Genomic DNA, 284,389 nt, shown 5'->3' with positions numbered 1-284,389 from the left:
GAATTAATTTCAAAAAATACCCAAAAGCCCTCATTAGTAAGCTGTCTTACTGTGGACTCAGAGCACGTATGGAAAATACCTTACCATACAGCTTCATTATCACATGCTCCACGAGGCCCCAGTATGGGTCTCATCATGGGTGGAACCCCTTTATTCATGATCACATGAAGAAATCTCAAAAAGATTTTCTACAGTGGAATCTAAGATAGACTTGCTTCATCAAGGAAAGCCCAATTTCACTAAGTACTTGTTTAACTCAAGTCTCTGTTTAATGAACCAATTCTTATATCCAAGCAAATCCTTTTAATAGTAAGGTGGGTGATATCATTCAACAAATGGAAAGCATCACACAAAAGTTATGTTCCCAAACATTGTTATATTCAATGAGACCATGCTAGAATGAATTTTTTATATTGTAACTGTGTTTACGTGGAACTCTGTGGACTTCAGAACAATAGAGCACAGAGAAGTGAAGCAAACATGGATAGACCCACTGGGCAACTCTCAAAAGGTGGAAACCTCAAATGTTGGCAGAACAGGGGATTTGTGCTGAGGAAAGGGTTATTGCTTTTATAAAAAAAAAAAAAGTGCAAAAAGATTTAGAGATATAAGAAAAGTTTCCATGGTATTGAATTTGAAGCCTAATTTGATGTTCTCCCACATGACAATATTAAAAATAACAAAGAATTCCTTAATTCACAAGCCACCCTCTTCAATGGCAAACCCAAGAAAAAAATCTTTGCTTTATTACTTTTTAAGCAGCCACCAAGATTCTCTAGTAATTGGTTTTCTTTTAAAGATTATTTAAGCCAACCAATATTTAACATTCTATCAAATTTGTCAAAATGAGAGTGTACTATACTGAATTTTTCTATTTTGTAAATCAATTTACTGAAAACATCCCTTTTAGGAAATAACTGAATGTGACATCTAGGGAATGAGTCAAATGTCTGCTTAGATTAAATGATATGTGTCAAAAATTAGTGTGATAATAAATAAATATATATGTATATATATACATAATATATAACTGTATATATATATATATATGTTAATATTATTTATATATATTTTAATTGATGAGGATGAGAATATTTCTGAGTTTCCAAAATACAGTGGTTACCTCCAGGAACTGTGTGGCTGGGAGATGAGGGCAGGATAGAGACATCTCACTATATTCCCTTTTATAACTTTTAAATTCTATTTTATTTGTTATTGTGTTAAGGTGGGATCTCACTATGTTGCCCATTGTCTCACTGTTCCTGGGCAGTGATCCTCCCAAATAGCTGGGACTACAGGTTTGTGTCACTATCCATTGGATTTTAAACAATATGACTATATTATCTATTAAAGAAGAAAACACGTTGTTTTTGTTTGTTTTTTGGTGTGTGTGTGTGTGTGTGTGTGTGTGTGTGTGTGTGTGCAGGCCTTGCACATTGTTGTACCACTGCTATATTCCCAGTCCAGGAAATGGAATTTTAAAAAAAAATTATATCAATATATTTCCCTTGAAATATTATGAATACCAACAACAATGTAATCACTGAGAAAATCTCATTCTTAAAATGGTTAAATACATGGCAAATGTCATCCTACCCCTTGGGTTAATAAACTATGCTATCTTACAATCAGAAAGAATGCAAATGTTTTTTGGAGAGAAAGAATGATACTTCCAAAAACCATCTCAACAATTATATTTCACTATGCATCATCATATATTATTTAACATAGTCCTTAGGGCAAGAAATAGATGTGCAAAATTAAAACTTTCAGCTCTTCTGATAAAGGGGTAAGTTAGGAGTAGAGAGGTAAGATAATGTTCTGTCCTTTTCAAGTCTTAGAAGCTTTTACTGGTCCCAGTGAGAACAAAGAAACAAAAGGAGAATGGGCAGGACCATGTACAATAGACACATGAATTATTCAGCACAACCTATTTTAAAACCTACATTAAAAGAACATTTCCAAACCAGGCTTCTTGACACACTGTAATCCCAGCTACCGGGATGCTGTGGCAGGAGGATTGCATGTTCAAGGCCAGCCTGGGCTATTTAGTGAGATCCTGTCTTAGAAAAAAATGGAGGGGGTTGGGCTGTAGCTCAGTGGCAGAGCAGGAGCCTAGCCTGTGTGCGGTCTGGGGTTCAATCCCCCTGTGTGCTGTGTGGTGTGTGTGTGTGTGTGTGTGTGTGTGTGTGTATGACAGATTTATTTTTACTGCTCTTAGGGATTTAAATTCAAATTATTGAATCCATTCATGACAATAAAGAAAATATCTTTAAATTACTTCTCTTTAAGACTAGTAAAAAATTTTTTTTTTTAATTTGATAGAGACAAAACTGTAAGCCATGGTGGTAGTGGTGGGGATATACAAGAGACTGAAGAGTATAAAAACAATAATGTTTTCCAAGGGCCACTTCTCTAATCCTATCTCTAAACCAACCCTTCCTTCCTTCCTTCCTTCCTCTTTCCCTCCATCCTTTCTTCCCTCCCTCCCTCCCTCCCTCCCTTTCAATGAGACTTCCAGGCAGCAAGAGTTCTAGAAGCCATCTTCTGGACAGGTACACAAATAACCAAATAAGTAGCACATAGCTAATTAATAATAAATGCCATAAACAAAGTGCTATGGACACACACAGAAGTGTAGGTGACTATATTCCAACCTGAATATTCCTAATGTTCCTATATTCCTAATGAATAGATACAATTTTATTTATCTTTGAGAATTAATGGAAATTTTTTGGTAAAATCATTTGTTAATATATTATACAATATGTCAAAAAGCATTTATTTCTTTAAGTGATGGCAGTGATTTGGATAGATGAAAGTAATTCATAATTACTTTGTAATGCCTTTGAAGAAGACTGAAGCAAAACATTTACCTTCCTTATTACATTGAACTAATACCAAAATTAATTTTAATCTATTAAGACAATAATGAGCTTTAAACAGAATAAATTGGATGAAGGAAAATGCTAACCAGAATTTTGTTAGGGTTAGCCCATAGAGAAGGTAATTCAAATTCCAACCTACATGTAAGACATTTATATCTCATAAAATAATATTCTCTTCTTTCTCTATCACTCTTAAAAATGTTTCTCCAAAACATTCCTCCATTCTTTCTCAGTGTCTACTGTGATGCTAACTGGCTCTGGCTTCTTTCAGCTGCTTCTAACAGATTCAGATCAAGACTAGATTAGATACAACAAGGCCTTGTGATGGCATAAACAACCTCCCTCTGATAAATGGACCTGAAACATGAAAGAGGTAAACAAAGCAAAAAATCTTGGAGGTGAGCTATGAGGTTCACAGAGGAAAGTTGAACATTTGGTGCACCCACAGAGACACACATTTAAACAATATATAAAGGTCTGCCTACTATGGACCAGACATAGGTTTCTTCTAGGCTTGTTTAAATCTATCTAAGTGTACAATAAAAAACTCCATCTCTGACCACATTTAAATGTGCAATAATGATAGTTAAACCAAGGAATATCAGAAGGGGCTTATATGCCTTGTTATTTTATTTAAAATAACAATGATAACCATTAACTGTTATTAATAACACTAGTAAGAATTTACTGTTTGTCAGAAACTGAGCAAAGCATTTTACTTGCATTATATTATATAAACATCTCTCATCTAAACATCTTTGTGAAGAAGGTACTATTTTAAATTGTTTTACAAATAGGGAAACCAAGGCAAGTATACATACATACTAAGTGTCATGGCTGATTTAAAATTATATGCACTTGCACTTGGGAGACTGAAGCAGGAGGATGGCTTGAGTCCAGGAATTCAAGGCCAGTCTGGGAAATATAACAAGACTTTGTTGTATGAATGAATGAATGAATACAGTTATCCTCTGTGTTGTACTAACTTTTGGAATTTTAGTGTTAAGGTGGAAAGAACAGATGTTATTACAGGAGTCTGAAATGATACACATTAGTACATTGACAGCTTAAGGGTGACTCCTCTTACAAATTATGTAAGTTCAAGCCAATTTTATCCACTGATTTTTATGGTTCAGCTGAGCCACACACCAATGAGGTATATAGTTTTGGCTCTAGAACTAATTGCTAACATTGAGCCTTTAATATGGTCCAGGAGTTGATCTAATTCACTAGCTAGCTGCTATTTTTATCACCCCTTCTAAGACCCTGAGGAATTAAAATTTCATTGCTGGAGAGCTCCAGAGCCAGAATTCAAACACAGACAGTATGATTCAAGGTCCTAACCACTGCTCTGTATAGCCCTTCAATTAAAAGAAGCTAACAAGTCAATTACAACAATGAATCTCTTGCCTCAGAAGTGTAGTCAAAGCTAGTTGCCTAAAAGCAGCCAAGAGTTCCATCATTTTCACATGCAACCTTTCTTCCTCCTATGCTGCTAACTCTATGGGGATGGTAAATCTTACATCACAACTAGACAGTGAAGGGGAGAGGAATAACCATAATTATTTAAGTGGCCTGGAGACCTGTATTATCAACCACTCTGCACATATGATTATTAGAGCTTCCTACTTCATAGTGGAACAGCTGGTAAGGTTCACTAAGGACTTGTTATTTACTCCTCAGGAATAAACAGAAAATTCTTCAGAAAAGATGAATTTCTTCGTTAACTGTCTATCAGTTATAGAACACCTGCTGCTCCTTTCACTGTCTTACCAAGTCTATAACCTTGGGCAGGTTCAGTGCTGTAGGCTTGCTCACCTTCAAAATATCTTATTAATGCCTGAGTGGAAGGAACACTATAAATACAAAATATTAACTACACTTACCTTTGAGACTGTAAACATAACTAGAGATTTTAATGAGTTTACATAAATTAGCATTTGCTTAGTGTTTGCAAAAACAGAATCTCAGTACGGCAAAGTGACTTTTTTAAAGTTACATAGCGTATTAAAAGTGGGAATTCGAAGCCTAATTTTTTCTTTTGTTTATTTATTTATTTATTTTTATGTAGTGGTGGGGAACGGACCCAGTGCCTCACGCATGCTAGGCAAGCACTCCACCACTGAGCCACAACCTCATCCCTAGTTCTTTTCTTAAAGCTAAGTCTTAGTCCACTAATAAATAAAACTGTCGGGATCAAAATAAATTTATAGTAGCAAAAACTTAAAATTTGCACATGAAACATTCTATTTATTAATAAAAATTTGTATTTTTACCAAATCGCCTCCTTTCAATTTATTTATTTGATACAGGGATCAAGGTATATACATTTTACACAATGAACATTAACTCCTATTGTCACCCAACCACTCTAGCCACACTAAACATTTGTAGGTATCTGAACTAGCTAAGCTGTTTTATAATCTTGTTTTGAGCTGCCTTTGCTTATGCTGCTTATTTTCCCTGGAAAGCCCTCCTTTTTCCTTTGTTACCTCACCTTCCAAAGACACCCCACCCTTTTTATTTGTACTAGGGATTAAACACAGGGCTGCTTACCCACTAAGCTTCATCCCCATACCTTTTTATTTTTTATTTTGAGATAGTGTTGAACTAAGTCACCTAGGTCCTCACCAAGTTTCTGAGGCTGGCTTTGAACTTGCAATCCTCCTGCCTCAGCCTCCCAGACTGCTGGAATTATAGGCATACACTACCACATCTGGCTAAGGGAACACTTTTGTAAGAAACAGATTCACTAATACTCCTTTTCCTTATCATAAGAACTGGCCATTTCCTCCTGATTATGTCTCCCATTTACCTCCTAGCTTACTTCTGTCAGAATACTTGTATACCTAGTTGCATTTTATAGTTTCACATACCTCCCACTTAACTTGATTGTAAACTCTGTGACTACAGGCTTAGTACTGTAAATATATAATAAAGTCTTTGAAACTCTCCAGTATGTAGTTTTTTTGAGGTATATGAGGGCTAGGATCTTCACTGAGTGCCAGAGCATTTCATTTTTTTAGCTTCTTGTATGTACTCTACTTTTAATTAATTAAAAAACTTTTTTTAAAAATTTTTTTGGTGTTGGAGACTGAACCCAGGAGCTACATCTCCAACTCCTGCATCCCAGCTTTTATAATAGCCACCTTCTTAGGGAACATTAGAACATTTAGAATTCTTTAGTTAGCTGGCTTATGTGTGCATGTGTACACATCACACACACACACACACACACACACACACACACACACACACTTGTGCTGGAAACCAAACCCAGTGCCTTGAGCATGCTAGGCAAGCACTCTATGACTGAGTTACACCCACAGCTGTTTCTTCTTTTCTTTTTCTCCTCCTCCCCCTCTTCCTCCTCCTCTTCCTCCTCCTCTCCCTCCTCCTCCTCTTCCTCCTCCTCCTTTTCCTCCTCCTCATCTTTCTTCTTCTCTTTTAATAATTCACCATTCTTAATTGGGCTTTCCTGAGGTCAAGAACCATCTGCCTCTCAGAACATTTTAACTTCACTGACTACCCCCAAAACATATGTTCTATCTCTATAAGTGTTAATGCTTTTATCTAGCCAAAAAGTTCCAGTGACAGGGGCTGAGGGTGTAGCTCAGTGAAAAAGTGCCTATCTAGCACATATAAGGCACAGTTCAATCCTCAGCACAACATAAAAACAATTAAATAAAATAAAGGTATTGTGTTCATCTATAACATATATACATATATACATATATATATGTATATATGTATTTGCTTGTTTTGCTTTATTTTTCACACTGTCTTCTGCCTAATATTTTGTCTTTTTGGTTTTAAAATATGACATATCAACAAGCAAGGTTAATTCTACATTTTGTAAATGGCTGTCTAAAAAAATCTACTCAGGCATAGTTTATTTCACAGAAGTGAGACAGTTATGAGTTTCCCCTTTTTCAGGTAATAGAAGTAATGTAGAATGAGTTAAAGTGTTTTATAAATATGTAGTGAGGAAAATAATAGGATATCATAAGAGGTAAGTTTCTTCCTAAGAAATATGATATATATTCATTGGGAACCAAAGACTGTGTAACCAAACATAATGGGTTTGCATCTTGGTGAGCACAAGCCAAAAAGCACAACCAAGACAAAAGAGTAGAGAAAGATCTATTACCTGCAGCAGTTAAGGAGTGTACTGGGGTTGTTTTCAAAGCAATATCCTCTCCCAAAAAGACATATTCATGAGGTCTATACCTATTAATGTAAGAAAGCACATTAGGGATGGCCACATACCTGAGCATACTTAGTTTAAATTCAAAAGGGAAAGATGGTAGATGCATTTCTGGGCATGCTCATTCAGGGTCATAACGATGGCAGACATGAATGCTTTGGGCATGCTCAGTTCAATATTATAATGATCCAAGTTTATTCTAGGTAACTTAAAAGAATGAATTAGCAATTGGCACCAAAAAGGACACGAAGACCATTGGTACAGAATAGAAGACACAGAGAAAAAAAACCACATAAATAACGTCATCTCATACTAGACAAAAACGCCAAAAACATATAGGAGAAAAGATAGATTTTTCAACAAATGGTGCAGGGAAAATTGGAAATCCATAGGAAGCAAAATGAAATTAGACCTCTATCTCTCATCCTGCACATAACTCGACTCAAAGCAAATCAAGTACATAGGCATTAGGCCAGAGACCCTGCACCTACTAGGAGAAAAAGTGGACCCAAATCTCCATCATGTTGGCTTAGGAACCAAATTCCTCAACAAGCCTTCTAAACCACAAGAAGTAAAATCAAGAATCAATAAATGGGATGGTATTAAACTAAAAAGCTTCTTTACAGCAAAGGAATCAATCAAGAGTCTGAAGAGAGAGCCTCCAGAATGGGAGAAAATCTTTGCCACCTGCACCTCAGATACAGCATTAATCTTCAGGATATATAAAAACTCAATACCAAAAAAAAAAAAAAACAAACCAAATAACCCAATCAATAAATGGGCAAAGGGATGGAACAGACACTTCACAGAAGAAGAAATCTGAATGGTCAACAAATATATGAAAAAACTTTAACATCTCTAGAAATTAGAGAAATATAAAATAAAACTATGCTGAGATTTCATCTCAATCCAATCAGAAAGGCAATTATCAAGAATACAAGTAACAATAAATGTTGGTGAGATGTAAGGGAAAAGGTACACTCATACATTGCTAGTGGGACTGCAAATTGGTGCAACCACTCTGGAGAGCAGTATGAAGATTCCTCAGAAAACTTGGAATGGAACCACCATTTGACCCAGCTATCCCACTCCTTGGTCTATACCCCAAGGAATTACAATCAGCATACTCTAGTAACACAGCCACATCAATGTTTATAGCAGCTCAATTCACAATAGCTAAGCTATGGAACCAACCTAGGTATCCTTCAACAGATGAATATATAAAGAAAATGTGGTGTGTATACACAATGGAATATTACTCAGCCATAAATAAGAGTGAAATTGTGGCATTTGCTGGTAAATGGATAGAACTGGAGACTATTATGCTAAGTGAAATAAACCAATCCCAAAGAACCAAAGACCAAATCTTCTCTGATATGTGGATGCTAATGCACAACAAGGGGTGGGGGGAGTAGAAGTTCACTGTATTAGTCAATGGGGAATGAAGGGAAGGGGGGGATGGGAACAGGAAATATAGTAGAATGAATCTCACATAACTTTCCTAAGTTCATAAATGTATACATGACCAGTATAACCTCACATCATGTACAACCACAATAACAGGAAGTTATACTCATGTATGTATAATATGTCAAAATAATTATATTATCATGTATATCTGAAAATAACAAAAAATAAATAAACTGTATTATGTTATAGTTTACAAGCAAAAAAAAAAAAATGAATCAGTAGTTTGACCTGGAGACCTTAGCTGCTTCTCCCCAAGTTTTTCAAAAAAAAAGTCTTAACTGAGACAAAAAGAAAGGGTGACTCTGAAGATGCATTAATGCAGGAAGAGTTTGCCCCCTAAGGTGCCTGCCTGGTTTAGTGGCTAAATGTTGCAAATCAATATTCGTTCCGTCAGTGATTGATTGCGGTATTTCAAACTCTAAAATGTTCAGCAAGTTGTCAAAGATGTTTTTAAGAGGAGATGGCTATCATGAGGTACCACTCTAAGGAGCCTTATAATTTGGGTTGCCAGATTTAACCTATAAAAATATAAAGGGCTTAAGTAGAGTCTTTATGACAGCGCAACTCTATAATGTTATAATGGTTAATAGATGCCTTAAACATTTATATAAACTCAGTATGTACAATACCAAGAGTAAGCCCTGATGTAAACTGTTACTTTTGGGTGATAATTATGTGTTAATGTAAGTACATCAGTTATAAATAATGTACTGTTCTGGTGGAAGATATTGCTAATGCAGGAGGTTATGCCGGTATGAGGAGAAGGGTGTTTATGAAAAATCTCTGTATCTTTGTCTCAATAAAACTCTTTTGAAAAAAAGAAGTCTTAAAAATATCGGCTGTTTGCAGTGGTGTACACCTGTAATCCCAGCTACTTGGAAGGCTGAGGCAGGAGGATTACAAATTCAAGGCCAGCCTCAACAAATTAGCAGGATCCTGTCTCAAAACATTAAAAGTGCTGAGGGTGTGTAGCTCAGTATTAAAGTGCCCCTGGGTTCAATCCCCAGTACTAGGGTGGGGGAGGGGAATATATGGGATATATATCTATATCTATATCTATATATATATATCTCTATATATAGATATAGATATATATATAGTAAGCTTAATTAACCTTGAACTTCAGATAAACAACAAATAATTTTAGTACAAGTACATCTCATGCAATATTTAGAACATACTTAAACTAAAATTATTCTGAAATCATCTGAAATTCAAATTTAACTGGGCTTCCTGTATTTTATCTGGCAATCCTACTTAGGATATGTGTGGGCATTTCTAGTTGGCACATTGTGAGATGGGGTGAATGGAGGAGTGGGATGTGTGTGTACTTTTGGCAGGAAACAGGGTTACTTTATGTCCTGAAATTATGGTATAATCCCACACAGTGAAAAATTGTCCCACCAAAAATACTAATAGTGAAAACTGACAGACTTACTGGGAAGAAAAAACAAACCAATATTTCCTCTGCTCTCTTAGATATAGCAATGGGGGCCTTCTAATTAAATTGACAAAGCATATTAACAGGGAAAATAAAGTTTGTCTATGCACACAGGAAACTAACAAAGAAGCACGTAGCTCATTAAATGGTTGGAGAATTGTATACTTAAATTCATAAGGAAAAGGGAGCAGAGAGAAAAGTTTCTATGAAAGAATAAAGAAGGTTCCTTAGGGAAGACACCTTTGGGTTTTGAGAGTAAAAAGGGAAGATAAAAAGTTTCTGGTGATGTTTGTTCAGGTAGGAATAGTTTTTGTCTTGGAATTTGTGGTAGGTTTATTCTTGGCTTCATTTCTGGGAGTAAAAGTGACTTTTAAGAGGGAAGTTATGGCAGCCTCATTTCCGAAAAGTTTCTGCTTTTAGTAAAGGAAACTCTAAGGACGTTTCTTTATGCATGTGTTGAATTTGAATGACCTCAATTTAAAATCATCTTCATACAAATTCTGGGATTCTGAATAGGTCGCTACAGACCCTTGTAAATCTGAACTCTTGCTCTCTCTCTCTCTCTCTCTCTCTCTCTCTCTCTCTCTCTCTCTCTGTGTGTGTGTGTGTGTGTGTGTGTGTGTGTTTCCCACTTATAGTTGGGGGAATTGGTATTAGTGGAAATTAGAGACTACGAGTTGAATGTGTTTAAACAACTTCTCTTTTTTCTTTATACTACTAACTCATAATAGTAAAGGTCACACTTTCTTAATCAATTCTATATTTCTGTTTTTAAATATAAAAATCGGACTGAAGACAGATCAGTGTTGCTGTGGTGGAATGCATGACTAGCATGAATTAAGCCCTGGGTCAGTAAAATAACAACAACAACAATAACAACAACAAAAAACCCCGAAACTAACACAATCCCAATATTGTCAAAGATTTTAAAGCAGGACTATGAACAGTGGTTTTGTTTATTGGTAATGTTGAAAAACACACCAGTATAGTTTCTTTTCTCATTTTGGATAATAAAAAATGTACAAAAGAGATCCTTTGGGTTTACAACCTAAAGCTGGTCATGGTCTAAGTTTTTTACTTTCCAAGAGATACAACATCTAATTAGGTCATACTCCAAATGGTACTTTTCTTTATCCTCTTAATTTTATCTTAAGTATATGAAGTACTTGACTTGGAATCTCTTTGAGAAGTTTAGAAGTGTTTAATGTGACTCAAAGCAAAATTTAAGATAAAAAAAATACTATTATTAGAAACACTCTCAGCTAACCTGTTGAGATGTGCTCAGGTTCTTACCCTGCTAACTAAGCATCTACCCTGGAGCTGAAATGGGAGAATGATAAGAGTTAGCCAGTGCTACAAGGAATTTGCAGTCCTCCCAAACTTAGTGAAATCTAAAGCAAAACTACCTTCTTTTTTGTTTGTTTATTTTTTGTTTTTTTTTTCCCCCATGGTGATACTGGGGATTGTACCCAGGGCTTCACACATGCTAATCAAGCATTCTACATCCCCAGTACTCACGTTGGGTCTCATACAGTAGCAATCTCCCTGCCTCAGCCTCCTGAATAGTTGGGAGGACAGGCCTGCTCCACCATGCCCTGCACAAAGCTATCTTTATCAGGTTTAAATTCATAACTATGCTCATGTTCTTGTTTTGAAGGCTTAATTGCTATTCAAGTGTACACTTCACATCTCAAATCTTGGCCCTCATTTTTTTTGTTTTTGTTCTGTGGTATTGGGGATCGAATCCAGGAAAGCATTCTACCACTGAGCCACACCCCCAATGGCTCTTGCTCACCTCGTTTTTCTTCTTCGTTTTTAATATTTTTTTTAAGCAGTAGATGGACACAATACCTTTATTTTATTTGTTTATTTATTTTTATGTAATGCCAGGGATTGAATCCAGTGCCCCACACATGTTAGGCAAGCACTCTACCACTAAGCCACAATCCCGGCCCTCTTCTTATTTTGAGAAAGGGTCTCCTTAAATTGCTAAGGCTGGTCTCCAACTTGCAATTTTTCTGCCTCAGCTTCCCAAATAGCTGGAATTATAGCACATTACAGTGCCCTGGCTAGTCCTCATTTTTTTTTTTTTTTTGTAACCTAAAATCTCCTCATATCTGAGATTCCTCAAGAAAAATGTTTCTTTTCTTTCCCTTTTGTTTTTGTTTTGTATTGTTTAGTTTTTGTTTTGAGATGAGATTTCATTATGTTCCTCAGATTGGCCTTAAACCTCTAGACTCAAGTGATTATCTCAGCCTTTCAAGTAGCTGGTACTACAGGTCTGTGCCACTGCACCCAGCTGCTATATCATAGTTATATTATTATTATTTTTCCCAGTGAATAATGTAGCAGAAGATTTGGGTGCCTATCCAACAGCCATTTCCAATCACCTCTTTCTTGTCCTTATTTTTCTAAGGTTAAAAAAGTCTGTTATTCCCTGGCCTCTTTTGAAGCTAGGCATTTCCAATGCAGTCCACTTATGACCATTAAGATTTAATAGGAAATGTTTGGTAGCTTTCTACAAAAATTTTCCTTCCTGATAAAAGATAGATGGCTTCCTACCTTTCCTCCTCTTTTTTTTTTTTTTTTTTGAGAGAGAGAGAGAGAGAGAGAGAATTTCAATATTTATTTTTCAGTTTTTGGCAGACACATCTTTGTTTGTATGTGGTGATGAGGATCGAACCCAGGCCGCACGCATGCCAGGTGAGCACGCTACCGCTTGAGCCACATCTCCAGCCCCCCTCCTCTTCTTTATGTTGTCTGGCAAGGAAAAAAAAAATTTGGTGCTTTGATAGCCAATGTGTGCTCATCAGGGAGAAGCCCATGCTTTCCCACTTAACCACCCTGGAACTATCTTTGTTGTATAACACAATTGTATGTCCTTACTGTTTAAGCCATTGCTGGTTGAATGATCTCTTATGTACTGCTGAATATATCCTATAAAAATATCATTTATAGGTTAAAATGCTTAGTATATCTATCATTTTGCATCTATTGATTAATAAACATATGGTATCTTTCATTTGTTCTTGTTGTTGTTCTGGAATGACTTCTAGGAAGTTGAGTGGATTCTATGGAAACCTATGAAGCAATCTGATATTCCAATAGGAAAGAAAGAAGTGGATATACAGACTATTAAAGTCACTCTATATAGAAACATTAAAGGGATCCATAAATAGAAATTGCTGTGCTACATATGAACATGACTTTTAAACTCAGTACTTTTGTAACCCTAATCCATATCACTACATTCACTCCTTTGGGAAGAACATTTGTTGTGACATAATTCACACACTATACAATTCACATTTCCTCCTTGAAAAGAATTTGCATTCTACTTTGCAGGAAGGGTGAAGACTGTAAAAGCTGACATTTCTTACTCCACTTCTATCCTCTCTACCCCAAAGTCTCTATTTCTACATTTGCCCTTGCCAAGAACAATTCCCCCACCTTTGATTTCTTATCTCCTTGGTGTTTACACCACCAAGAATCTTGGGTTTTTATTTGGTGTTGGGTATTGAACCCAGGGCCTCCCACTTGGTATGCAAGTACTCTCTACAGAGCTAGCCTAGGAGCTAGTTCTTAAATGAGCCCTTCCAAAGAAGGCATAGGTGATAGAATGTGATGTAAGTGGGTCTAGCTAAGTAGTGTGGTCAGACAGCAAGAGGTCTGGGCAAAGCAAGATTGTTGACTAGACAGAGGCAGCAGGACTTGGCAAGTTTAGGAAACCCAGAGGGCTTTAAAGCATCCTTTAAAAGTAGCAATCAAGGCCAAAGAAGCAAACTAATTAGACTCTTCAGGACAGTGGTCTAGAGCCACTGCTAGAAAGGACTTGTTCTTGATTGAAGTTTAGGCGACCATTGTCTTTTTGCCTACTGTAGTCTAGGTATTCTTTAGTTTGCACCTCTCCCTGTCATAACCTTCGAGATAGGGCAATTTAAAAATATTCTAATTCCGAAAAAACAAACAAAAATATTTTAAAAATAAAGATTGAAGTAAACAAGGAAAAAGAGAATGGGTCTTCATCTATTCAAGAGCTCTCAGTGTCAGGCCATCGTCAAGTCTTGACTGGAGAATCAAGTCCATATGTTAGGTAGATTCGTCAAAGCCCTATAATTTTCTTCGTAGTTTTCCTCTTTCAGGATCTAGCCTGTAGCTGGATATGGTGTCATGTATCTGTAATCCCAGCTACTTGGGAGGTGAGGCAGGAGGATTATGTGAGTCTAGGAATTGGAGGCCAGCATGGGAAACATAGTAAGATACTATCATAAAAAAAAGAAAAGAAAAGAAAAAAGATCCAGCTTGAAAAAAGGCAATGATTAAGTGAAAGGGCAAAGACAATTTATAGTTACTGTTAACTGATATCTGATGTCTTAACGGTGCTGCTTTCTTATATCTTTATCATCAAATATAACATTGATACCCTCCACTTTACCAAAAGTACATCTTTCAAAGTCATTAATGACATCCTAAAACCTTAAATCCAATGCTTTCTTCTTGGATTTTAACTTTTTTCTTCCCTGAACAGTATCCAATTTTCCCCTGAGCATATAAGCAACATATTTCTTTAAACCCTTCCATGACTAGGTACATGCTTATAATAACAGCAACTTGGGAGGCTGAGGCAGAAGGATTGCAAGTTTGAGGTCAGCCTCAGCAATTAGGGAGAACCATATCAGAACTTTTTAGCAAAAATTAAAAATTTCTGGTCTGCACCTCAGTGATAAAGCACCCCTGTGTTCAATACCCCCCCACACACAGAAAAATTACTTAATAAATAAAATTGAAATAAAACCCCTCAAAATGTACCTCACACTCACTTGACTGCATTAGAGGAGTTGACCCCTGACTACTAATATTAAGTGATCACTAAGCTTTTTAGTTTTGGTTCTCCACTCTTAGCTTTCTAAACACTCTCCCCTTTGGAAATCACCTCCCTTCTTCAGGTTGAACTCTTGACACTTCATGGATATCTCTCAGTTTTTAATACTAGTTTTAATATCATTCCTGAGCTCCAATCTCATTTGTCCAATTATCTTCTACCATGGATACACTATAATTACTTCAAATTCAGACATTAAAATTAGCCTTAGCTACCCCAAATGACTTACTATATTATTCTCTCCCTATTTTTACTACATTAATAAGATACCATTTCCTTAAACATTTAACCCTGCTGGTCAGTGGCTTGTCTCAATTCTTACCCATAAACCTTCAAAATAGTATTCCTTTTCTTTTTCAGGATAAAAACTTCTCTAAGAATGGTATTAAGCAAACACATATACCATGTTAGACACCAAACTTCATTATCTATAATAGAAAATTAGAAACATGTAAAATTACTATTCTAAAATTTCATTTTTAAAAATGAAAGCTTTAGGATGATATTTTTTTTCCCCAGAAAAATATTCATAGGGGCTGGGGATGTAGCTCAAGCGGTAGCGCGCTCGCCTGGCATGTGTGTGGCCCACGTTCGATCCTCAGCACCACATACAAACAAAGATGTTGTGTCCGCGGAAAACTGAAAAAATAAATATTAAAAATTCTCTCTCTCTCTCTCTCTCTTAAAAAAAATATGCATACCAGAAGTGACTTTTTTACATATAGCAAAAAAGGTGTTTGTTTTCTTTATTTCTAGTTCTAAAGTTTCAGAAAGCAAAAGACCTTATTGAAAACCCTTGATCATTTCAAATATGCTTTAATTAAATCACTATTTGCAACCTGGAAATTTCTATGATGCTTTTAATCAAGAACTGTAATAAAAAGTCTCTGTACTGAGAATATGGAAGTGTTCTTCTAGAACACAGAAAAGGGTCTTGCAGCCATTTGAATTTCTGGCAATTTCACCTACAGAAATAAGGATTTTTAGAAAGCTACTTATGTAAATTTCCTTCTTACAAAAGCTTCCTTTTTCTTTCCTTTGGGATACAGAGAGTGAAAACTCATTAAGTGAAAGATTAAGCAGTTCATCCATTCAGCTCTGTTCTTTCTTCCATTTCTTCAGCCCTGCATTAGATATTTTTCTACAAAATTTGTAACTCATGTCTATATCTTCATTTTAAAAAAATCCTACTGGGGCTGGGGATGTGGCTCAAGCGGTAGCACGCTCGCCTGGCATGCGTGCGGCCCGGGTTCGATCCTCATCACCACATACAAACAAAGATGTTGTGTCCACTGAAAACTAAAAACTAAATATTAAAAATTCTCTCTCTCTCTCTCTCTCTCTAAAAAAAAGAAAAAATCCTACTGGCGGCATTTGAACCCAATTATGTAAATTTATAAAAGGAAGCACTTTTCAGGAGTGATATTCCTTTATTTTCCAAAAATGCAGGAAAACTGCAACTCTAATATTGATTGGAATAATAGTTACCAAGTATTAATCTCATCATCCAGATTAATAGAAACAGAATTCAAATCAACTTACAAAAAAAAAAAAAATGGATAGGATGAACATTAAGCAGGACTTGACCAAGGGTTCAAGGGAGGTTGTCATGACTTCCTCTTACTCCCTATGAGAAACAGAGTGCAGCAGGGTGCAGTGGCACACTCCTGCAATTCCAGCTCCTCAGGAGGCTAGTGCAGGAGGATTGAAAGTCCCAGGCCAACCTGGCAATATACTGAAACCCTATTTTAAAATAAGTTTTTAAAAAGTCCTTGGGAGGTTCTCAGTAGTAGATTGCTTGCTTGGCAAGCATGAGGCCCTGAATTTAATCCCCATTAGCCCCCCACCCCACACACATATTTCAGGGACTGTGTTCTGGGACAATGGTCCACTCTTTAGAAATAAGAGAGATCCCAAGTAGCTACTGCAGAAAATTCTGGAGAAGGATTCTGATTGACTCAGTTGGGGTCCATCCCTGAATCAGTTACACAGTAATCCAGTAACTTGAGGTGAGGCAGGATAGCCTGGCAGTTAATGACATGTGCTCTGTTGTTGGACATTCCAGACTTAAATCTCAACAAGCTGTGTGATTTGGGGAAATTACTGACATTTATTGTTTCAGTTTCCTTGCTTGTAATCTAAGAACTACACTCTGGGGACTACATTCTGTAAAAATACATAGAATAAGCCTTTGCATTTTATGTGACAATACAAGAATTATTGCATAAATTTTACCTGTTATTCTTATTATTGGTCCTTTGCTTATCATCCCTGCAGTTTGGATGAGAGCAGGTGGTAATAGAAATGAAGGATGGGGGAAAAAAAAAAGAGATGAAGGATGGTGTGCACTGTGCTAGGCAATCAAATACTACCTCTCTGAAAGGAGATTTGAAAATTTTTTATCAAATTCTTGAGGTGCGTACCCTTTAAAGACCAGTTGCTTAGTATATGGTATATATGTATGTTGGACTATTAGGTAGTCCTTTAAAATGATGCTGAAGAAGTATACTTATTTTTTGAAAAAGAAGTTCACAATAAATACTCAATGGTATAGTCTCATTTTTTTGGTAATTTATATAGAACATATTTTAAAAACTATAATTATTAACACAAACTGATGAGATTTGTATTATTTTTATCTGCCCTTTTGTCTTCTGTATTTTCTGATTTTTAACAATGAACATATTTACATTTTAAAAAATTAAAATGAGTATATATTATCTACCATTTTCAAATCATTGTCTTTTTTGCTGAGAATTATACTCCCACTTTCTGTTTGTAAGATAGTTCAAATTTTGTTTTTAAAATACACAACTTATGTTTACTGTTCTTTTTTAAAAACAAAAAATTCTGTAGTTGTAGATCGACAGAATGTCTCTTTTATTTATTTATTTTTATGTGGTGCTAAGGATCAAACCCAATTCCTCACACATACTAGGCAAGTGCTCTGCACTGGGCTAGCTACAGCCCCAACCCCTTGTTTACTGTTCTTTAAAGCTATTTCATCATCTCCATTTGCTTCTGTCTTGATCATCTTGCAGTTTTATAATTATTATGCTTTTCTTTTACCTCAGAAAATTTATTTTTAGCCATGCCTATCCTATTGCTCTAATTTATTAATGACATGAAATGATATTCATGTTTCTTGAGTTTGAAATTTTCCTTTTCTTCTCATTTCATTATTTTTTTATCTCATCTTTGAGGATTTTTTAAAATTGAATTTGTGTTATTGCAGAGGACATTTTCTTCTTTGGGGGAGCTAGGTCTTCCTCTTTTCTGGATTTTGCATGCTAGATTTCTTAACTTTTCCTTCCCTCCCACTTTTTATCCTTGCCTCCCTTTCTTTATTTCTCCTGTTCATAGGCATTATGACCTAATGTTAAGAACTTATATCCCTACTCCTTACTATGTGTTCTTGGGCAAGTAATTCACTATTCTATGCCTCAGTTTCCTTATTACATGCAATGGGGGAAAATTAATAGTTCCCATTTCTTAGGGTTAGTATGATAAGTTTAAAAATTAATATAAAATGCTTAGAATACTTTGTTTACTAAATATTTATGTTAACAATTATAATTACAGCATCACTGACATTTCTTTCCGATGTGCCTGTGATGTCTAACTGGTATCTATGCTGCTGAAATTGGTACACAGATACCAGTTTGGGGATTTTGTGGGATTTATATAGCCTATAGTCAATGTGCCCTCTGATCTTTTCTAGGTTCATAATCCCTTTCCATGGAAATACCACTGGAATTTGGAGCAGTTCCCCAACTCAGTGTAGATCCTGGAGCCTATGCATCTACCAGTGAAAGGCAGCACAGGTTCTGGTTGTTCATTTCTGTTTTCATCCTTCTCTTTCTAAAAATTATTTCCACTTCCCTCAGATAGAAAAGAGGCAAATAAATAAATATATTTTTGTCTATGCCTTTCTAAATTTGGGATATTTCTGAACATTCTTATGATTTGTTTTTAACTTTCAGGGATTGATCTGGGAGATATAGGCAGAGCCAAACTAAGCCTCACCAGAATCATCAAGTAGTTGGCCATTGCTTTCTCTAGTTTATCTCATGAAGTTGTGTTCCTTCCCTAACTTGGTTATTACTAATAAAATGTGTGCTGTTTTTATTAAAAAGTATTTTTTTTAATGGTGGGTTTGTTTTGTTTTGTTGTGGTGATGAGAATCAAACCCAGGGCATGCTAAGCAAACACTTGATCCCAGCCCCTAAATTGTTACTTAATTAAATATTAGTAGATGTGAAGAGTTTATGGTTCACTTTTACTCTTCCATCATTATGCAGAAGTAGACTCCATGTATTGTTGTATGACTAAAGGAGCAACCTAAGTGACTCTTACCTAGATGAAGATTGTTTCAAAGGCACTTGCTTTGTTGTTGGCAGAGGAGAGACTATTTCTTTTGCTGGAAAATTTGATGTTCTGCTTCATTGGTACTGCTTAATACATATGAGTGAGTGCAGGCATAGTTCCCAGTAAGCTTTGTGTATAGTAACCTGAATATAAAATATTTTTCCCTGCACATACTGCTGGAAGAATATATCATTTTAGTATTTCTTTCTGTGCTCAGGAGACATTCCCTAGTTTCTGTTCATCAACTTGCCTTCCCTGTCTCTTCACCTTTTTAGCTAAGGGAAAGTGGTAGGCTCTGGTGATCTCCCAAATCCAGGCTTCTAGTTTTCTATTTTCCTGTTCCAGAAACAATTAACCTCAGTTCGTCCCTGGCTGAGCAAAATTCCTTCCATGTGACTTCTTCTTTCCCTTTCAAAATTATTTCTCATGACTTTCACCTTCTCTGATATAGAATTCCAGTAGGTATGAATGAAAGGACACTGGGAGAGTCCTAGCAAAGTCCAAAGACCATGCCACACACCAGAATCTCAAGCAAGAGATTTATTGTTGGTAACCCAAGGCAAACCAACAAGGCTGTCCCTGAGGAGAGCAGCACTGTGTCAGCACTTACAGAGCACCTTCATAGCCCGTAAGCAGAAGTTCATAAACTGCTTGGGAGTTGTGTCATGAGCTGGGGTGGGGTTGATCTTTTAACAGGCACATGTTCTTACAGGAAGTTAAGCAGCATTTCCTCAGAATGGAAACTTTGGAGCCTCTAGATAAAAATGGCTCCCAACCTAAAATGGTGAATCTGATGCTAATATTGATCTGATTCCAATAATGAGAAGAACCGCAATCTTTTTGGTTAAGATTGTACAATTTACCTGTCAACAAAAGTTAGCCTTTATCGTCTGGGGTGGAGCAAGGAAAAGTGAACTTTCCTTGAACTGTGAAGAAAGAAAAGGAAAAAAAATATTTTGGAAAGATTGTTCTTTCTATCAAAGAATCACTGAGACTCAAATCGGAAAATTAAAATCACTTCCTCTGTCTTCCCTCACCTTTCCAGCTAGAAGGCATTTGGTAGGCTGTGAGTGTACTCCCTTGTGATTCAGGGGTCTTTGGTCTTTTTATAAATAATTTATAAATAATTCTCTTTTAAGTGCTTATGGATGAAGAATCATCCAACTAAACATGTAAGTGTGAGCTAAATATATTTGGTGACCATCTTTAAATTTTATAGGTTTTAGAGTTAACTTTTTATAGCAATAACGTTATAAATTATGGCTAGGATCCTAAATCATTGCTCAAATATCTATTTAAACAAAACTATTCCTGATGAATTTTGCAGGCAAGGTTGTTGTTGGCAGTATAGGCAAGTTTCTAGAGCAACCAGTCTTACTTGTGATGCAATCAGGGACACCCCCCACCCCCAAAGACTGGACCTCTTAGGACTAAGGGATAAAACCTCTCATGGAATAAGATAGCCAAGCTAGCTCTTAGGCTTATAGGGTTGAGAACCAAATGATAGAATTACTCGTTAAAAGATGAAATGGTTGTCAAGGCTATGAGATTGAGATAACACAGCAGTAGATGGGAAACTGGGAAAGTCAGTTCAGCCTGACTTTGAGAATGTGTGGCCAACAGAACTGCCAGCTCTGAAAAGAATAGTATTAGAGACCTACCCAGATGGTAAAGGCAACTCCAGGTGGTGAGGGGCAAATACAGGTAGAGAATTGTCACCAAAGTAATAGTTTCTTTAGTATAAATACTTTAGCTTCTTAGTATAGTTAAACAAACAAACAAAAACAACAAACAAACAAAACCCCGGCATATTCCAAGGTGGGAGCCTAATGAAGCCAGATTTAAAGATAGGTGGTTAGGTAAATTCGGTCTAATAAGTAAAATTGAAAATGAAGGACACATTGATAATGGAATCCTGGAAAGCAGAACAGCACTTGGAATGTTAATGTTCCCAAGGCTCAGAGCCCATACCAAGGACAAGTTAATGAAGCAGCTCCCAGCAAAAGTGGAGATGCTAATCCAAAAGTCCTTCCTGCCCAGATTACTCCTTTGGCTCACCTGTCCCCCACCCTTTGGGCCACACTTTCCCTTCACTCCATCCCAGAGGCTGTGATTTTGCCCATCAGCAGGAATAGGGGGCTTTTAAAGAGATGATTAAAAGGCTACATTCCATATGCTCTCAGTTGGAATTGTAATTTACTTGTTAATTTGGTAGTCATTTCTGAGATCTATCTTATTCCTTGAGAGGTTTTACCCCTTAGTCCACTATCCCCAAAGTCTGGTGGGTGTGTGCTCAAAGACAGATAAATCTTCCTAAAATGGAGAAGAAAGGTAATCCTGTTTTCCCTGAGATTAGGGAGGGGAAGAGATTAGGGAGGAGCAGGGAAAGAGGAAGAGAAAAAAAACATGTTCATTTAAAAAATAAGTTGCAGTGGCTGAGCAATAAGGGATATATCCAAAGCATAAGGTGGACCACTGTTATACCCCAAGTGCTATCTCCCTTCTGGATCAAGCAGAGCCCTTAATAAAAACCTCGATTGTGTTTAAGTTCTTTCTGGGTCCATTGTTTGTTTTCTACAACTCTGTATCCAAGAACCCAAGGTTGGTAACAGTTGCATAGACATCCTTTTATTATTTTTATGAGATAATGAGTTCACAACGTGAAATTCCAGCAACACATTCCACCTGTTTTGGCCTTAGCTATGGTATTAGGGATTTCTCTGATTCCTAACTTCGTCATCTATTGTAAGTTGACAGTGAGGAGGAAAGTCCCTATTGGTAACTGCCATAGCAAAGGCCCTTAAGGGACAGAGACAGACTGAGATTAATTGAAATGTTGTGTTCCATTTGTGAAGATGAATTGAAATGCATTCTGTTGTCATGTATAACTAAGTAGAACAAATAATAATAATAAAATAAAAAGAAATTATGAGGGGGGACAGTTTGCAGTGGGGAGGAAGGCAATGACAAAGATTTCTGGAAATCAGAGCATGAGAAAGAGGCATAATTACTTCTTATTGGTCTGAAAATCCTAGTAACCCCTTGGTAGTTTGGTTTTCTCATAGTTTTTGCTGCCAGTAACATGAAATACACAGAATTTCATTTTTAAAGAAAAAACTTCCTCTCCCCACCCAAAGCCATTCTTCCTCTTTTATTTCTTGGAAACTAAAGAAACAAAAAAGCAACACCATAAAAATCACACTCTTTGAGGATTCAAATGACAGAATGATATAATTCAATTGCAGCTCAGGAAATAATTAAATTTAACAATTTCCTTGGACTTTGTATATTAACAGGTAGATTTTTAAACTTAGGGCTAAAGGGTAGAAGAACCTGTAAGGAAGCAGGATGGAGGCAGGTAGTGCTGCCTTCTAAATCTATAAGAAAGGATTGGGAAGGGAAGGATGAGGAACAAACATGTACAAATTACTTTATCCTCTCCCTCTTCTTATTTTACTGATCTTCCCACCAGGTCAGCATTATGGAAGTTGTCAGAAATGGATTTGGGATTGAACAGAACTGTCCTAAGGCTAGTTGTATTGAAAGGGTAAAGTTTCTAAACTGGAAAGCTTGAATGTAAAAGATTAGGTATTATTAAGTTCCTCTGTTACACCCAGATTCCTGAGATAGTTAAAACAACGCCCTACTGGCCGTTTAGCCTAGGGCCCTGTGCAGTTCCTCACAGGGCCCAAACCAATCAGTTTGAATGTGTAACCCGCTTATGAATGACCAATCACCCTCGCCCGCCAATGATTGTGCCAATCACATCTCAGAGTTGTTGTTCAATTTCCCCGTGCCTCATGATGATTTGTTCTGATGTATGCAAAGACTCCCGCCCTCCCCAAAAAGTGTACTTAAGCTCTGCTTGACCTTTGCTCTGGGCTCTGGGCTGCTCTCCCTTCTTGAGTGAGCACAGAGTCCCAGCGCGCTGGAATGGATCCCCAATAAATCCCCTTTTGCCAATTGCATGGAGTAAGTCTCTTGTGTGGTCTCTCCCTCCGACGCTCCGCCGGACCCCTCTTACAGTATGACATCAGAAAATAATCTACAGGAGCAACAGCTTGAAGGTATTAAATAAAAAGTACAGAAAGACTAGTGTTTTGAACTATGCTTCTGCACAGATGAGTTTAAAATCAAAATGGAGTCATGATAAAGATGCATGTCACCAAGCTGAAACTAAGCTATTTATCTGAACTTGTGAGAAACCAAGATAGTCAAATTTCCCAAACAGGCCAGTTTCAATTGACATGAAAATGACATTCCCTCTGCTTTAAACTTACACAAAAGATATAACTTGATGTTAATTGATCAGTTGTTTTCCTGTTTTCCAGACACCCTGGCCCTGCTTTATAAGGAAAATCATTTTGAAATGACTCAACTGGTTTTTTTGTTTCTATTTTCTTCAAACATTTCTTTCTCTATAGAATCAACCTCCTTTGTTTGGATGATTAGGACACTTATTCTTTATTTTACTTTTTTGATGAACATGTATTAATTATACATATTAATGAGGTTTATGTATTGATATTACAATACACATATAAAGCATACACAGATCAAATCAGGGTGATTTAACATTTACCTCTCCTTATCATTTCTCTAGGTTTGCAGACTGTATGCTTCTCTTCTATATCTTAATAAAATATATAATAGATTATTTTGAACTATAATCATCTCACTGTGCTGTAGAATACCAGAATTTATTCCTTCTATGTAACTGTTTTATAGCCATTATCCACCCTCCCTTTATCAACCTCACCCTTACCAATGCCTAGTAATTACATTTCCATGCTCAGGTCAACTTTTTTGTTTGTTTGTTTGTTATTGAAGCATTTATTTATGGAATTAAATGTTATTCTATTCTAGAATTAAAATAGGGCTGGGGATATAGTTCTGTTGGTAGAGTGCTTGCCTCGAATGCACAAAGCTCTGGGTTCAATCACCAGCACCATAGAGATAAATAAATAAGTAAATAAATAAAGCTAAGCCAATTAAGATCTTTAAACTAACTTATTCTAATTTTCATCCTTTGGCGAAGGTAAATAAATTTTTTATGACCAGCCATCTCTCTCTTATATTTTATAAATCTGTTATATGTATGTAAGCCAGACCCTATCTGTGTTTAGTCTTACTCTCAACTATTAATATATACTCTGTGCCATAACAAATGTTGGGGAATCATGGATACAATATATATTCAAAGATTTTTGGCTAACACTGTTTTTCTCTTTAAACTAAGTTGTCATGTGCTCTAATAACAATTCTATACTGCAAAAATTACTTTTTAGAGTATCCTTCCTATTCTTCCTATGTCAGTAAACATTTTTTCTCTAAACTGTCAGATAGTAAATATTTTTGGCTTTTCAGGTCATATAGTCTCAACTACTACTCAACTCTGCAGTTGCAAGGTGAAAGTTAATAGACAAAACACAAGTGACTATACATGACTATGTTCCAATAAAATTTATTTATGGGCTTGTGAACTTCTTAAATTTTTATGTAAGGAAATGTTATTGTTTTATACATTAGTCAGGTTTATTACTGTTACAAAATGCCCAAGTAAAAAATTAAAGGAGGCAAGATTTATTTGCAGTTGTGAGTTTCAGTCCATGGACATATAGTTCTACTGTTATGTGCCTGTGGTGAGGCAGAGCAACATGGTAGAGAAGGTGTGGTAGGTAGAACAGAGCTGCTCACCTCATGGTAGTCAGAAAGCAAAGGGGAGAAAAGGGTCAGGGAAAACATATAGTCCCCAAGGTCATGACCCCAAGGACAACTAGGTTCTTTTTTTTTTAATTTTTTTTTAAAGAGAGAGAGAGAATATATATATATATTTTTTTTTTTTTTTTTTTTTTTTTTTTTTTTTTTTTAGTTTTCGGCGGACACAACATCTTTGTATGTGGTGATGAGGATAGAACCCTGGCCACACGCATGCCAGGAAAGCGCACTACTGCTTGAGCCACATCCCCAGTTCTTCAACTAGGTTCTAAAGCCTACAGTTTCCACCACCTCCCAGATGTCCACTCAATTATGATTCCATCAATGAATTAAATGTTTATTATTGAAGATAGAGTTCTCATGATTCAATTACTTTGCAAAACACCTCTGAACATTACTGTACTGGGGACTAAGCCTTCAACACAAGACTTTGAGAACATTTCAGATACAAACCATAACCTCTTGTATTGATCCTTTTTGATGATTTAAAAGTGTGAAAATCCATTCTTAGTTTGGAGGCTATATAAAACCAAAAAGCAAAGCAGATATGGTCCATGGGGCGACAGTTTTGGCCCAAATTCCTCACTATAAATATAGGAAAACTGAGTGCCTAAGGAGTTAAGATGTTTTTTTCCAAAATCGCTTGGGCTTAGTGACAGAGATAAAATTAGCATTTTATCCTGACTCCTCAATTCATACTCTAGTTACTTTACCATATCGCCCCTCGGCTTAAACTGTTAAGTGTAGCTTGGTTAGGATACTGGATGATGATGATTGCATAAGATGAGTCTGCATAGAGTATTTTATTTATATGTCAAAAGTTTTGTTTTGTTTTTGGTAACAGGGATTGAACCCAGGAGCATTTGGCCCTTTTTTATTGTTTTATATATTTATTTATTTAAAAAAATTATTTATTTACTCTAATTTCTTATACATAACAGCAGAATGCATTTCAATTTATAGTACACATATAGAGCAGAATTTTTCATGTCTCTGGTTGTTCACAATGTAGAGTCACACCATTAGTGTTTTCATATATGTACTTAGGTAATGACGTCCACCATCTTTAATACCCCCATGCCCTCTCCCTTCCCCTCACTCCCCTTTGAGGTATTCAAAGTTCATCTATTACTCCCATGCTTTCCCCCATCCCTATAATGGATGAGCGTCCACATATCAGAGAAAATATTTGGCCTTTGGTTTGTTGGGATTGGCTTATTTCACTTAGCATAATATTCTACAACTCAATCCATTTATCTACAAAGACCATAATTTTGTTCTCTTCTATTGTTGAGTAATATTCCATTGTATGTATATATATATATATATATATATATATATATATATACACCCCACTTTTTTTTTAAAGAGAGAGAGAGAGAGAGAGAGAATTTTTTTTTAATATTTATTTTTTAGTTTTCGGCAGAAAGAACATCTTTGTTTGTATGTGGTGCTGAGGATCGAACCCGGGCCGCACGAATGCCAGGCGAGCGCGCTACTGCTTGAGCCACATCCCCAGCCCCATGGCACATTTTCTTTATCCATTCATCTATTGAAGGGCATCTAGGTTGCTTCTACAGTTTAGCTATTGTGAATTGTGCTGCTATAAATATTGATGTGACTGCATCCATGTAGTATGCTGTTTTTAAGTCGTTTGGTTATAAACTGAAGAGTGGTATAGCAGGGTGAAATGGTGGTTCTATTCCTAGTTTTCCAAGGAATCTCCATACTTCTTTCCATATTGGTTGCACCATTTTTCACTCCCACCAACAATGTATGAGGGTGCCTTTTCCCCCACCTCTTTGCCGACACTTATTGTTGTTTGTATTCTTAATAGCTGCCTTTCTTACTGGAGTGAGATGAAATCTTATAATAGTTTTGATTTGCATTTCTCTAATTGCTATAGATGTTGAACTTTTTTATATATTTGTTGATTGATTGTATATTATCTCCTGAGAATTATTGTTCAGTACCTTGGCCCATTTATTGACTGGGTTACTTGGGTTTATTTTGGTGTTAAGATGTTTGAGTTCTTTATATACCCTAGAGATTAGTACTCTAATGATGTGCGCATGGTAAATAATTGTTCCTGTTCTTTAGGCTTTCTATTTACATCACTGAGTGTTTATTTTGTTGGGAAGAAGCTTTTCAGTTTGAAATCGATCCCATGTATTGATTTTTCATTTTATTTCTTGTGATATAGAAGTATTATTAATAAAGTCAGGACCTAATCTGACATGAAGGAGATTGTTCCTACTTTTTCTTTTATTAGGTGCAGCATCTCTGGTTTAATTCCTAGGTCCTTGATCCACTTTGAGTTGAGTTTAGTGCATGGTGAAGAACAGGGGCTTAATTTTATTTTGTTGCATATGGATTTCCAGTTTTCCCAGCACCATTTGTTGAAGAGACTACCTTTTCTCCAATATATGTTTTTGGAGCATTTGTTTAGTATGAGATAACTATATTTGTATGGGTTTGTCTCTGTGTCTTCTATTCTGTATCATTGGTCTACAAGTCTATTTTTGTTGCAATACCATACTGTTTTAGTTACTATTACTCTGTAATATTGTTTAAGGTCTGGTATTGTGATGCCACCTGCTTCACTCTTCTTGCTAAGGATTGCTTTAGCTAATTCTGGATCTCTTATTTTTCCAGATAAATTTCATGACTGCTTTTTCTATTTCTATGAGGAATGCCATTGGCATTTGATTGGGATTACATTAAATAGTACTCTCCTTAATATGGTCATTTTGTCAATATTAATTCCACCTATCCAAGAACAAAGGAGATATTTTCATTTTCTAAGGTCTACTTTAATTTTTTTCTTTACCTTTCTGTAGTTTTCATTGTAGAGGTCTTTCACTATTTTATTTATCTATTTTTTGAGGATATTGTAAATGGGGTAGTTTTCCTCATTTCTGTTTCAGAGGATTTATCACTGATGTTCCGAAATGCCTTTGGTTTATGGGTGTTGATTTTATATCCTGCTATTTTCTTTTTTTTTTAAGAGAGAGAGAGAGAGAAATTTTCAATATTTATTTTCTAGTTTTCAGCGGACACAACATCTTCATTTGTACGTGGTGCTGAGGATCGAACCCAGGCCGCACGCATGCCAGGCGAGCGCGCTACCGCTTGAGCCACATCCTCAGCCCTATCCTGCTATTTTCATGAATTCATTTATTAGTTCTAGGAGTTTTCTGGTGGAATTTTTTGGATCCTCTAGGTATAGAATTATGTCATTGGAAAATAGAAATAGTTTGAGTTCTTCTTTTTCCTATCTATATCCCTTTAATTTCTTTCATCTGTCTAATTGCTCTGGCTAGAGTTTAAAGAACTATGATAAATAGAAGTGGTGATCCCCATAAAACAAATGCCAAATGTTTTCTCTGATATGAGGATGATGATGGAGGGTGGGAAGCATGAGAGGAAACTTTAGATAGGGCAAAGGGGAAGGAAAGGAAGAGAGGGGGCAAGGGAAGTAGGAAAGACACTGGAATGAGATGGATATCATTACCTTAAGTATGTGTATGAAGACACAAATGGTGGCACTCTATTTTGTGTACAACCAGACATGAAAAATTGTGCTCTGTATGTGAACTATGAATTGAGATGCATTCTGCTGTCCCATATAACAAAGTAGAATACACACACACACACACACACACACACACACACACACATATATATATATATATATATATATATATATATATATATATATATATTGTGAAAGAGGGCATCCCTGTCTTGTTTCAGTTATTAGAGGGAATGCTTTCAATTTGTCTCCATTTAGAATAATGTTGACCTGGGATGTAGCATAGATAGCATTTACAATGTTGAGATGTGTTCCTGTTATCCTTAGTTTTTCTAGTGTTTTGAACATGAAGGGGTACTGTATTTTGTCAAAAGCTTTTTCTGAATCTATTAAGATGATCATATGGTTCTTATCTGTAAGTCTATTGATGTGATGAATTACATTTATGGATTTCTGTATGTTGAACCTCCCTTGCATCTCTGGGATGAAGCCCATTTGATCATGGTGCACGATCTTTTTAATATGTTTTTATATTTGATTTGCCAAAATTTTATTGAGAATTATTGCATCTATGTTCATTGAAGATATTGGTCTGAATTTTTCTTTTTTTGATGTGTATTTGTCTGGTTTTAGAATCAGAATGATATTAGCTTCATAGAATTAGTTTGTAAGTGTTACCCCTTTTTATATTTCATGAAATAATTTGAGGAGTATTGGTATTAGTTCTTCTTTGAAGGTCTTGTAGAACTGTATCTGTCTGGTCCAGAGCTTTTTGTGGTTGGTAGGCTTCTGATGGCATCTTCTATTTCATTGCTTAAAATTGATTTGTGTAACTTGTGTATATCATCCTCATTCAGTTTGGGCAAATCATATGACCCTAGAAATTTGTCGATGCCATTGATATTTTCTATTTTATTGGAGTACAAAGTTTCAAAATAGTTTCTAATTATCTTCTGTATTTCTGTTGTGTTTGTTGTGATATTTCCTGTTTCACCATGGATGTTAGTAATCTGAGTCTTCTCTCTCCTTCTCTTCATCAACATGGCTAAGGGTCTATCAATTTTATTGATTTTTTTTTAAAGAATCAACTTTTTGTTCTGTCAATTTTTTTCAATTGTTTCTTTCATTTCAATTTTATTGATTTCAGCTCTAATTTTAATTATTTCCTATCTTCTATTGCTTTTGGTGTTGATTTGTTCTTCTTTTTCTAGGGTGTTCAGATATTATTTGTTGACTTTTTCTTATTTTAAGGATAAACTTAATGCAATAAACTTTTTTCTTAGTACTGCCTTCATAGTGTCCCAGAGATTCAATACATTGTATCTGTATTCTCATTTACCTTTAAGAATTTTTAAATCTTCTGTCTGATGTCTTTTTCAACCTATTGTTCATTCAATAGCATATTATTTAGTCTGCAGGTGTTGGAGTAGCTTCCATTTTTTATTTTATCATTGATTTCTAATTTTATTCCATTATGATCTGATATGATGCAGGGTATAGTATCTCTCTTTTGTTTTGTTTTGTTTTGTTTTGTATTTGCTAAGAGTTGCTTTGTGGGCCTGAGGTTGTGGCTCAGTGGTAGAGCGCTCACCTAGCACACTCGAGGTCCTGAGTTTGATCCTCAACATCACATAAAAATGAACAAATGAAATGAAGATGGTGTGTCCAACTACAACTAAAAAATAAATATATTTTTTAAAAGAATTGCTTTTTGACATAATTTTTGGTCTATTTTAGAGAAGAATCCATGTGCTGCTGAGAAGAAAGTGTATTTGATCATTGAAGGATGAAATACTCTCTATATATATATCAGTTAAGTTTAAGTTATTGATTGTATAATTGAGTTCTGTATTTTCTTTGTTTAGCTTTCGTTTGGAAGATCTATCCAGCAGTGAAAGAGGTGTGTTAAAGTCTCCCAGAATTATTATGTTGTGGTCTATTTGACTCTTGAACTTGTGAAGAGTTTGTTTGATGAATATAGATGCTGCATTATATATTTATAATTGTTATGTGTTGTTGGTGTATGGTTCCTTTTAACAATATGAAATGTCCTTCTTTATCCCTTTTGATTAACTTTGGCTTGAAGTCTACTTTATTTGATATGAAAATGGAAACACCTGCTTGTTTCTGCAGTTTATGTGAGTGGTATGTTTTTTCCCAAACTTTCAACTTCGGTCTGTGGATGTCTTTTCCTATGGCTCGAATTATGAGTCTCTTGGAAGCAGTATATTGTTGGGTCTTTTTTTTTTTTTTAATACAATCTGCCAGTCTCTGTCTTTTGATTGGTGAGTTTATGGCATTAAAATTCAGGGTTATTATTGAGACATGATTTGTATTCCTAGTCACTTTTCTTTATTTTTGGTATTTAACTTGAGTTGGGTTTTTTTGTTTGTTTGTTTGTTTGTTTGTTTTTTGTTTTTTGGTAGTGGTGATTAAACTCAGGTGCACTCGACCATTGCAAGATCCCCAACCCTATTTTGTATTTTATTTAGAGACAGTGTCTCACTGAGTTGATTAGTGCCTTGCCATTGCTAAGGCTGGCTTTGAACTTGTGATCTTCCTGCCTCAACCTTCCATGATGCTGAGATTACAAATGTGTGCCACTGGGCCCTACTTGGTTTCTCATTGATTGGTTTTTCATTTAATGTAACACCTCCCTTTGCTGATTTTCATTGTTTTTCATTTCCTCCTCACGGAATATTTTGCAAAGGATATTTTGTAGTGCAGGCTTTCTAGTTGTAAATTCTTTTAACTTTTGTTTATTATGGAAGGTTTTTATTTCATCATCAAATCTAAAGCTTAATTTTACTGGATATAAGATTCTTGGTTGACATCTATATTCTTTCAGAGCTTGGTAAATGATGTTCCAGCATCTTCTAGCTTTCAGGGTCTGGGTTGAAAAATCTGCAGAGAATCTATTTGGCTTCCCCTTATTTGTGATCTGGTTTCCTTCTGTTTTGCCTTTTAAAATTCTCTCCTTGTTCTATCTATTAGGCATTTTCATTATAACGTGACTTGGTGTGGATCTGTTGTAATTTTGTACATTTGGTGTCCTGTAAGCCTCTTATATTTGATTTTCTAATACATTCTTCATGCTTGGGAAATTTTCTGATATTATCTCATTGAACAGATTATGCATTTCTTTGGTTTGAATGCCTTCTATCCCCAAAAATATTAGATTTGGTCTTCTGATGTTATCCCATAATTCTTCAATATTTTGTTCATGGTTTCTTACTATCTTCACTGTGTGATCAAATTTATTTTCAAGATTGTTTATTTTATCTTTATTATCTGACATTCTGTCTTCCAAGTGATCTAGTATGTTGGTGATGCTTTCTATTGAGTTTTTTTTTATTTCATTTATTGTTTCCTTCATTTCAAGGATTTCTGTTTTTTTTTCCAAAAATCTTTCTTTCTTGAATCTTTTCTTTTTTTTTTAAGAGAGAGAGAGAGAGAGAGAGAGAGAGAGAGAGAGAGAAAGAGAGAATTCTTTAATATTTATTTTTCATTTTTCAGTGGACACAACATCTTTATTTTTATGTGGTGCTGAGGATTGAACCCAATGCCCTGCACATGCCAAGTGAGTATGTTACCGCCTTAGCCACATTCTCAGCCCTTGAATCTCTTAAAGTAGTCTTTTGCTACCTGTATTTGCTCCTTTATCTCGGTCTTGGTATGATCAATGGTTGCCTGTATTTGCTTCCTTATCTCTTTGTTGGAGTGATAAATTTTTGCCTGTGTTTGCTCACATAGCTCATTATTTAATTCATAGATCATTTTATTTTTTATTTTTTATCATTTTATTTTTATTTGTAGTTGCATACAGTACTTTTATTTATATGTGGTGCTGAGGAGCAAACCCAGGGTCTCACACTTGCTAGGCGAGTGCTCTACCACTGAGCCACAACTCCAGCCCCTATCATTTTAATTATGTACATTCTGAACGCCTTCTCTGACATTGCATCAACTGTGCTATCTATGTATTCTATTATTGTGGCATCTTGGTTTGTTTGGAACACTTTCCTCTCTTGTTCTTTCATGCTGTCTATGTGTGTTCCTTTCTTGCAGTGTGGATCTGAGGTATTAACATTTATACCATATAATCTTCATTTTATTTATTTTTTGGCGGTGCTTGGGATTGAACCCAGGGCCTTGTCCAGGCGAGGGAAGCATTCTGCCAACTAAACTATATTCTTAGCCCCTCTACCCTATAATCTTATAGTGTCCCTGAAGATTACCTGTACTTCAGCTTGGTGTTTGGCTTGTAGACTCCAGCTGGTGTCCCATGATCAATGCTGCTGCAACTAAAGGTGGTGGTAGTGGAGATAACTCAAGATAGCAGTGGGGGTGTCTGCTGCCCCTGAACTGCATGGGCAGCTGAACTTAAGGTCTCTCACGTGAATTTCCAGGGACACCAAATAAAACACAGACACACACTTTACCTTTAAACAAGCTTCAGGACGGCTTCTCCACTCCTGGCCTCAGGCTCCCCAAATGGGAGAGCAAGAGAAAGTCACAAGAGGCTGACGAGAGAGAGCAAGCATGTTCCGAAGTGGGCTTTTATTGGGGGGACCCTTATTCTTAGAAAGTTCCATCCAAAAAAGGCCAGAAGGGGCAGGGTTATAAAGGACAGGTAAGTGTAATTCGACCCAAGGGGCCATGGGGCGACATGCCTAAGTCTGAAGACACATCCTCAACTTCCTGGATCGGGCAATGTCCAGGTGGCTACAAGATGTAGTGAATGGTCAAAGCCTCTGCTCTAGGATGGAAGGCGAGAATCATTCAGAGTAGGTTCCCCACAGGTGTCCCAATATGGGTGCAACCACTTTCAGAGAGATGAGGCTGAAAGGGTGGGCCTTATAATGGTTTTGGGCTGCCTGTCCTGAGATGCAGCCTCCTGGCTGTATCTGTTGTCCCAAGATGAAGGTTAGTGTGTGGAGGGCTATGGCAATGGCTGCAGATCCCAAGATGGAAGTGGAGTAGGCCTGGGTTTCATTGGATCTGCTGGTGGGTGTTTGTGGTCCTGGACCAGGACCAGGACCAGGATCTGGGTTCCAGTGTGGGTCTGTCAGTTAGCTGGGCGGTCCTGGGACTAACCTTGTCCTTTGCTTGAGTTGCGAGGCAGACCTGGGCCTAGGCTTGGACTTCAGGGTGGGTCTGCTGGTTGGTGGTCTTAGGCCTAGTTTTATGCTTGAATTCGGGACTCCCAAAAGACCAACAGAGACCATGATTGATGTAAGCAGTAAAGAGGTGTTTATTGCAAGCTAGTTCAGTCCTCTGTGCGCACACAGCAACTGGTGATGCTGAGAGGCTCTGAGTCCAAGTTTTGCAGCAGTTTTATACACTCTTTGGGGAAGGCAGGGACTTTACATACATCATAGCCTCTCTTAGCAAATCATCACACACCGCTGGAAAATCATAAAACAACTCTAAAACATGATTAGCACATCCACTGGTGGGAACAAGTTGAGTAAGGGTGATTGGTTACTACAAGATGGGGATTCATTTGAACTGATTGGTTTAAGCCAAGAGGGGTGTACTTGCTGAACTACATGGTTTCCCAACATGTTACCAACCACCATAAACTACTGGGAGGGTCATCTGGCATCCCAGGTATTTCCCTGTCTCATGCTGATTGGTGGCTGCTAGGGGGTTGCTATGGGTCTCCACCTAGCCTGACTGAGTCAGGGACACCCGGTGCAGCAGATCTCTCCTGTTATTTGTAGATAAACAACTCAGCAGGGTGGGTATGTGCCTAGGAGTGCTCTGTGGGTCTTTCCAAGGACAAAGGTCACATCCCCTTCCTTGGACAGGCTTTGCTCTGAGGTAGATGCTGGCTTTTCACTAGAACTTATGCTTGGCTCCCACCCAGGCCATTGAGATGGTCCTAGGCCAGGGCTATGGTCTGGTGGGGATCTGGATGTCCTCAGTGTGGTCCCAGGCCAGGGCCTGGACCTGGGGTCTCATGCGGATCCGTGAGGTGATCCTGAGCCAGGCATATATTTTGAGACAGCAGCTGATTAAATTGCTTCTGGACTTGCTGAATTGCTGAGGCTGACCTTGAACTTTTGGTCCTCCTACCTCAGCCTCCCAAGCTGCTGGCCTGAGCCACTCTGTCTGGCTATTTCAAGATTTTTTGTTTGTATCTCTCTCCAATAGACTTCAAGGATCATAATTGAAGGGTTTTTCATTGCTGTGGAAGAAACAAATAAATTATACTTATTTAGCTGTTTCATTGAAATATTTCATTGTTAATCCAAGGTTATTTAATGGGCAATTTAATATGTTAAAAGAAAAAATTTAGCCCTTCCAACCTGGAGAGTACCATGGATGGTCAAGCCCGGTGGCCCAGATCCACCCACACCAGCCTGCATAGGACACAGGCTCTCAGTAGGCCCAGTTTACCCCTCCACCTGCAAGGCAGACACCCGCCAGAGCCTAGCCTCTGGCACAGGACTGCCCCTTCTGACCAACAGACTATTACTTGAGGTTAAGCCCAGCGGCCCAGATCCACCCACTTCAACTTATGCAGGATCCGGATCCAGGATGAAGTAGCATTCATTAAGGGACACCAGCAGGGTCCGGAAGCCCAATATCAAAGTGAGGTACAGACAATATGCACAGGTTACAAAAATATAGGGAAGAAACTGTAATATCTCAGATCCATACTGCAAGAAAGGAAGACACATAGACAACATGAAAAAACAAGGAAGGAAACTGCCCAAACAAACCAGACATTATAATAACAGAACCCACCAACAGCAAAGTTGATGAAATGTCAGAGAAGGAGTTAAGAAGGTTCATAATTAAAATGATCTGTGAATTAAAGAATGACCTAAATGAGCAAATACAAGCAAAAATTAATCAGATAAGAGAGCAAATACGGGTAGAGAAAGATTACTTCGATAGAGATAGAGACCCTGAAAAAAAAAGTCAGAAATCCTTAAAATGAAGGATACAATTTATCAAATAAAAAACTCAATAGAAAGCATAAGCAACAGACTAGATCACTTGGAAAAAAAAAGTCAGATAATGAAGACAAAGTATACAGTCTAGAAAATAAACTTGATCACACAGTGAAGATACTTAGAAAACATGAACAGAACATCCAAGAATATGGGACAGTATCAAAAGACCAAATCTAAGAGTTATTGGGATAGAAGAAGGAACAGAGTTTCAAATCAAAGGAATGCATAATCTTTTCAATGAGATAATATCAGAAAATTTCCCAGGCATGAAGAACAAATTTGAAAACCAAATACAAGAGGCTTATAGGACACCAAATGTACAAAATTACAACAGATCTACACCAAAGCACATTATAATGAAAATGTCTAGCATACAGAATATTGATAGAATATTAAAAGTTGCAAGAGAGGGGAATCAGATCATAAATAAGGGGAGACCAATTTGTGTCTCAGCAGGTTTTTCAACCTAGTCTCTCAAAGCCATGAGATCGTGGAAAAATATATACCAAGCTCTAAAAGAAAATGGATGCCAGCCAAGAATCTTATATCCAGCAAAACTAAGCTTTAGAATTGATGAGGAAATGAAAACTTTCCATGATAAACCAAAGTTACAAGAATTTACAACTAGAATGCCTGCACTACAGAACATCCTTAGCAAAATATTTCATGAAGAGGACATGAAAAACAGTGATGAAAATCAGCAGAGGGAGGGATTACACTAAAGGAAAATCTAATCAGAGGAGAAACCAAGTCATGTTAAATACCAAAAATAAAAATGGCTGGGAATACAAATCATGTTTCAATAATAACCCTGAATGTTAATGCCCTAAACTCACCAATCAAAAGACATAGACTAGCAGATTGGATAAAAAAAAAAGGTCCAACAATATGCTGCCTCCAAGAGACTCACCTCATAGAAAAAGACATCCACAGAATAAAGGTGAAGGGTTGGGAAAAATCATACCACTCATATGGACTGCGGAAGCAAGCAGGGGTTTCTATCCTCATAGCAAGTAAAGCAGACTTCAAACTAAAGTCAGTCAAAAAGGATAAAGAAGGACACTACATACCGCTCAAGGGAACCATACACCAACGAAACTTAACAATTATAAATATATATGCCCGAAACAATGGAGCATCTACGTTGATCAAACAAACTCTTCTGACGTTCAAGAGTCAAATAGACCACAACAAAATAATTGTGGGTGACTTAAACACACTTCTTTCATCACTAGATAGATCTTCCTAACAAAAGCTGAACAAACAAACTATAGAATTCAATAATATAATCAATAACTTAGACAACTGACATATATAGAATATTCCATCCTTCAACGAGAGGATATACTTTCTTCTCAGTAGCATGTGGATCCTTCTCTAAAATAGACCATATACTATGCCACAAAGCAACTTTTAGCAATATAAAAAAGTAGAGATACTACCCTGCATTCTATCATATCATAATGGAATGAAATTAGAAATCAATGATAAAATAAGAAACAAAATCCACTCCAACACTTGGAGACTAAATAATATGCTACTGAATGAACAACGTGTTACAGTAGACATCAAGGAGGAGTTTAAAATTTTTTTAGAGGTGAATGAGAACAGAGATACAACATATCGGAATCTCTGGGACACTATGAAAGCAGTTCTAATAGAAAAGTATATTGCATGGAGTTCATTCCACAAAAGAAAAAAAGTGAACAAATAAATGATTAACATTACATCTCAAATCCCTAGAAAAAGAAGAAGACCTCAGCAGCTGGAAAGATCTCCTTTCTTGGATAAGCAGAATTAATATTGTCAAAATGACCATACTACCAAAGGCATTATGCAGATTTAATGCAATTCCAATCAAAATTCCAATGACTTTTCTCATAGAAATAGAAAAATCAGTCATTAAATTCATCTGGAAAAGGGGCTGGGGATGTGGCTCAAGCAGTAGCGCGCTCGCCTGTCGTGCGTGCGGCCCGGGTTCGATCCTCAGCACCACATACCAACAAAGATGTTGTGTCCGCCGAGAACTAAAAATAAATATTAAAAATTCTCTCTCTCTTTCTCTCCTCTCTCACTCTCTCTAAAAAAAAAAAAAAGAAAAGAAAAAAAGAAAAATTCATCTGGAAAAATAGAAGACCCAGAATAGCTAAAGCAATCCTTAGCAAGAAGAGTGAAGCAGGTGGCATCATGATACCAGACCTTAAACTATACTACAGAGTAATAGTAACAAAACAGCATTGTATTGGCACCAAAATAGACTTGTAGACCAATAGAACAGAATAGAGGACACAGAGACTAACTCATAAAATTAAAGTTATCTTATTTTAGACAAATGCTTTTATTTTAGAGGCTATATTGGAGAAAAGATAACCTCTTCAACAAAAGGTTCTGGGGAAACTGGAAATCCATATGCAACAAAATGAAATGAAACCCCTATTTCTCACCAGGCACAAAACTCAACTCAAAGTGGATCAAGGACCTAGGAATTAAACCAGAGACCCTGCATCTCATAGAAAAAAAAGTAGGCCCAACTTCCATCATAGTGGAGTAGGCCCTCACTTCCTTAATAAGACTCCTATAGTGTAAGAATTAAAATCAAGAATTAAGAAGTGGGCAAATTCAAACTCAATAGCTTCTTCTCAGCAAAAGAAATGTTCAGTGAGGTGAATAGAGAACACACAGCTTGGAAGCAAATTTTTACCACTTGAACATCAGATAGAGCTCTTATCTCGAGGGTATATAAAGAACTCAAAAGGCTAACTCCAAAAAACCAAATAACTCAATCAATAAATGGTCCAAGGAACTGAACAGACACTTCTCAGAAGGTGATATACAATCAATCAACAAATATATGAAAAAATGTTCAATATCTCTAGTAATTAGAGAAATACAGTCAAAACTACTCTAAGTTTTCATCTCACTTCAGTCAGAATGGTGGCTATTAAGAATACAAATAACAATAAGTGTTGACAAGGATGTGGGGGAAAAAGTGCACCCATACATTGCTGGTAGGCCTGCAAAATGGTTCAGCCAATATGGAAAGCAGTTTGGAGATTCCTTGGATAACTGGGAATGGAACCACCATTTGATCCAGCTATCCCTTTCCTTGGTCTATACCCAAAGGACTTAAAAACAGCATACTACAGGGACACAGCCAAATCAATGTTTATTGCACACAATAACTAAACTATGGAACCAGCATAGATGCTCTTCAGTAGATGAATGGATAATTAAAATGTGGTATATATACACAATGGAATATTACTCAGCAATAAAAGAGAATAAAATCATGGCCTTTGCAGGTAAATGGATGAAGTTGGAGAATATAATGCTAAGTGAAGTTAGTCAATCCCCCCAAAAACAAATGCTGAATGTTTTCTCTGATATAAGGAGGCTGGTACATAGTGGGGTTAAGAGGGGGAGCAAGGGAGAATTAGAAGAACTCTAGACAGGGCAAAGGGGTGGGAGGGGAATAGAGGAGCTATGGGGGTAGGAAAGATGGTAGAATGAGATGGACATCTTACCCTAAATACATGTATGAAGACATAAATGGTGTGAATATTCTTTGTATACAACTGGCGATATGAGACATTATGCTCTATATATGTAACATGAACTATAATGCATTCTGGTGTCATATATAACAAATTAGAATAAAAAAATGGGCTAGGGGGCTGGGATTGTGGCTCAGCGGTAGAGCGATTGCCTTGCACGTGCGAGACCTGGGTTCAATCCTTAGCAGCACATAAAAATAAATAAGTAAAACAAAGGTATTGTGTCCAACTACAATTAAAAAAAAATGGGCTAGGGATGTGGCTCAGTGGTAAAGTGCCACTGGATTCAATCTCTGGTACAAAAAAAAAAAGAAGGAGGAAGAAGAGAAGGAGGAATAATAATAATAATAATAATAATAATAATAATAATAATAATAATAAGCTTTTTAATTAGACTTCCAGTTTGTCTAAATGCTAAGTTAGATTACAGGTCCTTATGTATGGAATCAAGGAATAGAATATCCTCAGACCAAATTTAGTTTAACATAAGGTAGTGTGAGTATTTCAGATGAATAATAATCAAAAGAATGCCTTTCCTTTTTAAAATATTTTTTTTAGATGTGGTGAACCTTTATTTTATTCGTTTATTTATATGCAGTGCTGAGAATTGAACCCAGTGCCTCACACAGGCTAGGTAAGAGCTCTTCCACTGAGCCAACAACCCTAGCCCATGCCTTTGCTTTTTATTAGCTTAGTTCTATAGTTTTTGGATTCAGATTTGGATAGTCTCAGAACTTTTGTGGCAGCCTCAAACATCATTGGGAAGTTTGATTTGGACTGAGACTGGACACTGGAAAGCCTTAGAAAAATTATGTCAAAAGGTTAGATTTATTTAGGAATAATCACAACAAGTGGAAATATTTATCAAATGCTTCCTATGCTCAGAACATTTTTCTTATTTAATTATTATAATAATATGAGGAAAGTTTACTATTATCTCCATATTATAGAAAAGTAAAGTAAAAAGAGATTAAGTTACCTTTCAAAGTAAGTGGTAAGTATAACATTCAAATCAGGCAGTCTATCCCAAGTATATAAATCAATCCTGATTTAGGGTCTAAAATATAGGTATAGCTGGAGGTGTAGCTTGATGGTAGATTGTATGCTTAGTATGTACAAGGCCTTGGGTTCAATTTCTAGTATGAAAAATAAAATAAGGGCTGGGGATGTGGCTCAAGTGGTAGCATGCTCACCAGGCATGCGTGCTGCCTGGGTTTGATCCTCAGCACCACATACAAACAAAGATGTTGTGTCCATTGAAAACTAAAAAAAAAAAAAAAAAAAAAAAAAAATTAAAATTCTCTCTCTCTCTCTCCCTGTTTTTTTTTTAAAGAAAGAAAAATAAAATAAATTCAAAGTTAACTTAAAGCCACTTTAAGTAATCTTGAAATTATAATTATAAAACAAGTTCAGGGCTGGAATGGTGGTGCACACCAGTAATCCTGGCCATTGGGAGGCTGAGGCAGGAGGATCTAAATTCAAAGCCATATTGGACAATTTAGGAAGATACTGTCTGAAAAAAAAAATCATCTATAGGTATGCTAGACCATAACAAAAAATATATATTTTAAAAAAGACAGGACAGAGGATACAGTTCAGCTGGTAGAGTGCTTGCCTTGCATGCACAATCCCATGGGTTCAATCCCCAGGACCCCCCACCCCCACCCCACCACACACACACACACACACACACACACACACACACACACACACACATAGAACAAATTGTTTTGGCCTTCATCTTTACGAATACACCGAAATAATGGAATCACTTTCATCTTTCAAGTGTAAAAAAAAGGGGGGGGGATGGCTCTTAAACATGTTTTTTAAATAACTTTAAATTGGAAGACCAAGTAAACATATACTGCAAAAGCGTTAGGAAAAGGAAATAAAATTACTACTACCCGCCTGTGCCCTGCTCTCCGCTGCCCCCAGTAGTAGTTTGAAGTTTTTTAGTGAGATGAAGTGTTTCTAGTTATAGCTATTTATGTAACGTTTACTGAGGACTTAAATTGAAACTGACACTGCTAAATGTTTGAGATACAGAGAAGAACAGGACACAATGTGCTTTTACGAGGCTTAGAGTATAGAGGGGAAGACGTATAAACTCATGTTTGTCAATAATAATACTAAATTTCTGCCAAAATATAATGACACTTTTCATTTTGGGATTCTTAGGTTCTCCCCAAACAAATGCTCAAAGCAGGGCAGGCGCAATATTAGAACAATACCATTTCAAAACACGTGTTAATTATAAATTTAAAAATACCACACTAGCACTTGTCAAATGTTTAATCCTTTCAAAATTATCAAATTCTCCTGCTCCGCGAGTTGGAAAGGCGCACTCGCCAGGAGTAACCCCGACACTGCTATCAGATGTTTGGAGGATCACGTTTACTTAAGGATTCCCGTGAGTAGCCTGGAGAGTGGTGCATGTTGGGATTTGTAGTCCTAACAGGACAAGGACTCTGCAATTCCATTAGAAGGCACTTCTCTCGTTGAAACTTTGTTTCTCAACAGTTAAATTAAATTCTAAACTAGAGCATAACTTGACAAGCCTCACCTCTTCCTAGATTTATTAGTCTGCAGCTAGGCTCATTTACGTTCAAAGCTTAAACTGACAGTGAGCTTCTTCACAAGTCTCAAAAAGACTGGCCTGTTTTCTGTATTGGGCGGAGCTCCAGGTGGAACTGAGCTCATGATTGGCCAGCTTCTGACCAGAAGAGGCGTTTTTCTATCTACTTGGGGGAATGTCTTTTTCTATTGCACCATTTTTTTTTTCTGCCGAGGGAAATCTCGCGATATTTCAGCTAAAGGGACCCGAAGAGGCGTAGTGAGCGGCCGGGGACTGTGAGGGTGGAGGGCACCGGAGCCGGGAGGGTACAGGTCAGGCTGGGAGGCGAGCGCGTGCTGCCTGCGCCACTTGGGCTCGGTCAGGGCCGGCTGACCTGGGCCCAGAGGAATTGTGCGGACAGCGCGGCCCTCCTGGCTGGTGAGTGGGCACCTGGTCGCGGCTGGTGAGTGGACCCGGAGCTTCACCTGGGCCTTCGCGCGCAGTGACAGGTGCGCCGAGGAGAGCGGCGCTCCACCGCTCGCCGACCCGCCCCCTCCGGGCCTAGCCTGCCTGGGCACGGGATGAGCCGCGGGCCCCAGCTGAGAGGCTCGTGCTTTTGGCGCCTATCACTGTCTGCGTCGCCGCAGAAGAGAGGCCGCCGCCCCTAAGGGAAGGAGGAGGGAAGCGGCCGCTGACCCCGGGCATGAGCCGGACGCGGCGTCTACTGCTCGACTAAGGCGCCGACATGAACCTGCACCAGGTGTTGACCGGAGCTGTGAACCCTGGCGACCACTGCTTCTCCGTGGGCAGTATCGGCGATCAGCGCTTCACGGTGAGTGAGACAGACTCCCGCGTCGCCCTAGACTGGTTCGCGCCCGTGAGCCAGCCCGGCTGGCCGGGAATGAAGGACCGAGGCCAGGAGCGCCTGGTCGCTCCCTCCGGGTCCCCTTCACTTGGGGCCCAGGCGGACCTGGCCTTTGAGAACGAAGGTGGCAAAAACATTTCGTTCTTTGGGGGTACCGTGTAGAGCCTGAAATCATAAGTTAGAATGTGTTAGGATTTAAAATATTTTTAGTCTTATTTCCTTGAACCACAGTGGTTGCCAGAGTCATTTGTCCAAAAATCTTTGTTGAGTAATGAGTTGAGGGCTTTTTATTTTCCTTTTCCATAGTCCTAAATTATCAAAAGTAGAAATATTTGAGATTGGTTTCGGTTTTTATTGTAAGTTAAAGTATCTTTGTAGTTGAAATGAGTGGGTGTCTTAAAACAATTACTAATTGTTTGCTATCAACCCCAGCACTGAGTGAAAGCTGCTTTTCATTTATTTTTCTTCAGATTCACTAAGGAACAACTTTGGAAAGAAAAAGTATTTTAAAAGTAACTCATTTCTACTATTCTTTGAATTTCACATATAACAGTCACGTCTTTGAAAACTTTAAAGATTGTTTGAATTAATTACTGAAAGTTGCACCTTGTTTTTCAGTATAACTTCTTTTTGCTATGGAGTAGTAATTCCAGGTTAAGGGGTACTCAAAGTTAACTTGATTTTTGTTGGTCTTCCCATGTATTATAAGGAGGACCGCCCCACATTTGCTGTTTATCAATACAGTGGCATTTTCTGCCTTAAGTATGGTTTTTGCTATAGTTTCAAACTGTAAATCAGTATTGTAGGTGATACCTTTTGTCTAAATATATTTGTAATGATGATGACTTTTGCTACAACTTATGTAGATTATCTCTTTAGTTGTGATTAAAAGTAACACTTTATATAAGTGAAACAAAGTAAATAGCTTAACAAATGCCCCAGGTTTAGGAGGCTTAAATTTCTAATCTTACTGTCTAACTTTGTCTTTTTCTGTGTCCTTTGTTAGAATAAATACCCAACATTTAATATGGCTTAGGCATTTAATGCCTAAGTTCTACTTTTAGAGTTATGCTAACCTAGCATTTTGCTTTCAAATAAAGACTATTCCTTCCCTATAGAGTGACTCATGCACACCTTAGTTTGCACTTGACAGTAGTAATTGTTGAAATTCTAATTCTAAATGTTTACCTAGGCAGAATATTCAGGGAAAGAATGAACTCTTAGGGTCTGAGCAACTGTGTTCTCCCTATAACTGGGCATTGCTCTCTATTCTTGTTACTTAAAGGAAGGAAATAAGTCTCATCCTTAGGGGTTTTCCTAGTGGGGGATTATAGGATAGTAATGTTGCATTTTGTATCATCTCCTGGAGTTATATGAGCACTTTGTCCAATGTAAGATTTTTTTAAAAATTTTATATGTATACATATATTTTAGTTGTCTATGGATCGATTATTTATTTATTTATTTATCTATCTATCTATTTATTTATTTATTTATATGTGGTGCTGAGAATCTAGCCCAGTGCCTCACACATGCCAGGCAAGTGCTCTACCACTGAGCCACAACTCCAGCCCCAATGTAAGTTTTAAGAAAATTTTAAAGAAGGCAATCAGAATCTATATAAGTACTTTCAGATTACGTATACAATAAATATTTAAGGACGCAGTCTTTAAAACTTTGGTGAATTGCCTCTCTGTTATTTTTTAGGAGAAGTCAGTTAATGTGCCAAGAATTATATGGTCATCATACACCATCATGTGGCTTGTTCCTCAATTCTGTTTTTAAAAGTCTATTTCCCTAAAGAAGGTTTTAATCATCCCCCTGCAAGCTTACTGCGGATTTCTCCCAGATTTCTGGAAACAAAAGAGTAAATAAGTTTTATTTTTTGTTTTTGTGTTGTTGCTGTACTGGAGATTGAACCCAGAGCGCTCTACCACTGAGCTACCTCCCTAGCCGCTTTTATTTTTTTATGGTTGAAACAGAGTTTGACCAAATTGCTGAGGTTTGCCTCAAACTTAATAATCCTTTTACCTCAGCATCATGAGTAACTGGGATTATAGGTGTGAGCCATTGGGCCTGGCTCAATATATATATATATATATATATAATTTTTTTTTGGTGTGTGTGTGTGTGTGTTTATTTAATATAAAGAAATTCCAGCTATCTTTAATTTGGGTGGGTACTTGAAGGATTATCAGTCATGTTTTCTCTATTGCAGCCAGTCAATCCCTGACTCTCTAACATTATATCCATGGTTCGTTAGAAGCTGGGGTTCTTGCTCTTAATTTCCTGAATACTCACACACATTTCAAATTGATCTCTCTTTAAATTGCCCTTTTTTCTGTTTCTCATGTTAAAATACAGAATCTATGGTTTACTCCTTGAATATTGTTTTTAACATCTTAATTATTATTATTATTATTATTATTATTTTTTTTTTTTTTTGGTGGTAGGGATCAAACCAGGGAGGGCCTGAATCATGCTGGGTAAGCACTCTTCCGCTAAGGTACACCCCTAGCCCTGATCAGTTGATTGTTCTTTCTTTCTCTTTCTTTCTTTGCAGATAGCAAAAATTAATGGTAGATGACATGTGAAGACTAAGAATTGGTCGAAATTGCAGTTTTACTCAGGGTAGGGATATGAAATCTTCTTGCTGTACCCCCTAGAAAATTCTTTTATCCCTTCTGGTGCTTTATGCCGTAAGACATTCCTGGGTTTGTAATTCCTCACTTTTCGTATTTCCAAATAACTCACCTGTTTTGGCTTTGGAAAATTCTAGAAGTGAGATCCTGTTTTCTCAATAAAATGTGAAAGGTTTTAAATTGAAATGAAATTGAACACCACTTACCATGTTTTCTAGATTTTAAAACATGCAATTATTAATAGAGGTTAGTGTACCTAATATTAGATTTTTAAAAAATACTTAAACAGACATCAAACTATTTTGATTTTGCCCTTAGTTAGAAGGGTTCTAGTGGGCAGTGACCATGTATCACACTTTATTTGTACTTTTATTATATCATTAACTAGTCTTGCCTTGTGTATTTATTTGTGTGTCTGCTGTGGCTTCCTGGCAAGTACCTAGAATAATGATTGAGGGAGTGGTGATGCCTTATAGTTGAGTCATTACATGGCTTTAATTTCTAGCATGGTTCCTTATAGTTATCTATGAGCAAGTTCTTTTGCAATCTTTTAAATTTCTTTTTTTCTCTCTGGTACAGTGTGACTGCAATAGTACTTATACATTGTTACATGAAAAAGTGCACAGCTCTAAGTTCATGGCTTAGAATATGTAAGACTCTTTAAAATGTCAACATTTATGAAATTAGAGTTATAGTCATTATAATGCTTCGCACTAGAAAGTGGTTGGGTTGATTGATTATATGGATAAAGAAGCCTTTCTGCAATATGATTAATAATTACTGTTTTAAAATAGCTTTATAATTTAGATTTGAACCTAAATAAAATATTTCTGTTAAAGTTTGTTTACATTTTTTCAAAGCCAATTGTTATGCATTTTATTATTAACACAAGTAAGCAACTAGGGAAGTCTTCAGTACACTAAATCAAAATTCTTTTTTCCTTGGTTATTGGAATGCTTCTTTTACCCTATTTCCTTGTTAATTTAATTCCGATTTTTTAGCGAAAATATGTGAGCTATCTGATCTTGATCTGTTGATAATTTTTGGTTTTTAGGAAAAAATATTGCTTATAAAAGGCAATAAGAGAGGCACTGTTAATGAGAACCTCATATTTTTGTACATACTTCGTGTTGAAACTGTTTTGAATGAAATGGAAAGGGAATTAATTACCAAGAGACAGAAAAAATTGTGCTAATATTTAGGACTTCGTTTTTCTCATTTGGAATTTTAACACCTTAGCTATAGGAGGGAAAGGTTTCATTTAATTTTAGGCAACTCAGTGTTCCTAGCTAAGGGGACCCAGATTAGAAATCACAAGACTTGCAGCTATGTGATGCTGGTAGATAAATGGGGACTGAAACAGCATTCTCCTTTCTCAACTCTCTGTGACAGTAAGCAGGCTTTAGTTTAACTCTGTTTTGTTCACTGTAGGGAGGCCTGATTGGGCATAATTGCTACATTGGGAGGTTGGGAAACAATTTTTATTTTATTTTTTGGAAGGAGCCACAAGAGTTTTTGTGAGTGAGGAGAATGCAGAAGGGGAAAGTTTGCTGTTGTTCATGTCTGGAGAAATAAATATGTTTGTAGTGATTATAAGGGCAATACAGACTTACTTTTTAAAAAATTTGGCTTTCTTTATAAAACATTATAAAATTAAAGTACCTTTAATAGTAGTACTATTTCTCAGTATTTTAAAACAATAATAAACATTGATTACAACATACCAAACTATGTCCTAGTCATTTAACTAGGACATATACTAACAATAAATTCTTCAGGATCTTCACCTGATATCATTGGTTAAAACAAAAGGTCAGTGAAAAGAAAATCCAAGTATCTTACAGAAATCTAGGGTTTCCAAAGTAGAATATTGGCTCTTACAGTCTTGAATATTTTTTGAAATTTAGAATATTTGAGAAGATTCCCTGTCAAAATTTAAAGCTAAAAATCATGTTTGATTATATGTTTGATAGAATACATTTGCCCCAGGTTTTCCTGTGCATCAAGTTAGCAAACCTAATGTCATGTGTGCCTAGTACAAGGATTTTCCATTGGTTATTAAAAGAACGTTCTGATTATAGGTGTTTTGATAGAAGCAGTTTGTGTACCAATTGTAATATAGGTACATTACCTTTTTGTTTGATAAGACAGTGCCATGTATTCTTTTTTGTTTATTTGTTTATTATTTATTTTTCTTGTCGCTGGGGATGGAACTCAGGGACTCATTCATGAGCTACTACGGAGTTTTTCTCCCAGCCATTGAATTCTTTTTCTAGTAGTTGATTCTTTTCTTTTTACTGTAGATTTGTGAGGTATTTAGATCACATCAATTCCTTCATATCTGGGTTCCAAAATGAAAATAGCTATAGGGAAATCTGACCTCGAATCTTGCCCTTTTTAATTTTTGTTAGTATAGTTAGTATTACATATTTAGATTTTGTAATTTAGATAATTTGGCATGAGTTAATTTAGCATCAATCTTTGTTGCAATATTCTTTAACTTTTCTTGATTCTTTATCTTTGCATTGAGTCTGATCAGATCACACAAACTTGATCATTTCTGTGTTCATTCTTACATCCCTGATTCTTTTTTATAAAATATTTTTCATCACATTTTTTATACTTGTACATAGATACAATATCTTTATTTTTATTTATTTTTATGTGGTACTGAGGATGGAACACCCCCCCATCCCCCCCCTAAGTGCTCTACCACTGAGCTACAACCCCAACCCTTTTATCGATTTTTTTAATAACTTTATTTATTTTTAAGTAGTGCTGAGGGTTGACCTCAGTGCGTCACATGTGCTAGGCAAGCTGAGCTACAACCCTAACCCTTTCGTGGATTTTTTTTAATAACTTTATTTATTTATTTTTAAGTAGTGCTGAAGATTGACCCCAGTGCCTCACATGTGGTAGGCAAGCACTGTCACTGAGCCACAACCCCAACTTCACTTCCCTGACTCATGAGCACTCTTAGACCATATAATAAAATTGTGTGGAAAATAAAGTCATGTTTGCCAACTTCAGATGGGACCTCAAAGCATCACAGGAATCCTCCCACCTGTTTTAACTTTAGTGTCATCTTCTGAAACCTCCCACCCCAACATTCTCTTATTTATATAAGCTTACTATCTGGAATCTGTCAGATCCTAACTCATTTTCAGTTTTAAGCTGAAAAATCCACTTTTATTAGTATCCATTCTTTCTCTCCTCCTGGTACAATTAAAGGGTTGTTTCCTGCATGTCCAGGCTTAATTCCTTTTTCTTTGTTCTGGATCCTATCTTTTCAGTGTGTCTCTAGGACTTTAGTCCCTTCGTTGCAGTGTATATACTCTCCTAGAAGTTCTAAAACATGCTTAAAATTCTCATCTTAAAAAAAATAACCAACCAGAAAACTCTTGACAAGTTGTCTCTGACTTCTTAGCTATAATCCTTGAATTGTCTATACTTGTTGCAACTTTCCACTTGCTTCTTAACTCCCTAAATTCTGGCAGTGCTTGTCCCCTTTGTCACCAGCAATCACCTTCATGCTAACTTGAATCAACAGGTTTTCTCCATATATTGCTTTCTCTTTGTCATTTGTCATGTTAAGCATGTTGAGCATTATGTTTCTCTGGCTTAGTTATACCATATTCAAAGCCTGTCCTGTAATTCCTTGTTTACTTGTCATCTACTTAGACTGCATTGTCTCTGGTGGCAATGACATCTTTTTTTTTTTTTTTTTTTTTGTTATTGCATTTCAAACAGCTGTCAGATAGGGCCTTGTACATACTGTGAGGACAATTGGAAAAAAAGAATCTGTACTGGAGTCAAAAGAGCTGCTCCATAGGTTAAGTTCACCTTAGTCAAGGCCTACACACCTTCTTTTGGGCTGCCTTGCCTTCCCCACATTCCCAATGTAGATCTTCAAAATGTAAAATTTTGGCGACTTAAAGGTTTTAGGGTAGGGACATGGGATTTTTAGCTTCCGTTCAGCTTTCCACAAAAATAGCACTCTTCTTTTATTCATTATTTCAATTCAGTTAACATTTATTGATGCCATTTCTTTAGGAGTCATTGTTTATTGGTAGTCAAAATTTTGAGTCAGAACTTTTTAAAAATTGAAACATAATATGTTAAAGGAAAAAAGCTAGTTGCAATACTTTTTTGGGGGCGGGGGGGATACCAGGGATTGAACCTAAGAGTGCTTAATCACTGAGCCACATCCTCAGCCCTTTTATGTTTTTTATTTCGGGACAGGGTCTCGCCCAAGTTGTTTAAGGCCATGCTAAATTGTTGAGGCTGGCTTTGAACTTAGGATCCTCCTGCCACAGCCTCCTGAGCTGTTGGGATTACAGGCATGTGCCAACACACCTGTCATGGTTAAGGTAATACTTCTATCCAAACATCTTCACACTTAGGTCTCTGTGATCAATTGGCTTCTGGATGGTGTTAGAGATGCAACCCAGGACCTTGTGCATGGTAGGCAAGTACTCTACCACTAAGCTGTATATTCTCAGCCCCAAATTTGCTTTTATAGAAGGAATAAGAACCTATCAGTATTGACCACACATAAAGTGTGGATAAGAAAGATCTGCAGAGTTGAGGACCAAGGTAGACCTTACAATTTTATCCACAGTTCCTCTTGCTTACCTTTTCCTTTTAACTAACTGGACAAATTGAGTCTGTGTGTAGAGGTTTTCAAAAGCATAAATTATGAAGGATTTAAAAAAGTGTTCATTTGGAAATATTGAGTTTTTATTGCATTTGAAATCCTATTGTATACAGTGTGGGAAAGAATCACAAATAAGCTGGATTCTTGCCCTCCGGAGCTAACTATTGAATTGCCTGGATTGCTGACTGTCATAAAGATTTATTTCCCAGAGGAAATTTTTTTGATGTAGCATTACAGTATGTATTTTTAGAACAACTTTGTTGAGATGTACATGTACTGTAAAGTTCACCCTTTTAAAGTTTATATTTCAGTGGTTTTAATAGATTCACAGAGTTATACATTAGTTAGCACAACCTAATTCCAGAACATTTTTCTCATCCAAAAGAAATCCCCATTTACTAATAGTTAGTGTCTATTCACTCCAGTCCTACTCACAACCATTAATCTTGCATATATTTCTTATTTACCTCTGTCATCTTATTGTCTCTAGAATTTCTCTATTCAGGATAATTCGTATAAAAGAAATCATATAATAGGTGGTCTTTTATATTTGACTCTGTTCACTTTGCATATTTAAAAAAAAATTTAGTTGTAGATGAACACAATTTCTTTCTTTCTTTATTTTTATGTGGTGCTCAGTATCGAATCCAGTGCCTCATGCATGCGAGACATGTGCTCTACCACTGAGCTATAACCCCAGCCCTGCATAATGTTTTTAAGATCTGTGTTGTAGCATGTATCAGTATTTCATTCTTTTTTTTTTATTGGTTATTCAAAACATTACAAAGATTGCAGAATCATATCGGTTACACATCCACATTTTTACATAATGCCATAAGTATTTCATTCTTTTTTATGGATGAATAATATTCCATTGTATATTTTATTTGCTCGTCAGTTGATGGACATTTGAGTTGTTTCCCCTCCATATTTATGATGAATAATGCTGTTATGAGCATTTCTGTTCAAGTTTTTATGTGGACATGTATTTTTAATTCTCTTGGCTATATACCTAGGTGTGAAACAGCTATGCATATGGTAACTGTGTTTAAATTTTGGGGGAACTGCCAAATTGTTTCACAGTTTTCGTCACTTTACATTCCATCATCTTACATTCCCATCAGCAATGTATGAGGGTTTCAATTATTCTACATCCTCACCAACCCTTGTTGTTTTCCTTTTGGAGTGTACTGGGGATTGAACCCAGGGGCACTTGACCACTGAGCTACATCCTCAGTGCTTTTATTTTTATTTTGAGACAGGATCTCACTAACTTGCTGAGGCTGGTCTCAAATTTGTGATTCTCCTGCCTCAGCTTCCCGAGTTGCTGGAATTACAGGCATGTACCCCTGTGCTTGACTATTTTCTCTTTAAAGCAAAACAAAACAAAATTATCCTCCTAGCTATGAAGTGTAACATTGTGGGGTTTTTTTTTGTTGTTGTTGTTTGTTAGTTTTTTGTTTGTTTTGTTTTGTTGTTGTTTTTGTGAACTCAGGGTCACTCAACCACTGAGCCACATCCCCAGCCCAATTTTGTATTTTATTAGAGACCAGGTCTCACTGAGTTGCTTAGCATCTTGCTGTTGCTGAGGCTGGCTTTGAACTTGAGATCCTCCCCTCTCAGCTTCCAGAGTTGCTGGGATTATAGGTATGTGCCCCACATTAGCATTGTGGTTTTTGTTTGCATTTCTCTAATGAATAATGATGTTGAGCAATGGTTTAGTGTTATCATAAGTTTTAATAAAAGGTAAATAAAGGATCATCTTTTTTTCTTTGAAGTTTGACAGACTATTTTTTAAATTTTTAAATTGATTTTTTAAAAAATAAATGACATCGGAATGCATTACAATTCTTATTACACATATACAGCACAAATTTTCATATTTCTGATATAAAGTATGTTCACACCAATTTGTATCTTCATCATACATGTACTTTGGATAGTGTTGTCCATCACATTCCACCATCCTTGCAAACCCTCTGTCCCCTCACTTCCCCTCCCACACAGCCCTATCTAGAGTTTGTCTATTCCTCCCATGTTCCCCCTCCCTACCCCACTAGGAATCAGCCTCCTAATATCAGAGAAAACATTAGGCATTTGTTTTTTGAGGATTGGCTAACTTCACTTAGCATTATCTTCTCCAATGCCATCCATTTACCTGAAAATGCCATGATTTTATTCCTTTTTATTGCTGAGTAATATTCCATTGTGTATGTTTGCCAATTTTTTTTTTTTATCCATTCATCTACTGAAGGACAGTCAGGTTGGTTCCACAGTTTAGCTGTTGTGAATTGTGCTGCTATAAACATTAATGTGACTGTGTTCCTATACTATGTTGTTTTTAAGTCCTTTGAGTATAGACCTAGGAAAGGAATAGCTGGATCAAATGGTGGTTCCATTTCCAGTTTTCCAAGGAATCTCCATACTGCTTTCCATATTGGCTGAACCAATTTGCAGTCCCACCAGCAATGTGTGAGTGTACCTTTTTCCCGACATCCTCACCAACACTTATTGTTGTTTTTCTTCATAATAGCTGCCATTCTGACTGGAGTGAAATGATATCTTAGAGTAGTTTTGACTTGCTTTTCTCTAATTACTAGTGATGATGAACATTTTTTCATATATTTGTTGATTGACACTTCTGAGAAGTGTCTGTTGAGTTCCTTGGACCATTTATTGATTGGGTTATTTGTTTTTTTGGTGCTTAGCTTTTTGTGTTCTTTATATACTCTAGAGATTAGTGCTCTGATATGTGAGGGGTAAAAATTTGCTTCCAAGTTGTAGGCTCTCTATTCATCTCACAGATTGACAGACTATTTTTTAACTGCATTTCATTTTGTATTACTTATTAAAATTTTGTGTAATTAATCTGGATATGGTGGTGCATGCTTCTAATCCCAGCTATTCAGTAGGCTGAGACAGGAGGATTGCAAGATTGAGGTCAACCTTAGCAACTTAGTGATACCCTGTCTTAAAATAAAATATAAAAAGGACTACCATTTGACCCAGTTATCCCATTCCTCAGTATATACCTAAAGGACTTAAAATTATCATATTACAGTGATACAGCCACAACAATATTTGTAGCAGTTAAATTCTTTATAGCTAAGCTATGGAATCAGCCTAGGTGTTCTTCATCAGATAAATGGATAAAGAAAATTTGGTATATATGTACAATGGAATATTATGGAGCCATAAAGAAGAATGAAATTATGGCATTTGCTGGTAAATGGATAGAACTGAAGACTATCATGCTAAGTGAAATAAGCCAGTCCCCTCAAAACAAAGGCCAAATGTTTTCTCTGATATGTGGATGCTAACATACATACACAAACCCAACACAAGGGGTTGGGGTAGGGAAGAACAGAATTTCATTGTTTAGAAAAAGGGGAATGAAGAGAAGGAAGAGAGGATGGGAATAGGAAAGATAGAAGAATGAATCAGACTATGGGATGTAACTTTGGTATGTTCATATGTGAATACAAGCCAGTGAAACTCCACATCATGTACAACCACAAGAATGAGATCCTAATTAGAATAAGTTATACTCTATGTATGTATAATATGTCATAATACACTGTACTGTCATGTATATCTAAAAGAACAAATAAGAAAAAGTTTAAAAAGTGCTGGGTATATAGCTCAGAGACAGATGCTCCTGGGTTCAGTCCCAATTACCGCCCCCCCCCCCAAATTAAAAACGTTTTTGTGTAATTGGTTTCAGCCTGTTTATTTAATGAATTAATGAAAGTTTACCCAACATGTGTATAGTCTGCTATAAATATCTACTTGTTTGTGATAATGAATGACAGTGGTTGTGTCTGTAACATGCCAGGTTTTTGTAGAGATGAACTGCCAAGAATAAAATAACTACTTAAGGAATCTTCTAAGATTTTGTTAGTTGTTAACAAAACAAAACTGGAGAGAACAAGTTAATTACTCTCATAATACTGTCAGCTGTTTTTAACTTGTTTTGTGGCTTCTATATAATTACAGAGGATCCTCTATCTGTACTATCTTATTTCCACAGTTGAAGGCATTGAGTGACCTGGAGTTTATGTATTTATCAGTATAACAAAGTGGATATTCATTTTGCCTTATCTATTTCATGTCAAACAAATTGTTTGCCAATTTAAAATTGCCTTAGTTGATGCTGTCCAGCAGTCGCCTGCTGTGGACTGATAGCTCTCACAGGATCCCAGCCCCTGCTTGTAGCCTCTTCTCTTCTTAGTGACCCATGGGCAGGGATCACCATGGTTCTGGCATGTGGTCCTGTCACCCTGGACTTTCTTCCTTCCCGAAGCCCAGAAGGATGCTCAGGCTGGTGTATGGTAAAAAGAAGCTGATTGATAGAATAGTAAGTGTTTTCCAAGGCAAATGAACCTGGAGATGGTTAATATCCCCAAAGCTAAAATCTCTTCATTTACTTTCATAAAAGTCTTCTGCCATCATATTCATTAAGGTAGACATCACTGCAGTGCACTCTGACCTTCCAGTCCCAAACATTGTAAGTAGACTTTGCAGCAGTAGCTGGATCTAGCAAAACCTCCAGCGTCTCCTGTTAGATTTAATAAGCATTTCTTAAGATTCAAGACCATTGTCCTTTGGTCATCTTACTGGTCTTCACATTTTAGGTGATTTCAGTGTTTACTTTCACAATGAATGTTTCTTAGTTACCAAACTTGGATATCGCTAATATTCTGGTCATGAGCATATCTGCATTTCTTACCTGTAAAGATTGACTCAAATCTCTCACAGTGCACTACCTGAAATGCCTAACAACGAGCAAACCACAAATCCTTGCAGTCATCAGAGAACTTAAATGTCTGCTTCACCTTGATATTTTTGATCAAAGGCAACTCAAATCAGAGCTAGCTTTTTATTTGATACAGAAGAAGGATATCCTGCCAAATATTTCCTTGGATATTTCTGGGGGCAATTTCATCACTGATGGAGCTGTAGAGTTGTTTATACCACAGTAGTCCATAATACAATTTGTGGGACTCTTAGCTACAGATATTGGTTATTCTGACTTCTTTACTACATGACTTGAAGATTTTTGGAGAAGCCAATATGAGTTAGGTTTCTGAAGCACTGAGCTGATATAGGAACAGGTCATGTTTTATGAAGGAATCTCTTTATAGGTTCTTTTTTTTAATATTTATTTTTTAGCTGTAGATGGACACAACACAATGCCTTTATTTTTATGTGGTGCTGAAGATTGAACCCGGGTCCCACCCGTGCTAGGCGAGCGCTCTACCGCTGAGCCACAATCCCAGCCTTCTTTATAGGTTCTTCATAGAGGCATTTTTAATGCATATAATCATGCCTGCCATTTCAAAGTTTGTTACTATAGGAATAAGGACTCATTAGGGATTTGCCAGTGCAGTTCATAGCCAGTGGTTGTGCTCTCAACACATTAGGGCCTGGCTCTGATCAGTGCCTGTTTACCTGTTTACTTTTCAAGACTCTGAAAAGTTTTTCCTATTACCAACAGTGGTGTCTTCTTTTCTTAACCAGTTGAAGAATTCTTGTGGATATTCTATTTGACAGGGTTGATACTGCCAAGTTGGTTACATAAACAGTGGCAGTGCTCATCACCTGGATTCCAGTACTGCAGCTGTCACCTGAGCAAATTGCACAACTTCAAGAAGAGCTCTTCATGGAAGTTAAGGAACTTCTAACAATAATAAAACAAAGCTCACTAAGAATGTAGATGTTGTTACCCTCTTGTTAGTTTGAAAGCTCTTTATTATCTTACAGAGTTACCAGGTGACTGCAACATATCATTGAAAATCAAGGATTGATGAGCTTTATCCAAGTTTTAGTGACTTTTTTCAGTGTCTTCAGTACAAAACAAAGTACTTGGTCTTTTAAACAACATAGCTGAAGTCAGAGTTCTTTTCCAATAGTGACTGAAGATGTGATGAAGCAAATCAACAATTTACTTCAAACCAAGGAATTAGCAGTGAGCTATTCTGTTGTAGTCTACCTGACAAACAGCCCTGGTTATTCTTTGACTGGCAGAGTAGTGTTCTTTTCTAGGATATGCTTGCAATCATGCAGTATTGGCCAAATTCAACTTGTAAGAATGTTGGTAATGACCTACAGATCTTGCAATTCATTTTTTACACTCCTTGGCAACTTCTCTCAACCAACAGTTCAGCCTGGGCATTGTGGGCTATGTATCATGTCTGCAGGAAAAACCCAAGCAGATGCTTCAAAATATTAGTCGAAGAAGAAAGATTGCAGCTTTTGTATGGTATCCAGGAGCATAGTCAGGTAAACCCCCAAGTACAGTAGATAGCAATTTCCATTCTAGAGAACTGAAGGATGCATTTTATGAATTGTCAGAATCTGACTTTATTTGTTGAACATCCTTCTTAACCTGAGGGCTTTGAAGGTGAGCTCTGTTCCTCAACTTCAAGTCTTCTTCCCTGTGAGTAATTGAATATTGAAAACAGTTGTTGGAGTTTGTGTATTGGCTGTCTCATTGTCCTTTTCTTGTTGGTTTTCTATAACTTACAGAAAGGCTAGATTTGTATGGTCACCATAATCTCTAATCACATCACTGTCATTTTGGGAAACCCCTTCAGCAGTAATTTGGAAAAAATCAAATACAGTGGACTTTGTGGGAAGACCTGGGAGCTTGTGTTAGAATAGCTGTGCCTTTCATCTCTGGCCTTAAATAGTTTCTCCACTTTAGGAATTTGTCAAGAAAATAGAATCTCTTTACTGGGAAGCGGAAGGACAGACCTACCAAGAGGACTTGGTATTTATGTTAAAATGTCTCAGTTGTTATTCTGTATGTGCAGCTACCAGAAAAGAAGCACATGAACAAAAGATAAGAAATAATATATTTTAAAATGTTCTTTGGCCAGGTACAGTGACACAAACCTGTAAATCTAGCTATTTGGGAGGCTACGGAAGGAGGTTCACAAATTCAAAGCCAGCCTGGGCAACATAACGAGACCTTTTCAGAATTAAAAAAAAAAAAAAGAAATGTAGCCCAGTGGTAGATCAAGCATTCCTGGGTTCAATCCTTAGTACCTGGGGGTGCAGGGGACTTTTTTTTTTTTTTTTTTTTTTTAAGAAAATAGAACCTCTTTTGCAGGAGGAAGAAAAGATTTACTTTCTTTTATTTCCCCACAGACACCTGAATACTTTTCATTTGAGAGGTAGAGGGAAGAGAAACGTGTGTGTAAATATAAATATATATATGTATGTATATATATATGTATGTGTGTGTATATATATATATATACATATCTTTTTTTAAATAGTAAATGCTACTTTATTTTTTATTTTTAATTTTTTTGGTCTCTGATCTCTTTATTTATTACAATAGCTTTATTATTATTTATTATTATTATTTTTGCCTTACAATTCTTAATACACCTTTATACTATGATGTATATTTTTTTTCAAAAATTGTTTTTAGTATTTTCTTTCTTGTCTTTTCCCCAGCAATTTGATAAATTATACCAAGTTTGTATCAATATGCATACTTGGGATGCATGTGGGACATAGTGGGTTTAGAGCCTGAAAATGAGAGTGTTTAGAAGAAATATTATATGGGAATTGTAAATCTCAGTCCTCTAAAATTTAATTTGGTGGGATTATGACTAAAACTGGGAGGAAGAGGAAGGGCCAGAAAGACTGCTATACATTTTAGTGGGTGTTTTTAATCTAACATGAAGTCAAAAAGGGATGGCTTTTCTGAGATCCAGCTTTAATTACTGCACATAAACCCTTTTATCAACATGCTGCAACATGCTCTGAGGAATATTCCTTCCTTGCCTAAAACAGTTTAAACATAAAAAATAAAATTGCCTTTTTCAGTATGTTGTGGATATTATGCCTTGGGGTTAGCATTAGTACAGTGGTATGGTTGAAATGAATTTTGAAATTATAGTTTCAGTAGACCCTTTATACTGTTACATTTTAAATAAGATGGGTTTCTTTTTCATTTCTAAGTTTTTCTGGATGAACCATATTTTAAAATTTAGTGAACAACTGTACTTTCCATTTTGGGAAAAAGTGAGACTAAGTGAAAAAGTATAAAAATGACTTTGATTTTGAGAATGAGATTTTTTTTCTTAGGGTTTTTACTGAAGACATATTTTACATTTTTACAGTAAAGGGTAGAAATCATAAGGTCCTATCTTATTGAATTTTCACAAAGTCAACCTCTATATGAAATGACTAAATTGATAAATAAAACATTATAATTTCTAAGAGCACCCACTTATTCTCCCTCCTAATCATTGTTCCCCAAGTAATAATTACTATCCTGATTTCTATCACCCTAGATTAATTTCACTTGTTTCTTGACTCTGAGTAAACAAAATCATAATTATGTCTTGCTTTTTTAATGCATCATTGTAAAATTCATTCATATTCTTAACATTAAAAATAGTTTTTTAAATTGCTACATAGCAGTGGCAAAGAGCAGTCTGTGGTAAGATCCTCTTGGAGGGTCCGAATGACCAAGTCATTTTCATAATAATGCCAAACTTATTTATTACTTCTCTCGCATGTATCCGTGTAGTTTTCCAAAGGCACTACCTGGAGACTAATGGAATATCTATGTATTATGGTTTTTTTTTTTAGTTTTAATTTCCAAGAGTAAATATTGATAAGCTAATTCACAAAAAATAAAGCTAAAGGGTGAAGTGACTGACCTCAGTACATTTCTATGTATAAAGGATTCTTTTTTTTTTTCAAGAGTCCATCCTCCATCTCCTAAAACTTTAAAAACAATTTTTTTTTAGTTGTAGATGGACATAATACCTTTGTTTTTTTTATTTTTATGTGAGGCTGAGGATTGAATCCAGTGCCTCACAAGTGTTAGCCAAGCACTGTTCCACTTAGCTATACCCCAACCCCAAGTAAAAAGGATTCTTGAGACTAGAAAGTTTGAGAACCATTACTTTAGAGTATTCCATTGTGTGATTATGGTACAATTTATTGTCCATTCCATTGTTGGTAGTATTTGAATTGGTTCTACTTTGGCACTATTATGAATAGAGTAGTGAATGTTCTTGTACATATCTCTGGAGTACTCATGGACACATTTTGTTGAGTATTTTGGGGCAAAATTACTGGATCATAGGGTTTGTATATGTTTTCCCTTCTTTTTTCTTTTTCTTTTTTTTTTTTAAAGAGAGAGTGAGAGAGAGGAGAGAGAGAGAGAGAGAGAGAGAGAGAGAGAGAGAGAGAGAGAGAGAATTTTTAATATTTATTTTTTAGTTCTCTGCGGACACAACAACTTTGTTGGTATGTGGTGCTGAGGATCGAACCCGGGTCGCACGCATACCAGGCGAGCGCGCTACCGCTTGAGCCATATCCCCAGCTCTGTATATGTTTTCCAAAGTAATTGTACTATTTTACATTCCTGTCAACATTTATGGAGTTCCTGGTTACTTTACATCCAAATAAGGCTTTTTTAATTATGAGAAGAAGTGGAAGAAGATTGTTTAATTTATACCAGTGTGTCTTTATAAGACATTATATGGTGGCATAGTAGAGGGAGTAAGCATGTGTTCAGTGGCTTTACTTTTTATTATTATTATTATTAATGGCTTTACTTATAACTAATTAGTTCTCTCTCACTCATGCATAGTACTAACTCAGAGACAGCCAATAACTCAGTCTAAGATATCTAATATTGAGCTGCACCTGGCTAAAGTACCTCCTTTCTTTATTGCATAACAAGATGTTCCTAGTTCCTTTTAGTAGAGAATAATAGTAGAGAACAAGATCAAGATGCTGAATGTGCTCATTGCTAGTAGAATGTCTTTGCTGCTTTCACTACATAGAATTAGCACATATCCACATCAACATGAAATTGTCAATATTTTGGAAAGTATGAGCTTATGCTAGTATTTCTAGTTGTAGTTGAAGTTGAACCTTACTGGTTCTATTATGCCTTTTCTACTTTCGTATCTTTGTACCTTCTAACATAGTGCAAACCTTGGCTCATTTGCTCAATCTGATAATACATTTAAAATTTAGTAATTGCATTGTCCATGCTATTACAATAAACAGGCCTACAAAAGGTGCTCAGAATTTATTTACCTCTCCCCACCCTGCTCAAGACTGAATTTCTGTGTTCTGGTCAAATTCTGTGTTCATCAGTTATTCTGTCCTTCTTGCAACCTTCCTTCTATAAAATATAGTATTCATTTAAAAGAGAATTAGTTTGTTTCACTTTGCTTTTAGTTATTCTTCATTCTTACTGGTTTAATTTTTGAATATCTGTCTATTATTATAACTAATGGATGGCAACAAACTACTGGATGGCCAAAAATAAAAACAAAAAAGATGATATAACCAACTCTACTCCACACTTCATGAGTTGATATTATGCTAGTGATTTATTCTAACTTGTTATATATGACAGCAGAATGCATTATATTTCATATTACACATATAGAACACAATTTTTCATATCTCTGGTTATATACAAAGTATAGTCATTCCATTTGTGTCTTCATACATGTACTTAGGGTAATGATGTCTATCTTATTCTACCATCTTTTCTATTCACATTCCTCTCTCTTCCCCTCCCCCCCTTTGCCCTATCTAGAGTTCCTCTAATGCTCTCATGCTCCCTGCCCCCAACCCCATTATGAATCAGCATCCTTGTATCAGAGAAGACATTCGGCATTTGGTTTTTTGGGATTGGCTAACTTCACTTAGCATTATATTCTCCAACTCCATCCATTTACCTGCAAAGGCCATGATTTTATTCTCTTTTATTGCTGAATAATATTCCATTGTGTATATATACCACATTTTCTTTATCCATTCATCTACTGAAAGGCATCTAAGTAGGTTCCGCAATTTAGCTATTGTGAAAACCAAATGCTGAATGTTTTCTTTGATATAAGGAGGCTGATTCATAGTGGGATAGGAAGAGGGAGCATGGGAGGAATAGACGAACTCTAGATAGGGCAGAGGGGTTAGAGGGGAAGGCAGGGGGCATGGGATAATTAATGATGGTGGAATGTGATGATCATTATTATCCAAAGAACAGGTATGAAGACACGAATTGATGTGAATATTCTCTGTATACAACCAGAAATATGAAAAATTGTGCTCTATATGTGTAATAAGAATTGTAATGCATTCCACTGTCATATATAAATAAAAAAAAATACACGGATACTTGAATGTTGAAAAGAAACCAGCTAGACAAAGACTAGGCAGATAAAAGTCAGGTAAAGTACCTTGAGATGGCAGGAAGAACAGAAAGAAGGGTAGTGTAGGGACAGAAACCAATTGAGAGAAGGAAAGAATAGCCTGGACATGGATTTGTAGGACAGTAATTTCGAGTATTGACTACAATAAGGAATTTGGATTTTATTCTGAGTGCAGTGGGAAACTGTTCAAGGCATTAAACCAGGGAAAATTGCCTAAATAAATATTTAAAGAAATCAGTCTAGGGGCTGGGGCTGTAGCTCAGTGATAGAGTGCCTGTCTTGCAAGTATGAGGCACTGGGTTTGATCCTCAGCACCACATAAAAATAAATAAATATATTGTGTTCATCTTCAACTAAAAGAATATAAAAAAAAAGAAATCATTCTGTGAAAATGAAATAGAAGGGAACAAGAATGGAAGCAGGCAATTAACAGTAGTAATGCAGGAGAAAGATGATGGTGGGTTAGATAAGACCGATAGCATTCAGGGGAGGTAAGAGAAGTGGAACCATTGGTGTACATTTTGCAGATAGGGCTAACAGGATTTGCTGTTGGACTACACATAAGAAGAAAGAGAAATAATTCCAAATAAAGGTTTGTTTGTTTTTAAATAAACCATTTAAAATTGGTCTGTTTAAAACACAGAACTTAATACCTATATGTTCTACATGATAATGCTTTCTTAACACTTTTATCATTTTTGTTTTATTTTATTCAGGCTTATGCATCTGGATGTGACATTGTAATACTGGGAAGCGATTTTGAAAGATTACAGATAATATCAGGAGCTAAACATGGAAATATTCAAGTGGGTTGTGTAGACTGTTCAATGCAACAAGGCAAGGTTTGTGATCTTGTGGTAATATGCAGATTTGTTTTGAATATCAGGTTTTTGTAAGGATAATCTTGAAGTATGACTTTCCTGTTTAGACTTGCCTTGTTTCAAGGACAAGGTAGCTGCAATTTTTTTTTGTTTTGTTTTTTTGCTAAGAAGCATTTTAGAGTGTCTCAGAAATTCTGTAATTATAAAATTTTAAAATACGGTATAACATTTGATTTGAGAAACATAATACTACCTTTAGAATTGGTCTAAAACTTATTTAAAGATCAATTGGATTGAGGGAAAGTAATGACAAATATTCAGTTTATAGGCTAGGGATATAGCTCAGTTGGTAGAGTGCTTACCTCACATGCATAAAGCCCTGGGTTCAATCCCTAGCACCATAAAAAAAAATTAAATTTGTTTATAACTTTATAATTTTTTTTAAAACTATTTGGTAAAGTCATTCTTTGCTAGCAGGTAGTTATGTCCTTGTAACTTTTGGATAAACTTTGTGTTGAAAGGTTGATTGACTACTAAAATCTGTAATATTAATTTTCAAGTATAGAAAAGAAATGAAAAACTTTGGCTGGACTTCTTTTTGCATATGAAAAGTTGAAAAGAAAACCTTGAAGGTAAATTAGCAACAGCAAAAACAAAAGAAACGAAGCATACAGATCAGGTTAAATACAATTTAAATTTAAAATTTTAAATACAATTCTGTGTAGTACCAGTATGTGAGTTCTACTAGTAGGCAATATATAAGGTTAAAAAAGCTCTATATGTCATAGATACATCCTTGTTTATAACTGGGCTGAATTTTGCCAATTCATTCCCCCCTCTCCCTCAAATATTTAGCTACATTGTTTGTCTATTCCACTAGAATTTTTTTGGTGTGCCCTAGGACCTCATGCATGCTTAGCATGTGTTCTATCACTAAGCTATGCTCTTAACCTCACTGTAACATTTCCTGTGAGTAATAAAATTTATCATAAAAGAATCCACACCCCTCCCTTAAAAAAAAAACTATCCTAATTTCTGATAAATCTGGCAGTTTGAAAAATTAGTATTGGGGACCTAAAAATAATCTTGGTAAAAGAATTGTGTATTGTTGCAGTTTTTACTTATTTGTTTTATTACTGTTCTTTTTGTTACCTGCATCTCTTCAAGTTTCTCTCATCTTTCTCTTGTTTAGACATTTTATTATTTATTACTATATTCCAAATATGGTCTTTGTTATAGAATAATAAAAATCCTTGAGATTTTTTTCATTCTCTTCATGCCTGATTGACTAGCTTTGTAATTTTGCACTTTTTATTATTGTATAAAAACTTTTATATTATCCAGACTCAGATAGAACTGGTTAATGTTGGAAATCTAATTTGTTATGTTCAATGAAAGCTACATTTTATGATGAACTAAACTACGTGTTAGTCCACATTAGGATGAAGGAGACGCTGGGTTTTATGGTCATTCTAATAAAAGGCAGGGGTGAGGGGTGTAACTCAGTGGTAGAGTATGTGCATTAGACTCTTGAGTTCAGTCTGTAGCATTCCATATATTTTTTTAAAGAATAACTTAAAAGACTAATAAAACAAAATGTTAAAAAAAATGTATTCAGGGGGTTAGGGTTGTGGTTCAGTGGTAGAGTGCTTGCCTCTCATGTGTGAGGCACTGGGTTCAGTCCTTAGCACTATGTAAAAATAAAGATATCGTGTCCACCTACAACCAAAAATAAGTAAGTAAATAAATAAATAAATGTATTCAGGCAATTTGCAAAGGAATAAATCTAGGTTTTATTTTTTAAAGTTTAATATACACTGACAGAATCATAAACTTGAAGGATAAATATCCTTAAAAACAATTTTGAGATTTGTCAGATTCTGTATTTGGTAAGTATTACATTGATATGTTTTCTTCTAAAAGGAAAAGAATTAATATTGACTCTGTATTTTATATATGCAAAGTGTTTTACAAATGTTACTTTTAGTCCTCAAAATAGAACTGTTAGGCCAGTGGGTTGGTAAACACTTGTAATCCCAGCAGTTTGGGAGGCTGAGAGAGGAGAATCTCAAGTTCAAAGCCAGCCTCAGCAGATTAACTCTCACTCAACTTGTCTCTAAATAATGATAATTTTAAAAAGGACCATTTCTCTAAATAAAATATAAAAAAGGACTGGAGGTGTGGTTCTGTGGTTAAGCACCCCTGGGTTCAATCCTTGGTACCAAAAAAAAAGAAAAAAAAACAACTGTTAGAAAGAATGTTTCCCTATGTATTTTTATAATATCTATAATATTAAGGTTCAGTACTAGGATTCCGACTCAGATAGGATGATCTTCAAACCTGACATTTTTAAGTATTAGTGAAATTGTGTGTATGGACATATTTAAAACTATATTATTTATTTCTTTTGCTCTTTTGATATGTAAGTTAATATATTTATAATAATTTTTTCTTTTATCTTTCAAAAGATTGCAGCATCCTATGGAAACATTATCTCCATTTTTGAACCAGTTAATCTACCGAAACAAAAGAAAAATTTGGTCAGTAATTTATCATTTTTTCCTTCAGGATTTGAAATGTTTTTAGTATTAAAAGTGTATAAAATCAGAACAACCATCAAATAACCAGTATAAATTATACACTATAATTTAAGATACATGTTAAATCCCATTGCTCTTTAAAGTATATTTAAATTTTTTATTATAATATAGTAAATTATGCCAATGAATTGTCTTGAAATGCTTTACTTCTTTTTCTTCTAATATTTTTTACCTTACTATTTATATTTTAAAAAGTAACTTAAAGTTTGACAGTTAATTTTATTGCTAATATCAAACACCATTGTGTAGCCTTATGTGGGTGGGACTTTATTGTTGGTTTAGATCTGCATTCATTTATATTTTCTTCTTAAAGTTACATGTTTTATTTTTAGGTTCTTAACATTTCTGGAACTTAGTTTCTTGTGCTTATTATATCATGTATATCATGTATATAGAATATAATTCAATGACTTTTTCTTTATAAGGAATTGATATTCAGAAATAGTTAAGAAATCTGGTTAATCAATAGTTAACAAATATTGGTAATTTATAGTAGATTTCATAGGTGCTTTAATGCTCTTAAGTATAACAAATGAAACACATTATTTTCCCTGTCTCTAGTGAAGATTAGTAATTTAAGCCATATGAAACAAGATAGGTATAATGTAGTTGAAAGAACAGTGTGTTCAGACTCATAGGACTGGTTTCTATTTCTGCTGCTTCCTATCTCTTTGAATCTAAGCAAATCTGCTTAAGAAGTTTTTTTGTTCAACTCTGAAATTGATTAATAACTTAGTCATTATTTTTTTAAAAAACATTTTTAGTTGTAGAGGGACATATAATTTTTTTTTTTTTAAATGTGGTGCTGAGGATTGAACCCAGTGCCTCACATTTGCTAGGCAAGTGCTCTACCACTGAGCCATAGCCCTAGCCCTCATTCTTGATGTGGTTATTGTAAGGATGACATATTAAAGACTGTGTAGAAATGTAAAGAATCTGAAGATGTTTTATAGTAAAAATACCTTCAGATATTATTTTGTTCATTTTTATGGCATTTTCACTTAATTCATTATCTCACAAGTTACCTCTAACCTACTTTGAACAGCTGTTATTCTTTTCCTTTCTTTTTAAAAATGAGACAATAGAAATCCAAAGAAAATAATGCGTTGACCAACAAAACAGCTGTTGAGCCAATTGGTGGCACACGCTAGTAATCCCAGCTACTCAGGAGACAAGAGGACTGCAAATTTGAAGCCTGCCTTAGCACATTTAGTCTACTCTAAAACACTGTTTATAATTCTTTCCGTTTCTATATAGTCTTTAATCTGTCATCCTTAAAATAACCCCATCAAGAATAACTAGGTATATTTGTCTTTACCTAAACAGCACTGCAGACTCCTCATGTCAGTAGTTGATAATTAATATTTGTCTTGTTCTAAAGGACCGAGGTCAAATGCCCATGTTCACAGGTATAAGTTCAGATCCTAAAGACATGTTTAAGTCTTCCGAAGTATTTTATTAAAACCAGTATCTTTAATTGCTTGAGAAGAGAGGCAAATCAACTAACTGACCCTTTCCTATGTCAACAGAACTGTGACATTTTCTTTGGGTCAGGCCCAGGGTCCAGTGGTTATGTAAAATAATGGAACACAAATGAGAAAATATTCATAGGCTTGGTCATTCTGAAACCAGTTTATTTCTTGTTTCATAAACTAATTCATAAACATTATAATTCATAAGTATTATTTTTATGAAAATAAAATTACTAAAAGAAAAAATAATGCAATGAGCTCAGGAGGCTGAGGTAATAGGATCACAAGTTCGAGGCTAGCCTTAGCAACTTAGCAAAGCCCTAAACAACTTAGTGAGACCCTGACTCAAAATAAAAAGGGCTAGGTATGTAGCTAGTGGTCAAGTGCCTCTGGGTTCAATTCCTGGTACCAAAAAACAAAATAAAGCAAACAAAAAAAGACTGAATAGGTATTAGTTTCATAGTTGAATAAAAACTTCTTAAGCTGACTTGCTTAGGTTCAAAATAGTTATCTCAAAATTTTAAAAAAATCTAAAAAGTCTAGGGATAGAGTTAGAGGCAGAATGTTCCTGGGTTCAATCCCCAGTACCACAATAAATAAATAAATGAATAAATAAATTTAAAAGCTATCTGTATAGGTGTGATTACTTCTTTGTGTTAATGAAAAATATTTTCTCTGAGTTAATTGATAGCTGTCTTTAAATTTAGAAGGAGTATCCACAGTTCTCCCTGATTTGTATGTATTTTTTAAAAAATTGTTCTAATTAGTTATACATGACAGTAGTGATTTCTGTGTTTATAGATTGTTAGTGAATCCAGTATTAGAGGCTCTTATAACCTTATGAATTAGCAAATTGGTAATATTAAAAATAAATTTTGAAAGTTGTTTACCCAGAACAAAGTATTTCAGTAACTATATGTTGAACGTAAAAATCAGCTGAAAAACAATCAGTATTTTATTTTGAGATGCCTATATTATTAAGAGTTGAACTATGTAAAATATTCAATAAAACAGACTATTTCTAGGAAGCACTGACTTCAGAGAAGGGAACAAAAACTTGAGAAGGAGAGGAGAACTGGATCAAATGGAAAAATCACCATTTGATTGGAAGATACACCAAGTCTATATATAATTTTAGAATATAGTTTCAGAAACTATACATCCTCATTAAAAAGATTATTCCATGTTCTTTATACATCCTGGAAAATTCTTTTGAGGTGCTGGTTCATCACTAGAGGTGTACTTCAGAAATGTTGGTAGACAAGTAGATAGATCCTGCCCTGGGAATTTTAACATCTGAACGCAAGATGTTCTTTCAGTATATATATATCTAGTTGAGAGAGGGTTATGATGTTCAGGTTGATCAAGAGCCATTCTTATAATGACAGTCCTTCATAAAAGTGTATTCTGTGTACTGCTTCATATTCAAAATAACCCAGGATGTTGGTTTAAAGTTCATGTTCCTGTGCCACAAACTGGACCCTTTGAGCCTAAATTTGTGAGCATGGCTCTTGGAAATTTGATCTTTTTATAAAAATCTTCTTTGTTATCCTAAACTATTACATTGAATATTTATGGATTTTGGTCTATTAGTGGACAGTGAAATCAATTTAGTAGGCCACAATTTGAATTTTAAAGGAAAATGAATTGAAAGGTCAAAATGTATATCATATGTAGTAAGGGTAACCCCAGGTTTCATATGTATGTCTGTATGTATATATATATGTGTGTGTGTGTGTGTGTGTGTGTGTGTGTATATATATATATATATATATATATATATATATATATATATACATCTCTATGTATATGTGTGTGTGTATATATATCTTTGTGTGTGTGTGTTTGTGCGTTCTGGTTCATGGTACAACATGTATTTTCTTACTGATTTGCAGACAAAAATAGTCTGAAGCATACTGTTTTAAGAAATAGAAAGGCTTTGCCAGGTGTGGTGGCATACGCCTGTAATCCCAGTGGCTCAGGAGGCTGAGGCAGGAGGATTGTGAGTTCAAAGCCAGCCTCAGTTGCCTAGGGAGGCCCTAAGCATCTTAGTGACACCGTGTCTCAAAATTAAATATTAAAAAAAGGGAGTGGGCCTGGGATGTGACTCAGTGGTTAAGCATCCCTAGGTTAAATCCCTGGTATGAAAAAAAAAATAAAAATTTTTAGGCCTTATATAAGAATTTATTAAGGAAGTGCTATATGTCTTCTCAGTTTTCCCATGTACCGTCATGATCTTGGATGGGGATGAAAAATTAAGAAAAGTTTAAATAGCAGAACCACAGACAAATATTTAAAATTAAACTTTTGACCATAACTATAAAAAAATAATAATTTGGTCTGAGGTTAATAAGATAGGTTATATAAGATGACATGTGCTTTATTGGTGGTTATGCTAAAGAAAGAGTTTTGGGTATTCTCTCAGTAATCTCCATCATATATTCTCTTATTCTGAATGAATTGAACACTTCGTTCTTAAAAATGACTGCATGTATTATTATAATAATAAGCCTGAACATACACATTTCATAGAAAAGATGCTTATCATAATTATCTAAATGACTTTTTTCTTCTAATTTTAGGAATATTATAGTCAGTGGCAGAAGAGTGGCCAATTTTTTCTGGAATCAATAGTACACAATTTAACTTGGGATCCCACAGGTAAGAAAATAAAGAGGATTAACGAAATATTACTTGCCTGCAATGCTGCTTTTATTATTCTTATGTATTTCGTGTTGTAAGATTATGGTGAATACTAAAGTAAGTTTAACACTTTGTGCCCATTTAGAGTTGTTACTGAAATGAAGTAACATTTACTGAAATGAAGTAACATTTCATATGCACTGTAATAAATTATAGGATATGATAAATACTGTAATGCTTATTGGTTTTGGAAAGAAACATTTCTATCTGAGGAATCGTGGTGTTATTGAAAGGAGGAGCTTTCTAACCTGATCAGGTTTTAATGATGAGAGAAGGGTAGATGGAATAGGAAAAAGAAGAAAATTTTAAGATGAGACCATCAGGCCTATGTTCAGTTACTTTTGTATTAAAAAATTATGCCAAAATTTACTGGCTTAAAGCATCACTCATTTTATTGCCTATGATTCTGTGGGTCAGGAATTACTACAGGGTTCTATAGGAATGGCTTATCTCTTGTTCCATGCAGTATCTGAAGTAGCTTGTCTGTGGCTAGAGTATCCAAGAAAGTCTTCATTGATATATATGGGCCTTGGTGATTGCTATCTTCTGGAATACCTTTGTTTTTCTTGTGGCCTATTTCTTTTGCGTGGCTTCTCTAACAAGGTAGCGTAGATTTTACATGGTGGCTGGATTTACAATGTGAGAACACAAGCTGCAAGAGTTTCTAAAGCCTGGGCTTGGAAGTCCCAGAATGTTAATCCTTCTACATTATATGGTCAAAATAAATTAAAGTCCAGTCCATATTCAGGAGATGGAGGAATAAAATCCATCTCTCGATGAAAGGTGTGGAGAAATCATGTTGCAAGGGGCATGGACATAAAGAGACATGATTTTTGAAAATGGTTGTTACCATTCTACCACAGTTAGCAAAGCACAGAAAGAAAGCATAGATATATTCTAGTATGTATCAGCACTTCAATGGAGCTGCAGTGAGCCTCAGTGAATGATGGTAAAACTATAGTCTATGATGAAAGACCTTTAAAGTCATCCTGAGGAATCTGTATTTAATTAATTAATTTGTGTGTGCTTGTGTGTGCACACACACATGTGCCTGTGCAGGGGATTGAGCCCTGGGCCTTGTGCATGCTAAGCACATTCTGTACCTTTGAGCTACATACCTAGCCCTATTTCTTTTTAATTTTCTAAAAACTATTAGTTTTTTGTTGTGATTGTGGTGGTGGTACTGGTTGTTTTGGTTGCTTGTTTGTTTGGTTGTGTTTTTGTAGTTCTGGGAATGAAACCCAGGGCCTCATGCATGCTAGACACATACTCTACCACTATACCCCCAACCCTGAAAACTATTACAGGTTTCAAAAGAGACAGTGCTGTGTTAAAATTTATTGTTTTTTAAGATTGGTCTATTAGCAGTGTGTTAGACTAAGGTAGGAGGAATAGGAGGCAGAGTGATCTTGGGGTAGGATGCATTCACAGTTGTCTAAATGAATGAGAGGTGATTTGTTTCAGTGCCTTACCTAGTAGGTACTCAATATTAAATGAATTAATAATGGAAGGAGCACATGGATTTGAAATGCATTTAGGCAACTGAACTGACAACTGGATTTGAGATTACTTTGAAAATATCTGTGACCACTAGAAGAATGATATATAGGTATTGGAAGTAGTGATACATAGATATTGTTTGGACATGTACAATTTGAAATGCTTGCATGTCATATGATAATAGAAACTGTAATCTAGACCATAGGTGTCTTTGGAACATAAAAGCCATAAGCTTAAATAGAAGAGATAATTTTAGTTTTTACAATATAGTAAGTGAAGCAGCTGAGAAAAATGTTGATTAAGAACCTCTGGAATTATTTTAGAAGATAAAAGATGTACATATTCTCTGATAATTTTTATGTCATACAGCATTTTAAAACACTTCTTTGCATGAGTTTGTAAGATTGAGTATTACTAGCTGGTAACCTGCCTGTCTTAATCCTTTTTTATTGTTGTTATGTAACAAAATACCTGAGCCTGGATAATTATAAAAGGAGATTTATTTAGCTTACAGTTTTGGAGGCTGAAAGTCCATAGTTTAGCTTTGGTAAGAGCCTAATGGCGTCAGGGCTGGAGCCACTATGGAAGTGAGAGATCACAAGAAGCTGAAGCAACGTATAGGGGCCAGGCCTATTCCTTTTATAACAACCCTTTTGTGAAAACTAACCAAGGGATCTCATTAAGAGAATTATCTTAATCCCTTTTGAGGGTAGCGCTCCGGTGACCTTCCACTGAGCTTCTCCTCTTAGAGTTTTGACCACCTCATCAAGGACTTAGGCATTAGATCAGAGACCCTGTGCCTAATAGCCCAATCTACATCATGTCAAATTTAGGAAGTTGTTAGGAATCAACTTCGTTAATAAGACTCCTAAAGCACAAGAAGTAAAATCAAGAATCAGCAAATGGGATGGAATCAAACCATAAAGCTTCTTCACAGCAAAGGAAACAATCAAGAATGTGAAGAGAGAGCCTACAGAATGGGAGAAAATCTTTGCCACACATGCCTCAGATAGAGCATTATTTTCCAGGATATATAAAGAATTCAAAAGATTAACACTAGAAAATCAAATAACCCAATTAATAATGGGCAAGGGAACTGAACAGGCACTTCACAAGAAAAGAAATAGGATAGATCAACAAATATATGAAAAATGTTCATCATCTCTAGCATTTAGAGAAATGCAAATTAAAACTATACTGAGATTTTATCTCATTCCAGTCAGAACTGCAATTATCAAAAATACACATAACAGTAAAAGTTGACGAGGATGTGGGGAAAAAGTTACATTGCTTGTGGGCCTGCAGAATGGTACAACCACTCAGGAAAGCAGTATGGAGATTCCTCAGAAAACTGATAGTGGAACTACTATTTGACCCAGCTATCCCACTCCTTGGTTTATACCCAAAGGACTTAAAATCAGCATACTATAGTGATGCTGCCGCATCAACGTTTATAGCAACTTCAATTCACAACAGCTAAACTATGAAACCACTCTAGCTGGGTTCCCTTCAAGAGATGAATGGATAAAGAAAATGTGGTATATATTCACAATGAAATACTGTTCATCCCTAAAAAGAAATGAAATTTGATATTTCTTGGTAAATGGATGGAACTGGAGACTATCGAGCTAAGTGAAATAAGCCAGTTTCCAGAAACCAAAGGCCAAAGGTTCTCTCTTATATGTGGATGCTAACTCACAATTTGGGGGTAGGGAAGAATAAAAATACTTTGGATTAGACAAAGAACAATGAAGGGAAGGGGAGGGGAAATGGGAACAGGAAAGATAGTAAAAGAATCAGACATTACTTTTCTGTGTGCATGTATGATTATACAACAGTGTAATTCTATATCATGTACAACCAGAAGAATGAGAAATTATACTCCATATATGTATAATATGTCAAAATACATTCTACTGTCATGTATAAGTAATAAGAACAAATTTAAAAAAAAAAAAGAATTATGACCACCTCTACACCATTACACTGAGGACCAAACCTCAAACACCTGAATTCTTGGTAGACAAGCCACATCCAAATTACAGCACTACGTGTATATTTTATGTTCACAATAAAAAGAGGTTCAAACTGGGTTCAAATTTGTCATTTAATACAGCCATTTGTATACAACTCTACTATGGGTAGTGTGACTTTTGTTTTTGGTTTATGTTTATTGTCTTTATATAATTATGGACAGTTTAGCCTTTACCTTAAAAACGTTTTTGTTTGGATGATAAGTTATATGATTATTATGTTGTAGCAAATAACCCAATTAATAAATGGGTGAAGGAACTGAACAGACACTTAATAGAAAAAGAAATAGGATCGGTTAACAATATATGAAACATGTTTATCATCTCTAGCATTTAGCAAAATGCAAATTAAAACTACACTGAGATTTTTATCTCACTCCAGTGTATCCAATCTATCATAATTACTTGTTTACTTTCTTAAAATTTAGACAAGGGCAGAGATTCTAATTTGTTTAGTGTTTTATTTGTCTTCACAGCATATATTCAGCTCTCAATAAATGTTGACATATTGCTAGTTTTGTAATTATGAACATATTACTTAAAAATCAAGAATGGTTACCTCATAACTGTATTAAAAACATTTAATATTTGAGCTCAGTGATATTTCTTTAAGCTTGGAATCTGTACTTGCTGTTTGTCATACTAATGCTTCAGAGGATAATATTAACATTAAATTTCTCTTAAAATCATTTTTATAGTACAGTATCTTTGTTTTCTTAACATTTCTGGTAGTGGCTTTTCAACAGCTTATGACTGTTGATTATCTTTTTAATCTTTTAAAATTTACATATAATAGTTCTTTATTTTTCTTTTTAGTGGTTTGGTTGTGAAATAGGTTATTCCTATAATAAATATTTGGGAGCCCATAGTATATTAGTAATTTTATAAATTAACCTTGTACATAATTATTTGTGAACAGATATAAAATATTTTAAGTGAAATTAATATTTTGGTCCTGATTAATATTTACTTACTATATATAGCATGTCAGGTATTAAGGCATACATTTTTTTTTTCAGATAGTAAACTCCTTGTAGTGTCCCCAAATCCACTATTGCATCTTGCCTAAGTAATAACATTTTCTGTTTAAACTTTTTATTCTTTTTTTGTACTTTAATATCCACACTCTTTCACTTTTTAAATCATATACCATATGTTACTTTACTTGCCTTTGTTCCCTTCTATACCTGGGATGATGATGATGTTTTTTGAGACAGGGTCTTATTATATTGCCCAGGCAATGCTCAAACTTTTAATCCTTACTCCAGCATCAGCTTCGTGAGTAGCTCGCATTACAGACCTGTTCTACCACATCCAGCCTTATTTATTTTGTACTCTGTGTTATTTTTTATTCTTTTTTTTTGAGGTGGGAGTTACATTGTGTTGACCAGGCTGGCTTGGAGCTCCTTTTGTATATTATCTCAATGGAGGGAGATTAAGCCCATCTGTTTGCCCCTTTAGTTATGACCCCTTATTCTAAGGTACAGGTAAAATTATGTAAACCTTGCCCCTCTTCCTTCAGAACATTTTATTCCCAACTACTTTTAACAAAGTCCAGAACTTCTTATGAACTTGAAAAATGCTTTATAATTTTTCTCTAAAAAATTTTATTACAACCTTGTATCTTTTTCTGGCCTTAGTATGTACCTTATTTCTTCACGGAACTTTTGGAAAAATATATTGAGCTGTGTGCCTTCAGGCGTTTGTTCACATTAGATCTCCTTTCTGAAATGCCTATCCTATCTACTGCTGGTTAGTGGACTAAGGATCAGGTTGTATTTCATCACTTTCCCTGTTATTTTCACTATAGGTATAATTTTTCCCTAAAATCTTATACACAGTTCTGTCATGTTGATAATACTTTATATTGGATCATAATATTTCCATGTCTTCCTACTAGGATGTGAACTTATCATACAAAGGGATAATATTTTGTCATTGTATCCTGATTGCCTAACACAATTCATGGTACAAGTAAGATGCTTTTTAAACGAGTGATGAATTGAGAGAGAGTGAGATATCTTTCTTTTCTAAGCTGTTTCAACAAAATTAAAATTCTCTTTTCCACAGTTATCTTTTTATTTTTAGAAGTTGTATTATCTTCATAGTATTTTGTGAATCTCTTGAACTCACTATTAAATACCTAAATAATACATGATGAATAATATCTTTTTTAGGTAGTCGTCTTTTGACTGGTTCGAACTGTTTGCAACTCTGGTCCAATACTAACTTGCACAAGGCAGCTGAAGGTGAAAATCCTGATAAAACAGATCTTAACTTTGGGGATTGGAGATGCATTTGGCATTGCAAGTAAGCAATTAATTAGGGAATTAAACTGATAAGCTTTATGATATTATAAATGCATTTTAGTTTGTGTAAAACTGTACTAGCATTGGTATTTCTTTTTAGTCTGTGACATGCCTTTTTTTGTACATAAAGAATTCACTGTATCCCATGTTCCAAAATCCATTAAAAAAAATTCAAAACAACTAGAAAGAAATAAAAGAAATGTATAAGGCCTGTATGAAGATCATTAATGGGAAATTTGCTAAATTATGCAAAGGAAGCCAGATGCTTTTCTTACTTTTTGAATGAAAAACTTCCAGTTGTAAGGAAGTCTTTTTAAATTTTCTTTTGTAGTTACAGATGGACAGAATGCTTTTATTTTTATTTGCTTATTTTTATGTTGTGTTAAGGATCGAACCCAGTGCCTCACAAAGTGCTAGGCAAGTGCTTTGCTGCTGAGCTATAGCCTCCACCTCTGGAAATCTTTTTTTTTTTTTTTAAATATTAATCTATATATTGCTGAGGTGAAATTATACCATCTTAATCCCAGTTCAGTTAGCAGTCTGGCCTGTGGTCCAAGGACATGTATCTTTTTTCTTTCTCTGCCTTAAATTGTGTACAAGATGTCAATGAGTATTTGAAATTAACCAAATTAAAATAAATGTCTATAATGAAACTTGAAAACAAAAATTTATATGTTGACCGTAAATCTTGTCAAAATCCCATTGGAATTTCTACTTTTGAGTATAGTTCTAAATTTCATTTGAAAGTACAAAATTGGAAAATCAAGGAAATTCTGAAAATAAAGAGGAATAAGAGTATACATTATAGTAACGTGAATTCTAAAGCTATAGCTGTTTGAGCATTTTGTTGTTAGTATAGGAACAGATATTAGGTTCCAGGAATTGATTCAATTATGCATGCATACTCAGTATATTAATTAGCATTTTATATTGGGACAAATTAGCTAGCTCTATAGAGGGCAAAGTGAAATTAGAGTCTCTTATGTAGCTGGTACAAAAATAAGTGTCAGATGGAGAAAAAAATTGAATTTCTATATAATGAAACAAAAAGATTGGAGGGTGGGGATGAATTTCCATGTTTTAGAGTACCAGTGGCAGTGTGGTAGTTACTAACCACCTATTGCTATTGAACACTTGAAATGTGGTTAATCCCAATTAGGATATACAAAAAGATACACTGAGGATTTAAAACACTTTAACATACACTTATTACACTTAGAAACATATTTATTACACTTAGAAAAAATTATTTGTATTTGAAATGAAATGTGACAATTTCTCCTTGGCCTGCTTTGTAAATATGTTTAGTACAGATCTAGCTAAGCATGACTTTGAAAAAAGAAAACTAGAAAGCAATGGTAGTGACAGGCTGTTTTGAAAAAAAATTATCTATATATATATATTTTTAGTTGCTGATAGACTTTTATTTTATTCATTTATTTATATGTTGTGCTGAGAATTGAACCCAGTGCCTCACACAAGCTAGGCACTGAGCTACAACCCCAGCCCAGTGATAGGATTTTTAAGATCAATCTATGGGCAAGAGGGGAAGGCAGTATAAGCCAAAATTCCTTTGAGAAGAAAAGGTAAGTATATACCAAGTAGATGGATGAAGTGGGCCAATTGAATTCATGATTATTTCAAGTCTCCTATTAACCCACACATAATTAATTAAGTAAATGTTACCCAAAGGAAGGCCAAATTCATTTTAAAATACTGGGTTATTGTTTGAAAATATATTTAAGAATATAGTGATCCAGACTTTAGAAATTACATTTCCAGATTAAAAATTGAAGTAATTCTCTAAGGGCATAAAAGCTATGACTTCTGTTTTATGCTTTAAAGATTTTGACAAATCATTACTTGTTTGATTCTTAGGGAATGTATTTTTGTTGTTAAAATTTATCCTTGGTGTTGGAGTTGTAGTTTCAGCGGTAGAGCATGTGTGAGGCACTGGGTTATATTTTCAGCACCACATATAAATATGTAAATAAAATAAAGGTCTATCAACAACTAAAAAACATTTTTAAGAAATTTATCTCAGTAACTTGTTCATATTTAGGTACACTTAAAGTGGTAGAGGGCTGGGGATATAGCTCAGTTGGTAGAGTGCTTGCCTCACATGCACAAGGCCCTGGATTCAATCTCAGGATCAAATAATAATAATAATAATAATAATAATAATAATAATAATAATAATAATAATAATAATAATAATAATAATAGTGGTAGAGCATGTGCTTAGCATGTGTAGGGCCCTGGGTTCAGTCCCAGCACTGAAAAAAGGATAGTTGTACCTTTATAGCTGGGTCCAGTGTGCCTATAGTCCAGGTTACATAGAAGGCTGAGGCAGGAGGATCACTTGAGCCTGAGAGTTCTGAACCACCCTGGAAAACACAGCAAGACCCAGTGCCTTAAAAGAAAATGTAACAAAATTATGAGTGTGAAACTGTATTATCACAAAATTTTTATTTGAAGGCATGCTGAAGTATAATTTTGAGAATATTACAATTTTTCTTATTTATTTTTCTTGTAAATTATTCGTTGTCTTTAATTTTCAGAACTGCTTCCCAAGTTCATTTAATGAAATTTTCACCAGATGGAGAATTTTTTGCCACTGCTGGGAAGGTAAATCATGAAATACTATTGTCAAATTGTGTGTTTATACTTTAATTTTAAATTTTAAGAACATTATTCAGCTTCATTTTTTTATTGATTTAATTTGAAACATTATTTTGTATTAGAAACTAAATAGCAAAAATTGTTTAAATATAATGGTGTTAAAAGGCAGTATGGTATAATTGAAACACCTTAAACTCAGAGACAGATCTAGATGTATACTACCTTTTACCAACTTTATGATATAGGGCAAATTAGTCTCTTTGCACCTTCATTTTCTCATGTGTAAGATAGTATAATAAAACCTAGTTCACAGATCATTTAATCATAGGATTAATTTAGACAGTGTATATAAAGTGGCATATATAATTAATTTAGACAGTGTATATAAAGTACCTTCAACATGTTGTACAATCAGCAAGCTATAGCTTTTTCTTTAGTGCACATACTTTGTTGTTATCTGTTCATTTCAGAGTAGTGTATTTTTCTTGAAATTATTTTATTTTTAATCATTGGTTCACAGAACAGTTCATGCAGCACTAGTCGTCTGAAATTATTGTTTCCATGGCCCAAAGCCTTCTGCACACTGAATGTGAGACACTGTAAAACCACAGAAAAATATGTTTATTTTTAGAGGAGAGAATTTGAACTGTTCTTTTTAATTGGGTTTCTAGGTAAAAATTGAATTACCAATTAAAAGCAGCACCTAGTACTTTCTAGTCTCCCTTGTTCTTTTCTTATTTTTTCAAATTAGGTGCACATTTTATCATACATAGAATATTTTATGTAATATTATTTATTACCTATTGTTGTCAGCATAGTCTTAGAAAATGAAAAGTGTTCTTTTTTCAGTTATCAGCAGTCTTTGTAATTCTGCTGGTGATATTTCTTTCTTAGATGATTCTTGGCTTAAGAGGAAAAAAGCCCCTAATTTCATCTTTCAGACTTTCCCAAATGATTCCATTTTCCATAGTGTGTGGTAATTAGCAAGCATTTTCTTGAACACAGAATACACCCATTCACCCACTCCAGTTCTTAAAATTAAGGAATGCTAATAGAAAACTGTCAGAATCAGAGATTTTTTTCTGTCCTGTTTAATACTTCTTCGCATCTCCAAGTTCCTGACATTGGGAAGGAAAATCCTACTTTTGCTATTTGACTTAACTTAAATTTAATTCTAATCTAGGCTTTTTTGGGTTCTTTTCCCGTAGGATGACTGCCTTTTAAAGGTATGGTATAATGTAGAAAACTGGCGGACAGCTGTTAACTCTCCAGATGGAAGTTCAGAAAAACAATCCCAAGGAGAAATTGACTTTTCTTTTGTATATCTGGCCCATCCTCGAGCTATAAATGGATTTTCCTGGCGTAAAACAAGCAAATATATGCCTAGGTCAGTGGATTGTTCATTTTTTTCCTGTGTATTAAGAGAACATTGTCATTGTGATTTGAATTGCTTTTCTCACTTTGAGAGTCCATAGCTATAGGAATTTTGAGCCTATGTAGATTAGAGTACTATTACTTACCCCCTGGTATTTATACCTATGGCTATGAGTCAATTATGATTGATGCTTAGTATAAGAACCATGTGAAAGGAGTTTAAGGTATGATAATTAGCTTTCATATTATGTGTCTTAAGTCAGAGTTGTGCATCTTTTTTCTTCTCTGTGATGTTCAATTGTTACATCTTTTATTGTTTGAACTTTTTCATATTCATTTCCCCGTTTTGTGTCTTCTAGCACATATCTCCTCTGGATTCCTTTTTTTTTTTTTTTTTTTTAAGTTGTAGATGGACACAACACCTTTATTTTTGTTTGTTTATTTTTTTTTTTTACATGGTGCTGAGGATTGAAACCAGTGCCTCACACATGCAAGGCAAGAGCTCTATTGCTGAGCCACAACCTCAGTCCTAGATTTCTTTTTTTAAATATTATCTTTATTGAGAGGAGATAGCTTGAATTCCCAAGCATTTACCTGACTATTCCCAGTGTCTTTGAGGACATTCCTTGAACTGGGTATAGATTTAACCATACAAACACACCCTAACATATACATATGTACCTTTTAGTACTTCCTTTCTTTCCTGTTGTCTTTGGAAGACTTGATACCACACTGAATTTTTGCCTATACTTAAATAAGTTGCTGAAATACAGATAGAAATCCTTTTTAGTACAACATGGCAATTTTCAGCTTGGCTGTGCCATTTTACTTTGTCTCTTATTTTTTCACTGTTTTGTGAATTTTGTCATCTGTGTGCTATGTTCTATGAAACCTCCTAAGCTATCTGTGGTATTGCAACTAAATCATTCATTAACTTTATTTCTGGGCCAATAAAATATATACCTAGACTTTTAGGCCATAGTACAGTAGACACTGTTTTTCTTGTCTATCCCTCTGGTCTAACAAGGTATAGGTATAAGAGGGACACTTTAGGAAAAATAATAGTTCGGTTCTTAGGAAAATGTTTCAGATTCTTTGGGATAAGAAAGTGTGAACAATCTATAGTGTTAGCAAAAGCAAACAGCCCAACTGTGTATGAGTACTATTGTTCTGTTACCTCTGAGACTGTTGCTTACTCATGTAAAAATGTGTTTAGAATAGTAAGGTCATGACAAAATATTAACTTAGTTTTAAAAGTTAGAATGACCCCAGTTGTTATCACCAACCCTACATTTTTTTGAAGCTCCCTGAATTTCACTTTTGAACTTTTGTCATTTAGAAAACAGCTAATCTCTGAGGTTATTAGTTTTCATTTTTGTTTTACCAGCTTGCCTTTAAGTATATTGTGGGAAGGCTGACCCTTTCTCAAGAGAATGAATGTGATCCCATCAAAGACTGTTACTTTTTCTGACATGTCATTTTCACTGGATGATACAGTTGGGTTTGTTTTGGTTTTTTAGACTGTGTGTGTTTCCTAGGTTGGCTCTGAACTCATGGGCTCAAGTTAAACTCTTGTCTCAGCCTCCTGAGTAACTGGAATACAGGTTCACATTACCATACTTGGCTTCAGTTGTTTTGTTTTTCTATATAAAATAAAGATTCCCTCACAAATGACTAATGTATGTAAAGGGACTGATATATTGAGAAAGAATGGGCAAGTTTTTATGACAAGCATTTATTTTTTTACTAATTAAAAATTGATAAATGTAGGACAGGTTGAGAATTTTAATGATAATCCCACAAGAACCTTCAAGACTTGGTTGCAGGTATCAAGTTTCAAAATCATTGTTACATTAAAGTAAAACAGGTGTTAGGGACCCCTACTCATCACATGGTTATACCTATTGTTTTTTTTATTGTTGTTGTTTTGGAGGCTGCTATATATTAACACAATATGCCAATGAAGATAAGATACCTTTGTAAAGAAGTGAGGAAGAAAGATATTGCCAGGGTAATGTCTCAAACAGATCAGGGTAGTCCCACCATGCCTTTTTTGTACCTCTTGCCAGTTGTTCACATTGAATATCTATAAGATATTCTGAGGGTTTTCACCTGGGGCTACCTACACTTCAGCTTCTTGGCCCTCTCCTTGCTTCTGAATTGTGACCTTATTTCCTTGCTATTTTGCTTCTAAGTTCTTATGACTCTTTTGATTCAGTTCTTTAATGACTACCTTCTGCTGTTGCTTAATCATTACCTTCTGCTGTTCCGTAATAAGCCTTTTGATTCTACCAATTACTTATTGACAATATAAACCTTGGACTTTACTTTTAATTTCATTGCCATAATCTGTATATGTGAATATATTAGAAACAGAGAGGAAGGGAGGCTAGGAGAGGGATAGAAAAAAATTTGGAGGCAGGGTGGGGAAAGGAAGGAGAAGCAGGGCCTTGCATTTGCTGAGCAAATGCTCTACCACTGAACTACAACCCCACTGAGTTATCTGATAAAGCCTTCTATTGATTGTTGGTTTTAGCCAGATATTTTGGAATAAGTACCTTCTACAAAGTATTATGTCTTTTTCTTTCATTTTTCTAAACTTACTGAATTACCTGGTAGAAGGAAATCTTCATTGATATGAATTCAGGCCTCTACACCTTGATGTTTAGAGGTTTTTAAAATATATGTATAATTTATTTTTATTTTGAAAGAGGTCACAGGAAGGAATGAACTGAAAGTCAAGAATAAGGAAGGCCAGTGGAGTGTTGATTTATCATGAGTGTTCTTGTTCTCAATTGCTTTAGGTATAGATAGGCAAGGAAAGAATAAATATACAAATATTTTTTGTAGACCAGTGTGTAGGTTCCATTACAGAAAGTCAATCCCCAGTAAATCCCCTTCAAAAAAAAAAAAAAGAAAGTAAAACTGAAGCATTATTAAATAATTAAAGTATTAACCATCCACTAAATAAATCAGAAAATTTTATTAGATATAATTTTTTTATTATCAGCTAAGGAATTATGGCTTGATCTTGGTCTTTGTTCTTTAAATGCAAGAAGAATCTTAGATTATTGAAACAAAAATTACTGAATTCTAGGCAGAAAAGAAATAGGCTGGCAAGCATTTATGGTGATAAAATCTATATATATGTTGACTTTTTTGTAGTTATATTAGTTATGTATGTTTATTTATAGAACTTTGTAGAGTATTTATGATATTGTGTGAAACTTGTATTCTTGCCTCTAAAATCTTTCTATTCCTTAGGGCGTCTGTATGTAATGTACTGTTGACTTGCTGCAAAGATAATGTGTGTCGTCTTTGGGTAGAGACATTTTTACCAAATGATTGTTTGCTATATGGAGGTGACTGCAATTATTGGTCGGAACCAATTAATTTAACAAATAACTTCAAGAGAAATACTTCCAGTAAAGAACGAGTTCAAAATGCTTTAGAAGTGAGTGTTTTTATTAGAGATTATTTCCTTTGAATTTTAAAAACTTTGTACACTGCCATTTTTGTAACAGTAATATAAGAAATCTGTGTCTTAGGAAAATAATTTTCACAAATTTTTAGTTTTATCTTGTTCCAAAAACATTCTTAAGGACTTTGTATAGAGCATAAAACCAATTAATTACCGCATAACTGGTGATAACAAAAAGCTGATGATAATTGACTTAGCTGAGTTAACAAAGTAAATTAAAATAGAAGAATGCTAAGATTTAACTGTAACAATAATTTATTTCCTCTTTCTTAGAACTTGTGGTAGACTAGTTTATCTTACTCTTATCACTTGTTGTCTTTAGAACTACCAAAACTTAGAGTCTTTAATTAGTTTGGAAAGTAAAAGTCAACTTTTGATGTTTGATTTGATTAAAGATAGAATAACAAGACAGACTCATATTGAAAACAAATGGTTTATCTTTGGATTCTTTATATGATTATGGAACAATTCTTTTAAATCTGAATAGTATTCTAATATTTCCGAGTGTAAGTAAGTGTATATTTCATTGTACACTCAACAACACATAGAATTGTGTTTAATAATAGCTCAAAGAAGTCCTACCCTAGGAATCTGAAGAGTTTTTCTACTTTGGCTCTGCCTCTTGTTAGCTAGATGAGCTTGGGTAACTGGTAAACTGTTTTATCATACAAAAGATGAGAATGACAATATTTGTACTGTCTCCCTCATGGGATCAGATGAGACGATGTTGATGAAAATATTCTGTAAATTAATAAATATTCAAATGTATTATGGTAATATTCAAAGCTTCCTGGTCACAGGGAGTAAGCTGCGGACAAAGTTGTATAAATAAAGACACTGTTTATAGACACATTATTGGAAAAGTGATTTTTTTTCAGGAAATTAATTTTAAGAAAATAAACCAAATAAAAATTGCAAAGTGTTGTGTAGAGTTTGAGAGAGGAACTCATGCACTTTAAGTTTTAATGTTATTCTTCAGGATTCAAATATGCTATTAAAATATTGAAAGATGTTTTTTACTAATAAAGTTATTGGAAATAGGGTATATGTAACTTCAAATAACAGTATGATGCAGACTACACATACAATATAGGCATTAGTTTTACTTTGCTTTTATTCACACAGGTAAATCTAAGACATTTTCGTAGAGGTCGGAGGAGATCGCTTGCACTTGTAGCACATACTGGCTATCTGCCTCATCAGCAAGATCCTCATCATGTCCACAGGAATACAATGCACTTTGCCACTTTCATATTGCAGCTAGCATCAACCCAGCTACAGGTAATAAAGCATAGCTCAAAACATGTTTTTGAGATTGATTTTATAACAAGTAAGCTATACTTTTAGTTTTTGAATATATAAAACATTGGAGGTAACTGACTTTGCCAGTTTTTCATTATAGCTAGTCCACTGGTTTCTAATTATTTGCTTTTTAAGGCCATGATTTGGTTTATGATATAAAATCTTAATTCATTATTAATTTTTCAAAAGTTGAGATTTGAGCTATAGTTGTTAATGCCACAAAAGTAATATTTTATAATTATAGTTGTTAAAACTATTGTTTGATGCTTTACCTTTGGAGTCATTTCACAAGTAGGTAAGAAACAATTTAAAAGTTATAATTGGAAGAATTACAAAACTTTTTTTTTTTTAGAGAGAGCGAGAGGGGTAGAGAGAGAAAGAGAGAATTTTTTTTTTAATATATATTTTTTAGTTTTCGGTGGACACAACATCTTTGTTTGTATGTGGTGCTGAGGATCGAACCCGGGCCGCACGCATGCCAGGCGAGCGCGCTACCGCTTGAGCCATATCCCCAGCCCAAATTACAAAACTTATCTCAATAGTTAAGTATGTATTAATAGGCAGACTGAAAGATCTAGAATATCTGGGTCTACCTATAAATTTGGAAATTGTTTTTCCCTTTTTAGTAAATAGTGTTGTTATGTATAAAATCCATTGATCACAATTGAAGCTCTTAAGTGGAACGTTGGAATATTATTTGAAAAAGAATTAAAAGACTATATTTGTGCATGATATATGTCATTTGTACAAAAGTAAAAAGTAAAAGCTTCTTTTCACGGCTATCCAAACTCCCATCTCTCTCCCTAGAAAAGAACTACTAATTTTTATATGCTGTGGAATATTTTAAGCATCAATTAAGCCTTAGTTGGAAATTACAATATGGCATTCTTCAAGGAAACATAGCAATAAGTATGATTCATTAGTTACTTGATTAGAATTTTGTTCAGCAAAGTGACAAGTGCTATGCTGTGTCAATGTATAGAGATACTTGAAAAGTTTTTCCAATATTCTTAGCTTTTATTTGGTTAATACCAGTGGAGCTGTAAAGGAATCCATGAATGAAGAAAATGGGAGACTATTGAATTTTCTTCATTAAAAAATTATATAGGATTAGGAAAGGTCATCACTTTTATCAAAAATATGTTGACAATTGATATAATACAAAATTATCTCTAAGATCAATGGAATAACTTTGAAGGTCCTTGCTGAATAAAGGGCAGTATTGGGCTGGGAGTGTAGCTCAGTAGTAGAGTGCTTATGTATCAAGCACAAGACCTCAGATTCAATTCCTAGCACAGAAAATAAAATATTTTAAAAACAACAAAAAGGGTCAATATTTTGAGAATTAAGAAAGCTTAAATTCTCAGACTATGGAAAAAGCTGAGAGGTTACTGAGAAAGGAACCCTAAGTTCCAGTGTGACATCTTGACTACCTTTTAATAAGGGAAACTCTAAAACCTTTCCTTAGATATTAGGTTGCTAAGGAAAGTGTACAGTAGATCAAATTAGTGTAATATTATTAGCAGCTAGATTGAACTTTATGGAGAATTCCTTTTCCTAAATTCAGTCTGGTGGAATGACCTTTCTGGATGATATATTTCTTACTTAAAGCATAGCTTTTAGATTATAGTTACTTGCCCATCAATAGAAATAGCCACAGGAGAGGGTTTTGACAGAACATGCTCTGTCTGTGCGATATCCCATATCCTTTTCATGAAAATTTCTTATAAAAATGAAAAACAAATTATTAGAACGAAGTCAGGATAAAAAAAAGGTTTGAGTTTCCTTTTAGTTAGAATTTTTCTGCTAAAACCCAGCTTTATTCCTTATTTAATAGCTAGGCCTGTGGTCCACAAAAGTCATTACTGATCTCATTTTGGATGATTGTAAGTCAGATACAAGAAAATCTTACCCATAGCTTCTTGGGAATGTCCTCTCAGTTCCTGGCAGTACTTTGTATACATCCAGAAACAATATTGGCAGCTCCTCTTGGATTTTTTTTTTAATATTTATTTTTTAGCTTTTAGGTGGACATAATATTTTATTTTATTTTTATATGGTTCTGAGGGTGGAATCCAGTGCCTCTTGCATGCCAGGCGAGTATGCTGCTACTTGAGCCATATCCCCAGCCCTGGATTTTATTGAGTACTTATACCAGTGTAGAAACTAGAAATGGTGATAGGAACTGGAGATACAGTGGCAATCAAAATGGGTGTCATACTTTTGTTATGAAGTATATAATCAGGTAGGTGATAGATAAATATTAATCAAGTAATTATAGTAAGGAATGTATAGGTAATAAACAAAAGCCCTTGAACTGAATGTTAGAATTTGTCTTTAACTGAACAGTCAGTTCTTTTATCTTTTCTTTTACCATTTGTTTCCTGTAGTATTCTTCTGTTGGTATTTAACAGTAGACACATTATTTGAACAGATTTAATTTGAATTATTTATAATTTCTTTAAAAATAGATTTATTTTGGAGAAAATGGTTTATATTCCTTGAATCTATTCCAGCCTTTACCATTCAGCAGGTACCAGCATGATCCAGATATGATATAACATGATAGATTTGGATTTTTCTTTACCTGCATTAATTAGGGATAACTTGTCATAACTAAGTGGATTTACTATACTTATCACTATACTTAATAGCAATTATATCAAAAGTAATATCAAGAAACTTTTTTTTTTAGCTGAGGGTGGTATGTTTTGAATGCTTTCCTTATGCATGAGAAAGGAACCTCAATTTTGTACCTTCTAACTTCAGCTTGATGCTAATAAATAATATCAATCACAGATTTAGATGGTTAGATCATTACAGAAGTTAATGTGGCAGTCTGTTAAGATGTTGCTAACCAGGTTCAGGGTATACTACTATAGTTCCAGTAACTCAGAATACCAGCATCAGCAAGTAAGCAAGTCCCTCAGAAACTTGGTGAGACTGTCTCAAAATGAAAAATAAAAAGGTCTCAAAATGAAAAATAAAATGCCCCTGGGTTCAATCTGCAGTATATATATATATATATATATATATATATATATAGATTGATGTTGAATAATATTTTATATAGGTTAACTGATATTTAAGAGGTTTAAGATAAATGTAATATTATTATTACTTTATCCAAATCCATAGAATGGTTCACCAAGAGTGAACCCTTAACTGTGTACTCTGGATGACAGTGATGTTCAGTGTGGGATCATCAATTTTAACAAATGTAACCATGTTGATAATAGCAGAGATTAGGCATGTATGGGAACTGAGAGTATATAACTCTTTCTGTACCTTTCTCTCCATTTTCTGTGAATCTAAAAGTGCTCTAAAAAAGATCTTTTAAAAACCAAAGCAAAATAAAATTAAGTTAAATTAAAAAGCAGAGGGGCTGGGGTTGTGGCTCAGTGGTAGAGCGGCTTGCCTTGCACATGTGAGGCACTGGGTTCGATCCTAGGCATCACATAAAAATAAAATAAAGGTATTATGTCCATCTACAATTAAAAGCATTTAAAAAAAAAAAGTGGAGAGTTCAGGGGCAGTGGTCCACACACTTATAATCCCAGCAGCTCCAGAGACAGAGGCAGGAGGATCATGAGTTCAAAGATAGCCTCCTCAATTTATCGAGGTACTAAGCAACTGAGGGAGACCCTGTCTCTAAATAAAATACAGAATAGGGCTGGGAATGTGGCTAAGCAGTCGAGTGTCCTTCAGTTCAATCCCCAGAACCCAAAAAGAAAAAGCGGAGAAATACTTTTTCAGACACACAAAAGATATGTAATAATCAAAATAAGAATTATAAATGTTTTGTATGCCATTTGGTAAAAATTTTAATCTTGTGATTTTTTTATAGACATTCCTCTTCTTCCATCTATTACGTCTCTGAGTTTAAGTGAAAATGAAGAGAAGAGTGGACCTTTTGTAGTACACTGGTTAAACAATAAAGAGCTGCAGTTTACTTTGTCCATGGAAGTCTTTTTACAGCAACTTAGAAAAAGTTTTGAACATCCATCTTCTGAGGCCAGTGTAGAAGAAGGTAATCAAGCAGATATAAAATCTGATGAAGGTAAAGCTTTAAGACTGAAAGTTTAATTTGTTAAAGATAACCTTTTTTAAGATTAGGGTTAAACTATTGTCAGAAATAAACTCAAAAATCACAGTGGCATAATGCAAATATGCACTAACTCATTTATTAGTATGGTGTAGATGTTACTGTTCCAAAAGTTGCTTTTTTCACATGGTGATTTAAGAATTTAGGGTTTTGTGCTCTAGTGGGTTAGTCAGCCTCCAGGACTTTGCTACTTAAAGGACTTTCTATGGAACAGTAGTATTTCCATTACCTGGGAAGTTCTTAGAAATGCATAATCTCGGCTCTATACAGACTTACTAAGCCAGGATCTATAATTTAATAAAATTTCCAGGGGATTTGTATGCATGTTAAAGTTGAGGAGTGCTAAGATCTTAAATTCCTCTGTATTCAGCCTACAGTTGCTGTAGAGAGAGAAGAGAAAGGTATAACTGTTTTTCAGCCTTGACTTGGAAATGACAAATATTATTTCACTCTCATTCCATTTTGACCAGAAATAGTTACAGGGTTCCATATAGTTTCTTACTGAATAACCATTATATGCTAAATTTAATAATAATATTAGGGCTTTGGATGTAACTCAGTGATAAAGCACTTTCCTAACATGTATGAAACCCTGGGTTCAATCCCCATTACCAAGAAAAGAAAAAGAACATAATACCAAATACTAATATATAATAAATACTAAAATATAATACTAAATACAATACTGAATATGAAAGTTCAGTGTGTATTTAGCCATCCATCTCTGCTGTAGGCTAGATTATACATGTGTTTGTTTTTTAACAAGTTTTGTTTACCTGATCATTAGAAAAAAATAAAATATCACAGTTATAGTTTTTGCATTATTAAGTTTATGGGTGTCCTTGCAGATTGATTCTTTTCTTCCTCCCCTCTCCTATTACTGGTAATCAAACCCAGGGTCTTGCACATGTTAGGCAAATGCTTTATCATTGAGCTATCTTCCAATCCAGTTTGATTTTTATCTATGCTTATATAAGCAGTTGGGATTTTGTTTTGTTTTGTTTTGGAGGGAAATTACTAGGATTTGAACCCTGGGGCTTTACTACTGAGCTACATCCCTTCCCCAACCCTTTTTATTTTAATTCTTTAAAATTTATTTATTTATTTATTTCCTTGGTGCTGAGGATTGAACTCAGTGCTTCATGCATATGAAGTCAGCACTCTACCACTGAGCCACATCCCCAGCATCCCTTTTATTTTTTATTTTGAGACAGTGTCTTGCTTGCTAAGTTGCCTAGAGCCTCACTGAGCTGCTAAGGCTGGCATTGAATTTGTGATCCTCTTGTCTCAGCCTCTGTAGTTGCTGGAATTCGGGTGTGCACCACCATGCTTGCCTAGTCGTTGTTGTTTTGTTTTTAAAATAGTACTATGGTTATTCATGTAAACAAAAATAATGTTTTGCAACTTGTTTTATTTAATAGGCAGTTTTCTATGAAAAAGCTTTGATTTCTTTACTGATAACTATTTAATTCTAAATAGTTTGTCACTGTATTAATTGTAGTACAGTGACACATCATTTCTTCGTTGTGTGAATTTTTGTATAACATAAACTCCTAGATGTGGAATTACCAGGGAATATATAGATTTTAAATATCAATAAGTTCTGCCAAATGGCCCAGCAGTAATGTTTGTCAGTTTATAGTTTCTCTAACTGTATCCAAATATCCTCTTGTGCCTCCTTTTGACATTATCTTTTCATTATGGTTTTTTTAATCAGATGAAAAAGGAAAAAGGGCATCCTTTTACTTTATATTTTCTTTGATGCAAGTTGAACAGAATGAGTGAATATATTTTAATTCTTTTATGCCTGATTTTTCATGCCCCTTGCCCTTTAGAGTAATTTGTCATTTTCTAATTGATTTATATATCTTATCTTTATTCTAGGGGTTGGGTACTGGGGGTTGAACTCAGGGACACTGGACCACTGATCCAAATCCCCAGCCCTATTTTGTGTTTTATTTAGAAACAGGGTCTCACTGAGTTGCTTAGTGCCTCACTAAACTGCTGAGGATGGCTTTGAACCCATGATCCTCCTGCCTCAGTCTCCTGAGCCACTGGGATTACAGGCATGTGGCACCACACCCAGCTATATGTTTTATCTTTTTAAAATCTGATAAACAGTTAAAATATTTTTTAAGGGACCATGTTAAGAAAGACTCTATATTTCTAACCAAGAATTAAGGGGAGGGCAGGGGTTGTAGCTCAGTGGTAGAGCACATGCCTAGCATGTGTGAAGCTCTGGGTTTGATCCTCAACACCACATAAAGATAAATAAATAAAATAAAGGTATTGTATGTATGTGTGTGTGTATATATACATACACACACACACATCACACATACACACATAAATGCGCATATATATATATATATTAATTAAGGGGAGTGCTTAAGGGCTTGAATTTTCAAAAAAATTTATAATAACAAATTTAAGTTACTAACATATTGAAGGATGTCTGGAAATTGGGTCCTGTGATTCCTTTAAAATAGTTAAGATATCATGTCAGTTACAAGTGTATATACCTAGATGACTAGTGTGGCATACTCAAGTTTGTATAAATCTAATGGTGAAGAAAATACAAATAAAATAGTGTATTTAAAAATTCAGCCCCAGAATTGTAGTCCCAGTTCTAACTTTCATTTTACCATGAGTAAAACTGAGGTCTAAAGTTGTAGTGTATCTTAGTGAAATTAACCTGAGTGCTAATTGTAGAATATCTGTGTTTAGAATCCAATTTTCCACTTTTCTAGTTCAGTATTATTCCTTTTGCTCACTACTTGACTTAGTTCTGTAGGCTTTCTTATTACTCAAATTCAGTGACCTTATATCCCTGGAGCAAATTTGTTGGTAAGAGGCAGCCTATGTTTGTTAATATAAAAACTATGTTTCTCTTGAATACTTTTATAAAGCTATTCTTTACTTGTTTCATGAACTCTTTTTGCTTATAGAGATGGATGATGGTATTGATGATCTGAAAATAACTCATGACAAGAAGGAATTGGGTGGTGATAAAATAGTATCAAACTCAAATTTTACACCATTACCATCAGCTGCCATTGATCATCAGATTGAAGTACTTCTGTCTGAATGGAATAAAAATGCAGACATGCTTTTCAGTATTCATCCCATGGATGGTTCTTTACTAGTTTGGCATGTAGATTGGCTGGATGAATACCAGCCTGGTATGTTTCGTCAAGTACAGGTACTATTACTATAATATCTATGGAGATGTTCTTGTTTTATAGTATCTCTGTATATAATTTTATATGTTCTAATATTTTCTTTCTTAATTGTAGGTGTCCTTTGTTTCCAGAATTCCTGTAGCTTTCCCCACAGGTGATGCGAACTCTCTCTGTAAAAGCATAGTAATGTATGCCTGTACCAAGAATGTGGACTTGGCTATTCAGCAGGGGAAACAAAAACCTTCTGGCCTCACTCGTTCCACATCAATGCTTATCTCTTCTGGTCACAACAAATCATCTAATAGTTTAAAATTAAGTATTTTTACCCCTAATGTTATGATGATTTCAAAGCATGCTGATGGTTCTCTGAATCAGTGGCTGGTCAGTTTTGCTGAGGAATCTGCTTTTTCTACAGTTCTTAGTATTTCTCACAAATCCAGATATTGTGGTCATCGTTTTCATCTTAATGATTTAGCTTGCCACTCAGTATTACCATTATTACTGACAACGTCACACCATAATGCATTAAGGACACCAGATGTTGATAACCAAAAGCAACCTCATGATTCTGTAAATTTTGAAGAATATTCTTTGACACAACAAAATAAAAGCACTGGTGATATGGCATTTCAGGATCCCAATGCAGTTTATAGTGAGCTTATTCTTTGGAGGGTTGATCCGGTTGGGCCATTGTCTTTTTCTGGAGGAGTGTCTGAGCTTGCCCGGATTAATTCTCTTCATGTTTCTGCCTTTTCCAATGTGGCATGGCTTCCTACTCTTATACCCAGTTATTGTCTAGGGAAGCATTCTATTTTTATTTCACTAATTTAGATTTTTTGACATTATGACCAAAGGCGTAAATTTTAAATGTTTGTAAATACTTTGTAGGTGCATACTGCAACTCTCCTAGTGCATGCTTTGTAGCTAGTGATGGACAATATCTGAGGTTATATGAAGCAGTAATTGATGCCAAGAAACTATTATATGAGCTTTCCAACCCTGAAATTTCTGTGAGTACTGTCTTTTTAAATAGTTTAAGTGTTTAATATGATGTTTGCCATATTTTACTTCATAATTATTGCAGATTTTATGACACTGTGTTTTGCAAAAATGTAGGGTGTGACCATTATGTAAAGCTTTTTTAAAAATAAAAATTCTGCTACCATTACTTTTTTTTTATTGATTGTTCAAAACATTACAGAGCTCATGATATATCATCTTTCATACATTTGACTTAGTTGGGTTTTGAACTCCCATTTTTACCCCAAATACAAATTGCAGAATCGCATCGGTTACACACTCACATTTTTACATAATGGCATATTAGTGACTGTTGTATTCTGCTACCATTCCTATCCCCTACTATCCCCCCTCCCCTCCCCACCCCTCCCATCTTCCCTCTCTACCTCCTCTGCTGTTGTTCAGTTCTCTCCCCCTTTTTTTCTCCCTCCCCTTTGCCCCTCACAACCTCTTATAATTTTGTGTATCATTGAAGGTCTCCTACCATTTCCATATGCTTTCCCTTCTCTCTCCCTTTCTCTCCCCCCATTCGTCTTTGTTTACTGTTACTCTTTTCCTCATGCTCTTCCTTCCTGTTCTGTTCTTAGTTGCTCTCTTTATATCAAAGAAGACATTTGGCATTTGTTTTTTAGGGCTTGGCTAGCTTCATAATCTGCTCTAATGCCATCCATTTCCCTGCAAATTCTATGATTTTGTCATTTCTTAGTGCTGCATAATACTCCATTGTGTATAGATGCCACATTTTTTTTATCCATTCATCTATTGAAGGGCATCTAGGTTGGTTCCACAGTCTAGCTTTTGTGAATTGTGCCGCTATAATCATTGATGTGGCAGTATCCCTATAGTGCGCTCTTTTAAGGTCCTCAGGGAATAGTCCGAGAAGGGCGATAGCTGGGTCAAATGGTGGATCCATTCCCAGCTTTCCCAGGAATCTCCATACTGCTTTCCAAATTGGCCTCACCAATTTGCAGTCCCACCAGCAGTGTACAAGTGTACCCTTTTCCCCACATCCTCGCCAGCACTTATTGTTGTTTGACTTCATAATGGCTGCCAATCTTACTGGAGTGAGATGGTATCTTAGGGTGGTTTTGATTTGCATTTCTCTGATTGCTAGAGATGGTGAGCATTTTTTCATGTACTTGTTGATTGATTGTATGTCCTCCTCTGAGAAGTGTCTGTTCAGGTCCTTGGCCCATTTGTTGATTGGGTTATTTGTTATCTTATTGTTTAATTTTTTGAGTTCTTTGTATATTCTGGATATTAGGGCTCTATCTGAGGTGTGAGGGGTAAAAGTTTGTTCCCAGGATGTAGGTTCTCTATTTACCTCTTTTATTGTTTCTCTTGCTGAGAAAAAACTTTTTAGTTTAAGTAAGTCCCATTTGTTTATTCTTGTTGTTAACTCTTGTGCTATGGGCGTCCTATTAAGGAATTTGGAGCCCGACCCCACAATATGTAGATCGTAGCCAACTTTTTCTTCTATCAGACGCAGTGTCTCTGATTTGATATCTAGCTCCTTGATCCATTTTGAGTTAACTTTTGTGCATGGCGAGAGAAAGGGATTCAGTTTCATTTTGTTGCATATGGATTTCCAATTTTCCCAGCACCATTTGTTGAAGATGCTATCCTTCCTCCATTGCATGTTTTTAGCTCCTTTATCAAATATAAGATAGTTGTAACTTTGTGGATTAGTCTCTGTGTCCTCTATTCTGTACCATTGGTCCACCTGCCTGTTTTGATACCAGTACCATGCTGTTTTTGTTACTATTGCTTTGTAGTACAGTTTGAACTCTGGTATCGCTATACCTCCAGATTCACACTTCCTGCTTAGAATTGCTTTTGCTATTCTGGGTCTTTTGTTTTTCCATATGAATTTCATGATTGCTTTATCTATTTCTACAAGAAATGCCATTGGGATTTTGATTGGCATCGCATTAAACCTGTAGAGAACTTTGGGTAATATCTGCTACCATTACTTAAAACCATTTATTACCAAACTGTCTTTGGTATAAGACTAGGATGCATGGAATATATGTTAAAATTTATTAGTCTAAATTAATGCATGATATTTCTTTTTGACAGTTCAGCAAACACTTTTCTAGTCTATAAAAAAAAGTTAATAATTCTTAGATATGAAAATAAAAAGCCCTCAGCATGGTTATGGTTTAGGGAGGAATTCTTTTGATAGCATTGCAAAGCTTTTGCTTTATGAGAGGCCACACTTCTTTCTATGCCTAACTAATTGCAGCCTGTCAACTATATTGTCTCCGTTAAGCAAGCATTTCTACTTTTTTTGGTTTTGGTGTTTGTTAAACATCCCCTGAGGCAGCCTTCAGTTCTACGTGAGCTTCCCGTTTAGGAGATCCAAGCCATCTTCTCAGCTAGAAATTAATGCACTTGTTAATGCTTGAGTTACAAAGTTGCAGTCAGTGGTCTGTCCCAATCCCGTTTCTTCTATAAATTATTTTTAATTCCTGATTTTGGAAAAGGCAAAAATTTCTAAAACAAATACATAGTGTTACAGTAGAAATATATATTTATTAAGGATTATCTGTTTGTTATGCACTGTTTAAATGCTGGGAATTTAGTCATGAACAAAACAGATACCCTTATATTCTAGTGAAGAGAGATGGTGGTGCAGGGGTGGAGAGGAGTCAGGTAAAAATATATACAGAAAAGATACATTTGAGAAAAGACCTGCAGGAGATGAGGGAGCTGGAATGTGGTTAAAGAAAGAGTGATCCAGGAAGAGGGATCGCCAGCTCAAAGACTTAGAAACTAGAGTATGTTGGTTATGTAAAGAAACAGCAAGTAGATCATTGTGGCTAGAGTAGAGAAAGTGAGGTGAAGAGTAGTCAGGTGTAAGAGCAGGAAGTTAGCCTTGCCAGACCATGTAAGCCCTTGTAGTTCATTGTGAAAACTTTGGCTTTTATTATGAATAATGTGGAAACCATTGAAGAAAATGATAGGGTGATAGGATTGGGTGATATGAAATTCTGGTAACTACATAGATTAGATGTGTGAAGCAGAAGTGAAATCAGAGAAAACCAATTTGAGAAATTGGTCCAGGTGAGAGTAAAGGGACTTAGAATGGTAGCAAGTAGTAATGATAGAGATAAGAATTGAAATTCTGAATATGTTTTGAACATTGAATAGTCAGAATTGAACTGGATATGAATGAATGTGAGTAAAAAGGGTGACTCCCATGGATTGTGGGAATTCAGCATTAGGTAAAGTATTCTATTCTTAAGTTCTTTAGCAGGGTACAAGGGCAACATACAAAAATCAATAGTTTTTCTATACACAAGTATGAATTCACTGAAAAAGAAATCAGGAAAAATATTCCATTCAAAATAGCCTCAGGTTGGGGAGTGGGGGAATCCTAGGAATAAATCTAAGCAAGGAGGTAAAATGCCTCTACATTGAAAATTATAGAACACTAAAGAAAGAAATTAAAGAAGATACTAAAAGATGGAACGACCCCCACCCCGACCCCCCACGTTTAGGGAGAAAGGTATACTTATACATTGCTGGTGTGACTGAAAATTGGTGCAGCCACTCTGGAAAGCAGTATGGAGATTCCTCAAAAAATTAGAAATGGAACCACTGTTTGACCGAGCTGTCCTACTCCTTGGTACATATCCAGAGGATTTAAGATAAGTATATTACAGTGACACAGCCACATCAATGTTTATAGCAGCTCACTTAACAGTAGCTAAGCTATGGAACTAACCTAGATGCCCTTCAACAGACGAATGGATTTAAAAATGTGGTATATACGCACAATGGAGTATTAACCATAAAGAAGAATGGCTTTATGACATTTGTAAGAAAATGTTTGGCTCTGGAGATTATCATGCTAAGGAAATAAGCCAGTCCCTAAAACGCCAGAGGTTGAATCTTTTTGCTGATATGAGCAAGCTAATAAAGGGAGAGAGGGGAAGAATAAATATTCAGTAGATTAGTCAAAGGGGCATCAATGGAGGGAAGAAGGGATAGGAAAAGGAAAGACAATGAAATGAATCCAAAATAATTTTTCTAAGTACATACATGAATATACCATAGCGAATCCCACCATCATGTAGATCCATAAGAATGGAGTCCCAATTAGAATAAAATATATTCCATGCTTATATAATTATATCAAAATGAATTCTGCTGTCATGTATTACCAAAAAGAACCAATACAAAAAGACCACCCACATTCATGGAATTAATATTATTAAGTAATATTATTGGTATTAATATTATTAAATTAATAATTAACATTATAAATATTATTAAATTAATAAACATTACTAAAGAGTTTAATATTATTAAATAACTTTATTACCAAAAACTATCTACAGATACAATGTGATCCCCATCAAAATACCAATGACATCCTTCACACAATGAGGGAAAAAAAAAAAAGTCCTAAAATTAATATGGAAGAATTAAAGACCCAGACAGCAAAAGCAGTTCTAAGCCAAAAAAGCAGTTCTTTATATGTGTGTTTGTGTGTGTGCATGTAGTTTTAGTTGTAGATGGACACAATACCTTTATTTGTTTTTATGTGGTGCTGGGCATTGAACATAGTACCTCACGCACGCTAGGCAACCAATCTACCTCTGAGCCACAAGCCCAGCCCCAGAAAAGCAATTCTCGAGTTATCAAAGTACATAAGTTCAAATTACACTATAGAACTATAGAAACTAACAGTGCATGGTAGTGACATGAAAACATTAAAACAGACATATAGACCAATGGAACAGAACAGAGACAAACCCACAGATCTATAGTCATCTAGATGATCCTTCACAAAGGTGCCAAAAACATGTTACAGAAAAAAAAAAAAAAAAACCCTGGTGGTGCTGAAAAGAAATAGTAATCTACATAGAAAATGAGACAAGATCTCTATCATTCATACTGCACAAAAGTAATTCAAAATGGGTGAAAGACTTAGGAATTAGACCAGAAACTATGCAATTCCTAGAAGGAAATGTAGAGTCAACACTCCAACATATAGACACAAGCTCCAACTTCCTTGATCAGACTCCTAAAGCTCAAGAAATAATACCAAGAATTAATAAATGGTGTGGCATAGAATTAAAAAGCTTCTTCAGAGTAAAGAAAACAGTTGAGGGGCTGGGGCTGGGGCTCAGTGGTAGAATGCTTGCCTAGCACATGTGAGGCCTGGGTTTGATGCTCAGCACCACATAAAAATTAATAAATGTATTGTGTCCAACTACAACTAAAAAATAAATATTAAAAAAAGAAAACAGTTGATGTGAAGAGAGAACCTGCAGAATGTAAGAAAATCTTTGCTATTTACTTTAAAAAAAATTTTTTTTGTACTTACAGATGGACAGAATGCCTTTATTTTATTTATTTATTTTTATGTGGTGCTGAAGATTGAACCCAGTGCCTCACGCATGCTAGGCAAGCTCTCTGCCACTGAGCTACAGCCCCAGCCCCTGCTATGTACTCTTCTGATGGACGATTAATATCCATAATATATAAAGTACTCAGAAAATTCACCCCGCCCAAAAACCCCAATCAATAAATGGGTAAATGAATTAAATAGATACTTCTCAAAAGATAAAGTACAATGAACAATAAACATGAAAAAATGTGCAATGACTGTGGAAGTCAGTATGGAGGTTCCTCAAAAGATTAGGAATGGAATTATCATATGACCCAGCTATACCACTCCTCTATATTTATCCTGAAGAATTAAAGTTAACATACTATAGTGATACATGTGTACTCATGTTCACAGCAGCACTATTCATAATAGGCAAACTATGGAATCAGCCAGTGTGACTTTCACTGGAAAAATGGATAAAAATGCAATGGAGCCAAGTGCATGCCTGTAATCCCAGCAGCTCAGGAGGCGGGGGTAGAAAGATCATAAGTTCAAAGTGAGCCTTAGCAACTTAGTGAGGCCTTAAGCAACTCAGCGACACTTGGTGTCTAAATAAAATACAAAAATGGGCTGGGTATGTAGCTCAGTGATTAAGCGCCCCTGGGATCAATCCTCAGTACTAGAATAAAGAGAAAAAGAAAAAAAAAACACAGTAGAGTTTTATTCAGTCATAAAGAATAAAATGTCATTTGCAGGAAAAAAATGGATGGAACTGGAGCTCATCATGTTAACTAAGTCAGGCTCTGAAAATAAAGGGTTTTCCACACGCAGATTCTAGAGAGGAAAATGGAAAAAGTAATCTATGGAATGGGAGAGATCTCAAAAAAAAAAAAAAAAATAGAAGGAAGACCAATAGAGCAGAGGAAGAAGACTAGAGGGTGGAAGGATGGGAGGGAAAGGGGAAATTAGAGGGACCATTATTGACCAAATTATTATATTGTGTCCCCATGCATGAGTATATAATAATGAATCCCACTATCATATATAATTATAATGCACCAATAAAATCATAAGAAAAAGAATAAAGACAAAAAAATACTCAGTTCTTGTCATGAGTTGAAATGAAAAATTTTACATGAGCATTTTTTTGAGGGGCAAGGAGAGTCATACTAATTTTGAGATGCCTGTTTGTGCATACTAATTTTGAGATGCCTGTTTGACATCCAAGATACTCAGTACTGGTCTCTGGAGTTTAGAGGGAGGTGAGGCCTAAAGATTTAAATTAAGAAGTTGTTGGTAGATAAATTTAAAGTTGTAGAAGTTGATGAAATTGTGGAGGGAGGGAGCAAATGATAGAAGTATTGAATGCTAGAGCATTCCATTGTTAAAAGTAGTATGAATGTGGTATATATTAAAAACCAAATGAAGAAAGTGTTTCAGAGAAGAAAATGAACAGCAGGATTAGATACATGCTTTTATGGACAGATCAAGTTAGGAATATTGACCACAATTAGCAGAGTGAACTTGACTAAAGCAGTTGGGGTTTAAGAGGCTTAAAAAATCAGTATATATAGATAGTGTGTCAACTTATTTCTTTAGCTCTATCTTTCCCACCTCAAAATTAATACTTAAAAAGCCCTGCTTCTGGGGCTGGGTTGTGGCTCAGTGGTAGAGTGCTCGCCTAGAATGCACAAGACACTGGGTTCGATCCTCAGCACCACATAAATGTAAAATAAAGATATTGTGTCCACCTAAAACTTAAGAATAAATATTTTAAAAAAGCACTGCTTCTTAGAACATATCCAGGACATTTAATTTAGTATTTCACATTCATGGATATAAAATATTTTCCCCCTAAAAATTACAAGCAGTGTTTTTATTTTTTGTCTGTATCAATTGAGCTGTCACTGTTCCTAAGTAATTCCTTTTAAGGTAAAATCCTAGAATGTTGATTGTTGAAAGGAATTGTATTTAGTCTCACTTGAACTTAATTGTTATTTATCTGTTATGCCTAAAAATTCATGTTATTTGCTTTTAATTACTTTTGAATTTATTGTTTAGTAAAGGAGATATCAATTTTTTAAAAAACAGAAATATGTTGGTGAAGTGTTTAACATCGTCAGTCAACAATCAACAGCAAGGCCAGGATGCATTATTGCGTTAGATCCCATTACCAAACTTGTAAGTATTATTTTTCTGTTACTTAGCGTCAAGTATGTGATATGTATCCCAACTTATGTTGATATTTGTTTATATTTAGCATGGCAAAAAAACCCAACTGCTTCATGTTTTTCAAGAAGATTTTATTTTGAATAATCTTGAGAGGAAAAGTCTCGGAAAAGACAACATTTTAGCTGATACAGGTAAAGAATTTTTATATGTAATAACATATTAATATAGAGTATCTTAAGTAGTTACTGAAGATAAATTGATATGTTTTACATTGTGTATCTCAAGTTAAAATTGTCCTGTGTACATTTCTGATATTATTATAAATATTGACAACTATATATTTATTTTGAGACAGGTTCTTAATATGTTGCCCATGCTGCCCTTGAACTCCTGGGTTCAAGCAATAATGCCCCAGCATCCGGAATAACTGGGACTACAGGCTCATGTCACTTATCCTGGCTTATTTTTTTATTATTAACTAGAAATGGAAAAAAAAAAAACAAAGGAATTTCTCAGTTATATAGTTTTTAAAAAGCATAATAGAAATATTTACCATTGATATTTGCATATTCATCGAATAGATAAGATCTTACTCTACATAGGATGACATGGATCCCTGGCCTTTTAGAAACCTATAATTTAAAGAAATAGCTTAAAAATTCAAGCTATGGGGTCCTTAAAGGCTAAGTGTTTTTGTTTTTTTGTTGGTACTGGGAATTGAACCTGGAGCCATGTGCATGTCAGTGATCTGCCACTGAGCTACATCCCCAGCCCTTTTGTATTTTTATTTTGAGACGCAGTCTCTTTAAGTTACTCAGGCTGGGTTTAAATCTGCCGTCCTCCTTCCTTAGCCTGCCTAGTAGTTGGAATTATAGGCATGTGCCACTGTGCCTGCTGATTAAGTATCTTAATGTACTTTTTATACTAAAAGTTTAAAATTCTTTATTAAACTCACTGCTCAACATTAGCTGTTAATTTACATAAAGGAAAATGAGAAAAATAAAACTAAAATTTCTTGGTCTTTAATCTTAATTACAGAACCAAACCAAACTCAGAAATGATGTTTCTTAAGATTAAAATCTTATAAAGATTTATAAGTTTACCACTTATCAAGTCTGAAATAATATTAACTACATTCTCTACTTGTTCCAGATATTTTTTTTTCTGACTTCTCTTGTACATTGTTTATTCTACCTCTTAGATATTATTTCTAACACCATTTCCATTTTTCTTCTCTTTTAAGAAGTATTCCTTAGAATTCTCCACTTTTACATTGAACATCCAGTTTCTTACCCCTGCTTTTATTTAGTCTTCTATCATTTTCCCTGAAATATCATGAGCTGTGAAAATACACTTTACTCATGTTTTATGATTTTGAACACGATGGAAATACACTAAAAATGGGGAATAAAGATGGCAAGTATAGAATAAAATATTGTTTATTTAAATAAAAAGGTTTTTATCTTTTTATATTAAAATGGCAACGTTAATTTCAAATCTCTTTCATTAAATTTTTTAAAATAAAAATTACTCCCTTGTGCTTAAGGTTATGTCTTTATCTTTCTAGCATTTTCTTTTCTAATATTCTTCAATTTTTAATTTTTTATCTTTAAGACTAATTTTTAAAAAAGTTTTTTTAAAAACATTCAGGGAATTCTTAATGACTTTTACTCAGCAATTATCTTTTTTATTAGAGCTTTCCAGAAAATATCAAGGAGTTGTTTTTATCTTCTTTTCTTTCTTGTCAAGAAGAAAAGTATTTTATGGATATTTTCATTATTGGGGCATTCTTTCTTGATAGTGAAATTGTAAGAAGTAGGATTGATTTTTTTTTTTTTTTTTTTCTTTTTGGTGATCATTCCTTTGTCCTTTCCTGCCTATTAATTCTTACAATTTGAATACCTAACTCAGAACACATTATCAAAGTTACCTTTTCATTTAGTTTCCTAACACAAGATGATTTAAAATATTTATGGTCATATTTATTTTCTAAAGTGTTTTTTTTTAATAATTTATTTTATTTATTTATTTTAATGTGGTGCTGAGGATAGAACCCAGTGCCTCCTCACACGTGCTAGGCAAGCATTCTGCCACTGAGCCATAAATCCCAGGTCCTAAAAAGGTCTTTTGAAAACTTTTTCCAATACAAATTTAAAAGGGCAAAAAGTTTGGGTCTCAAAAATAGTTGCTTTCTGTTTTTCACATGTTCTATGACTTATAGGGTATTTACAATGTAGTTTTTTAATGTCATTTCATATCTAACCAGGAATAGCTTATAGTGAAAACTTGAAGTGTCTTATAAATTAAAAAAGGAATAATGAACCATTGATTTTATTATAATTTTTAGAAAACTCATTTAGTTTTTTTGAGCAACTTCGTATGTTGATTAATCTGTATAGTATGGACCAAGAAAAATTTTCTTAAATAATGTCTTAGTTGATGTATACTTACATTCTGGTCATTAGATATGCATCTGAATAAGTCATTCCAGTATGAAACTTTGAAAAATTTTGGCAACAAAATTTCATCATGATATATTGTCTTAAAATATACATTTTGGCATAACAGTTTTAGTGATATTGCTCAAATAAATGAAAGTTTTCACTTAAAAAATATATATTACATAGTTATTGTTTAGAAATTTTCCTCTTAATAAGATATCTATATGAACATTATGATGACTGTGATGTATGATTTTTTTAAGCCTTTCAATTAAAAAATGAAATTTAAGAATAACATATATATATAGTTGTTAAAATTTTAGATTAACAAATTTATGTGGTAAAGAAGTTGAATATATTCTACAATGCCATTTTGTATTTGGAATCCTAGATAAAAAATTTCAATTTTCTTTTTTTTAAAAATAGTTATTTTAAGTTGGTTTATTTGGTATGTTGTCTCATTTATCTGTGTTAATAATGAAAAATATCACTGATACCAACAGGCAGTTCACCTAATAGATTTTCTGAAAAGTTCTATCTAGTTGTGATAGAGTACACACAAGACAGCCGTTCACTACTACATATGTGGAATTTACACTTAAAGTCAATTCCTGTCTCATTGGGTGAGTCCTTTATTTATTTATTCATTTATTTTGGTTGTAGCTTTAGGTATAAATATTAAAAATTACACATGATTGGATAGTTTAGAACATATTTCTTAAAGTCATTCTTACGTAGTAATGATAATTATTTAGTTAATACAGAAAAGCAAAATGAGTTTCTTGTTTTCTTGCTGTGTAAAACATTAATATGCGTTCTGTTTTATCTTTTGTAAGGGAGTTTTGGATTTTAAAATGTAGTAGTTATAGTATTTGTAGAGTTCCCTGCCAACTTCTTGGGTTTTTTCTTACGTTTTGTAGATGAAAAAGTGGACACGAAAATATCTGAAGCAGTTTGGCAACCAGAAGAACATTATTCTTCTTCTCCAGAGAAGATCCTGTCTCCTTTTTCACAGAAGTATCAGGCTTGCAGAGCAAATCTTCAGAGTACCAGCAAGTTGTCTTTGTTTTCCGAAATGGTGTATAGCGAAGAGTTGCATTTACCGGAAGGAGTAGAGATAATAAGTGTTAAGCCATCAGCAGGTTTGTGAATTTTATGGAAATAGTAGTTGCAACAGAGACTCTAAAGTGTAAAATAGTTTTTACTGTCTGGCCCTTTAAGTTTGCCAAAACCTGATTTAGTAAACTAATAGTAGAGCCTGAGAAAATGTTAAGTTCCACCTAGGAATCTATTCACCATTAGTTATATTGAAGGGCCCTACAAAGTGACCCTTTAATATTTAGGAAAACAAGGGATATTCACATTTGTATTGAAAAATATGAACAAGGAGGAGACAAGGAGTGTTGAAAAATACTTTAAAAATGTTAATATCTTTAAGATAATGTCTAAAATTAGCAGAGAGCTGTAAAATGAATGCTAGATTTAGAATCAAGATAAGGATTCAGATTTCTAATTCCTCCTTAGTCTAGTTGTTTGATTCATACCCAGCATACTTAATGTGTTTGATTAGGTTGGGTCTTTACCTATAAATGCAGGAATTGAAGTAAACTTTCCTAACATTCCCTTTCTGCTCTAGGCTTTGGTGATTCATTTTTAATATATTGTTGTGATGTCACTAAATGCCTCCTACTGATCTTAGTGAGCCTTAAACTAAATATAGACTACCATGTTCCTAACAGTAGTTCATGCAAAAGGACTAAAACCTTTAGTTGATGAGAACATAAGTATAACTAAATTTGATATTTTAATGGATTATTTTTATTGTAGGACATCTGAGTTCTTCTTCCATATATCCTGTATGCAGTGCTCCTTATTTATTGGCAACTTCATGCTCAGATGAGAAAGTAAGATTTTGGAGATGCAGTGTAACAGATGGAGAATCTGCCACATCAAAGAATGGAAAAATGGATCTTGTATATATTTGGGAAGAATGGCCATTACTTATTGAAGATGGACTTCAGAGCAATAGTAGTATAAGTGTACCTGGTAGGCCTATAGAAGTTAGCTGTGCACATACAAATCGTTTAGCTGTAGCATATAAGCAGCCTGCATCTAATAGATCTTCTCAGGACTTTTTGATGCATGTAAGTATTTTTGAATGTGAGTCTAAAGGAGGTTCATGTTGGGTCCTTGAACAGACAATTCATTTAGATGAGTTAAGCACAGTGTTGGATTTTGGCATTAGTGTTGATAGCAATTTAGTGGCCTATAATAAGCAAGAGGCATGTTTATTCAGTAAAGAAAGTATCACATCAAACACAAAGCATTTAGTTCATTTAGATTGGATGTCTAGAGAAGATGGTTCTCATATCCTGACTGTAGGAATTGGATCAAAACTTTTTATGTATGGACCACTGTCTGGCAAAGTACAAGAACAACCTGGTAAGAAAAACCTGGCATTTCCTCTCTGGGAGAGTACTAAAATTGTGCCTCTTTCTAAATTTGTACTGTTACGAAGCGTGGACTTGGTTTCTTCTGTAGATGGCTCCCCACCATTTCCTGTTTCTCTATCATGGGTCCGGGATGGCATTCTTGTAGTAGGAATGGATTGTGAAATGCATGTATATTCCCAGTGGCAGCCATCTTCTAAACAAGAACCTGTTATAACAGATTCATGCAATGGGAGCACTCCGTCTATACTAAGTTTAATAAAACAGAGTAACTCATCAAGTTCTGGGTTACATCCTCCAAAGAAAACACTGACTCGATCTATGACCAGTCTTGCACAGAAAATTTGTGGAAAGAAAACTGTATTTGATCCTTCAGTGGATATGGAAGATTCAGGTCTTTTTGAAGCAGCTCATGTACTGTCCCCAACTTTACCTCAGTACCATCCCTTGCAACTTTTGGAACTCATGGATCTTGGCAAAGTTCGAAGAGCAAAGGCCATCTTGTCACATCTTGTCAAGTGCATTGCTGGGGAAGTTGTGGCTCTGAATGAAACTGAATCCAATCATGAACGCCGCCTAAGGTCTCTCACCATTAGTGCTAGTGGAAGCACTACCAGAGATCCCCAGGCATTCAACAAAGCTGAAAATATAGATTACACTGAAATAGATTCTGTTCCTCCACTTCCGTTATATGCCTTACTTGCAGCTGATGATGATAGCTGTTATTCATCTTTGGAGAAATCTAATAATGAGAGTTTTTTAAATAAATCAAGCCAGTTGTCAAAAGAAAGTTATGATGAACTTTTTCAGACTTCAGCTATAATGCCTGATATTCATGTGTTAGAGACAGATGAAGAAACTACAAAGCCCAGAGTTATTGACCTTTCACAGTGTAGTCCAACTTATTTTGGTCCTGAGCATGCTCAAGTTCTTTCTGGCCACTTACTTCATTCTAGTTTACCAGGACTTAGCCGGATGGAACAGATGTCTCTGATGGCCTTAGCAGATACTATTGCAACTACAAGCACTGATATTGGAGAAAGCAGAGACTAAAGCCAAGGTAATACTAAATTCCATAGAGTATTTGAAGATATAGCTGATAATATTTTTACTTATTTTCACAGAAAAATGATCTTAAATTTTTTAATAAAATGATGCTATGAAGACTTAAAAAACATTATTTCTATCTTTATAGTAGTTTTGACTTCAATAAATATTTTATATCCCATAAATCATAGTGCCATAAAGGAAGGACACAAAAAAATCATCATGGCACTCATTTTTGCTGAATATTTGTGAGTTTAGCAAAAGTTAACAGATTTTTTTGTGGTATTAGGGATTGAACTGAGGGCCTCATGCTTCCTAGGCAAGCACTCTATCACTGGGAGCTACATTCCCAGCCAACTGATTTTTATTAATTATTTTAGGTACTTGAAAATGCAGTAATTTCTGTTGATTTTTTTCAAGTTATAATAATATAACTTGATAAATAATAAAACTAGCATAAGTAATTACTCCTACCTATAATAACAAAAGAAAGCATAAGAAAATTTGTTCTTTTTATCACACAGGAAGTATTTTTTTTAAAAATCTCCTGAATTTATGAACAAATTTGCACAATTTCCCTCAAATCTCAGATAAGGTGTGAAATTAACTATTTAAAAATCCGGTTACATTTTAATTTAAATCAAATAAGATCAAATTATAAAGAATGTTAATAAATTCTGAGTCAGTTCATTCTCTTTTTTGTTATTTTTCCAGTTATTTAGCTATATAATATCTTTGTAATGTAAAATTATGTAGAAAAAGGGAATATTAGAAAATATTTTAGATAACCTTTTTGTCAGCTTAAAATGTTTTATCATGGTTTCTGGTGCTGTGACATATGCTGATTGTCAGAAATTTTAGTATTGTTTTGCTTACAAAAATAATTTTTTTAACAATTTTTTTTTTTTTTCCTATTTGCAGGTGGAGAAACTCTTGATGAATGTGGCTTAAAATTTCTTTTGGCTGTTAGACTCCATACATTTCTTATAACTTCCCTTCCAGCCTGTAGAGCTCAACTCCTTCACCAAGGTGATTTGGTAGTAATATCTTTGGGAAGAGGGAGCATGCATGGAAGGGTAGGGTTATGGGGATGGAACCCAGGGCCTTGCACATGCCAGGTAAGCATGTGCTGTATTACTGAGCCACACTTCCAGCTGATTTTGGTAGTAATCTATTACAGGGAAGAAAGTCAAGTAGAAAGAGAGAGAAACTTATGACTTTTATACTTATTTTTTTGCCTAGGCATGATAGTGATGCTGAGTATGATGTATTCTAAGTTCCCTTTATTTCATTATTTATTTCTTTATTTATTTATTTGGTATCAGGGAGTGAATTCAGGGGCACTCAACCACTAAGCCACATCCCCAGCCTTTCTTTTGTATTTTATTTAGAGAGGGGTCTCACTGAGTTGCTTAGCGCAACTTTGCCATTCCTGAGGCTTGCTTTGAACTCATGATCCTTCTGCCTCAACCTCCAGAGTTGCTGGAATCACAGGCATGCGACACCTCACCCAGCAGTTTCCTTTATTTTTAAGAAGTTTATTTCCTCTTTATCTTCTTTGTTAAGACCTAATATTTTTAATGGTAGATGAAAAGGGCAATCAGATATTCTGCGTTTTTATTGTATTTATTTATTTATTTTTTGATTACTAGAGAGTGAACCCAGGGGCACTTAACCACTGAACAACAGTCCCAGTCCTTTTTTTTTTTATTATTATTTTGAAACAGGATCTTGCTAAATTGCTTAGGGCCTTGATTAGTTTCTGAGGCTGGCCTTGAACTTGCGATCTTCCTGCCTCACTCTCCTGAGTCACTGGGATTACAGGTGTGTGCACACCCAGCTCTGTGTTATGTTTTTAAATGTGAAATATTAAAGGTAAATTAGTATTGTTTTATTCACTTTAATTTTTCTTTAGATTTTTCTCTTTTTTTGCCTTTTTGATATTCATGTAAATTGAGATCCCCCCAAATATGAACACTTCTTATAAAAATAATACATTCAAATTTAAATGCTTTACACAAAGGAAACACAGAATATAAAAAATAAAAATTTGAGCTGTGGTTGTGGCTTAGTGGTAGAGTGCTTGCCTAGTTATGCAAGGCTCTGGGCTCAATACTCAGCACCATATAAAACTAAATAAATAAAATAAAGATATTTTGTGTCCAACCACAACTAAAAAATATTTTTTAAAAAATTTTATGAAATTTGTACCCCTGAAACAGATAAAATTAGCGTGTATTGCAGATATTAGTTTAATAGCATTATATTTCAGATATGCTCACGTACTATTTAGACAGTACTCTTACGGTTGAAAGTAACAAAAATCTCACTTCAGATGACTTAAAACAGAATATTTATGAACTCAATTCCTAGAAGCTTAAAGAGATGAAGCTGGGTTCCAGAGTGGATAGTGTTACTGGTACTCTGCAAATGAGCCTCTCTATTCACTGGTCCCTGTCTCTTGTTCTTTATTTTCTATTTTGTTTCCCTCCTTGCTTCCTTTCTCCCCTCATTTTGCATTTTGCTTTGGAAATTAAAGTTAAAACTTAGTTGAGATTAATTTCTTTTTTTTTAAGAAAAACGTTTTATTGTAAATTGGCAATTCTGTATATTTAAGGGATACATGTAAGATATATGTATACAAAGTAGAATGATTAATTTAAGCTACTTAATATCCATCTGCTCAAGTACTTATGTTTGAAGGTGCAAACACTTGAAATTCGCTTTTAGCAATTTTGAACTATGCAAATGTACTATTATTAAGGGTAATCATCATGTTGTACAAGAGACCTCAAAAACTTATTCCTTTTGTCTTTGTATCCTTTAATCAGTATCTCCCCATTATCCCTATCTTCCAGCTTCTGATTACCACTATCCTACTCTGTTTCTATGAGTTTTGTTGTTTTAGATAGCATTAGTGAAAATATGTAATATTTGTCTTTATATGACTTTCATTCTCTTTTTTGTTATTTTTCCAGTTATTTAGCTATATGATATCATTTGGCGTAAAGTCCTTTAGATTTATCCAGGTTATTGCAGATGACAGAATTTTTTTTATGGCTCTTTAGTATTCTCTTGTGTATTTTCTTTATTCATTCATTCATTGATAGACACAAAGATTGATTTCATAACTGAGATATTGTGAATCATACCCCAGTAAACATGGGGTTTAGGTATCTCTTCAATATATTGATTTCAAATCCTTTGGATATGTACAGAGAAATAGGGTTGCTAAATCTTAGGTTACTTCTAGTTTTAGTTTTTTGAGGAATCTGTATACCTTTTTCCATAATGGCAATAATAATTTACATTCCCACCAATAGTATATGACTTCCCTTTTCTGTATATCCTTGCCAATGCTTATTATCTTTTTGATGACAGCCATTCTAAAAGGTTGAAGTGATATTGTAGCACGTAGCATGGTTTGGTGGTATCTTTGTCTCATGAATTTGAAAAATGAACTCCACAGACACAAAGGGTGAGAGCAAAGTAACAGGATTTATTAGAGTAACATAAAGAAAGCAGAACTTCTGTATGAGGAGGAATGGAAAGAGAGGGTTGCCAGTGAGTGGTATTGTCTAGGGATGTATGTAAATCTGTAAGGTTAAGGAAGCTAGCTAGCTCTTGACCCAATCCTGGCTAAGGTGCTCCATAAGCTCTTCACATTCCCTCTGGTCCTATAAGTTCCTCTTTATGGAGGGGGTCTGGGCATTAGGCAACATTTGTCTCACTGTCACTTACTTTTTCTGCTTACACAGGGATGGGCTTGACCTTGATGAAGCCTGGCCTTTTGTGCCTGTAGTCTCTCAGCCTGCTACACAGAAATCTGACCTTTTGAAGGTGCCCTACCTACCTATTTAACTCTTTCTCTTGCCTCACAATTGTGGTTTTCATTTGCCACTTCCCTTATCAACAAAAATGTGTTTGTTTGGTTTTTTTTTTTTTTATTGGCCATTCATATGTCTGTCTTTGGTAAATGTCTGTTCAGGTCTTTAGATAAAGTTATTTGATTTTTTTTTCTTTTTTATTATTGGGTTTCTTATATATTTTGGATATTCACCTCTTATCAGGTGTTCAGATTAAAAGATGTTTTCTCCTAATCTGTAGGTTGTCTTTACTCTCTGTGAGTTAAATCCTTTGCTCTACACAAGCTTTTTAAATTTGATGTAATCCTATTTGTTTTTGTTGCCTATGCTTTAGGGATCTTATCCAGATCAGTGACATGGAGATTTTCTCCTGTTTTCTTCTGGTAGTTTTATAGTTTCAGATCTTAAGTTTTTAATCCATTTTGTATAGTTAACAAAAAGATTATTAAGTCATTTTGGAGAATTGATTTCTATATTATTATTTAATATATTTATTTTATTTTATTTCTGATGACTTTCTTTGCTTTCAAGTTTACTCCATTTGAGATGAATATATGTATTCCTGATTCATTTGATTAGTGTGAGTATGGCATTTTGTTATCCATTTACTTACAGGCTATATTTGTCTTTATATTTAAATCAGGTTTCTTGGAGACAACATATAGTTGTACTTTTGTTTTTTGAATCACTCTAACAGGCTGTGTCTTTAAATTGAAATATTTTAACTTTTGTCCATTCAAATATTTTAACATTTTGTCCATTGAGGTAGTTGATTGATATCTGCTATATTTGCCACTATTTTCTATTTAATGGTTTTGTTTTCATTTTTATTTTTTAATTCATGAATGGTACTTGTACATATTTATGGGGTATAATGTGACATTCTAATGTATACAGTGTTTAATGATTAAATCGGGGTAATTGCATATATATCACTACAGTTATTTCATTGTGTTGGGGACATTCAAATCCAACTCAAATTCTGCTAGCTATTTTCAAACAATCCATTGCTATAATCCTTTATTCCTATTTTCTTCTTCTACTCTTGAGGTTTTATTTTTTTTAACATTTTAATACCTTTATTTCACTTATTTATTTTATGTGGTGCTAAGGATCGAACCCAGGGTTTCGCACATACGAGGCAAGCACTCTACCACTGAACCACAGTCCCAGCCCTACTCTTGAGGTTTTAATGAGCATTTTACATAATTTCATTTTCTCTCCTTTCTTTCTTACTGTATCAGCTGTGCTTACTTTTTTTTTTTTTTTTTTTTTTTTTAGTGTTGCCCTAAAACTTGCATTATACACTTTCAAGTAACACTATACTTTTTCATGGATAATATGAGTACCTTATAACAACAAAATTGTTATTTTTTCTCTTATCTGTTGAATCATAACTGCCAGTAATTTCACTTACATGTAAGCATATGCATGTACATAAAATATGCACATGTGCATGAATAATCAAATATATTCTTATTAAAAAAATAAGTTTTTACTTAATGTTTTCTTAATCCTCTTCTATTGCTTGTTTTTTCTTTATGTAGAACCAAGTTTCTGACCTATATCATTTTCCTTTTTCTGAAGAGCACCTTTTTTTTTTTTTTTCTTGGTTATACATGGACACAGTATCTTTATGTGGTGCTGCGGATCAAACCCAGTGCCTCACATGTGCAAGGCAAGTGCTGTGCCACTGAGCCACATCCCCAGCCCTGAAGAGCATCTTTTAAGATTTTTTTTGTAGAGCATATTTATGAGCAACGATTTCATCAGTGTGTTTGAGAAAAATTTTTTATTATAATTATTATTTTTTAAAAAATTTTTTTGAATCCACTGCAAGAGAAATTAGGAAAACTATTCTATTCACAATAGCCTCAAAAAAAAAAAAAACAACAACACTTGGGAATCAACATAACAAAAGAGGTGACAGATGTCTATAATGGAAACTACAACACTAAAGAAACAAATTGAAGAACACCTTAGAAGATGGAAAGATCTCCCACACTCTTGTATAGGCAGAATTAATATTGTCAAAATGGCCATACTACCAAAAGTCTTATACAGATTTAATGTAATTCTTATTAAAATCCCATTGACATTTTTCACAGAACTAGAAAAAGCAGTCATGAAATTCATCTGGAAAAATAAGAGACCCAGAATAGGCAAAGCAAACCTTAGCAAGAAGAGTGAAGCAGGAGGCATCACGATACCAGACATTAAACTATACTACAGAGTTATAGTAACAAAAACGGCATGGTATTGGCACCAAAACAGACATGTAGACCAGTAGTACAGAATAGAAGACACAGAAACAAACCCACATAAATACAGTTATCTCATACTAGACAAAGGAACCAAAAACATACCTTGGAGAAAAGATAGGCTGTTCAACAAGTGGTGCTGGGAAAACTGGAAATCTGTATGTAACAAAATGAAATTAAACCTCTGTCTCCTACCCTGCACAAAAATCAAGTCAAGGCTGGGGTTGTAGCTCAGTGATAGAGTGCTTGCCTAGCATATTTGAGGCACTGGGTTCAATTCTTAGCTCTGCATATAAATAAATTAAAAAAATCTATTGGCAACTAAAAAAAATATTTTTAAAAATTCAACTCAAAGTGGATCAAAGATTTAGGCACTAGAACAGAGACCCTGTGCCTTATAGACGAAAAAGTAGGTCCAAGTCTCCACCTTGTTGGCTTAAGACCTGACTTCTTTAAGCAGATTCCTAAAGAGCAAGAAGTAAAATCAAGAATCGTTAAATGGTATAGATTCAACCTCAAAAAACTTCTTCTCAGCAAAGAAAACAAACAATGAATAACATGAAGTAAGAGCCTATGGATTGGGAAAAAATCTTTAGCACATGCACTTCAGATAGAGCACTAATCTCCAGGAATATATAAAGAACTCAAAAAACTTAACACCAAAAAAAAAAAAAAAAAAAAAAGGACTAGTCAATAGATGGGGTAAGGAACTGAACAGACACTTCACGGAAGAAGAAATACAATCCATCAACAAATATATGAGAAAATGCTCATCATCTCTAGTGATGAGAGAAATGCAGATCAAAACTACACTGAGATTTCATCTCACTCTAGTCAGAATGGCAATTATCAAGAATACAAGCTTTGTACAACCAGTGATATGAAAAATTGTGCTCTATATGTGCAGTATGAATTGTAATGCATTCTGCTGTCATATCTATAACAAATTAGAATTAAAAAAATAGTGCCTAGCAGTTAAGTTAAAAAATAATACAACCAACAATAAGTCTTAAAGAAGATGTGGGGGAAAAGGTACAATCATACATTAATGGTGAGACTGCAAATTGGTACAACCACTCAGGAAAGCAGTATGGAGATTCCTCAGAAATCTTGGAATGGAACCACCATTTGACCCAGTTATCCCACTCCTTGGTTTATACCCAAAGGACTTAAAATCAGCATTCTACAGGGACACAGCCACATCAATGTTTATAGCAGCTCAATTCACAATAGCTAAACTATGAAACCAGCCTAGGTCCCCTTCAAGAGATGAATGGATAAAGAAAATATGGTATATATACACAATGGAATACTACTCATCTCTAAAGAAAAATGAAATTATGGTAAATGGATGGAACTGGAGACTATCATGCTAAGTGAAACAAGCCAAACCCCCAAAACCCAAAGGCCCATTGTTTTCTCTGATAAGTGAATGCTAATTCATAATGAGACAGGAGTAGGGAAGAATGAAGGAACTTTGGATTTTGTGGAGGGGAGTGAAGGGAGAGGAGGGGGTGTGGGTATGGGAAGGATGGTGGAATGAGACAGACATTATTACCCTTTATACATGTATGATTATACCATTGGTGTGACTCTGCACATGTTCAGCAAGAGGAATGAGAAATTGTGCTCCATTTGTGTACAGTGTGTCAAAATGTATTCTGTGATGTATAACTAAATAGAAAAAAAATTTTTTAAAGGTTTTTTATTTGTAGATGGACACAAACCTTTATTTATTTTATGTACTGAGGATCCAACCCAGAACCTCATACATGGTAGGCAAGTGCTCTGTCACTGAGCCACAACCGCAGCCCTTTTTATTATAATTATTAGTACATATTAATTGTATAAAATAACTGATTTTATTATGACATGTGACATTACATGCTTTGATTGTATTCCCCCTCACTGTTACCCTTGAGAAAGTCTTTTTTAACTCATTGAACTTTGAAGGATAATTTACCTGACTTTAGAATTCTGGTTTGATAGTTTTTTGTTTTTTTTTTCTCTCAGCACTTTAAATATTTCACTCAGTTCTCTTGTTTATATCCTTTCCAAAGGGAAATCTACTGTAAACCTTACCCTTGTTCCTCTATGGGTAAAGCGGTTATGGTTTTTTATTTGTGTTTTAGCTCTTGTTGAAATTCTTCTTTTGTTTTTGGTTTTCTGTAATATGTATAGGTGTATTTGGTATTTGGGATAATACAACCTGTTCATTGCTTTCTGAACAATCTGTGATTAATTTGGGAATGTTCTTAGCGGTTATAACTTGAAAAATTTTATCTCCTTCTCTCTTGTTTCTCCTACTAGTTCAATTATAGTTATGGTAGGACTTTTGCAATTAGCCTACCGTTCTTGATGCCCTGTTCTGATTTCATTCATTGAATTTTTTCTTTCCATTTCAGTTTGAGAAAATTCTGTTGTTCTACTGTAGGCTTACATATTCTTTCCTTGACTGTGTTGAGTCTGTTGATGAGCCTGTCAAAGACATCCTTAATTTCTATTTTCATTTTTAGCTTTTCCTTTTGGTTTTGTTAGAGTCAATATCTGTTTCTCTTTCTCTCTACTTCTCTGCCTATATTATCATCTTTTTTCCCCCTATGATTTTGTGGCAAAGGTATTCTTTTTTTTTTTCTTGTGGTAAGAACACAACATGTGATCTCTCCTAACAAACTTATAAGCAAACAATACATTATTGTTGACTATAGGTACAATTTTGTGTAGCAGAACTCTAGATTTATTCATTTTGTTTGACAGAACTTGAGGATTCCTGAATTGTAATTGCACATTTTCCTCTTCCCAGCCTCTGATAACCATCACTCCTCTCTTTGATTTTATGAATTTGACCATGTCAGATACCTCAGCAAAGTGGACTCATGAAATATATTTGTTTCTGTGGGTACTTTATTTCACTTAGCATTATGTCCTCAGGGTTCAACCATGTTGTTACATATTGCAAAAATTTCCTTTTTGAGGCTGAGTAGTATTTCATTATGGATATAAGCCACATTTTAAAATCCATTCATCTGTTGTATTTATGTTGGTGCCACATTTTGTCTATTGTGAGTAATGCTGCTATGAACATAGGAGTGTTACTGTTATGGGCCAAATTGTATTCTGAGTTCTTTAGCTATATTATTTTATTTAATCTTTAAAGCTATGTAATATGATAGTTCCATGATTAGTCCCATTTTATAAATGAATGAAGAAACTGAGACAGGAAGAAACTCAATTATTTGCCCACATTTATATATTTAGTTAGTGGTAAAACTGGAATTTAATGTATGCATTAAATTCTGGAGTCTGTGCAGTGCTGTGCTTAGTTCATTAAGCTATACTATTTACTTAATATCTTTTAATTCTAAGGAATTAAGTCCATAAAACAAATGTTGACCAGAGAAAAGTAAGAAGCAGCTTTGAGGGGGGAAGCATACCAATATAGAATACTGCTTGTAGTGTTTCTCCTTGTCTTAAAAGGATCATGGGTAATTGCTAGAGAATGAAAATACTGTAGCACAATGGCAAGTGGCATTTGCCATAAATATCTATTATGTTTTTTCAAAAAAATATATGTACAAAATATATGCTCATTGGAGTGCCACAGTTGTTTGGAAAACCAAAAATAATAAATTACTCAACTTCTAGCACTCTTAAAGATTTAAGTATAGTTGTGAATCTCATAAAAACTTATACATTTTTACTGCAAATATGTAATACACATTTCTGGTAATCGTTTTATGTCATATTCATATTTCTTATAAACATTTTTGACATTTCTTCAGGCCTGTCTACTAGTCATTTTGCTTGGGCATTTCATTCAGTAGCAGAAGAAGAACTGTTAAACATGTTGCCAGCAATGCAGAAAGATGATCCCACTTGGTCTAAACTAAGAGCAATGGGTGTGGGATGGTGGGTCCGGAATACCCGCATCTTACGCAAATGCATAGAAAAAGTAAGCATGTTTTGTTTTGATGTAAAAATAAATAGATATATTTTGGATTTCTATTTAAATTACAGTCCATATTTTCTCTGCTCTCAATTATTCCCTTTTGTTTTGAGAGCAACAACATACTTTCAAATAGTCCTTATTTTTCAAAATGTTAATATAATTTTTAAAAATTTACATTTTAATTCCTAAAATTCTAGTTGACACCTTTGTTTAGTGGTATATTTCTGACTTGTACAAAATAGTACATGTTTAGAAAAATAAACTAGTACAGAAGAGCTTGTAATAAAAGGAAGTAGTCCTGTTACCTCCCCTTTGTATCCTTCAGTATCATAAGTTACTTTTATTTGTTTGTATGTATACACATATATTCATAGCATATATTAAAAGGATTTATTTAACATTGAAATAGATAACATATGGCAGTCTAATATGTGAAGGCAATTATTTGTTGACTTACAACCTATTTCTGTGAAAGTTTGAACAATATTTTTCTTATTATAGGTAGCCAAAGCAGCCTTTTATAGAAAAAATGATCCTTTAGATGCTGCCATTTTTTACCTTGCAATGAAAAAGAAAGCTGTGATTTGGGGCTTATATAGGTAAGGAAAAGAAAAAAAAAACTTCATTAGGAGTAAATGCATAAAGTAATATTTATTCTTGTTGATGTTGATTCATGTAGATTTTTAGTTATTTTTGTGTTTAGGAAGATATTTCAAAGGAAAAAATCTTAGGTGTTCTCTGCAAGTGGGAGAAACCTGATCAGGTCACATTTGTTTGTTTTGAGATTTATCAGTCCAGAAATGTATTTTTTCTTATTTTAAGAACTTCTCAAGCTGCTTCTATGATACGAAAGCCAACAACTTGCATTTGGTGTGGGGAAGATGATGAATTGGTGGAGTCTGGAACAAGCATCTGCTGTCTGCCTCATTGAGTTCTTATGGGCTAGTAGATCCATTAAAACTGCCTCCCTCCTTTGGGTGCTCATCTTATTCCAAGCTGAATTCATTTAGAATTTTCTCTTTCACTTCTTCACAGCAGGGGGAGATTACCATAAATAGTTCACCATTTGTTTTGGATTTTGTTCCAAGTGATTTGCATGACAACATTTGGGAGAAAATCATAATGTCAAATCCATTTCTGAGAGACTGGTCTTTCAGGATTGTTTTCAGTAGGGGAAATTTGTTAAAGAGTTTGATCACCAAAGTCATCCTTTGATGGACAAGAAGAAGAGGTTATTGATGATGTTTAAATGCTAAAGTAGCACAGAAGTTATTATTATTTTATATGAATATAAATGCTTACATAATTATTATTTTGCCTTAATTTAATAATTTTTATATGCTGCTAATGCAATGTTCTTTGTAATTTGAAAGAAAATTTTTAAGTAATCTCAGAGATGTGGATGGAAAAGTATTCTTTTTTCACTAGGTAAAGCAGATACATAGTAATTTATGAACTGGCAAATGTTTCTATTAAGTTCTAACTTTTAAGTCCTAACTTTAGAAGATTGTTCAGATATAGAAACATTATATTCCAAGATTTACCTACTTTCCTTTCCTTTATAGGTCTCAAAAAGATACCAGGATGACACAGTTTTTTGGACACAATTTCGAAGAGGAGAGGTGGCGTAAAGCAGCTTTAAAGAATGCCTTTTCTTTGCTAGGCAAACAAAGATTTGAACATTCTGCAGCATTTTTTCTTTTAGCTGGTTGCCTCAGAGATGTAATTGAGGTAATGACTAAAACTTTTTAAAAAAATTGCATTATCATCCTTCTAAGCTCTTTATCTAGATTTTTTAAAAATATTTTTTAGATGCAGACCGACACAATACCTTTATTTTATTTATTTATTTTTGTGTGGTGCTGAGGATCAAACCCAGTGCCATACACATGCCAGGCAAGCACTCTACCACTGAGCCACAACCCCAGCCCGTCTTTATCTGGATCTTAAATTTTTATATTTTAATTTCAGCTTTAGTAGATAACAACCCAAACCTAAGTAACTGAAATAACTGATAATCTTTAATAGTGGCTTTAAAAATTTTGTCACTTAGATTGAATAGTATTTATACAGAATTAAGATAAACCAGCTTGCATTGGTTGGTTAGTAGGATAAATAGTTTATGTGGACTCCTAAAACATGAACAGGTAAACAAAAGATCTCTTTTCTCACTTTAAACATATTTAAATGTTTATCTGACTCTGTCTTAGTTGATGAACCTTAGAAAGTTCTTCAGTGATTAGTTCTCTGTAAACCTTAAAAAATTATGAATAGATTTTCCATTTCTGTCTCAAAGTATCCTTTGGCTCAGAGTCTCATACAGGAATCAAGACAACTTTTTAATTTGGAAATGCTGTACTCTGCTGGGGTGAATAGAGAACATACTCTTGAGAGTAAATTTATAAAATATATGACTTGCATTGACATTGTTTAGAATTATTTGCTATTTCCTCATTCAGCTAAATCTTTTCGCAAATAAGTATTTAGTAATAGCCAATAGATTTTGAAATATTAACATAATTCTTACCTAATGGATTTGTTAAAACAGGCAATGTATGTTTTGTTTCTTCTTATCCTTCTTTGGTAATTTTGGAGATTAATAAAGCCTTGTATTTTTCTAGTTGTTAGAAAGTTGAGTTTATCCTAAAATGAAAGGTGCCTGTGCTTCTTTATAAATAGTATTTCTCTTTTTAAAGGTATGTCTTGAAAAGCTGAATGATATTCAGTTGGCTCTTGTAATAGCAAGACTCTATGAATCTGAATTTGATATGTCTGCAACATATAAATCTATTTTACGTAAAAAGGTTTTGGGAATTGATTCTCCCGTCAATGAATTCAGTTCTTTGCATATAAATATGCATTATGATCCTTTTCTACAGAGTATGGCATATTGGATTTTGGAAGATTATAGTGGTGCTTTGGAAACATTAATAAAGCAACCTACCAGAGAGGATGATGGTAAGTCATACTTTTAAGAGGTTAACAATTACAAGTATTATTAGTATTTGCTGACTGTGTAGACCACTGTTGGGCACGAAGGGTAGTAGAAAACAAATTTATGGGCATTATGACTTTATGACTTACTTTGGGACATAGGATTATATGTATAGTTTTACTTTTCAGAAAGATATGTCCTTTGAAAACCAAGAACATTGGATTTTATATTTTTATGAAATGGATTTATTGAACACAAATATATTATCAACATTTGAATATAAATACTTTTGGATGTAAAGCCAGTTTTATAATAAGTTGAATTTATGGTGTTTTGTGAATTATGGTAAAAGATGTATTCACATAAACAAAGTTTACTTAAGTGATGTGATTAGAAGGTCTTAAGTTGTTGACTATCTTGTTCATGAGATAAGTAATGTAGAGGGCCTTTTAAGTGTATCCTTTGGAGCTCTGCTTTGGACTTTTGTAGAAATTTTTTTTGCTAAAGCTTTCTTGGAGGCTAGTATAAAATGCAATTCTTTATGTAAATTCATATAAAATGATGGGCTTTACTTTGTGAATATTTTTCCAGGATTGAATTGTGTCTGGTAGCTGGTACAATAGGTGACATGTCATTTGGAATACTAACTAGAAAAGCTTCTAGTTCATCACTTCCTGTGTGGCATCATTTAATCAGAAAATATCACCTTATAAAGCCATGAGACTTAGTTCTTCAAGTCTCCTAGCCACCATTTGAGCTAAAAATTTTCTTGTTTTTTTTTAATTAAAAGCTTTAATGTTTATGGATGCCAGGAGATGCCTTTAAGTTCAGTCTGTGAGGTATCATTAGAAAATAAACATGTGAACAGAGGATACAGTTTAAATATAAACAAAATATACAACAATAAATAAATCATGAACTAAAGATTTTCAAACTGGCCTCTTTGTATTGAAGGGGAAAAATAATAAGTCATTTTCTTGTTCCTACTTTTATTATTGTATAAATTATACACACAAACACATAGGTATGTATATATATTTTGATGCTTTTAAAACCAGTTAACCCTGTATTCTTCTGGAAGAAAACACAAAAGATAATAGTGGTGTGGGCCAGGGTGATTGGGGTAGAGGCAGTGATAAGTATTTGGATTTGGGATATTTTAAGTTTGGCTAGCCAAGAGTGGATTGGATATAAAATGTGAAGGAATTAGAAATCAAGGCTAATTTCTGGCTTCTTAGATTGAATAGTAGATTGAGCAGTAGATAAATAATATGAGGAAGTGTTTTCTATCAAGAAGCCTTCTCTAATAAGATGAACTTTGGACAGAGAATATCTAGGTAAAAAATAATTTGTGCCAGCTGGGCCCACTGGTGCCCACTTGTAATCCCAGCTGCTCAGGAGGCTTAGGCTTAGGATCACAAATTTGAGGCTAGCCTGGGCAACATGGTGAGACCCTTAATGATACCCTGTCTCAACAAATCAAAAGATCTGAGGAGGTTGTTCATTTATAGAGTGCTTTCCTGGCATCTACAAGCTCTGGGTTCAATCCCCTATACTGCAAACAAGGAAAAAAAGTGATTTTTGCATATGGCATGTTAAATAAAATAGGTTCTGAGGCAAGATTGTATAAATCTAAGTGGAAATAGAATGTAGACCTTAGAAGTTAGATAGGAATTTAGATATTCAGGGTGAAGTTGGGACTAGATATAGAGATGTGCATATTATCAGCATATAGAAGGTATTTATAAAGCCATGGGAATATGTGAGTTCAACTCAAGGAGTAAAATAAAAAAGAGATCAAGAACTGAACCCTAAGGTGCTCATCATTGAAAGGTAGAGAAGATGAGCAGGCCTAGCAAAGCAGACTGAGGAGGTATGTCTAGGGCAACAGGAGAAAAAGAACTAAATGTTACCTGAAGAGGTTTGTTTTAGTGGGAAATCAGCATAACTTTTGTTTTTCTACTGTTTTTAGAACATTTTTATTACATTTGTGTTCTTGTTTATTCAATGCCATGGATTTGTGCGGTCTATTAATAAAAATTCGTCTAAAGGTCAGGTAAAGGTTCCATGGTAAAGAAAAGGGACAATGATATAAATACCCCCATTGAGATCTTAAAGAACTTTTCTTGATTCATGAAATGAATTTACTTTCAGATCAAGTAATGATGTCAGCCTGTAATCCTGCAGTTTTTAATTTCTACAATTATCTGAGAACACATCCTCTTTTGCTGAGACGTCATTTTGGATCATCTGATACGTTTTCCACACACATGGGTTTAACAGGAAAAAGTGAACTGGCAGGAACAATTAATTTAAGTGAAAGAAGATTATTTTTCACTACTGCTAGTGCTCATCTAAATGCTGGCTGTCCTATGTTGGCTTTGGAAGTATTATCAAAGATGCCCAAAGTCATCAAGAAAACAAAACCTCTTTGTAGAGCATCTAGTTTTCTCGATACTAGTAAAGATTCTTCTCCATTAAAATTGAATACAAAGGAAGATAAGTCTTCAGCTGTTGATTGGTCACAATCACTGATGAATGGTTTTGAATCTTCTTCTGAGGGTTCCTCAGAGAAACAATCAAACTCCACTCTCTCTTTTGATTGGAGCCAACCAAGTGTCATGTTTCAAGATGACTCTTTAGAGTTAAAATGGGATAGTGAAAATGATGATCTTCCTATTTCATTGAAAGAACTAAAACCTCTACAGAGAAAAATAGATAAAAAATTAGATGAACTAAGTAATTACACAGAATCTTTCAGCACACTAGATGAAAATGATGTGTTAAATCCATCAGAAGATATAATTGCTGTTCAATTAAAATTTAGAGCATGTTTAAAAATTCTCACAGTAGAACTTCGTACTTTATCTACTGGCTATGAAATAGATGGTGGAAAATTGCGTTACCAGCTATACCACTGGCTTGAAAAAGAGGTGATAGCTCTTCAGAGGACTTGTGACTTTTGCTCTGATGCAAAAGAACTACAGAGTGCATTTGACAACAATGGAGATGAATTCGGATTAAATGAGGATTCTGATGATTTGCATCATCAAATAAAAGTGAAACAACTGAGAGAAAATTTTCAGGAAAAAAGACAGTGGCTTTTGAAATACCAGTCTCTGTTGAGAATGTTTCTTAGTTACTGCATACTTCATGGCTCCCACGGTGGGGGTCTTGCATCTGTGAGAATGGAACTGATTTTGCTTTTGCAAGAATCCCAACAGGTATGTAACTTCTAATCAGTTCAAAAATAGACACCTCTGAAACAGTTTTTTGTTGTATTTTCTAGTTTTGAATACTAAAACTGTTGCTTTTCTTAATTATACTTTCTTTAAGGATTGCTCCTTTTTTTGTAGCCCATCAAATTTTGAATTTTAGAGCTATGAATATATTGCAATTGGAGGACAATTCTCTATCGTGCTATTCATGACTTGCTTAATTCACACTCAACAGTCTTTACATGACTATCTTGTAAAGTGATGAGCTCTTCTTTATTACAAAGGGACATCTTTTCTCTTTTTTTTTTCTTTTTTCTTTTTTTTTGGTACCAGGGATTGAACTCAGAATACTTGACCACTGAGCCCCATCCCCAACTCTACTTTGTATTTTATTTAGAGACAGAGTCTCACTGAGTTGCTTAGCGCCTCATCATTGCTGAGGTTGGCTTTGAACTTGCAATCTTCCTGTCTTAGCCTCCCCAGCTGCTGGGATTATAGGCATGTGCCATTGTGCCTGGCTGTTTCATCATTTTTTAAATATGATTGCTGGAATGTTGACCATCTCAAGTTCTAACTCTGTAAATTCTGTTGTTATTTTAATTTTCAGTTGTTTGAAGTTTTTCAAAGAATTTCCTGAATTACCTAAATAATGAATTAAAACTAGAAATATTTTTTAAATAGTTTTAACATATTTTTCTTCTTTGTTTTTAAGGAAACATCAGAACCACTATTTCCTAGCCCTCTGTCAGAGCAAACCTCAGTGCCTCTCCTCTTTGCTTGTACAGCCAGTGCCAAAACAGTAGTTGCCAATCCATTATTGCACCTTAGTAATCTGACACATGATATTCTACATGCCATAATAAACTTTGATTCACCACCTCATCCTGACAGCCAAAGCAATAAAGTAAGTATGGTTGATTTTAAACTTTTAGTTCACCTATATGTGATGTTAAAAGTGAAAGATAAATGTTAATCCTTTTTTAAAAAAGAAAATTTGAACATCACACTAGATATAGCAGTTGCTTTGTTACCAAGTTTATATTGATTCTTATGAAAGAAAACTTCTGGTGCAGATCAGACTTATTATGTTACTTGTACCCAATAGTATATTCAGTTTCTTTTAAATATATTTTTAAAAAATCAAAATGCTAGTTATTTAGTTTTAGTTAGTTTCATTATGATGAGAGCAATAGGTACACATGTAGATATGTAATTCTTTAAGTAGTACATTTAGCCAAAATACTGATTGTTTTTGAAGAATAAAAACTTAATATTTTGGTATAAAAGTACTAATGGAAAGTAAGGTTTTTCTTTGTTAATTTTAAAGGATTACATTTTTTAAGGACAATGGGGTGAAGTGTCTTGCCCCGTCATTCCTCTAGGGTAGCTGAATGACCTGCAGTGCTTGTTAAAAGTTTGAGTTCTTACGTTTACTCCAAACTCATTAAATCAGTCTGTGAAAAATCCCATGAATATGTATATTTTTAAGACATTCCTCCAGTGATTCTAATGCATAACTATCGTATCCTCTTATCCATCATTATTCCACTTTATTCATTGTGGATATCACACTTCATGTTTCATATTTACTCTTGAAATATGAAATCCTTTGGAATAGCTGATTTTGATTATCTCTGCATATTCCTTGGATTTTTTTTTTTAACCTCATAGTCTAACATGTGGTTTTTGCCCACCTCCAAGGTTATAATGTCACACCAATTTGATTTTCTCCTTGGCTGGGAATATAGCTCAGTTGGTAAAGTGCTTGCCTTGCATGCACAAAGCCCTGGGTTCAATCCCGGCGAGCGCGCGCGCGCACACACACATACTTACACACCAAAAAAAAAAAAAAAAAAAAAATCTGATTTTTCTCCTTGCCTGATAATGGACCCTCTTTAATAATTTAATTCTGATAATTTGATTTTTGTCACCTCTCTTCCTTTACTGCTTTGTAGTATAAATAACTGTAGTGCTTATTACATGTTTTAGAATTTAAGTTCTGTCAGACTGTGTTCATTTTAGCCAAACTTTACTCTTAGCAGCTAAGGAGGCTGACTGAGGTAGGAAGATTGCAAGTTCAAGGCCACCCTTGGCAACTTAGTGAGACTGTGTCTCAAAATAGAAAATATAAAGGACTGGGGATTTGGCTCACTGGTAGAGCACACTTGGGCTTGATCCCCAATATCATGCACACATGTATACAGTTTAATTATAGCATAGCTACGTACCACTACATTATCTTTTGCTACCTTAAGTAACTTTTGCTGCTTAAGAATGACTTTGAAACATTAATGGCTTTAAAAAGTTCTTATTTATTTTTTCTCATGGTTCTATGTGTTGGCTTGTCAGTTATTCTGGTTTGGCCCAGAAAGGCTGATCTATGGACTGTTCATTCATCTAGGCAGCTGGTGAGTTGACAACTGTGGATGACCTGAAGTGGCCACATTGACATTTTTGTGGTTGGCAGGGCTGACGCAGGAATCTGAGTTTTCTGTGTCTCAGCTTCCTTCAGGCAAGCCTAGTGCATTACTCCAGGTTCTCCAGAGAAACAGAATCGCAATAGTTTATGTAGGGGAGAGGAAAGAAAGAGAGACAGACAGAAGTAAGAGAGTCCCAGTTTGAAGATCTGAGAACCAGGAAAATCTGTAGTATAATTGCCAGTCTAAAAGCAAATGGGTTCAAGACACAAGAAGAGCTGATATTTCAGTTTTGAGTTTAATGCAGTAGGCAAGAGGAGTTCCCTCTTATTTAGGGTTTTTTTTTTTTTTTTTCAGGTCTTCTAGTTGATAGGATGATCCCTACCCATATTATGGAGAGCACTATGCTTTAATCAAACTACTGATACAGATATTTATCTCATCTGGAAGCACACAGACAAACCCAGAATAATGTTTGACCAAATGTCTGTGTACCTTATGGCTCAACCTACCTAGGTTTTTTCACATGAGAGTTGTAGCGGTTTAAAAGCAGTAAGAGTAGAATTTGCAGGGCCATTTGAGACATAGATTCAGAACTTGCATCTTACTTCTAGTGAGTCTTCTTGGTCAAAGCAGGTCATAGGCTAGCCCAGATTCAATGAATCAAGAAATAAGAATCCAGCATTGTACTGGAGAAGCTACAAAACATTATGATCATTTTGCAGTCTCCTATATTTGGTCTTACATCTTCATTTAATGTGACATTTTTAATTTATTTCACAGGTCTTACTGATAGTTGAAATAGAAAATAACAATTAGGTTTTTATTCACTCCCCATTTTTACCTACTTAAAAATAATAATCAGAGAATCTTAATATTCTAGTCTACTTTCTTACCTAACTATTCCTTCATCTTTGATTCTACTGTTATACTTCCCGTCATGCCATGTTTAGAGTCTTCTCTTCCTCAAAACAAATGTTTGACTCTACTGCCTTTGAATTGCTTTGTTTTATAAATTCTGCTCTTTTCTGCAAATTTTTTGTAGTGAGACTTCTTTAGTTGGAAATACATATTATAAAAAATATAGTTTATAGAGACAAAACCTTTTTCACCTTTTTGAAAATGCTAATTATATTAGGTGTTGAAAAGGATTATACTTAAAAATATTAATACTTAAAGTGATTTTCTTTGTTTTTTTTTCCAGGTATATGTAATGCACACCTTAGCAGCCTCACTTTCTGCTTGTATTTATCAGTGCCTTTGTTGTAGTCATAACTACAGGTAAATATCTTTTTGTGAAATTTAAGAATTGTTGCAGTAACCAATGAGGTTTCATATTTGATACATTATTACTTTAGAGTTACATGTGGCAATTTAAATAATGCAAAAAGCATTTAATATATTTTCTTTCATTGTGAATAGTTAGCTTGTCTTCATGGCAAATAAATCTCAAGTGAATGCTTATCAATATAACTTGTTAATCTATTAATTATCACTGCCTTATGCTAGACGTTGTGATAGATGCTGAGAATTTAAAAATGAAAAAAATAAGACCATTTTTTCAAAATATTTTTTTTTAGTTGTCAATGGAGTTTGTTTGTTTATATGTGGTGCTGAGAATCGAACCCAGTGCCTCACACATGCTAGGCAAATGCTCTACCACTGAGCCACAGCCCCAACCCAGATAAGCGCATTTTTAAGGTCAGTTTAGTCAAAGACAAATATGTAAACTGAGAAATCATTCGTATTATGACTTATTACTTAAAAGATAAATACTACAATTTGATAGTAAAACACCAAAGGAACATAGAAAAAAGGAGGGACTAACTTGTAATTAATAAAAATTGCACATGAGAATTGATGTTTAGGATTTTTCTAGTATTCTAAAAATACTTTTTTTTTTTTGGTATTGTCTCACCCCTCTTCTATTTTCTTTATACAGTAGAACTTGTGGGTTCATCTTATTTTTCTTTTAAGTTTTATATGTTCTTTTTTTTTTTTGTCTCTGTGTTGTGTGTGTGTGTGTGTGTGTGTGTGTGTGTGTGTGTGTGTGTGTGTGTTTAGGGCAAATCTCAGCTTAATTTTCCAGACACTGATTCATTTTTCAGCAATGTCCTCTCTTTTAACTAGTCAAACATTACATTTTAGAAGTTCTGTTTTTCATTCATAAGATCTCATAGAATTTTTAAAACTTTTATTTTGTTGGTGCATTATAATTTTACCTAATAGGGTTGGTGATTATATATTCATACATGCACATAATATGACAATATAATGTCATTTCACTCCCCAGTACCTCCCATTTCTCTTCCCTCCTCTCTCCCCTGGTCCCCTTTCTCTGTTCCACAGGTCTCCTTTCTGGTCCCATGAGATCCCCCTCACTGTTTCAAAAAAAAATTTTTTTAAATTTGCGCGTACTAATTGTACATATTTGTGCAGTAATGTGTGATATTTTCATATTATATATACTGTGTATAGTAATCAAATCAGCACATGGCATATCTATGACTTAAAACATTTATCATTTCTTTTTGGTGAGAAAATCCAAAGCTACAAGACAGTTTGTCCCTATTTTGAAACATATAATTAATTATTGGCTATAGTCACCCCGTGCTAAAGAGCACTAGAACTTATTCCTCTACCTAACTGAAATTTTGTACCTACTAAACAGCCTTTCTCTGTACTTCCCCTTATCTTTTTCTAGCCTCTGGTAACCACTGTTCCACTCTTTGCTTCTACAAAATGAACTCTTTTAGCTTCCACATATGAGAGAGAACATTGTAGTAATATTTGCCTTTCTGTGTATCTTGCCTTTTTTCATTTGACATAAAGTCCTCAAGGTTCATTCATGTTGCCAAAATGGCAGGATTTCCTTCCTTTTATGTATTACGGTTAAGTGTGTATATCACATTTTCTTAATCCATTCATCTGTTGATGAACACCTTGTTTGATTTCATTTTAGCAATTGTGATTAGTGCTGCAGTAAACATCAGAGTGCAGATCTTTCTTCAATGTACTCATTTCTTTTCCTTTCTTTTGGATATGTACCCACTATATATAGGATTGCTGGATTATATAGTAGTTATAATTTTTAGTTTTTTGAGGAACCACAATACTTTTTTTCATAATGACTGTACAAATTTACATTCACAAGTACAGTGTATGAATAGAGTTCTTTATCCACATTGTCACCAGCATTTGTCATTTTTTGTCTTTTGGATAATAAGTCATTCTAATGGGGGTGATATAATATCTTATTGTGATTTTGATTTGTATTTCCCTGGTGATCATTATTAAGCATTTTCAAATATATATTTGTTGGGCATCTGTCTTTTTTTGAGAAATATCTATTGAGATAATTTCTGATTTTGTAATAGGATTATTTGATTTTTTTTTTTTTTTGCTATTGCTGCTGAGTTCCTCATATTCTGGATATTAGTCCTTTGTGAGGAGGATAGTTTACAAATATTTTCTTCCATTCTTCAGGTTTTGTCTTTACCTTATTGATTGTATTCTTTGCTGTGCAAAAGCTTTTTAGTTTGATATAATCATGTTTGTCTATTTTTGCTTTTCCTGCCTGTACTTTTGAGATCTTATCCAAAAGTCTTTGCACAGACTAATACCCTGAGGCATTTCCCTATTATCTTCTAGTGTTTCATAGTAGTATATTTTTACATTTAAGCTTTTAGTCCATTTTAAGTTGGGATTTTTATATCACAAGAGATGGGGATGGGATGGGGTCTAGTTTCATTCTTCTGCATGTATATATTTAGTTTTTCCATTACCATTTATTAGAGACTCTCCTTTCCCCAGCATATGAACTTGGTGCCTTTGCCTGTATTCTCTGTTTTTTCCTTTAGTCTGTTTGTCAGATTTTATGCCTCTACCATGCTGTTTTGGTTATTATAGCTTTGGGGTATGTGTATGTGTTTGTGTTTTCTGTGCTATATATTGAACCCAGGGCCTTGTGTGTGCTAAGCTGATGCTCTACCACTGAGCCATACTCCTAGTTCATAATTAGTTAAGACATTATTGTACAGAATAACAGGATTCACTGTGATATTTTCATACATATATTCAGCATGTATTGATTATATCCATTCACCCCCTAGCACTTTTCTAGTTCAACATTTCTCCCATCTCAGCTTCCAAATTAGTTTTCAGTACTATAAGTGCCTATCACCTTACTTGGCTACAGTATATTTTGAAGTTAAGTATTGTAATATCTTTGTTTTTTTTTTTCAGTTGTCTATGTGTGATCTATTTATTTATGTGTGATGCTAATAATTGAACCCAGTGTCACACATGCTAGGTGAGCACTTTACCACTGAGCCATAATCCCAGCCCCTGGTTTTGTTCTTTTTGCTTAAATTTGCTTTGGTTACTTGAATTTTCTTATGATTCCATACAAATAGTCTGTTTTTGGTGTCTGTGGTGAGTATCATTTTGGTATTTTGATATGAATTGTATTGAATCTCTAGATCACTTTGATTATTATAGACATTTTAACAGTTCTTCCAATGCACAAACAGGAGTATCTTTTCACTTTTTGTGTGTTTTTATCATATTGCATAAGTGTTTTACAGTTCTCATGAAAGAGATCTTTTACCTCTCTGATAAAGTTTATTTCTATGTAATTTTTTCTTTTGTTGCCATTTTAAACTATGTGTTTTCTTTTTCAGTTCACTCTTGGCATGTAGAAATACTACTGATTTTTATATGTTGATTATATGTTCTGCTACTTTATGGATTTTATCAGTTGTAACAGTTTTTTGGTGGAGTCTTTGGGCCTTTCAATATTTATGATAATATATGCAAATAGGAATTTTTAAAATTTTTCCTTTCCAGTTAAGATGTGCTTTGTTTGTTTCTTTTTTTTTTTTTAAATTTTTTTACTTGTAGATGGACACCATATCTTTATTTTTATTTATTTGTTTGTATGTGGTACTGAGGATAGAACCCAGGACCTCATGTGTATGGGGCAAGCGCTCTACCACTGACTACAATCCCAGCCCAAGATGTGCTTTATTTTTTCCTCTTACTTAATTGCTTTGGTTAGGACTCCAGTACTATATTGAATAAACGTGGCAAAAATTGACATTCTTTTTACTTAAAGTCAGCATACTAAAGTGATGCAGCCACATCAATGTTTATAGCAGCTCAATTCACAATAGCTAGACTGTGGAACCAACTTAGGTGTCCTTCAGTAGATGAATGGATAAAGAAAATGTGGGGTGTGTGTGTGTGTGATATTGGATTCAGTTTGCTAGTTATTAATATTACTTAGCTTTAAAGAAGAGTTGAATTATGGCATTTGCCAGTAAATGGATGGAGTTGGAGAATATCATGCTAAGTGAAATAAGCAGTCCCAAACAACCAAATGTTTTCTTTGATATGCAGATGCTAATTTACAATGGGGGGCAGGGCACTAGGGAAGAATAGAGTTACTTTAGATAAGGTGGAGGAAGAGTGAAGAGAGGGGAGGAGAAGGGATATGGGGATAGGAAGGAGAGTAGAATGAGACAGACATATTACTTTATGTATATATATGACTGAATGACCTATGTGATTCTACAACATGTTCAATCAGAAAAATGAAAAATTATACCCCATCTATGTATGATCTATCAAAGTGCATAAATGCATTCTACTGTCATGTATAACTAATTAAAACAAATTTTAAAAAGTTTTTTTAAAAGGAAAAAAATTGACATTCTTTTTCCAAATCTTGAATTTTTATCATGAAGGGATGTTTAATTTTATCAAATGCATTTTCTGCATATGTTGAGATGATCATATGTGTTTTAATACTTGATTCTATTAATGTGATTTATCATGTTTATTGACTTGCATATATTGAACTGTCCTTGCATCCCTGGGGTAAATCCCACTTGGTCACGTGTCTAGTCCTTCTGATGTGATATTGGATTCAGTTTGCTAGTATGTTGATAAGGATATTTTGTATTTGTGTTCATCAGTGATATTAGTCTGTGCTTGCTTGCTCTCTCTCTCTCTCTCTCTCTCTCTCTCTCTCTCTCTCTCTCTCTCTCTCTCTCTCTCTCTCGATTTTAGTGTCAAGAGTAATACTGGCCTTAAGAATGAGTATGTAAATATTCCCTTCAGTTTTCTGAAATAGTTTTGAGAAGAACTTAGTATTAGTTCTTCCTTAAAAGTTTGGTAGAATTCAGCAGTGATGCTATCTAGTTCTTTCTTAGGACCTTTTTTATTATTGATTTAATCTTTTGACTCATTATTGATCTCTTCAGTTTTCTGTTTCTTCACGGTTCAGTCATGGCTGGTTGTATATATCCAGGAATTTATCCATGTCTTCTATATTTTCTAATTTTTTGTTATAGTTGTTCATGAACCTCTTTTGTATATTTTTGGTATCAGTCTTTTTCATCTCTGATTTTATTGGTTTGGGTCTTATCTTTTTATTGAAACAGGATTGCTATCTGTAATATTCTTGTCCAGAAGCCTTTTTCTTTCAGAATTTTAAATATTTATCATTCCACTTCCTTCTAGCTTGCAAAATTTCTACTAAGAATTCCACTAGTAGTCTTACAGGGCTTCCCTTCTACATGATGATTCATTTTCCCCTTGTTTCTTCCAATAATTTATTTGTCTTTAATTTTTTGACAATTTGATTACGATAGATTGAGGTATACATCTCTTTGGATTCATCTTTTTTGGTTCCTAGACTTGGCTCTCTATTTCTTTCCCCAGACTTAGGAAATATTCTGCCATTATTTCTTTGAAAATGGTTCCTGTCTCTTTCCTTCTCCTTCTCCTTCTGGAATGTTCATAGTATACTGGATAGTATCCCAGAAGTTTCTTTCTTTCTTTCTTTTTTTTTTTTTGCAGAACAGAAATCTTTATTTATTTATTAATTTTTTGCATTACATTTCTAAATACATCATTATACAATAATTTATCATCTCTGATTATATATAAGGTATGTTGACACCAAATTCACATCTTCATATATGTATTTTGTATAATGATGAGGGTCTCCTTTCACCATCCATGCTATTCCCCTTCTCCCTCTCTTTCCCTCCCACTCCTATTCCCTATCTAGGGGTAATCTTCCTCCCTTGCTCTCCCTCCCAACCCCATTTTGAGTCACCCCCCTTATATCATAGAAGACATTTGGCATTTGTTTTTTTGGGATTGGCTAACTTCGCTTACCATAATCTGTTCTAATGCCATCCATTTCCCTGCAAATGCCATGATCTTATTGTTTTTTATTGCTGAGTAATATACCATTTTGTATAAATGCCACTTTTTTTTTTCTTTTGGTATCCATTCATCCACTGAAGGACATTTAGGTTGGCTCCACAGTTTAGCTGTTGTGAATTGTGCTGCTATAAACATTGATGTGGCTGTGTCCCTGTAATATGGTGTTTTTAGGTCCTTTGGGTATAGTCCGAGAAGAGGCATAGCTGGGTCACATGGTGGTTCCATTCCCAGTTTTCCAAGGAATCTCCATACTGCTTTCCATATTGGCTGCACCAATTTGCAGTCCCACCAGCAGTGTATGAGTGTACCTTCCCCACCTCCCCCAAGCATCCTCGCCAGCACTTCTTGTTGTTTGTCTTCACAATGGCTGCCACTCTTACTGGAGTGAGATGGTATCTTAGAGTAGTTTTAATTTGCATTTCTCTGATTGCTAGAGATGATGAGCATTTTTTCATATATTTGTTGATTGATTGTATATCCTCTTCTGAGAAGTGTCTGTTCTGGTCCTTGGCCCATTTATTGATTGGATTTTTTTTTTTTTTTTGGTGCTTATCTTGTTCAGCTCTTTATATACCCTAGAGATTAGAGCTCTTTCTGATGTTTAAGGGGTAAAAATTAGTTCCCAGGATGTAGGCTCTCTATTCACCTTATATATTATTTCTTTTGCTGAGAAAAAACTTTTTAGTTTGAATCCATCCCATTTGTTGATTCTTGGTTTTAATTCTTGTGCAATAGGTGTCTTATTAAAGAAGTTGCAGCCTAGCCCCACGTGATGAAGATTAGGGCCTACTTTTTCTTCTATTAGATACAGATTCTCTGGTTTATTCCCTAGATCCTTGATCCATTTTGAGTTAACTTTTGTGCATGGTGAGAGATGGGGATTCAATTTCATTTTGTTGCATATGGATTTCCAGTTTTGCCAGCACCATTTGTTGAAGATGCTATCCTTTCTCCAGTGCATGGTTTTGGCACCTTGTTCTAAAATAAGATAGTTGTAATTTTGTGGGTTAGACTTTGTGTCCTCTATTCTGTACCATTGGTCTACTAGCCTGTTTTGGTGCCAGTACCATGATGTTTTTGTTACTATTGCTCTGTAGTATAGTTTAAGGTCTGGTAATAACAATACCACCTGTTTCATTCTTCCTGCTTAGAATTGCTTTACCTATTCTTGGTGTCTTATTTTTCCAGATGAATTTCATGATTGCTTTTTCTATTTCTGTGAGGAATGTCATTGGGATTTTGATTGGAATTGCATTGAACCTGTAATAGTGCTTTTGGTAGTATGGTCATTTTAATAATATTAATTCTGCCTATCCATGAGCAAGGTAGATCTTTCCATCTTGTAAGGTCTTCTTCTATTTCTCTCTTTAAGGTTCTATAGTTTTCATTGTAAAGATCTTTCACCTCTTTTGTTAGGTTGATTCCCAAATATTTTATTTTATTTTGAGTATATTGTGAATGGCGTAGTTTTCCTCTTTTCCTTTTCAGAGGATTTGTTACTGATATACAGAAATGCTTTTGATTTACGGGTGTTGATTTTATATCCTGCCGCTTTGCTAAATTCATTTACTAGTTCTTGAAGTTTCTCGGTAGAGTTTTTTGGGTCTTCTGGGTATAGAATCATATGATCAACAAATAGTGCCAGTTTAAGTTCTTCTTTTCCTTTAGTTATTCCTTCAGTTTCTTTCATCTGTCTAATTGTTCTGGCCAGTGTTTCAAGAACTATTTTGAATAGAAGTGGTGAGAGAGGGCATCCCTGTCTTGTTCTAGATTTTAGAGGGAATGCCTTCAGTTTTTCTCCATTTAGAATGATGCTGGCCTGAGGCTTAGCATGGATAGCTTTTACAATGTTGAGGTAAGTTCCTGATATCCCTAGTTTTTCTAGTGTTTTGAACATAAAGGGGTGCTGTATTTTATCAAATGCTTTTTTTTTGCATCTATTGAGATGATCATATGGTTCTTATCTTTAAATCTATTGATGTGATGGATTACATTTATTGATTTCCGTATGTTGAACCAATTTTGCATGCCGGGGATGAATCCCACTTGATCATAGTGCACGATCTTTTTGATAGGTTTTTGTATTCGATTTGCCAGAATTTTATTGAGGATTTTTGCATCTATATTCATTAGAGATATTGGTCTGAAGTTTTCTTTCTTTGAGGTGTCTTTTTTTGGTTTTGGAATCAGGGTGATATTGGCCTCGTAGAATGAATTTCAAAGTACTCCCTCTTTTTCTATTTCCTGAAATAGATTGTAGAGTATTGGAATTAGTTCTTCTTCAAAGGTGTTATAAAAATCTGCTGTATATCCGTCTGGTCCTGGGCTTTTCTTGGTTGGTAATCTTTTGATGGATTCTTCTTTTTCCTTGCTTGATATTGGTCTGTTTAAGTTGTATATATCTTCCTGATTCAATCTGAGCAGATCATATGACTTAAGGAATTTATTGATGGCTTCACTATCTTCTATTTTATTAGACTTATAACGTTTCAAACTAATCTTCTATATTTCTGTAGTGTCTGTTGTTATATTGCCTTTTTCATCCCGTATGCTAATAATTTGGGTTCTCTCTCATCTTCTCTTCATTAGCATGGCTAAGCGTCTGTCAATCTTGTTTATTTTTTTAAAGAACCAACTTTTAGTTTTGTCAATTTTTTCAATTGTTTCTTTTGTTTTGATTTCATTGATTTCAGCTCTGGTTTTAATTGTTTCTTGCCGTCTACTGCATTTGCTGTAGAAGCTTTTATAGGGCTTTGAGATGTAGTGTGAGATCATTTATTTGTTGGCTTTTTATTCTTTTAAGGAATGAACTCCATGCAATGAATTTTCCTCTTGCTTTCATAGTGTCCCAGAGATTTTGATATGTTGTGTCTGAGTTTTCATTTGCCTCTAAGATTTTTTAAATTTCCTCCTTGTTGTCTTCTGTAACCCATTGTTCATTCAGTAGCATATTGTTCATTCTCCATGTGATGTAGGAATTTTTCTTCCTTATTTTATCGTTGCTTTCCAATTTCATTTCATTATGATTAGATAAAATGCATGGTAGTATCTCTACTCCTTTGTATTTGCTAAGAGTTGTCCTGTGACATAATGCATGGTCTATTTTTGAGAAGGATCCATGTGCTGCTGAGAAAAAAGTGTATCTGCTTGATGTTGGTTGATATATTCTATATATGTCAATTAAGTCTAAGTTATTACTTGTGTTATTAAGTTCTATAGTTTCTTTATTCAACTTTTGTTTGGAAGATCTGTCCAGTGGTGAGAGAGGTGTGTTAAAATCACCCATGATTATTGTGTTTTGGTCTATTTGTCTCTTGAACTTGAGAAGGCTTTGTTTAATGAACATAGCTGCACCAAATACATTGTTTGGTGCATATATATTAATGATTGTTATGTCTTGTTGGTGTATGGTTCCCTTGAGTAGTATGTAGTGTCCTTCTTTATCCTTTTTGATTAACTTTGCCTTGAAGTCTATTTTATTTGATATAAGTATGGACACCCCTGCTTGCTTCTGAGGTCCATGTGAGTGGTATGATTTTTCCCAACCTTTCACCTTCAGTCTAAGTATGTCTTTTCCTATCAGATGTCTCCTGTAGGCAGCATGTTGTTGGATCTTTTTTTTAATCCAGTCTGCTAACCTATGTCTTTTGATTGGTGAGTTTAAGTCATTAACATTTAGGGTTACTATTGAGATATGGTTTGTATTTACAGCCATATTTGTTTGTTTTTGTTATTTAACTTAATTTGTTTTTCCTCTTTGATTAATTTTTCCTTTACTGTACTACCTCCCACTGTTGGTTTTCATTGTTATTTTTCATTTCCTCTTCATGTATTGTTTTGCCAAGGATGTTTTGAAACACCGGTTTTCTAGCTGCAAATTCTTTTAATTTTTGTTTATCATGGAAGGTTTTTATTTCATCTTCAAACCTGAAGCTTAATTTTGCTGGATACAAGATTCTTGGTTGAAACCCATTATCTTTCAGCATTTGAAATATGTTGTTCCAAGATCTTCTAGCTTTCAGAGTCTGTGTTGAAAGATCAGCCACTAACCTATATGGTTACCTCTAAATGTAATCTGCTTCCTTTCTCTTGTGGCTTTTAAAATTCTCTCTTTGTTCTATATGTTGGGCATCTTCTTGGTGTGGATCTCTTGTGATTTTGCGTATTAGGCTTCCTGTAGGCTTCTAGGATTTGGATTTCTGTTTCATTCTTCATGTCTGGGGAGTTTTCTAGTATTATTTCATTGAACAGATTGCTCATTCCTTTGGTTTGTACTTCTATACCTTCTTGTATCCCAATAACTCTGAAATTTGATCTCTTTATGGTATCTCATATTTCTTGGATATTCTGCTCATGGTTTCTTATCTGTCTCACTCTTGCTGTCTACACTCTTTTCAAGATGATATACTTTGTCTTTGTTGTCTCATGTTCTATCTTCTAAATGTTCTACTCTTCTGGTGATACTCTCATTTCAGTTTTTAATTTGGTTTATTTTCTTCATTTCCAGGATTTCTGTTTGTTTGTTTGTTTTTGTTATAACCTCTATCTCCCTGTAGAGTTGATCTTTTGCTTTTTGCTTCTCGGATTTGTTTATGTAATTCGTTGTCAAAGTAATCTTTCATTGTCTGCATTTGCTGTATAAAGTCTTCCTTGAGATTCCAGATCATCTGAACCATGTATATCCTGAAATCTTTATCTGACATTCCTTCTGCTGCAAATGTTACCTTCTCTAATGTTGAATTGTCGTGCATCATTTGTGTTCCTTTCTTTCCTTGTCTTTTCATACTGCTCACATTTCTTTCTAGCTCTGTGTGACTGTTGTGTTAATGTTTTTTCCCTATGTATTTATATTGCTCTTGTATAGTTCCAAAATCTCTCTGATCAGCTGTAGAACCTCGCTGGTAGCCACACCCACTGATAGATGGCAAGTAAGGTTTTCCAAGATGGATTCCGTCTGTTTCCCGCGTAGGGTGTTTGGTGAGGTGGGGGGTGCTGGGGTGACCTTGTGCTGTATTCAGAGCTCGGTCTGGTGATCCCAAGCAAAGCCTCTGCGTTCTGCGCCACCCCACCTTCCATCTGCACAGTACCCCCAGAAGTTTCTTAAGCTATTTTTGTCTCCCCCTAACCCTTTTTTGCTGCCCCGATTGGATAAGTTTTAGTAATTTGTTTCCAAGGTCACCAATCCTTCCTTCTGCTTGATCTAGCCTCATGTAGAATCCCTGTATTTAATTTTTCAGCTCAGGTATAATATTTTTCATATCAGTGATTTCTCTTTAGTTCTTTTTAATATTTTGTATTTGTTTTCAGGTTCTTCTTGCATTGCTTTCTTGAGCTCTGAATATCTTTATAGTATAATTTTTAAAATTTATTTTGAATTATTTGTTTTTGATTCTCTGCATAAATAAAAAATTTATTTCGGTTGGTTGCTGAGAGTTTATTTAGTTGTTTTGTTTGGAATATATTCCCCTGGCTTTTTTTTTTTTTTAATTTTCCTTGAATCTCTATGTTGCTTTCTCTGCATTTCATGTTGCAGCATCATCTTGGTGTACCGGCCTCATACAGGAGAGGTTTTTACCAATTCGATTGGCCAGAGATTTTAAGATGCCTCTCAAGTTGTTGTGTCTGTCCAGACCATTCTTTCTGTTTTTGGAAGCATCATGGTGTTGAGGACATGCCATGTCTTGTTGATATTCTGAACGTGATATAATCACAGCCAGAGTTTTTAACTAGTGTAGAAAGGTTTGGTGTTTTGTTACAGTGCTTTCTGTCTTCACAGTGAAGCTGAGTATTTTTATATGTCTGTCTCTTTCTTTGCATTAAGATGGGGAGAAGGGCCAGGCATGTTGGCACATGCCTGTAATCCCAGCGGCTTCGGAGGTGGAGGCAGGAGGTCAGGAGTTCAAAGTCAGCCTCAGAAAAAGCAGGGCGCTAAGCAATTCAGTGAAATCCTATCTCTAAATAAAATACGGAATAGGGCTGGAGATGTGGCTAACTTGTTGAATTCCTCTGAGTTCAATAGCTGGTATCAAAAAAAAAAAAATATGCGGGGAGAGGAGCTGGGGCTAGGGCTCAGCAATAGAGCACTTGCCTAGCACATATGAAGTACTGTGTTCGATCCTCAGCACAACATAAAAATAAAGAAACAAAATAAAGATATCATGTCCATCTACAACTAAAAATATGTATGTATTTTTAAAAAGATGGGTTGAAGATCTGTGGCAGTTGCCTGTAGTTACTATTAGGCCTGAACCTTCTGATCCTGGACGTATAACTGCTAAAAGTATACCCATTATGTGACTACCTTGTTGTTTTTCTGTGGTCTTGAGTCACTCAGAATTGCCAATTCCTCTTGACTTCAAGTCTAGGTTGTTAAAGAGACAATTCCTTAGGTGGGCAATGTGGATGTTGTGGTGCTTGGTGAATGACCACACTCATTGCAGAAAACAAGTAGGCCTGGATTTATTTCTGGGAGAGGTCTTCTGTAATGGCTAAGCTTTGGTCCCAGCTACCAAAAGCCTACTTAGTTTGTTTGCCTTATGAGTATCCCATACAAAGTTAGCTAGAAACTAGGCCATAAAGTAACTAACCACAGCAATTATGTGCTATATGCCTTTTTCAGAGAGAAAATTAGAGCATCACTTTCCTGCCCTTATTCTGCTCTGTTCCTAGGGTGTGCAGCCCTAGGAAGTGCTTAGACTCCCCTTAAGAACTAGCTCCTTGGGCTGGGGATGTGGCTCAAGAGGTAGCACTCTTGCCTAGCATGCATGCGGCCCAGGTTCAATCCTCAGCACCATATATAAAGATGTTGTGTCCGCCGAAAACTAAAAAATAAATATTAAAAAAATTCTCTCTCTCTCTTTATTAAAAAAAAAAAAAAAAAAAAACAACAACAAAAAAAAACTAGCTCCTTGTTCTGCAATCAAGGAATACTAGTGTATGTATAGACCCTTCTAGTCCCAGAGCTACCAAGTTTAGGATGGTGTCCTTTTGTTCATAGTTTTTAAAATTGGGATTTTCAATATGTGTACCAAATTTCCTTTGGAAAAGAAACACGATGTTACCTTGTTTTAAGCTCCTTTTCTGCACTGTACCAGGGGCATGAAGGTGTTTACATACCCATATAAAAAAAATACCACCTTTCCTAGTCTATAGAGATGTGTATTTTATTCCCTTCTCCTTCCAGAACTAGAGAGATTTAGAATGTGGTTCCTTAGGTGGATATTGTGAGAGTTGGGGCATTTTATGTATACAGTCTTCTTCTAGACTGTCAGTGGGTTAATAATTGACTTTTTCTTCCACTCCTCAGTGCAAGTCAATTAAAAGCAGAAAGCAGCCAGATGTAGTGGCAACTGCCTGTAATTCTAGTGTTTTAAATAGAAGTATTACAAGTTTCAAGCTAGCCTGGGCAACTTAGACCCTGTCTCAAAATAAAAAATAAAAAGGGCTGTATATACATATGCTCAATGGTATAATCCCCTGGGTCCAATCCCCAATACTGTGTTTTTTAAAAAAGGGGGGAAAAAGCCAGAATTCAATAAGTGCTGCAGGGGTGTTTTGTACATTTTTTTGAAAGATGGAGAGGGAGAAACCTCTTCTCTGTACTGCTCCCAGGAAGGTGAAGTCCTAGTTTCGGCTTTTGTACCTGAATAAAACCCTACTTATTTTTCTGGGTTCTAGAAAGATCTTGTTTATCTAGTCTTCTCCTGCTCCCATAGTTGATGAAGTAAAAAATCATGGAGATTCTTAGGATTATAGCATTATATGTGAAGTCTAGACTCTCTCCTCCATAGGAGAATACTTGGTGTTGGACATTCCTTTCCCAATTTTATAGTGCAGTTCCCCGGGGTAAGGTTCATACTTGAGTGTGCGTTGGCTTTCCCCACATGTTTGATATGGAGATTTTTTGAGTTGTCCAGTGGTTGGAAGTCTCTCCACTGATTTCTGACTTTCTCTTAGGGAGAATTGATTGATTGATAGGTGCTTATTTTGTGTTTCCAAGGGTAGAAGGAGAATCAGGAGTTTCCTATTCTGCCATATATGTGTTCCCTTTCAGTTTCTTTCTGATTTTAATAATTGCTTCTAATTACATAATTTTTTTAAAACTTCTATGAGTATAATATACTTTTCTTAATGTTCTGATAAGTAGGCTTCTGCAAGTGAAATTTTTTTTGTGAGTTTATATCTCACATTCTATCACAGCCTTCCTTGATTTGGTTTTAGTTATCTGTTCATTTATGACTATGAATCCTACATATGTGGCCCCACTTAACTACTCTGGTTATATGTTCCCAAGATGACTTCAGCTGGATTTCTTTAACCCTGATCCTCTAAAAGTTCATTTCTTGATATTGAATATGGTTTTGTTTTCATCAGCATATTTTTTTTAACATTTATTTTTCAATTGTAGTTGGGCACAATACTTTTTTTTTTTTTTTTTTATGTTGTGTTAAGGATCGAACTCAGGGCCTCACATGTACTAATAAGCGAGTGCTTCTACTGCTGAGCTACAACCTCAGTCCTTGATCACCATATTTTTAATCATCCTTTGTTTTTAGGGGACTATTGCAGGGCAATGGGGGATTGTTGTTGTCCCACTGTCATCTTGAAACTGGAAAGTAAAGCCAGAGAACTATTTACAAATGCATCAGAATATTATGACCACTGAAATTTGTAAAACTGAACAGATTCTAGCCAATAACTTGCTATATTTAACTAATATATTTATTTAATGTATGACATAGCAATATCTAAATTACCAGTTTCTGATATTTTTACAAATTTTGGGGGCCACTTTCTGTCACAATTATTTCATATTCTCAGATTGTAAGTTATTTTGTTCATTTATCTGTTCACTTAGTCTTAGGTTAAAATGTCATATTGAAGAAGCTTAACCTAAATCCCCAAATGTATGACATACTTCCTTCTTTTGCCTCTATAATGCTGTATGCATAGTTTCATCTTTAAGAACAATATAACAAAATTAGTGTCTGTTTCCCCCACCAAAATGTAAGTTTCATGAGGACAGAAACTATTTTTTCATTATATGCCTGGTACTTGGTTTCAGTGCCTAAAATAGGTTAGGCTAATCATTAAATATGAAATTGAACCTAAATTCACTTTATTTTCAGTCCGAAAAACTTGTTTTAAACTTCTGTAGTTAGATTTGCTTCTGGTGCTCCACCATGAACTAATCTTTTCATTTTTATATGTTTTATGTTTTTTATTAATAAATAGTCTTTAAAACTGTCAAATGATTTAGAAAATGTATATTTACACTTTAAAGGATATTTAGGAATATTTTTCTGTTTTTTGTTTCTTTGTTTTTGCAGTGCTGGGAATTGAATAGGATCTCACACATACAAGGCAAGCACTCTGCCACTTAGTTACATCTCCCTCAATACAGCCCAGTACTTTCCTTTAATATAACACTAACCCAAAGAGTACACTACTTTTGTGTTACAGCAGTATAATAAATAAACATTAGTTGTATATAAGGTAACTTAGAAATTAGATCTAAAACTAGGAAACATTACATATATAATTCATCATAGATTTAAATGTTGTTTTCTTTTCTTAGTTCATTTCAAACAAACCAGTTTACTGGAATGGTGTATCAGACAGTACTGCTTCCTCATCGACATTCCTTGAGAACAGGAAGCTTAGATGAAGCAATAACTCCCAGTACATCACCATCTCAATGGCCAGGTATAAATAATTTGTATATGAATGAGTTCTTTCTCAGTCTTTTTAAATCAAATTTGGGTTGTTTTTGCCATATGATGATCATTGTTAAATTTTTGTAGAATTGACAACAGTTGATCATTCACCACTTATGACGAATTCTGCAGTTACTTAACATTAGTATTTCCTTGGTCATTATACTGAAATAACTCAAGTCTTTTGTTATATTTTTTAAAAAATTTTGCTCTTCTCATAATATCAAAATTTATGCCATTGAATTTTTATTTCTGATATTTGAGTCAGACTGCAGATTTTCAGTGTTTAAATAGAATAGCCCAACATTTGTTTATTAAGTATAACTTTTACTGGTTAAGAATCTAGTGAAGAAAATATTGAATCCTGATTTGGTATAATTTTTCAAGAATTAGAAAAAATACAGTTAATTTTTAACTTAAAAGTTTATCATCAATGGCAGCTATGTTTGTTGTTTGTTCTTAGGAATAACTTGTCTAATTAGACTTTTGAATTCTTCTGGTGAGGAAGCCCAGTCGGGACTTACAATCTTGCTCTGTGAGATTCTCACAGCAGTATATCTTAGCCTCTTCATTCATGGCCTGGCAACACATTCTAGTAATGAACTATTTCGGATTGTGGCCCATCCCCTAAATGGAAAAATGTGGTCTGCTGTATTTGGTGGAGGTGCACATGTTCCCAGCAAAGAACAGGTGCACTCAAAAGCTTTACGCGGTGAGTTTTTAGTCTTTTTTCTTTGTTTTTTTTAAGGCTGAAGTTTTTATTTATTTATCAAAATGGTTACTTTGTCAAACGTAATTACATTTTAATTTACTCACAGAAAACTCTTATTAAATACCATTTCTTAAAGCTTGAGCAAAAAATTTTATGAGGAAAAGTGAATTAAAATCTCTGGTGCCATTTTCACTCTTTTAAGATATTCCTGCACCAGTGATTAGAGTTATCAAATGCAATTTTATTAAGTCTTTTACTATTGTTTTGAAATATACTGTAACATTGGTTTTTGTTCTATCCCAAATACAGATTCTCTCTTCTTTCTTTGGCAGGAAGGCACTTTGCTGTGCCTAGTCCCCACCAGGTAGTGGTATTCTCCATGGAATGTGTGGGCTTTTCCAAAGCTCTTTCAGCCATCAGTTCTCATAGCCCTCCCAGTCTTGCAGGCAAGATATTAGCTTTAGAAATAGGCTTTTATAATTCAGCTTGCTTTGTGTTGTTTTAGAGGGGTTGGTGTAGAGTGGAACAGTTTCATTTTGTTTGGCATTTTTGGAAAACTAAGAATTTTCCTTTAATCAAGCCATATTTTTGATTTAAAATAATGATTAGCATTTTACAAAACTGTTAACAGCTATTTGTTCTGCTTTCAAATTCTCCATTTTGGATATTTTATATCACTTAACCTTTAACATTTATAAATGTGTAAAAATTTAAAAAAAACTCAATGCTAATCATGAGAAATCAGGCTATGGCTTGAAATGACTGGAAAAAATTTCTAAATGAGGCTGCTTTTATGACTTGCATATTATAATTCTTGCCATTAGGGTTTTGGATTTCTAAGTGTTTATACTACCATGAAACGTTAAATATTTTAGATAATTATATTCCCTTTTCATCTCTAATGTTAAAATTTTATATATTACATTTATTTAAAATTTGAAACAGCAAACTTTCTCAATTTGAAAAGAATCTTCATAATGCTTTCTGACTTTTTTGTTTTTGTCATTTATTGACCCATAAATGATAACCTTGACTTTCAAATTATGAAAATTATAGGGTATAGATTTATGAATTAATATATAGTTCTGGAAAGCCTGATTCATCCTATACTGGCATTGAATACGTAAAAAAAAAATTGTTAATGATTTTCAAAATCTAAGCTCTACACACACATTTGAGAAGTTCAGCAAAATTATTTCTTTATGAGTTTTAGTACACTTCTTTTCTACCATCTACATTCAACTTATACATGTACTTATGTGTATTTGTGGGCTTGCATATTTATGTGTTCAAAGTCCACACAATTGAGAATTTGATGGGCTTCATTGCTTTAAGAATAAATTATTGCCAAAATCTACACCATGATTGATAAATTATGTCTTTCTCTCCCCACTCCCCTATAATTTGTTGGTACTTGAGATTAAACCCCATGCTTGCTAAACAAGTAGTCTATCACTGAACTACATCCCCAACACTTTTATTAGTTTATTTTAATACAAGGTTTCATAAGTTGCTCCAGTTGACCTAAAACTTGTGATCTTCCTGCATCAGCCTTCCAAGTAACTGGAATTACAGATGTGTGCCTCTGAACCCAGCTGCTAAAATTGTTTGAATGAAGCTAATATTAAAAGTTAGAAAAGTAGTTATTTTGTTAAATATTAAATAATTATTAATAGCATTCATTATGCTTCCCCAAAGCAGTTTCCACTAAATAGTGGTTCACATCGTGATACAACAAAAAGTCCTGGTAGCCAAGATTCCACTTTGTCTTTTTAATTGGATTTTTTTTTTTTTTAGTTATTTAATTGGAATTTTTTTTCCAGTTACTTAGTATTTTCTTCTTTCTAATTCAGATTTCTTCCCCGCTCCCAACAAAAATAAATAAATAAATAAAAATGAAATCTCCCAAACCAAGCAAGGATTCTGTCCTTTATAAGATTAATACTTATAATAAAGAAAATTTATTTGTAAATTTAAACAAAAGTCAACATTTTTTCACTAAAGGGACCTTTTGGTGTCCCCCAAGTGTTATATGCCCTTGCAGCACAAAAGCAGCTCTATAAAGTATGTAAACAAATGAGTATGACTATTTTCCCTCTCCACAAAAAAAAAATCTTTACAAAAATATGTTGTAATTTGGGCTCAGATTCTGGCTCAGTGGTAGAGTGCTCACTTAGCACGTGCAAGGCACTGGGTTTGATCCTCAGCACCAAATAACATTAATAAATAAAATAAGGCTGCTGTGTCCAAATATAACTAAAAAAAATTTTAAAAAATATGTTCTAGTTTGACAGCCCCTGCTTTAGAAGTAGAAGTAGTTTGTCAGTGCCTCATTGGAATAAAATACTTGCCGTCTTTGTTAAAAGAATTTCAGTTTTTAAGAACTAAAGTTATTGTTACTAGGCATGGCATGGACTTCACTTTGGATCTCTTCCAAGTATTTGATGTAATTTCAAAATAGGACTTGTGCAATAGGACAAATAGCAACAGAGAATAATTCATAATCTTTACTACCATGGCCCCTAATTTCCTTTAACAAGTTCAGGATCCAATTCAGTTTTGGCTCTTTTAAACTTCTGAAAATATACAAGGTAAATGGCTTCTTCTCAGACCTCCTAGTATCTTGCCTGGTATTTATCTGCCTACCACACTTTGCTTCCTGCTCTGATCATTATTTTCTTTCTCTGGTCCATACACTTTATCCTAAATTAAACTTTTTTCTTCTGCCTTTCCTCCTTAAGAACTTTAAATTTCAAATACAAATTTGGCATTTTCAAATGCAGGTTTATTTATTAAATTTACCTTTATATATTAAAATAATAAAAAATTTTTTGTCATATCTCTTTTCTGGTTTTTAAAATAGTTATTTCCTGTTATTTCTGTTTTTTGTATCAGTTAAAAAGAAATTTCATATGAAATTCACTTTGAAAAAAACTTTCACAATCTACAGGAGTAAGATTTATAGGTCTATTGATTTTAGTATAAAATAATTGGTAAATTAATTTGGGCTCTTTTTTTAATTTTCTGAAAAAAAGTCATTTAATACTCTAGTCTTATTAATATGAAATGTTAAAAAAGGATAAATTTTTGCTAAGGAATGTCCACATGTGTGTAAAAAAACAAAGAAACAAAGAAAGAAAGAAAGAAAGAAAGAAAGAAAGAAAGAAAGAAAGAAAAATACATTCTTATTAACTAACCATCAGGTCTCAGTTCCACCCATTTTTGCTATACAGGGATGTATGAAAAATCTTACTCAAAGTCCAGGTTGGTCCTTGTTTGACCACTTGGATTTATTTGTTTGCTTATAGGCAAAAATACTATTGCATAAATATTTTTTCAAATACCATTATAAGTACCTTCATAATCTATATCCTACCATTAACTGAATCTCAAATAATAAAAAATATCAAGTGACCAGAAATTATTTGCATCTGTTTAACATCTTGTTTTGGGAAACATGATAGCCAAATAAACATGTTTACTTAGTGGTAAGGCTGATTGTAGTCACATCCAGGTTTTGGTATTCATCTGTCTTTGAGAACCCAGAAACTTATTTTAAATACAAGCAGTGATGCATATAACTGTAGGAACACTTAAAGAAAACATGAATGATGTGATTTATCATTTTTTTAACCAGGAAAAAAAAAACGTTTACCCATTAAAGGATAAAGCTAAAAAGACTTGTTGGAGCTAGTCAGAGAGAAGAAAGGGTAGGGAGGAAAGGAGAGGGAATAAGTTAAGAAGGGAGATTGTGATAGTGAAGGTAGTAATGGCAATTAGAAACAGCAGTTTTGTGAAGCAGATCTTGTAAAAGCTATGGAGAGAGAATCTGACTGCTGAAAATCAAACAAGATAAAAGACCAGCAGTAGTGATTTTCAGTATGAAGTAAAATTCTGAAATCTCAGTTTTTGAAGGCATTATTACATTCTGAAAACACACCAACACAACCCTGCAGCTGATAAATTTTAGATTATATGTAAGCAGCCCTGCAGGTATGGATTATTATAAAATATAATCTTGATATCCTAAGGGTCTCATTGCATTAAATAGTGATCAATATACATTGTTGACCAAGAGGATGAAATAACATATTTAGAAAAGTGGTTCTGAATTTGGTCAAAATTAACATAAAATTTTTGGCTTTTAAATTTTATCAAATGAAAACTGACAAGTCTGGAATATTTCATTTTCCTAAATATCCTGTTAGTATCAAAGTATTGTGTATTGAAGATGAACTACTTGTTTAGAACCCCTAAATGTCTGTTTTCTAAAAAGTGTTTTCAAAAGCTTGGTACTAATACAAGAATTTGAAAGTCAGCATTTGTTTTTCCCTTCTAATATAAATTCTTTTCTTTGCAATAATGGTCTCATGAATTAAATTATTTTTTTTTCTTTATGTGTCTGTCATATACTTAATGCACCAATTATTTTAGAGACATAATATTTAAACACAAGCTTTGTAATTTAAGAAAATGATAAATTTTACTAGATTGTAGCTTGGCAGAGCAGAATTCTTAATGAAAATTTTAAAATAAATTAGTCTAAGTTTAAATCTTATTGTGAATTTTAAATAATAAAATTAGATTTTTCTAACTAAACTGTATTACAGGTGATATGTATGTACATGGAGTTCTTAATAAGTTTGTCATATGGTTAATTATAAAGGAGAGCATTGGCTAAACAAATAGAAATTTTTAAAAAATATATTTTTGTTTTTGGATAACAGTTAGAAATCCATACTTTTGCTTTTTATTGCATACTGTAAAGCAAAACAAAATATTTTTCTTTTATTTTAATAATATTTATTGCATTGGTGATTATTTGCAATTAAAAGAATTATAAATTGTCTTATAAATTTATAGTAATGACTTTTGTCTACAAAGTGAAGAATGAAATATAAAATGAATATTTTATTTGCAGTAAACATAGCATAAGTTTTTTTTAACTATGAGGCTGCTAATGACAGGTATGCTAAAGACATTTTAAACTATATTTTTAGCATTTTATTATTTATGATAAATGTAGATCAGAAAATCTGTATTTTCTTTTTCCTGTAAAACTTGTATAAAGATAAAAGTTCAGTATTCAGTGATTATCACATATTATATTCTGTATTTCGTGATTATCACATGTTGTTGCTGTCATTCCTTTAGCAAAATAGCAAAATTTCTTGACCAGAAAGGTAAGACTTCATATTTAAAATTGGTATTTAAGATACAATTGAATAGGGCTGGGTTGTGGCTCAGTGGCAAGTGCTCAACTAGTATGTTTGAGGCACTGGGTTCGATCCTCAGTACCACATAAAACAGTAAACAAACAAAATAAAGGTATTGTGTCCATCTACAAATAAAAAAGAAATCTTTAAAAAAAATACACACACACACACACACACACATATAAAATCAAACATGCCAACCACTTTTAAACTGGTGATTTATTATCAAGAACTGTTAAAAGATTGACAACAAAAGAATATGTAATTTTCCTAGGGAAGGGAATACATTTTTTGTTAGTGTCTCAAATGTATTTTGTGTGAGGGCTGTATAATACAAATTTAAGTTTAAAAAGCATTCCATTCATTAATTTTATAAAATTAGAGAAGACAAATTCTTATATAATATGGGTAGAGAAAGCACAAAGGTTGACTCTCTAGCAAATGCACAGTTCTAGACTTTTACAGAAATTTTACTCCTAAAACTAGATGACAAATCTAAGTTTTTGTATAACTTTAAACAAAAAGAAATACCTATCTTACCTAGACTTCATTTAGTATTTCTGATACTGAACATATTATCTTTCTCCCAACCTTGTTTTCTAATATTTTTGGCAGTCCCAATTCCTGCAGCAAAATGACTTTTATGTATTTCCTTCATTCTAATTGGGGAGTGAGGTGTACTGGGAATTAAATCCAAGGCTTTACATATGGCAGGCAAGTGCTCTACTACTGAGCTACATCCCTAGCCCTAATTCTATACATATATATATTTTTTTTAGTCTGATGTAAATTAAGATTAAAAAAAACATCAAATTTGCCATGTTAACTTTTTTATGTGTATGACCAGTAGTGTTAAATATATTCACATAGTTGTGAAACAGATCTTCAGAACTTTTTCATCTTGCGAAATCTGAAACTATATCCATTCAACAATTCTCCTTTTTGTCTTGCCCCTGAACTTTTATAATTACCTTCTTAGTTTCTGTTTCCAGAAATCTGTCTATCTTAGATAATGCATATAAGTGTAATTATACAGCATTTTTCTTTTTGTGACTGGCTTATTTTATTTAGCATAACATCCTCGAGGTTTATCCATTTGTAGCATGTGACAGAATTTTCCTCCTTTTTAAGGCTGAGTAATATTCCACTGAATGTATAAGTTCCATTCAAATTTTCAATAAAATTTGTTGAGTTTGAGCTGAAATCTTACAGATAGAACAATATTATGGCCCTTGGAGCGATTGAAAACTGAGTAATACTGTAGAACAGTGATCTCTGGACTTCTAATTACATAATCCTGTCCACAAAACATTACTGAGCAATCCCCTAGTGTATGCATATTTATATGTCATATTATTGGTCTGATATGAAACACTGACAAAATATTTTTTTCCTCGTTTTAACACTTCAAGATACAAGGTAATGTACATGTAATGATTCTGGGAAAATCCTGAGAATCAAACAAGCTTTCTAATATCTGGATAGTATCATATGTTAGACTTTTTTTTTTAATGTCATTAACCTTATTCTTTGAAGATCTAAGAATACCTTTAATTCACTGCTTCTTTAATCTTTTCTCTTTTTGAAATCTTTGAAGTTTACTTGTAAAATTGTTATACATTTAATTTTGAGGATTTGTTTTTATACTTAATTTGTGTTCATATACATTTATACTTACCCTTTTTACCTGAAGTGCCCCAGTGATAAAACAAAGTGAATATATACCTGAGATTGAGGATTTAGACTGATTTGTTTTGTTGAAAGCAAGGAATGAATATGAAATCTATTTTATCTTAAACTTTAACTACATGACATTTATATTGTCTATATCTGTATTTCTCTCAACATAAAATATTTTCAACCATCATTTAAGTAATTTACCTTCTCCCTATCTATCAGGGCTATATTTGAAGGTCCAGGATGATATGCCCCCTGAAGTTTCATTTACCTCTCACACTCAGTAGGATTTGATTGAAAAGTAGAGAGTGAGATGGTTCTGCTGATTAAGTTCAGTTTTTAAAGAAACAATATTTGAATGTATAGTCAGAATATTAATTTCATTGTGTCTTACAATAGTAAACTGAAATTAGAAATATTGACAATAACTTTCCTATTACGTTTGAATTTCAATCACAGTAATATATGTGTATTAGTGAATCAAGTAGTACAGTAGAACTTATTACAAAAAGCAGCATTATCATTCTTATTTGTCTAATACTTCTCATTCTCATTCCTTGAGGAATCTTTCCTTAGACATAGCCTCTTAATCATTTCTCCATTTCTGTTTTGAGGTTTTTTTAAGAGTTTCTTTTACTCTGAAAAAACCTCAGAACAGTTCTAAGAAAAACAGTATAGAATGTGCTGAGGGTAAAAAAAAGTTTCGTAAGGGAAGGAAGGTATATTAGTCTCCATAGTCTATAATCTTGATATGAAAGCCTGCTTTTGGAACTACTTTCTATGTACAAAAGCAACTGAGAAATGCACTTTTTAAATTTATGTCAGAACTTTTCTTAGTTGTCTGACATTTCCCCATGTATGCCGTCATTTTTCTTTAGCCACTTTTTAACCTCTCCATCCCTCTTATAATTCATAAACTCTACATACAGGTTCCTCTTCAGTTTTGTTTTTAGGATGTGTATTAATAGGTATATTGGAAACTTGATTTTGATTATCAGATATTAAGAACAAAGAAAAATTTACACATTTAATATGATAAGTATTTTTAAAGTAATTTGAAAGATTAAGTAATAATGATACCACTATTTATATTCTTAGAATACTAACATTTTTAAAAATCTTTCTTGTTTTCTGAAATAACCAAATTACTGTACTAAACTCAGAGCTTGACTGTAGCTTGATATATTTGCATGTGCATGCTGTGTCTGCAAGCTGAGTAGCTTTAAACAATAAAACATTGTATTACAGTACGAATTTTATATCCCTGTTGGGAGGTAAGTTAAATCTCATTGGAACCATTGAAGAATATTGGTATGCCTATAATGTGAATTATTTGCTGTATGTTACAAAATACTTGATTCTCTACAGGTTATTTGCTGCTTGTGTTGGGGATTGAACTCAGGGCCTCTTGCATGCTAGGCAAGAGTTCCACCACTGAGCTACACCCCTGGCTGGGCAGTTTGCCTCTTATGACTTAGTGTTGATTAAAAATTTGTCAAGACTTTTTTAATGCTAATGTCTTTAGGGTTCTAGAGTAGAATACTTACTAATTATGAAGAATGTTCAGAAAGTAAAACAGTAAAGATTGTATTTTCTCTTTATTCTTTGTATTTCCATTGACTAGAAAATTCCATCTCTGAACCATTTCCAAAGGTGTGAAACAGTTTAAATAAGTAATCATGATACGCAAATTTTTAATTTTTTTAGTGAAAAATGTAGTTTTATACTAGATATAATGCCAAGTGGTTATTGAAGATCTCAAAAATGAATTGTTCCCTTTAATTAATATTGACATTCCATCCTGTGCTTTAAAAAACAAAGTTGTGGCTGGGGAGCATGGTAGTTCAATGGTAGAGCATGTGCTTAGCATGCATGGGACCCTGGATTCAGTCCCCAGAAAGCCACCCACTTCATTCCCCTGACACACACCAAAAACCAAAAAACAAAACAAAACAAAAATCCTCCAAGTAGATGGGTATAGTAAATTTCCTTCCATGTTTATAGATAAATTGTGGACCTGCTTACAAACAGACGTTATATCCTATTATCCTATATATACAGTTGATAAGTCAGCATTCAAAGAATTTAGATAAAAGCAGAGGTTTCTATACAAAGAGTTTTTTGGCTCACTTCCCTTACCTATTTTCTTATCTGCTCTATACTTTCATAATCATATCTTGGTGTTTTTGGTATATGCTTATTTGTAGTTACACTTAGATGAAATAACTACAATGAAAATAGTACTTACTTTAATAATACTTTTTCTTCTTAGTTTCTTCACTAGTTGAAGAAGGAGAAAAACAGAACAAACGTTTTAGGCCATCAAAAATATCTTGCAGAGAATCTGCCCCACTGACCTCCTCCTCACCACCGGTAAGCCAAGAGTCACTGACAGTCAAAGAGAAGTTCATCCCACCTGAACTCAGTATCTGGGACTATTTCATTGCCAAGGTAATAAAAGTACTGTCTAGATCAATAATTACATGATGAAATGGAAATAAAGGTGTTTAAAATAAGTGTACTTGTTGGTGCTTCCAGGTATCTTTCTACAGTACTTTAGAAGATCTTTTTTTTTTTTTGTATCAGGCTACATTTAAAAAAAATACTAAAATACTTATTATAGTGTTTGTTTTATCTATGTGTGTTTGTGTATAAATAAGTTTGAAGGTGGTTTTTCATAAATTATGATTTCAATATTTTAAATAAAGTTGTTAAATAAAAAGAACTTAGTTAACACTTCATTGTTAATGTGATTGATAGGGATTTAAGAACAAAGATCATGAGAAGTGCCCTGATCATCTATCATCATGCTCATTCTTTTCTTTTTTTTTCCCCAGTGCTGGGGATCAAACCCAGGGTCTCCTTCATGCTAGGCAAGTGCTCTACCAAAGATATATCCCTAGCTCCTCATTCTTTTTTAATACTACAGACAGTCCCATGTTGTTTTGACAGATACAAATTTCAGCACCAGTGTTGAGCTAAATAACATTACCTCAATAACATGATTCAAATTTAATTTACAGTAGTATGAATAAATGAGAATAATTGCATGAAGTATAAATTCTCCTGTTATCTCTTTATTTCACTGAATAGTATGTAAATAACAGAAAAATCTCATGATCAGGAAACAGTCAATTCAATTCTTTTGAATTTTGTCAGTGATTAATCATTTAACACTATTATTCTGTTCACACATAGCACAGTATGTAGTTGTTTTTTTTTTTCTCCCCAGATAAACTCGTGATATTTTACAAAATTAGATAACAAAGAGGGAACTAATCAACTGAAATGAAAGTGAAACAAACAAACAAAAAAGAGTAATAGTGCTGAGAATAAAATTCAAATTCAACATAAATGGAATTATAGAAAATATAAATAGGGGGGCTGGAGTTGTTGCTCAGCAGTAGAGCGCTCGCCTAGCATGTGCAAGGCGCTGGGTTCGATCCTCAGAACCACAGAAAAATAAATAAAATAAAGGCATTGTGTCCAACTACAACTAAAAAAAATATTAAAAAAGGAAAGTCAATAAAATAAAACTGGAAATGTTGACATTGCTGCCATTTGAAAGAGTGCAGATATACAGACAGGAATTTAGTGAGGATAAACTTATCAATATAAATATAGGAAGTTGTGAGGAAGGATGAAAACGTTCCAAAGATAGTAGTGTTGACAAAAATAAATAAACCAACCAACAACAAACCCCTCCACATTAAAGAGATATATAACATTAAAAGTAGAAAGAGTAAAATACTAGAAGCTGACACAAACTTATAAATTATATGACAATTTCTAAAGTATAGAAAAGATGGTTGCTTTATAAGTTATAGAGTTAGAAGAAGGCAAACACTATTCAAACTATACTATATATATCCTTGGGAAGCTTTTTACATATGAAACACTTCTTAATATTTCTAATATTTAAATTATAATTTACTTAATGCTTTCCTATTTTATAAAATGTTTTTTATACATTTATACCCAACAGTAAGAACTTTAAGTGTTTTGATAAATATTTTTAAAGGTCATAGAACACTTGTGATTATTGCCATTGATTTTTTTTTTAAAGAGAGAAAGAGGATTTTTAATATTTATTTTTTAGTTTTTCGGTGGACACAACATCTTTGTTTGTATGTGGTGCTGAGGATCGAACCTGGGCCGCACACATGCCAGGCGAGCGTGCTACCACTTGAGCCACATTTCCCAGCCTCCCCATTGATTTTTAAGATGTATTGTATGATTTCTGTTTGCATAATATCTCTCACCCCTAACCTGGATACTGGGGATTGAACCCAGGGGCCTTCTACCACTGAGCTACACCCCCAGCCCTTTAAAAAATTATTTATTTTGATACAAGGTCTCACTAAGTTTGGAGGCTGGCCTCAAATTTGTGATTTTCCTGCCTCAGTCTGCCAACTAGCTGGGATTATAGTTGTATACTACCACACCCAGCATATAGTACTGTGTTACTGTACAAAGCAAGGACTACCTACCTTCTACCTTTCATCTGATTAAACAAATTCTTCATGTCTTAAACTTCTAGATGTTCTTTTTATTGCCTTGTATTAATTGCATCTAACTATTCTCGGATGACACTAAGCCCAGGCCACAAAACCTTTGATTTGATTTGATTTTTTTATAGCCAACATGATTCATTATTCAGGTAATGAAAGGAGTGTTTGCCTTTTTGTTCTTCATTGCCTTTTGCAGAGTCATTTGTTCATTGAACAAATGTTTAGAAAGCATTTTTATCTGTGAATGTCTTTATTTCATTTTGATTTTTGAAAGATACAGGATTATATTTAGCAAGACTTTATTTAACTGTCTTGTTCCTGGATTTCCTTGTTAAATTTATGGCTGATCTGCCCTGTTCCAGTCAATGTTGCAACCAAAGGCTAGTTGAGATGTTAATCGTCCCTAATTATTTGAGTCTGAGGTATCTGTTGTTTTTGATAATGCCCATGGACATGAAATTTTAAAGCTAACCCTATCTTGAGATGAAAAAGGAGTGGCTCCACCAACATGCCAGATTCTCTTGGTTTTATTCAGATTCAGTAGATTTTCTTAAATCTTCTGTGTACTATGTGTATTTGGTCAATTTGCTGTGCCTGTTTTTGAAAACTTCCTTACTCAGCTATTCCAGAAGTTCCACCCTGCATGCTGTGTTGCATTTCCCTCAAGCCAATAACTTTTTAAACTTCCTACATTTCCTATTCCATTCTCTCCTTGCTATCTCCCACCCACCCCAGATGGTGCTGAAGATTGAACCCAGGGCCTCAGAAGTGCAAGTTAGGCAGGTGCTGTATGACTAACCTAACTCTCTAGTTCCTCACTCATAATTTGCATCACTTTATAAGTCATTGAGAACCATGCAATCAAACCACACTGGTTTACCATCTTTCTTTTCTCCTATTATGATGGAGGTAGAGTCCTTCCTATCAAAGACCATTTCCTCCAGTTTTGTTCTGAATCCTTTTCTTTTTTCCTCTGTTCTCACATCTTCAGTACTTCTGTTCTTTATTGGCTCTTTAACCATCAGAATTATGCTATAGTATCTATACTTCCAAACACCTACTTCGACCCTAACACTTTTTCTGCTACTTTGCCACTTTCTAAAACAACATACATATTTTCTTTTCTACTGCCTTACATTATTTCCTTTTTGTAATAACTCATTGTATGCTTTCAATCCAGTTACCACATTGAAACTATTTTTGTTGAGTGGCAGGTGACATCCATGTGAAATATAAAAAATTTTTTTTCATTATCATTTTATCTGACTTATTATTATTAGCGACATTTAACCAACTTACCACTTGCTCTTTAGAAATTCTTCTTTTCCGTTGCCTTGAAGTCAGTCTCATCGAGCTTTGTTTCTCCTAAATCTTCATCCTTAAAGTTGCTCAAATTAGAAGCCCAGAAATCATTGTTTTTCCTTTTTTCTTACTTTCCAAATATGTTGAACACAACTTGAGTCTGTTATTTCTCTACAGCTCTAGTCCTAATACCTATATGTGAGCTGCCAATTCTTGGATTAGTTGCTGTTGTTTCCATTTCTACTCTTGCCATTGTCATTTTTCTCCTAAGAGTGTAGTCATAGTGATATCATTAGATTATAAGTCTCAATTCCTGTTCTCTGCCTAAAAGGCATTAGTGGCAACCCATTATACTCCTTTATTGTGACCTACAAGACCCTGCCAGAGCTGTCACCTGCTATTCTCTTAAACCTTTCTTCCAACACTTATCCAATTGCTTAGCAGCCTTTGGTGAAACTGCTTTTGTTCATACCAACTCTTTCACAAGTACAGCCTTTCTAAGTGGTATTTCTGCTACCTAAAGTGCTTTCATTTTCTCTTATTATATGATTTATTCCTTTTTGTTTGTCAGGCCAAATTTAAATGCCACTTTTCAAAGAAGTCTTCATCTTTCATGATCAGCTTATGTTCTCCATCTCCATTCTTTTTTTCCTTTTTTTTTTTCCTGTGTGGTAATGAGGATTGAACCTGGGCACCTTGAACATGCTAGGCAAGCACTCAACAAATTTTTTTTCCTTTGTAGGGCTTAATATATTTTTACTTAGTTTTCTGTTTCTTCCTTGTCTTTACCACTACAGTGTAAGTAAGCTCTGTGAAGACAGTTGAAGCATCTATCCTAAAAATTCTTATACTATCCTATTCTTGTACTCTTTTAAATCCCTACATAAATCTTTAATGGGCACATAATGTATACTTAAAAATTTTTTTGTTGATTCGATGAGTAAGTAAGGAAATTGTGTTAAAGTGATACCACAGGCATAGTATTGCAAATACTAGTGACTTATGATGAACTATCTACAAATGGGATGAATTGTTACTATTAAGTTATATGTTTGAATGTATCAAATAAGATATTTGGTTAACAAATTGTGTGATTTTTGTTTGATTGTTTCAGCCTTTCCTACCACCTTCCCAAAGTAAAGCTGAATATGATTCAGAGGAGAGTCTGGAAAGTGATGGTGATGATGATGATGATAATGATGATGTTTTAGCTTCAGATTTTCATCTCCAAGAGCATTCTAATTCAAATTCATATAGGTATGTAATATTACATTTTAATCTTCTTTTAAAAATCATCCTGGCTTATATGATATTTTTGAAAATAATACATGTGCTTTATAAATTAGTACACTAACACATTTCTTAAATTGTAGTTGAAATTGTTAAATTGCTTCCCTTCAACATAATTTATCAGTTAAACTTTTTTTTCTTTTAGTACTAGGGATTGAACCCAGAGGTACTTTACCATTGAGCCACATCCCCAGCCCTTTAATTTTTTTTTTTTTTTTAAATTTTGAGACAGGGTCTAACTAAGTAGCTTGGGCCCTCACTAAGTTGCTGGCTTTGAACTAAGACCTTTTGACTAAGCCTCCCAACCACTGGGATTATAGGCATGCACCATCACAACCGGTGTCAGTTAACTTGACTTTACATGAGGAGACCCTCTATAATTTAATTACTCCTCACAGATCTTCTCACATTATCCCTTGCTTTTGGGTTCCTATGTCCCAGAATTTTAGCTTTGAAAATCTATTGCTTTTTCAGGAAAACATTAGTACTATGTCAAGTACTATCTTAAAAATGTTTTCAAATATTATAAAAATCATAAATGTTCAAAACACTGATTCCTAGCTCCAGTGGTGCATTATTCATACATTCATGAGTAGCTAGTGTATTATCTTGTTTCTTGATGTGTTGCTTACATCTGAAATATATATATAATTTATACAGACAAAATATGTTAATATAAATTTTGAAAAGAAGTAAATGTGTCAGAGACGGTGAAATACTTCTTTACTTTTCTCTTATTTCTATATTTTATTGAAAAAATATATATATACACAAATGCACACACACTATACATATATGTAAATATATATATATATATATATATATATATATATGTAATTCTGGAGTTTTTTTAATATATGACAGTGGAATGCATTACAATTCTTATTACACATATATAGAGCACAATTTTTCATATCTCTGGTTGTATACATAGTATATTCACACCAATTCGTGTCTTCATACATGTACTTTGGATAATAATGATCATCACATTCCACCATCATTTCTAACCCCATTCCCCTCCCTTCCCCTCCAACCCCTCTGTCCTATCTAGAGGACATCTATTTCTCCCATGCTCCCTCTCCCTATTCCACTATGAATCAGCCTCCCTAACATTCAGCATTTGGCTTTTTGGGATTGGCTAACTTCACTTGGCATTATGTTCTCTAAATTCATCCATTTACCTGCAAATGCCATGATTTTATTCTCTATTGCTGAGTAATATTCCATTGTGTGGGCTGGGGATGTGGCTCAAGCGGTAATGTGCTCGCCTGGCATGCACGGGGCGCTGGGTTTGATCCTCAGCACCACATAAAAATAAATAAAGATGTTGTGTCCACTGAAAACTGAAAAATAAATATTAAAAAATTCTCTCTCTCTCTTCTCTCTTTTCTCTTCTTCTCTCTCTATATCTTTAAAAAAATATTCCATTGTGTATATATGCTACATTTTTTTTATCCATTCATCTATTAAAGGTCATCTAGGTTGGTTCCACAGTTCAGCTATTGTGAATTGTGCTCCTGTAAACATTGATGTGACTCTGTCCCTGTAGTATGCTGGTTTTAAGTCCTTTGGGTATAGACTGAGGAGAGGGATAGCTGAGTCAAATGGTGGTTGCATTCCCAATTTTCCAAGAAAGTTCCATACTACTTTCTATATTGGCTACAACAATTTGCAGTCCCACCAGCAGTGAATGAGTGTACCATTTTCCCCACATCCTTGTCAACACTTATTGTTGTTTGTATGCATAAAAGCTGCCATTCTGAGTGGGGTGAGATGAAATCTTAGAGTGGTTTTGATTTGCATTTCTGTAATTGCTAGTGATGAACATTTTTTCATGTATTTGTTGATTGATAGTATATCATCATCTGAGAAGTGTCTGTTCAGGTCCTTGGCCTATTTATTGATTTGGTTATTTGTTTTTGTGGTGTTTAGCTTTTTGAGTTCTTTATAAACCCTAGACATTAGTGCTGTATCTGATGGGTAAGGGGTAAAGATTTGCTCCCAAGATGTAGGCTCTCAATTCAACTCACAAATTGTTTCTTTTGCTGAGAAGACTTCCTAGTTTGAGTCCATTTCATTTATTGATTCTTGATTTTAATTCTTGTGCCACAAGAGTCTTATTAAGGAAGTTAAGGCCTAATCCCACATGATATAGATTAGGGCCTACTTTTTCTTCTATTAGACGCAGGATCTCTGCTAAGTCCTTGATCCATTTTGAGTTGAGTTTTGTGCATGGTGAGAGATAGGGGTTTCATTTCATTTTGTTGCATATGGATTTCCAGTTTTCCCAGCACCATTTTTGAAGAGGCTATCTTTTCTCCAATGCATGTTCCTTGGCACCTTTGTATAATATAAGATAATTGTAGTTTTGTGAGTTAGTCTCTGTGTCCTCTGTTCAATACCATTGGTCTACCAGTCTGTTTTGATGCCAGTACCATGCTGTTTTGTTATTATTGCTCTGTAGTATAGTTTAAGGTCTGGTATAGTGATGTTACCTGCTTCACTCTTCCTGCTAAGGTTTGCTTTACCTATTCTGGGTCTCTTATTTTTCCAGATGAATTTTATGATTGCTTTTTCTATTTCTATGAGGAATTCCATTGGAATTTTGATCAGAATTGCATTAAATCTGTATTGTGCTTTTGGAAATGTGGCCATTTTGATAATATTAATTCTGCCTATCCAACAACAAGATAGACCTTCCCATCTTCTAAGGTCTTCTTTGATTTCTTTCTTTAGGGTTCTGAAATTTTCACTATATAGATCGTTCACCTCTTTCATTAATTCGATTCCCAAGGGTTTTTTTGTTTGTTTGGTTTGTTTTTTTTTTTTTTTTTTTTTTTTTGAGGCTATTGAAAATGGGGTAGTTTTCCTAATTTCCCTTTCTGAGGATTTGTCACTGATATACAGAAATGCCTTTGATTTATTGGTGTCGATTTTATATCCTGCTACTTTGCTAAATTCATTTACTAGTTCTAGGAGTTTCTGGTGGAGAGTATTCTAGGTATAAAATCATATCATCAGCAAATAGTGCCAATTTGAGTTCTTCTCTTCCTATGTGTATCCCTTTACTTTCTTTAATCTGTCTAATTGCTCTGGCCAGTGTTTCAAGAACTATGTTAAATAGAAGTGGTAAAAGAGAGCATCCCTGTGTTGTTCCAGTTTCTAGAGGGAATGCCTTCAATTTTTTCTCCATTTAGAATGATGTTGGCCTGGGGCTTAACATAGCTAACCTTTATGATGTTGAGATATGTTCCTGTTATCCCTAATTCTTCTAGTGTTTTGAACATAAAGGGGTGCTGTATTTTGTCAAATGCTTTTTCTGTGTCTATTGGTTCTTATCTTTAAGTCTATTGATGTGATGAATTACGTTTATTGATTTCCATGTGTTGAACCAACCTTGCATCCCTGGGATGAATCGCACTTGATCATGATGCAGGATCTTTTTGATATGTTTGTGTATTCGATTTGCCAGAATTTTGTTGAGAATCACTTATGGGGGAGATCAATTCATGTATCAGCAGATTTTTCAACACAGACCTTCAAAGCCAGGAGATCATGAAACAACATGTACCAAGCTCTGAAAGAAAGTTGATGCCAGCCAAGAATCTGATATCCAGGAAAGCTAAGCTTTAGATTTGATGATGAAATGAAAACCTTCCATGATAAACCAAAGTTCAAGAATTTACAACTAGAAAGCCTGCACTGCAGAACATCCTCAGCAAAATATTCCATGAAGAGGAAATGAAAAACAATGATTAAAATCAGCAGAGGGAAGGATTACACTAAAGGAAAATCTAATCAGAGGAGATACCTAGTCATGTTAAATACCAAAAATAAACAAAAATGGCTGGGAATACAAATCATATCTCAATAATAACCCTGAATATTAATGGGCTAAACTCACCAATCAAAAGACGTAGACTAGCAGATTGGATGAAAAAAAAAAAAAAAAGACCCAACAATATGCTGCCTTCAGGAAACTCATCTCATAGGAAAAGACATTCACAGACTGAAGGTGAAGTGTTGGGAAAAATCATACCACTCAGACGGACTGTGTAAGCAAGCAGGGGTTTCCATCCTCATATCAAATAAAGTAGACTTCAAACTAGAGTTAATCAAAAAGGATAAAGAAATACACTACGTTACTGCTTAAGGGAACCATACACCAACAAGACTTAACAATTATAAATATATATGCCTCAAACAATGGAACAGCTATGTTCATCAAACAAACTCTTCTGAAGTTCAAGAGTCAAATGACCACAACAGTAATTGTGGGTGACTTAAACACACCTTTTTCATCACTAGATAGATCTTCCAAACAAAAGCTGAACAAAGAACTATAGAACTCAGTAATACAACCAATAACTTAGATTTAACTGACATATATAGAATATTCCATTCTTCAATGAGAGAATATACTTTCTTCTCAGCAGCACATGGATCCTCCTCTGAAACAGACCATATGCTATGCCACAAAGCAACTCTTAGCAAATATAAAACAGAGATAATACCCTTCATTCTATCAGATTATAATGGAATGAAATTAGAAATCAATGATAAAATAAGAAATAAAATCCAATCCAACACCTGGAGACCAAATAATATGCTCCTGAATGAACAATAGGTTACAGAAGACATCAAGTAGGAGATTTAAAAAATTTTAGAGGTGAATGAGAACACAGATACAACATATCAATATCTCTGGAACACTATGAAAGCAGTACTAAGAGGAAAGTTCATTGCATGGAGTTCATTCCTTAAAAGAAGAAAAAGTCAACAAATAAATGACTTACCCTGCATCTCAAAACCCTAGAAAAAGAAGAGCAAACCAATACCAAAAGCAGCAGAATACAGGAAATAATTAAAATCAGAGATGAAATCAATGAAATTGAAATAAAAGAAACAATTGAAAAAATTGACAGAACAAAAAGTTGGTTCTTTGAAAAAATAAATAAAATTGACAGACCCTTAGCCATGCTGATGAAGAGAATGAGAGTGAAATATTTCTTTATGAAAAATTACTTTGACATATTTATTGGTATATTCGATTTTTTTATGCTAAGTTTACTTTTTCAATATGAAAAACATTTGCATGACTCTGAAGTCAGAGTATAACTCAAAACCAAAAACCAACCCAATTAAAAAATGGCCAGGAGCTGGTGTTGTGGCTCAGAGGTAGAGCATTCGCCTAGCATGCGTGAGGCGCTGGGTTCGATCCTCAGCCCCACATAAAATAAACAAATAAAATTAAGATATTGTGTCCCCCTATAACTAAAAAAAAAAAAAAAAAAATGTATTTTTTAAAAAATGACCAAAGGATTTGAATAAACATTTCTCCCAAGAATGACCAAAAAACACATGAAAATCAAACGCATGGTAGGACACCATCTTGTATTCATTAGGATAGCTACTATAAAAAATATCCAAATAATGATGTTGGCAGAAATGGGGAGTAATTAGAACCTTTGTTCCCTTCTGGTAGGCATATAAAATAGTGCAGCCACTGTCAAAAATGGAATAGTAGTTCCTCAAAAAATTTTAAAAAATAGGATTACCATATGATTCAGCAATTCCATTTCTGAGTGTATACTTAAAAGAATTGAAAGCAGGCACTGAAGCTAGTTTTTGTATGTCCATGTTTATAGTAGTATTACTCATAGTCACCAGCCGGTAGAAACAATCCAAATGTTTCTTGACAGATGAATGGATAAGCAAAATTTGATATTGTACATATAGTGGAAAATTATTCAGCCTTATAAAGGAAGGAAATTTTAACAAATGCTACAACATGGATAAATCTTAAGGACATTATGCTAAATGAAATAAACCAGTCATAAAACAGTAAATAGTGTATGATTCTGCTTACATGTTATTCTTAGACGAGTCAACGCTTAGAGACTGACAGTTGGAGGTTGTTAGGGCCTGGACAATGAGCAGGTATTGTTAAATGAATATAAAGTTTTAGTTTTTGTAAAATGAAAAGAGTTTTGAAAATGGATGCTGGTTGTGGTTGAACAACTATATGAATGTACTTACTGCTGTTGAACTCTACACTTCAAAATGGTTAAAATGGTAAATGTTACATTATATGTTATTTTACCACCAAAAAAATATTTAAAAGTGAATACTTTAAGAAATAAGTGTGTTCCACTTGAACCCATGGTAGGACACCATCTTGTACTCATTAGGATAGCTACTATAAACATTTCTTTTATAAAAAGTCAAATGAAAAGTCTCATATTTTTAAATTACAGATAACCACTTTTGCTAGTTTTCATTTGATCGCTTTTTTTACGTTTCTGATTCACCCTTCTGTTTGCAAAAATAAACAAATGCATCTGTATAATTTTATCTCCTCTGCTTTCTTACACAGATTATGTAGCATACCATATCTAATGTTCTGAAACTTCCTTGTGCATTATTCATACTTCCAGAAGTTCTCTCGTTATTAATACTTAGAGAGCCTTATTTATTTGATTTTTATGGTTACCCTAAAATTTCACACTTCAAAATGGTCATTATTTAGCCAGTATAATTTGATTATTATTACTCCTCTGCTATTGTAGATAATCCTGACATGAGTAACTGCATCTATTAAATTATTTTGGTTTTGTTGGGGTACACCTTCAGGATAAATTGTTAATAGTGGATTTCTGGTCAAAATGTTGTGCCCTTCTAAATCCCTACACAAATCTTTAATGTATCCATTTTTGCTTTGTTTTTAGTTGGTCATTGATGCGATTGGCAATGGTGCAATTGGTTCTCAACAATTTGAAAACATTCTATCCCTTCGCAGGTCATGATCTTGCAGGTAATAAATATCTTAATATAAACAAATGGTGCCGTTGCTTTGGTTTACTATTCTGTATACATTTTTTAAATAGTGGAGAAAAGGTTAGACTTTCTGTTGTGAAAAACCAACCCTCTATAAATGTACCTATCATTCAATTAGGTGCTTGAGGAGGGCTATGTCCAGGAAATCAGAAGCACTGAACCTGATATGATTAACTATTATGAGACTATATTATAGCTCTCTGAATGTTGGGGGATTTAATAATGGTAACAATGTAGAAACTAAGCAAACACAAAGCTTGTAAACTACAAAGGAAGAAATGGTTGTGTAGGAGAGAAAGGGGTATGATAGTATACCAAATGTTTCAGCTGTGAAAAGTATTTTTCATTTATATATGTGAGATCATATATTTATATATTATAGACAAGTACATATAAGATAAATATGTATTATATATTATTTATGTGTAATACATAATATTAAAATATTGATTTAACCAAATTTTTATGATGTTATGATAAGGGGAGGAAAAGTTTATTTTTAGTAATAAATGAGTAGATCATTTACAAAATTAAAAATCATGAGCACACAGTATAAACACGTTATGTAGATATGGAGAGGTAAATAATAGCAGTAGTTAAAATAGGCTCAGGACTCAGGAATATGGAAGTTTAGAAAAAGGTGCTAAGTTTCTTGGTAAGTATTATTTAATACTTTTGTGTGTATTTTCATTTTCTAAACAAATCTTAAATTTATATGCCATACAGAACTGATACAAAGGTTTAAAATAATTTTCTCTCACACATATTTTCCTGATTTTCAGATACATTTTTCTTGTGAAAAAGTCAGAGACAGTAAAGTTGAAATGCTTGTACAGATTTCTGACGTCATTTTTTTCAACCTCCTGTATTTCTATGTCTGTATCTCACATGTTGACATGTGATAATAGCTTAACTCAGTCTTTCCTACAATTGAATATGGCATTTTACTGTAGAAGATAAATATGAGTCACTTATATTTTCCCTTTTTAGAACTTCCAGTCAGTTCACCTCTTTGTCATGCGGTTCTGAAAACTCTTCAATGTTGGGAACAAGTTCTTCTTCAAAGACTTGAAATCCATGGTGGACCACCTCAAAATTATATCTCAAGTCATACCTCTGAAGAGAGTTTGTCTGCAGGTCCTGCCATTCTGCGCCACAAAGCTTTACTGGAACCTACAAACACTCCTTTCAAGTAGGTTTTCCTTTGGATAATTTTTTTTAAGAGAATTTTTTAATATTTATTTTTTAATTTTTGGTGGACATAACATCTTTATTTTATTTTTATGTGGTGTGAGGATCGAACCCAGTGCCCTGCACATGCCAGGCAAGCGCACTACCTCTTGAACCACATCCCCAGCCCCAATGGATACTATTTTTAAGTATGAATTTTCCTAAATCAGAATGTTGTCAGGTAGTATTTAGAGAAAGAAATATTATAATCTATCTAATTTTCAGTTCTAGGCTCATATGAATGAATGTCTTTGTGTAATGTCTACAGTAGTTCAGAAGTTAGCAAACTTTTCTTGTGAATGTTCAGATAGTAAATATTTTAGAGTTTTGGGATGTGCTAGTCACAATTACTTAGCTCTGCCATTGTAGAGTGAAAGCAACCATATACCATACATAAATGTTTTGATTTGGCTATGGTCCAGTAAACTTTTTTTTTTAATGGGGCAGGCTAGTTTTGGCCTATGATCTGTAGTGTATTGATACTTACTTTAGAGCAACACTGTTGAAAATAACCACTCATCAACCCTTTTACTGTCCATGAGATGAGAAAGAACCAAAAGATAAATCATTTCACTGCCTGTTTTATCTAGAAAGTCTTACTACAAAAAAATATTTACTGAACTAAACAGTGTGTTTAGTTCAGTAAATATTTTTGTAGTTGGTTTTTGCTTAATGTTGTAGTTGGTTTTTGCTCTTGCACAAGCTCTTACCTTATTACTGGTCAGTAACAAAGAGTTGTGGGTGGGTATGTGTCCATAGACAGCACTTTCAGTCGATGTTTTTCTAGTTCTTGTCTGGTATGCATACCTATTTTTGTTATCTCTTGTGTCCCTAGATTGGGGGTCAGCAAACTGTGCCCAACCCTCTGCCCAAATTTAGCCCTCCTCCTGCTTTTTAAAATAAAGTGTTATTGGATCACAGCCATGCCATTTTCATTTGCATATTATAGGTTGAGTATCCCTTATCCAAGATGCTTGGGACCAGAAGTGTTTCAGATTTTAGAATCTTTTGTATTTTGGAATGTTTGCATAGACTTTACCATTGAACATCCCTAACTCAAAATCCAAAACTTAAAATGTCAACATCTAAAAAGTTTCAGATCTCAGAGCATTTTGAATTTTGGAGCATTTCAAATTACAGCTGCTCAGTCTGAATGTTTGGCTGCTTTCCCATTATAGTGACAGAGTTGAGTACTTTTGATAAAAACCATATGACACACAAACCCTGAAATATTTACTGTCTGTTGCTTGGTTAGCTTGTTACAATGATGCACACCTGTAGTCCCCTGAACTTTGAAGGCTGAAGCAGGAGAATTGCAAGTTCTAGGCCATCTGCAGCAATTTAGTGAGGCCTGAAAAAACTTGGTGAGACCTTCTCTCAAAATAAAAATAAAAAGTACTAGGGATGTAGCTCAATGACAAAGTTACCCTGGGTTCAATCCCCAGTACCAGAAACAGAAAAAGAATGGATGCTTCCCTACATCATAGGTGTGGTTCTAGTTAATTTATTATAATAAGGATTCATATAGCACCGAGGAATTATGGTCAAGTTAATTAGAAATGTCTGAAGGGGATAATTAAATTTTCTATCTCTGTGTAGATCCAAACATCATCTGGCATTATCTGTGAAGAGGCTTTGGCAATACTTGGTGAAGCAAGAAGAAATTCAAGAAACGTTTATCAGAAATATATTCACAAAGAAACGATGTCTAAATGAGGTCTGTAGAAGTTAGAACCTCTTTACTATTTTATTACAGAAATCTTTTATGTTATCATTGAGACCTTAAAAATGAGATACATTTTATAGTCTTTCTAAAACACATTTTTGTATCATAAATATATGCAATTAATGCTTAGTCAAGTGATTCAAAATGAGAGAGGCAATTATTTTCATCAATCACTTTAATTTACAGTAATTAATTTGTATGTACTTAGGACTTTTTTTTCCTCATAGGTATTATTTAAGATTCTGTATCTCTTGTTTTTCTGTATTTTGAGTTATGATAATCACTTATTTACAAAACAAGGTAGAAATTTCCTTTGATTTTCATGTGATAGTTCCAGCTATGTTAAAAGTTTAATTGAAACTTGGTTTTTGTACTGAAAACATTTTAATGTACTCTTTCTTATTCTTTAGATTATGCTTAAATAAAATTTTACAAATTCAAATTAACTTATAATTATACTGTAATTGGTTGATTATACTTTGATATTATCATCGTAATGGTTATTTTTTTGTCATTTAGTTCAGTGCTACTAAAAAGTACCAGTCTGATAATATGGGGGAACTTGCATCTGAATGTAAATGAACATCTTGCTTCCTTCATTGAGAAAGTTTCGCTACTAAAAAATATCAGGTGAACTAAATAGTAGACATAGTTATGTAGTCGATTCTTTATCTCCCCTAAACCAGTAGCAAAGTGTTCAAAACTGCCAGGCATGGTGGTGCACACCTGTAATCCCAGCTACCTGGGAGGCTGAGGCAGGAGAATTACAAGTTCAAGGCCAGCCTCAGCAGTTTAGCAAGGCAACTAAGTGAGACCCTGTTTTGAAATAAAAAATAAATAAAAAGGACTGGGGATATAGCTCAGGTAAAGTACCCTGGGTTCAATCCCCTTCAGTGTCCAAAAAAAAAAAGAGTCTATAGACCACATTTTGAGTAGCACTGAACTAGTCTGAAAGTAAGCTTTTACAGTTTTTAAAATGGAAGGAAAAAAATAAGGAAATAGAATATGAGTTTACAATAGACAAGAAATCAAAAAGCAAGATGACATCAAACCTTAAATAAAAGGAAAATCACATATATTCTGTCGTCTCGCAATTTAAGTACTAATTTGCAGGAGGCAACTGTACGTGCTATTATTTACTATTCGCCTGATTTTGTAAATATATTCAAATTGACCATGCCAGGAAACAGAATATTATATAGTATTCTTGCTGACTTATAAGACTTTTCTTATGAAGTCTAGTTAAACAGTTTATTTTGTTATATTTATTTTGTTAATTTAAACTTATATGAAATATGTCTAAGATGTTTAGTGTGTAAGTTTACCACTAAAACAGTTCAAGAAAATGTTTGGATAAATAAAATTAATAATGCATGTACTAGAGAAGAATATAAGACTAATTAAAGATAGGTTTATTGGAAAGATAATGTTTTATTTTAAATTTATCTTTTTCTCAAATAATGTAAGTTACAGCATTCTGATGTGATATATAAAAGCACTGCTACATTGTTCTGTATAAAGTCATGTTTGCTTGCTACTTTCTCTAGTGCACTTTTTAATATGAATACGTAAATTTTGATTCAGGACTAGAATTATTAAGGGTACAGAGTAGTGTAACCAAGCCAGAATGTATAAGAATAGCAGGTAATAAATACAGCTGCACATATTTAAATTTCTTTATTATTTCTAGTTTTCTTTGGAGCTTCATTATTACCTTAAGAAAATTTTAAAATTACTTTTATTGCAATTATTTTAATAAAAGCATGACCATAAGTGTTGAACTGACAGCTTTGTAACTATCAGTAAGCTATATATTTTCTCTGAATTTTAGGGTTTTTATCTGCAAAGTGATTATTTCATCCTATACTTTGCAATGTTTTTGAACAATAGATTTAACTGGCTCAATCACTGTAGTTATGAGAAATTTGTTGTTGTTGCCTATTGTGTTATTCTTGATTGTGATAATCTTGAAGAGACATTTTTGTTGTTCTTTTTAGATATACATGAACAGTAGAGTATTTTTTGACATATAACATGGAGTATAACTTATTCTAACTAGGATTGAAGAGACTTGATAAAAGGGAGTGTGAAAAGAAAAAAATTATATAGTAAAACAGGTTGGATGGAGTTAAATAGGAACTTAACATTATAGGGATGGTATAAAATTATTTAATCTTCTCTGGAAAGTTGAATAGACTATTTTTGTTATTCACAAATTTACATTCCATCTCTTAGTTTCATAAAATAGTAATTACATTAAAGTTATTGTGACTATTCAACTGTTTAGGAGATAAATATATGACAGGCCCTATATCTTGGTTGCAATATGATGGGAAAGATTTTGAGACTGCTGCTGTTTTTTTTATTCCTTTATCTGACCTTTTCTTCATCTGACCTTAAAACCCTGGTGTATCCTGAGATCTCTTCTTTTTCCTATATAATGTAGTTTACTAGTGCATGCATTTTAAAATAGAATCCCTTCCCTATTTGTTCTTATTTGGAAATTAAGTACAGATGACTGCAAATATTCCCTACAAAAATTTGGAACTTGACAGCTGCTATCTTTGTTCCATTCCTTTTTTCTGTTTTCTTTCATTTTCTGAAAAGAACTAAAGTCTGAACCTTTCATTACTATTATTATTATTATTATTATTATTATTATTAATGTGCTAATACCTCCTTTTAATAATGATATGCACCTTTAGCAACTTCTTGACTCTTTCTGGCTAAATCAATAGGCAACAATTAGAAAAGTAAAACTAAAATTTCCTAATCAGAAGGTTTTCCCGAGATATCATATTTTATGAAAATAAGACATATTAGCATCTGTAAAAAGAGTTTGTTTTTTTAATTTATAGTAATCAGGAACCAGTAGTTCAGGATTTTTAAATATAAAGTACTTTAGAATCAATTTTGCTCAAATGTTAGCATTTGAAGAGCAAGCAAAAATTTTAATGCTGTAGGATAAAATTTGTAGTGAATGTTAATGAGTTATGAGCTGTTAAGTTTTCCTGTTCCCTTTCAATGCACATTCACACATACTTTTTTAAAGTGTATGAAATTTAAGAATAACAATGCAGATTCATGTCCTTTTCTAAATGAATTGGTTAAAAATACAATTTTTAAAAATATCCCCAGTATTTTGCATGTTACATCTCATCTTTGTCATGTGATTATTCTTTCTTGATGAAGTCATTAGAGGACAACAATGAAACCATCAAAAATTCTATGATGGAGGAGCCAAACTTCAATAAGGTACAAATATCATTCAACTGAAATTAGAAATTGCATTCTTAGCTAGAAAAACAAAATATTTGCATTTTAGTTTCCAACTGAACTTTGTTCCCAATGGAATGAAAGTATTGTTTTTTCAAATTATTCTCTCTTTTTAGCAAGTGATAAAAATGCTTTTTCTTTTGTTAATTAAGAGAATGCAATTTTAAAGGGAGTTGAATGTATCCTATTTGCCTACAGATTTTTCTGAGTACATATAACAGAAGTTCTTAATAAATGTAAATTACTCTAGCAGTTGTAAAAGCATAGTAGGATCATACCATTTTTTAACTAAAATTTCTCTCCAAGGATATTAATTCCTAAAAGTATAGCAAATATTATTATATAATCATTTATTCTACAGATAGGAATAACATATAGCACAATGCTTTGTGCATAGTAAGTACTTATAGTACTTAAGAACCAAAGCAGAAAAGATGAGAATTTGTACAATCATGAAAATTTCCCAGAGGTTCTGTGATTGCATGTTCAAATATGACATTATTATATTGATATGTAATGTATTTTTCATATTATTTATTGTCACTAATTTTAAGATAATCCTACCAAAGTGATTTTTAGGGGAAAGAATTTTTCAAAAGATTTTTTAAAGACTACTAATTCTACCTTTATTTATTTTTTTTTTAGTTGTAGATACACACAATACCTTTATTTATTTATTTCTATGTGGTGCTGAGGATCAAACCCAGTGCCTTACACGTGCTAGGGAAGTGCTCTACCACTGAGCAACAGTCCCAGCCCCCTTTTATTCTTTTTCAAAGGAATCTTTTAAAATAGAAGAAATAATTTTATGCAATTAATAACAAAGACTTAGTTGATACAAGTGTATATCGTAACTAAAACTTTAGCAAAATAAATGTATATAACTCATACTTTAAATTTTTCTAATGTTTTTTGGAAATTTTCAGAGAATATAAATCAAATTTTTAATTAGTTAACAATTTTCTTTGCTAATTGTTACTAACTACTCCCTGTACATTATCAAGAATTTTTATCCAAAGGTTTTTCTTTTGATCCTGTTCATAAAATGTTAATAATTATAGTGTTATATTTCTGAAATCCTCATGTTACATCAAATGCAGTCATTTTGTTTGGTTAACATCATAACTATTTTGCAAGAATTTTTAAGCACTTTACTGTACGTTTTTTAAAATAACTTATTAGGTATGTTTGATCTAAAACAACTCCACATATTTCAAGTGTAAAACTTTAATTTTGGATTGTGTGTTTATGAAGCTATTACCAGAAGGTGATGCATTTATCCTCCACCCTCCAGACTTTAATCCCTCCCTTTTACTTCCCTCTCCCCTCTGTTCTTTTTCTCTCCAAAAAACTAGAGATCTGATTCCTGACATTATAAACTAATATACATTGGAATTTTATGTAAATGGAATTATATCATTTTGGTTTTTACCCTTTACTAAGCATAATTATTTTGAGATATCTCCATGTCATTGTATGTGTCAATAGTTCATTCTTTTTCATTTCTGCTATGTGTGCATTATATTGTATGGACATTACCAGTTTATCTGTTTACATATCATTTAACAGTTGAGCTTATTCCATTTGGGGGCTCTTTCAATAAAGCCTGCTTTGAAAATTCATGCATATGGCTCTTTTATGGACATATGCTTTTATTTCTGTTGTGTAAATAAATGCCTATAAGTAGAATGACTGGATCATATGGTAGGTTTATGCTTAACCTTTTTAGGAAACTGCCCAAGTGTTTTCCAAGGTGATTGTATCATTTATACTTTTCTCATCAGTGGTTGAAATCTGAGTTACTTCATATTCTTCTTCTTTTTTTCTTTTTATTGAAAATCCTTCTTTGGGGGCTGGAATTATGGCTCAGTGGTAGAGCGCTCGCCTAGCATCGGCTGGACCTGGGTTCGATTCTCAGCACCACATAAAAATAAAAGCATTGTGTTGTGTCCATCTACAAAAAAGATTCATATTTTCTCTTTCTTTCTCTCTCTCTCTCTCTCTCTCTCACACACACACACACACACACACTCACACACACACACACACACACACACACAAAATAAAAAGAAAAGACTTCTTTCTTTTTTTTTTAATACCTTTGTTTTATTTATTTATATGTGGTGCCGAGGGTTGAACCCAGGGCCTCGCATATGCTAGGCGTGCTCTCTGAGCCATAACCCCAGCCCAGTTACTTCATATTCTTATTTATACTTTGTATAGTTAACTTTAGCCATTCTAGTTTAATGATAGTTCATCATGGTTTTATTTTATAGTCTTTTTATTCTCTTTACAATGTCTTTTGTTGAAGACATTATCCTTTCATCCATTGAATTTCCTTTTCAAAAATCATTGACACAGATGTGTAGGTCTATTTCTGGACTCTTCTTTGGTCTATCAATCTGTTTTCCATCTTTATGCTAGCTGCACAGTTACTTATTACTATAGCTTTATAATCTTTATGTGTATTGTTGTCCTTCAGATATATCCTTCTGCAAACCAAGCTAGCTAGCTTGCTTACTTATTTGCTTACTTTTTCTTTATCACACTGACTACTACTTCCAGTCCCAGACTGAATAAAAATATTGAGAATAGATTCTTGTTTTTCATATATTAGAAGAAAGCATTTAGTTTTTCTTTTCTTTCTCTTCTTTTTTTTTTTTTTTTTTTGTACCAGGGATTGAACCCAAGGATGCTTAACCACTGAGCCACATACCCAGCCCTTTTAAATATTTTATTTAGAGACAGGGTCTCTCTGAGTAGCTTGGGGCCTTGATAAGTTACTGAGGCTAGCTTTGAACTTGCGATTCTCCTGCCTCAGCTTCCTGAGCTGCTGGGATTACAAGTGTTTGTCGCCACACCCAGCTAGCATTTAATTTTTTTATTCTATCTATATAAAATATCCAGAATAGATAAATCTATAAAGACAGAAAGAATTGGTGCTTGCCAAGTTCTTAGACAAGATGGGATGGGAGCTGAATGCTTAATGAGATTTATTTTTGATACTAAAAATGTTCTGGAGGGAGAAAGATATCATAGTTGTACGTTTAGGTTTTTTTTCTTTTTTTTTTTTTTTTTTGGTTTTATCATGAGGTTACCTGTAGGTTTGTTGTAGTATCATGAGGTTACCTGTAGGTTTGTTGTAGTTGCCCTCATAAGCTTGGAGAAGTTTCTTTATATTATTAGCTTGCTGAGAGTTTTTTAATAACAAAAAAAAATATTTTACTAAAACATAAGATTTACAGAAGATTCCAGACAAGTCATACTATATTGTCAAAAGCTTTTTGTTGAAGGGAGATCTATACTTGATAGAAAAGTGACAATCTTCTTAGGGAGGGTTGTGCTATTTGTTTAGTGTCGATTCAAACAATCATTCTTGTTCATCTATAGGATTTTAAAGTAAACACTCTGCAGCTCACCCTGATAAACTATCTTTGTTTACCATGCTTTATATTTACTACACTGAGCTTTATACTTTATCTTCACATACTATGTCCCCCATGACTAGGAAATGAATAAAAGCAGTTTCACTACTTTTAAACTTTTCCCAGCAATCCATGTTCTAGCATCTGCTTCTGCTTTACCATGGTGAATTGAGAAAAGATATAGATTTGATAATGTGCATTTAATCACCAAAGGACTGAAGATGTCCTAAGTTTTATTCTGTAATGTTTCTAAGACTGTTGTGTCCATTAAATGCAAACAAAAAATGAAGACAACTTTATAGAACAGAAGTGATGCACATTTGATGATGTGCATTTGATAATCAGATTGATTTAAATACTACTTGTGGCAGACAGCCTAGTCTATGTTTCAAGTATTTCTGTGACTTGAACTTTGTTGGTCTCTCACTGCTGTGCTTCATCATTTTCTAATAGATCCTCTGAATTAAGAACACTTAACAAAGCAAGAGTCAATAGCAGAATTATGGGAAGCTGGTGCTGTGGACCACTTATCTTTCAGAATACATAACATATTCTTCCTGACCTGTCTACATTAAGAAAATAAAGTTTGGTCATGAAATGTACTTTAGGTGCTGCCTTTGGGTATTCTTCTGGAAGGAACAATTAAAATCCCCTCCTCAAAGTTGGAATCCTAGAGGCCAGCAGTGACCACATGAAAATAATGGGTATTGCTTTTATCTGATTCTGCTTTGATGCCAGGAACCACTTCTACCAGTCAATGCTGGCTTTCCTTTGATGATTTTTCCAGGCAGCCCAGTCATCTTTTCAAATTCTGAATCAGCCCACTGGTCTTTTTTCCCAATTTAATCAGGAATGGATGTTGAATTTTGTTAAATGGTTTGGGTTTTTTGGATTTTGTTGTTGTTTTGCTACTATTGAGATGATCACATGGCTTTTCTTTTGTTAGTCTGTTGGTATGGCTAAATAAATTTATGGATTTTTTTTTTAAACTAGTCTTGCATTCATGGCCCCACTTCAGCCTACTTGGCCATGAGGTATTATCCCATTTCAATATTGTCAGTTTTTATTTGTTCAAATTTTAAGAATTTTTGCATCTATATTCATGAAGGATATCGGTTTGTAGTTTTGTTATACATTTTTTTTTAGTTGTCAGTGGACTTTTATTTATTTATTTATATGTGATGCTAAGAATTGAAACCAGTGCTCACACATGCTAGGCAAGTGCTCTACCACTGAGCCACAACCCCAGCCCTTTTTTATACATTTTTTGCTTTATGTTGGTATTAGATTTTTGTTAGCCTTTCTTACAATAGGTTGGCAAGGATTCTTAATATTTGGAATAATTTATATAGATACAGGAGTATTATTTCTTAAGTGTTTGGTAGAATCTTTGAATTTTTTTAATTACAAATTCAAATTCTCTAACAGGTATAGGACAATTCAGGTTATCTATTTCTTATCTATTGGGATAAGCCACCATTCCTACTCTCCTAATTCAATCTACCGTTACCTCTCAGTAACTTAAGCCGCTGTAGTAGCTTCTTCATTGACTTTTGGCAGCCATTCTTATACCCTTTATGTTTTAGCTCACACCAATCAGAAATTTCAAACTCTACCAGCGGCTTTCTCAGCCCTAATATCTTTCCTCTGTATTATAGCTTTTAAATTCCTGCATGAGCTTCTTTCTCTAGTTTTATCTTCTACATGCTTAGTCATTCTCAAATTTAGTTTGCCTAAAACACTTGAGATGTTAGGCACCATTGCTTTTGCCCCATGATTATAGGATTCTAAATATGCATCTGACATAGAGTTTAGAATCTTTGTATTTTAAAAAGTCACCTCATTTCATTCTCATGCAGCTCAGATGACACCACGTTATTGAGAAATATTTAGATAATAGAAAACAAGAATGTATTCCCACATTGAGAAAGCTTTTTGACATTTATATCTGCTTGAGCTTTCCTTCTGCACTTGGGGAAAAAGCTCCCCAGATGAAACTGATATATTCCCCTCAATCCAATAATTGCCAGCAAATAGTAGATCCCTCTGTGCTGTAGAAATATCTCTCTGCCTCCAGTTTCTTCAAAACCTAATAATAGACACTTAAGAGTATTTTAGCTATCAGGCAGATAGATGGGTAAATTGGGATTTTATCATGAAATTACAGAATTTGATTTGTCTATTCTTGCTGGGCCAGAGGTAAGACATTCCTAGAAGACAAGTTGATTCTCAACCCGAATGTTCAGCAAACACTACTGAAATATTTTTATTTGTAAGCAAATCATATTTTAGATTAGAATATATTTGACATTAACATCTAATGACTATGGTTTTCTCTTCATAGTGGTTATTTTGATTTGGTTATTATATAAATCTCAGCTCTGCAATTGAACAGTCTGATGTCATTTTAAAAAATATTTTGAACTCTTATGAATTCTGTGGTCAGCAGGTAGGCATTAGTGATATTTTTATCTAAATTTTTCAGGAAATAAATTTGTTATGTGCTAATTACAAATTAATATTTTCTGCGTTTTATAGTAAGTGGTGAAACATTTTGTAATTCCTTTAAAAAGATTGAAGGTTAGGAAAAATAAAATGAAGTATACCCTACATTAAGCAATGTTTCAAACTCTTAATAATTGCTTCCACATTCAAACTTTTATTTATTTTAGTAAATTGATTTTATATAATTTCTTCTGAATTTAAAGATATTGTATACACTTTCTTTAGGGTAAAGGAATGTAAGATATTTTCTCCTTGTGTAAACTACATTGAATTATGGTTTACTAAACTTCTACTGACTTAGAGGAGTTACCATGTCATCGAGGTTTCAGATTTTTCCTCTATAAATAGAAAATTATTTAGACCAGAAGTCAGTAAACTATACATACCTGGTCAAACCCAACCCATGAGCAAAGAATGGTCTTTACATTTTTAAAGCATTGTTTGGTGGGGGGAGGAATGTGCAACAGTAACCATTTGTAGTCCACACAACCTAAAATATTCACCATCTGACCATTTAACATAAAAATATATAAAATACTATTAAATGGCTGGGGATATAGCTTAGTTGGTAGAGTTCTTGCCTTGCATGCACAAGGCCCTGGGTTCAATCCCTAAAACCACCAAAAAAATTAAAATACTATAAGAATTATAGTACTAAGAAATTTGGTAAATAAATTTTAATTAAAATGTTTTGATTCTCTAAAGTTAATTCGTTGTAGCTTCGGAGTATAATCAATTAATGAAGTTCTGAGTTGTATCAACTATCTTTTTATAAAAATGTGAAAAAACAAATTTGAAAAAAATTAAATTCCCCTTATCCAATCAATTTTGTCTTAGGAATTATATACAATAGCACCTTTGGAATTGAAATATCTAAAAAAACTTTCTTAAAATAATTTATGTAAGTATCAGATGCTAGACTAGCATACTATTTGGCCTATTCTTAAAGTCATATTTTATTTTCTTCCTTGTAGATAGAAGCAGATTTGGGATATCCTGGAGGTAAAGCAAGAATTATTCATAAGGAATCTGATATCATTACTGCATTTGCTGTTAATAAAGTAAGTCTATAGATTTTTTTCTTTTCTTTAATCATTACATGTTCATAGTTGAAGAATCAGTAAGTTTATTTAATGTCTCTATTTCTCCTTTCCAAAACTACTTCACACTTCTTAAATTATAACCTGAATCAGTTTTCTTTATTTTATAAATTGATTATATTATTTGGTAATGTGATTTTATTAACACATAATTTGGGAAATGTAACTGATAAGATTTTTTATTGCAATAGAGAAAAGCATATAAATTATTTATATATGCAATAACTTTAGAATTTATGTGAGATAATAGCACCTAACACAAAGAGAATATTTTCTATATTTCTTATGAGTATGTTAAATATAATTCTTACTATTTGATTAAATTTAAGCCTATATGTGGCTTATAAATTTCTCCCACTACCAGTAGTTTCCCAAATAGTATTTTTTTTTGTTTTCCTTAGACTTATACTTACCATCCTCCTTAGAGATGTCTCTAAGTTCCAATAGTAAAGGTAGCCTTAGATATAATCGTCCAGCGTTGAAATTTGTCTTAGTAATTTCCCCCTTTTATCTCCCTTCATTGCCTTATTGAACAGTCACTTCTTTTGTTTTGTTTTCTTTCCATTAATTTAAAGATAAATGTTATCTTTTTTCTTGTATTCCTAAAGGATAAAGAAGGCATATGTGTGTGTACAAGTGCATGCATGTGTGTTCATATGTTCCTAATTTGCAATAATTTTATGTAATTTAGTTATGTATCCTGTGGAATTACTCATTCAGAAATTCTTACACCAGTTATTTCTTCATCTTTTTATGCTAAGCCTGTCTTCTCTTTGATTTCTCCTACACAATTCCTTTGTCATTCTGTCCTCTTATTTCCCTGTATCTTTCATCTCATTTTTCTCAGAAACTTGAACAATGACTAACTCTGCTTGAAGCAGGCAAATTTGGAATTAGGTCCTTTGTCAAGCAGTTCTTATATTGTAGTGTGTTTATAACATGGTATACATATGTCAAATATAAAATTTTTGTCTATACCCTACTCATCTGCCGCCTTCTGAAGAAAATTTTATTTAAAATAGTCTATCCAATACAACTAACTAGCTTTTTTCTTTTGGGGGTCTGTATATAAGTAACTAGTAATGAGTAATCATTCATATATTTAAAGTGTGCCATTCACTTGTAAGTGTATGCTTGTTTAATTATTTCTCCAGATTTGATATTTTTATATCCTTGCTAAGTTATAATTGAGAAATAATATTTTTTGGTTTATATTTCTTTTTGTTTGTTTGTTTGTTAATATCATTGAGATTGAACTTTTCCCTATTTGTTTAGTTGGGAACTATATCAAGAATTGTGAAGTTTATGAGATTTGACTTTATATTCAAGCTAACAAGTTAACTTTCACAGTTTAATGGATGCTGTTTGAAGATATGAGAATCCTGAATCACAGACAAAAGACTTTATTTCTGACAGCAAGAGCAGTAGCGAGAATATCATCATTTTCACACTGGTTCTCTGAGCTACGATTCAAACTGAGAAACAACAAAAGAGAACCATATAGAAACAGTACCTGCATATGCAATAGGTCATGTTATAGGAGAGGATCACTCACTTTAGTGAACCCAGGTCTTTTCTAATGGACAGTAAGCATACCTGACATTTGCTCTGGAAGGAGAAAACCATCACTGTATAAACATCCTGGGAATGATCCTACAGGAAAAAAAGGGCAGTCAGTGATTCATAAGACATTCAAAATTGGAGAGATCCATGGACAGTCATCTTCAATAGTCTAGTTATCCTTTTCTTTACTTATTAATGCATTAGCATTTCACATAATAATATAGTAATCGTATTTTCTCTTTGCCGTCGGTATCTTTCTGTTTTCTGTTTGAGATGTATTTATTATTATTATTTTTTTTTCAGTGCTTCTGATCAAACCTAGAGCTTAGCTCATGCTAGGCAACTGCTCTACTACAGAGCTACATCCCTGAGATGTGCATTTTTAATTCATAGATCTTTAAAATTTTACATAATTTAATCTGACCAACTTGTCATTTGTGATTTCTTCTGGCATACTTCTTCCTCTCTTTTCTTGCCCATATGCTTTTTCTCTGTGAATCTTTCCTACTTCTGTTTTTCTTGCCTGAAACTGAAAGGTTTTAGGAGAGAGTGATATTATTTTATTTAACTAATTAACCATATGTCTTTAGAGTTTCTTATCTCCCTACTTTCTCTAGTTTTCAGAGATTTTATCTTCTTTAGTATCTTCCTCCACATTTGGGGGTTTGTTGTTGTTGTTGTTTATTGCTTTGGGAATTTTTTTGGTTTTTGGTTTTTGAGATGGGATCTCACTGTGTTGTCCAGGTAGGCCTCAAACTCCTGGGCTCGAGAAATCCTCCCACATCAGTCTCCTGAGTAGCTGGGACTACAGGTGTGTGCCACTACACCTGGTCCCTTCACTGTTTTGAGTTGTGCAAACTTTTAGGGAGATTGTAGCATTCTAGCAGACTACAGGGAGTGAGTGCTGGGAGAGCAAATAAGCTGATACATGTACTGCCATTCATAGTTGGCTTTCTGTTGGATGTACTGGAATTCCTAGAACATAAACATATCTCGAAGTTCAAGCTTATGATTATTTCACCAAAAGTTTAATTGCTTAAGTTAGTTTAAAATATTATTTTTAGGGATTATTTTCAGACATACCCAATGTATCTATTGTGCTTTCTTATTTAAAAATTTCTGTATGATTTATTTTTCAGGCAAATAGAAATTGCATAGCAATTGCTTCCAGCCATGATGTTCAAGAACTGGATGTTTCTGGAATTCTGGCTACACAGATCTATACTTGGGTAGATGATGATGTAGAATTGGAAACCAAAGGGTACGCTTATACTTTGTTTTTATTCAAAAATGTTATATTTGGGACTATATGTGCTGAACTATAACCTTTAAAAGTTGTTTTTTTTTTTTAAGGAATGTTACTAAAGTATAAGCAGAGTAGAACCCAATGTGGTAAAAAGTAAATAATGGGTGGCAGGAGCTTCAAAAAGGAAAGTAAGAGTTAGGAGAGAGAGAGTAAGTGAAGGGAATGGAAATTGAGTATGAAAGTCATTGTGAGTTAGGAGTAAGAGTTGAAGAAAATTTATTTTAAAGGGAAATAGTCAACGTTAGAGCTCTCAGATGGAAAAAAAAAAGGAGTGATAGGTTGTTTTCATTCTGGTTGACATTCCTTTATAGATCAGAAGATTTCTTGGTTATACATGCTCATGATGATTTAACAGCTGTTCAAGGCACAACGCCATATACACATAGTAATCCTGGCACTCCAATCAACATGCCGTGGCTTGGTAGTACACAGACTGGCAGAGGAGCATCTGTGGTATGTAAAGTTAAAGATATTTAGGTTTTTGATAGCTCTGCCATTTTGGTTAATGGATAAAAAAGGATAATTGAAAGGTTTTTTAAAAGTTTATTTTAAAATAAATTTAAAAAATAAGCATACATAAAATTATTTTAAAAATATGCTTTGTTTTAAAACCAAAGAAGTATATTTTAATTAATAATTTTTTGAAACCTAATGGTTCAGAGCAGGTGTAATCATGGTATGGCCCATAGGATAGATTAATATGTGCCCAATAGTCTACATTTAAATAGCTACATCACTAAGAGCAATGCTTAATTTTTTTTTTTTTTTTTTTAGGTATTTGGGGGTGTAACCCATGGCCTTACACATGTTAGACAAGTAGTCTAACACAAGCTGTGTTCTCAATGGGTCTAAAAAAAAAGTCATGCATTTTGTGGTTTCATGAAAATTTCATGAAATTCTATTTTAGTGTACATTTATGAATAAATTTTTATAGGAAAAGCCAAAACCCTTTATTTATATTTTTCCTGTGGGTGCCTTCATGGTACAGTGGCATTATTAAGTATTTGCAACAGAAACTATATGCTCATAAAGCTTGATATATTTATTGTCCAGCACTTTATAAAAAATGGTTTGCCAATCCCTGGTCTAGAAAATATCATTTAATAGTAAAAATGGTCCCTTTTTAGTTATAGATGGACACAATGCCTGTATTTTATTTATTTATTTTCTTTATGTTGTGCTGAGGATCAAACTCAGTGCCTCACATGTGCGAGGCAAACACTCTACCACTGAACCACAGCCCCAGTCCTTTTCTTCATACAGAGGCAAAATATCTTTTTTTAAACAAAAACAATTTTTAAAAAATTAAGCAAAATGTGATATAAATATTAATGGAAACAGATTTTTTCTGAAGTGAAGGGGGATCTATTTGAAACCTGATCACCTAATAGGTGATCCATATTTATACCTTCAAGATTTTTCTTTATTGATACATAAGGTATAGGAATTGATTCATAGAATCAAAGAAACACATGTTGTTTCAGTGACTTTCTAAGTGGCAGGGGGTTTTTTTGTTGTTGTTGTTTTAAAATTTTATAAGTCCTGTAAAATATTTTCCCTGACCAAAAAAAAAGTTTTATCAATTAGTTTGGGTAATTGTTCAAGGAAAGGCTCCATCATCTTTAATAATACGTTTTAATATTTGGTACTTAATACATTTCTTTATAGCTAATAAAACCATATAATTCTTTGCATTATTTCTTGTAGCTGTTTTCTCCTTACTCATTCATCCTTACTCCTTACTCATTTCATCCTTACTCATTTAAATGAAATTTGAGTTTTAAAAAAATCAAGTGTTTCAATTTGTCACTATGTTGAATTTGTGGTAGAGCTCAATATAAAGCCCTCTACTCTTCGTAATTTGGTGATTTCAGGAGCCACTGTTTTAAGGTTTAAATTGAATTTGAAAAGCAATTTAGTAATTATTCAAATGACATGACTTGGTTAATATAGTTGGATTTTTTTCAGTTGACAAATATGTTTAAATTTGTGGAATTTAATTATAATATTTTAAAATCAAATTTAAAGAGAATATACAGAAGATATGCATAGAAATAATAGACTCTTTTTTTTTTTCCAGCTTCAGAGAATACAGTACAATTCCTATAACAGCTTTCTTGCTGGTCTCTTGCACTCTGTTCTATACAGAGCAACAAATGTTTCTAAAGCATCAATCAGATTGTTGCTCCCCTCTTTAAAAATTCAACTTTTTTTTTTTGTAGATGGACATAATACCTTTATTTTATTTATTTTTATGTGTTGCTGAGGATCCAATGAATCCAGTGCCTCATGTGTGCTAGGCAATCACCCTGCCGCTAAGCTACAGTCCCAGCCCTTTCCTGTACAACTTTAAAAGAACAAGTCATTAACATAGCCTCTAATGCATTAAAAGTTTTACTGCAGCCTTGTCTCCTTCTTCACTTGGTTTTTCTTGTTGTATTTACATTGGCTTCTATTTCTCAAACTCATTAGTCTTACTGCCATGTCAGAACTTCTACTTTGTCTTCTGCTTAACATGCTCTTTTCCTCTATTTTACCATTTAGATCTCAATTCATATTCCCAGAGATTTACCTGACTTCCCTAGTAAAGATATCTGTCCCTCATCACTGCATCCCCAATCATCCATTATTATCTAATTTTATCATCTTTATAAGAGTACTTATTAATTGTTGAAATCAGCAATTCATCATTGTTTAGTTGTCTTTTTATACCCTCTGGTATGTAAGTTCTTTCAGAGCTTATATTCTGACTGCCTTATAGACTGATGATCCCTAATAGTGTTGGACATATTGTCAGTGAATAGAAAAATTTGTTTATACTCCAAATCATTATAAATAGAAATTATCTTTGAAATTTCTGTTAGGGTTGAATTTTTTTCCTGTCTACATCTTAGGACAGCTTTTTAGTTGTGGATGTCATGATTTGTGAACATAAATATTGGGATTGACCCATCCTTTTTTCAAGAAAGCAAGGCCAATAGAATAAGGTCCTTCTCTTTTATATGAATTTCCCCTGGTAGTTAATGATGTTTTTTCTTTTCTTTTCTTTTTTTTTTTTTTTTTTTTTTTTTTGTCTTACAAAGTTCAATATGTGCTTTCAGGGAAAAAAAAAATCGCTCCTTGGCGCACATGGCGCACACCTGTAATCCCGTTAGTAAGGGAGGCTGAGGCAGGGGGATTTCAGGTTAAAAGCCAGCCTCAGCAATGGCAAGGCACTAAGCAAGTCAGTGAGATCCTGTCTCTAAATAAAATACAAAATAGGGCTGGGGTTGTCACTCAGTGGTTGAGTGCCCCTGAGTTCAATCCTCTATACCCCACGCCCCCCCCAAAAAACAAAAAGATGAAAAAAAGAACAGGAACTTTTAGGCATTTTTAAGAGCATAGGATTTAAATATGAGATTTAAACAAAAGTGATACTAATCAATTTTTCTTTTTATCTGGAGAATTGACAAAATATTTTTTAATTCTATCATTCTACTGACTCATGAATACTAATACAAAAAAGAGTATATTTGTTATAACCAACTTCTGCTGTTTGGGAGTATGAGTGCATTCATATATATTCTAGTTTTTCTATCCCTCAACAGTTCTGCTGACCTAGTAGTTTCTTTTCTTCCTACCAACTCCTCATCTTCTATACAGATTTCAAGCTAATTGAACAATTCAATAGCCCAAAGCTCAACAACAAAAAATCTACCTGAGACTTAGAATATCATGTAACTATAATTATGATGCAGTACAAGTAAGAAGTAGTCTACAAATTAAAAATTTCCCTTTAATTTTGTGTATTTTTAAAATTCTTATTTAACAAGCTAGTTAAATCATTCAAAGCATGATTTTAATCATGTGTGTGGCACATGACTTAATCCCAGCAGCTGGGAAGGCTGAGGCAGGAGGATTGCAAGTTTGAAGCTAGCCTCAGCAATTTAGCTAGTCCTAAGCAACTTAGCGACACAATATCTGGTACTATAAATAGATAAATAATAAGATGAGTTAATTGTCCCAAACTATCAAAGTTTACTTGAATTTCTGTTTATCTCTTTTATTTTCACATGCTTCTGTCTTTTTAACTTCATGTTATTCATGAATATTCCAGTAAATTTAGTACAATCAGAGAATTGGTAGGAGCACCATTAAACTTCTTAATATTAATCTTAATGTTAATATGTTTAGTATTCATAATGGAAGTGGTAAAGTCATATAAAAATAAATAATTGACTTTCCTGTCACAATGTAAATTATTTTACTTTTTTATCTTATTGTATTTATCATCTTTTTTTTTTTTTTTTTTTTTGGTGTTGGATATTGAAACCAGGACTGCACATATGCTAGGCAAGAGCTCTACCACTGAGCTACACCTCCAGCCCTATATTTGAAATTCTTAATCTTTTTATTGAAACTATAAAATAATTCTTTTTTTTTTTGCCAGATGATTAAGAAAGCCATTAATAATGTCAGAAGAATGACTTCACATCCAACTCTTCCTTACTGTAAGTTGACAATAATTAGCAATGATTCTTAATTTTATATGTAGTTTTGGCAATTTTTATTATAAGAAATTTATGGAAAACTTTTAGTTTCAATTGAAAGACATTTATTCTACTTTGATGGAGAATATTTGCTAGTAAATAAAATCTTCACTTGAAAATTGGATAAAAACAGAAAAAAAAAAGGTATTTTAATGAATTAATAGAGAAAGTGAGCTTAGTGCAGTAAATAGGGACATTTTGTCTTTTTAACATTTTTGGGGTTCCTTAGTGTTAAATTGTAGTTGATAATTATTGTTTTAATAAATAAGATTACTGCCGTCTTTCATTACACACATCTTTACCAGACCTTGGTCATTTATTGCATGATTATAATCAGTTTGTAATTTATTAACTTTTGTTGGTTTCTTTTATGAGACACATTTATAGTAAACATAGAAAATGGTTATTAGTCAACTCCTATATGGTAAGGTAGCATATGTATTTTTTTTCATTTTTTTCTTCCTAGGTATCTCAAAATTTCTCTTTCATTAGCCAAGAACTTAATTTATGGGGAACTTTTTGGAGGTATTAACTGGTGGGTTGGAATTAATACTCATATTGTTATGTGAGTATTCCAAGTTTTTAAAGTATGATTTTTATGTATAAATCAAATTGTCCTAGTATATCCTAACAAGAATAGGATATGTAAACTAGGAGTTATTCATATGGGTCTGGGTGTGTGGCTCAGTGGAAGAGCACTTGCTTAGCCACATGTGAGGTACTGGTTTCAATCCTCAGTACCACATAAAAATAAATAAATACAGTAAAGGTTAAAAAAATTTAAAACCCCTATTGAATAAAAGCCTATCATGCTTATTTTTTTAAAAGAGGTATTCATGTACCTTCAACTTAATAACCTATAAAAATTTGTACCACTTTTTCTTATAGTAGATATTGCAATAACATACAATTGGCAAAATCAGTGTTCTTTTCTGCTAAATTATCATAGTTCTGTTAACATCTGTTATCAAAATTGTATGTTTTCCTCGCAAAAGGATCAAGAGAATCATATGTTTTAAATGAAGAGAATAACTTCAGATACATACACTAGAAATATAAAATAATTTAAAAGACTGGTGGTCTATTTTTCCTACCTTTCCAAAATAATTTAAAACATTAGTCTGTTTTCCTATTTAATTTATTTAATATTATATATATATATATATTTATCCATGGTTTAATAATGTGAACTAAAAACTAGTCATGAAGTCTATAGGGTAAGGAGTCAAAATGTACTTTATATATAGAGAAAGCAAGAGATATTTGCCATTGCTTAAAAGTATAGTACCCTCTGCAGTAGGGTTTGTAAGTTTCCTGAAATACTGAAAGGACCTGACTTCCTCTCACCCTCATAGCATTTATCCTAACAGGTAAATAGCTTGCAGTGAATATTTTCTACTTTGGACCCATAAAGTTAGATGATGAGACCCCTCATCTTCAAAGGCAATTAGTGTACTTATTTTTGGAAGTATTAGATAAAACTAAATCACTGTTATCTTGAGAGGTAAGTATTTTCTGTGTTTAGAGAACTACCATAACTGGTAAATAAGAGACTTGAAAAATTAAACTAAATAATCACTGGACTTCCCCACCTCCCCCAGCATTATCTCTTCATGTCATGAACAAGTCCCATAAGTAGTAATTCAGTTCAATAATGAGTGCTTTTTATGTAATGGAAATGTTAAGAGACAGGATGTTTTCCAAAAAATCCTAAAGTTCACATACTTCAAAATAGCTCTTTTCTTTCCCTTGAAATAGATATTAAAAAAAATTTTTTTTTCTGGGCTGGGGATGTGGCTCAAGCGGTAGCTCGCTTGAGTGCGGCCTGGGTTCGATCCTCAGCACCACATGCAAACAAAGATGTTGTGTCCCCCGAAAACTTAAAAAAAAAAAAATTTATTTTTTTTCCTTTGGTGCTGGGGATTGAACCCAGTGCATGCTAAGTAAGCACTCTACCACTAGCTATTCCCACAACCTAATTCTCAAAATTTCCCTTTCATTAGCCAAGAACTTAATTTATGGGGAACTTTTTAGAGGTATTAACTGGTGGGTTGGAATTAATACTCATATTATTATGTGAATAACATAACATAACTACTTTTTCTTCTGCTCCAGAGAATTTTTCAGAAATTAAACTAATGCGTTCTTAGTTTCCTAGATTGGAAAGCAACTGTTTCTCTACGTATGAATTTTTTTTCCAACCTGAGCAATTATACAACTCTTTTAATACCAGTGGGGCGTCTTTTAACTCATCTCAATTAATGACACTCTCTACTTAGAGTCAGATTCTACCAGTTAGGGACTTGGCCCAACAAGACTGCACTCAGTTACAGATACCCATCACAAGTATTGGCTTTTTGCCTATATTCTTCACATACTGGCTATAAGTTGGGAGTCCTATGACTCCCTCCTTGGGTTTGATTAATTTGCCAAAACAATTCATAGAACTCAGGGAAATACTTTATTTAAATTTGCCAGTTGTTTATTGTATTAGTTAGGTTTTCGTTGCTGTGATCAGAATACCTAACAAGAACAACTTAGAGAAGGAAAATTTTATTTTGGTTTATGGTTTCAGAGGTTCAGTCTGTAGTGGGCCAGTTCCATTACCCTGGCCCAAGGTGAGGCATAACATCATGGCAGAAGGCACGATGAAACCTACTCAGCTCATGGTGACTGAGAAGCAGAAAGAAAAAGAGGAAGAGGCTGCAGGGAGGAGGTCTCCAGTGATGTATCTCCCCAGACCATCCCCCCACCTGCCTACAGTTATTGTCTAGTTAGTCCATTCAAAGTAGGATGGACTGATTATGTTATAGCTCTCATAATCTAGTCATTTCATGTCTAAATATTCCTGCATTAACACAGGAGCTTTTGGGAGACACCCCCAAATTCATAGCATTTTGCCCCTGGCCCCCCAAAATTCATGTCCATCTCACAATGCAAAATGCATTCAGTTCCTCTCCAAGAGTCCCTATAGTTTTAACAGTTCCAGCATTGCCCAAAAGTCTAACTCTACATTCTCATCTGAGACTCAAGCTAAATTCCAAACCCCTTTACAAATTATAAGCAAGTTACATATATGCATGTGCAGTAGACAATGGCACAGAGTAAACATGCTCATTCCAAAATGGAGGAATGGCAACATACACAGAAGGTATAGGGCAAAAGCAAGACCAAAACCCACCCAGGCAAACAGGCCTGGTAATTCTGCATATAGCTTCTAGGACACATGGCAACAAGGTTTTCTCTGCACTGGACTGGGATGGACCTGTCCTTTTGGCCTTGCTATTTGCAGGGCATGTGTGCTGTCTTTTAGACTGGTTCTTTCTACAGCCAGCAGCTTTTCTCATTAGGCAGTTCATATGGCATCTCTTAATTCCTGAAGTCTCCATTGACTTTACTTTAACACCTTCATATATCACACTCTTGGGGACAGGTGCAGGGACACAGACTCTGCTATACTTTGCCTGGCTTCTCACTGCCTTTGAAATCTGGTAGAAGCCTCTATGTTCCCTTAACTTAACTTTAGTATCCTGCATTCCTGCAGAACCAGCATCATGTAAATGATGCCAAAGTTTGCCTCCAGCTTGGAGCTGTAGCTTGGTGCCCTGGAATCACAGCTGCAGCAGCCTCTGAGTACCTGGGCAGCTGAGCATAGAGAAACAACTCCCTAGGACCCCAAGTGTAAGCAGGTTGCCCCTAGAATCTGTTCTCAAAGGATTTTCCTTTACAACCTTGAGCCTGCAGTGGGTGCGATCTTGCAAATTCCTAAATTGCCCTCAAGCCATTTTTTTCCTATTGTGTCTTTGTAAAGTTTGTCTCTTTAGTAGCTATGATCTCTTCAACACTCACAACTTTCTTGACTTAAGTTTTCTTTCACTGTTCTGGCCAAAAGGATTTTTTAAAAACCATTGGGCTCTTCTTTCTGCTCCTGATTCTCACAGTAAACCTAGCAAGAAGCTGCCAGCAAAATCTGTGCTACTACCTTAATGCTGTGCTGCCTTGAAATTTCTTCTACTGGATTTCTTCTATCGCCTTTAAATTTGGCCTCGCCTAACATCTCAAGACACTAGCAAAATGTGGACAAGTTCTTTGCCAGAATATAATACAGATGGCCTCTAGTCTGATTCCTAGTAGAATCCTCATTGAAACCTCAGAAGTACAATCTTTATTGTGTGCATTCCTACCACATTCTGTTTTGAGCTTCCACTGGAATCTCCCAGTGTGCTCTGTTTACAACATTGGCTTCTCCAACCTCCATCTCCAAACATATGCAAACCTCTCCTGCAAACCAGGTCCAAAGATTTCTGAACCACATGGTTAGGTTAGGCATAGCAACTATGCCACTCATGATACTAATTTCTGTATTAGTTTGGTTTTTGTCACTGTGTCCAGAATACCTCACAAGAACAACTTAAAGGTGGAAAAGTTTATTTTGGCTCACAGTTTCAAGGATTCAGTTCATTGTGGGCCAACTCCACTGCTCCAAAGTGAGGTATAACATCATGGCAGAAAGGTGCAGTGGAGGAAAGCTACTTAGCTCACAGAAGCCATGAAGCAGAGAAAGAGGAAAGGGCCACAGGAAATATGAACCCTTCCAGGGCACACCCCCTAGTGAACCACCTCCTCCAGCCATGTCCCACCTGCCAATAGTTACTACCAAGTTTGTCCATTCAAAGTAGGATGGAGTAATTAGGTTACACCTCTCATAATCTAGTTATTTCACTTCTGAATATTCCTGCATTAACTTAGGAACATTTGGGAGACACCTCATATTCAAATCATAATGATTTTAAAAGAATATTATAAAGTATACTAAGGAAGAGATATGTAGAGCAAGATACAGAAGAATCCCGAGGGCAGAAACTTCTATTCCCCTGGAGTTGGGGTAGAAGGTACCACCTTCCTAGCATTTGAATACATTTCCCAACCAAGTAGCTCATCAGGTCTTGTTCAGGAGTTTTTTTATAGAGTTTAGTCTTCATATAAGGACTACAGCTTATCACTCTAACAGCTACTTCCATTTTTACTAACAATAATTAGGACCAATTTATTTGCAAAATAAGCCTAGTGTCATTAAACTTGACCTGATTATTTATATAAGTACAGCAAGAATAGACTGATTGCACATACGTTTTTTGATGTCTGCTTTGTAGGAACACTAACAAGGAATCTTGGGGCTGGAGATATAGCTCATAGGTATTGCACTTGCTTAGCATGTGGAAGGCACTATGTTTGATCCCCAGCACCACACACAAACACTAAAGTATAGTAAGGCATCTCATATGAGACTTCAAAAACCTTTAGAGGTTAGGAAACCAACCCAAGGACTTTGCCTTCAGTTGTATACATTTGGATGAATCCCTCTCTTCTCAAGGTCCGAAATATCCTGGGATTCCTACCCAGAAGTGGTAGTCCTTACTTACCTGTAAGGCAACCATGTCAATGAACTATGTACACACAGTAGTAAGCCAGTGTGTGTGTGTGTGTGTGTGTGTGTGTGTGTGTGTGTGTGTGTGTGTGTGTGTGTTATTTCAAATTGCTTTAAAATTATCATCCGATTCTGTGCATTTTCAATGACTTGTTAATATAACGAATGCTTTCAGTTTTGTACTGTTACAAAAAGACATCTTTTTTCCCAGTGCTGGGGATAAAAAAACCCAAGGCCTCACTAAGCAACCATCTGCCAATGAACCAGCCTCAGCCCCAGAAAGAAAATTCTTATTGAACCTGTGCAAATATCTATATTGCCATGAAGATAAGAATACTCAATAATACCTTTCAAATTCTGGAGGGATCATGTAGGAAGAAAACATGACTTTTCTTCTTCATTCACAAAAGTATACTATACAAAATTTCTGTAAACTGTTAGTACCCTAAAGAAAAGAAAGTATTCCTGAAAACAAAACATTAAAGAAGAAGCAGTGTTTCAAACAAAATAAATCTTTAAAAAACAAAATTTTTTTATTTGATTTTTCAGTCCCATGTCATAAATTCTTGATCTTAATTAGTAATTTCCTGAATCTTCAGTTTTTCCTATTAGAGTTCTGGACATTCTCATCTACTCTAGTGGTATGATCTTAAAGTTACCAGGAATATGTATGTTTCAGAAACTTCCATGAATCTCCTTGAAGACAACTACTTAAAAGTTGTAATTGTTTGTAAAAGCTTTCAGGAAAGCATCAGGGTAAAATGATTAACTGTTTCTCAATGACAAAAATCATGACCATCATTGAAAATTTGATGATAAGCAATTTATTATATTAACAACACAGTTGACAAGGAGATTATTTCTATGGCATAAAACATTTTAATATTACTGAAAATATGAATGAAAACATTATACCAGGATATATCAGGTTTCTAGAAATTTCATAAAATTTCTAGAATACTTTGTAACATTTACCCAACCATAAGCTGAGATTAAACATCATCTTTACTTGACAGTGCTTCTCGAGCAATTTCACATATTAAATCAGCCTAATTATTTTAATATCACTCTTTTTATAGGACAAGGGAACAAATCTTTCAAGATGTTCCAGGGACCCTCAAAATTTCTAAAGATACTTTGAGGCCAAAAGATTTAATTTAGGGTTTTATTTGGAAAAGATTGTCAAGAATATCAATTTAAAACACATAATTAAAATAGTATCACAGGTTGCTATGAGATAAATATTAATTTAGACAAAATAGTAACTAAAAGATTTCAAAGGCAAATACAAAAAATTATATAGATATAGGAAAAACACCTCAGCTTTTTAATATTGAGAAGTTGTAGTCTTACTAATCAAAGACCTAATAAAGACAACATGCTGAAGCACAGGAGATTGTCTTGATAAAGCACACGATCTTAATTTAGCCAGGTTTCTAAAAGTTAAAAAAGAATCTTTTACAATCTCATCAAGAATAAACCAAGGGCAGGGGTTGTGGCTTAGTGGTAGAGTGCTTGCTTAGCACGAGTGGGTCACTGGGTTCCATCCTCAGCACCACATGAAAATAGATGAATGAGGGGCTGGGGTTGTGGCTTAGTGGTAGAGAACTTGCCTAGCATGTGTGAGGCCCTGGGTTTGAGTCTAAGCACCACATATAAATAAATAAAACAAAGGTTCATTTATAACTAAAATAAATAAATATTTTTAAAAGTAGATGAATAAAAGTATTGTGTCCATCTACAACATAAAAATATATTAAAAAAAATAAACCAAGCCAGGCACCATGGTGCACACATGTAAAACCAGCAGCTTGGGAGGCTGAGGCAGGAAGATTTCAAGTTTAAAGCTAGCCTCAGAAAAAGCAAGGTACTAAGTAACTCATTGAGACTTTGTCTCTAAATAAAATACATACAAAACAATGCTGGGGAATGTGGCTGGGTGGCTGAGTACCTCAGAGTTCAATCCCCAGTGCCGGAAGAAAGAAAAAGAGGGAGAGAGAAGGGGAGGGAAGGGGAGGGAACAATAAACCAAAAATAATTAAGAAAGCATTGCACTAATAGACTTTTTGATCTCATTATTCCTTTAATAAGATAAAGTAGGGGCAGAAGCTGTGGCTCAGCGGAAATGCACTTGCCCGGCATGTGTGAGGCACTGGATTCCATTCTCAGCACCGCATAAAAATAAATAAAATAAAGGTCTATCAACAAGTTAAAAAAAAAAAGATTTTTTTTTTTTTATTGGTCGTTCATAACATTACATAGTTCTTAATACATCATATTACACGGTTTGATTCAAGTGGATTATGAACTCCCCCTTTTACCCCGTATACAAATTGCTGTATCACATCAGTTACCCTTCCATTGATTGACATATTGCCTTTCTAGTGTCTGATGTATTCTGCTGTCTGTCCTATTCTCTACTATCCCCCCCTCCCCTCCCCTTCCCTCCCCTCCCCCCCTCCCCTTTTCTCTCTCTACCCCTTTTACTGTAAATCATTTCTTCCATTTGTATTATCTTGTCTTACCCCTCCTTTCCTCTTATATGACATTTTGTATAACCCTTTTGTATAAAAGAAGATAAATAATGTATATAAATACACTCAAATCTTAGCCAATTTGACCATACTAAAATTCCTTTTCAAATTCCTCTTCTCCAAACTTTTATACAATGTTCTTGTATATATCTGAATATGTACCCTATATGCCTCCTTTTATTCTAATGTTTTCTCAACTTTAAGATAAAAGTTATTCTCTCCTTTAGCAAAAACATACTTGTCATAAATCAGAGCTTCATCTACCAAAAACATGTCATACTTTCTTTACACACAGAATTGTTGCTTTTATTTTTCTTGGTAGTTTAAGTTCTGGTAAAAACTAGGAAGAACATAATTTTGTACAGTCACAGAAGCATTTTATAGTTTGGTAAATCTGTAAACCACCCTTTCATTCTGTATAGAAGCACGTTCTTTCTCATAGTACAACTTTTCAGTATGGCACGGGACATATTTACTAAAACCTCAATATCTGTAGTTCTGTAATAAGAACCCAAAAATTATATAAGCCTAGGTAAAGCAATTAATGTTTTAGTATTTCACCTTATATAGATGATCCAGATATTCAGTAAATATTCAGCAATTAATTTCACTTAAAGGGCGTAAGTTGCCAAAGGATTTTGGGAAACTCTTTGGGGTAGTTTTAACACCAGACAAGGACAGCTATTACCAAGTTATTTTTCTTGCTGACAAATTTTGTAACAAAGATAACATGAACTTATTTGACTAATAAACCCAGGTAAAATAAAAATTGAATATCCAATTACATTTAATGTTGACAGCCTTGAAGATGAGTCTTTAATCTACACACTTAAATTATCTTTTATTTGCCAAAGATTATCTATGGTCATATGAATTTGAAGAACACTTGAGTCAGTCTTTTTTTTTTTTTTTTTTTTTGTAGTTGCTGATAGACCTTTATTTTATTAATTTATTTGCAGTGCTGAGAATCAAGCCCAGTGCCTCATACATGCCAGGCAAGTGTGCTACCAATGAGCCACAGCTCCAGCCCATTGAGTCAGTCTTTTTAAGAATTTAAGGAATATTTAATTTTTATAAGAGCTGACTATTATTAAAGGCACTATTACAGATTAATTTGGGGAAGATCATCATCTGAAGGTAGAAAAAATAATACAATTTATGAAATACCTCCAGATTTACATACACATAAAGGAAGAACAGATCCTATAGATTTCATTCCAAAATTATAGCCATTTGCCAGATACAGACCCACTAAAAATTTATGAAAAAAAAAGTAGTTCATATAAATAATAACTGGGGACTGGGATATGCTCAGTGGTAGAGCACATTCTTAGTACATAAGGGCCTTGGTTTGATTTCCTGTACAAAATTAGAAAAAAGATGTCTCCTTTGCTTTTTTGTCTTTTATAAGGAATTTTTTTTCCGAGAAGCAATCTCTGATTCATTCCTTTCAGTGGTTTCTGTGTTCCAACCAAAAGGTACATCCCTGTTTCTAAGGCATCAGGGATCCCCTTTTTTCTAGTGTGCCCTATAGATGAACAATTTTGTCTTTGTTAAAACTTACCCATTATGGCCACCATAATTATAAATTGTCTTTCATAAGGTTTATGCATTTTTCTAGAAAAACATAGGTTCTCAGTTAATTTTTCTTCTACATAAAAGTAACTAGAATTTGAAGTGGAGGAGTTCTAGATTCCTGAATTCACATGAACACACAATTCCCTGTCTTACAACTTTATCAACCTGAGGCCTCCTACTGGACCAGAACAGTTTATATCACACTCCATCTATCTTATAGACCTTGTCTAGAATAGAAGTGCTTAAATTGGAGAGCCCATGATGAAAGTTGCAGAGCTTAGATCCAAGAGGGCTGTTTTAGTCAGCTTTTTCACCACTGTGACTAAAGGACTTGACCAGAAAAACTATAGGGAAGAAAAAGTTTATTTGGGGGCCTACAGTTTCAGGGGTCTCAATCCAAAGACAGCAGACTTCATTCCTCAGGGCTCATGGCAAAGAGTGTGGCAGAGGGAAGCAACTCACATGTTGGTCAGAAAACAGAGAGGTCTCCACTTGCCAGATAGAAATATATACCCCAATTCCCACTTCCTCCAGCCACACCCTACCACTTCAATTACTCTATCCCTATCATGGGACTAATCACTGATTCGGTTAAGACTTTTATAACCCAGTCATTTCTCCTCTGAACCTTCTTGCATTGTCTCACACATGAGCTTTTGGGGGACACCACATTTAAATCATAACAAGGGCCTACAAATGTGCAGCAAGAAGCAGTGAACAAAAGGGGCTCAGTAGAATTCATTGTCCCTGGGGGTCATGATCAGGGAATCTCCCTGGTATCTCCCTTTTGACACCAGAACTAGTAAAAGATAAACTTAGGCACATTAAAATGTTAACAAGTTTACTTGAGCATTCAGCTTAAATTCATGAATCAGACAGAACCAAACCACAGGTAGCTCAGGGCTTTACTGAGATGAGGGGAAAATTTAAAAGTATTTGAGGAAGCAAAACAAAAATAAATCTGGTTGATTAAAATGCAGAGTTGGCAGTTTTTATTTGTAAAACCTATGGTTAGAGATTTATTTGAGTTTTGCTTAATTAAGCTTAAGTTTTATTTTATTGTTGTATATTGAGTTGGGTTTCAGTTGGCTCATTCAGGAACTCAAAGCCCTACCGCCATCTCAGCCTGTACGTTGTTTATTTTTTCAACACTATAAATAATGCTAGAAAAATGTAAGTGCTTTTTAAACATAGATAGTCCAATTTTTAAAATTAAGTTAATCAAAACTATTAGAGAAACAGGGAAGAGTTAATATCACCAGTCTCAAGAAATTCTGTCTATGCAAATTAAAACCACACTCGGATTTCATCTTACTCTAGTCAGAATGGCAATTATCAAAAATATAAGTAACAGGGCTGGGGATGTGGCTCAAGCGGTAGCGCGCTCACCTGGCATGCGTGCGGTCCAGGTTCGATCCTCAGCACCACATACCAAAAACGATGTTGTGTCTGCCAAAAACTAAAAAATAAATATTAAAATTCTCTCTCTCTCTCTCTCTCTCTCTCTCTCTCTCTCTCTCTCTCTCTCTCTCTCTAAAAAAAATATAAGTAACAATAAATGTTGGCAAGAATGTGAGGGGAAAGGTACATTCATACATGGCTGGTAGAACTACAAATTGGTGCAACCACTCTGGAAAGCAACATGGAGATTCCTCAAAAACTTGGAATGGAATCACCATTTGACCCAGTTATCTCACTCATTGACATATACCCAGTGGACTTTAAAATCATCATCACTATAGTGACATAACCACATCAATGCTTATAGCATGCATTTCTCAATGGCTAAACTATGAAACTAACCTAGGTGACCTTCAGTAGATGAATGGATAACAAAAATGTGATTATACATACACACACACATATACATATATATGTATAAAGAAAATGTGAGTTTAATATATATATGTAAATATATATATATATATACACACACACACACACACACACAAACACATATGTGCACACACAATGGGATATTACTCAACCATAAAGAAGAATGAAATCATGGCATTTGCCAGAGAAATTGATGGAACTGGAGACTATTACACTAAGTGAAATAAGCCCATCCCCAAAACACAAAGGCCAAATGTTCTTTCTGATATGCAGATGCTAACACACTTTAAGGGGGGTGGGTGGTTCATTGGACTAAACAAAAAGGAATAAAGGAAAGGGATAGGGATGAGAAAGATAGTGAATCCAAAATAACTTTCCTATGTTCATATATGAATACATAACCAGTGTAACTCTACATCATGTGCAACCATAATAATAGGAAGTTATACTCCGTGTATGTATAGTATGTCAAAATACACTCTACTGTCATGAATATCTGAAAAGAACCAATAAAAAATTTTCTCAAAACTAAAAAAAAATGATAATTCTTTGTATTTCTATTGTTAAAAATTCTTTTTTTTTTTTGTCTTCACCCTACCACCCCTTCCTGATGGTAAAACATTTCAAGCCAGTTAAAGTTTATTTATTTTAAATGCTTTGTAAAGAATTAAAGAAAATTAGCTAATAAATGTGACTAGCAAAGTGCTAGATGTCTTTATATACATTAACATAATTTATCACCCTCCCATACCACATTAATACTGATAATTAGGGGCTGGAGATGTGGCTCAGCGGTAGCGCGCTCGCCTGGCATGCGTGCGGCCCAGGTTCCGATCCTCAGCACCACATACAAACAAAGATGTTGTGTCTGCCGATAACTAAAAAATAAAATATTTTAAAAAATTTAAAAAAAAATACTGATAATTATAATTAACATAAATTGGGTTTGATAATGTATATTTCTGAGTGCTTTATATAAATGATCTCATTTACTTCCCATTATCCAATTCTATTAATTGTGTGAATTAAATTTCATATGAAGATAAATTTATATAAATTGACTATGATTTACTTCCTAAGTTTTTCTTTGGTAAAGATTTCTTGTACTGGATTAAAAATAAATTTTCCCAAAGATTCTTAAAATAAACTTGAAATTTTTGTCATCTTATAATACAGATCTGACAGGCGCTCAAGATGGGAGTGTCAGAATGTTTGAATGGGGCCATTCTCAACAAATAACCTGTTTTCGATCTGGCGGCAATTCAAGAGTTACAAGAATGAGATTTAACTATCAGGGAAATAAGGTAGTGTGTAAAATGGAAATGGGAAAAGAGGCTTGATTGTGTTGGGGGTTTATAAATATCACTAGTTTGAGTTTCTGAAGAGAATAACTCAGTAAGTCAATAATAATGCTTTAATCTTATATGAATTCTTTGTTTTTTAAATTCTAGCCAAAAAGTACATTTAAATTTATTTGGTTCTTCCCGGATATATGCTGTAAATATGTCCACTAAAATTAAAAGTTGCCTTAGGACCAATGATAGTATATTACACTATATTACACCATCGTATATTATACATTTTTTATTTATTAAATGTTGATTTCTTTATCCCTGGTAATCTACTTCAACTATGATCCAGCACCAAACAGCAAGTTGCATTTGGGAACTTGGTAGAAGTACATTTTACAGTCTCCTCTTCAAACTTACTGAATCACCATCTGCATTTTAAATAGATACTTTTGTGATTTGTATACTTATTTAAGTTTTGAAAAACACTGCTCTAGAACCAAGGTATTAGCAAACTGTGATCTAGCCATCTATTTAGTAAATAATCTTATCACAGTTAATCCAACTATTGTTTGTTTTCTTTGGCTATTTTCCACTGTAACAGCAGAGTTCAGGAGGACAAAGACCTTCTAGAGGGCAAGCTAAAATATTTATTATATAACCATTAAAGAAAAAGTTTGCTGAACCTGCCTCCTCTAGAACATCCCTTACCTTTATTTCCCCCTTTCTCTGCTTTCTTCAAATTGTCTCTCTGCTCCTCATATCTCAGTTGCACTTTAAATAATCATTATAAAGCAAATCAGCCTCTTTGTCTTTAAGTCCGTAATCCACTAAAAATTACTCATGTAGACCCTAGCTAATGGTATATCTACTTTTCTTTCCCCTAAGTCTCTCAATTTTTAACCTTCCTCACATGTTGCTTGTATAATTATGTGCTACAACCTTTTGTTTACTCTTTGTCACATAGCTTTATTTCCATTTCACAAAAGTCAGTATTGTTTAATTTAGTTGTGAAATCATATTTGGAGAGCTTATTTCTTAATGCCAATTAGCAACATTCTTTGTTCCCTAGTGGGAAATTAAAATCTATTGTAGAAACCAGTAGAATTTGTATCAGTTAAGCATTGCTAATCTGAAATATGAAATGTTCCTAAATCTGAAACGTAATTAGCAACAAATGAACATTCCTAATCTGAAAATCTAAAAATGTGAAATGCTCTGAAAGTACTTTTGAGCACTTTAGGTTGCTGGTAAAGTTTTGGATTTAAGAGCATTTTGGATATCAGATTTTCAGATTAAGGATACTCAACTAGCATAATGTATGCAAATATTCCAAAATCTGAAATACTTCTGGTCCAAAGCATTTTTGATAAGGCATAATCAACCTGTATTCTCATTTGAGTTCCTTATCATTATCCTTTATATATTCATAATTTTACAATTTGTTGTCAATACTACATTATTCCTAATAGTGTCTATAAATAGATCATCTTGTCAACAAAATTGCATAACAAGCAGCATAGTTACCTAACTACAATATAGGTAAGATCATATTATTATTTTTTCTAAGAATCCTTCAAGATAACTTCATGTCAAAATCTTTAGCATGATATTTAAGACCTTCTAAAGTCTTATTTTTCAGCTTTAATTCTCAGTACAGTCTTCCACATGAGCTTTTTAAGGCTTGACAGGCAGAGAACTTACTGTACATTTACCTCCATCATGAATCCCAAATACCTAAACATCCTCTCCATTTGATTGTCGACTACCGATAGAAATAGACAGCCAAACTTCAACAAGGACAGTAGAACAGGGAAGAATTCTTGGAAAATTAAAAACATGATTCTAAAAAATTGTGTTCAGTCATTGAACTAAATCTAAAGTATTATGTGTAAGAATGTTTAAAGCAGCACTTTTTTTTCTTTTTTAAAATTTATTCTCTTTAGATATACATAACACTAGAGTGTATTTTGACATGTACATACATGGAGTATAACTTCCCAATCTTATGGTTGTACATGATGTTGAGTTACACTGGTGGTGTGTTCATATATGAACATAGGAAAATTATGTCCAATTCATTCTATTGTCTTTCCTGTTCCCCTACCCCATACCTTTCCTTCATTCCACTTTGTCTAATCCACTGTACACCGCCCCACTTATTGTGGGGCATCTGCATATCAGAGATAATAATCAGCCTTTGTTTTGGGGGAATTGGCTTTTTTCACCTAGCATGATAGTCTCCAGTTCCATCCATTTACCAGCAAATGCCATAATTTCATTTTTATTTATGGCTGAGTAATATTCCTCTGTGTGTGTGTGTGTGTGTGTGTGTGTGTGTGTGTGTGGGTACCACATTTTCTTTATCCGTTGCATCTGTTGAAGGTCATCTAGGTTGGTTTCATAGCTTGGCCATTGTGAACTGAGATGCTATAAAAACTGATGTGGCTGAAGCACTACTTTTTGTAATGGGATAAATTGAACTGTTTATAAGAGAAAAAAGCAACACAGTTCATGGGAAGAACTGAATAGCACAATAGAAATAGTTAAAAATCATGTTTATGGGTCTGGAGTTGTAGCTCAGTGATAGAGCATCTGCCTAGCATGTGTGAAGCACTGAATTTGGTCCTCAGCACCACATAAAAATAAATAAATAAAATAAAGGTATTGTGCCAATCTACAAAAGTATATTTTTTAAAAAAAATTATGTTTATGGGGCTGGGGTTGTGGCTCAGCGGTAGAGCACTTGCTTCGCACATGCAAGTCACTGGGTTCAATCCTCGGCACCACATAAAAATAAATTTTAAGTGAAATAAAGGTATTGTGTCCAACTATAACTAAAAAATAAATCTTTTTTAAAAATTATGTTTATGATTGGGAAGCACAAATTAATAAATTATCCTATGATAAAAATGTCTTAGGAAATATTCTAGAAGAAGAAGAAGAAAACAAAATAATGAAGGAAAAGCAATATTCAAAAATAAAGAATAATTCCCCAAAGCAAAGAATAGAACTTTATAGGAGAAAGAGCCTGCTAAGTATTATGTTGGGGGGAAGTATTGAAAAACAACATATATTCACATACATCCTGGTTGTTTTGTTATTGGATTTTTAAATTGAAGGATAAAGAAAAATACTATAATAAGCTCCTATGACAGAGTAGTGGTATGCATAGTTATTTACAACCTCCACCTTTCAAACTAATGGCATCAATTCACTTTAAGATTAATTTGACCATAGAGCATTATCCACAGAATTCTCTGATAAACAAGAATGGGACCTGAATTGAAGTCCATCCAAACTATCAAAGTTGATGACTAATAATACATGTGCCCTCTCTCTGAAGAACATACTTTATTTATTCAGAAAATAGAAAAAATTAAGAAATATAAATCCTGGAAAAATACTTGTAAAATACCTGTAGAAACTATGGGTTAATATTCCTAATTTTAGCCCTATTAATTTTTAATGGACCAATAATTTATTAGAGATATAGACTAACAATAGGAATAATTTATGAAAAGTCTGTGCATAGTCAATAACCTTCACTAATAATTGAACTCAAAATTAAAGGGTTTTTTGTACAAAATTGTCAAATATTTCAAATTTTAATACTATTTAGTGTTACCTAAGAAAAAAATTGGTGTGAATTCATATTTCCACTTAGGATTTAATTTTGCCTTCATCTCTCAATTTTAAATGACAATTTTTGACTAAGCCTTCCCATTTCTGAATATCTATCACATAGTTATGAAAAGGCATATCTGATTGATTGTATATTATCTTCTGAAAAGTGTTCAGTTCCTTGGCCCTTTGTTGATTGGCTTATTTTATTTGTTTTTTTTTTTTTTGGTGTTAAGTTTTATATATTTCCTAGATGATGGGCATGTGGTAAAAAATTTGCTCCCATTCTGTAGGCTCTCTATTCACCTCGATGATTAGTTGTTTTTCTGAGAAGAAGCTTTTCAGTTTGAATCCATCCCATTTGTTGATTTTTTAATTTATTTCTTGTACTATAGGAGTCTTATTAAGGAAGTCTGGGCCTAATCTGACATGGTAAAGATTTGGGCCTACTTTTTCATCAGTTAAGTGCAGGGCCTCTGGTTCAATTCCTAGGTCCTTGATCCACTTTGAGTTGAGTTTTGTGCATGGTGAGAGATAGGGGCTTAGTTCCATTTAGCTGCATATCGATTTCCAGTTTTCTCAGCACCATTTGTTGAAGAGGCTATCTTTTCTCCAATATATGTTTTATAAACTATAAGGGGAAAACACAGAGCTAGATTTGTCTTGACATGGAAATATAATAAATGAAAATGGAACTGTGGAACTATATATTACAATCCCATTTGTTATTTAAAAATGCTGTATGTAAATGTTTAAATATTCATAGAAAGAAATCTTAAACAACATCAAATGGTTGTAGTAGGTATTAGATCTGGAAGGAGGAGAGGACAAGGGTCCAAAATAAACATGTGTTTTACTTATATATTTTACATAAGCATAGACAATTTTTACAATCTAAATAAAAAATATTTTAGCTGTCTTACTCATCCTGGAAGATCTTTACATACTCCTTTATTGAATTATGTTAATGTCTTCCTAATTATAATTACTCCTAGGCTCCTGTAGTAGAATTCTTTTAATGTGACAATCCTTATTTCACTTTCTACTCTTAACATGTTTTCCTTGTTTTATGTTTCTGAAAGTTCTTATTTTTTCCTTTTCAGAAATGTTTTCTTTCGTACATATGACTTAAACTTGGTCATATATAAGTTTAGTAGTAATGTACTTTTTTGGAGTATTTATAGAGAATATATAGGTGATGCTTTAGATTACTATAATTAAAGGGGTATCTGGTGTTTGTTTCCTTTTTGTCTACCCTGGTATATTTTTTAAGCAGAAGCTAAAAGTTGTTTTTGAGCTAGATTCATGCATAGGTGAAGTAAAATTTTGAACAATATTTCAGTTTAATATTTAAGCAAAAGTATGACTGTCACAGTTAAGATAAGTTTAAATATGTGCTTTTATATTAAACATTTAAAATTTTTTAAATATTTTTTCTCCAAGTTTGGAATAGTTGATGCTGATGGATATTTAAGTTTGTATCAAACAAACTGGAAATGTTGTCCAGTTACTGGGAGCATGCCTAAGCCATACCTGGTAAGCCAAGACTTCCTACCTATATAATAAATTTGAATTTTTATTTTAAAGAAACCAAGAATGTATTTGAGACAAGATATATTCAAGAAATAAGTAAAATCTGTGCAGTTTTATGTACTCCCAGTCACTTTATATAGGCTCCTGTCCTTGTATTATGTTTAAATTGTTCTGTGAAACATAAAAATCCTTTGTCTCTGGTAATTTGGAAAGTTAATATGTACAGAACTAAATGGTACCTCCAGAGACCCATGCAATGTATATATTATTGGAGCCCTTTTCTAACTCATTAAGCTGCAGTAGATTTCATACCTACATGGAATGATTGTCATATCAGTGCATCTGATTTTTTCCTGCAGTCCTTCTCCACAAACAAAGTAGAAAGATTATATTGTAACCTGTTTTTCTATCTCCCCTCCTTTTTTTTTTTTTTCGTGTGTGTGTGTGTGTGTGTGGTTTTTTGTGTGTGTGTGTGTGGTGTGTTCTGGGGAATAAACACATGCCTCATACATGCTAGACTAGTGCTCTGCCACTGAGCTAAACCCATGGCCCATTTGTCTGTCTCTTTTTAAATGAAATATTGAGGTATCTCTATTCAGTGCTATGTAGACTTAACCTTCTGTGGCTTCAAAGAACACTGTATTAATATTTAATACATTCTTCAGTAAAGCCCTTTACAGAAGTAAACAATACGTATCTGGAAGAAGTTAAGAATATAGTTATGATTCCAGTAATTCATTCAAGGTTAAGTGCTAGAATACAATATTAAGTGAAAGTAAGCAAGTGACAGTTGGTTAGGATACATTAAAAGAACTTTAGTTTTGTTTGTTTGTTTTCTTTATGTTTTTACTAAGCCAACAGATTTAAATTTTGGTCCTTAAAGAGTCTGCCTTTCCTTTTTTAATTGATTAAACTTTTATAATTTATCAAGTTATTACTTGATGGAATATTGAGAACTACTGTAAATTTTCTAATTTTGGTGATTTAGTAATTTTTATTCATAGATTTGAACAATTTTTTATAAGTTTAAATATTTCTGAAAAATATGTGATGTCAGGTTAACAAAAGTTAATTCAAAGCTAATCTAAAATTCTGGTTTCTATCTTTTCCTAAGACAGAAAAATTCACTAAATATACCAGAGGAAATATTTAAAGTTTAACATCCTTATGTTTACCTTTGAAGTTTTGGTCAAACAAAAGTGAAGGGCTTGGGTTTACAGTGTAGCTCAGTGCTAGAGTGTTTGCCTAACATGCATGATGTACTGGGTTCAATCATTAGCACCACAGGAAAAGAGAAAAGTGAAGGGCTTCATAAAGTATCATGACATAACAGTCTAGTTAAATGGTGCAGGAAAAGTGTGCATGTGTCTGTATCTGCATCTGTGAAAGAGTAGAAGGTCTAGAAGGTGTAGCTCAGTAGTGGAACACTTACTTGCCATGCACAAAATCCTGGGTTTGATCTCCAGCACCAAAAAGAGAGAGAAATAGATAGATAGATAGATAAGAAACAAATGTGATAAAATGTTAAAAATTGCTGAATCTGAGAGAAGGATATGTGAAAGTTCTCTGGGCTACTTTTACAACTTTCTAAAGTTCAGAGGATAAAAAAAAAGATTTAAGAAAGCCATAAACTACATGATCACTTTTTGAATAATACATCTACCTGGTTATGAAATTTTTAGTGACAACAGTAACATTTATTGTTTATAACCATTCCAGACTTGGCAGTGTCATAACAAAACAGCCAATGATTTTGTCTTCGTTAGTTCCTCTTCTCTGATAGCCACAGCTGGTCTTTCAACTGATAATCGGTAAGAGATGATAGCTGAAACTGAATTGTATATGTATAGCTGATTTTTTTATTGCTCTATGTCCTTGTGCCTCAAGAATAATTATGCCTTTAGGTATTTTTTTCATTAAAAAGACTATTACTTAAAACATTTTTAATGTCCTACTTTTAAAGTTAGGGAGAAAATAATTTGGTTATTAGTAGGATGTACTTTGTATTATTTCCTATGGATTTAAAAAGCTTGAGACAAAAATAGACTCATTATTTATTGGTCATGTCATTTAGTTAACTTAGTTAATCCACCATGGTCTTATTTGGTAGATAGATATGACTTTCACAACAAGAAAATAGGACTCAAAAAGACTCAGTTTTCTAATATCTAATCCATAGCAGCCCACTTCCCTTCACCCCGCCTCTGCAAAAAGCTAAATTCTCTCCTTTTCACCTAGAACAACTGAATTCTGAGGTCAAGGCACACTGAGGTTACTGAGCTTTTTACATTTATCTGAAAGGCCTCAGTTTTCACTAGAAACTGGTTTTTAGGACTGTAGAGTCTTCAGCCTATCTTCCATAGAAATTCCTTACATATATTGATGCCTCTTTATATCAGAAATTTTTCTTTGTGTTCAAGAAAGTTCAGTGTCTTTTTGCTTTTTGTTTATGTTATTTCACCTGATAATCAAAGTAGTTTCTATATTCACCCTTTATTTGATATTAATGTAACTACCTGTTAAGCTAAAGTTACGCAGCTTTATAAAATGATAGTTTTTAGTTTTTTTGTAAAACGATTATGTAAACTTGTTGGTTTGTGTTTGATACTTTTATAAATTTAAGAACATTCTTTGAGAGAGTCATATGTTATTTCATTTACATGAGATATACTTATTTTTTATTCTGTTAACTTTCTGTGTCACTCAAAAAGTAATCTTTTTTTTTTCCAGAAACATATGTTTGTGGGATACTCTCGTAGCACCTGCCAATAGTTTAGTCCATGGTAAGTTTTTTAGTTGTGGGGGGTTTTGGGTTTTTTTGTTGTTGTTGTTGTTGTTATTTGTTTGTTTGTTTGTTTTGTGATGCTGGGTTTTGAACCCAAGGCCTTTTGCATGCAAGGCAAACACTCTACCAACTGAGCTAGATCATGTGTTTTACAACTTTTAAGGTTTATTTTGCTCATGATATCAGGGTTTGAAAACAAAAAGATATACATAATTAACTCTACCTGATACCTTGATGCAGAACAGTAGGATACAGAAAATATAAAAAGCATTTGTCCTTATTTTGAAGGACCTAGCCATAGGTCATTATTATGAACATCAATTATACCTAGTATTATGTCCCCTCTCACCACTCCTATTCAGCATTGTACAGGAAGTCTGAACAGTAACACAAGAAAAGGAAATAAAAAGTATGTAGATTGGAAGGGAAAAATAAAATTGTCTTTATTTATAGATGTCATGATTCTGTAGAAAATCTCAGTCTATAAAAGAAACTTCTAGAACTAATGTGGGAATGTAGCAAGAATACAAGGTCAAAATACTAAAGTTAGTTGCTGTAAAAATAGTTTCTTAGGGCTGGGGTTGTAGCTTGGTAGCAGAATACTTACCTAACATGTGTGAGGCCCTTTGTTCAATTCTCAGCACAGTATATAAAATAAATGTCTATTAACAACTAAAAAAAAAAATTAAATAGTTACTTAGATCATGGAACAGACATACATACACAGTAGACAGAACTTTGATGAAAGCAGAAAGGCAACTTAATGAAAAAAGAATAATTCTTTCAACAAGTAGTGCTAGAACAATTGAATGTTGAGATGTTTTCAGAGAAATGCTGAATACAGAAATGCTGAATGGCAAATAAATATACAAAAAGGTGATCATCATAAATAATCATCAAGGAAATGCATGCTGAATTTGCTATAAGGCGCCACTCTATACTCAAATGGCCAAAATTAACTAACTTGAGAATATTAAGTGTTGACAAGGAGGCAGAAAAACTAGTAACTTTTCTACGAGTATGTTGCTGATAGAAGTATATAATGAAACAACCACTTTGGAAAACTGGCAGTTTATAATAAAGTTAAATACCTAACATGTCCCAGCTGTGGATACTGTTGCATATATATACCCAAGAGAAATGACAATGCATATCTATAAAAAGCTTGTACATTAACTTTTTAGCAGCTTTCCTTATATAATAGGTGAGAATTGGAGACAATTTTTCCAATTGGATGTCCATGAGGAAACTTTATATAATAGAGTACTATTCATCCACTATGACTGGTTAGATCAGATCAACATAGGTTCCCTCTCATTGTGCCATGGCCAGAAAACTTTCTCTAGGAAATAAGCTGGGGCAGTTGTATGGTTTGTTTCCCATCTTTCAGAGATGGGAATGCCCAATGATGTCCAATCTCTCAAGTCATTTCTTTTCCTTATATTTCATTTGGCTTTTAAAGTGTTTAAGGCAAGAAAGCAAATCTGGTCTTATGCCATCTTAGCCATATTATTAAATGGGTTTTAACATTTTTCTTTTATCTTTCAGCTTTTACCTGCCATGATAGTGGAGCCACAGTTTTAGCATATGCTCCTAAACATCAACTACTAATATCAGGTGGCAGAAAAGGTTTCACATGTGTATTTGACCTTCACCAACGACAACAAAGGCAACTTTTTCAGAGCCATGATTCCCCTGTTAAAGCCATTGCTATTGATCCAACTGAAGAGTACTTCGTTACGGGATCTGCAGAAGGCAATATAAAGGTAAACATGATTGATACCACAATATCTACAAAATGAAAAAAAAATTTAAGAAATCTTAGGTCTTTAATCACTTTGACAATACCAGTCTTAAGTAATAGTAGTATTATTTCAACAGTGCTAATTACTTTTTAAGAAATCCTTTGATAAATTACATTTGAAATTTTTTTATTGCCTTAAAATATGCTTAACTCATGCTTAAGAAGTAACTTCTCTACAAGTATAAACATCTCAGACATTAGAACTAGTCTTGCCTCTATATTCTTGAGTTGTTTAATTTACTGGATTCAATTTTCATGTACTGAGTAATATACTGACATTTTCTTTTATCCCACATTTGTCCCATTTTTTTAATATAATAAAAGTATCCAACCACTCAGTGCCTGAGTGAAGAATTCTGAATGTACCTGGATAAGCCCTGTGCCTAGTTGTCCTTTCAAACTTAAGTTGTTTAAAATGTTTAAGCAGCCTTGTTAAAAATGTTAAGGAGATTTATTAAAGGTACAAATTGCAGAAATACTCAGTTGTGAAGTCCAAGGTTCAGGAAAGTGCATACTTACTGGGGTTTTTTGGAGGGTTGTGTGGCCCCATTTGGAAATGGATAAATCAGTTTAGACTAGTCTCCATGTAAAATAAGTGGTCAGCAACCCTACGCCAGGGATCTGATATTTTAGAATTCATTAAGCAATTAGCATATTTAGTGCAATAAGATGGACTTCTAATTATTAAAACTGGTAGTTTTCATAATTCTCAGCTAGAAAAAAAATAGAACTATAGAAATTTGAAAAGGTTTTTCTTAGAATCAAAGTAAAAAATAAAAAATATAAATTGCATTCAGAAACCATAATTTAATAAATTCATGTACAGAGTAGTATGAATTAACACATTTCTGAAAGTTTTTTTTTTCTAATGATGACAATAAAATCAGGAAATAAATTAGTTTTCTAAATCTAAAATCGATGTTCTACAGCTTGGGAGGCTACAGCAGGAGGATCACGAATTCAAAGCCAGCCTTGGCAAAATCGAGGCACTAAGCAACTCAGCCAGACCCTGTCTCTAAATAAAATACAAAATAGGGCTGGGGATGTGGCTTAGTGGTTGAGTACCCCTGAGTTCAATCGCCAGTATCAAAAAAAAAAAAAAAGTAAAAATAATAAATAACATAGATCTTCTAAAACATATAAGTAATTCACATAAATGAAGATACTTATAATTTTAAAAAAATTTTTTTAGTTGCACATGGACACATATCTTTATTTTGTTTATTTATTTTTACATGTACTGAGGATTGAAACCAGTGCTTTACATTGCGAGGCAAGCGCTCTGCCACTGAGCCACAACTCCAGCCCTGATACTTACAATTTGCTTTAGAAATAAACACATTTATTTTGATATGGGCTGAAAATAGAAAATCTAAGTAAGTATTCTGAAGTTTTAAGAGCTGATGTTTGTCTTGTAGTTAAAGCATAGCTTTACCAGGATGGAGAGCCTCTAGGTGTTTTCCTCTTTTCAGGATTCTGATAGCTAGGTACTCAGTAGTACAAAAACAGGAGTATTCCACTATACATCTAGAGAGCAAAAGCTCGGCTAAGAAATCGAAAATTTTTATATTTTAGTCTCTGTAATACTAAAAGTTTCTGTGGCATTGTACACTTAACCTTCATATAATTAGGTTTTTTCATTTTGTTCATAATGTTTTTCAGATTTGGAGTCTTTCTACTTTCAGTCTTCTCCACACCTTTATCAATGAACATGCTCGGCAGTCCATTTTTAGAAATATTGGAACCGGAGTGATGCAAATTGAGACAGGACCAGGAAATCACATTTTCTCTTGTGGAGCTGATGGAACAATGAAAATGAGGATATTGCCAGATCAATTTAGCCCTTTAAATGAAGTGTTAAAAAATGATGTGAAATTTATGCTGTAATATTTTTACAAAAAAGATGTATAATTTATTACCTGTTTGGTGGAAGTTACCAATAGATGTCATGTACAGTAATCATTCTCTATACCACAAATAAGCTATTGCTTTATTATTTTAATGTTCCTTTTATGGAGCTTTGCCCTTGATGCACTGATGCCTTAAAAATTAACAGAATCATTCAGAATTAGATTATATTGCCTAAAGTAGAATGTGTAAGTAATGTTATAATAATACATATTTATAGTATGGTGTAGTGAGTATGTCATAGAGTTAAAGGAGTTTTGTTTTCTTATTGTTGATAAACTCTTCTGCAGATCTTTCTGCATGAACTGAGAGTAAAAATACCGTTTAAGTAATGGCAGTTGCACATAATAACTCATCACTTAATCCACCACACTCTTACTTCCTTTATCAGACATATGCATCTCAGACTCTTTTCCTCTTAATGATAGGTTGATATTTGAGTAAGAACTCAATAACATCTCTTAAAACTGTCATTGGAACATAAATGATAAATAAGTCAAATGGCTCATATGTTAAGTTTTCATCAATTTCCCCTCTAAAGCCCAAATTGTGTGTATGTAGATGTATTTGTGTGTATGTATATGTGTGTATATATATATGTGTATATATCTTACACATCTTAGTTGAACTTCATTTGTATGTATATAAGAAAAAACTACATATATTTTCATGTGTTTTGTGCCATAACAACTACTGCCACCAGAATAATAACTTTTTTTGCAACTGTTTTCTTCATTTAAGAAAATTTTTGAATTCCATTCTAATTTTCACATAAATTTCCAGATGACTTCTAAGATTATTTTAAAGATTACATAGAGTCAAGTAAGTCTTAGCAGGCAATAAAGATTCTGTGTTGGCACATGTAAAACACTTAAAAGTTTATCATTTTGTCAGAAGATATTTGAGTATCTACAGAAATTTTACTTAAATTTTATCTTTATTTCTGATTTTTAGGTGCTTTTTAATCTTAATATTCTGAAAACCTTATAGCAGTGTTTTTAGAAATAAATGTGAAAAGAGTCAAATTAGTATTTACAAATGTAAAATACCCTCCAGACCTACCATTAATAGAAAATAAACTAAACCTTATTATTTTATTATTTTTGCCAAAATACATTATTTTATTATAAGATATGACCAAAATATTTAAAATGCACTATACTTATGTATGCTAATCCTATTTGTTTCATGCTATACCTTTTTTTGACTCAGAATTATAGAAAACTTGATAAATACTTGATTTTAACCAATGAGACAGGAGGCAAAGGGGACTAAGTGTTTAAGGAACAACTGTATAATATTTAGCTTAAATTTATTTTGTTCAGTAGGAACTATAAATTAAGAGCATTTTTATGTAAGGAGATATGGACAACTATTATCTTGGAAATTAAACAGTCAAAGCAAAGAAATGAAGGGCTGGTAAAATGAATTTTGTAATATCCTCAGGATACTTTTATCATAAAAGTATATTGTTAAAGATTTTGTAAATTGTATTTCATAATTTTAAATGTATTGAGCAAGTTGCAGTGAAACACTGTTATTATGTAGCGAGAGTTTATAAACCTGTTCCTATAAATTGTGCAATAACAATATATTACTATTTTGCCATGGAGAAATCTGTGACAACCATTGAAAACAATATTATTGTTTGGTGTAGATAAGCATAAGTTATTTTTCAGTCATTTCTTCACAAATCAAGATTCAAAAGGCTATAAACACTTTCAGTGAGATAGAAAATTTACTATTGTGCTTATTAGAACAAAAGGCATTGGGGATGAACTATTAATAGTATTTTAATTGAGGGTTTATATGAATAACCATAAATTATGTAAGCCCATATGTATTTATAACCAGAGTCATAATATTTTAAATAAACAATCATGCAGTGACTCTTTTGGCATGCTATTGTTTTAAGTAATATTTGTGCCAATTTAGTTGACTTTAAATATGTGACATTTTTAAATGGAGGATTTATATATTTACATGTGATTAATGTAGGGAGGATTGAATAACCTTCTCAAATACCCTGTTCTTCCTTTTCTACAATCGTTTTCATCTAATAGTAAAGCATTTATCAAGAAAGATGGGAGGGCTGGGGTAGAACAGTTACCTTGAATGTATAAGGCCCTGTGTTCAAACTGCAGTATGAAAAAGGAAAAAAAAAGAAGAAAAGAAGAAGGAGGAAAGAAAACTATGGGAATAAAAATAGTTAAAAGGGACATATGTATATGTAAAATTTTATTATCCGTATATGTGAAATGAGAACTCAAAATACATTGTTTAATTCTGTTTTATGAGAATTTGGTTCTAACATTTCACAATACTGCAAGTCTCATTTTCTGGAAGGTAGGACTTTTCTTATCTAGCACCATGAGATAGTCACCTTCATCCTCCATTTTGGCCACCCACTTTTTTAAAATATTTTTTTTCTTAATAAAAGAAAGTTTGCAGAAATTTCTCAAATTGTTCTCAGCAACTGAAATGATACAAAGCTACATATTAAAAGAGAAGCCTTATACAAACTTAGGGCAGGAATGATGTTTTAACAGGATTATAAACCCAGGCGGACATGTTTTACTAAACATAAAAATGTCATATGACAGGAGATCATAGTCAAAAGAAAAGTGGACCAGAAGTAATATTTTAGATAGGAAATGTCAGTGGTCCTATATACAAAGTAACTCGAATTTTTTGGAGAAGGGTCAAACTGTAAGTATTCCCCAAACAGGACATTGAAAACAATTAACAGTCATAAAATGTGTTTATTCTCATTAGTGGTTAATAGAATGTTAGGGGGAAAAAGCAACAATGAAAAGGCATATATTACTTTATTGCACTTTGCAAATAGTGTGCAAAAATTTTTACAAACTAAAGTTTTGTGTTAAGCGTGCATTGAGCAAAATTATTGAGGTCATTTTTCTAATTGTGTTCAATTCATCTCTCACATTTTAGTAATTTTGTAATATTTCGTGCTTTTTATTATATCATGGTGATTAGTAATCTTTGATGTTAATATTATAATTGTTTTGGTACACTGCAAACTACACGCATATAAGACTGCAAACTTAATCAACAAATGCATTTCTTCTGATGTTCTACCAACTCTATTCCCTTGTCTCTCTCCTTGTCTTCAGGCCTCTCTGTTCACTCAGCCACAAGAGTATTAGGTCAGTAAGTAAACATGATGTGGCCTTTTTAGTGTTAAAGGAACAGTCACTCACCTTTTCCTTTAAGTCAAAAGCTAGAAGTTATTAAACTTATTGAAGAAAGCATAAAAAAAAAAAGTGGAGCTAACCCAACAGCTAGGCTACTTGTGCCAAACATCCAAGTTGTGAATGCAGAAGAAAACCTCGTGAAGGAAATAAAAAGTGCTACTCCAGTGAACGCATGAATTTTAAGAAAGTGAAACAGCCTTATTACTGATACAGAGAAAGTTGTTTTTCTGAATAGAAGATCAAACCAGCCACAGCATTCCTCTAAACCAAAATCTAATCTAGAACAAGGCCCAGACTTCAATTTTATGAAGGCTCAGAGAGTTGAGAAAGCTGCAAAAGAAAAGTTTGAAACCAGCAAGGGTTGCTCTGTGAACTTTAAGGAAGCCATCTCTAGCAAAGTGCAAAGCAAAGCAAAGCAACAAATGCTGATAATAGAAACCGCAGCAAGTTATCCAAAACATTTTGCCAAGATTGATGAAGGTGGCTTCACTAAACAGATTTGCAGTGTTGATAAAACAGCCTTATATTGGAAAAAAAGATTTCATCTAGAACTTTGAAAGCAAGAGAGGAGAAATCAAATGCTTGTCTTCAAAGCCCATCCTGATTTTCCTGTTAAAGAATAATGCAACTGGTGGCTTTAAATTTAAGCCAGCGCTCATTTACTATTCTGAAAATCCTAGATGGAACCCTTAAAAATTATACCAAATCTACTCTGCCTATGCTCTATAAATGGTACAAGGAAGCCTGCCTACAGCTCATCTACTTACAATATGATTTACTGAATATATTAATCCCATTGTTGAGATTTACTGGTCTGAAAAAAAAAAGTCTTTTCAAAATGTTGCTACTATGCACCTAATTACCTAGGAGCTCTGACAGAGTTGTATAATGCTTTAATGTTGTTTTCATGCCTGCTAACACTATATTAATTCTGTGGCCATGGATCAAGGAGTAGTTTTGACTTTTAAGGCTTATTATTTTATAAAACACATTTGTAAGACTATAGCCTCCGTAGGTAGTGATTCCTCTGATGGATTTGGACTGGGCAAAGTAAATTGGGAATCTTCTAGGAAGTCTTCACCATTTTAGATGTCATTAGAATATTTGTGATAAGAGGTCAAATGTCAACATCAATAGGAGTTTAGAAATGGATTCCAACCCTCATGAATGACAGTGTTTCAAGACTTCAGTGGAGGAAGTAACTGTAGGTATAGTAATAATAGCAAGAGAATTAGAAGTGAAGCCGGAAAAAAAAAAAAAAAGGTAGGTGAATTGCTGCAGTCTCATAGTAAAATTTAACAGATGAAAAGTTGCTGCTTATAGAAGAGGAAAGTGGTTTCCTGAGGTGGAATCCAATTCTGGTGAAAATGCTATGAACATTGATGAAATAAAAATGGATTTGAATATTATACAAATTGAGTTAATGGAGCCAGTGGCAGGGTCTGAGAGGATTGACTCTGATTTTGACCCCCAGGTTCTAGTGTGGATAAAATACTATCAAACAGCATCACATGTAACAGAAATCACTCATGAAAGAAAGAGTTAATTGACACAGAAAAATTTATTTTTGTCTTTAGAAATTCCTGTCAGATACGGTAGCTCTTGCCTTTAATCCCAATATCTCAGGAGGCTGAGGCAATAGTGTTGCAAGTTCAAAGCCAGCTTCAGCAACTTAGCAAGGCCTTAAGCAACTTAGTCTAAAATTCCTACAGCTACCTTAGCCTACAGTAGCTGCTACTGTGATCAGTCAGTAGCCATTGACTTCAAGGCAAGACTCTATCAGTGAAAAAATTACAACTCACTGAAGAAGCAGGTAATTATTAACACTTTGAGATTTTGGAAATGTTTTAAGATTCATGCATTTTTATACAATGCTACTATACAATTAATAGACCCTGTTATAGTATAAACATAACTTATAGGCATAGGGAAACCAAAACATTCATGTGACTGGCTCTTTTGTGATCTGGAGCCAAACCTGCGGTTTATCTTAAGTATGCCTGTAATACCGTTTTTCATTACACTGGTATAAGGTCCTAACAATGACAGCATTCATTTTGGTGAAGATGCAGGGAAATGGGCACACTCAATACTGCTGGCAGAACTACAAAGTGGTGCAAAATTGCATGGATGTGTATTAAAATTGAATACACATCTGTCAGTGGACAGCCTTCTTTTGAGAAATTATACTATAAAAAAGCACTCATTCACAAAATTATATACACAGATATTTATTGAAACATCTGAGGGAAAACTACATATAAACTAAATGATTACCTGTAGGTAAATGATTGAATAAATTGTGGTACATCCATATAATGGAATATTGTCTCAACACTAAATGACCTGAGAAAAGTTTGGTAAGAAAAAATAGATTACAGCACAAAGTAAAAGCTGTAACATCCCATAATTTTAGGGGATTTTTGGTGTATATTTATGTTGAACAGAGAAATGTGTCTGGAAAAATACAACACTTATTTTTGTGTTGTTTTGTGTTTTTTCTAGTACTGGGGATTGAACCCAGGGATGCTTAACCATTAAGCAACATCCTCAGTCCTATTTTGTATTTTATTTAGGAAAGGGTCTCACTGAGTTGCTGAGTGTCTCACCGTTGGTGAGACCAGCTTTTAATTCCTAATCCTCCTGCCTCAGCCTCCAGAGCCGCTGGGATTACAGATGTGTCCCACCATCCCAGGCCAAAATACATTTTTTAAGAGAATTTTTAATATTTATATTTTTTTTAGTTTTCGGCCGACACAACATCTTTCTTTGTATGTGGTGCTGAGGATCGAACAGGGGCCGCACGCATGCCAGTCGAGTGCCCTACCGCTTAAGCCACATCCCCAGCTCCCCAAATACAATATTTTTAACAAGTGATGGAGGGAACATATTTCTAAATTCCGTTTAGCCTGTCTCAGTAAAGCAACACCAAAGACAGTTTGTGAGTATATGTTAGGGGAAAAAACCTATTTTTTATATCAAATAGAATTTAATGACTTTGGAAACTGTTCAGTTGACTAAAATGGTCTTGGATCAGAAACACTTTTGGATTGTTGAAATATGTTCAATGCTTGAATTTAAGCTGAAAGGTTAAAAAAATATTGCTCTTGAGTAATTGTAAAAAATTGATCATAAATTCTGTAAATGTGTTGGTTAGTCTTTTAGAAATATAGATTTCAACACCTATTTTCAAAGCAAAATCTTACCTTTGAACTCTTCAAGACATCATTTTCTGCTTGGTTTTCTCTACTATGTTTTGATGTGTAATTCAGTGAGCTGGATGCTGAGTTAGAGCATTGCAGGGGGGTTTTACTTTCAAACAAAAACACTTTAAGTTCTCCCGCTGCAAATACAAATGAGTCATAGAAATGATTGTCAGCAGGGTGTGGTGGCGAATTCCTGTAATCCCAGTGGCTCCAGAGACTGAAGCAGGAGAATCGAAAGTTCAAAGCCAGCCTCAGCAAGTTAGCAAAGCCCTAAGCAACTTAGTGAGATCCTGGCTCAAGATAAAAAATAAAATGGGCTGGGGATATGGGTCATTGGTTAAGTGCCCTTGGGTTCAATCTCTTGTACAAAGGAAGAAATGAAATGATTGTCTATTCAATGTATAGGTCTATTCAATGACCTATGTAACAATACTCAACTAGTGTATTGTATTGGCCCTGGACATGTGCTAAATATTACTTTTTAATTGTTTGTAATCTAAAGATATTTTCTTTTTGAAGCCATACCTCATTTTCAGTTTATTCTGTACATGAGGAAAAATAATTTTTTTTTCAGAACTTGGAACTGAACTCATGGATGTTCTACTACTGAGCTACATCCCCAGCCCATTTTTATATTTTGAGATGTCTTACTAGGTTGCCATCAAACTGTTGATCCTCTTGCCTCAGCTTCCTGAATTGCTGGGATTAAGACATGCACCACTGTGCCCAGCTAAGAAAGATAATTCTTAAAATAGCATCTAGTTCTGTGTATTTTTGTTTTAGTCTGTTTTCCAGAAAATGCACCAAGTTATTATGGTCATTCAGACATGAAGATAACTTATATAATTACAATATTTTTAAAGACTCCATAAGGACTCTCCTAATGAGAACCTTGATGGGAATAAATTGATGGGAATAAAATGCTCCAATATTTACCCTAGAGAAAACTTCATGTGTAGGTGGTAGAGCTCTACAAATGAGGTACCTCTTTTGAGAATAAGTTCCACCATAGAGCACAGCTTAGCAAGGGAATTTAGAGCTAGATTTTAGCCCACACATTCCATTCCATTTTACTATGTGTGGTACATAATTGCACAATCATTTACCATTGCTCTGAATCTTATATTCAAGTCTTAAGATTCTTGCAGAATAAAGAGAGCCACCTAAATTTCAGATATTTTACACATCACTACCCTCAGAAAGAATTATTCAAAGACCATTTCTAAGCATATTAGTTGACAGAGAATGCAATAAGCCCTAAATTGCACATATTTAGGAAATAAAGATCTATAACCCCCAAACCTCAACTTCAAAAGAAAAAGATTGTTTGGAAGTGGGATACACAGTAGTGCTGACAGGTTCTACTGTAGTGATACAATATGGACTTGAATTCAGCAGAGGGTCTCATTTTGAATGGTGAAACAGAAGAGGTCATAACTCTGGCTACTATAGAAAATAAGGACTTGGGGGCTGGAGTTGTAGCTCAGTGGGAGAGCACTTGCCTAGCACATGTGAGACACTGGGTTTGATTCTCAACACTGCATATAAATAAATAAAATAAAGGCCCATCAACAACTAAAAAATATATATATTTTTAAAAAGAGGCTGGGGCTGGGGCTTAGTGGTAGAGAGCTTGCCTTGCATGTGTGAGGCACTGGGTTTGATCCTCAGCACCACGTAATAAAAAATAAATAGGGCCTGGAGTTGTGGATCAGTGGTAGAGAGCTCACCGAGCATGCACAAGGCACTGGGTTCAATCCTCAGCACCATATAGATGTAAAATAAAGATATTGTGTCCACCTAAAACTAAAAAAATAAATATTTAAAAAATGAATAAATAAAGATACTGTGTAATCATCTACAACTAAAAAGTATTTTAAAAACAAAAAAGAAGGGCTTGGGAATTTTACATCTTTATACATGAAAGTTGAGAAATTAGCTCAGAGAAAAAGGGAAGCATCAAAGGAAGAGATAATGTTCCTTAGAGGCTTATTGATAAAGGGGAAAAACAAGTGAATATAAATAAGGGCCCTATTTATCAAGTCAAACCCAAAAGAGACAATTATCCCTTCAAAGGTACTTTTTAAAAAATAAATAAATAATTTGATCTTTATATTACAAATAAAACATTGTGCTCCTGAACTAAAAATCAGTAACATGCCCCCAAATCATCTTCTTGTGTATAGGAATACATGCTACTGTGATTACATGTATAGGGTTTGCACTGTGGTGGTGGGGATTCATCTCTATACAAATTTACTATACAAACATACAAATATACATTTATTATACAAATATACATCTCTATACAAATTTTTTTAAACATGTAGAGCCACTCCATAAATAAAGTAATGAAATAGGAAAATGGTAACTCAGTGCATTCCAACTTGGATTAATATTAGTGAAACTAGCAACTGCATTAATGAAAGACAGGAATTGGAAATTTAAAAATTTGTAGGAATGGACAGTTGGAAGATGTATAACAGGACCTGCATGAATTCAGGAATGACACTGAAACAGGTAAACATCTCTTAAATTAACATAATTATAACAGGCCCAAGGGAGAATAGATATACTAGAAGTATATATTGAAGAAAGAGGATAAGAAGGAGAAAAAAAACTTTGAAATATTGTAAAGAAAGTGACAGGTATAGAAAAAGAAAAAAAAACTGTTTATTGAAGGGCAGATCTCTAGATAAAACCCAAGAGCTACAAGTGAGGAAAGCATAACTTTGAGCCAGGATTATGCTCAGGCCTTGAAACTGAATGGAATTTGCTCTGCTGATTTTTGAAATTGCTTTTGACAATATCTAGCACTAGAAAACAACTAGACATGAGAACACAGAAAATGTCACTCATACTCAGAGGAATATCAGTCAAAAGAAACAGACTCAATAATGACAGGCATAATTGAATTAATTGGTGTGGTACTTAAAACAGTAATTATTATAGAGGAACTAAAGGGGGAAAAACAGTAAAAGGAGATGCTAAAAAAAAAAAAAAAAAAAAACTATGGGCAGTCCCAGACTTATCATGATTCAACTTGTAAGTTTTCCTCTTTAAAATATGTATTCAGTAGAAACCATGCTTTGAAATGTGAACTTGATCTTTTCCCAGTCTAATGATATGTGACACATTACTCCCTCAAGATTCCCAGTTGTAAGCTAATCAAAGTGTCCTGAAGCATGTTTCAGGAAGGCTGAGTTAAGCTATGATATTCAGTAGGAGACATGTATTTAATATGCTCTTTTTTAGTTGTTGATAGACCTTTATTTTATTTATGTATTTATATGTGATGCTGAGAATCGAACCCTGTGCCTCACATATGCCAGGCAAGTGTGCTACTGCTGAGCCACAGCCACAGCCACAGCCCATTTAATGTGTTTTTGATTTATGGTATTTTCAACATAAGATGGGTACAGTAGAATTTAAACTTATCAAGTTGAGGTGCAACTGTATATTGAATTTATAGAGCTGAAAATATATGAAATTAAAAGTTTGCGGATATGGTAAATACTAACTTAGGCATTCTTGAAGACAAGATCAGAGAATGTAAAGACATGGCAACTGAAGCTATGCAAGATAAGCAAAGAGGCAAAGTTTAGAGGAAAAAATACAACACAAAGTAACATTGATCTGTTAATGGTGCTATAATATCTAGTGGTATGAGTCATATAGTTTGAATTGCAGAAGAGTAAGAAGGGGAAGAAAAAACAGGTGAAGCTTACAATTTTCAAAATGTGATGAAAACTAAAAACCTGGAAATACAAGAAGCTCAAAACCCCTAATACATACATCACGACCAAGGCATATCATAATCAAGTTGCTGAAAATCAGTGTTTAAAAAAAATGAGAAAAGCTTAAATGCAGCCAGAGGGGCAGGGGAAGGCACTGCCTGGGGGGGGGCAGGAGGAAACACCAGTTATGAAAAAACTGTCAAACAAAAATCTATATTCTGCAAAAGTATCCTTTGAAAATGAGGCAAAATAAAGCTCTTTCCAGACAAAAGAAGCTAAAACATTCTGTTTCCAGAAGATCTGAACTGCAAGCAATATTAAATGAAGTTCCTCAGACAAGGACATAAAGCACCTGATGCAAACTTGGCTCACTAAAAATTTGTGAATCCTAAATATAGCAAATAAGTGGGTAAATATAAAAAATGCTATCCTGTTTTAATTTCTTCCAAAGACAAACGATTAAAGCAAAAAAAAAAAAGTGATTTTGGGAGAAGGTAGTTAATTGAAGTAAGGAATATGACAATCATAAAAAGGGTATTGTTTCTAATACTCTTCACAGAGGTCACTGTTATGGACTGAATTTTACTTCCTCCACACCACATTTCTATGTTGAAATCTCAATCCCAATGTAAATGTATGGGTAGTGCCATATATTTTATCGGTGAAAAAACTCAGAGCCTATCTAAATTCAAGAGATGGAGAGCTATAGACTCTACCTATTAAGGGAAAAAGTGTCAAAGACCTTTTGTCCATTTAAAATCTACAACAGTTCACCCTATATTCATCAATCGTTTATCCCACATGTAAGATATACTTACTGCCTCTCCAGAACTCCAGACTGTTACTGCATCAGAACACCAGGATCCTATCATTTAAATAAGGTCCAGGTAGAATTTAGGCTCCTTTAATGAGTTTTCTCAAGTATGACACTTCTCAATCTAAAGATCTGCATATTAAGGAGATAAGTTGTGTGCCCTCCTTATACCAAACATACAGTGGTGAGACAGAGATAGGATAACTATCTCTCATTCATAAAGAGAGAAAATAAGAGTTACATAGTAGTCCTTGGTGCATAGAGATTCTGTAATTTAGACACATGTCATCTGTTTCTCCAATAATCCTATTCCCTGGAAGTAATTCTTCTTTTGGCTCCACCCTCTGAAACAACCTTTCTTTTCCATGACAGTGAGTGGTCCATGTTCCCAAATGTATAATCTTTTCCACCTATTTCCTGGCCAAAGTTTAAAGGTTCAAAACCCTGTTTACATTTTATGCTACTCCCATCACTTAAAGTTCAATCTAGTAAGATTGCTTTTAAAACTACTAGGTTTCTTATATATTAAGTTATAATCCACTTCAATAGACAAAATCCATACCCATATATTTTTTCCCTCAGATAAGCTGTTCTCTACCTTGGCCTGCATGCAATGGTATACACCTGCTATAGTATACAATCTTAAGATTCTTAGAAATCCTAAACTGGGTGTGGAGCATGATTGTAGACCCAAAAATTTGGGAAGCTGAGACAGGAAGAGCACTTGAGCCCAAGAGTTTAAGGCCATTGTCAACATAGTAAGACCTCTATCTCGAAAATATATGTAACATATATTCTTTGAAAGCTTTGGCATCTCACTTAGAGGATATACCTGATACAACTTTAAATCTTTTGGCGATCTTTAAAAAGTGGGGGATGGGACTAAATAACCACCATATTGACTGTATCTTTACTCCAAAATGAGTTTTACTCCATGACAATGTTAAATAATTAAAAAAACTTCAAAAGCCCATTGCTATGGAGAGAGCTCAGACATGAAAGTAACTACTACACTCACACTTCACTCTGAAGATTATTAATCAGAGTAAAAGAAGTGAGGCTACTAAAGGAGAACAACCTGAAAGAAGAACATACCAGGTGAGCATGCTGTGCTTCGAGAAACACAGGATGAAGATGGGAGCCTGGCTTGCTTAAAATCAAGCATTTTCATGTGCATCAAAATACAAAAAAAAAAAAAAATCTTTCATCAGACTCAAGAGTTTAGGCCATATTTATATACAAAAAAATCTCAGGAGATGAAATTGTGTATTCAACGATAACACCAATCTGAACTCTATAGTATTTAGAATAGATTCATGTGAGGCTTGAGATAGTCAAAAAGGACAAAATAGTTCAGGAAGGAAAGAACGTATGTAGACAGAGTCCATTGGGTGCAGTGGTAAAACAAAGGTTCTACCTGGGGCAACTCTGTTTTTGTGAAAGAATCACTTAAAGGCTGGCCATCTGAAAATACACAGAGAACCTAGGTGGCTGACCCAACTGAAGTCACAGTGCATAAAGTCACCCTTTGATGCAGACAATAGTTCTAGCAAGTTGTCTTGGGAAGAGGTGTGTTTTAGTAACTGTGTTACCACAGGAGGTAGTAACTCTGCATAATAAGTGAAAAATACTCCATGATGGACGTATAGCCACTTCGTGATGTGCAATAGCCGGGACTGGGTGTTGCTGTCAATTAAATAGGAAAATACCATTGACCTTAAAACCTTGACTCTTCCTCGACCCCAGAGTTTCTAGTTTGTAAGACATTGGACAATTCTATCCTACCTGATCAGTACCTTGACTTCTCCTAGGAAATATATCTGTACTTTACCTCATCCATAAGGTTACTTTCAGGACAAGATTATATGTTAGGATGAGTCTTCAAACCTAAGTAAGGCTAGAAAGAAAGAGTTGAAGCTTTGAACAATCCAATCATTATTTTAGAGGATAAAGTTACAGCCACGCTTTAAATCAGACTTGTTCATCTCCACACTCCCGCAAAAAAGGTAGCTGAAATAAGAAATGCCACATGGACATTTCTGTGGGCTGTGCATATTGCACATCCTTGTTTTAGTACTTTGCACCTTGCCAGAAAGTGTTAAACCATATCTTTTTGTCTCTTCTCCCTTTACCTGGAGTGCTGTTCTCTCTGCCTGGAAAACTCTAGTTTAACCTTTGTAACTAAGTTGGATGGATCCTCCTTTGTGAAGTCTTTCCTGTTCCCACAGAGAACATAAGTCACTTCCTTTCTCCTTTCAGAGAATGTGTCCATACATTTTTTTTTATCACTCATATCATGGTGCCATGCAGTTATTTTTTATACTCAAAAAGGTTGTCATTACTGTCATTGAGGAAGCAAAGTGGAGGCCTGAAGCAAGAAAGAAAAATACACTAAAAAACTAGAGGAGAGAAGTGCTGGGAAGCTACAGAGACACTACAAGTTTACAGGGTAAAGACTCTGCTGCTAAACTAGACTCAGCCAAAAGATAGTGCACCTTGCTCAACATTCAAATTAATGACACCTAATCTCCAGCTATACTTTAATAGAATAAAAGAGACAAAACCCAAGCTAATGACCAGGCTTCCAAGTAGAAACACTAGGGTTGGGCCACCAGGTTCCACCTACAGAGAGCTTTGCTATAGCAAAAACAGAGAAATAACACAAAGCCAGTGGATACCACACCTGTAGGGAAGTCTCAATCCAGATTACTCTAAGACACTTTGGCAAAGTGAGGATTGTGCTTTACAAAGGTCTGCACAAAATAGTGGAAGATAAGTCCCTTTCAACAAATGCATAAAACCCAACACATGAATACAAGAAATGTAAAAAAGTGAGCTAACAGGATACTTCCTAAAGGTCATAATTCACCAGCAAATGACCCCCAAAATATTGAAGTGGATTAAATATCAGATAAGAAATTCCAAAGAATAATTATAAAAATAATCAATGAATTCCAAGATAACACTATCGGAGTCTAGCTCTGGCAGGGGGTCTCAGATGAGGAGTCGGCAAAAAGCAGCCAAGAAACAACACAGACACAAGAGTGAAGGTGCTGAATCTTATTCTTTACTTGTGAGTTAATCATATATACTTTTCATTTTGTCAGGCTCACAGTATTTTGTGGTTACAAAACAGGAATCATTATTCAAAGAAACAAAATTTTATGTGGCTACAATTAGATAAGAAGAATGTATCTTGGCTTATGCATAAGCAAACATTTTTACTTTCAGTTCGCCTTTTGCTTTGAGCTGTTTCCGCTTAGATAGCTTTTAATAATAGTTAGAGATGTCCCAGACAATTGGCCTATATCTTGACTATTCTTTCTTGACTTACTGACTAGAACTGGCACAGTGGTTATGACAAGTGGTTAACTTGAAAAGAGAGGCTACTAATTTTAATCAAACAAGAGTAAGAGCACCAATCCATTGTGCACAGGAACAAGAACAAGTTGCCCAGTACCAAGCACTAATCTGCCTTCTTAATATTAATTTTTCTTCTCTATATTTTTTAATATTTATTTATTTATTTATTTATTTTTAGTTTTCAGCAGACACGACATCTTTTTTTGTATGTGGTGCTCAGGATCGAACCCGGGCCACACGCATGCCAGGCGAGCACGCTACCGCTTGAGCCACATCCTTAGCCCTTCTCTCTATTTTTAATTTAATTTCTCAAAAACTTCCTTGACTGTTTTTCCTATAAGGGGTTTCTCATTAAACATTAACAATTTACATTCCACAGCTGAATCATTGCATTTAGAGCAAACAGATTTATTCTTTAGAAGTAGTTGCATTAATTAGGAAAGTCATGTTTTTTTTCCTTCATACTTAATGGTCATATGAGAAGTCGAAACAATACTTATTAACAGGAATACAAAAACAAACCAGCCCATTCCCAGAAACATGCTGCACTCCTCCAGAGGATGGACGCCTTGCGCCATCCACCTCAGTAGGGCCTTGCCTTTGCCTGAGTCAGGGGAGGGGGCGCAGCAGAACACAGAAAAACAACTGAATGAATTAAGGAAGTCAGCTCAGAATATGAATGAAAAATTCAATAAGGAGGTAGAAGCATTGAAAATAAATCAAACAGAAATCTTGGAAACGAAAGACAACAAATCAAATAAAATGTTCAATTGAAAGTCTCTCTAATAGAGTAGACCATAGTGAAGACAGAACCTCAGAGCTGGAAGACAAAGGGGCCAGACTTGAACAGTCAGACAGTATTAAAAAAAAAAAGCAATGATGAGCAGAATACACAAGAACTCTGGAGCAATGTGTAGAGACCAAATATAAGAATAATTGGAATTGAGTAGTGTTAATGGGATAAACTCTTTTTTTAAAATTTGTTCTAATTAGTTATACATGACAGTAGAATGCACTTTTGACACATTGTACACAAATGGAGCACAAATTTTCACTCCTCTGGCTGTACATGGTGCAGAGTCACACCAGTAATGTAATCATACATGTATATAGCGTAATAATGTCTGTCTTATTCCACCGTCCTTCCCATCTCCACAGCCCCTCCCTTATCCTCATTCCCCTCTGCACAATTCAAAGTATGGATAAACTCTTCAGGAAAATAACAGAAACTTTTCCAAAGCTTCAGAATGAGATGGATATCCAGATGCAGTTGGTGTTCTATATGTGTAGTATGAAATGCATTCTGCTGTCATGTATAACAAACTAGAATAAATAAATAAATAAATTTTAAAAAAAGAGAAGACCCAAATCAATAAAATTTGAGGTAAAAAAAAAAAATAGAAATCATCACAGACATCTTAAAAACCCAGCAGATCATTAGGAACTATTTTGAAAATCTTTACTCCAATAAATTGGAAAACCTAGAAGAAATGGATACATTTCTAGACAAATACAATCTGCCAAAACATAATTAAGAGAATTTATAATGATATACAGGCAGTATATTATAATGATATACAGGCAGTAAACCTTCCAACAGCAAAGCCCAGGACCAAATGGGTTCTCAACTGAATCCTATCAAACCTTTAAAGAAGAACTAATGCCAATACTACTCAAATTATTTCATGAAGTAGAAAGGGATGGAACACTTCTAAACAGCTAGTATGACACTCATACCAAAACCAGATAAGGACACATCAAGGAAAGAAAATGATAGAATAATAATGACAGAATCACCATATGTTAGATGGAATTTAATGAGAGAGACATCAAAGAGAATTAGACATCAAAGATGGCTTCAAAAGATGGAAAGACCTCCCATGTTCATGGATAGGCAGAATTAATATTGTTAAAATGGCTATACTACCAAAAACAAGATACAGATTCAATAAAATTTCCATCAAAATATCAATGATATTCCTCACTGAACTAAAAAACAGTCCTATAATTCACTTAGTAAAATATTATTGAATCATGTTCAACAGCGTATCACAAAGATTGTACACCATGACCAACTTGGTTTTATTTCAGAGATGCAAGAATGGTTTAATATATGCAAATCAATAAATGTATTCATCACATTAACAGAACTGAGGAGAAAAATCACTTACTAACCTCAATAGGTGCAGAGAAGGCCTCAACAAAATTCAGCACCAATTCATGATTAAAAACACTGAAGAAACTAAAGATAGAAGACACCTCAACATCATAAAGGACATATCTGAAAAACTCAGAGCCAACCTCATAGTAAATGAGGAAAAACTTAAAGCATTTCCTTTAAAAGCTGGAATAATATAAGGATCTCCACTCTCACTACAATTTAGTGTAGTGTTAGAGATTCTAGCCAGATCAACTGGGAAAGAGAAGGAAATAAAAGGGATTAAAAATAGAAAAGGAAAAAGTCAAATTATCACTGTTTGCAGATAATATGATCCTATATCTAGAAGATACAAAAAACTACACCAAAAGAATGCTAGAGCTAATAATCAAATTTGGAAAAGTAGCAGGTTACAAAATCAACATTCAAAAAATCTACACCTTTTCTATATACCAACAATTAGTTAGCTGATAAAAAGGTTAGGAAAACAATTCCATTCACAATAGCCTCAGAAAAGAAATATACTGAGGAATAAATCTAACCAAGGAGGTGAAAGACCTCTACAATTAAAAGTGTATAACATTGAAGAGAGACATCAAAGATGGCCTCAGAAGATGGAAAGACCTCCCATGTTTATGGATAGACAGAATTAATGTTGTTAAAATGGCTATACTATGAAAAACAAGATACAGATTCAATAAAATTTCCATCAAAATACCAATGATATTCCTCACTGAACTAGGAAAAACAGTCCTATAATTCACTTGGAAGAATAAAAGACCCAGAATAGCCAAAGTGATTTTAAGACAAAAAAGCATTATTGGAGGCATCACAATACCTTTTATCAAGTTATACTACAAAGTTATAACAACAAAAACTGCATGGCACTGGCATAAAAACAGACACGTAGACCAATGGTACAGAATAGAAGACACGAAAAAAACCCACACAGATCCAGCCATCTGATCCTTGACAAAGGGGCCAAAAACATACATGGAAGAAAAGACAGCCTTTTAAACAAATGGTGCTGGCACAACAATGTAGGAGAATGACACTAGACCCTTATCTCTCACTGTGCATAAAAATGAACTCAAAATGTGAGTTCATTTCACACCAGTGAGAATAGCAGTCTTCCAGAATGCAAATAATAATAATGCTGGAGAGAATGCAGAGAAAAAGGAACATTTTTATACTGTTGATTCATTGGACTGTAAATTAGTACAACCACTATGCAAATCTATATGGAGGCTCCACAAGAGACTAGGCATGGAACCACCATATGATCCAGCTATACCTCTCTTCAGTATTTACCATGAAGAATTAAAGTCATCATACTTCAGTGATAACATGAATAACTATGTTTATAGCAGCACAATTCACAATAACCAAACTATGGAAAAAACCTAGGTGTCCATCAATGGATGAATGGATAAATAAAATGTGGTATATGTACACAATGGAGTTTTATTCAGTCATAAAAAAATGGAAATGTTGTTTTCAGGAAAATAGATGGAACTAGAGACCATTGTGTTAAGTGAAATAAGACCAATTCAAAAGTTTAAGGGGTTGTATGTTTTCTCTCATATGTGGAAGATAGAGAAGAAAAAGGATAACCAAGGAGGGGTGGATCTCCTAAAAATCAAAGCGAGATCCTTACTGAGAGGTAAAGGACAAAAGAGTAGGATATTGGTCAAATTATATTGTTATATTGTGTGCATGTGTGAATATGTAATAGTAAATCCCATGAATATGCAGAACTATAATGTATCAATAAAAGAATATGAGAAAAAAGAATACTAGAAAATTTTAAAAACTTCAAGACTTTGTCTAGAGTGAGTTCTTTTACATTCAACTGGGTGGAAGCAATAATAGAAGGCACACACAGAGTCATTTTTGGCATGCATCTATAGTAACAGCTATCTCTACTTCATGTGAATAATGGGACCTGTTCCCCCTCCCCGCCCTGGGTCAAAGGATTCATCAGTACACATATAGCTACAATTATTTAAAAATGTATTTCACCACTGAATATTGAACTCATTGTTAAGAGCTTCTATATTTTAATATTTTTTATGGCCCCAAATTGTAAACATGCTAGTTTAAAAACAAAATGGACCAAATATCTATTGATTCAAGTAAGACAAGAAAGTGAGCTATTCTGCTAATTTCTAAACCTATGTGATAATGAAATATCACATACATATGTGATACACACTATGAAATAAAGTCCTATGCTTTTATCCCTATAAGGGCACTCTCCATCTGCCACTCTCCATGCCCTTCATAAAGTAGATACTGAGGGACTGGGGTTGTGGCTCAGTGGTAAAGCACTTGCCTGGCATGTGTGAGGCCCTGGGTTTGCTCTTCAGCACCGCATATAAATACATAAATAAAATAAAAGATCCATTTACAACTAAAAATATTTTAAAAAGAGTAGACACTGAGGGATGAATTCTCTTAACATATACAAATATATTAAACATCTGTGGTTTTGCAGGTCTAAACGGTCCTGCTAAAGTGGGTCTAGCTGAGAAAAGATATTAGGGTCTATAAAGAATTTTAAGTTTTGTATTTTTTAAATTTTGACATGTTTGTGTCCTGCAGGAAAAGTATAGAAACCAAAAGATTGAGGATAAAAGGGAAAGAATGATTAATGAAGTATGGTCCCTGTAGGTAGAAGGAAGAGGGCTTGCTGGAGGGCCCAGAGAAGTCTTGGACTGGTTTATTCTGAGTCATCTAGGTAAAAGGAAGGGAGTTCAAGATTAGCATGGAGATAGATGGTATTTTGGGTGGGTGAGGCAGGTCATTGGGAAAATCCTCTATAGATGGTTTCTATATTTTCTATGAACTAGGAGGTGAGATCGTCTCTCAAGGGCCAAAGGATGAGGGGGATGGGAAAGAAGTCTTGAGGTCCTGGTAAAAGTTAACCCGCCCCCTTTCCCTTTCACTATTCAAAAAGATATCTAGGGCTGCATTGAAATGTTGATGTAACATCTTGATGTAGATAAGGTATTGACAAATATCCTCACTTTTAGGCATTCAGAGATGGTTTCTAATTATTTGGCGGAGGGGAAGCTGGAAATGCACAAATACTTTCATTCCTAGTTTAATTTCATCACTGTAGACTCCAGACATGTTTAGAAAGTATTTGTCTTTGTTCCTGCCTCCTCAGGGTGGCACTACTGGGGAAAAAGGAGACTGAAGTCAAGCCATAGTGAAAGTTACTAGAACTGAGTTTTCAGACAATAGGACATCCTGGGTGAGTCACAACAATCATGCACATAGGGCTCCTTCTGTCTCACACAGAAGCAGCAAGGTATCTTTAAGACATTGTGTTTTGTCCACAGTCACTCAGCTTACACTGGGCAGATCCATTGCTATAACTCTCAATTAGTGTTGACAAATATCCTCACAAGAATTCAGAGATGGTTTTAATTATTTGTGCTGGGAATGCACAAACCCTTTCAATCCTGATTTAATTGCATCACTGATAGACTCCAGAGGTGTTTAGAAAGTATCTGTCTTTGTTCCTCCCTTCTCAGGGTGGCACCACTGATGATATCTGCCAATCCAGAAACCTTGAAAAGAACCTAGATGACTCCCCTGGCCCCCACTCCATCAGTAACCGTTGTTACATCTTAAATCCATCTTCTTTCCTTCCACTTAATTTAGCCTCTCAGCACCTGTATTAGTTTCCTATTACTACTATAACAAATCACCACAAATTGAGGTGTTTAAAATAACACAAATTTTATAGTTCCATGGGTCATAAGTCTAGTGCTGGTCTCTCTAGGATATAATTGTCAGGAGAACTGAGTTTCTTCCTGGAGGCTCCCAGGGAAGGTCCATTTCACTTGGGTTATTGGTGGGATTCAATTCTTGTGGTTGAGGAATTCAATTCTTGTAGGATTGAGATACCTTTTGTTGTTGTTTTTGGTTGTCAATGGAGGCCCATTCCTAACTTCTAGAGGCCCAGGTTGAGTCCCTGCCACACTTTGAATCTCTCTGTCCCACCAGGCTTCCACTTTAGGGGACTCATGTGATTAGATAGGGCCCACTTAAATAATCCAAGGTAATGTTCCCATCTGAACAGCCTTAACCTTAATCACATCTGCAAAATTCCTTTTGCCATGTTAACAGGGTCACAAGATTTGGGGATTAGGGAACGAACATCTTTCAGGGGGTTTTTATTCTGCCCACCCAAGTAGCTCACCCTGACATATTTCCATAATTTCTCAAACATTTACCTGGCCTTGGGATCTTCTGTGTTGGTTCCAAATTAGCCTTTCTAAAACAACATTTGATACCTCTCCCATGCTTATAAGCCTTCTGTTTTCCTCTCAACCAAAGATCAAATTAATGTCCTTAGCTCCTATAAGAAGAAAGCCCTTGGGTTTGGTTCTGTTCTACTGTTTAAGCTTCATTCCAACAAGCACTCCACTTCTCCAAACCTTCTTAGTGCTGGGAAATGTTTACTATGACTTTTCTCTGCCTGTAGCTGTTTGTAAGCTCCCAATCCTTCTTCCAAATTCACCCTATCCAGGAGAATCTCCCTGGCACTTTCTCCCTATATCTATAATCACAGGACATTGTCATCTTTTAAATATCTCGTACTTTGTGTATGGTCCTATCTTCGGTATTAAACCTAGATGTGTTGTGACTTTGTCTATTCCACCTATCCAGGGCTAACTTTTCTGTCTCCCAGACAGGTTCTGCCATTTCCTCAGACTCCTGCATACAGATACCACATAGCAGGTGTGTAATTAATGTTTTTAGTACGATGGATTCAACTTAACTCCCACAAAGTTCTGTCGCCCTTGTAAATAGGTGCTAGGGTAAGGACTCTCGAAAGGAAGGAAGCCCAGATTCTGTCTCATCCTTGTGGTCTCTCTGGATCTGGAGAACCCTGGTTCCTTAGGAGGACCGTCACAATGAAATTCGCAGGGTGGTTGACATCTGCTGGCTTTCCAAGAACCCATGAATGAGCCTTTGGCTGCGTAAGGAAGCCCGGCATCCTTCCCTAATGGAATCCATGAATCCGGAGCGCTTTGGCTATCTCTGGTAGACTTCAGGCCATTAGAGGCCGAAACAAACAAATATATAAAAGCAGGCAGCATTTAGGGACTTTCTGGGATCTTCATCATAATAACAACAATGGCAGCAGACGCTAACATTCAGGTACACTGTTATTTGCCAGGAAAGATGCAAGTAAATTGAGTCCCACTTAACCATTTCATCGCCACTTGGTTGCTATCTCTCTTTTACAACTGACGCGGAATCCGAGAGGCCTAAGGGATAGCAACTTTCCCGTCTAATCTTCCAACAAGTCTTGACCCCTAGCGCCCAGAAGTCTGTGCCTCCCTGATCCGGTACAGGGAGGAGGGTCCAGGCGGCTGACCCGTGCGCTCTCCCCCGAGGGACCTCTTCCCGCCGTCTCGGCCCCGCCCCGCGGCGGCCCTCGGCCCCTCCTGCCCGTCCCACCCTCCAGCCCCGCTCCGCCCCTCCGCCCCTGCGGATCGCGCTCCGCCCCCAGCTCTCGAGCTCCTCCCCGGCCCGGCCCGCCACGCCCCTGGTCTCCTCCTCCTCGCCCCGCCCCCGGCCCCTGGCTCCTCTTCTCCCGCCCGCTGTGGCCCGCGTTTGGTTGTTAAGGTCCGCAGGCGCGCGCGAGCAGTGCTGCGACTAGGGGACTCCCCATCGCCAGACCGCCCAGCTCGCATCCCAGCGTCCGGCGCCGCCGCGCCCCGTCCTCTGAGTAAGTGCCTCCCGGGCGCGCCCATCCCGCGTGCCCCTTCCTGGGCTCTCCCGATCGCTGGGGTTAAAATAAATAAACAAATAAAGCAGTCGGCATTTAGGGACTTTAAAAAGTGTTCCTGGGGTCGCGCTTCCAGTCCACTGAGAGTTTCCGGAGTGAGAGTGGGAGAGAATGGATGCGTAGGAGCGAGTGTGTGTAAGTGGGTGTGCGTAAGAGTGTGTGCAGGAGCGCACAGCCTCGCAACTTCCCCGAGTTTCACCCTGTTTCTGCGTTGTAATGAGAATTCTAGATCCCGGACTAGGAACCCTTACAGATTGGGCCAGCTTCTTAACTTCCACCTCCAGCGCTGAGCCCCACTCGCCATTCCTTCCTTCCTTCTGTGGAATGGCTCCCGCTAAGTGTCACGTCCTCTTGGTAACCAACCGCACATGCTGGGATAGATCGGATTGCAAGGGTTATCAGGATGCCCCAGATTGCAGACTGAGTTGCTGGTCTGAGATTGTAGTCCGATTCTGCATTGTAAAACGGGCAAGGACCAGAGTTTTGCTTTGAGATTTTTCAGTGGAGATTTCCTTTGGAGAATCAAGTTGTGTGCACGTGTCTGTTTGTGTACAAGAGCGTACTTGTGTCATTCCAGCCCTCAGCACCTGCTGCAAGAACACCTGATGAGTTCCCAGGCCCTCTGGGCCCCCAGGGCTGCTGATATTTAAGACCAATCTGCCTTGAGCGCCTAAAAGATGTTCATGGATTCAGCAACATCATGTTTCTAGATCAACTGACACCTAGCACTAAGGAACAGTAGTTCAGTTTCCAGTGTTGAAACAAAAATGTTTAAATTGCTTAAAACTGATCATTCCACTCTCCATAGATTAATTTTATTGGGCAGGGGACATTTTTCTATATTTTAAAAATTGATAGCTTTGCTATCATAACAGTATTGTACTTCAATCAATCTACAAATTAGTCTCTTCATCTATAAAAGGATTGCCTGGTTTCTCAGGTCCCATCTAAGTTCTAGTTGTAATAGTCTTTGAGTTCTTCCACATCTCAGTTTATTCTTGCTGTGTTCTTGTCATGAAAATAGAATACCCATAACATTTTCCCCACTTTCTTGACAAGAATTTGTTTAAGAGATGCTGCTAGGGAAATGACATTTTTGAGTAGAAAGTGTTCCCTGAGGTACCAGTATAACAAAACTATGTGGCTAAAGGAAATAACCAAGACAGGGTAGTCTTTAAGAAGCCATTGTGCATTGGCATATGAAAAGTTAAGAGCTGATAAATCACTTTAAGTGCTGCTTATCTTAGAAGATATTTTTATCTGGTTTGAATCCTGTGTTACACAAAAGTGTTTCCACACTGTTTTAACTAAGGAAACATTATACTTTGCAATGTAAACATATGACTCCATCTCTCTTTAAGAAAGAATAATTATCACACTTAATTAAACACCTGGAAACATTTATTGCCACCTTCTAATTAGATCTGTCATGGGGAATTAAGTCAGCAATTTATTGTTAATATTCTAGCTAGTAACATAATTATCTTTTTTGTAGATTTTTAGGATGCATATTTTCCTCCATATACGTTAATCATGGCCCACATTTTGAGTTTTAACCTCTAATTTCAATAAGGAAAGTTTAGGAAAGTGCACTACCTCTTATTTCTCTGTAAAACCTTAGATATTCAATGTTTTGCATTAAGCTCTTTGCATTGACAAGTGTAAGCTTTACAAGCTATTAAATTCTTCTGGATTACCTGAGGATCTAAAAATAATAAGTCATCGAATATAAGATGGTTCCACCAAAAGTATAATAATCATGCACAAATGGGCATTTAAACATTTTCTTTAAGAGATTTTTACTCTATGATGCCTTTTGTTCTGATGAGTTTAAATTTAGTGAGAAGTATTGTGTGATTCGGGATTCTTCTCACCTTCATTGTCTTAATATTCCATTTCTGATTACATTGCTAGACTTAGTCTCCAGCTGGGTATAGAGATGTCATGAGGACAGGCTGTTCTGGATCCTAAGCAGAGTGGCAGATACCAGGGTAGACACCCTGCATGGGCCAAGAAGAAAGTATTTTGTGATGCCTCATTTTTTGCAATTTTCATTCTGTTGAAATTGGAGGAAAGGGTGTGTGGTGAGAAGCGATTACATCCAAACAGTACTCATTAGGAAATGCCAAGTTGGGGGAGGAGCAAATTTCTACATGGTTTATGACTTGGAGAACTTCAAATAGTTAATCTTTGGAGTTGAGTCACCCCAGTGCCAGGCACTGCAGCAGTCTCAGAGTTAATGGATCCAGTTAATTTACTTCTGCTGGAAGTAGCCCTAGTTGAAAATAACACTTCTTTCTTCTTGGAGATTTCATTAGTACTCAGAATCCAGCTTTGCTCCTCACCATGTAGCATGTAGTCCATTCCCCACCCTCCTCATTTTTGCTTGGTACAATTGAAGGGATTGAACATATGGTAATTTCCAGGAGGTAGGGGAGAAATAACAGTGACCAGAAAGTGCCACCTGTTTCCTTATGGAAGGGAAAGAGAGGTGGACAGGGGTGTTAGTGGAACCCCAGTACCAGGGGCACTGATTTGGGCAATGAGGCCGTGAAGGGAAGGCACTGCATGGTGCTAGATTAACTTTTATTGCCTCACCCATCCTCATACTGCCCACATCCTGCACTTAATACCAAATGCACACAGTAAGAATTCAACCAATACCAAAAAGGTGCTCTGAAGGCCCCACCTTTTATGTTTCTCTCTAGCTGGGAGTTCACTTCCTGCTCTTACCATCTCTGGTTTTGATGACTGTGGCTTGGAGTCTGCAATGACTGCAGTTTCTTGACTTTTGTCTTTCAGTGGTGCTGCCCAACAGCTGAAAATGAGTGATTTGTGGAGGATCAAAAAAAAAATTAGAGAAACTTGTTGCAAAATATAAATCAGGTCCAAAATGTAAATCAGGAAGTCAGTTGCTTTTTAGTTATCTTCTGACCTGACAAGGAGGAAATGAGTTAAAAGTGAAGGGTGGATAATAGTAGACTGTCAAGGGCAAGAGGCACTAAAGAAACAATCTGGCCCATGGTCTTAGACCATTACATTTGGGGTCATTTAAGTTTGGAGGCATCCAGTTCCCCAATCTAACTTTCAGGAAGAGAGCACTATTCCTTCCTGCAGTGGGCATTTATTGGGCACCTACCATGTCCCTGGCATTGCACAACTTTTTCATATTTACATGAAGGCTTGGAATCTGAGCGGGCAAGTTATTTATGCAAAGAAGAATGATGGTATGAAAGGGTCCCTTGAAGGTAAGCTTCTAATGGCAAAAATGCATTTGGCAAAAAGCTTATAATGGAAAAAATGCATTTGGAATTTCCTTGTGTTTCACAAAGGAAAGGTGCTTACTTAGGATGGTAGAACCATTTTCAAAGTATTTTTATTTTCCATTAATTAGAAACTGAAATAAGCATATTTCTTTTGGTATCTGTTAAAATTATCAGTGGTATAGCAGCAATAAACTTGATTCCATAGGATTTTGTTTTCTTGAACTTTCACATCAGACATGGAAGCTACCTGAGAAATTTATTACACATATCATTGTCCAGAGCAATCAAATAATACTTATCCCATCCTTTCAGAGAACAGTTGCTTTTTCTCTAGAAGCACATTTATGGTACAGAAGCAGAGTAGCTAAAGTTCAGAACTAGCTGCAAAACTAGATGGATGTCCCTGCTTTGTTTCTCATATGGGAGATTGAACCCAGAGTTCACATATGCTAGGCAAACACTCTACCACTGACCTACATCCCCAGATACATCCCCAGGTTGGTCTCAAACTTGGGATCCTCCTGCCTCAGCTTTCTGAGTAGCTGGGATTACAGGAGTGTGCCACCATGCTCAATATTGCCCTTTTTAATATAGAATAAGGAGGGTTATAGACCAGTCTGATAGTATTTCTGTAGAGGGACTGGAGACTGACTAGACAAATAGTTCTTCTCTACTAAAAAGAAAAATAGAAGTGTGAGGAGGTCACAAGAATGGGTCTCACCCCAAGCTAGCTTGTGAACAAATTTAGGTTAGTTTTCTTTAATAGAGAATGGTATTCATTTCAGATTTTCACATGTAAGTTTTCTTAACATTGAGAATAAAGATGACTTTGATCAAGAAGAGGTGGGTTCAGATGACTTTACTGAAATCAGCTGCTCTTGTCTCAGCTACCACTGGCTGGCTGTGACTTTGAACAGTCTACTTCAGCTCTTTGATACTGTTTATTCAAGTTTGAGGAGACTATTTACATTATAGGATTGCTGTGTGGATGAAACCAAAACATTCCTCTCCTGTTGTCAGTGGGTGGAAAGTGCCTAGCCAGTGGTGGACTTTGCTGATTTGGCCAAATAGGTCTCATTATAAGAAGGTGGTGTTAGCACTGGGTATAGTGGAGCAGAGGGAGAGTGGTAACTTGTACCATATGTGCTTTTAGTATGAACTTTTTTTTTTCTCTAATGATGCCAGAGGAGCCCAGAGACTAGGTTGAATATAACACAGTTTTAATGATTCCCAGCTGCAGGGTGACATGATTATATAAGGGAAATGCTGCTGCCACTACTCCTAGAGATAAATGAGCCAGAACAGGGCATTTAGGTTTTAAGTGTCTGAACACAGAGAAGAGCTGTGGTTCCCAGTAAGCCTCCCTGTACATGAGGGAAGTTTTGAAAGACCTATTCCAATTAAGCTGTGAATAGTTGGTTGACTCTTCATAGTTCCCATGTTTAAAATAGGTAATGGATGAAACCAGATTATCCAAGACATGCAGCTGCCTTTGGTGTCACAAAGAGACTTGGGCTGGCAAGTCTCACCAGAGGTTGTGTGTTCTGGGAGGTAAGGGTGGGGATGCATCCATAGGGTTGTCCCTAGCCGGCTCTTCTGGAGACATGGTACTCAGCAAGGCACATAGTAATTCTTGAATGTTTGAAAGGAGCCAAAGAAGAGGAGACCAGCCCAGCTGGCCCAGCCTGGCTCTTACTGCTTTAAAAAAAGTTCATTTAGCTCAAGCTTTTTCACTCCCAATCTTATTTAAACTAACTAAAAAAAAAGAGAGAGAGAGAGAGAGAGAGAGAGAGAGAGAGAGAGAGAGAGAGAGAGAGAGAGATTCTTATAACACACCTGTCAGAAAAAAAAAAAGGTGGGGGCGCTGGATACAGAGGCTGTGGTGTGTGCTGTGGAGACCTGAAGGCTCTCATGCTGTTCTGTGTTGGGCTTTTCATTTGACTGTGTTCAGACCCACACAGATGCCAACATACCAGGCATGGCCCTAGGGGGAAATGCAGGTACAGTTCTGGCAACAGATTTCAAAGTTCAGGACAAGTTTTGATGACTCAGATCTTAAAGAGGTAAGCCCAGTACCTGATGACATCATTCTGCAATCAGGAAATGACTCCTTTATTTTTCCTTCTTTCTTTAAGGAAATGAGAGAGTTTTTTGGGGGAGATGGCTAGTGTTTGGTTAAATACTGCTTTTATCTTTTTAGTGAAGAGATAGGTCCCCCAGTGACTCATGGAGTGTACCTGGGAGAGGTGAATGAGCTTAAGCCTCCCCAGCTTCCGGTGATGACCTCTGTTTGCACATACGTTGGCCATTTGCTTCTTTGGTTTTATGGCCAGGAATGACTGATAGTATCTGAAGGAATGGCTGTTATTATTTGCCAAAGTAAGAGACCTGGTATAAATGGGGATCTTCTAAGGAAGTAGGGAATTCCCTGCCTTGTGTACTTGTAATTCTTATTGCCTCCCCAGAAGGAAGGCTCTGCCCAGGTGGGGCAGTTTGAGAACATGATTACCTGGGCAGCCACAAAGGTGATACACTTTGAATTTGTCCAGTGTGCTGTCTTTTAGGGATCATCTGGGGCTGCAAAGTTCCAGCCTGACTACAATTTATTCACCTGGGGAGCTTGATTTGAAATGTGCAGTATCCCACTTACTGCAGTATCACCAAAGGCCTGGCCTGGGAATCTGTATTTCTACACCCAACCTCACCCCGTAAGTGATCAATGCACAGAAATTTAGAATCTGTAGCCTGAGAGAGATTTTCATGTCTTGTGATATAAAGAAGTTTTATTCAGGCAATGAATAACTGTAGGGATTTTTTTTTCTTTTTCTTTAATTTTTTTTTTTTTCAGCAGAAAGAGCAAATCTTTTGAAAGTACAGACATACTCACAAAATGCACTCCGATGAACCCATTTGGGACATAACAAATGGTTTTTCTGGGTCTTCAGTGCATTGAAAAATGTTGACAAGCAATCAGGTCAAGAACAACAACAACAACAAAATGACTACTGAAACTAATAGTGATATCCCACAAATAGATTCAGGAATCGAAAGCCCATACAATGGAAACATTGAAGAATCTTAGTTGAGAATCTAGAGTTCAGTCACGGGCAGTGCTGACATTATAAAGCCAGGGTGCCAGTTGGCTTGAGGACACCTCAGGTTGCTCTATAGATTGATTACTGATCTGGAATGGCACCCTTTTCTCAAGCATGGCACAGGTTGGGAAGAACCCAGGCTTAGCCCAAGACTTGGCGTTGCCAAGGGGCCTTTTTTCCCTACTCCAGTGCTGCTCTGTTCTCCTGAGGTCCTGGAAACTCCAAGAGTAATCTGACTCCTTCTGAGAGTGCCCCTCTCATTTCGTAATGGTAGACAACAGGAAAATGGAAAACACATTTTTTTTTCCTTCTTGCTGTAACTTCCTCCTTCTTCATCTTCTTCTTTTTGTGGGGGTGGGGTGGGGAAGGAGAGGTTGTGCTAGTTCTTGAGAATTTCTTCCTGCTACTGAAATTTTGGTCGGTTTTCAATTTATCATTCTAACAGGAGTCGTGGAAATTATGAATAATAAAGGTCTGCTACCGATGATATATGGTACCAATTTTAGTAGAACTATTGCATCTCCCCCTGTAGGCTTAAATATTTGATCAGGGACCAAGAAATATGAAAACAGACAAATTTGTGTCTTTGCTTCAACCTTCCTCTGTAGCCAGCCATCTTCTGGGTTTGCTGCCCCAGAGTCCGATACATCAGGCCTTCCATTGTCACCCTTTGGAATTGAGGCAGAGGGCGGAGGTTGAGACAGAGGGCAGGGCCAGAGATTTAACCACCTCACTCTTGCTGGTGCAGGCCTTGATTCTGAGTACCCTGCGAGTATATCCACTCCTAGTTTTACCGTTTTACTAGTCTTTTTTAAAGTTTGATTCTCTCTTATGGTTGCCATTAGTATTTGTACAGTCATGGTAATAGTCCATCAGTATCTTAGTTTGTCAGGAGTGTTATAAAAGAAATATCACAGATTCTGTGACTTCAACACAGAACTTGTTCTCAGTTTTGGAGGCTGGAAGTTCAAGATCAGAATGTCAGCAGGTCTGGTTTCTCAGTGGCTTGCAGATGGCCAATTTCCCTCTTGTGTTCTCCAATGGAATTTTTTTTCGGTGAATGAACTTCCCTGATGCCTTTCCCTCTTCTTAGGCATCAGTCGTATTGGATTAGGGTCTCACCCTTGTGACCTCACTTAACCTTAATTATCTCTTTATTAAACGCTTATTTCCAAACACAGTTGCACTAGGGGCTGAAACTTTCATATGTGAGTCTAGAGGGGAACACAATTTAGTTCTTAACAGTCCCTTTTGTAAAGGGTATTTAAAATACCCTTTGTATTATGATTGTCTTATGGTTTATATCTTTTTTTTTCTATGCAATGTTTTAATTGAACATTATAATTGTACATAATGATGAGATTTGTTATGTATTTGTGCATGTCACAATATAATGATATAATTTGATCAGTATCACCCCAAGCACTTCCCTGCTTCCTCTTGCTTCTCACCCCTGGTCACTTTCCTCTACTGATTTCCCTTTAATTTTCAGAAGACACTACTTCCCACAGAGAAACCAGATCTGCTGTGTTTTTTTTTCTCCCCTCTCTAGCTTCCATATATGAGAGAAAATATGACCCTTAAACTTCTGAGTTTGGATTATTTCACTTTCTGGTTCCATCCATTTTCCTGCAAACAACATTTCAGTTTTCTTCATTGCTGAATAAAACTCCATTGTGTATCTACACCACATTTTCTTATCCATTCATCCATTGATGGACACCTAGACTAGTTCCGTAGTTTAGCTATTGTGAATTGTGCTGCTATAAACGTGGATATTCACATATCATGGTAGTATGACAAATACTAAGAAGTGGTAGAGTTGGGTCCTATGGTGGTTTCATGCCTAGTCTTTTGAGGAGCCTCCATACTTATTTGCATAGTGGTTGTACTAATTTACAGCTTCACCAACAGTGTAAAAGTGTACCTTTTTGTCTACATCCTCTCCAGCTTTTATTATTATTTGTATTCTTAATGACTGCCATCTGAGTAGTGTGAGATGAAATCTCAGTGTAGTTTTGTTTTGCATTTCCCTACGTGTTAATGATGCAGAACATTTTAATATATTTGTTGGCCATTTGTATTTTTTCTTTTGAGAAGCACCTGTTTAATTCATCTGCCCATTTATTAATAGGGTTATTTGTGGGTTTTTTGGTGTTAATTCTACACGTGTAGCCACCACAGATCACAGTTATTGTTTTTTGCCTTAAATAATTACCTTTTGAAGAAAATTAAAACAGGAGTTAAAAAGTTTTTTATATTTGCCTACTTATTAACTAAATTTGGGGCTCATCTTTCCCCTCCACCTCATGTTCTTCAATATAAAACTTGTCTACATGTTCATCATCATTTTTAATGTAGACCCAAGGTTTATATCTGGTATTATTTTGTCATTCAGCATGAACTTCCTTTAATATCTCTTATAGATCAGATCAGATTCTCTTCTCTGTTGTCTCTGCATGTCTTAATTTCCTCTTCTTATAAGGTCACCAGACATACTGGAATAGGGCCCACTGGCATCAGCTGGCAGTCTGAAAGGGGGGGGAAACAGCTCAATGAGCATCTCCAATGAGCATCACCACAGAGGAGCCAATCAGCTAGATGTTGCTGGGGCCTCTGTGAGCCACAGCCGAAGGGGCCCCAGCAAACTTCCAGCTGCCAGCAAACTTCCAGCTGCCGGCTCACTGGAATGGCCTCATTTTAACTGAATCATATCTTTAAATGTCCTGTTTTCATATGCATCTACATTTTGAGATACTGAGGGTAAGGCTTCAACATATGAATTTTGGGGAGTGGCTTAGTCTATTCATGCTGCTATAACAAAATACCTGACACTGGGTAATTTATCAAGAAAATAAAATTTATTTGTCACAGTTCTGGAGGCTAGGAAATCCAGGATCAAGGTATCCTATCAGTGTCTGATGAGAGCTATTCTTTGCTTCCATATACCTTTTTATGACCTCACATGGCAGAAAGGGACAAAAAGGAATGAACAATGTGTTCTCACATAGCAGAAGAGATGGAAGATGGGAGGGCATGGTACTCCTTTCAGCATTATATATAGGACAGGAATCCAGAGGCAGAGTCTTGTGACTCAATCACTTCTCCAAAGATCCCAGCTTTGTGGGATTTGAATTCTAACATAGGAATTTTGGAGGGATGTATACATTCAGACCATAGTTGGGAAGAATCATTTTATTCCATGACTTTCAGGATGTTTTAGATGCAGGTAAGAGAATGCCCAACTAACAATGGTCTAAATCATAAAGACATTTAATTATCTTATATGAAGGGTAATCTGGGGGTGGGTCAGTGGCTTGAACTGTGTCCTCTGGGATCAGGTTCTTTCTATCCTGTTGCCTTCCCATTCATACCAAGTTACCTTTTATCTGTAGAACTGCCACCCCATGGGCAGGAAATGGCTTCCTCAGCAACGAGTAGCACCCACCAACCTCATTCAAAGTGTGTGTATGTGTGTGGAGGGCGGAACACAGAAGGTGGCAGTGATAATTTGGTTTTCTTGCATTTATCTCCTTTCATCAGAGGATCATTCTTTCCTGAAACCTTTGTGGACCTCATTGGTTAGCACCAAGTCACAGCTTTAGGGGAAACTATGAAAGTGGGAGCGGGCCTTGAGGGAGAACCCTATTGTGGGAACCTCTCCTGGCTGTGCCTCTAACAGGAAGGGAGAGGGATGTGGTTATTGGGTGGATAACTAGCATCTGCTTGAGTCCCAGGATTCCATGCCTAGAGGCTGCCTGCTAAGGACACACTATTCCTGATTATAATAATTCCAGATTTTATGGGAATTAAAACTAAACACCCATGATAGTAATTGGGAGGCAAAAAAAAAAAAAAAAAAAACCCCAATGGTTTGGAGGTGTTGAAAGTCACATATACTTAATTACTACTGGCAGTGAATTTTATGTTCAAGATCATGGGTTTATAAAAATAGTACTCCTTACTTTGGAAAAAGTATCCTGCGTTCAAACCCAGAAAATGTCTATAAAATAGAGTTCCTTTTGTTTCTGGAAATGTTTATCACCTCAGGGATCAAGGCACTTATCCAGTACTTATGATGGGTCAGGCACCGTGCTAAGTGCTTTGTACACATAATTTTCATCTTCAAAATGGCTCTATGAGAAAAGCACTATTGTCAAACCTCATTTACAGATGAGGAATTGAAGTGGAGGAGATTAAACATCCTGCTGCGAGTGCCTGGTCAGCCTGAGATTCCTACCCTGGCAGCTCAGCCGCCTCCCGTACTTGGGCTGTGAATAGCTACCAGGTGTTGCCCCTCAGTAATGCTGCCACAGACCACCTCATTTTCTGGATTCCCAAAGGCTGTTCCTTCTCCAGCCAATCCAGTTGTACTCCATAGGTTGCCTCCATGTTTCAATCTTGACAATTTGTTGATTTCAGCAGTAGAAGGATGAACCATCTGCTGTGTGGAACCGGTCACCCCACATCTCACTGACTGTGAGATACGTAATCTCATGTGTGAGAGCACCCAACGCCCGAAAGCTTCTGCAATTCCAGTAGATGTCCAAGAGGTGGGTCATTTTGAATTGAGATTACCCTTGAGATATTATGGATATTGTTTGTTATATGCCTCTGAAAATATGTTGAAATGTTGTGTTAAGTTTTAGCCCAAACTGCATATGGAATCATTTCCCTTCAACACAAGAAGGACATTGAAACAGAATCCAGAAGATGCTGGCTCCTAGCGGATTCTGCTGGATCCTGAAGCTACTCTATCCAATATATGGCAGTTCTTTCTATCCGTTGCCTATTGTTGTGCTGACAAGCCTAGATTTTAACACCTTTTTAAAACCTTTTTATTATAAAGTAAAACACAAATATAAAAAAATCCACACGAAATAAATGTGAATTATTATAAGACAAAACTCACAACAGCAGCACTGAGGTCAGGAGATAGAACTTTACTTGCCCCCCCCTCCCCCCCAAGCCCCTTCACTCCTTCCAATCACATTTCTCTCTGTCCTCACAAAACTGAACACCATCTGACTTTCATAGTCATCACTCCTTGCATCTGTTTATGATTTTTATGCCCCAAGTGCATAACCTAACCCACTATAGTTTAGTCTTGTTCATTTTAAAAAATAAAACAAAAACATAATGTGTCTTTTATTCCACATATTCCCTTACCACCTTCTTTTCTTAAAAAAAAAAAAGAAAGAAACAAAGACAGAAACAATGCAGATTATTTGAGGAATGACCTGGACTGTAATCTGTAGACTTTCCCACAGTCTTGATGATAAGAGACATGCTCTTGGCAAAGCTCCACCTGTTCCTTTGCTCTTTGTCTCCTGTATCTGGATCTAGAGGTTGATCAGACTCAGGTTCTATCCCTTTGGCAAGATTATAGGTAGTGGTATGTTTTTTCGCTGGAAGGTATGAGGCCTGGTTTTTCCTCTCTTTTTTGAGGTAAGCAAGCTGTTCATCTCGGTGTCTAGGTCTATTAATTCATCTGGGATTGCAGAATGGTGATATTCAAATTCTGTCATTTTAATTTTATTGGTTAGCTGGAATAATTTTACAAGGCTAGACTCTCCTTTTATCTGTTATTTGATGTGGACTTTTTTTCCCTTTCCTTATTAGCCTGTTAGGAATTGCCCGACCCCTTTTGACTCTTCTCCTATGAGGTTGAGATTTTTGCTTCAGTCACAGTTCTGCTCACTGGGGCAGGCTCGTCCCCTGAGCAGGTGTGTGTGGGTGCAGCAGCAACGGGTCCCAGGTTGTCCTGTGGACTCATAGAGGTCATGTGGTACAATTCACACAGGAAAAGCGATATAAACGTTTATTTCCTTTGATTTACCTAGCTTACAAAAATTGATTTCCTGTCATTCTCAGAAGGTTGATCATTAGAGTTGTTTTTCTTTGCTTTTTTTTTAATCATTATGAGTTTATGGAATTGAATATTTTTGATGGGTTGCAACCCATGGAAATTTTGATTTTTATTAAGATTCCAATTATTCCATCCTTGGCTGATGGAGCAGTGGGAGCCTCTTCCACTTGGTTCCTGAGGTCTTGGGACATGACCTTAGTAATCTTGAGAACTTCCTGCTATTTGGTTATGTTAAGGTGATTCAGGCTTATCTTGTACATCTCCCGCCCAGACCAGGAACTAGCCATTTCTCCAAGAACCTCTTGTTTCTTTAGTGAGAAATGATATTTCAGTACCATAATCGAGGCACTAGGGATGCTCATTCACTGCAATGACTATTCTTTGCAGTTCTTTTCACTGGACACAGCTGGGAAAAATAGACACATTTACATACAAACACATACACTCTTGTAAAGATACAGTACTTCTTGAGTTCATATTGATATATCCGATTCAATTTCAAGACTACAGAGTTTTTATTTAATTTCTTATATATACTTTTCCATTTCCTTTCTCCCATGCTTAGAATCCTGGGTTTTTAAGTCATAAGAGAGAAAATGGCAGTCATATAATTACCCATTTAGTTGTCCCATATTACACATACAACAGTTTCTGAATAACAACATAAATACTATAATTACTAGCTGTGATCACTGAAAAACAGTATAAGTAATTGTTTTGGCGTATGCCATACTCATTCTTCCCAGTTTTTTTTTTATGGTTGATCCTATCTACATTGTCAGATCAGACAGCCATTACTTACTGAAGTATCTACCCTTTAATATTCACTTAGTTTTATTTCTACAAATAGCTGTATGCATCACACTTATCACCAGTCTTCATGTCAGTGACTCTAGAGATTTCAATTAAAGCCCTTTCTCTAGTATAACTAGTAAGTTGGAGTCATGGAAATAATGTTCCCTAATTTCTTTATACAGTGTGTGTGTGTGTGTGTGTGTGTGTGTGTATGTATGTATATGTGTATGTGCGCACGCGCGCGCTTGCGTGTGCATATATATGTATGTATTAGTTGTAGATGGACACAATATCTTTATTTTATTTGCTTTTATTTTTATGTGTTTCCATGGAAGGAACCCAGTGCCTCATGCATGCCAGGCAAGTGCTCTACCACTGAGCCACAACTCCGGCCCCCCTAATTTCTTGATTATATTGTGACCTTTATAATTAAAGCCAGGATTTTTTTTTTTAGATATAAAAACCTTTGGCTCACGTTTCTTTCCTTGAGAATTTTTTATTTTTTTTATTTGTAGATGGACAAAATACCTTTGTTTTATTTATTTATTTTTTATGTGGTGCTGGGGCTCAAACCCAGTGCTTCATACATGCTAGGCAAGTGCTCTACCACTAAGCTACAACTCCAGTCCCTCCATTTTCTTTTGACATAAAGTATTGTTGTCAAAAGGTCTGATGATGACTATCTCATTTCATTTCCATCTATATGATCTACTCAGCACTTTTGAGAGTATTGACTCTATATCTGTTATATTCAATCTGCTGTATACCTGGCCTTCCAATACTTGAATTAGCAAGTGACTATGTTACCAATTCTGAGTTTATGATGGTCAGTCCTGGTACTAAATAATCTCTTCTTCCTGTTAACCCGGAATGAGCCACGTACCCTCAGTAACTAGCTTTTTTTTTTTTTTTTTATCTTTGTAAACACAGCTGAACCTTGTAAAGTGTACATAGCACTAAATATATGCTTATTTTTGAGTGCTGTGGGAGGATGAGGGCTTTTTTCCTTTCCTCATTAGCCTGCCAGGAACTGCCCCATCCCTTTTCACTCTTCTTCCCTTGGGCAAGGCTTTTGCCTCGGACACAGCTGTGCTCACTGAGGCCATCTCTTCCCTGAGCAGGTGTGTGGGTGCAGCACCCATGGGTCCTGGGTTGTCCTGTGGACTCTCTGTCAGCTGGCCAGAATTTTTAGAGTATTTCCAGGACTTGCACATGGGGAACCCCTCACTCCTCCAGAACATTCCATACCATGGTGAATACCAGTGGGGTGCCTGTGCCTATTTGCTGTCCCTTGGTCCGTACTTTTGCCTCTTACCTTCCTGAGTTTTAGGGCCCAGAACTTGGTCTTTGTGTGACCTTTCTTTTCTGAACACTACTGTGTCATTGGATGCCTTCTCAGACAGACCCTCGTTGCCCCTGTCCTCTCCTTCCGTGGCTGATCTTTTTGCCTATTGCTTGGCTGTCAGAACCTATGGCAAGTATTACAAAATGGGGACCTTTGGCCCAGATGCATTTTGTTCCACTTACACACTGTGTTTAGCTTTTAAAATTTAAATGTCAGTAGGACCTGTGCCAATTTGGCCAAAGTCTCTGTTTCCCCCTCTTGTATTGCCCTGGTCAGTGGCAAACTTCATTTCCCTACTCTGATTCTTTGGACTGATGAGTTGGTGGCCTCTGAATGTCTGTATCTCATTCTTCTCAAAGCATTTGCCTCACGGGTGCGACCTTGGGCTGCCAGGTTGCACGCCTGACTTGCACTAGTTCAGTGAGTGTTGTTGACCTGGTTCTGCCTGTTAGGTCCTGGCCTGTGGGCCATGTAGACCTTTTTCTTTCTTCCGTTTGAGTACCCATCACATGTAATAACAGGAAACAAAAACCAGTCTAGTGATAAGTAGCTTTTAAAAACATTCAACCTACAGAAGTAACAATGAGAATAATCAAGAAGTGATGGAATCATGGATCTTACCTGATGGATGTGAATGCTGAAGTGATCCCTTATTTCAAGAATCAAGAAAAGGGAACCTCATAATCTTAATTGCACCAGGGAGATCTCACTTATAACAGGGAGGTGGGGATGTGGAAAAGCCACTGTGACTTGAGAACTTGCTCTGATGCCCCACTTTCCTGTTCCTGGTTAGTGCACTGAGGAAGGAGCTGTGGAGTGGGGCTCTGTGCGCCCGTGGCTGGTGGCTAGGACTGTGGGAGGCAGCTCAGGAGCCTGACCCACCCAGGCGAGTTTTTCCCCCAGATCTGATTCAGACCTCAATCTAAACAAACTGTAATCGTTTTTTTTTTCTTTTTTTAATTCTGTTTTTATTAATTCTGCAGAAGTCATACTGAAGATTTTTTCTTTTTTTCCTGTTATCAGCTGCCCAGATTTTTGCCTTTTGCCTCTGCTTTGCCTGTGCAAGAACGACATGTGTTCATAGCGACTCAGTATTTATTATGCACTAGTATGTGCCAGGCACTGTACTAAGGCCTCTATACACATTGCCAAACTCGTCAATAACAGTTTAAATAGATTTTAGCATTGCTATCCCCATTTTAAAGATGAGGAAACAGACCCTAAGAGCCTTAGTTGTTACCTAAGGTCAGAGGCAAATCTGAAATTCAAATCTATTGGTTCTTCACCATAGTGCTGTACTTCCTCTTGCAGAAACTATCTCTAACTTTATCCAGCCAATGGGCAGGTGCTTTCTATAGGTATGAAACAGATGAGCTCCAGGGGTTAGAGGCAAAGCTGACTTCCTCTGTGAGATTTAGCTCTTGAACAGACTTTCCTCAGAGCTGCACAAAATCCCTGATTTAGACCCTGCAGCATGAATGGGCAGGGAGGGGGAGTAATACAGATGGAGCTGGGAAATCTCACAGCCTCAGTAGCCCCAGGCTTGCAAACTCATTGGCAGGGCTGCAGACAACTTAAGAGTGGCAAATCTTGCTGATAACAAGTTAGCAATGTTACCCATACTTGCTTGTTATCACCTCAACAAAAGGACAGGAAAAGTGGCGTGAAACAAATGTGCCAGTTATAAAACTTGTTAGGCATTCTAATTTGGTAGAGAAAGAATTTCAAAGTATCTAAAAATAAGGGTTTTGAATTTCTTACTATCTATACTATTTCTACATATGTTCTCAGAGTTTTTTCCTTTCTTTCTTTCTTTCTTTCTTTTTTTTTTTTTTTCTTCTTTTGGTACTCTGTAATTAGAAAGGCCATGGGCAGTTGTGTACAAGATGGCTGTCCAGTGACAAGCTGGGTAATCTTGCTGAGATGTTCAGCCCCTCTGGGCCAGAATTTCTACATCTAAGAAATATGAGATATGAACTAGATAATCTATAATCCTTTCCAGCTCTGAATTCAATGGTTCTGATATTTATGACCTGTACTTTTCATTATTGTTTTAAGCATAGAAACCATGGGAGGCTAAAGTCACTGGTAGAACCAGAGAGTAGTGCCCCGGGTCCCCTTGGAAGGAAAGCTATTCTACCTCAGTGTGACTGAGGAATTCTGCACAAGGGGTTGGTGTGGGAAGCCAGAACTCTGGTCCTGAGTCTCCCCAGGAGGCCCTGGGACTACAAAACGTCCTGAGATACTCCTGTGAGTGATTTATTTTTAGAACTATCTTTGTGTTCCCCTTCATTGCTAAGTGATGGTTAGCTATACTTACATATGAGGGAATCTTGCTAAATTATGTCTTAGCCATCTGTGACAATATCCAAGAAGCAGATACAAGTGACCACAAGTGAATTCTTTTTTCAGGATGAGCAATGGCTGGGGGTATATTTCAGTAGTATAGCACTTGCCATGTATATATGAGGCCCTGAGTTTGAAGGGTTGAAGGATAAAAAACAAAAAAAGAAGGAACAAAACCTCTAAATGACTTAAAATATACACCAACTGCATATATATATATATATATATATATATACAATTATGCTTATGTGTAGAATGGTGCTTTCTTGAAGTGAAACACTATGCAACTTTAGAACAAAGTTGGTCTCTATACACTGATATGGAATGATCTCCAAGAGAGATTAAGTTGAAAAACTAAATAATGATCTCATTACATCAGAAAAGGCATATTATATTTTGATGAGTGCATAAGCATTTTTTTTTGAAGAATGAACAATGCACTGTTAGTAGAGGTACTATGAGTTGGAAAAGGGGAAAGGAGTTTATATTTTTATTTTGTATTATATTATCTGCAGTTCCTAAATTTCATAATAAAAATATATTTGGCAAAGGAGGGAATTTAGATTTCAGTTGAGGTTTTGAGACATTCTAATACTTCCTTGGAAAAATCTGTATAAAAATAGCATGCTGAGAAAAAGCAAAGCATATATAAACAGTGCAGGCTGCCAATATTAGAACTCCCCACTTCACACTCCTGGGCTTTATAGTGCCCTCTTTACAGAACACAGCTCTTTGATGAGTACATTCTTCTAACCCAGAATAGTCAGTGGATCGATCCCCAATGTCTATTTAAAAAGCCCTGAGGACAGCTGGGGATGTAGTTCAGTGTAGAGTGCTTGCCTATGTATGTGTGAGGCCCTGGGTTCGATCCCCAGCACTAAAGCCTTGAGGAGCAGTATGGCAGGGTGGACAGAGAGTGTGGCATGTCCTATTGGTTTGTTATTCTGCATAGTGGTCATGGAAGTCTGCCATGCACCAGGTACAGTGCTGGTGTAAGGATGCAGAGGTGTACTGTGCATCTATCAGAAACTGCATTTGACTCTCCAAGTCTCAGTCTTCTCACTGGTAGAGCAACCTGTCAGGATCAAATAGAACAACAAACACAAGGCTCCTTGGAGAGGCCCAAAGGACAATATTTGCTCACTTGCCCTCAGCCTTCTGTCCATGTCCAGAGCTAGGTCTGATCCTATCCCTCTTCCTCTGCTTGTTTCCTTTGGTTCCCATTGCTAAACCCATCAAACCAGCCAGGACATACCTACTCTTCTCTGCCTGGGTATATACACCTCAGGTGAGACGTCTCTCTCACTTCCTTGTGCTGGACAACCTCAGCCTATCCTTCCAGAGCTGGCTCAGATGCTGCCTCCTCATTAAACCCTTCTGAGCCCAGATGTGCTCTCTTGCTCTTCAGAGTTTTGAAGAACTCCTTCCAGCTGCCTGTCTTGACGCCCTTAACTTTCTGCCTTAGTTGCACTGTGTCCTACCTGAATAACTTCCTGTGGGCAGTAACTAAGGTTGTTTTTGTTTTTCCAGCTTTATTGAGGTATCATTGGCAAATAAGAATTGCATACAGGTGTAAACGTGATGATTTGGTATATGTATACATTGGGTGGTGTTTGCCATGCTCAAATTAAGTACACACCCTTCACCACAGATAGTTACCATTTGTGTAATGTGGTGAGAACACTTAAGATCTGCTGTCCTTTAAATTTGAAGTCAATAATACAGTATTATTAACTATATTCACCCCAGCTGTACATAAAATCCTCAGAACTTTTCATCTTATACCTGAAGGTTTGTGCCCTCTAACCAATCTCTGCCCATTCCCCACACCCTCCAACCAAGTCCTGGCAACCAACCACTGGTTTAATTCTGTGAAGTAAATAATGAAGTTTTGGTTTTCTTTAGAATGCATCTTTTTACTCATGTTCTCAGTAAATATGCATTAGTGACTTCATTTTTATGATTGCTTAAATTTCGTTTTTACTTTAACTTAAGGAATTATTTTAGTTTGACACTAATAAAAGTGAGAACTTTCCTTAGAATCTGCTCTGATCAGCAGATTAGGTAGTTTCCTTTCTCTTACAGAGACTAATCTTGACCATTATGGAATTGCTAACCCTGAAGAATTTTTAGGAGACCAGGCAGGTTTCTGTCTGGGGTGGTCATTCTGTGCATGAATGATGGTCTCATTAGTTCCTAAGAGATAAGGTGAGATCTCATTCTGATAATGTGAAAAAGCAAACATGCTGCACCCACTGTTGAGACAGCTCCCAACAAAAGCAAGAGAAATTGAGAAAGAAAAACAGTAAAGTTGTGGATGTGTGTGAAAATATCTTGTTTCATTTCTCATATTTCTTTCTGTCATTATATAGTTGTGACCATAAAATATACACAGTTGAATGTTCTGTTTTTTTTTTTTTTGAGATTGTTTCCTACAGTTTTCCATGTTTTTATGGACATTTTACTCTGTTTCTAAACAAAACTATCTGAGTTCAGTCTATTATTGCCTTTCTTGAGAAAGAAATAGAGACCTGGAGGGTGGTACAAAGATGCAGCCTGGTACACAGCACGCATTTTAAAAAGACATGATCTTATTCAGATTGCTGAGGGTACTGGAGCTAAAATGTTAACAAATGATTTGAAGCTTGCAGCAAAATCAGTGAGATTAAGATCTTGAAGTGCTTTTAAAAGTTTTCTTTAATTAAATACTCATCTTTAAGAGATTAGAGTTTTTGCTCAAGCAATGGCTTTTTATTTACAAAAGCAGTTAAAAGCAGCTGGACAGCAGCTTTTCCTTATCAGCAGGTTTCTATTACTAGCCTCTAGTTGTTTGCTAATAAATTTCAGGTCTCTAACACTAATAGGATGGAATAATTTACATAGAAGAATCTAGCTTCCTTTGTCAGAAGAAACTAATCTGGCTGGTGCCTACAGGCAAAAAGGTGTGTTTAACATATGGAAAGAATTAGGTTAAATACCAGAATCTCTTTGAGGTCTGTGGATGTAGGCTCCAAAGAGAAAGAGAGGGGCATTCAAAATGGAATTGCAGAGAATTTTAACAAGCACTAAATACTCATTCATGGAACTAATCTTGTTTTGGCCTGAGGCTAAGTTGACTAGATTTATGCTCCATTTCTTGACTTAAAGCCACAATTGCTCCTTCTTACCAGGAGAACCCACTGTCTTCTGACATGATTTTGTAGTGTTCCTTTATGGAGATTCTCACTTATTTTGCATTTCTTTCATCTCCCAGAGTCATTAATGCAAATATTGATTCAAAGTAAATTTGCCTTTTGGGCTACTTACCTGTTAGGAATTAGTATAATTTTATAGTGCTCTCACCTTACCATGTTTATCATATCTAATCTATAATTTCATGAAGGAATGATTATCAGATTTCACTGTGTTTCTCAATGGGGATGACTGTGTCTTTGCCCACGTGACATCTGTGGTTGTATTTATGAAAAGACACACAAAATATGGGTCCTTTTTTTTTTTAAGGACTTAATAAGGGTATTCAGTCTTACTAGTCACCCAAACCAGCTTCACTGGGTCCCAAGAAGATCCATGAGAAGGACTCTGTTAAACTGTAATTTAGCCCCAAGTTTAAGAGAGGATCTGCATTGCACTGGACTCAGTTAAAATATATTCTAGGATTTAGAAGAAATCTTCTCAAGTAGATATCTTTGAAATGCCTTCAGTTCCTGGGATTGGGGCCAGGGTGCCTGAAATCGGGATTCTGCCAGTTTCATATTTGGACTTTACTGACACAAAACTCAAAGTGGTTGCTGTTCATTATTGCCAGTCTCTTCTGACCATCCTCATCACTAATTCTTGCCCTGCCTTAGTGCTCAGTTACCATCTGTGACATTTTAAAGCTGCTCTTGCCCTTGTATAAGATAGGAATGTCAGGTGGGAGACAAGTCTTGAGGTAGACATGAGGTGAGGTCCTTCTGTATCCTTGGTGTATTTCCTTAAAAAACCGGGTCTAGGATCAGAACCCAAACTTCTAGCTGTTACTATTTCCACACCGCCAAGATGTTAAAGTTTTAAAAAATTGATAGAATCATCCCAAACCCATATGATGGTCAGCCCAAGGTACCACTTTACCAATTATTTCATTTAGTTTTTATCATTCAGTCAGCTAATGATTATTAAATGTCTTAATAATGTATGCAGAGAATTGAAAAATTAAAAGAGAAAGTTCCTCTCCTCTGGGAAATGTTCATTTAATTCTAAGGATAAGGTTAGGATGGAAATAATTAGAATACTATGCACAATGCATAGGAGGGATGAATTAGTTACCCATTGCTAAATAAAAAGCACCTACAAAAACTGAGGTTAAAAAAATAATAAATATTTATTACTGTATACAATTTCTGTGGGTCAGGGATTTGGGAGTAGAACTGGGCAGTTCTGACTTGAGGTTTCCCATGAAGTTGAAGTCAGGGAGTGGGCCAGGTCTGCAGACATCAGAAGGTTTTTCTAGAGCTGGAGGATCCATTTCCAACATGGTTCATTTATATACCAGGGTCTAGGCTGGAGGCCTCAGTTCCTCACTCTGCAGACCTCTCCCCAGGTTTACTGCCTAAACCATGACATGGTGGATGGCTTTCTCCAGAGTGGGTGATAAGAAGAGCATGAAGTGGAAGCCTCAAACATCTTTTGTCTTTGGAAAAAAAAAAAGCTTTGGAAGTCACACACCATCCCTTCCGTTAGATCCTGTTAGTGACATGGGTCATGTGGGAGTGGTTACACAGAGAATGAATACTAAAAGGTGAGAATCACTGGGACATCTTAGGGACCAGCTATTTCAAGATCTGCATAGTAATGAACAAAAGAGTGTTGAGAAGCCACAAAAGAAGGAATAGAATGTATAAGGGAAGGCTTTTCAGTAGCTGAGGTTGAGGGGAAGGGTATTGAGTAAGATAGGACATCAGTGGCAAAGGGGTGGTGGATATCAACAGGAGTCAGTGTGTTCAGGGGCCATTAATGGGGAGTTTGCTGTGAATAAAATCTGGCAAAGTAGAAAGGGGCCAGGACCAGTGAGGTCTGAAGGCCAAGCAAAGGATTTTGGACTTTCCTTGATTGTTAGTCACCAGTCACTGAAGGCTTTGGAGCTGGCCAGTGATATAAATATTGGCATACTTTAGTTTTATTGGTACCTGAACTTTAGAGATTGGGTGCCTTCTTTTTTGTTCCCAGAGTTATCTAGGGAGTCAGATCCCTAATTTCTAAAACTGTAAAACACTTGTATCCCTTGACCACAAACTTCCTTATACTGTTTAACTTTTCATGTATTTGTCTTCTTATCACAGGTAGATTACAAGGGTCACAGGACCATATCTTTATCTGTTTCTATTTCCTCTGCTGTGCCTAGCACACTGGGTATCCAATGAACACTTGCTAACTGGTTAGATAATAGCACCCTGTTACTGTATGTGTGTACAGCCACCGTTTCCAGCCTGTGGTGCATAATTCACAGTTAATTTTTTTTTAAAGAAAGGGCAATTGCAGTAGATTTGATTTATGGAAGTAGAAAAAAATGTTCAGAATCAAATTCTGTGCTTGGCGTTTGCCAAAATATTTACAGGAAACTTAAAATGGTAATTTTTATTTTAAAAACTCAAGTATATTATTTTCAGCTCTAGAGAAACTTCTTATTTTGCTTAAATTAGTCTAATATAGGAATAACCAGCCACAGTATGAAATAAGAGCTGCTTTCATCCTGTATAGTAAAGGGCAGCTTCTTTCATTTCTGAAATAAGACTCCTGTTTAGGAACTGGGGCAGGATTGTGACCCCCTCTTTCTTTTGTTTTGAATGAAATGATCATTGACCATGTATTTTCATGAACTACATATTTCACTCAAGAGATAGTTTCAAAAAAGTTGGGTACTTGTGGTCTCAAGTTAGCAAAGACATTTTTGCTTTCTTCTCTCGAAAATTTCCCTCAAACTTGATTAGTAAGAATCAGGAATGCAGACCATATCTTCATAAACCTTGAGGACATCTGAATCTCTGAACTACTACCTAGGACTTAAAGGTAGAGGGCAGATAAAGGAAGACAAATGAGTTAGTTGAGAGATGGGGAAGGGTCAAAAATGAAATGCCTGTGGGCCAGGGGGAGGGGACAGGGGAGAAAACCAGAAATGACTGATTTGCTCACAGAATCCCAGGAAAGCTCTGAATGAGAGTTCCCAGGTTCCATGGAGGCAGAGGTGAGGCAGATGGCTTTGTCCTGGGAGTGAAGAACCAAAGCCTGCAAGAGGTGAAGAGCCTCCCAGGATGACGAGGGAGGGAAGTTACCCTTTGCAGCCATGACCCAGGAGCAGCCAGTCCAGGATGAGGCTGAGGGAAGAGTGGACCCTTCTTCTGGCAGGATTTCTGGAAGAAGAAAAACAAAATAGATTTTAAAAGAAGAGAAAAGGAAAATGGGAAGTCCTGGGGTTTGAATTCTGTCTCTGTCACCAATGAACTGTGAATTTGGGCCAATCAATTAATGTGTTTTGATTTTAGTTTCTGTATTTGTTAAATGAAATGTTGGATGGGTCATATGATGTTTAAAATCTGTGCAAATTCTTGTGCTTTATGATTCTGTTGGGTAAAAGGCAATCAGAAACCCAGCAATTCTACTTCTAGCTATTTACCTAAGAGCCATGAAAGCATGTGTCCACACTAGTATTTATATGCAAGTGTTCACAGAAGCACTATCCATAAGTTCCAAAAGTTGGAAACAGCACCACTACCTACAGTTAGTGAACAGATAGCAAAAGGTGATATGTTCATGCTGTGGAATGCTATTCAACAATAAGAAAGAACAAAGTACTTTGTGTAATACAACACGATGGATTTCAAAAACATTATGCTAAATGAAAAAAAAAAAACAGATGGAAAAGACCACATGTGGTCTTTTAGAAAAGGTGTGGTATGATAGAAAAGGTGAATCTATGAAGTCAGCAAATAGATTACTGGCTGCCTGGGGTAGTGAGAGTGGGGCACATGGGCACTTCGGGGGGTGATGAAATGTTGAAATGATCTTTTTTTTTTCTCCTAACACTATGTCTTTCTCTAACTTATTTCACTTAGCATCCTACAGGTTCATCCCTGTTGTTAGAAATGGCAGAATTTCCTTCTTTTTAATTTTATTTTAATTGACAAATAAGCATTGTGTGTATTCATGGTGTATAACATGAGGCTTATATATGTATACTCTTATACTTATAGACATATACATATATTTATATACACACACTGATGGTGGAATAGCTAAATCAAGATATTTAACATTTGTATTATCTTCATACTTATCTTTGTGTGTGTGTGTGGTGAGAACACTTAAGATTTACTATCTTAGCAATTTTTAAATATACAATACATTGTTACTAAATGTTGCCACCATGATGTATAATAGATGTCTTGAACTTATTCCTCCTGTGTAGCTGCAATTTTGTATCCTTTGGCCAACATCTTTCTAACTCCCTTATCCCCCAGACTCTGGTAACCATTATTTTACTCTGTGTCTATGAGTTCAACTTTTTAACACTACAGTAATAAGTGAGATCATTCAGTATTTATCTTTCTGTGCCTGGCTTATTTCACTTAATTCAAAACTCTCCAGGTTCATCTGTGTCATTACAAATGAAAGGATTTTTTTTAATGGCTGAATAATATTCAACTGTGGACGTAAACCATATTTTCTTTATTCATTTGGGATAATGAAACATTTTAAAACTTAGATTGTGGTGTTGGTTGCACAACTCCCTGGGCTGTGGCTGTGGCTCAGTGGTGGCTGTGGCTCAGTGTTACAGCACTGCACTGGCATGTTTGAGGTACAGGATTCAATCCTCAGCACCATATAAAAATTTAAAAAATAAAGGCATTGTGTCCATCTACAATTACACTTATAGTGGTAAATTATAGCTCAACAAAGTTGTGAGTAGAAAAGGTAACAAACAAGGATGGAGATAGAGAAGTGTAAATAAAACAAAACTGGTAATGTATTGATTATTGTTAAAGGTGGGTGTCAGATGAGAGTTTATCATACTCTTCTTTCTACTTTCATGTATACTTGAAAATTTGCATGACAAAAAAATTTCATAGGTATTCACAAGCCTATGATGATGATGATGATGATTATGATGATTGTGTAGATGTCAGATATCACTTGCTATGTAAGTTCTATATTTTACAGTGATAGATGTTCTAGATACTCTTGGACATAATTCAGTCCCCGTTGAAACCTTGTTCATAATACATGGAATCACTTTTAATGTGTCAGCTCTTCCTGATGCCTGAGCAGGAACTTGAGAAAGTCGTGTTGGTCATATTATCAGAAAGAAGGTTAAATTTTGTTTATATTACTCTTTATATGTTAGAAAGGATAAAATTAACATAAGCTTTATAGGAGAACTCTTGATCTTAGAAAAGTAAACCATCCAAAACAATGCCATTTGGAGTCACTCTGAAAAACTGTTTTTTTTTTTTTGTTGTTTTTTGTTTTTTTTTGTTGTTGTTGTTGTTCTTGAAACTTGGAAGTAGTATTCCATTCCAGATTCCGGCTATTGTCGAAGTGAGTATAAGAGTGATAGTTACCATTTTTTCTTATTTTCTATGCACTTATCTAAGGATCTATTTTCAAACCTTGTAATTAACATTCTAAAGAAGGTAGTTTTTTGGTCCTATTTTACAGTGAAGAGAGTCGAGGCACAGAAAGGCTGAATAACTCACTCAAGGTTTAGCAGCTAGTTAACTGTGAATGTGGGGCCTGCCCGACTCTGCGCTGTTCCTATTCTACTCTTCTGGATGCCTAGGAGCATGTTTCCCATCGAAGGCCTTTTTCTCACAAACTTCAGTTTAACCTATATGATATGATCCCTTCATGGAATCCATATGGGGTAGGTGAGAAAGAGTTCCTAGGACGGGGAGTGGGGAAATCACAGGTGTAGATACTAGTCAAGGCAGTGACCATCTCTGAGGCACAGTTTTTGGGCTGCCTCATGCTGAAAACATTTCAGGTGGGCCCCGAGCTTTGATTTAAAGGTAATAGAGACAGTTGTTAGGAGAGGAGAATTCAGATCCTCATTTATTGGCAGGATTATTATTTTTTTAGTACATATTAATAGTTTGGGTGTATACATGTATACAGCATGCATTGACCAAATATAGCCTCTCTTTATCCACCTTCCCCCACCCCACCCTTCCACCTCTAGTTATCACCATTTCATGACCTGTAGCTTCCACTCAAGAGAGAGAACATGTAGTGCTTGTCTTTCTGTGTCTGTCTGTCTTCACCTAACAGGATGTCCTCCAGTTCCATCCATTTTGCTACCAAAGGCAGGATTTTATTCTTTTTTATGACTGAATAATATTTTGTTCTAAACATATGCCACATTTGCTACATTTTTTATTCATTCACCTGTTGATGGGCACCTAGGTTGGTTGATTCCATATCTTAGTTATTGTACATAGTGCTGCAAATAATCCTGTTGCAGCTATCCAATTTATTGTGGATCTACACCTGAAAGTGGGATGGCTGAATTATATGGTAGACTTATTTTTAGGTTTTTTTTTTTTTTAGGAACTTCCATACTGTTTTCCATAACAGATGTACTAATTTACATTCCTAAAAGTGTATGAGTTTCTTTTTGACCATTAGTATTGCAGCCCTATTTTGTATTTTATTTAGAGACAGGACCTTACTGAATTGCTTAGCATCTCACTGTTGCCGAGGCTGGCTTTAAACCCCGTGGTCCCCCTGCCTCAGCCTCCCGCGTTGCTGGGATTATAGGCATGTACCACTGTGCCTGGCTGACCAGATATTTTGAATCACAGAACCAAATTTAGTTGGCCTATTTGGGGTCAGGCTGGCCAGTGCATTGAACTTGACCTACAGACCACCTGTTGTGGGCAAGTCATTAGGTTCCAAGGCATAGCTTTCCTGCAGCTGCTCACTCATATTTTACAATGAATATGAGTGAGAATTGGAGAATCCCTGTGCTCTTAGGTAATCACCTAGAAAATACTTACATTCCAAGGGAGATAATTCAGAAATCTGGGCATGCTTTTATTAGAGAAGATAATTTCCAGAGAACACTGAATAGTCCCCCCACCCCTATTTTTTTTTTTCCTCTCCTGTGCTTTTTAGTGTGTTTCTTGCTAGTCACTGGGTAAAATGCTGAAAGTAAAAACTGTCCTCTGAATAGTCTAGGTTGAAAGTGACTTATTTTTCTTGAATGTTGGTTCTGCTGAACCGTCAAATTATTTGCCTATAACGTGTGAGACAGCATGTGGTTTTCCATAGTCTTCGCCTGGTCTACCCCACCCCCACGGTAGTCTTTTTGTGGACATTTGATGAGCTCATTTGAAGGGTGTTGCTCACTTGACCATCTTTTCATCAGGGTTAGCTGGATTAGTACATTAATTTCCATTCTTAATTAACACTTAAAGCTTATGATCTAAGATGATTCACCTGCAAAAGCAAACAAACCCCCAAAATAGCAAAGCAAAGCAATTCATGATTTGCCACTTGCTATATGCTGAGGAGATAGGGAAAAGGTTTTAAAATACTCTTAGCATTTTTTCTGCCCTGATTTCTGCATCAATATTGAAGGAGGAATGCTTCCTCTTTGGGAATTCCCACTCCTGGGTGGACACTTGGTATTTTGAATTGTTCTACTTTAAGCCAATGCAAATGTAATTTCTGCCTTCATTCATTTGATTTTATTATGTTTTATAATTTTGTTTGGAAAGAGCCACCTGTCTTGTGTGCCATTCTGTCCTTAGCTCTTCTTCCCTCTTAGAAAGTCTCCTGTCTTGTGCCCTAGTGCCCACCCGAGCAAAAGCCACACATTGGCAAATTAGGAAACTAGAGCCTGGTTTCCCCATGGATTCCTTTAGGGGAGCAGCTATGCAGCCAGTGTAAACATTCCAATTCAGTTAGAGATAACTTCTTGATTTTCCATTACCCACGCCAGTGAGGTCATGAGGAATATACTCATTTTAATGAGCATTGTGTTTTGTTTCAAGTGTGTGTCGTCTGGTGGAAAATGAGCAGTTTGGAAGCCAGAGGCTTGGGTGCCAGTTAATGTTTTGCCACTGACAACATATTATGCACAAGACATTTGCCTCCTCTGTCCTGTGCCTGAAGTGGGGGCCATGCTGCGTGTTCTGGGACGGGCTCAGATGAGTAAATACATTTACATATCGTGATTTGCCTCTCAGAGCCTTCTAAAACTGGGGACAGGGCTTTCTGTCCTCTGTCACATGGGTGGACGTGGGTGGAGTAAATTCAAAGAAACATATAAGGTATAGAAATCAGCAAAGGTGAATTCTTGCTTCAGACCAGTAGAACAGAAAAGAAAAGCAGATTGCAGTCAAGTAGACATTCCTTGAGATAACTACTGGCAGCAATAGAATAATAAGGGAGAAAAAAAAAGGGGGGGGGGACTCTTCCCGGCAAGTCCACACTGTTTGAGTGTACCTGATAGTATGAAGTAAACACAAAGCAGCCACCTTTAGTTTCTTGAACCTTGTGCAAAAGTTTCCCACTATTGTTAGGGGGTGGAATATTTCACCTAAGTAAATTTACCAGGTAAGTGGGTTCCAGGTGCCAGCTGTTGGACCAGTTTGAATGGAAATTTTTACAATCTCCCTCTCCCCTCTTCTGAATATTATGGAGATACCACCTCCCTCTGTGTCTTCCTCCCTCCAGCTCCAGTTATCTATCTAAGAGACAAATCCTATTGTTCTTCTGCTTGAACATCTCAAAAGGGCTCTCCCACTTTTAAGATCAATTTCAAACCTCTTTAACTAACATATTAGGTTGGTTTCTGTCCAAGTTTCCAGATTCATTTCCTTCCCCTCTTCTAAAGGGACACTGTATCAGCCATCCTGAACTGCTTTCTACCTCCTGATTTTTGTACAAATTGTTCCTTCTGCTTAGAGCTCCTCACCTGCTTCATCTGACTAATTCCTCTTTGAGATGCTCCCAAGCTTGCCTTCCTCCTATCAATCTCAAGTGCCCTCATATCAGTTAGATGCTGCCCTCCTGAATCTGCGGCCCCCCCCCCCCCCCCCCGCAGTCAGGCCTCCAACAGATCCTACTGTGGTGTAAACTTTCACATTATTGAGCTGCTTGCTTCACACATCATAATAGCTTATGTGCATTGATCATTTACTAAATGCCATGCTCTTTTCTAAGGGTTTTTATTTGTATTATCTTATTTAATCCTTACAGCAACTTTTTACAGTAAATGCTACTATCGTCTCGATTTTAAAGATGAGTAAACTGGTCATGGGCCAATTGTACAGATCTTGCTGTTATTAGTAGGTAGAAGTAGGATTTGATCCACAGCCTTAACCCAACACACATTGTCTTATTGGCAGGGACTGGGTCCCTAGTTTGGGCTCACAGTGGGCACAGTGGGTTTCAGATAATGAATGAGTGGTTGAGAATGATGATGAGGCACATGAGCTTCCTGAGGCCAGTTCCAAAAACAAGGGACATACCAGAGTGGCCTTTAACAGTCTTCTGTTCAGCTTCACCAAGGCTTCCTGATTGTTAGTTGTCAGTTTTTTATACAATCTTGGCTAATCTCTTCTTGATGAGTAAGAACATTTCTATTGTCATGTTTAAGCAGAGTGAATTGCCTGGGGAAGGAGCAGTGAAGGGCAAGAAGACTCCTGCAGATGGTGGAGATGGCTTTGTGGACTCTCAGTGACCCACAACCTGAGCCCTTTCTTTACAATACAGAAGGGAAGGTGATTAAACAGAATTCTTATCTGAATATGATGCATCATCCTCATAGTTCCTGTCTGGTTGGGATTTTGTGCAATCTGAGACCATGATTACTGAACTCACTTCTGTTAGATAAGAGGAGCATAATTGTCCCTGTTTTTTTTTTTTTTTTTTTTTTTTTTTTTTTTTTTTAAAGGGGATAATTTCCTGTCAATGAAACTTGGTAGAATCCTTTTAGAAATTACTTTCAGGTATCTTCTATGCAATTATTGTAGCACAGGTTTCCCCTTTGGATGCATCAGGAAGCAAATCAACGCATCAGTGTATCTCTGCTTGATGCACATTGATTTAAGTTATAAAATTTCCTAAATTCTAACTATGCATTTGAGGCAGCACTGTATCAAAACAGAAAATTCCCCAAGGAATGATGAGTGAAATTATCTTTGAAAAATGACATATAATTAAATCATTATAAGTGAGTCAATACAACCAGTGTTATGATATAAGGAAAAAAATAATGCCACGTGGCTTGGAGGGAGGAGGGAGGAGGGAGGCAAACTTAAATCTGTAAACTCCAAGCTGAAGCAACAGAGAAAGAGCCATTTGAATCATAAGCTCTAGTGCTTTGAGCTCCCAGTCACAGAGCAGAATCAAAATAAGGTGATTTTGACAAATGAAAATAGGTTTCAGAAAATATGTCGTATCTTTAAAAATCTTTTTCATAGCTATTTTAAGGGTTTCTCCCTTCAAAAATGAAATTATATTTCAAATGGCCATTTTCTAAATTGAATATGTTGGGGAAGGTACATATTTTCTAGTCTCAAGGAGGACATGGAATTTCTAAGTGTTTGTCTCAGTATCTAATCAATATTAAAAATATAAAGGATTCAGCTCTCAGAATTCTCAGAATTTTCCCTCTGAATTCTCAGAAGATCTGAATCCTTCCTGATTGAATAGTAGTTTCAGTTTTAACTTTAAAAGTCATTTGGAACAAAATGTGTTAAATCCAGTGGCCTCAAATCTACTTTTTATGTATTATAAAGATTCCCCCAATTCTAGGTTTACCTTATAAGTAACAAATTATAAGTACTGAAATCATATCATAACTTAGACCACTATGAAATATTTGTGGAAATTACTTTGCCTTTAGCCTAGAGAGGCTCGAGGAATCTCCATTTTAACAAGGACCTTTTGGTGGAGGACTACAGGGTAACCTAAAGCCTTGTCAGGGCTCCAGCTTACCCGTGCTTAGGACCTGACTCCTCGTTGCTCTGGTCTCCCTCTGGTGCTGGTCATGGTCAGTCTTGGCAGCAGGACTATCTTCCTTCACCCCCCGACCCCCCTCCTTGAGAGAAGGAGAATACCTTGCTCTGTTTTGCTGCTCCCTCCTCCCAGAGGACTGGATTTCCTTAGAATTCTCAACCCCTTCTACCCCCAGCCTGAGGCCAGGCTCTATCTAACCTTTGGCAAAAGTTGCCTGAATAACCAGGAAACAGGAAGCTAAACTGGCTAGCTACTTGGAATCTCTCAGCAAATTTTTCCCCTTCTTTGATCCTTGCTTTTCATTTCTATGAAATAATTTTTTTAAATGAATTTAAAACAAACAAACAAACAAACAAACAAACAAAAAAAAAACAAAAAAACCCACTTGGGAGCGATTTTCCCCAAAAGAATAGTCTGGCCCAGAGGTTGTTCAAGCCACTCTTAGGAGCCGGGAACCACTTATACTTGGTTTGTTATGGAAGTACATATTTCACAGAAACACCTCAAACCTTAAGAAAGGATATAGGGAAAAGTAAAATAAAACAAAAAAAGACATCTTTCTCTTTCTCTGCAGTTAGAAATAGCTTTCTGGAAATTTGCTATGCACATTCAGGCATGCATATTTTATACATGTATTTACAAATACTACTCATACTCCTGTGTTTCATGAACTCTTATGATGATGCACCCCAATTTCAAACGTGTTAAGATGAGGAAATGTTCATTTGATGATGTATAGAAGAATTATTCTTCTGGTACTCGCTTTTTTTCCATATTAAATACCTTGGGCTGGGGATGTGGCTCAAGCGGTAGCGCGCTCACCTGGCATGCGTGCGGCCCGGGTTCGATCCTCAGCACCACATACCAACAAGGATGTTGTGTCCGCCGAGAACTAAAAAATAAATATTGAAAATTCTCTCTCTCTCCTCTCACTCTCTCTTAAAAAAAATATTAAAAAAAAAATAAATACCTTGAATCAGCTGGGGGCTGTAGTGTGCGCCTGTAATCCCAGCTGTTTGGGATTACAAAAGGATTGCAAGTTCAAGTCCAGCTTTAGCAATTTAGGCCCTAAACAAGTTAGTGACACACTATCTTGGAATGAAAAACAGAAAAGGTTGGGGATGTGGCTCAGTGGTAAAGTGCCCCTAGGTTAAATGCCTGGTACCAAACCAAACAAACAAACAAACAAACTCCAACAAAACCCAAAAAACTCTTGAATCGGTTCATTATTAAGAAGAAGATTTTCTTTATTCTTTTTACTTCATGGTATCGCATATTCTAAATCCATATTCAACTACACATTCTATATTTCTTTTTTTTTTAATATTTATTTATTTATTTTTTAGTTATTGGCGGACACAACATCTTTGTTGGTATGTGGTGCTGAGGATCGAACCCGGGCCGCACGCATGCCAGGCGAGCGCGCTACCGCTTGAGCCACATCCCCAGCCCCACATTCTATATTTCAAATCTATGAATCCATCTATTTGTTTAAGAATTCCTTTATTGTTGAATGTTCTTGTTGTCTAATAGTTCTTATAGTACAAATAATGCTGCAATAAACATCCATGTCCCCATGTCATTTTATATAAGTAATTATATTTATAAAGTACCTTTGTGGAAGTAGAATAGCTAGGTCAGATGGTGAGGACACAGTACATTTTTTTCTGGTACAATATTTATAAAAATTTTTTGCTAAAGTGCTAGCCTAGTGTGCACAAGGTCCTTAGTTTGATCCCCAGCACACACATATAAAATTACTAGCTTCTGTATTTTTCAGTGTCAGAAAGAATCCAAACCAAGAGATGCACAGATGATAGCTTCTGCCAGGGAACATTGTAGAGAAAATTTTCTGGAAAGATGTGTGGACACATCCAATTAATCATCTGTATTATAGCCATCTACTCATAGTCTTTCAATTCTAAAATGCATATTTCTCTATTTTTTAACAACTCTCAATTGCGGATACATTGTAGAATGGATATGTATAGAAAATGTCATTGTTCTTTCCCAAAATAACTTGTTATGGAATTGTGCATCTTACAATTAATGGCATTTTGGAAATGAGGGAATGCAGTGTATTTAGTATGTATAAATATGCCTTTCAAGCTTTCTTTGAAAATTAATTTAATGATGAAAGTATAGTTTTAATTATTTTTCCTTGAAGCAATCTTGGAAATAAGCCAGAGTTTTGAGAACACCCCATGTTTATCAGCAGCTACTACTTTCTTTTGGAGTCAGCACATGTGATTTAAAAGTGTACTTTCAGGTCTAAGGTTGTGACTCAGTGGTAGAGTGCTAGCCTAGCATATGTGAGGCACTGGGTTCCATCCTCAGCACCACATAAAAATACAGAGATAAATAAAAGTATTGTGTCCATCTACAACTTGAAAAAAAGTATACTTTCAGTATTGGGATGCAGTACAGTGGTGGATTGTGTGTCTAACACGTGCAAGGTCCTGGGTTCAATCCCCAGCACTATAAAAAGCAAAAAAGGAAACTTGCATTTACTAAAGAGTCCCATTTTAAGGAAAAATCAAGTCCAAGATAGCACCTTGGGAAACACTAATGTCATGTTACTTAGAGTTATAGAATTTAGAAGTTGATTCTAACCCCTTGTTACTTAGAGATGAGCCCATTTCTTATCACTCAATATGTGGTATCTTATGCATCTTGCCCAATGATGTTAATAACTGATTATTAACATTAAATAATATTGTTCACTGAACTTTGCAAGGCAGTAGGCACACTTGAGTCATGAAATGATAGCTGTGGTGCAAATGATAATGTTCCCACCTTGGCTGCAGACATTCCAGCAGTCTTCCACCTGTGAACTCCCATAGAGTCTGGCATTGGCAAGTCTGGCCCCTCAAATCTGTTCTGCTTTTCTGTTTAATTAGGTTTGAAATCTGTACTCTTCTCTCCTCCACTCCTTCTCCATTTTTGATTTCCCAGCAGTGCGTACAGTGCATGATGTGGCCATACTTATCCAACTCTTGGTGGGGAGGGACTTCTATAGCATTGGGGATGGCTTTGGAGGAGGTCTTAAACAGCTGGCACTTATGAAGCATTCTTGGCTGCATAAACGCAGTCTTTCTTAAGACTTCTGATATTGCACTGCAAGAGTTTCAGGGCTGGTGCTCCTCATTGCCCCATTTGACTCATTCTCTCCTGGTATCTATCACACGCCTTGTAAAAAGGCAAACTCAGTTTGTGCACGTGTGTGATAAAGTTGTTAAACTGTTCCTTGTTAACTGTCAACTGGTATTGAAGGAGACAGTTATTTACATTTTCAGTTGTTTTTTGTGAAATACCAAGATCAAAGATCTTTTCTGCAAGTTTCCTCTACTCAAACCACAGCTTCCTTCCTCTGTATTAAGTGCAGATCGTGTGCCTCAGTATTCTGCTCTCTCCCCGAGTGGCAAAAAGCAGTCTCACGGGACCAAGATGAAGTGTGGTCATTTGAGAGCTTATCTGGGTGCCTTGCTAGCTCTGAATGGAGACCTTTGTCAGACACTTAGTGGAAGTTTCAGAAGCTATTTTTGTTTTTATTTCTTTTTTTTTTTAATATTTATTTTTTAGTTCTCGGCGGACACAACATCTTTGTTGGTATGTGGTGCTGAGGATCGAACCCGGGTCGCACGCATACCAGGCGAGAGCGCTACCGCTTGAGCCACATCCCCAGCCCCTGTTTTTATTTCTTAAAGGAGAAAAAAACTTTATAGAGGTGCTCTGCATTGTATTTCAACCCTTTTTTGGTTCTGGACCCTTTTGGAAATCCAGTGAAAGCTTGAATGGCCGTGAGGCTTGGTAGCCAGGGGCAGCACGTTCTCTGAAAGGGATGGCCTCTCCACAGTTGTTTCAATGTGTTCACAGGACCACTCCCAAGGCCACAATGAATGAATAGCAGCAGAGGAAGTAGCATCAGCCTAGGGGGGTGGAGTTCTGCCTGTGTTTGAAGCTGGGGTTAGCAAGATGGAGAAGACACAGGGCACACTGAGTGACCTCCATATATCATAGCACTGACCCCATGTCGTGAGGATTCAAATGAGAAAAAAATACACATAAACTACTTGATTCAGCACAGAATAAATACTAAGTACTCAGTGTGTTTGAATTTTCATATAAAACATGTCTTACTTTTTATTAGAAAAAAAGAGAAAGGAAACCTGTTTCAGCGGGAATTTATGGTTTAGGTCAAGAAGCTTAGTGACATCCTCAGGAACTAAAATGCCACTGCCAGAGTGGGTGTATTTGTGTATAGGGAAGTGTGTGAACTTATAAAGTTTGGGAAATAAGAATATGAAGACAAGTGAAAGAATATCAAAGATCAGGACAACCTGTCAGATCATGCAGAGAAGGCAATGTGGCTATTAGAAATTATGTAGACACTGAATAGGCTTCAGATCTTTAAGAGAGAAAAGGAAGTGAGGACAATCTGTCCATGGAAAAAGGCTATCTAATAAAAACCAGGACAAATACTTATTTTGATTTCTGTACTCCTTATATTGGCTTCAATCTTAAGAGAGGTTAAATCATAGTTAAAGAACCTCGATGAAGATGGGGAAAATTTACATTGAGCAGATATTATGTAAGAATAACTGGGTACACATGGAGACGTTTGACTTTGTCATTTTTCTTACAGATGATTAGTTCAATGCTGAGAATTAATACCTGATGGCAGGACTCATTAAAAGTTACAAACAAAATTATTTTTTCTGCTTGTTTGAAAAGCCCACTTTTTAAAATCAATCACGTATTTAAAGGAGTTTTACAGAAGTCTTTAACTGGGAGTCTGAGGGCACTCAGCTCATAAATGATACATGGCTTGGAGTGCTGGCTTTATCTGGCCAGGGCAGGGGTGGAGGGAGAGAGGGAAAATGGGAGGTTTGCTCCCACTGCCTGGAGACCATGGTGGCCAGAGCTACCAAACTCCAAAGCCCTAATTCTGATGCTGTTCCTAAGGGTCTCACAGTAATAAGCATAAGTTTCAACAGTTTCTTTTATTCTAAAGGTGGCCAAAACAAGGAATGGTATAACATTAAAGTTTAGAATTTTATAGAACAGCCATTTTATTAACATGTGATGTTAATAGATTTCTCTGCACCTTTAATAACTTTTAAATAATACGGATGATGTATGCTTCTTTTAAATTCTGAGATAGGTATGTTATGAAGCAGCCTTAAGAAGGAGTGGTTTTAGTTGGCCTGTGTAGTAAACACAGGGTGATCCTTATGCTTCAGGAGTTAAACTCTAGTTGGAGATGTGAGGCTCAAGTGCATGAAAAATTTTTCATGCATCTAGACTAGCTTGTAAATTCAGTGTTTAAGTGACTGATTCATTTATTTAGCAAATATTAAAGTACTTACTATGCACTAGGCATTCATGTATTAGATTTTGAGGTTAAAGGAATAAACAAAACTAAGTTTTCCACACTAGTGAGAGTAATTGTTCAAAACACCGCTAGCATAAAATGTAGTAGAGGCTGCTGAATGTAGTGTTTAAAATGACCTGAATGGTCTGTTGTTCATTCATGAATGCCCAGCACATGGGACAGGATCTGGCCAATAGTAATCACTCTTTAGTGGTAGTCTGAATAAATGCTGATTGGAATAGTCTGTGGCCTTTTGGAACCCATAATCTAGTGGAAATACCAGGTTTTCCAGATGTGTTTTATGTTTTCCTTTCTCTTTTTCACACACACAAAAACCCATGCACACACATGAAGAGATGAGTATAATGACAGTGCTCTGTGGTCTCACCGGTGGAGTCTAGAGCAAATTCTGGACATCATACATCCTCTCCATGAGTAGGAAATCTCCAAACCTAGTCCAACCCAACGGTGAGATGGAAACATTCAACGGGTGAGAGGGCTTACATCACTGATTTTATTATATTTTTTTCTTTTAAATTTATTTGTTTGGGAACCAGAAAGGCGGTATGGCATGATGATTAAAAGCAAGGGCTTTGGAACCAGGGAAACATAGGACCAAGTCTTGGCTTTGCCTTGGATACGTTTTTTAAAGCTTCAGTTACTTTGTCTGTGAATTGGGGACATCGAGGGCACCTACTCTACAGTGCTCCTTTGCAGTCAGGAGTCAGTGGGATAACTCATATGTGGTGCTTGGCAGAGTCCTGTATGCATTGGAAGCACTCAATACAGGTTACAGATTATTATTGTTTCTGAAGTGGGACAAGATTCCCTATCGTGTGTATCCAGGTATGTGGGTGCTTGCTTTCTTATTAATGAAACGACAATCTGTTTTAGCAGATTAGGCTGGCACATAATGGACAAGAACATCACCACAGCCTAGCTCTGGGGGGAACACTGCCACCAGAGCCAGGTTACACCATTCTGTGCAAAAATTAGACCCTGGCAGAGGATGCAGAGTGTGCCTGGGAGGAGGGAGGCTTGTGGGCTGTTTGTGGCCATAGAGCTTTCATCCAGGAGTCAAGCTTCACTGTAGGCTCCAGACAGGTCCCTGGTAGTGCCATCTGCCAGAGGATGAACCCTCCAGCTGAAGTCTTGATTGTGGTTCTTGTGTGTGTCACTGGATGTCTTCCCAGCCCACAGGTTGTTTGTTTATTATTTTTGTGAACTGGGCATTCCTCTAAGGCTGATTTAGTGGTGCCCATAAAAGAGATGGAAGACCAAAGCTGTCTTCATTGTACAGGTGGCAGTTTCACCCTGGGAAGAAATAGAGCTGTTTCTCCTCCCTGTGAGACTTGGTTTTTAAATCTCCCCAACCATGTTGGAGTGTTTTGGGATGCAGCATTAAAATCCAAATAGATATTTATTCACTTGTCCAACTGAAAGGTAAAATAAGTTTACAGACCAGAGCTATGGTTGACCCTTTTCCAATTCCTCTACTTTTTTCCTATTTACTCTAGTCATGTTGATTCTGATATCAAGCTAAGGAAGGCCCTCATTTGGAAGGATGTAATGCACCATTGTATTAAATTGATTGTGTCACTGATATACTTTGGAGCAGAGGTTTTTACACTTCGCTGCACATTAGAATGTGTAGCTTTCAAAAATCCAGATGTGTAGGGCCTACTCCAAACGAGTTCAGTCAAGTAAGGGTTAAGTCAGACCCAGATATTAGCAGTTTTAAAAACTCCTCAGGTGCTTCCAATGTCTCTAGTCAAGTTTAAAAGCCAGGGCTCTTGAACATGGCTCTCAAGTGGGGGTGGTTTTTTCCTCCCAGGGGACATTTGACAATATCCGATGACGGTTTTGGCTGTCACCACAGGGGGAAGGCATGATACTGGTATCTAGTGGGTGGAAGAAAGAGATGGTACAAAGCTTCCTACAGTATGCAGGACATCTCCTTGGGAAAAACAGTTACATGACCCAGAATATCAATACAACCAAAGGTTCAGAGACATGCCCTAGAAAAATCAGGTTTAAGAAATGCCAGAATAATGTACATGCTTGCTGTGAAAAATATCATGGTGGAGAAATTTCCATTTTTGTCTTCTCAGCAAGATAATAAAAAGGAAGTGACTTTGCTTCTGTCCTTTCCATCAATGGCCTGTCTTTGTGGATGGTATACCTCCTAGTTCAGATTCCTTGAACAGGATCTCTTTTGTGGTTCTATAAGTTTATTGAATTGAATGACTTGGAAGAAGACCAAAGTTAAGGCAGCTAAACCCATAGAAATTAGCCAAGAAAAATAATTTTTAAATTAACTTTTGAATTAGTTGGCCTGATAGAAAGCTTTCTAAAATTAGAAAGTGAACTGTTCGAGAGTGATTATATGTGACCTATAAGAAATATGATTTTAGCCAGGGGTGGTGGCACATGCCTGTAATCCCAGCTGCTTGGAGGCTGAGACAGGAGGGTCACAAGTTCAAGGCCAGCCTGAGTAATTTGGTGAGACTTTGTTTCAAAATAAAATTAAAAAGGTCTGAGGATATAGCTCAGTGAAAGCACTTGCCAATATGTGTGCCGCCATGGGTTCAATCTCCAATACTGCACAAAGAGAGAGAAAGGAAAATCTGATTTTATGTGCTATAGAATTCATTCTCTTAATTTCATCACAGTCAGTTTTCTTTTAATGTGAAGTGTGACATTGAGGAATACTTTCATAGCAAGCTGATAATAATTCTTCTTCTCCTCCTCCTCCTCCTTGTCCTCCTTTTCTTTTTTTGTGTTGCTGAGGATCAAACCCAGTGCCTCATGCGTGTTAAGCAAGAGCTCTACTACTGGCTCTATCCACAGCCCCATAACAAGTTAATTGTAACCTATATTTATCACATTATATAATCAATATTAAGACCTTCATCTCCTCTGGACACACCCAATTTTTCAGAATATGCACACATAAAAGAGCTTTACCAGATGTAAGTTTTCTTGTAAGTTGTCAAGGTTAGAATGTTTAATCAAGGTGGTAAATTTAGTTGAAAGCCTATATTAATTAAACTCAAAACTGTTTGTTCCCTAAAACTGATAAAAGTAAATGGTCATAGCTCTTGAAGTTGCTCTAAATTAATTGATCTTACGAAGGTGGTGGATTGCCAGTTACTATTTTTTCAATTTGTTCCTTTACAAAGAGATTTCCAGTGTTGCCTTCCATGCTTTACAACAGCCTTTATGAATCTGGGGTTACACCTGTGGTAGTTTTCCAGCCCCTAAGAAGATGGCATTGGCTGTAGCCAGCATTTACTTCCAAGTTCATTCAGAACCTACCCTCTTCCTGCTGCCTCCCATTTGGCCCCCTGACTGTTCTGGAAATGTACAGCCAGGGAAAGAAACCGGGCAATGTCCAGCATTTTAGTGATCAGTGGACACCACTCAGTTTTTCTCTTCCTGACTGCTCAGAGCAAGCCCACATTCCTCCTGTGTAGGACACACAGACTCATCCTGGATCATCCACTCTCCTGATTTCCCTCCTCCCTCTCTCAGCTCTTCCTTGGTTGGGGATCTCCTATGGACTTCTTCCTCTGTCTTGTCTTTCCCTTAGACAGTGTGACTTCTTAGGCTCTGTCTGGGTTCTCTGACCTTCCTATTCCACTCTGTCCCTTGTAATCCTATTTGTATCTAAAATTTCACATTCTCTAAATGCCACTGACTTCCTCCTGCATGTATATTTCAAGTCCAGGCTCTTATCTGAGTTTAAATTTATGTTTCCAGAAGGTGTTAACCACCCCTTCACGGGCAACTCAAATTCCATGTGAAGAAAATTGAACTCACCTTCTCTTCTGGTTTTCCCCTCAGCAAGTGATCCAGATGACTATTTGGGAACCTGGAAGGCAGGTGAAATAGCTGTAGAACCAGCACGCTGCTTGCCACAACCACTGATGCTGGTGAAGACCAGCCACAGCCCTTATCTAGAGCAGGTAACTACTTGCTATCATAGTTACCTGCTCTAGATAAGGGACCAGGGCTGTGGCTGGTCTTCACTAGCGGCAGTGGTTGTGGCAAGCAGCGTGCTGGTTCTATAGCTATTTTACGAGAGAGCCCGTAGTCTGCAGCCTGACTTCCTATGCTGCTTGGTTTTCATAAATGTTCATCTGATTGTATCATGGCCCTGTTTATGATGCCTCTTTTGGGGTTTTAATTAAGTCCCAACCCTTTTGATAGGCCTTATAAGATCTCAAGTCACCTTTTCTCAAATTGTCTATACTACTTGGAGTTTCTTAGAACTATTTGCTTCTCTTAACCCACTCCTAGTGTATACATGTACCATCTCTGGCTCTCTTGTTGATCATTTATCCTAAAGTCTAGCACAGGTCACGCCAAAGCCTTAGTAAATATTGGTTGAATGAATGTGGGAAGGCAGTGAGTGGCCCTGGATTGTCGTTATCAGTGTCCTCAAATTCTAATTTAATTTGCCTTAAAATGCAGAGGATCCAGAGTTAAAACTTTGTATTTGGTTTTATAGCTCTGTGTATATGTTTCCCTTGGCTCTCTATTTTCCAGAGGGTTATTCAAAATGGAACTAAAGGAAGTACATGGGATTCTGTCAGCAAATCATTTTCAATGTGTGTCCTTTGGCCATCAGAGATTGAGTTTAGGAAGCTGCTGGGGAAAATGGCATTTAGGAATCAAATCACCTGTGTTTCCCAGTGGAGAGCCAGAGATACCTTGGCTGAATGGGCCTCTGGGAAGATTTTTCAACTTGTGCTTGTCTCAGCCAGGATCAGAATACCTAGAACTTGCCGCGACTTGTCTGAACTGTTTACTGAATTTTCAAACCTGTTTGGGAAGAAGGCTTGAAACCAAAGTGTTTGAGTCTTGTGCAGTAAATCTCATTTGTAAGAAATAAACAAGAACTTAATCATGTTTTACTTGTAACAATGAAGGTGAGAATGCTGGTCTCTGTTGTGATGAATCTAAAAAGAACAGGGGTAGGCAAGTTTTTTTTTTTTTTTTTTTCCTTGAAAGGATCCAGGTCTGACATTTAAAGCTTCGCCCTCAGGGCTGTGAGCTTCTGGGTGAGGTTCCAAGTCTCAGTCCTCTCAGAACTCCTATCTCTAACTTCACAACTAGGATCAGAGGCCCCACCATCAGTGCTGAGTCAGAGGGATCAGAGGCCCCACCATCAGTGCTGAGTCAGAGGGATCAGAGGAGGGAATGACACACTTCCTGCCCTCCCTAAGTTCTGGGGAGTTTTTATGGTTTGTTTTTCTGTTTTGCTTTGAAGATTCCCTGAAAGGAGAGAAGATTGCCCAGACTGTCTCTTGAACAGCAGCCTCTGATTATTTTTTATGATATCCTAGGATATTCTTCCTTCTATACTTTCTTCTTAACTCACAAGTTTTTTTGAATATTTTTTTCTTATTACAAAAATATCACATTTATTAACTATAGTTTGACAAAAAAAAAGTATTCCTTATTTTTACTAGCTAGAAAAAACATATTGTAATCATTGTCTCTCACTCATCTTTTTTCTTCATGCCCGTAGTTTTGCTTAATATAATTTATTTCCTTTTATATATTGCTTTGTAGCCTTTGTAAAGAGTTCTCATGTTATTAATTATAAGGTTATTTTTAAAGACTGCATTACGTGCCATTATATCGATGTGCCCAAATGCACTTAACTAGTCTTCACTTGGATAGCTGGTCTCTTCTCAGTTCTCACCGATGTCATAATCCTACACAATTTCCTTGCACTACAGCTGCCCACACTTGTCTCTGTTTCATTGGATGTATTCCTGGAAGTGGTTGAAAGGGCCTGTGGAGTTTTAGGGTTTTTTGATCTTTATTGCTACTTTGCCTTCCAGACATTTGTCCTGTTTTACATTCCCACCATCTGATGTAAACTCCTTACCATGTCCTATATGGCCTGCAGATTCTGGCCTGTGCCTAACTCTCAACTGCTTCTCACACTCTTGCTTCTGACACTGTAGCCAAGCCAGCACCCTCTCTTGTCCCCTGGAGTGTGTTATCCTTGTCCTGTCTTAGGCTATAGCCCAGCTCTTCCTGCTGCCCACACTGCTATTCAGAGCCCACCTACAATGCCTCTGCCCTTTTAGAGTCTCCAGCCAAACTCCTCACTTATGTCTATCCTAGTACCTCTCATAGTCAGTCCTTTATTTATTTGTTTCCTTATCTGCCACCCCTACCGCCCCATGAATGGTAGTTTTGTAAGATAGGTGACCTCTTATATTTCATTTTCTGCCAGGTCCCCAGTATCTAGGCAGAGCCTAACATTCAGTAGGTGTTGGGTAAATGCAAGTGGATCTTGGTGAGTGAATGAAGGACTGTCCTGTAGTCCAGGAATGTGTAGTGTAATAGGGCTGATGAGATGTGTATAGTGAGGGCTATCAATTGGAACAGCACATAGTAAATGCTGTAAGAAATTTTGAAGTGGTACAGGGAAACAGGAGTAGGTTGATGACTGGCCACAGGGGTCATGAAAGGCCTTGTCTGAGCTGAGCCTTGGACTGGCTGCATTTTGCAGCTGATGATGGTGGAAAGGATCTGAGAGGCTGGAACAGATTAGCAGAGGTCCAGAGACAGAACAGTGCTTAGCATAGGCGCTAAGTCCTATGCTGACTTGCATCCTGAGCAGGAGGGAAGTATCGCCTGTTCTTTATCAGAGAGTGGTGTGATTAAGTGAAGAGGGGGAAGCATTTTTAAACTCAATTCTAGGCACTATTCATGAGGTTGTGGTGATGCAGCTGTGGTTTGAGAAGATGCACCATGTGGGATGTGCTTTGAGAAGATGCACCATGAGCCAACAGTAGGATGGAGCAGTGGCACTGGAAACAAAGGGGAAGGCAGAAGGGGCACTTTGGAGGTGAGAGGCATCAGAACTTGGTAGCAGTCAGGGAGAGGGGAGATTTCAGATATGAATGACAGATAGGAAGATGAGATGCGAAGCTTCAGAAGAGAAGCTGTTTTGAGGCAAGGAAGATTGTGAGCCTCGTTTTAGCTCGTGCCTTTACTGTGTGAATGAATATTTTCCAGATTTAACTATCCTTTGAACCCTCCTTTTCCTGAGGACCTTGGGTGATAAGAAAGTAGAGGTGAGGACATAGAAGTATATACTGCTGGACAGGGGACTCAGAGCACCCATGGCCACTTCCTCATCTGTAAGAGTAGGACTGTATTTGCAGAAGGGGAAATGGGGCTCCTAGCATTTCCAGGAGATGAGGAAAATGTTTGCCGGAAATGTCTGCTCCCAGATCCCACAGGAAACACTATGTTTGAGTCTGTTGATAGGTAGATTTGTTTGTGCTGTTAGGTGAAGGAGGGTTGGGGTGGAGGCTCTGGGTACAAAAGGGGTTAGGCCCAGAACTGGGTGACACAGCATCCTTCCCCTACAAATGTAGTTTTCATGGGGAGGAAATTCAAAGAGAACCTTAATTCAGGACATGTTGGAATTTCTGATCACTGTCTACTTTGAGAAGTTTCTGAAAATTATTATTATTTTTTTTAAATTTACATTTGGAAATGGCCACATGTTAAAACCTCACAATTACATAGCTCTCTGACATCTAGCAAGGGAATCAAGAACTGCTCTCTTTCTGAATGTTGTCTTTTCAAGAAATAACCCTCTGCTACCTTAAAAGCAAAGTGTTTAACAGAATTTGAATGGAAATGAAAATGGGTGAGAAGACACTGGAACCACCCAAACAGATAGGGGAATTGGAGTGAGTGAGAAGATGGTGCTGGTACCCAGAGAAGTTGAAACAAGACCAAAAAAAAAGCAGGTTAACCTGGTTAAGGGGATGCACACCCACAATCCCCAATATTTGCAAGTATGAGGCAAGAGGATCACAGGTTGGAGGCCAGCCTCAGCAACTTAGTGAGACCCTCTCTCAAAAACCAAAAACAAACAAACAAAAAAAAAAAACCCTTAGCATGAGCAAGGCTCTAGGTTCAATCTCTAGTACTGCGATAACAGGAATAAGAATATTATATGTTTTTAATAGAGGGAGTTTGGAAATGGATGGATTTTAGTTTGGGAAATATCTTGTGGTACCTCATTAACCAGAAATTCTAGAAATTTACATTTGGAAGTGGCCACCTGGTGTACAACTGGGTAGTTTTTCTTGGCAAATTGAGAGTCGACTAAGTTTGGTATTTTATTACTGGAGATCATATTCAGTTTTACATGAAGGTTTGCAGTGGAAGAATGCTATAAAACATCAGGGCTCTGTTTATATTCAGTTCAGTGGAGAATAAACCACATTCAAGTGCCAGTGTACTTCTTGCAGCCAGCACTCAGTGTTGCTTTGCTTTCTGAATGCTGAGGCAGTGCTTTTGCTGTGGTGCAGGTGTGAAGAGAGGCTTGAGCATGAATCACAGGAATCTGTGGAGCCCTGCGACCAGCGATGTGATTTTCAGCTTCCTTGTGTGCCCCATTTTTTTTCACTTATGAAATGAGGTTAGATGATATCAGAGGTCTTGCCAATACTAAAATTACCTGACTCTGAGAGAGAAACTAGAAGACAGTTTTATTGAACTTATACTTGAGCCATGGAAATGCATACTACACAATAGAAAGACCCACCTTCCCATAGTTATTTTTTTCTGCAGCTCTTTGGGTGGAAGGCCCTGAATGGCAGCGGCCATGATGACAGACTTGGGAACTAAGAACTCTCTGCTGCAGCCGGGTCCGTCATGCTTACACTGACCACCAGCAGCACTCATTTGCACTGTTTCAGGCCGCTCTACCTGGCTGTGGAGGGTGGGTTGCTGAGTGTTCCTTTTTAGTTGTTTAAAGTCAGTTCTCTCTCTCTTTTTTTTTTTTTTTTTTTGTTTGTTTTCTGTTTGGTGGACCAAGGACACTTTCAGAGTATGATATAAAGAGAAAACAAAAACAATAGATTTGGAGTGAGGTAGACCTAGGCTCATATCCCAGCATTCCAACTGAACAGATAAGATAATTTTATGGACCCCAGGTGACTCATCTGTAACTTGGGGATAATTATGCATACCTTTCAGGGTTTCGGTCAGGACTGAGTAAACCACAGGGAAAGCACTGTGTGCACTGTGATAGCTCCTGTAGGCACAGACTACGCACTCCTCTCCCCTGTCTGCCCAAGGTGGCTGCACCTGGGGCCTCTCAGGATAACTAAGCATTAAATTATCCAGGTGGCAGGGTTGACAGGACTGGGGTCCTGCATGAGATTGCAGAGCAAGTCCAGGTTGGTGAGGGATGTTCGCTCCTGCAGGCAGCGCAGGGACAAGGGGTGATGGCTGTGCGTTGCAGTTGAGGAACTGAGGCCTGGGCAGTGGCTTTTACCAGGCAGGTGGCTGGTGGTCAGCACAATGTGAGTAAAATAGTTGATGATTCCAGCTCGGTTGGGAGGTAGGGGTGCCAAGAAAGAGGAACTTCCAAGAACCAGGATCGGGTGGAAGAGCTAGGCCCGGAGTTCAGAGGGCCACACCTCCTTCCTCAGCCTCATGCTTCATCCCACCTTCTTCCCGGGTCAGCCACTGTCCTTTCCACTCTTCCTTTAAAAAATAATTCACTTTACAAAATCAAACATTTATTTTTAAAAAGGGTAATAAGACTTAGTCTACCAGAAAACTACTACTCGGAAATGTTTCTCTTCCTCAAAGCAGGAATACCAAGAAAAATATTCAAATTTCACATCATCGATCAAAAGTGCTGACTTCTTAGATTGGAAAAACTTAAGCTCAGCAAAAACTAGCTTTGAACATGACTGAGCTTTTGTATATTTGATGGTGCTGGGGATTGAACCCTGGGCCTCACATTCTACCATTGAGCCCACCCCCACCCCACCTAAGCCTGGAAGTCAGTAAGATACTAAGAATTCTGACTACGAAAGTGACACATAAGAAATCCAAAGAGAACAAAATGAACTAAATGAAAGAGGAAGACCCTGGGAACCCCCTCTGTGGCCCTCCCCCATCAAGAGAAACCCACTGGGTTGGGTATGCATCCCCTCCAGGTCTTCTGTTCTACATAGATGCAAAGCAGGTTGATCTGGCCCGTCTTTCACCTGGGTTTTGGCGCTTGGTGTCACACTTACTATATACTTGATGCTTTACCATGTTAACACATGTCGGCTGCATGGTAGTCTTATTAAATAACTTTTTAAAAAACGCCAATATCCCTTTTTAAAAATCATTCACACAAGTATGTGCTTATAATTCTAAAAAATGGACAGAATCTTAAAACACATTTAAAAATAATTTCTATTTTTTCACCAGCATGGGATGATAGTTCACTCATTTTTCATACAAAACAAACGCTCTGTCAAGCCTATCTAAAAGAATGAAAAAAAAAAAAGTCTGTGCTACACGTACACATTGTGATCAGATATAATAGGATGCCCTTAGTCTAGGATTTCAATTGGATAACAATAGAAAATTGGACAAATAATATACCTAGTACCCCTAAAATCCATAAATTCAGATTTTAATCCATAAATTCAGATCAAAACACTGCCATTTCCTATTTTTTGCTACTTGTTTAGCAAATGCTAATGGCATTCAATGCTGAGTACTTCACACTGTGTATTCAGTGGATTGTGTGAACACAACATGCCCACCGTGGAGTTACATTAAGACAAAAATGTTTTACTTGAAAGGCAGGAGTTGTGTAGCATATAGGATATTTGTCCACTGCTTCAGCACATTGATTACAAAGTGACAAGATGTCTCTATCCATGATTTTGCAAAGCTGCTCTTGCAGGGGAACTTGCTGCCCTGTGGTTCTCATCCGTCTGCAGTGAAGTATGATTTGACCCATCTTGGGTTCTGCCATTCTGAGAACTCACTAGATGTGCAGACCCCAACTTTCGATGGCTTATAGTTGCTCCCAGATATCTGAATTATTTTGTCCAGTTCTTTCTTAATGTCCTCAAACTGAATCCCAAACATATAACTTCTTTAACCATAGGATTTTGAAAGGCAGTAAGTCTAATGGATTCTTTCAGTTAGTGATGGTATTTTTTTCAGCCGTTTAAACCAGACTTCAATTGAATGGGTTAAATGAATATCATTTATATATATTTTCCCTTCTCCTCTAACAAACATTTATGTCCCGGCCCCCAGTTTGCATGCTGTTCCCAAGGGTCCTCACTGGGTTTGCGACCAGCAGCCCTCCTCCACAGTGAAGCACTTTACTCCATCGCCTTCACTGAAGCATAAAAATCCAGCTCTTGGTGGCTGCTGCTTGAATAGACTCACATCCCAGAAAGAGACCCTGCTTCATTCTCTGCCACGGCTGGATTTGTTGGAGGATTTGTTGAATTTATAAAATTCCTATCAGAATTCACACCAACTCACTTCCAGTGTTGTGGCCCAGAACAGAGCAGTAGTTAGGGCCAGCTAGCTCTCTGGGGCCGTGGACATGGTCTGGCCAGTTCTGAAACGACTTTAGCTAGTCTTGGCTACCCATGGTGGAGTTCCTCAGGCACCGGTGTCTGATTCATCTACAAGCTGTCCACTTCTCAAGAGTGCAGGAGTCTCCAATCCCCCATTTAAAGCAAAACAATTTCAACTTCCAGGTACTTTTGGACTTCATACTGACCATTTGGGACACCAGGATTTGTAGGTTAATGTGGCACTATTTTAAAAAAGATTGTTTTTTTAATCCGTCCATAGATCTGCAATTTGGGGACACTGCCTGAGTCTCCACCTGCCGAGGGCTCATACTGCCGTGGATCTCCTGCTTTCTGATGACCGTAGCACTTCAGGGCACGCTCTCCTTCACTAGTACACACAGAACCGCTCTTGCCTGTGCGGATGCTGGAACAGAACCACTTCTGGGGGAAATTGTTACTTCTCCTTCAGATTCTTCGAGCTTACTGGTGTCTGCAGGTATACAGGCTTAGGTCTCTCAAAACTGGTCATTTTCTCTTGAAAACAGGTTTTTCCCACCTATTCCCTCCCAGAGAGGCGGTCCACCCCCAGGAGCGGGCGGAAGCGGGCTGCGCCCGGGTGAAGAGCGTCGAGCCCGTCCCTGCGCAGGGATCAGAGGGTACACAGCTGCCGCATCTGCCCCAGACCCGTGGCCAAGGGGACGTCCGCAGGGCAGCGGGCAGGGCGCGGCTGCTGTTTGCTCTTCACTTAGCGGTTCTGCGCTGACATGCAGAAGGGCTGAGGCTCTCGGCTCCCAACAGCAGGCTACCCCATTTGGCAAGGCTTCCCATTTCGGCCAGTGAAGCAGGATTTCTTTTCTTACTCTGGGGGTGGGGAAGGGACCGCGGCTTGCGCTTGCTGCACGCTGACCCCAAGCTCGCGGCCCGGGGGAGTGGAGGTTGGGATTCCCTGAGGCTGCGCAGTTCCGGGGCTGCTACTGTTCCGTCAGGAGGTGTGGTGGTTCAAGGGTCCCCTCCCACCTCCTCCAGACCCAGCACTGCTGCCTTGGCGTCAGTATCCCTATCCTTTGGGATAGAGCGGTTACAATCCTTTCCACCACCACCACCCCCACCCCACCCCCACCCCCCACCCCCCACCCCGCGCCCCAGAGCGGGAGAGCGACCTTCCTTCAGCGGTCTCCTTCTCTTGATCCCTCGTCTACTTAGGGCAGGATTTAGGAGCCTCTGCTCACTAACCGCTCCTTCTCCCTCAGTAGTTGCATTTGGAATCAGCGGTAGGACTACTCTGGCTACCCAGTTCGAAGGGACTTGCCAGAAGCAGCATGAAGCCTGAGGATGGTCTTCCTGAGAAGAAGGGGAGCTATGTTTTCATAGCAACAACAAAACAATTCAAGGTTTAAAAAATAAATCGGAATAAGGGCAACTTGGTATTTAGTTGACCTGCCACCTTGGATTTACTTTTTATTTGTTTCTAAATTGGTTTTCTTAAAAATCTATTTTCAAGACCCAGAATGTAACAGAGAAAAGGCAGACCCAGAAAGATGGACAAATTGATCCGGAAGCAAAACACGGAGGGAGAGGGGATGAGATAAAACGTTCTGCAGGTAGAAAAACCAAAGAATCGGAGAGAGCAGCCAGGTGCTGAGGCTTGTTGAGTGCTCAGGAGGCTGAGGAAGGAGGATTGGAAGTTCAAAACCAGCCTGGGTGACTTAGTGAGACCTTTTCTCAAAATAAAATGAAAACTCTGGGGGTGTAGCTCAGTGGTAGAACAACCACGGCTTCAATCTCCAGTGCTGAGAAGGAAGACAGGGAGGAAAGAAGGAGGGAAGGAAGCTTCAAGATTATATGCCCTGGGCTGGAGGAAGGGGCTTCAGAGATGAGAAGAAGCCACCATAGGTGACTTCTAATAGCACCAGTGGTGCTCAGAGGTGCTGGACTCTAGTTGAGCCCAGGGAGATTTATTGCCCTCCCTTATCACCTGCTTCAAGATTCCTAGTGGCGGGACTGTTCCTGGAGCCTCCTGAATTCTTCAGCTGTCTGCAGACAAAGTTTTATGGCTGTGGTGTCTGGGAGATCACTGATAAGTCTTGTTTTGGATGTGACCCGCCTCTCTTGTCTCCAGGAGGGTTTGACATCCAATACTGTGACAAGAAAACATACTGTGAGTAAACTCAGGAGAGGTGAAGGGAAAGGGGTTACCTCCCTAGAATATCTTCTTTTTCTTTTTTTTCCCTTGGTGCTGGGGATTGAACCCCAGGCTTTGTGCCTGCAAGGAAGTACTCTACCAACTGAGCTATATCTCCAGCCCCCCTAGGATGTCCTCTAACTTTTCCTTGGAAATAACCATTCTAGATGCCAGGATATACCTGAGGCCTTCACAACAGTTCTGCCCCATTAATCCTGGAAAGATCTGTGGGCCTGGCACTCAGCAGAAGCTAAACCAAGCTATAAGGTCCTTGTTTAGCATCTGGACGGCCATCTTAAGTGACATCTGCCATTTTAAGGAAAAGATTTCTCTTTCCCTGCCCAAGAAGGCATTTCTGAGGGTGCGCATTAGGACTGCCTGGCTCTGATTCCTGAGCCTGCCCCATAAAAGTCCCGAAACCCAAGCCTGTTTTTCCTCTCTACTCTATAGAGAGATGGTCTTTATTTGTCAGCTGTGACAAATAAACTCTTGTGTATATGTATGTCTGGTCTCCGTCATCTTTCATTTCTTGCTTGCCCATCTCTCCTTTCTTGATTTCCCTTCAGTCTTGGCTCTTCCCTAGAGATGTCTGCCCTCAGGGCAAAGGTGACCTGCCCCTAGGTCCTCAAAATACGACCTGAGTCCCAGGAATGAGTGTCACCTAAGGGATAAGGGAAGCGTAGACCCTCAGCCCTCCCAGAACCCCCTGAATCAAGAGTGTGCCTCCCAGCTCTCAGGGGATCTGTGTGCATAGCAAATGGAGGAGAATGGGGAGAATCTCTACCTATCAAAGGCTAGAGGACTTTTTTATCTTAAAAGTTGGCTGTGCAGTAGGAACCTTGGGAATTGGAGTCAGAGAGGCCCTGGGTAAATCCTGGTTCTCTTCTCCTGTTAAATGATGTAACTATTGTAATGACAGATTCCTGGGACCCCAATAGACCTCCAGGAGCAGAATCTGAGTCTTTATTGCGAGCTTGAGCCTGGACTCACAACCGTTCAGACACAGTGGTGGTCCCAGGGAGTGAGTCCTGGTCCTTTGTTCAGTGAGATTGTATAGGTTTTTGGGGGATACTCTATGCGTCACAACATTACACAGCAAATCATTCCATACTGTGGGAAAATCAAACAACTCTTAACATTGATTAGCACATTCACTAGCAGGAACAAGTTGGGTAAGGGTAATTGGTTGGTACAAGAAGGGGATTCCTTTGAACTGATTGGTTTAAGCCATGAGGGTTGTACGTGCCAAACTACATGGTTTCCCAGCATGTTATCAACCACCATAAACTACTGGGGGATCATCTGGCATCCCAGGTATTTTCCCTGTCTCATGCTGATTGGTGGTTGCTAGGGGGTTGCTGTGGGTCCTCACCTAGCCTAACTGAGTCAGGGACACCTGGTGTGGCAGATCTGTCCTGTTATTTGCAGATAAACATCTCAGCAGGGTGGCTATGTGCCTAGGAGTGCTCTGTGAGTTTTTCCAAGGACAAGGGTCACGCCCCCTTCCTTGGATAGGCTTTGAGGTAGAAGCTTTTTTCAAAAATGGAGTTACATCAGTTTCTCACCATAACTTTTTTTTTTTTTAAAGAGAGAGAGAGAGAGAGAGAGAGAGAATTTTTTTTAATATTTATTTTTTTAGTTTTCGGTGGACACAACATCTTTGTTTGTATGTGGTGATGAGAATTGAACCCGGGCCGCAAGCATGCCAGGTGAGCGTGCTACAGCTTGAGCCACATCCCCAGCCCTCTCACCATAATTTTTTAAGCACCAAGTGGATACAGTGGGAAGGATGCCAGTCACATCAAATTCTCACAAGCACAGAGGTGAGATGAACAGGGAGCACCAGGCAGGAACCTATCAAACACCAGGTGTGCTCACAAACAAAACACATTTGCAAAATCATCATGCTTCAAGAGTTAAATGACCCCCCAAATCAATGTCACATGTGAAAGTCTTGATGAATTCAGAATGTTAAATCAGACATCAGGGACAATGACCAAGTTTGGGGATGAAGGTGTTACACCTGTAGGTTCAACATGAAGATGTGGGGCCTTCAGGGAGATGGAGGCACAGCAAAGTCTCTCTTCAACCCCTGATTCTATGATCACATCAGAAAGGTTTCAGACATGTTGCTCAGAGTAACACGCATGAGTTTACTGAAGGGATAGGGAAAAGGAAAAGGGGACACTCTCAAGTGAGAGTCAGTCCACTCAGAGAGGAGAGGGAGAGTGTACCACTCCTGCACTCCAGTTTTATTGGGGTCTCAGAGAAGTCTCCAGAAAGACCAGCCCAAGTCTGTCTCTTGAATTTTGACTGACAACAGGGTGACATTGTAGCCAGAATTAGGCAGTCAGTCAGTATAGATAAAGGAAAATTGAGTCAGGTGGATCAAGGAGGCCAATTTGAGTCTGGGAAGTTGGAGACTGTCCCCTGAGGGATTGAAATATTAATTCCTTCAGAGCCCTTCTTCCACCCTTATCAAGAACCTGCCCCTGCTCCAACCTGTTGCCAAGGTAACCTGTCCCAGGAATTGTCCCCCCCATACACAGGGAGCTATAAGGTTGTTAATGTATCCTGGGCTGCTCCATCCTGCCCTTCCCCCTTCAGCCCACCTGTGTCCCACCTTTGACCCATCCCACCCAGCACTCCTGGGCTTAGTAACTTAAACTGGAAGGAGAAAGATAAGGGTAAGAGGCAGGAGAACAGAGGAAGCCTAGAAAGTATAAAAAGGGCAGAACACCTTGCTTCTGGGGATATCAGGATACCAGCTATGGCCCCTTCTCCCTCTGGGAGGGAGAAGCAGCCCTGGGTGCTGCCACTGGTCCTGTCCATGTCTACTGCACCTGAGGAGAGGTGTCAACACCAGTAGTGGCACCTGCTGATGCTGGAGTATGGACTCCTAGCCAGGCTTAGAGGAGCACAGAGCAGGTTTATTTACTCACCTAAGCCCTAAACAGTGGTGTGGAGGCTCCACTATGATTATTATTATTATACCCAACTTATAGAAGAGGAAATTGAGGCACCTGTGTAAATGACATTAAGTAAATGAATGTCACATGTAGAGAGGCAGAGCTGGTCTGCCCCAGGGAACGTGCCTGACATCTTCATCCATATCCACACCTGGTGCTCTGTCATTCCAGAGAGGAAAGGCACACCTGCCAAGCTCCAACCTCTGCTTCTTCCAGAGCCACTGTTGAACCACAACACAAAGAAAAGACCACCTACTCCAATGTTAAATCAAATTAAGGCAAGTTTGTATTGTGTACTCAAAGAGGTCATCAGCCACTGTCTCTCCCAACCCCAGGCTAGAGATCAGCCCAGCTCCCAGGGAAGAGAAGGTTTACACAGTACAAAAAGTTACAAAGGGGGTGTCTTGGGAACTTACAGCTAACAGGTTCTGGTAAACATAAAACAAGAGCAGAGAGCAGGTTAATGATCTACATGGCATGGTATTTCAAGGTAGGGAGTAAATTCAGATCCCAACATCAAAATTTATGAGGCGCCACTGAGGTTTCAGAGAGGGTTGTTCTCTGGTCAAGGAAAGTCAGGCATGGGTGAGTTCAAGGCATGGGCAGGAATTCCACACCAGTTTAGAAATCTCAGTAATTTATAGTAAAATGGAAATTAACTTTTCATGACTTTGTGATGAGATGGCCCCCAATCTTAAGATGGAATTAGGCTGGGTTCATCACCACAAGTTTCTGAGCTGCTGTCAAAATCTCAGAGGCACAAAAGAACACCCCCCAAACAAGTATCTGATAGGATTTAGGAAAATACCAAATGCAGCTCATCCTTGAACATCACAGGTTTGAACTACAAGGGTACACTTGTACAAAAACCTTTTTTTAGTAAATGTATTGTTAACATGTTTGGAGACTGGCAAGCATTTGATACACTCAAAGACAAAACGTGTGACTGAATATTCAAAAACCTTAACAAAAAATTAGATGTCATGAATGCATAAAATCCATGCACTTTATACCACATTTTGTCATTTATCAATATAAAATATACACAGATATTATATAAAAAATTAAAATGTATAAATGTTTACACAAACGCAGACCAGACTTGGTGCCCCCACAAAGTTTTCAGTTGAAAGTGTTACCACAAGGCATGAAAAACAGCCCCGCTGTTTGTCATTGTTTGTTGTTCAAGCTCCAAGAGGCCTTGAGCAATATAAAAACTTGTTGTGTTACACTAAGTGGATGACCTACTCTTAGCACATAAAAGAAGAGGCTATGTTGCAACAGGCTTTCACAGCTTTGATTGAAAACCTCAATGAATTGGGATTAACTATTGCTCCAGAAAAGATCCAAAAAGAACTCCCTTTTAAATTTTTAGGACATTGTATCCTGTCAGGAGCGGTTATGCAAGTGGCTCCTTATATCACTCTCCCTGAGAAGTCTACTTTGAACCAAATGCAAACTATCTTGGGACATCTGAATTGGCTTATTAGGCCTTCTTTAAAGATCACTTAACAAATGAGGCCCCTATTTGATTTGCTAAAGAGAGACCCACATTTAAATTCCCCCTGGAATTTTACCCAGAAGCCCTTAAGGCTTTGGAATTGGTTAATGCATCCCTAAACAACATGAAGATAAAATGCTATGACCCTAAGAAGTATGCCTAACTTCTGGGTTTTCTACTGAAGTCATCTGGCAAGAGCCAGACAATATCATATCATGGGTGCACTCTTTCTCTGGTGCACAAAAAAAGAGTCCAAAGTCAAGTAGAAGGCATTTCACAGATGATCACTTCATTGAGAAAGGTTCTACTACGAGCGCTGGGAAAAGAACCTGATAGGCTCATAACTCTTCTCACAAGGTTAGAGGTGATGTTTAGCCCTAACTTTCAAGTGGCCATGGCTAATTTCACTGAGTTTCTTGACTGTCATATGCCTCCATTAAAAGTCCTTCAAACCATTTCCCTTGTGCTTCTAAAGCAACCAAAGTAATACTGGGCCAACCTATTCCTGGTGCGCCCTTGGTGTTCACAGATGCCAGCTCTTCCAGGAAAATTGGCATAATCTATTTCCACCCTGATGCTGGGGTAAAAAGGACCTTCCGATATAATTATTCCCCTGGGTCTCCCAGAGCACTAGAATTATCCGCTATAAATCTGGTCTTGCAACAGCTCCTTGACCCTATTAATGTTGTGGCTGATAACCGTATTGTGCCATGGTTATCCTAGACTGCCTTTTGCTTCCATAAAGAATGATACCAATATGGCTACCCTGCTCCAAAAATCTGTTCAAACCTTCTTAGAAGAATGGACTAATCTTCTTTATATTCAGCATATCTGAGCCCATTCTGGGTTGCCTTGGCCTTTGTCACAACTAAATGAGGAGGCTATAACCTGACCCATG

General features: G+C 35.6%; 1 protein-coding gene, 1 non-coding gene and 2 pseudogenes across 2 annotated transcripts; 2 read left to right on the top strand and 2 right to left on the bottom strand.

Annotated features, from left to right (window-relative positions):
- Window positions 1-41,922: 41,922 nt before the first annotated feature.
- Window positions 41,923-208,159, top strand: LOC144256173 (dmX-like protein 1). The gene is given in 45 exon segments (XM_077801257.1): window positions 41,923-42,417; window positions 61,673-61,798; window positions 64,246-64,317; window positions 68,432-68,510; window positions 74,263-74,395; window positions 76,956-77,022; window positions 78,225-78,403; window positions 81,655-81,844; window positions 82,997-83,099; window positions 83,102-83,152; window positions 87,021-87,233; window positions 90,227-90,480; window positions 90,575-90,614; window positions 91,349-91,470; window positions 98,916-99,005; window positions 99,085-99,187; window positions 101,941-102,060; window positions 102,358-102,579; window positions 103,265-104,947; window positions 105,856-105,963; window positions 114,844-115,013; window positions 115,512-115,609; window positions 116,576-116,741; window positions 117,890-117,968; window positions 120,100-121,169; window positions 121,876-122,067; window positions 124,785-124,861; window positions 140,397-140,524; window positions 140,999-141,247; window positions 150,413-150,591; window positions 155,068-155,210; window positions 161,975-162,060; window positions 163,074-163,275; window positions 164,913-165,030; window positions 168,232-168,294; window positions 175,220-175,306; window positions 178,048-178,169; window positions 178,526-178,667; window positions 182,644-182,704; window positions 195,296-195,423; window positions 200,476-200,568; window positions 202,285-202,376; window positions 203,296-203,348; window positions 204,899-205,116; window positions 206,817-208,159. Coding segments are annotated over 45 exon segments (8,283 nt in total). The 5' UTR covers window positions 41,923-42,330; the 3' UTR covers window positions 207,042-208,159.
- On the top strand, window positions 53,987-56,136 carry LOC144255709 (protein zyg-11 homolog A pseudogene; annotated as a pseudogene).
- Trnaa-ugc (transfer RNA alanine (anticodon UGC)) lies at window positions 203,423-203,493 on the bottom strand. The gene has a single exon. It is a non-coding gene; the product is annotated as a tRNA-Ala (tRNA).
- Window positions 208,160-274,917: 66,758 nt separating the features above from the next.
- On the bottom strand, window positions 274,918-277,064 carry LOC144254670 (E3 ubiquitin-protein ligase XIAP pseudogene; annotated as a pseudogene).
- Between the last annotated feature and the right edge of the window lie 7,325 nt (window positions 277,065-284,389).

The sequence above is a fragment of the Urocitellus parryii genome, chromosome 1 (assembly GCF_045843805.1).
Source record: "Urocitellus parryii isolate mUroPar1 chromosome 1, mUroPar1.hap1, whole genome shotgun sequence".
NCBI classification, from domain to species: domain Eukaryota; kingdom Metazoa; phylum Chordata; class Mammalia; order Rodentia; family Sciuridae; genus Urocitellus; species Urocitellus parryii.
The sequence above is the reverse complement of the archived record's forward strand: the minus strand, read 5'-3'. Positions and strand labels throughout refer to the sequence as shown.